Raw genomic sequence first — 288358 nt, 5'->3', positions numbered from 1 at the left:
ATATGCATTAAAGTACCGACCTTACCACAGTTCCGCCAACACATTTTGGATGCGGAGGGTTGCATCGCATGTAGGCGAGATGGGGTGAAATATAAGCGGTGAAGAAGTTTATAGGATAGTTCTATATGTGATGTACATTTAGAGACTGTATAGCAGGATCTATATATCATTTCCCATTCCTCCTCTGAGATTGAGCATCTAAGATCTACCTCCCATTTCATCTGGAAGGGGGCTTTCTTTAGTGGTTGGGGATTGTTAATGTAGTTATACTATTTAGTGATGCCTCCCCTGCCCTCCCCAGTTTCCAGGAGCTTTTGAACAAGTTTAGGCAAGGAGGAGAGGGGGATGGGGGGTGTCGAGACTCCGCGGAGCCAATGTCTAAGCTGCAAATATTTATAGAATTCCCCATGTGACAGTAGGAAATTTTCCTGGATCTGGGCAAAAGAAAGAAGGGTATTATGCACCATTAGATCCTGTAAGGACCGGATTCCGTGCAATATCCAGTAATCGAATCTCAAATCAGGGATCAAGGAGGCTACTCCTGTCAATGATATGGCAGGGGTGGGAAGAGTTATATCATTCCCGCTTCGCCCTATCTCTAGCCAAGCTTTCCTAGCAGATTGGACAGAGAGAGATCTATTGATTAATACTGTGCCCTCCGATTTAGGGAGTAATAATACATCAGTCAGGGGTAACGGGGCTATAAGCCCTTGTTCAAGTTGGACCCACGATTTGTATGTAGGTTGAATATACCATGCCCCTATCTGTGCTAGACGGCAAGCCAGTTGATATGAATGCAAATCCGGATATGCTAAACCCCCGTCTTGTTTGGGTCGAGTCATTGTTTTCCTGGCTAATCTCGGTTTCTTGCCTTTCCAGACATAAGAGTTAAACACCGCGTTAAATTTGGACAGAAGGGAGTTGGGTAAGAGGAAGGGGATGGCCCGAAACAGGTACATGAGTCTGGGAAGGATCGTCATTTTCAATGCGGCTATTCTCCCCAGCCATGAGACGTGTTGCATCATCCAATCCGAGACCAGAGTTGTGGATTTGCGCAAGAGGGGGGGGAAGTTAGCGGATATCAGATCATCTAGCTTCTTGGTGATATGGATCCCCAGATATTTGAGGCTTCTATCCTGCCAGGAGTATGAGTAGGAAGCCTTCAGTTCAGACAAGAGGGGGGGTGTAAAGTTAATAGGGAGTGCCTCTGTCTTAGTGCTATTAAGTTTATAGTAGGATACTGCTGAATATTCAGACAAGAGTGTGTGCAACGCTCGCAGGGAGGAGGTAGGGCTAGTGAGTGTCAAAAGGACATCGTCCGCGAAAAGACATATCTTATGAGAATGTCCCAAAAATTCCACACCTTTAATCGAAGGCGAAGATCGTATTTTCTCAGCCAATGGTTTCATCGCCATAGCAAAAACTAGCGGGGTTAGGGGGCACCCTTGGCGAGTGCCATTCGTAATGATAAAAGAGGATGAGAGGAGTCCATTCACACACACCCTTGCTGAAGGGAGAGAATATAAAGCCATAATGGATGACAGGACCCTACCGGTAAGGCCAAACTTTCTAAGAACCGCTTGCAGGTATCCCCAATGAAGGCGGTCGAACGCCTTCTCCGCGTCTAGCGAGAGCAACAATAAAGGAGATTCTGATCCAGAGAGGGTGTCCAGCACATTTATCACTCGCCTAGTGTTGTCGGGGGACTGTCTGCCGGGGACGAAGCCCACCTGGTCACCATGAATGATAGAGGGAAGTAGAGGGTTGAGCCTGTTGGCCACTAACTTGGCATAGATTTTCAAATCAGTATTTAATAAGGCTATGGGGCGATAGTTAGGCATCATGGCGGAATTCTTCCCCGGTTTAGGAAAGGCTACTACGTGAGCCTCTAGCATCTCTACTGGGAAAATCCCTACGGAGGAGGCGTGGTTAAAAACTCCGTCCAGGACAGGGACCAGAGTGTCTTTGAAACATTTGTAGAATTTATTTATAAACCCATCAGGACCTGGAGCTTTGTCTAATGGGAGTGAGTCTATCGCTTGAGTGATTTCCTTATGTGACCATGGTTGATTTAAAGTCTGCAGAGTAGCTGGGTCGATGGAGGGGAGATTGACATCTTTCAAAAAGGCTGCTATATTAGCTGGCGTGGGTTGCGGGATAGAGACATCGTCTTTCAGATTATAGAGGGAGGAGTAATATGTGGCAAAGGAGTTAGCAATATCTGATGGGTCGGTTATCTTGATATTATTTGAATTGATGATGTATTTCACCCTCTCCTTAGCATTTTTCCCCCGCAATTTGCGTGCAAGCATTCTACCCGCCCTGTCTCCTTGCATATAGAACTTTTGCCGCAGTCGAAAAAGATTTTTACGGACCTCCGTTAATGCTAATTTATTCAGCTCATCCCTGACCCGAGTCAAATCTCTATATATTTTCTTATTAGAGGGGTTCAGCTTAAGTAGAGTATCTAGATCTTTAAGACGGGCTTCGAGTTCTACTTGTTTTTCCCGGGAGGTCCTGCGTATATAAGCAGCCGCCTGAATTGACGCTCCCCTAACCACCGCCTTAAGGGCACACCAATGTGTGAATATGGACGTGTCTGCTGGGGTATTAGTTTCGATATATAGGGAGAGGGCCTGTGCAATAGACCGGTGGGCATCCGCGTTTAAAAGGAGATAGTCTCCAAGGCGCCATAGGGTAGGAGAGGACCGCACATGGCGGGGGTTCCAACGGACAGAGAGGGCAGAATGATCGGACCACGATACTGGCAGGATAGAAGCCTTCGTAATCTGTTGGAGAGTCCACTTATCCGATATCACTAGATCGATCCTAGAAAAAGAGCCGTAGACCGGGGAGAAGAACGAATAATCCCTACAGGTCGGGTTCTTAGCTCTCCAAACGTCATAGAGGTCATATTCATGCATTATATTTCTAAAGGCATGGGAGCTGTCACGCTGCGAATTCGCATTGGGAGATGGGCGGGCTAGGGATTTGTCTACCGCTGGGTCAAGGACCATGTTAAAATCACCTAACAACAATAAAGCACCCGATAGGTGCATCTGAAGGATTTTGAAAAATTTCCTAAGGAAAGGTATTTGTTTGGTATTGGGGGCGTACAGCGTGGCTATAGTGACCGGCCTGTCTTCCAATTTACCTGTCAGAATAAGGTATCTACCGTCTTGGTCTGAAATTTGATGTTCTAGAGAGAAATCACAAGAATTAGAGAATAATATGGCCACCCCAGCCTTCTTCTTCGGGCCATAGGACATATAACCAGTGGGAAATGTATTATCCTTAAGAGGGGGGGGGGGGGGGGGTGACGAAATCATGAAGTGGGTCTCCTGTAAGGCCACTATATGCGCCTTACATTTTGCAAAGTGGCGCAAGGCCAATCGTCGTTTATTCGGTGAATTCAGCCCCTTCACATTTAAGGAAAGTACATTAACCATTAGGCTTATCAGTGAACAATGCTAAAACCAGGCTGCATATAGAAATTATGTAACGGGATCTGCTAGAGTATGTGTGTGTTAAAACTTGGAGAGACGGGAAAGACAGGGAAGGTAGAAGAAACAGTAAGAAAGGGACATAGAGCGGGCACCTCAGGGATGCCAAATAGGGTTGCCTAGCAAGGCAACACATGGGGTCGGGGCGAGGAGCGGGAAGTTATCTCCCCCCTACTCCTAAAACATTCAACCTGAAAAATGGACATCTTCAAGGGGCCATAGGGCACATGCCTCCTCTCGGGCAGCTCCACAGACAACATATATAACGTCAAGAGGAGCATAGATGTCTCGTTAAGGGAATGCGGGGTTAACCATGGGCAGCAAGATTATAGCGAAAACATTACAAAATAAACAACCCAAGTTAAACTAGTACCGCACATATGGATAGAGAAAAATTCTACTTCATGCTCAACCGGTGCATTATCCGGGAGGGCATAGTAAAGGCACGCTGTGATTTAAAGGGATACAGAAAAATCAAGAGCATGCTCGGCTATGGCATACAACCTGGATGAGGTAATCAGTCTCTAAAGTCAATTGCCTGCCATCGACCACTCCTGGGCCAGCTTGAGAGTTGCCGGTGCCTTTTCAGGTGTATCTTCTCTCCTCCAGGAATCCAGCAATTTCAGACCTGCCTCTGGCGTGATTATCGCGTGCATAACACCGTTACGTCTAACCAACAATTTCGTCGGGAACCCCCATCGGTATAGGATATCAGCTTTCCTGAGCATCGAAGTCACCGGATAGAACGAACGTCTCATAGCTAGGGTAGCTGCCGAGAGGTCTCCGTACACTTGAACATCTCCCAAGGTCCTGGCAGGCAGGTCCGGGCGCATAGCCGCCCGCAGGATTTGTTCCTTGATATGGAAGTAATGCATCCTCATTAGAGTGTCTCTCGGAGCGTCCTTTGGAGCATTTCTAGCCTTCGGTAGGCGATGGATACGGTCGATGAGAAAGTCATCAATAGAGCTGGTAGGGAGAAGCGCCATGAAGAGGTCTGTCGCAAATTGAGTGAGCTCTGCGTTGGTGACGGTTTCTGGGATGCCCCAGAGCTTTATATTGTTACGGCGTGACCTGTCCTCAAGGTCACAGGTCTTCCGCCTAAGATCCGCGACTTCGGCCTGTAGCTCTTCAAGTTGGTTAATCACCTCATTATGAGACTTCACCACCTCCTCACACTTATTTTCTAGATGATCCGTGCGTTGGCCTATAGCGTCGACCGTCTGTTGGCAGCTTTGAAGCGCTCTCTTAACTTCCATCGTGATATCATCTTTAAAGGAAGCCAGGAGTTGCCGCATAGAGCCGAGTGTGAGGGGTGCATCATCATCCAGTTGAGAGAGTTTTGTTTGATTCACCCGAGGAGTCACGGATATGTCGTCGCCACCCTGGAGTTGCTAAGGCAGGGGGTCCGGAATGACAGAGCTTTTCTGACACTGGGAAGATGGGGACTACTTAAAGAAGGTGACCTGGCGGGTTGGAGTCGGGTCTTTTTGGCGTTTAGGCGGCATTGTCCCAATGTAAGATCCCTACCACGGTTGTCGTAGACAAGAGAAATCCGACCCAGGAGGAGAGATAAGCCTATGTCGGCTCGATATACATGCCCAGGCGGGTTCACAGCTTCAGGAGCGGGGGGGAGTTCCAGATATCGCGCTTGTGATCACATCAGTACGGCTCGGCTAGAGACAAATCTCCCCGCGGCACCCAGGTGCCGGGTATCAGTGGGGATGACAGCCAATTGAATATTGAATATGAAGGGTCAATGAATTATCCTTATAAATATGTCTGACTTCTCCCTGTAAGGCCGTATATCAGCTATCCGGGAGTGAGTATGCACAGAGCCCACCTCATATGTAGAGGCAAATAAATGCAGATAGATTTTTGCAAAAAAGCTGTGTAGGATGGAGGTTGCACCGCAGTACTGGCTGTTTGCCAGCAGCCAAGATGGCGCCGTCAGATTCCAGTCACAGGCCTCTGGTGTGTTAATACTGTGAGCCCCCTGGGATCATTGGTGGTGTCAGCGGGTATGAGCCGGGAGCCCCGGGGTCCCTGTCATGTACAGGGGTAGAGTAGCGCCGGGAGCTGGCTGCAGCGGTTGTCGCGCGCGGGGCGGGCAACGCGGCCGCAATCGCGAGTCCGCTCACCCGTCTCGTCAGGATTCTCAGCGGGAGGGTTCACTGAGGCGGGCTGGTGCAGGGACGGTGAGGATGCCGCAGATGGGGGAGATCGATGGGACGCTCCGTACCTCCGTCCCGCTCGGGGTCCCGTCGCGTCACTTCCGGCTCGGACCCAGCACCACTCGAGTCCCCGGCTTCTTTCAGGTAGGCAGGCCGCAATCCGCACGGGCACAGGGGGTGCCCGCCGGCTCCGCAACCCACCTCTCTCGATGCAGCTAAGTCTCTGCTATTCAGTGGTGCTGACCACAGGGTCGGAAAAGGATCACGGAGGGCTATAAAACTGAGTAGGCGCAGGAGCCCAGGCTCAAAGCGTCTTCCTCTTCCCCCAGCCTGGCCACGCCCCCAAATTAATTAATCCTTTATTGCATAAACAAATAGGGGTTTGGGATTTAAAAGTTACATCACTTATAGACATGTAGATGTTGTACAGGTCCTCGTACAGATGCAACATTCAAATGACGATGAAACAGTTTCTGGTGCCAATTTATAATGCACTATGTTTTTTTTATTTATGTTTTAAATAATTTAGTTAAGTTCTATATGTTACAATCAAAGAAATTGGCTAACTTTTTCAGGGATACTTTCTGATGAGATAAAGTATGAAACTCAGTTACAGTTGTATCCATTGCCCACTCAAAGTGGACTTCCTTTCTAAATCATTGCTTTGTCTATTATTACACTCTTAAGCGGCAATTTAATTCAAAGTAATGGGGGCAATATATTGCTAGATTTGCCTTGGACTCCTGTGCAGGAATACTCACAATGATCCTCATTCCGAGTTGATCGCTAGCTGCCGTTGTTCGCAGCACAGCAATCAGGCTAAAAATCGGCTGTTCTGCGCATGCGTATGGGCCGCAGTACGCACGCGCGAAGTACTTTTACACAAAACTATGCAGTTTCACACAAGGTCGAGCGATGGTTTTCAGTCGCTCTGTTGATCGGTGAGTGATTGACAGGAAGTGGGTGTTTCTGGGTGGTAACTGACCGTTTTCTGGGAGTGTGCTAAAAAACGCAGGCGTGTCAGGTAAAAACGCAGGCGTGCCTGGGGAAATGGGGGAGTGGCTGGCCAAACGCAGGGCGTGTATGTGACGTCAAAACAGGAACTAAACTGTCTGCAGTGATCGCAAGGTAGGAGTAGGTTTGGAGCTGCTCTGAAACTGCATGAGAAGATTTTCGAGCAGTTCTGCTAACCTTTCGTTCGCACTACTGCTAAGCTAAGATACACTCCCAGAGGGCGGCGGCTTAGCGTTTGCACTGCTGCTAAAAGCAGCTAGCGAGCGATCAACTCGGAACGAGGGACAATGTCAGGGGTACCATAACTGGCTGATATGTGTATAGCACTGCCATACTCTGTGCCACATGACCAGTAATTGAATTGCTCCCTAAGTCAAGAGTCTGTATCTGTTTATAGCTTGCATGTGGTGACCATCCTTTCTGATCCCACTTGTTATGTGACATCATGACGTCATATGCGACAAGGGCGCACTGTGCTGGTACTGGGTGCCTCTGAGCTCTGCTACAATACTGCCTAAGTAACTGAATTTCCCATATACTCTATACCCCTAATTACAGAAGAATATTTTCAGGACACCTTTATCCTATTAAATATCTTTATTATTATTTTTTTTTTAAGTACATGCATACAGTATACAATGCAAGTAGCAGCCAATTGTAAATGGCTTTACACCCTTGGGTCACCCCCCTCTTTGTTAAGTACCCCTCAGTTAATACATCAGTTGAACTCCACCACGACGGTCCCACCATGCTGTATTGCATTGCTGATGGGTAGGAGAGGAGCTGCGTGACTGTTTACCTTCCTGGGTATCCAGGACAGGAGTGATTGATTGAATATGGCTACACAGTGAGCTGTGGCTTTGTGGCCTGTCCAATCAGGTGCCACTGTCAGTACACACCTCTTATCCTATGCAATTTGACTCTCCTGCCAAGTCAGAGGGCGGTATTCAAATGATATATCACGCCCAATCTCCTTTGTAAAGTGATCCCCGTTATAGCGCATATTGCACCAATAATAATCAGGTTTAGCTGTGTAAAGGGTTAGGGCACCTCACTCCCCCAGGGTGTAGCGAGCTGAAATGATAATACCACGCCTGTCAGCAAAAACAGAATGGGTGTGGAAGGGGGGTGAAAATAATTGAATACCGCCCAGAGTCTTTAACTGCATAAGGACATTGTAAATCTTTCTCTTTTGGCACAGAGTTGTGCCCCCAGAGGAGTGACCAAAATGGATGCACAACTCATAGGGGTCACTTAGTGAATGTGGAGGTTTTCTGAGGAGATGAACCCCTAAAATGACTGAAGCTTGTTACATACAGTATTTATAATTTATTTATTAACCGTTTCTTGGGCAGTACGGATGGTGTAATGGTTAGCATTACTGCCTCACAGCACTGAGATCATGGGTTCGATTCCCACCATGGCCCTAAATGTGTGGTGTTTGTATATTCTCCCCATACTTGTGTGGGTTTCCTCCGGGTACTCCGGTTTTCCCCCACAATCCAAATATATACTGGTAGGTTAATTGGCTCCCAAAAAAATTAACCCTAGCGTGAATGTGTGTACATGTGATAGGGAATATAGATTGTAAGCTCTACTGGGGCAGGGACTGATGTGAATGAGGAAATATTCTCTGTAAAGCGCTGTGGAATATGTGTGCGCTATATAAATAACTGGTAATAAATAAATAATAAATATAGCACAGCATATTCCGTTAACAGTTAGACCAACAGAAAAGAAAAGAACAAAACTGGGTAAAAACAGACAGACATAGAGGTAGGAAGACCCTGCTCGCAAGCTTACAATCTATAGCCATATGTTCCCAAGTAGCAGTAGACACTGATATAGAGATAAACAATAGTGCTAATCATTTCCTAAATGTTCCTCTAAAATGCATATTTTATAGAGCATAATGCACAAGGGCAAATACTTCATTATGGTTAAATGATGGTCAGATATTGCTTTTAACATCTGGTAAATGGAAAATAAACAGAGCTGTAATAATGTGTTTCCTATTTTAAGGTCATAAAGGGGACACCAGTTCTCACTTCACCAAACTGCATTCATGGAACATAATTGCCAAATCTCTGCAGAATAGACCATAAATCAGATTGCATGTAGTTTCTTTTTCCCTTTTGAAAGAAGTTACTACAGTATGTGTATATAAAGTATATTAAGCACAAACAATCCTGACGTGCTTTCCATGAATGTCTGAGGAGTTCTGTTCACTCAGCATAGAAAGTTGCCCATTTCACATTGCAACATTCCTGTGAAAATCCAGTCATATCCATCCCATTTCAAGTGGCGCCAAAATCCATCCAACTTATTTATATTTTACATATGTGTTGGACACAGAGAAAAATGTAACGTGTCCCAAGGTCTGCTAACATGAAGTAGTGCCAGCCTATATATATGGTGGTGAGAGTGGGTAGCACTAGTAGTATGAAATGATGAGATGGGAAAGTATAGGTTGCGTGAGATCGTACAGGCAGGGCATGCAATATAGGAGGTGCAGGGCATGCAATATAGGAAGTGCAAGGAGGGCATGCAATACAGGAGGTGCAGGGAGGGCCTGCAATACAGGAGGTGCAGGGCCTGCAATACAGGAAGTGCAATCCAATCCAATGAGAACCATGTGGCTGGACAGTGGAGGGTGAAAAGTTGGGAGCATCAACAAATAACAGTGTTGTATACTATAATCTGCATCTGGTACCCAAAATGACAGGTAGGCGAAGTTCATAAGTTTCATATGGTGTTCATATAATTAACAAGCCAGTAATGTCATGTGCAAGAATGGTAATTATCACAATCCAATATACACCATTCTAGCAACATTACAGTAGGTGCAGAGACTGCATTACAGGAGGTTCAGGGAGGGCATGCTATACAGGAGGTGCAGGGCCTGCAATACAGGAGGTGCAGGGAGGACATACAATACAGGAGGTGCAGGGAGGGGTGCAATACAGGAGGTGCAGGACCTCCAATATAGGAGCTGCAGGGAGGGCATGCAATAAAGGAGGTGCAGGGAAGGGTGCAATACAGGAGGTGCAGGACCTCCAATATAGGGGGTAAAGGGAGGGCATGCAATATAAGATGTGCTGGGAGGGCATGCAATACAGGAGGTGCAGGGAGGGCATGCAATACAGGAGGTGCAGGACCTCCAATATAGGAGGTGCAGGGAGGGCATGCAATAAAGGAGGTGCAGGGAAGGGTGCAATACAGGAGGTGCAGGACCTCCAATATAGGGGGTAAAGGGAGGGCATGCAATATAAGATGTGCTGGTAGGGCAGGCAATACAGGAGGTGCAGGGACTGCATTACAGGAGGTGCAGGGCCTGCAATACAGGAGGTGCAGTGAGGGCATGCAATACAGGAGGTGCAGGGAGGGCATGCAATACAGGAGGTGCAGGGAGGGCATGCAATACAGGAGGTGCAGGGAGGGCCTGCAATACAGGAGGTGCAGGGCCTGCAATACAGGAGGTGCAATCCAATCCAATGAGAACCATGTGGCTGGACAGTGGAGGGTGAAAAGTTGGGAGCATCAACAAATAACAGTGTTGTATACTATAGTCTGCATCTGGTACCCAAAATGACAGGTAGGCGAAGTTCATAAGTTTCATATGGTGTTCATATAATTAACTAGCCAGTAATGTCATGTGCAAGAATGGTAATTATCACAATCCAATATACACCATTCTAGCAACATTATACACAAATACCATACACAGTTCACATTATCAATACAAACTAGCAACGCAGGAGAGCGCTGGGTAATCTTGTTATAAGGTGTCACACACTTATATACTACATAGAAAAAGGATAATGCTGCGCTTGTTTTTAAGCAGCTCTTATATATACTGAGATTTAAAATGAAAAGAAAGAGCGCTAGGGTGGAAAAAAAATTGTATATTAATTAAATTAAAATAAAAAGCTTGTGGCACCTGTAAAGAAAATTTCTCTTACGTCATAGCGGATGCTGGGGACTCCGTAAGGACTATGGGGTATAGACGGCTCCGCAGGAGACATGGGCACTGTAAGACTTTAGAATGGGTGTGCACTGGCTCCTCCCTCTATGCCCCTCCTCCAGACCTCAGTTAGATCCTGTGCCCAGAGGAGACTGGATGCACTGCAGGGGAGCTCTACTGAGTTTCTTTGAAAAGACTTTTGTTAGGTTTTTTATTTTCAGGGAGCACTGCTGGCAACAGGCTCCCTGCTTCGTGGGACTGAGGGGAGAGACGCAGACCTACTTTACTGATAGGATCTGCGTCTTAGGCTACTGGACACCAGTAGCTCCAGAGGGTCGGAACACAGGTGTCGTCCTCGCTGTTCGTCCCGGAGCCGCGGGAGAAAGAAAGACTTCACAGGCGGCAGAAGACTTCAGATCTTCAGTGAGGTACACACGCAGCGGTGTGTGTGTGTGCTCCCACACACACACACACAAGGCACAGCAAGGGTGCAGGGCGCGGGGGGGGGGCGCCCTGGGCAGCAATAAGTACCTCAAATAAGACTGGCACCAGGCTCAGATGCTGCGGAGGCAGTATATTATAAAACCATCGCCAGTATAAAAAAATTGAGCGGGACCGAAGCCCGCCATCGAGGGGGCGGGGCTTGATCCTCCAGCACTAACCAGCGCCATTTTCTCCACAGCATGCTGCAGAGAAGCTGCTCCTGGACTCTCCCCTGCTGAACCAAGTAACGGGATAAAAAATGAGGGGGGGGGCACATTTATTTGGCGCAAATCATATACAAAAAAGCGCTGTATAGGCTGGGACTGTGGTTTCAGTGTCTAGAGGCGCTGGGTGTGTGCTGGCATACTCTCTCTCTCTGTCTCTCCAAAGGGCCTTATTGGGGATCTGTCCCCTTATTCATAGATCCCAGTGTGTGTGGGGGTGTCAGCAGTTGGGGATGCAGAGCAGATGGTGGTGGTGTCTTCGTCGGCACAGCCGACACCGGATTCGTTGGACATGTGGAATGTGTTAAATGCTAATGTGACTTTATTACATAAGAGATTGGACAAAGCAGAGTCCAAGGACAAAGCAGGGAGTCAATCCATGGCTTTGGCAGTGTCACAAGACCCTTCAGGGTCCTGTAAACGTCCCTTTTCCCAGGTAGCAGACACTGATACCGACACGGATTCTGACTCCAGTGTCGACTATGATGATGCGAGGTTACACCCTAGAGTGGCCAAGAGTATTCAATATATGATTATTGCAATAAAAGATGTTTTACATATCTCAGAGGACCCTTCTGTCCCTGACACGAGGGTCTGCATGTTTAAGGGGAAGAGACCTGAGGTAACGTTTCCCCCATCTCATGAGCTGAACACTTTATTTGAAAAGGCTTGGGAAACTCCAGACAAGGGACTGCAGATTCCCAAGAGAATTATTATGGCGTATCCTTTCCCCTCAAAGGACAGGTTATGGTGGGAATCCTCGCCCACGGTGGACAAGGCTTTGATGCGTTTATCCAAAAAGGTGGCGCTACCGTCCCCGGCGGCCCTAAAAGATCCTGCAGATCGCAGGCAGGAAACTACCTTGAAATCAATTTACGCACATACGGGAGTCCTGCTCAGGCCTGCAGTAGCGTCGGCATTGGTTGGTAGTGCAATTGCAGCATTGGTAGATAACGTGTCATCGGACATTGACACCTTAGATAAGGATAGTATTTTGTTGACCTTGGGTCACATTAAGGACACAGCGTTATATATGAGAGAGGCTGCGAGAGATATTGGGCTGTTGGGTTCAAGAGCCAATGCCATGGCAGTTTCTGCTAGAAGGTCCCTGTGGACCCGTCAATGGACAGGTGATGCTGATTCAAAGAGACATATGGAGGTTTTGCCTTACAATGGTGAAGTTTTATTTGGGGAGGGCCTCGCAGACCTGGTTTCCACAGCTACCATGGGTAAGTCTTCCTTTTTGCCTTATGTTCCCCCACAGCAAAAGAAAACACCTCAATACCAGATGCAGTCCTTTCGGTCGCATAAGTTCAGAAAGGGTCGGGGCTCTTTCTTCCTCGCCAGAGGTAAAGGTAGAGGGAAAAGAGTACCAGCTACGGCTAGTTCCCAGGAAGAAAAATCCTCCCCGGCCTCTACAAAATCCACCGCATGGCGTGAGGCTCCGCTGCAGGAGTCCGCACCGGTGGGGGCACGTCATCGTCTCTTCAACCAGGTCTGGGTTCAGTCGGATTTGGATCCTTGGGTGATCGAAATTGTATCCCAAGGCTACAAACTGGAGTTCGAAGATGTGCCTCCACGCCGATTTTTCAAATCGGCCTTGCCAGCTTCTCCTCCAGAGAGGGAAACAGTTTCAGCTGCCATACAGAAACTGTGTCAACAACAGGTGATTATCAAGGTTCCCCTAGGGCAACAGGGAAAAGGGTTTTATTCAACCCTGTTTGTGGTCCCGAAGCCGGACGGCTCGGTCAGACCAATTCTGAATCTAAAATCCCTAAACTTATATTTGAAGAGGTTCAAATTCAAGATGGAATCTCTCCGGGCAGTGATCTCCAGCCTGGAAGGGGGGGATTTTATGGTGTCACTAGACATAAAGGATGCATACCTTCATGTCCCAATATATCGTCCTCATCAGGCGTACCTGAGATTCGCTGTACAGGATTGTCATTATCATTTTCTGACGTTGCCGTTAGGGCTTTCCACGGCCCCGAGAATTTTCACCAAGGTGATGGCGGAAATGATGGTGCTCCTGCGCAAGCAGGGGGTCACAATTATCCCGTACTTGGACGATCTCCTGATAAAGACGAGATCGAGAGATCAGTTACTAAAGAGCATGTCTCTCTCCCTGAGAGTACTACAACAACACGGCTGGATTCTAAATCTACCAAAGTCGCAGTTGGTTCCGACAACTCGGCTGGCATTTTTGGGCATGATTCTGGACACAGAAAAAAAGAGGGTTTTTCTCCCAATGGAAAAAGCCCAGGAACTCTAGAACATGGTCAAGGACCTGCTAAAACCAAAAAGAGTGTCAGTTCATCAATGCACTCGAGTATTGGGAAAGATGGTGGCGGCCTACGAGGCAATTCCGTTCGGCAGGTTCCATGCGAGAACTTTTCAGTGGGACCTTCTGGACAAATGGTCAGGGTCCCATCTACACATGCATCGGAGGATAAGCCTGTCCCCCAGGGCCAGGGTATCTCTCCTGTGGTGGCTTCAGAGTGCTCACCTTCTAGAGGGGCGCAGGTTCGGCATTCAAGATTGGGTTCTTGTGACCACGGACGCGAGCCTCCGAGGATGGAGAGCAGTCACACAAGGAAGACATTTTCAGGGAATATGGTCAAGCCAGGAGGATTGTCTACACATCAATGTGCTAGAATTGAGGGCCATATACAACGGCCTACAGCAAGCGGAGAATCTTCTTCGCAACCTACCCGTTCTGATTCAGTCAGACAATGTCACAGCCATGGCGCATGTAAACTGCCAAGGCGGGACGCCCTAGTGACACCGTGGGTGTTTCAGTCGGTCTATGTGTTCCCTTCTCTTCCACTCATCTCAAAACTATTGAGAATCATAAGACGAACAAGAGTGCAGACAATACTCATTGTTCCAGATTGGCCTCGAAGGGCCTGGTATTCAGATCTTCAGGAAATGATCGCAGAAGATCCGTGGCCTCTTCCTCTCAGGGAGGACCTGTTACAACAGGGGCCCTGCGTGTTCCAGGACTTACCGCGGTTACGTTTGACGGCATGGCGGTTGAACACCAAATCCTAGCTAGGAAGGGTATTCCGGGGGAAGTCATCCCTACGCTGATCAAAGCTAGGAAGGAGGTAACGGCAAGGCATTATCACCGTATCTGGAGGAAATATGTGTCTTGGTGTGAAGCCAAGAATGCTCCTATGGAAGATTTTCAGCTGGGTCGTTTTCTCCATTTTCTACAGACAGGAGTGGATATGGGCCTAAAGTTAGGCTCCATTAAGGTGCAGATTTCGGCCTTATCTATATTCTTTCAAAAGGAATTGGCTTCTCTCCCAGAGGTCCAGACTTTTGTAAAGGGAGTGCTGCACATCCAACCTCCTTTTGTGCCCCCAGTGGCACCGTGGGACCTGAACGTGGTGTTACAGTTTCTTAAATCACACTGGCTTGAACCTATTCAAACAGTTGAATTAAAATTTCTCACTTGGAAAGTGGTCATATTACTGGCCTTGGCATCTGCGAGGCGGGTGTCCGAATTGGCGGCTTTGTCTCACAAGAGCCCCTATCTGAATTTCCATGTGGATCGAGCAGAGTTGAGAACTCGTCCTCAATTTCTACCTAAGGTGGTTTCGTCGTTCCATATGTACCAACCTATTGTGGTGCCGGTGGCTACGGGTGGCTTGGAGGATTCCAAGTCCCTGGATGTAGTCAGGGCCTTAAAGATTTATGTAGCCAGGACGGCTCGAGTTAGGAAAACAGAGGCACTGTTTGTCCTGTATGCGGCCAACAAGGTTGGCGCTCCTGCTTCTAAGCAGACTATTGCTCGCTGGATCTGTAACACGATTCAGCAGGCTCATTCTACGGCGGGATTGCCGTTTCCAGATTCGGTAAAGGCCCATTCCACTAGGAAGGTGGGCTCTTCTTGGGCGGCTGCCCGAGGCGTCTCGGAATTACAGCTGTGCCGAGCAGCTACTTGGTCGGGTTCAAACACTTTTGCAAAATTCTACAAGTTTGATACCCTGGCTGATGAGGACCTCATGTTTGCTCAATCGGTGCTGCAGAGTCATCCGCACTCTCCCGCCCGGTCTGGAGCTTTGGTATAATCCCGATGGTCCTTACGGAGTCCCCAGCATCCTCTAGGACGTAAGAGAAAATAAACCTACCGGTAAATCTTTATCTCCTAGTCCGTAGAGGATGCTGGGCACCCGTCCCAAGGCTTGTATATAGTTGTTGCTTACATAAGGGTTATGTTACAGTTGGAATTGGTCTTTGACTGATACTGTTTGTTGTTCATACTGTTAACTGGTTGCGTATATCCCAGGTTATATGGTATGATTGGTGTGGGCTGGTATTGCATACATAAGGGTATGTTACAGTTATGGTCAGTCTCTGGCTGATACTGTTTTGTTCATGCTGTTATCTGGTTTATTATATACCATGTTGTACGGTATGTATGGTGTGGGCTGGTATGTATCTCGCCCTTAGATTAACAAAAATCCTTTCCTCGTACTGTCCATCTCCTCTGGGCACAGTCCTAATTGAGGTCTGGAGGGGCATAGAGGGAGGAGCCAGTGCACACCCATTCTAAAGTCTTACAGTGCCCATGTCTCCTGCGGAGCCGTCTATACCCCATGGTCCTTACGGAGTCCCCAGCATCCTCTACGGACTAGGAGAAAAAGATTTACCGGTAGGTTTAAAATCTTATTATTTAATTAGTAAGTGGTAATGTTTACACTCTTTTGAGTGAATAATTGGGTAGCAGATGTTTCACGGTAACTAGATGAGGTCTCACTTACCCTACCTGTCCCTATTCCGGAGTATGTGCAGTGGCTGGTATTGCGGCCGCTCCCGTTGTTATAGCCGATGGCAAGGCTCCGGCGTGCTCTGACCGCTGCATCCAGCGGGCTGTGAGCCGCGTGGTGTCTTCTCTCTTCCTCCGGATGGGTCTGGCGGCGTTACTCGTGATGCGGCCAGGCACGGCCGTGTTTAGTGCTAAACCCTAGTTGGTGAAAAGTTCTCCAAATTCTCCTTCTCCAACGCGTTTCATGCGACAGCAGCACACTTTATCAAGGACACTCCATCCTTGATAAAGTGCGCTCAAAAGAGTGTAAACATTACCACTTACTAATTAAATATTTTCTTTACAGGTGCCACAAGCTTTTTATTTTAATTTAATTTATATACAATTTTATTCCACCATAGCGCTCTTTCTTTTCACTTATATACTACAGTATATGTACATTTTCATACTAAATAGATAAAATATGCACAAATGCATCGTAATACATAGTCACAGTTATATATACAAACATACAATACATTTATACAGTCACCATCACAGTGACAAGCCACCTCTCATCCCTTACAGCTGCAGGACATTGGAGGGTAGGTCACTTTTTTAAGTTACTTTATTTGAAGCATAATCATAAATGTGTTGAACATTATACTGTGTTCAGGGCACATTATTCCTAGTAATGAGTGAAGGAAGCCTGGAAGGGAACCAACAGTCTGGTCAGCTCTCCTTAAGTTGTAGAAATGTGCTGATTGTGCCTCTTGGTGTGTACTGAATGAAAGTAACTAGGACGGGAAGCAGTAAACTTTTAAAAATAGACAATGTGTCAGATTCCACAGGATAGGCAAGGCTCCACAGGATAGGTAAGGCTCCACATGATAGACAAGCCTCCACATGATAAACAAGCCTCCACACGATATACAAGCTTCCAAGAAGCACAGCAATGGTGAAGACATGCTCTGATAAGCCTGGCCAGTCCAGATTAGTTCCTTTGTCCAAGTAATCTCTATAGGCAATCAACCCCTGCATGAGGTTGTCAGTGCCCCTCCCCTTCATGTAGGAAGTATGTAGGGGAAGGGACATTAACATCCTCTTGGCAAGCCAAGTAATAAGATGAGAGTGGCATGTTGTAGCCGATGCAGAAATCTGTGTATTTGGTACATAACGCATTCACTGCAAGTAGGACTTACCTTATAAGCATAACTCATTTAACTTGAGCCAAAGATAAAGTATTGAACCTGAAAATGAAATTATCTAAATCTTAATACATAGATATGTGTTTGCTTTGAAAAACTTAGGCTGTAAAACAATGCAAAATATAACAACTTTCCACTTTTTTGTCTGCCTGTAGAGACTCAAGGATGTTGTACTTCACATTACTAAATATGTTGACTGCCAGAATTCTGTGAGTGGGTAGAAGAAGATTGTGTAAAATTATATTTCTTCCTTAATCTCAATACAGTTGTAGGGCAAATTCCCTCAAGGTCACCAAACTGTGTGACTGCTAGAGAGAGGAGAGTCCCATGACTGACAGAAGTCACTTACCTCAGAACTTGCTAGATCATTGTAAAGCAAAAACTTTAGCGAGATGTAGTGCACTCTATCCTCTCTAAGCTGAACATTGCCATAACAGTGCAGGCATAATACAATACAGGGGACAACAATGGAGTGGCACAATCAACAAACCAAAACAAACAATAATAGCTACCTTTAATGGGGCCTGACTGTTGGGAAACTAATTTGCAACGGTTCAGGTAAGTTGACTGGTGCTAATCCGCTATTTGTGGCCTAAAAGAAATCTATCCCTTTTACTATCTATATTTATTTGTCCCTAATTTTGGCAGGAAAGTAGTGTGTTTTTGGCAGAAACACTGGTATGGGGCATCATTGACTGTGTAGGGCTCCTACATCTCCAAATGACCTCCCTGGTGGGTTAGGAAGTCATTAAATCATTGGTGGTGTACTGTAGCTGGTGCCTGTCCAGCCATGGGTCTCCTAAGAGCCTGGAGTCAGGCTCCTAAGAGCTGGCGTTAGTTTGACACCTATTGGTCGACACACATTAGGTTGACACAGGAAATAGGTCAATACAACCATTAGGTTGACATGAACAAGGTTGACATGGAAAAAGGTTGACATGGGTTTTTCAAATTTTTTTCATTTTCTGAACTTTTTCTTACTTTACGATCCACATGGACTACAATTGGGAATGGTAACCTGTGCCAAGCGCAGCGAGGCACCTTGCCTGAAGCATGGCAAGCAAAGCAAGCCATGCAAGGGGACACGGTGCACTAATTGGGATTCCCCATCACTTTACGGAGAAAACTATACCAAAAAAACATTAAAAACTCATGTTGACCTTTTTCCATGTCAACCTAATGGCTGTGTTGACCCATTTCCTGTGTCGACCTAGTCACAGTTGACCAATAGGTGTTGACCTAATGTGTGCCAACCTAGACACTTTTGACCCTGAGTCCCATACCCGGAAAATAGCGGTAAGTGGTAAGATTGTGTTCTACTATGAGAATACTTTATGAAATGCTAGTGCCTTAATCAAAATGGCCGCTGTGCTTAATGCCCAAAAGAAGGAGATTTCTGTACTGTATTTCTCATGCTTTGTGTGTGGGGGCATTAAAATAATTGATAAGTGACGTCCTTCATTCAGTGTTTGTGTGCCCCTAACAATTGGGACCCTAGATTACCAAAGGACAAAGTTACAATGGCCCATTTCATCTGTGTCACACCTGGTATAATTATCTGTATACAAAGAAGAATTTACAGAGCAGAATACAACAGACCTGACTACCAGGGCCGTAACTAGACTTTTTAGTGCCCTGTGCCAGCGAGAGAATTGGTGCCCCCCCCCCCCCCCCATTTTTCCAATAGGGACATAAGTTGCATGCCTCGTGGGTAAGGGGCATGACAAGATTGATCCCAGAGAAAGCCCATGCTATGATACCCCTTCCCACATTTTTATATTTGTATAATATAATAGACACACATTTATAGACCACTGCAAGAAAATGGATTTGGACACAAGTTCTCTTTATACCACATTCATGCACTTTACTTGAGAGCTCGTTGTTATTCAGTTACAATACCCTTTATTACATGACATATTTCAATATACTGCCCCACCCAGGATTCAAACCTATAACCTGTTGAATTCTAATCAAACACCTTACTCAGAAGACATGTTGTATAGGTATTAGTGACACAAGTGGTGGTGGTAGGAGACAGGGGAAGTCAGGAGATGATGGGCTTCAAAAAGGAGGGGGGGAAAGCAGCAAGTGTAAGTAATTAAAATAGGAAATTGAGAAGTGCTGCCAACAGCGCCCCCTACTCTGTAGCGCTATGTGCGGTGCCCCTTCCGCACACACCTAGTTACGGCCCTGCTGACTACCATTGGCTGCCTGATTTCCAGGCACTGGTTCTTTATGTCTGTCATAATAATCCATGCAGTATACCAAGTACTGTTTCACCCTGCTCAATACAATTGACTTTTTATGTTCCAAATTAATTTTTATTTTGTCACATGTCCTTTATGTGTTTCTATATATATTTCCATTAAATATCAATGATGGAAGAACATGTTTTTTTTTGTTTGTTTTTTATAATGATTCTGTGGCAGTTCCAAATAATAATAAGGAATCACCTCATATAGAATGTATAGAACATCATTGATGATGAATGTGCAAAAACAAACACTTGCGGTGAAAATTATGTTGTTGTTTTTTTTTTTTTTTTTTTTGTCATGCTATGGACCTATTTTTGCACAGTTACAACTGTTATAAAATGGAAAAAATTTATCACATTAAAATGGCACTATTGCAAAACTTCAGCCTTCCTAATGGGTGAAGCTGGTTGTTCCATATACTGAATGCAGACTGGTAAATATACTTTGCACACAGATGCACAAATTGCACAGATGCACCTCAGATACGTAGCAGAATGCACATAAATGTTTGTGCTGGGCCTCTGCACTTTTTCCTGCGCATTCTGCACTTTTTCCTGGGCCTCTGCACTTTTTCAGACTCTTGACTACTCCCATAGTTTGCATGTGAGTACAAAGTATCATAACATTTAGAAGTTAAGGATGTTTTCTTCTTGAATTGCCCATCTATATACACCACAACTTGCTGTATGCCCTATTTACCCATATATAGAGCAGACAGCAAATTGTCTTCGCTTTCAGGGAACTGTGAATGCTCTATGTACATTCATACAACAATGTATTTTTAGAAGCCCAAGGTATGACTAGTGCAATAAGAATCCAGGAGCCACATATAAACCAGCAGCATCAGATACGTTAAAATATGGATAAAATCCAAGAGGATAGAAATAAGTAGTTTCTATGTATTAAACAAAAAAGGGGTTGGAAGGATTTTCTTGAAAAAAAAATAAAAAATAGAAGGTGCTTAAAATCAACATCAATTTGTTTATTTACTTGTAACATTTTTGGTAAGTTCCTCAAAATGAGCCACAGTCAGCCACTTCTCAGGGAACTGTGTTGAAATTGTTGTTACATGAAAATATGTCCTATTTATATAGGGTTATTTTCACTTTAGTTTTCTATAAACATTCAGTAAAACTTATCGGCTTAAGGTACTCAGCACAAAGAGCCTTATTTATCCAGATACTTCAATTTATTATAAGGAGTGTGAGCTGCTATATTGTTTGCCTGGCCAAGCTAAAATGAAAGTATACAGTGGAACAGTAGTGGGGGGTCATTCCGAGTTGATCGCAGCCAGCAACTTTTTGCTGCTGCTGCGATCAACTAGTCCACGCCTATGGGGGAGTGTATTTTAGCTTAGCAGGGCTGCGATCGCTTGTGCAGCCCTGCTAAGTTAAAAAAATTTCAAGCAAAAGAAGACTAGGCCTGGACATACTTACACTGTGCGACGATCTCAGCGATGCTGGGGCCGGCTTTGACGTCAGACATCCGCCCTCCGTTCTGCTGGACAAGCCTGCGTTTTCTTCTCCACTCCCCGAAAATGGTCTCCAACGGTCCAGATCCGCCCAGGTACGCCCTCTTTCTGTCAATCTTCTTGCGGTCGGCTCTGTGACCGCTTTCTTCGTAGGACGCAACGTAACCCGGCGACCCATGTCGCCGGGCAAAGTCGCGCACGCGCTGTGCGACAAACCGCTACGTGCGAACGGGTCGGAATGACTCCCTGTGTCCCTAGTGGTCACATGATCGTTTAAGGAAGAATAGTTACTTAGCTTTAACCATTTTAAAGGGCCACTGAACCTTTAATACGAGTTGAATCCTATAAAAAGTTATCAAAGAAATTTGCAAAGACAGCTGTAAATGCTTCAGGAGTTCGTGAGAAGTCACTATAAAAGCGTACAGCAATGGAGCTACCTTCTGCAGAAAGTTACTGAGAGCAGTGTGTACTCATACCAACTGTAAATATATTAATGCCTCTTTGTTAGATGAGGAGCACTCTGGCGCTGCCACCTGCAGACAGGTAACAAAGCTGGCAGTTTCTAGAACCTGACGGAGCTCAGCCTCAGCAAGAGATACAACCTCTGACGTGCTACTGCTTTATTTGCAGCATCTCCACAGGTCTTTCTCCCTGGTGTTCCTCATGGACAGATGTAACCCTGAGACCCTACTCTTTGCTGTAGTCTGTAAAGCTGCTGCAAGTATACTACACCACGACCACTAAGGTCAGGGAGGCATAGTGCTACCATACACCAGTGTTTTTACCACTCAAACATGAGATTTAAGTCTAACATAATCAATTTGGAGTTGCACATTAAAAGCTAGATGTCCTATAAGTAGCAGTAGTCAGGGATGCAACTAGGGATGGTGATCGACCATTGATGATTCATAATCATCCTAGTTTATGGCCGATGTAGAATACTTTTGCCATCGATGGGGGAGAACCAGATGGTTTCCCTCCATCAATGGTACAGCATAACCAAATCCGCCCCCCCCCCCCCCTTCTCAAGGTGCCGGGACACAGAGCATAGATCCACCCCAATGCCCGGCCCCCAGGCTCTGATTGGCGAATGGGCCAGTCAAAGAAAAGGGATGACCATCGGTTAGTGAAACCATCAATGGTCATATGTTGCATAGTAGGCTGCCATTGGTTGCCACTTACAATATCACCATTGATGGCAACCATCGATGGTGGCCACACCGATGGCCATCCCTAGGTGCAGCTATGGGACAGGTGGGGCACATGAGGGGGGGTTTCGTCCATGGATATAAGTTTTGCCCTGGGGGAATAGGAGGGGGTGGGTTAGAATATGGCCATGCCCTTCCAGCCTGGGCCCATACACTGCAGCAATAGACTGCATAACTTGGTGGAAACTGCCTGACTGCTGTGGATGCAACAAGAGGAACACTTGAACTCTCTATGAGATAAGTTGTTAGGTTTTAGGGTTTAGTATAGCTTATGGTAGCAATATAAGGAATGAGTGGTTAATGCTTTATTGGGGTTAATTAAAATTAAAAAAAATTTAAGGAGGGGAGTTAATGTACATGAAGTAGTAAAAGGTTGTTAAGGAAGAGTTAATTATTGATGAGAGAATTATATTTTAAGGCAGTGTATTATATGGCAGTCATTGTATTATATGGCGGTCTGTATTATATGATGCTCACTGATGCTCTCTGTAGTATATGGCGGTACTAATACTTTATGTATTGTATGTCACTCACAACTACTCTGTGTATTGTATGTTAGTCACCAATGCTCTCTGTATTATATGGCAGTCACTGGTGTTACCTTATTATTTGGCAGAAACTGTGATGCTCTCTGCATTATCAAGCGGTCTCTGTTATGTTCTCTGCGTTATATGTTAGTCACTGTGATGTTATCTACATTATATGGGGGTCACTGTTATGTTCTCTGCATTATATGGAGTTTAATATGATGCTCTGTAGTGTGTGAGGTACTGTAGTGTAGTACAGGTAATACTTACCTTTGAGCCTTCAGACAGTTGATGCTCCATTTAAAAGTGGAGACACCCCAGGACTACAGAATGAATGCAGCAGGCGTTATCACTTTATGTAAAGTGTGGAACTCTCACCCTGCAAACATTTCAGTATTTACAATGTTGATATCTGTAGTCTAGCCAGACTACGTTGGTATGTGTGTGGGGGGAGGTGACACCAAGTTGAATCTTTTCACCAGTGACAGAAAACATGGCTTCATCCCTGGGAAGGTTTAACTTCCTTTTAGAATTGGTTTATCTTATTTTCTTAATTCTACCTACAGTATCCCCAAAATATATTTGTTAAAAATGCTCTAAACATGCTAATGCTTGATTGGAAATGTGTCTTGGGAGAATCTTAAACAAATCTAGCAATCTAGCAATTAAAATATACATTTTAATTGTGTTAATTCTCCCAAAACAAGAGCCAGACCTTGTTGAATTTCTTAAATGAGTTTCATTGACTTGATGTAATTTAGCATAGTATTATGTTATATCTTCTCCTAGATATTGTATGGTTAAGGGGTGCTTTACAAATGTAAAAAAATAGTAATTTAATCTGATGGCGTGCAGTGAAATCTGGGGACTAGAGATGTTTTGGAGTACATTGTCAGCAAATAGGGAGATTGTACATTGCTGAGAACCTATGTGGGTTCCCCACTTCCCCTGTTATATGTTGTCCTACTCTTCAGGGCATTTCAGAAAATATCCTATTCGGATCTCCACTTGCAGCTCTGTGGGTGTACATGCCTGTAGAGAATATTGGTGTAGTGATGTGGATCAATAGATTGCCAATGTTATGGTCAACAGGCATTATGTTCATTGTGCATTAGGTCGACAGGTACAAAAGGTCAGTAAGGTCAAAAAGTTGACATGATAACAGTCAACACACAAATGGTCAACACATGTTTTTTGGGTCAAATCTTATATAGTTCTTGTCATGTGACCACCATAAGTACAAACGTATACCTCCGGATACCCTTGTGTAGGCGGTGGTTTGCCATGTGGTGGAGTTTATGGGTTCATCTTTGTTTAAAATTGTATTTTCTTTGCTATTTTATAGTGTTGCTTTTCCATTTCCCTTATACAGTAGGAGCTTCAGTTGACTGCCTATTTCAGCGGTAGGCAATGTGTGGCAGTCAGCTTCTGTGGAACTACATATCCCAACATACCCTGCTACAGTATTGATATTAGGGAGTGCTCAAACTGTGGCAGGGGTTGCTGGGATGTGTAGTGTCTCAGCAGCTGGAATACCATACATTGCTTACCTTTGGCTTTTGGTTATGTCCTTTGCAGCTGCGATTTATGAAATATGGAAAAACAGATATTGCATTGGTGCTTTGATATATATATTCAGCAGCTTTATATCAAACTCACTTACTCTCCCAGAACGTCTGGGAGACCCCTGAATTTAAGATTGGGTGGCCCTTCTGCATGTAGCCCATTTACTAGTGAAATGGGCAGGATGAAGCAGGGCCGGATTAAGCATTGGGGGTGCCCGGGGCACTTTATACAGGTGGGCCCCAGTGGAAGGGGGGGGGGGGGGGGCTGTGTATACGTTTCGGCATACCTTCCAACATGATTCATTCCGGGAAGGACAAAATGCTCTTTACATTGATGTTCCTCTTAATATATGATTATAGTCACCTTTGTTGAACTATTTAATTGATAAGAAAGGTGATTCAACACAGGTGATTGTAATCATACATTAAGAAGGAAGTCCAGGTAAAGAGCCTTTTGTCCCTCCTGGAATGGGTCATGTTGGGATGTATGGATTGTGCGTATTAAGTTTAGCCCAATGGTGTGTATTAGATTTAAACTAATAGTTTAACAATGCCTGGGCACTGTTTATAGCTCCACCTAATTGAAAGACAACTATTTTATAAAGACAACTTGAACAACCTTAAAATACACATAGAAAAATAAAATCTAGAATTTATCTTGTCACATGCAAAAATAGCAGCAGCCTCTCTACTACTTACACACTGGGATAGGACTCAGGAGGACACCGTGTGTGTGTGTGTGTGTGTGTGTGTGTGTGTGTGTGTGTCTCTCTCTCTCTCTCTCTCGCTAGACCAGTGATGGCTAACCTTGACACTCCAGCTGTTGTTGAACTACACATCCCAGCATGCCCTGCTACAGTTTTGTTATTTGGCCATGCTAAAACTGATGCAGGGCATGCTGGGATGTGTAGTTCAACAACAGCTGGAGTGTCAAGGTTAGCCATCACTGCTCTAGACACTCATTAGATAACAAGTTACATAGGACTCAGACACCCAGGTGTGAACAGAGCTGTAAGTGACACAGGGATCCCACCCTGTGTCACTTACAACTCTCTCCACCCTTATATCTCTCCTCTGTTTGGGAACCTGTGTCGATAGTTCATGAAATCTGACACTCCTGTGTCTCTGCCTGCACTGCATACTGTCCTGCTCGCTTTCAGGCTGTCTGGTTCTGCTTCTGCATAAGTGGGAAAGCTAGTGATGTCAGCATGCTCTAGCCAGGGGCCCCCTGACAGAGGGGGGCCCGGGGTACAGTATGCCCTGCATCCCACCCTTAATATGGCTATGGGATGGGGGCATAATGCAGTGATTTGAGGGTCCATGGGTGAGGGGAGTGGGGCCAATGTGACACAATTCTATGAGAGTAAGATGGCTGCTTCTCCTCCCTGGGCATTTTATGGTGTAGAGAAATAAAAAGAAGACAAATAGGCTTTATACCAAAAAAGAGTTCTGTATACTGTATATCACAGGTTCTCAAACTCGGTCCTCAGGACCTCAAACAGTTATTATTATTATTATCCTTTATTTATATGGCGCCACAAGGGTTCCGCAGCGCCCAATTACAGAGTACATATGCACATAATCAAAACAGGAAAACAGTGACTTACAGTTGAAGACAATATAGGACTAAGCATAACTACACCAGTAAATGACAGAGATAAGTTCCAGAGGGCCAAAAAACTGCGAGATTTGGGCAGTTGAGGATTATTAAAGTAAGAAAAGGATAAGCACATGAGGGAAGAGGGCCCTACTTGTGAGAGCTTACATTCTAAGGGGAGGGGTAGACAGACGGGTGACACAGATGGGGTACATAGAGAGCGTTGAACAGAGGGTTAGGATGAGATTTGGCTGGGTTTGGTAAAGAAATGGGTCTTAAGAGCCCGTTTGAAGTTTTGTAGAGAGGTGGAGAGTCTGAGGGGAAGAGGTAAAGAAAGGGAGCAGCACGTGAAAAATCTTGGAGATAGGAGTGGGAGGAAGTAATCAGAAGACAGGAGAGTCGGCGTGCATTAGCAGAGCGAAGAGGACGGGTGGGAGAGTAAAGGGAGATAAGGTCAGAGATGTAAATGGGATAGGAGTGGGTGAGTGCTTTGTAAGTGAGTGTGAGACGTTTGAATTGGATTCTGAAAGGGAAGGGAAGCCAGTGAAGGGCTTGTAGAAGAGGGGAGGTGGATGTAGTGCATTTGGTGAGGAAGATGAGCCGGGCTGCAGCATTGAGGATAGATTGGAGTGGAGAGAGGTAATTGTCAGGGAGGCCAGTTAGGAGGAGATTACAGTAGTCCAGTCAGAAAATAATCAGTGAGTGAATAATGATCTTACTAGCATTCTGGGTGAGAAAAGGTCTGATCCTGGAAATGTTTTTGAGATGAAAATGACAGGTTTGTGAGAGGTGCTGAATGTGTGGTTTGAAGGAGAGGGAGGAGTCAAGGATTACACCAAGACAGCGTACTTGGGGGCTAGAGGAGATAGTCGTGCCATCAATGGATAGTGAGATCTGTGGGAGGTGAGGTTGTGTGGGAGGGTGGGAAGATGATCAGCTCAGTCTTAGACATGTTGAGTTTAAGAAAGCGCTGGGACATCCAGGAAGAGATAGCAGAAAGACTGTTAGAGGTACGAGTGAGGAGAGCTGTGGAGAGATCAGTGGAGGAGAGGTAGATTTGAGTGTCATCAGCATAGAGGTGATACTGGAAGTTAAAAGAACTAATGAGTTCACCTAAAGAGGACGTATAGAGAGAGAAAAGGAGAGGACCAAGAACAGAACCTTGGGGGACACCAACAGTTAGTGGAAGTGGGGGCGAGGTAGCATCATGAGAGGAGACAGAGAAGGAACGATCAGAGAGGTAGGAGGACAGCCAGGAGAGGGCAGTATCGCATAGACCAAGAGAGTGAAGGATTTGCAGAAGGAGAGGGTGGTCTATAGTGTCAAAAGCAGCAGAGAGGTCAAGAAGAATAAGCAGAGAGTAGTGGCCCTTAGGTTTGGCTGCTTGGAGGTCATTTTAGACTTTTGTGAGGGCAGTTTCAGTGGAGTGGAGAGAGCGGAAACCAGACTGGAATGGTTCACGTTTCCAGATCTCCTCACAGAATTGCTAGTGAAATGATCAGCTCCACCTATGGATCTTTTAAAAGGTATCAGTGAGTAATAAATGCACCTGCTAGGTGATCTTGAAAACGTGAACTGTGTGGTGTTCTGATGACAGAGTTTGAGAACCGATGCTGTATATCAATGACAGTTGGTATTAAAAAATTGTTAGTACAGCAAAGATTTGGATCTGTTTGAGATAATTTTCCTATATTTCACCCAAGAAGTGCAGCCATTAATCTATATATTCTATACAACAGAAAAACATATTTTTTTTCCTTTTTACCAACCGAAATAGAATAACCTGATATTTATTATAACCACCAATTTAACTTTCCAGAGGTGAATGCACAGCATACAATACATGAAACAGCAATAATAGGTGCAACAATTATGCACTATGGCTTTTAAGGTTGACAACTCTGTTTTAACCACTTAACTGATGATTTATTTATGTTGTGACAGATGTTTTCAATGATATGCGCAATAAAACTTGGAGTGCAGCTGTATCAAGTGTAAATAGAGGTGAACCCCACACTTCAAGAAATGCAACAATAGTAAAGAAAGTTTTCACACATGAAAGATAGCGCTCACCAAATACCATGCAAGAATAGGTGTATAAAAACTAATAAATTTCATTCACCCTTAATAGGATGTTGATCTTCATAAGATGGTAAATAAAAATTCACTCTAGGAGTTCCTTAAATCGACCCAATATTCAGATAGAATAGACGGTATCCCAGGAAAACCTGAAAAGATAAGTGCCTCTTTCCCCAGTGGAATTGGGATTGGAATATGAGGCACCATTAAACACGGACCATAGTGTAGTACTTTTTTTAAAAACACGCACTGGTTTTAATGCACAGATAAAACTTACAAGAAGTTAAAAGAACAAAAGCATGTCATATTAGACTCCATAGGACAACACAGATGGTATATCACCCAGAGATTCCCTGCAGCCCCAGCAGATAGCGATGGAAGATGTGCACAATCTCTCCAAGTGTCCAAAAGCATGCAGGGTGGCAAAAGATGATTGTGTCCAAAATGTCCCAGGGTCAGTCACAAATTAAAAACAAGAGCCACGCTTAACGCGTATCGGACCATATGTCCTTCATCAGAAGCGTGGTTTACTGGCTCCAAAGAAGTGCTTTTAAACCCCATTCAATAAGGGTCCCAGCTGTATCCAATAATGATCCACTGGGCGCGCTCCGGGCAGTGCACATGCGCGATCATTACCGGAAACCGGAAGTCGTCGGTGCGGGTCACATGCGTTCCAAAAGCCCGGAAGTCGGATATTCGGCTTCCTTACACCCACACCGTGGATATCCTTGCTGTTCACATGCGTTCCACTGACCAGGAAACGCAATAGGCCATCATATTATCTTCTTATAAGACTATTCCTTTTATATAAGTCCCATATCAGATGTAATAGAGAAGTCCCGGACTTATATCAATCCAAATATATGATCCATAAAAAGAAAGAAAAAAAAATAGCAGCAATTACCGGTCTTATGTAAATATACAATACAAGACAATATAGGAAATAAATGTTAAAGTAGGTGAATAAACTAGGTAAGAAAACATTTAAGTTCAAATTCACCATTGAGTCCCCTTGGACTAAGGGTACCCAAACGGTGTATGGACTTCATCTCAGCTTGAGAGAGTCTCTTATCTAAATAATCCCTAGTTCTCCATTTTTGTTGAATAACTTGTATGCCCCAAAAATTCCTTAGTGCACATGTGTTGGAATTGTGTACCCTTTTGAAATGTGAGGAAACACTGTGGGATTCAAGGCCCTTCCGAATATTATATACGTGCTCGGCCCACCTCACCTTAGCACTCCTTCCTGTTTTGCCAACGTAGGCAAGGCCACATACACATTCGAGCACATATATGATATTTTTAGTGTGGCACGTGATGAAATCCCGAATCGGCAGCACTGCAATCAGTAGGGGAGAGTGCAGGGAGGCAGAGGGACCTTCCAGTCCCTCTGACAGCAGCAGCGGAGGGAAGTTTCTCTTCCCTGCCGCTGCTAACACTGTTTATCTGACTGGTCGCATCCTGTGCGACCAGGTCAGATAAAGCACTTGCAGGCATGGTCGCATCTGATGCAACCATGCCAGGCAAGTGGTTAAAAGATTTTAACAAAAAAATGGAGTAGGTCTTTCTCGGGCGCTTACAGCTGCTGAGAATGTACTAGCCCTAAGGAAGATTTCACCAAACTCCCACAATATTTAGGCACAGTAAGAAGCAGGCAAGTTCATCACATCAAGTGCTGAAAATGAAAAATAAGAAGATCAGGAACTAAACCTTCACTCTGCAGGCCTTGCAAAAGATCTACTTAACATCGAAACGCGTTGGAAGCAGAGGGGAGCAGACACATTTTTGTAATAGACTTCCTTGAACTTGCAATTTAGGACCTTTGGGAGCCAGATTGAGAAGGACTGTCTGGACCCCCACTTGTCAGGTTACATGTACCAACTAGCCATAGCCCTCTCCCTGGTGAGATCGTGTAAAATATGCTCCCATGTATTTTCTTGATGTTTTTATGTATTTTATATTTTGTACTTTGGAAAACTTTACGGAACGACATATCCTCTTTACGGAACGACATATCCGATTTTTATGTAATATTGTGCAAAAAATATTCTCCCTTTTTTTTAATCCTCTGGCTCTGTGGATGTTGAAAGATACGTTGATGCGTTTAAACCTGCTATTAGAATTGTGAGTTGGGGTAGGCCAAACATATTTCTAGAAGTTATAAAAGATATCTTGATATAATTGAATTCACCCACATAATTGTGAGTTGTGGTACGCCAGTCTAATCACTTGTTGTGGCAAAGATACCTTTATGTGTATTACCATATTTTGATACATTGTGAGTCTAGGTTGCAAAATTATAGAAGAGAAAGAAACCTTTATGTGCATGAATTTACTACACTTTTTGTGAGTTTCTGGTACGCTATCTATCTATTACCAGGAGAAACGTTGGAGGGCTTGTCAGAATTTCCACACAAGATTTAAAGATTACCTCTCACACAGGGGTGGACTTTTATTCCGGAAACTGGATTTTGTTTGACATACTACACTATTCTATTGTTCATTTTATTTTGCATAAAACTTGGCATATGAGCGGAAGCAGTCAAGATACCTGATTGGAAGGAAAGTGGAGGAGGAACCATTTCTGTATGAGTCTCTCCACACATAAGGGAAGATTTGGTTCCTGATCTTCTTATTTTTCATTTTCAGCGCTTGATGTGATGTGATGAGCCTGTTGTTTTTTTACTGTGCCTAAACTCTGTTTAAAAGTCTTGATAAAGGCTCCCATTTGAAACGTGTCTACAGAATCTGGTGCAATGTGAAGCTCTCTGACTTACTAGGTGTGATATACTATTCACACCAGTTAGGTGATCCGGGCTCCATTTTTTTGAATGTGGGATGTGGGTGGTTTATTGCTTAATTTTCTACATTTGTTTGAACTTTTATTATATAAATGTTTTACACCCCAACTATGGGGTATATTATGTGAATAAAACCTTGTTTTGATATACATTGGATTACACCCATTTTTTCAGTCTGATTTCCATGTATCAAACTGGAATTAATTGGACTAAGGAAACTGTGATAGGAGTACAAACACATTCTTAATCGCTTATCATGAGTTTGGTACGCCAGCACTTAGTTACCATACCTTTGACCTGTGTATTAAAAGAAACATTTATACATCTGATCATGTCTTCCTCTAAGTGAGTTGGGGTACACTGACATTCTTCCTTTTTGGTGGTGGATTTGAACACAAATAGAAGAAAAATAAACCTTTGCACACTAAGAGATTGGGGTCTGATTGTGAGTTGGGTATGCCACCCTATGTCTTCTTAAACTCTCACTGGAGTTGCCCTCATAAAATCTCATCTTTGAACTTCTTCTACTATCATTGGACATCCTGATCACAGTACTACACATTGGTTTTTTTTTTAAATATATTTAAAATTTTACATGGCACAAACTACAAAATGGAGTCCTTCACAACAAGGATAAGACAACACAAGCACTAACTGGTCATCGACTAAGGAATGTATAGTATTTATGTAATATATATTAGTCATCTTTTTTCTTTACTTTACCACTCAGCATCCATACCTGTGCCATTTTTCCATATCGTTGTATACCAGTATTATGCTGCTGGGTGTGGTGACACGCATTATTGGATAAGTAACACTACTATAGACTGATCTGCACACTTTTTGGGAACCTTCATGTTTTGTAAATTCTGTTTTAGTCTAGCTGGGGTTAATTCATATCTTTTCACACTACCCCCTCCTTTTATTACTAACATACCTGGAGTACTCTGACATGTGAAGCTTATATCATCAGGGATATCAATTGTCAGGAGAAAGTTTTTCATCATACTGTACACTATATTCCCTGCCACCAGCTGTTATCCATGATGTCTCCCTCTCTGCTTGCCCCCTCTTCCCTGACACATTTTCTTTCCTTTCTCCTCTTTATACCGTTATCAATAAATGAGCAATTGTAAATGCCATACGCATTGTGTTTAAATTGTTTCATAGTTCTGGGTAACCAAGGCATCTCAGACAGCGTGTGCCATTATATACTATAGCGCAAATAAACAGGTAATAGTATAAAATATATTTTTTCACACACAAAATCAATGATATAAGTTCTTATGTTTTAGACATTTTTATGAATAGCAGGTGTACCTCATTGACCCTGCCGTCTGCCAGAATTTAAATATGACGTGCATCGGTCTTGCGCTGGTCACATTACCCCATGCAACTCCACTTCTTCCCTAGTGCCACTTTTACTCTGTTGGCCCCTTCTTATTTGGATGCAGGCGGATGTGTCTCAGCTATGCACAGATCTGATTTGATTTCTGATACAAGGTGCTCCTTTATGTTGACTTTTTTGTGGTTGCCTGGGAACATATGATATTTCTTTACCAGCTCTCCATACAGCCTGATGGTGGCTAACAGAACTCATTCATCTTGATGGTTGAAGAACCTGATGACATCATACCCTCTAGCATGACCTTTACATTAGGTACAAAATGCTCTGTTCCTGGGCTTCCTTGCCAGTGGCAGTTGCAGAGGTGGGGCTGCAGCCCAGTCCAAATTTAAAATAGGGCAGTCGCACCAACTACCAGAGAGTCCTGCAGTTTTTGTGTGGTTAACCTATTTGAGCCCCACCTCTTGAGTGACCACTAGCAAGGAAGTCCAGGAACAGAGCATTTGTACCTAATGGAATGGGTCATGTTGGAAGGTATGTGATACAGTACAAAATTGTGTCATGTTCATTGAATCTTTTTGTTGCGTCCATGGGTACAATCTGCAGAAGAATTTAAGCATGATTGTCAGCATTTTGGTAGTTGCCCCTCTCAGACTTTTTTTTTTTTTTTTTGGGGGGGGGGGGAATGTGGGGCTAATGGCTTCCACAGAGTACATCTTCAGTCAGACTTAGGAATATGGTAGAAAAATACATGGTAAAGTAGGAACAAAATAACTGAAATTGGAAGTTCAAGTCAAGTCTCTTTAGCCAGCTGTTACGAACTAAGTGCCCGGAACTCGGGAGTACGGGTGGCAACTGGGGAGTTCCTGGTCCTGGCGTGTGAGCTGCAGCTGGGAAAGGGAAATGGCTGCAACACCGACTCTACTCCTAACTCCATTATTTCTCCCAGTAGTCGATTGGCACCTACAGAGCTAGTCTTCTCCTATAACAGCCGCGTTTGAATAGGTGAATTAGGTCCGCCCAGACTCTGATGCCCCCAGGTCTTATGAGGTAACAAGGCACCAACCAAGACTGAGGGAGAATAAAGGGATATCTAGCTAAAACTAACGAGACAGAATACAGACAGGACAATTAACAGATTATATGCAGTGCAGCCGCCAAAATCCCAACATAGGAACCAAGGTACAGAGTATTGAAAGCTAAGACACTGAATATATGAGTGATTGTGAATGCAACAATGCATGAAGATGTTATAAGTAACTTAAACTGTGAAAGCAATAATTCTAGAAGATGTTATAATACAGAAATACGGGCAAGCAGTGTCTGTGTGGGAACTCCACAAAATCCTGAGCACAAGGCTAGCTGGTTCTGGTCAGGTAATCAAACTGGCAAGGTCTCCGGGTCATGGGTTCAACACAGGCAGACAGGATCTAATACAAGCTGACAGGTTCTCACTGAATGCTCTAAGATGTAATAATACAGAGATATAAGCTAGGCAGTGTCTGTGTGGAACTCCACACACTGCTTAGCAAAAACCTGAATACAAGTCTGGCTGGATCTGGTCAGGTTATCAATCGAGCAGGGTCTCCAGGTCACGGGTACAACACAGACAGATAGGATCTCTCTCGAGCTGACAAGTTCAAGATTCCACCATAGGACAGGGCCTGGACACAAGTACAAACAGGAAACATGTATCTATCACCGGCCTCAGGTGAAAGGTAGACTGGGTAATAAAGGAAGCACGCCCCAATTAGGATGGCTGGAAGCCAGACACAAGGTAATGGCCTACTTAACTGACAGGTGAGACAGCACAGGCCACACATACACGAGACAGGTTGCAGTTACACAGACTCACCACATAATGGCCTAATTATCTGACAGGTGAGGCTGCACAGGCCACACATACAAGAGACAGGTTGCAGTTACACAAACTTACCAAAGGCGGCCCGCAACAGTACTCTTAACAAGTACATGAAAAAACCTGGCATGCAAACAGAAATATAACATAAAATACATAAACAGAATGCAAACAAGAATGAGCCACAGCAGTGGCTCATGACACCAGCTGCCACCAAATATGGCTACCTCTGAGACTTTCTAACATCTCTGCCCAGCATCACTGTAATATACCACTATACAGGGTTAGACTTTAAAGGTAGGGAGTTGGGGTATTCCTCAGTAAGCCTGATGCCTGAGGACTCCGCCCCCTAACCTGGCAGCTCTTCTGTGACTGGCTTTATTCAGTCTGCTCTGGAGCTGGAGAGGAGAAGTAAAGAGATCCAGCAGGGGGCAGGGCTACAAAGCTCAGTCCTTCTTTATAGTGCAGTCAACTCACCATAGAGACTGGAAGGGGAGGAGCTACTGCAGGGAAATCACCAGGTTTCCACAGCACAGTGACAAGAACTACTGGGGTGTGTATAAGCTATGAGTGAGGTGGGGATATACTCTTGCGTGTTTCACTGTGTTAGTGTGTGTGTGTGTGTGTGTGTGTGTGTGTGTGTGTGTGTGTGTGTGTGTGTGTGTGTGTGTGTGTGTGTATTAGACAACACCCATAGAGTGAGAATAGATCCCGTGGCAACCGCAGGTCACCACCGAGCCCACAAGGGGCTTGTTGCACTCGTCTTCCCCCATGGCAATCCACAGCCGGTATGCTGGCGTCGGTATGCTGACCGGCGCAATACACACCCTTCTGTCTATGGTAAAAAATACTGAGGGTTGTGACATTTTTTCCCTCCAAGCCTTAATTTGTAAAGAGTTTAATTTAAGAAATTCAATCTGAAAGACTGCTTTGAGAATCTACTGCTCAGTGTAACTCTGCACAGTGGAAATGATTAAGCAGAGCTTTAAGCAACTTCGGAGTAACAGCTATCTATAGTACAGGATATGCATATGTATACTGAATTCTGAATTGTTATTTATATATTATTTGTATGACAGCCTCCACTACTTTATTGACTGGCCTCTGAGAATAGAAACAAATATGCAGATGAGGTTCTATATGATTATTCAAGTCTCTGCTGACTGGATGAGGCGCGATATTCTTTATAGTCCTTAAAGTAGAATTATCTGTGCAATAGCTCAAACAGGGCTGTGAGGGAAAGGTGAGGTTGACACAGAAATTTGCAGCGGTGGATTGGGATGCTGGGACGTCGGACCAGATTCCGTTTGGCTGGTCCGGGCATCCCCTCAGAAGCCGCCGTCACCCCCCATGCTGGCCGGCTGCCGCAATCATAGCTTAGCTCCGATCGCGGCAGCGTTAGCCCAGCAGCACAGCTCTCTCTCCAGCGGCCGTGGAAGCAGTGGCTGATCCCTCCCCTTTTCTCCTCCCTACCCCCTGCTGCGGCGTCCTGTAGCTCAGCTTACCATCCCTCCCTCTCATAGGACGCCGTGTCCCGTCACTCAGCCAGGTCCGCCTATAGCCAGCACATAGCCAGTCACTGTCCCGCCCACAGGCCTCGCTCCGCCCACTCTCCCTCCCATAGGCCTCCACTCCACCCACTCTCCATAGGCCACAGCCCGTACTCTCTCTCGAATTGGCCACAGCACAGTCCCCGCCCACAGCTGTTTTCCTGTTATAAGGGAGGCATTACTATATATTGTTATTAAATTGGGGGCATTACTATATATTTCTATTATACTGGAAGTATCACTATATATTTCTATTATACTGGAAAACCCCAACCCCCAAAAAGGAGCTGTGTCATGTGGCCACGCCGCTAGTATCATGTAGCCACTCGCACTAGCAGCATGTGACCATGCCCCATCACAACACATGACCACGCCCATTTTTTGGCACTCAGTACCACTAAGAAAATATTTTTACTTGCACCACTGGTAACAGTGGTCACCTCACCTGGTTATATGCCCCTCACTGCGTGATAGAGATGGCCATCGCTGCATTACCTGTGTAATGCCCCGCCCTGTCTCCCCCCTCTTACAGCCCACCTGGGTACATGCCTCTCACTGCCCGCTAGGGATGGCCATCGTTGAGTTACCTGTGTAATGCCCTCCGCCGTGTCTCCCCCCTTCCACACCTCACCTGGGTACATGCTTCATATTGCCCGCTAGAGATGGCCATCGCTGCGTTACCTGTGTAATAGGAGGTTCTACCTGGTGCAATGTGTATAAGCGGCACTACTGTGTGGTGTAATGTGAATTGGCACTATTATGTGGCCACGCCCCTTCCCCATGAAGCCACGTCCCTAACATTTTGCTGCATGTGGGCAGGCCTTCTGATCAGTAATCCAGCCCACTTGACAGACTCCACCCTCTCAACAGACCCCCCTCTCCTATTAGGGCTGCTTCCATAAATTTCCAGGGCTGGTTTTCGATCTCAATCCGCCCCTGGAAATTTGTACTAATATGCTGGAAGAACAGGGTGGTCAATTAATGAAAGCTAAAGTTAATAACTATCAAAATAAGCAATTTCTAACTCAAGAGGCTATATTAGAAAATATTTATTTGTTTTAACATAATAAATGTAAATGAAAGCACACCCTATTTCTAAAGAATGGTCTTTTCACTTTTGTTTCCTGGGTAGGCGATTTTTGGTCTTCATATTCTGGGTGAAACCATTAGGTTCTTCATGTGTCAAATGGAGCATCCTATACATATCACACCTGAACAGTGTCCATCTGTGAGTATTTAGCCTTGAAAATGAGACAATTCTTGTGTGGGATTACAAAGTGCTTTTCAAATATTGGAGAATACTTGCCTTAAAAAAGAAATGGGACTCTACAAGACATAAAGGAGCTTATACTGTATAACAACATGGCAGAAACAGCATGATGTGCTGTAACCATTAGACAACATCTTTTAGCAGTTTGGTTTAGTCAGATTAACACAAGCTAATGTTTAACTGGTAGCTATGGAGGGTTGGGAATGGGGTCTCGGCGCTGAGAATGCCGGCGGTCAGAAGACAGACGCTGGTATCCTGACAACCACGATCCTGACAGTTGTAGGCAGTGCCGTAACTAGGCATTTTAGTGCTGTGTGCAAGAAACGGCATTGGCGTCGCCCCCTATGCAAGATTGGAGCAGTGCACGTGAAAAATATATAGGGGCGTGGCTTCATGGGGAAGGGATGTGGCCACAAAATAATACCAATTCATACTACGGTGCACAGTAGTCTCCATTATTCAAATTACGCTGCACAGTAGCGCCACTACACCAGGTAGAGCCCCCTTTTACACATTACGGCAGCCAGTCCCCCTTTTTACACATTACGGCAGACAGCGTCCCCCTTTTTACACATAACGGCAGACAGTGTGCCTTTTTTACACATTACGGCAGACAGCGTCCCCTTTTACATATTACAGCAGACAGTTCCCCTTTTTACACATTACGGCAGACAGTCCCCTTTTTACACATTACGCCAGACAGCGTCCCCATTTTTACACATTACGGCAGACAGCGTGCCCTTTTTACACATTAAGACAGACAGCGTCCCCTTTTTACACTGTACGGCAGACAGCATCCCCTTTTTACACATTACGGCAGACAGCGTCCCCTTTTTTACACTGTACGTCAGACAGCATCCCCCTTTTTACACATTATGGCAGACAGCGTCCCCCTTTTTACACATTACGGCAGACAGAATAGATAGATAGATAGATAGATAGATAGATAGATAGATAGATAGATAGATAGATAGATAATTACCATCTCTCCCCGCTGGCTCAGGCAGTCAGGCTCCTCGGTGCAGGCTTCATGCAGCAAATCCCGGGCAGGGGAGAAGGAGGAGGAGTGGGGGGACTGGAGCCGCAGCAGCGCAGTGTAATTGGTGGTGGCGCCGCTGCAGCTGTCCCTCTCCTTCCGCATTGGCTGGTTGACGCTGCTGTGAATGCTGGGATAAGGGAAGCGCATCTCAGCATTCACAGCAGCGCCAATGCAGAAGGAGAGGGACTGCTGCAGCGGCGCCACTACCAATTACATAGCGCTGCTGCGGCTCCAGTCCCCCTCCCTCCTCCTCCTCCTCCTCCTCCTCCCCTGTCTCCGGAGCTGCTCCTCTTCTCTTCTCCAGCGCGGCGCACACAGCACAGCACAGGTGGCTTGTAATGAGTCAATTTGACTCATTACAAGCCGCTGACCGTTGCGCCCTCAGGGTAGCTGCGCTGTGTGCCAGGTGTGCGGCTCTGGTTGTAGGGTAAGTATTCTAATCTTCTCCACTCCATACCCCTAACCTAAACCTTCCTATCCTGCAGCCTAACCCCTAACCCCTCCCCCATAGCCTAAATCTAACCCTCCCTTCTTGCAGACTAACCGTAACCTCACCTCCTGCAGCATAACCCTGACCCTCCTACCCTCCCTCCCCCCCCATCCTAGCCGTAACCTACCCCTGATACTTACCTTCGGGATGTCAGCTGTTGGGATTCCGGCATCGGTATTCTGAGAGGTGTCGGGATTCCAGCGTCGGTGTTCCATCCACTGGCATACTGGGTACCAGGATGCCAACTACATCCTGCTATGGATTACCATACTATTTTATTAAGTAAGGCCAATACTTTAGTAAGTATATATGTTTAGTCTCATGTTCCATTAAAGAAAGCATGCTACCTTATCATGCTCTCTGTCTGCTATTAGTTACATTTGAATTTATAAATTGGAATTGATTAGGTGTCAATCCAATTAGCCATGATTTTCTCACTGGTTCGAGTAAAGTGCCGTTTATCAAAAAATATTTATGGCTTAGTCCCCAAAAACACCTGTTGTTGTTTTTTTATTTGAGGGGGAGAGTAATCGCAAATACTTATGGGCTACACTTCACAAGAATCACTAGGAGAGGGTTCCCACGGTACTGTTCCCAGCAATGGCCGCTGCACATGCCTGGTCAGCAGGACTGAGCATGTGCAAGAGTCCTGGCACTGAAGTGAGCACATTGCAGGGATTGTTTTCTTTTGGAGTCCCTGTCCCTGCCATTGCCACTTCACACATCTGTCTGATGTATGCGCATCCTGCAATCCGATCTTGGGCTCTAACATTGCACCCATATCTCATTACAAATGCAGTGATTGATAAATGGCCCATATGGTACTGCTGGATGCACAGATTTTTCTTTGTAACACCATAGAACTGCATACAAACATCCACTAATTTGAGGCCATGAGGGGGGCAAGTACTCAGGCTGCTTCCAGGATTTACACACTGCCAGAATGACAACTCACCCTCATCCCATGCAGGGGCAAGTTGATTTAATTGAGCCCTATATGTAAGGAGGATATATATCATGGTGTATGAAAGTATAGCAGGGGCGTCAAACATCACTGTATAAAGTCTTAAAGCTATGTGTGCAAATGCTAGGAGCTTAGGAGACAAAATTCCAGAGCTAATTGCGATAATGACAGGGGATAACCTGGATATTGTGGCAATTACAGAGTCATGGTGCAATGAGAATCATGACTGGGACATAGCTATACCAGTATACAATTTATTTAGGAAGGATAGAATGGGAAGAATAGGAGGAGGGATAGCAATGTATTTGAAAAAAGCATAAATGCTACTTTAATACAAAATATTGAAGACAAAACTGATGCCCTTTGGGTCACCACAGAAACCGGGGAGAAGGACATTATTCGCATTGGGGTGATCTATAGACCACCAGGCCAGAGGCAGGATTTGGACAGGAACCTATTGTTGGACATCACTAAAATGGCTTTAAAAGGAGAAATCATTATCATGGGAGACTTTAATTTACCTGATGTAAATTGGAAAGGGTCTTTTGCAAGTTCAGCTACAAGTGACAAATTTCTGATTTCCTTACAGGGAGCATCTCTCAAGCAATTGATGAGGGAGCCCACTCGCAAAGACTCAATATTAGATTGAATTCTTACAAATGGTGACAGGATATCAGACATATATGTGGGTGAGCACCTGGGATCCAGTGATCATCAAGCAGTATGGTTTAGTATAAAGACAGGATCCAACTCCAATCACACAAAAACAAACGTGTTGGATTTTAGAAATGTTGACTTTGTAAAAATGGGAAGATGTTTAAGTGATTCATTGGCGGACTGGAGGAACTTGGAAGGAGTGCAGGAGAGGTGGGAAAAATTGAAAAGTGCAATACTAAGGGCAACAGACATTTGTATCAAAAGGGTTAGGAAAAGCACCAGGAAAAGGAAGCTAGTGTGGTTCACAAAAGAAGTATCGACTAGTGTGAAAGCAAAAAAGATGGCTTTTAGGAAATACAAACAGACTCAAAATAATAACGACAAAGAGGTGTATCTTGACAAAGGGAAGGATGCTAAGAAAGTGATCAGACGTGCAAAGGCAGAAGCTGAGGAGAAAATGGCTCAGTCATTAGATAAAGGGGACAAAACTTTTTTAAGTATATAAATGAAAGGAGAAAATCAAATGGAGGAATAATAAGACTTAAGACAGAGAGTGAGAATTTGGTGGAGGGAGACAAGGCAATAGCAGATTACCTAAATAATAATTTTTGCTCAGTATTTACTACAGAAGAAGAAGGAAAGGGGCCACAGTTAAACGCAAGGACATTCATAAAAATAAGGTAGATGAAACTAAATTTACAGAGGAGAAGGTCCTAGCAGAACTTACAAAACTAAAAGTGGAAAAATCAATGGGCCAGATGGGATACACCCAAGGATACTAAAAGAGCTAAAAGATGAGGGCGCGTGGCCTGGACGCAGAGCCGAGCGGACGTGCGGCTCCGGAGCTCCCGCACAGGGGACACTGCTATCTGTTTCCCCGCGGCTTTGCCGGCACCCATCATCGCCCAGGAGCCTCTCCGTAGCGCGAGTCAGCCCCGCAGGACGATCTGGTGCGGCCGGGCGGCTCCCCGCACCCTCTGTTCACTGCGGCCTTCTCCCCGGTCCGGAGCCGGGACCTGGAGTTTGGCGGCGGCTCGGCCGTGAGCTCCGTGACCGGGACGCGGCAGCCGTGGGACTTCCGAAGCGCTCCCCGTGCCTCTGTCTACCTCATTGGGCAATACTGGGTGGCCCCTGATCCACTGGGCTCCACTGGACACTGGAAAACACCCTCTGCCTCCCCAGGATGCTCAGGTACTTGCTGCTGGCCCTGGATAGAGCTCTCTGGCGGCGGCCATTTTCCATGAATCACTGCCTGGCTATTTCTACCCTGTCTATCTCAGTGCAAGCTGTCCCACACTGGGAATACCTGTTCCCTCCCAGCCATCCCTGCCTGAGTTATTATTACTCCAGCCTCCTACCTGTATTGTGCAGTGCCATACCACTTGCTGCAGGGGCCTTCAGCTGTTATAATACAATTTGGGGCCTCCATTTATTTATTTGTTTGCTGCACCATAACCCACTGCCTTGGAGTGCCATCTCCTGGCTGTTGCCTCCTATTACACCTGTGTTGTGTCTCAGTCTCCCATAATACCATACATTGAAGGAATGCTCTACTAACCTACAATGGGTGCTGCCCTGGGGGCCTCATGTTTATTCTCATTCTTTACAACATAATGGAACTCTGACTCAATATGCTATTGCTCACTTTTGATTTGTAGTTACTCTTCATTTCCAGGACTGTCTTACGCCATGCCTAGGTCCAAAAAATCTGCACCCTCCGTGGATCTCACTACCTTTATTTCTAAAATGAAGCGTAGTGCTTCTAAACCGTCATGTACCGCCCAATCTGCCCCGATCTCAGAATCTGAGGAAGAATCGCCTGTGTTGGACTCCTCCATGAAAGACTGCATCTCCTCCATTTTCAATGAGATGAAATCATTGAAACAGGCTTTCCACTCGGAGATCCACAAAGCCATCTCTGGTCTCAAGGACGAGATCTCTGACCTTGGTGCGCGTACTAATGATGTCGAACAGAAAATTGATGAAGTCATTAATTTCCAACAAGAGATGGAACACTCTGTCTTTGTTATGCAGGAAGACATATATCTCCTCCAGGACCAACAGGAAGACGCAGATAATCGTGCACGACGTAACAATCTGCGTATCAAGTATATTCCAGAATCGGTGGATCCTGCCCAACTGGAAGATTTCCTTGTCCGCTTTTTCCTGCATCTGCTGCCAGATACTCCACCAAAGTATTTCCTCTTAGATAGAGCTCATCGTTCCCTACGGCAAAAACCTCCGCCGTCGTCCCCTCCGAGAGATGTGGTCTTACATTGCCATTACTTCAAAACCAAAGACAAGATCCTGGCTGCTACTCGCAATAAGGACTCGTGCCTGTTTGAAACGCATAAGCTGTTGGTGTTTCAGGACTTATCCCCTATTACTCTTAAAAGACGTTTTGATCTGAAGGAATATACCCAAATTCTCAGGGAGAATCAAATTCGTTATAGGTGGGGTTATCCCTTTGCCCTGCTAGTACAGTAGCTTGATGGGATGAGGTAGTAGCTTGATGAGATGAGGCTGCGGGCACGTTCCAAGGAAGAGGCCCACCAGCTCCTTTTGAAACTCAACCTGTCTCCACCGACACCTGACGCGCCTTCTCCCCCGCAAGCTGCACCGAGTCTCCAGCGCCCCCCAAGCTCGCCTCTCCCTCAGAGAGCGCCTCAACGCCTTTGGTCGACAGTCCCAGCTAAACCCTCTTCCAGACGTAACCCTCCATGACTTTCCTCGGCAGACGGTTTGCTGGGTTACTGTATATTACTATTTCATATGTTGGTTTATATCTTTGAGGTTTTATATCCTTCTTTGCTAAACTTTTTAGATTGAGCTTATGTTTACAATGTTAACTTTATTCTGTAATTGTTGTTCTTGTTGTCAAATGTTATTTTGACCCCCCAGGGTCACCCTGTTCTCTCCCCTACTTGTTCATTGGGGCTCGACACCACGCCCCCCCTCCCAGGCCAACATGACCGGTTTTGAGCATATGGGAGATTCTCTCTCCCTCACTGCCCCTTATGGGAGCTCAAACATGTGGACCCGTACGGTGAGGCCTGGTTTACTGTTGTATTTTTTCCTCTTACATTGGTGTTTCTGTCTCTTTTCTCTCCTTTTTCTCTTTCTCCCTCTACCTGTTTCCCTTTTTGCTTTTGTTTCTTCGGGGGACCAGCTGTGTGCCCTTAGGGTTAACTTAGCTCTGCTTATGTTTATACTGTCATGTCGGTCAATGTAATAACCTACAATGTGAAGGGACTTAACAGTCCCCAAAAGAGGACCAAATTATTTCTCTTTCTGAAACAGGTTGGGGGTGATTTGGTGTTTTTACAAGAGACACATTTTAGAGGTACTTCCCATCCCGAATTACGTTCTAGACGCCATCCAGTTGTTATACATGCCTGTGATCGTACTCAGAAGAAACGAGGTGTAGCTATCATGATCCCCGCCCATTTACACTTAGAGTAGGAAAAAATTATTAGGGATAAAAGGGGTAGGTTCCTTATCATCGTGGGCAAACTTAATAATGTTTCTGTTACCCTGATCAACGTCTATGCCCCTAATGTTAATCAGGCCTCTTTTTTTGCTTCCTTAGACTCAAAGATTACCCAGTATAGGAAAGGTGATATTTTAATGGCAGGGGATTTCAATACTGTTCTTCACCATAGTCTGGATCGCTCCCACTCCTTGCCCTCTTCCCAGTCCCATCCCAGTAACTGTAATTCTAGAGCTCTGTTGTCCCTACTTGAAAATCACCTATTATTCGACTCTTGGAGAGTTCTTGACCCCCTAGTTAAGGACTATACATTTTTTTCCCCGGTTCATAATCTTTACACGAGAATCGATATGATTCTGATTGGGAGGGATTTAACCTCTAGGATCCAAAAAAGTACTATACACCCAATTACATGGTCTGACCATGCCCCTGTATCTCTGATTCTTTCTGGTTTATCCCGCACTCCTTCCCCCCCTTCTTGGTCCCTCAATGACGCTCTCCTCCAACATACGGATGTCCTGCCACAAATTACACAGCTGCTGACTGATTATTTTAGCTTGAATCAAACCCCCGGAATGTCTGATATGACCTTGTGGGAGGCGCATAAACCGGTCCTCCGGGGCCATTTCATACAGGTTGCTGCTAGACTTGCTAAACAGCACTCCCAGAAGATCTTGGAATTAACCGACCAGCTTCACCATCTAGAGGAAATTCATAGACTGTCTCTGAGCTCAGCTGACCTGGATCGGCTACTTAAAATAAGGGGAGAACTTAAAATTTTGTTATCCCACAAAACAGAACAATGCCTTAGACGTCTTAATCAGATCTATTATGAAAAAGGGGATAAGGCAGATAAACTCCTTGCCAGGAAGCTTAGAGCCCAGATTTCTTCCAAAAATATCTTGTCTATTCGTACAAAAAATGGGGTATTAACGCATGACCCTGATTGCATCCTTAGTGAATTCGAAGACTTTTATAAATCATTATATAATGCTGATGCTGCTTCCTCACCCTCTACGAGATTCACCGAGGGGATTGAGTCCCTTTTGGATAAGTGTAATTTACCATCACTGAGTAGCTCGATGGTGGCTCAGCTGGGCTCAGAGATAACTATTGAGGAACTAGACAATGCCCTTAAGACCCAGAAACTGGGCAAGGCCCCTGGGCCTGACGGTATGTCTATTATGTATTTTAAGAAATTCGAGGGGATTCTACTGCCCCATCTTTGTAGGCTCTTTAATGGATATCTTAAAGGTGAACCTTTGTCTCCTCGTACGCTGGATGCTCGAATTGTCTTAATTCATAAATCTGGGAAAGACCCCAACTCGTGCTCTAGCTATCGCCCCAATTTCCCTGTTTACCAACGATATTAAGCTTTTTGCCAAAGTTTTAGCCCTGCGGTTAAACTCGGTTCTCCCGCAATTAATACACGCCGATCAGGTGGGCTTCATCCCAGGCCGACAAGCTAGAGACAATACCCGAAGAACTATTAATCTAGTTAATTCGATTAATAATTCTAAATTGCCTTACATCCTTCTCTCGCTTGATGCAGAGAAGGCTTTTGATAAAATTTTGTGGCCTTTTATGTTTGCTACCCTGCGTAGGTTCGGCCTCGGAGGAAGCCTACTCCAGGGCATCCAGGCTCTCTACTCCAACCCTTTGGCCAGAGTCCGGGTAAACGGTAGGGATTCTTGTTTATTTCAGATTAACAACGGTACACGACAGGGGTGTCCCCTATCACCATTAATTTTTGCTATGACTATCGAGCCTCTGGCGTGTATGGTTCGGGCTAACCCTGATATTAAAGGTATATTAGTGGATGGTGTGGAATTTAAATTATCGTTATTTGCGGATGATGTATTGTTGACTCTTTCCTCCCCCCATGTATCCATTCCTAATTTGTTTCAAACTCTATCATCATACTCTTTTTATTCAGGTTACCACATTAACTATACCAAATCGGAAGCTCTCCCTATGCATCTTAGTGAGGATACCAGGTCTCTCCTTACCGCTAATTTTAATTTTTCCTGGCGCTCTAAGAAAATTAAATACTTGGGCGTGTTTATTACAAACTCCTATGGGTCCTTGTATTCTGCAAATTTTCCAACTCTTTTCAATTGTATTGAGTCCGACTTACGAGCATGGGACAAGCAAATCATAGCTTGGTTTGGACGTATAGTTACAGTAAAAATGAACATCTTGCCCAGGCTTTTATATCTGATTCAAACAAACAAAATATTATCACGCCACTCACCTGAGCCAGGCTCTTGCCTGGTTTTCTCAAGCCCCTCACTTACCCTGGATACAAATCGAACTCCTGCTAGCTAAGACCTCCACTTTGGTGTCCCTACTTACACCTGTCCAACCTACCCTGAAGGCGTGAGTGTGCGCTCCTACTACACAGTTTACCTGTTCCCTGTGGTTCTCCTGCATTCGACATTATAGTCTCTCTACATTCCCGTATCCTATCACCTCTGTCTGGGATAACCGGGATTTCCCCCCTGGCTCCTCTTTACGATCGCACTTGTGGTTTCATCTGAACCCGCGCCCAGGACTGGTCTTCGACTTTATTGAAGGCAATTCCTGGTGCTCCTTAGATTCTTTAAGGGACAAATATGGTATCACCCAACCTGTAATGTTTGAGTATTTGCAACTCCGCTCTTTCTTAAGTTCCCTTCCACACTTCAAGGTTATTCGCCAACTTACCCTCTTTGAACGACTTTGTGTTTATTCTCCTATACAACAGGGTATTATCTCCATACTTTACGGTCTATTACGCTCAGTGAAATCGACTGATACTCTGTCCCATGAAAACAAATGGGAACAGGATTTGGGCCCTCCTCCTGGGGAAGACTCTTGGGAAATTATAAGACAAAATGTCGCACAGTCCTCGATTTCCTCTTTAATAAAGGAAAATTCCTATAAAGTGTACACCAGGTGGTATTTAGTGCCAGCTACACTTCACAGAATTTTTCCTGGGTCTTCCCCATTATGTTGGCGTGAATGTGGCCAAATTGGGGATATTAAACATATTTGGTGGTCATGTCCCAAAATTTGCCCCTTCTGGGACTGGGTAGAGAGCCTTATTGGTTCTGTCCTTTGTTCCCAGGTAACGTTGGGCCCTTGGATGGCTCTGCTGGGCCTCCCTCTCCCTAATTTCAGTAGTATTTTGACTAGCCTTGTACTCCAAATCCTTCATGCCGCTAGATGTGTGATAGCTAAATGTTGGAAAAAACCCACTGCTCCCCCTATGGGCATGCTGCTGTCCAAAATATGGTACATCTCCACAATGGAGAAAATCACGGCTTCCCTACGTGATAGGTCTGATAAATATATGAAGATTTGGGAACCTTGGTTCACTTACACTAAAACTCCTGTTACACGGCTGTAATATAAAAGTGCCGGAGTTATACTCCCTCTGTTTCTGTGTGAATATTCGACTGCTAACTTTGTTTAGACGTGTTATCCATGATTGTCGTCCCCATGATGTGAGTTCGTCCCTGAATCCTTTCATAGTGGGCACCCCCCCCCCCCCTTTTTTTTTCTTCTTCTTCTTTCTCTCATTTTCTTTTCATGCTTTCTCCTCTCTTTCCCTTTCTCTTTTCTACTTGCTCTTATATACAGAAAATTGTTGTCGAAATTTATATTGTTGATGTACTATGTTTTTGTATATCCCACGGGATATCTTGTATGTTATTCTGGATTTGTCTTGTATCATCATCTCCTTTTTGGTCTGTATTGCCTTACTCGACATCTTTTCAATAAAAATATTGTGTTAAAAAAAAAAAGAGCTAAAAGATGTGCTGGTGGCACCATTAACAGAATTATTTAACCAGTCACTAAATACAGGTGCCATTCCAGAGGACTAGAAAATAGTGAATGTAGTTCTACTGTACAAAAGTGGAAGCAAGGATAAAGCAAGTAACTACAGACCAGTAAGCCTTACATCAGTAGTAGGAAAAGTAATGGAAAAACTATTAAAAGAGAGAGTTGTGGAAAATCTTAAATCAAACAATTTACAGGATCCAAAACAGCATGGATTTACTGGTGGGAGATCATGCCAAACAAATTTTATTGACTTTTTTGACTCTGTGATGAAAATAATAGATCAAGGGCAAGCTCTAGATTTAGTAAGGCATTTGACACTGTCCCACATTGCAGACTGCTAAATAAACTTGAAAGCATGGGGGTGGATTGTAAAACACTTAAATGGATAAGAAGTCTCTTTCCATATATATGTGCTGTTTTGATATTGACTATTTTCTGGTTAATGATCCTGGGGTTTATTCTCCCATTCTATGCATCATGTTCCCATTGATATTGCGCTGTGTATTATTCCCAATCAGCAACGAGCGCTGCGTCCCATAGATTCTGGAACGCAGCTCTTTCTTCCTGATTCCTATGTTTGCGCTCCACGGAGTGGCCTGATCACTTCCGGGTCTGTGAACCGCATGACGCGCCGGCGCGATCACATGACCGGCGCGAGTCATGTGGTCCAGGGCGGGATTATATGAAATCAGTAGCACTGGTTCTATTGGCCAGTACAAGCCATGTGACCGGCTGCGATCACATGACACAAACTCTATATCTTATTTTTATGCTTTTATGACATTTATCACACTCGTTTTTTTTAATAAAGATATGTATAATATGTTTTATATTATGGATTGCCTTCTGTTGTAATGAAATATGAAATTTGTGAAACAGATTTTATTAAGTGTTAGCTAGTCTAGCAGATGTCTCTAATCAATCCCTAATCACTAAGGGTATATATAGTCCATAAGTTGGACACTGGACTTATGCTCCTGAGGAAGCTGGCACCCATTAGACCAGCGAAACGCGTTGGGTTTTCTCTGTAGGACCACAAGTACCAGCACCCATATCCATCTCCTGGCTTTATTTGGACTTACTGGCATCCACTGGATCAAATTCCGGGGGTCTGGGACTGAGGGTCGACAGCACAAAGGTCGACACACCTTAGGTCGACGCCAATTGGTCGACACACCTTAGGTCGACATGGACAAAAGGTCGACGTGGACAAAAGGTCGACAGGAACAAGGTCGACATGGAAAAAGGTCGACATGAGTTTTTTATGTTTTTTTGGTGTCGTTTTCTTCGTAGAGTGACCAGGAACCCCAATTAGTGCACCGCGTCCCCTCGCATGGCTCGCTTCGCTCGCCATGCTTCGGGCATTGTGCCTTCGCTCCGCTACCACTTCGCTCTGCACACTTTACCGTTCCAATCGTAGTCCACGTGGATTGTTAAGTATGAAAAGGTTCCAAAAAAAGAAAAAAATCGTGAAAAACTCATGTCGACTTTTCCATGTCGACATTGTTCCTGTCGACCTTTTGTCCATGTCGACCTAAGGTGTGTCGACCAATTGGTGTCGACCTAAGGTGTGTCGACCTTTGTGCTGTCGACCTGGAGTCCGGATACCAATTCCGGCACAAGTTTTTCACAGACCCGGACGTATCCCCATCTGCCATCTGGACCCTATCTGCATGGGATTCCTAGGGGACTTATATCCGGAAGCAAGTCTGGTAAAATGCTCTTATACCAACTAAACTTGTGGGCAAATGTGGATTAGTGTCCTAGCCAGGAACTGTGGACATTTTGTTCAAAAGGGTTTATCCTTGTGGTATTCTACAGAATTCATTTAATACATTCCATCAGTATTGCTTTACCCTTGAGGGATAGATTATTTTTTTAGATGAATGTCTAATAAAATATATATTTTACATTTTTATTTATTGTGTTTTGAATCACAGCCGGCGCCAGTACTTCTTTTCTTCTTAAATGGATAAGAACCTGGTTGCAGGATAAGAAACAGATAGTTGTAGTAAATGGAGTGCAATCTATGGAGGGAAATGTTACCAGTGGTGTACCCCAGGGAACTGTACTTGGACCAGTTCTCTTTATTATCTTTGTTGGTGACATTGCAAATGGTATTGAAGGGAAAGTATGCCTTTTTGTAGATGATACAAAGATTTGCAACAAGTTAGACACACCAGGAGGGGTAAAACAAATGATTGATGACCTAGCTAGGCTTGAGAAATGGTCAAAAACGTGGCAACTACAGTTTAATGCTAAAAAATGCAAAATCATGCACTTGGGTCTCAAAAACCCAAAGGCTAAATATAGTATCAAGGGTACTATAATGGAAACTACTGAGGAGGAAAGGGATTTAGGAGTCACTATTTCAAGTGACTTAAAGGCCGGAAAGCAATGCAACAAAGCAATGAGAAAGGCAAGTTAGATGCTCGGTTGCATAGCAAGAGGAATCAGTAGCAAGAAAAAAGAAGTAATAATGCCACTGTATAGGTCAGTGATGGCTAACCTTGACACTCCAGCTGTTGTTGAACTACACATCCCAGCATGCCCTGCTACAGTATTGCTATTTGACCATTCTAAAACTGATGCAGGGCATGCTGGGATGTGTAGTTCAACAACAGCTGGAGTGTCAAGGTTAGCCATCACTGGTATAGGTCATTGGTACGGCCTCATCTGGAATACTGTGTCCAGTTCTGGAGACCATATCTCCAGAAGGATATAAATGCATTAGAGCGTACAAAGAAGGGCAACTAAAATGGCACATGGCCTACATCACAAAACGTACTTGGAACGGCTAAAAGATCTTAACGTGTATAGTTTGGTGGAGAGAAGGGAAAGGGGGGACATGATAGAAACTTTCAAATATACCAAGGGTTTTAACAAAGTTCAGGAGGGAAACATTCTTCAAAGGAAGAGAAGTATTAGAACTCGAGGACATACACTGAAACTGGAGGGAGGCAGGTTCAGGGGAAATGTAAGGAAAAATTACTTCAAAGAAAGGGTAGTGGAGAAGTGGAATAGCCTCCCATCAGAGGTGGTAGAGGCTAAGACTGTATAGCAATTTAAACATGCATGGGATAGGCATATGAATATCCTTACAAAGAATTAAGGTTCAAAAAGGTTTGAGATTACCTAAGGATAAAAAAGGGGCAGACTAGATGGGCCAAGTGGTTCTTATCTGCTGTCAAATTCTATGTTTCTATGTTTCTATGTTAAAGTGCTTTACCTGAGAAATAGAATCTCAGACAATCATCACACAAACTTTGTCTAGAGGTTGAAGTATCCAAGAGAGTACATGGAGAGGAAGGTGATGATGATGGTGGTGGTGGGATATGATGGCTCCTATGTGACTCAATATACAATAATAGCACTTTCCATCAGAAAAAAATTAAAGCTGGACACCTACACTGTATTACTGTACAATACGATATATACACTGTTAATCCTTACTTAAAAATTGAATATTTTACTTTAACTTTAAATCAACATTTCTACTTTTCACTATGTTAATGTAAGCATATAAAGTAAGACCTGTGAAAAATATTAACAGAAAAAGTAATACATTAAAAACAACCCCAACCACCACCATTATGTTAATTTTTAAAACCCATTGTCATTAGTCACCATAACAACATCACAACGTTTTCATAGAAATAACCATTTAAACACCCACCCACCTAGAGAGCTAATGTGTCATCTCTTCTGAAGAACTGGTTATGTAGCAAGATGAAAGCCACTCCAATAGTACTTAGATGAGCCAATCTGTTTCTCAGACTATACATTCAGTACAAGTGTACCTGTGTTAGATGCAGGAGACACTGACATTTATCTGCTGCAGAAGGGACATACAGTACTGTATATTATACAGAGATCATGGAAAGTACATCCTAAACAAAGTATCTTCTAAGGCTGCAAAGAAAATAAATAAAATTAGCTGCACTGTAGGTGATGATTGCAGTATGAATAAAATAAATCCTAATATATGCTACAGTATGTAGACTTCTGATCTTCGTTTGTTCTTAAATCAGTTCTAATAAAATAGAAAAAATGATAAAATTAACAAGTGATTGATCTCAGGTCACATTCCGGTGTAATTAAGCAAATAGCAATCATATCTCCGGACTGAACAAATTAATCCTCAGTGCCATACTGTACAATGTAGCCTCACTCTCCATTAATTGCCCTGCAAAATGAGTTACATTATTATCTGTCTATGTTTATCTAACTTTTTCCACTATTTTCCTTTAAAACAAGCCCTAAAAGGAACCGGCAGCAGCGTCCCCTCCATAAAGTATTATCTTAGAGGAGAACTGCAGGAATAGGATTCTTTTACATTTCAGCCTGGCTCTAATTAGAGAAAATCCGATTTTAGAGCAGGGCTGGAGTTAAGGGGAGGCTTGGAAAGATTTGCAGCAGAGAGTGCGAGCCCTCACTCGGCTCTTGCAGGAATACCCCGATGTCTGCAGCTCCCGGGTACGTCTCATTTATTCATACTGTAGTTAATGCAGCATCATTTTTATTTTTTAATCTCTATAAAAACAAAAAGTATTTTATTGACTCGGTTGGTGGAGTTTTAGTCTAGTTTCAGTCTTTTTACAGTTATAATACACACTTGTCCATTGGTATTAATGTAGCCCGTAAGTACTTGCGGTTACTTTGCTACTGCCATTCAAAAATATCGGGACAGGTACTGTATGCTACAGTATTATTTGAGTTTGTTTCTATATTCAAGGACGATGATGTAGAAGATCATGGATAAATACATTGGCAGTTGTTTGACTTATCATTTATATCTAGTTTCGTGGTTACCTGCTTTTGGAAAGTTGAAGGTGTATAATAGATTATTGCTTTTCATACCAATGAGGATATTTCTAGCGAGCGGGGCACAACTCTCTGGTGAGAGTAACACCGTTCCCTCTTCTGAACGAAACGTATTATTGCTGATTCTGGGAAAAGTGGCTTATTATACATCGTAATAGTCATTATTAGTGTTATCTGATTTATTTTGTAACAAAAACTGAGAGCGTTCTTTTTGGGTTCGATGTTTTCTTTTTTCTTGATAAATTCATTTCTTATTGATTTCATTGAGATAAACGAATACTTTTCACCGCCTGACAGATCTCCATAAATAAACACTAAATAGGAATATGCATAATATTGTTATCATTTTGGGGTAATGCACTACCTTGTGCAATCTAGACATAAGAGACACTGATGAATATAAGTTGTGAAACGAATTAATGATAAATATGATCTACAAATTTATCTGACGGCGAAGAGGAGCTGTTTAATGCGATAGCATTCATTTAAGAAATTAGATTTTACGAAATAAATGACGCAATCCAAAATCTGCTGATTTTCTTATGTCCTCTCAGTTGATTATTAATTAATTCGAACTATAACTACACAAAGTACAGTTCCATCCGTGTGTACACAGTTATATATATAATATTACCCACGGCTTCCTCTGTTACATCCCTGCAATACTTTTAGGAGGCCAGTAACAAACTCATTAATTTCTAATTCCATTTACTAAATCGTTATTTTAACCATTCTGAATATACAGTGAGTGAATGGTCAATAAGAATATAGTGGAACAGCATAGTACTGTATCTTCTACATTGTGATTCTTAGAATAGCTGCAAAAATTAAAAGGGTCTTTAGAATAATAATAATAATAATAATAATAATAATAATAATAATAATAATTATATAAAAGTATAGCTACAGTATATACAGAGCGACAATTATATGGTTCTATGCAAAGCAATAGTAAATCTATAATTGCAACTTTACTAGTTTTGTGTCGATCACATACTGTACGTATGCCCAATGTGTAACAGTATAGGTAGCTCTCGTGGCTAAAGTATATATTGTACAACTGACTAGTAAGTTTACTTTGAAAGTACTGAATGATCTCAGAGTCTCAGAGAAAACAATGTACATGTCAGACTGGCCCTGCTTCTTACACCTTTTCTTGTGTACATCATTTGTACAAATACAAGTGATGTTCATGGGGATGAATAATTATTGATATCTGCTATAGGTGGTGCAGTGCATCAGTGAGTATATATCAGTGCATCAACAGGGCAGTAACTGTATGTTATGTAGTGCAATCAGGAGGTAGTGTGTGACTTAGAATGTGGTGTGTGACAGGTATTGCAATAAGAAGGTAATGTATGGCAAGTGGTGCCTTACAGAAGGTAACTTGTGACAACTAGTGCAATCAAAAGGCAATGAATGACTGGTAGTTCAGTAACAGGGAACAGTGCTGGTACTGTAAAGGAATGCAGTAACAGGCAACCAGTGTAGGGTCATGCAATAAATGCACATGAAATGTGAAATAATACGACTGCATGTTTGAGACAGGTGGTGCAACAGGACAATGATTGTGTGATTGGTTAGGAAAGAAAAAGGATGGTAACAGTGTCGTAGCAGGACAGTGCCTGTGAGATATAAGGGCAGTGAGGGTGCAATAGGTAGTGCAGTAACTGGAACAGTGTAGTGAAATAATGATGAATGGGTGACAGTGAGGTATTAGTATAGTGAGAGTGTGATTGATACTGGAGTAATATGATGGTGATAGTGTAGTACTGTACTAGCTACTGCAAATAATAACGATAGTGACAGTGTGATAACTGGTGCAGTAATAGGTTGGTGACCGTATAGTAAGTATACAAATGAGTGGATGACAGCAAGGAATAAGGATCGTCAATGTGTGATATGTAGTGCAATAGCTGGATGGTTACTTTGTATGAAGATAATGAGTGGGTGACAGTGAGGAATAAGGACAGTACATGATAACAATTAGTGGGTGACAGTGAGGAATAAGGACAGTACATGATAACAATTAGTGGGTGACAGTGAGGTGCAGTAATAGTAAAACTGGTGGGTGACAGATAGTGCAATTACAGGGCAGTGAGTATGTGAAGATGTAGTAAGAGCACACCGTGTGCAGTGTCAGGGTGGTGCATGAGGGGCCCACCGGGGGATTGCACTGGTAAGGGCCCAGGTTGAGGGTTGTGGGCAACCATAAGAGAGTGCCTGGTCTGCTGCCCAATTTTAAATATATATATATATATATATATATGCATAGTAAATTATAGTGCGTGCATTATAATGTACCTGATTGATTGCAGCAATGCACTATGAAATACATACCATAGTCCTGTGAAGTATAATGTAACATATGTATAATGTATAATTCAAGTACATAGTCTAAAACCTGATCCCTAAAGGAAGAGGTGGGCCCTCAGGCAGTGGGGCCCACCAAGGCTTCCCTGTACCCCTGTGAGCCAGTCCGACCCTGACTTTGTGTGACAGGAAGTGCAATTACAGGGCAGTGAATATGTGATGGTGTAGTAAGAGCATAGTGAGTGTGTGATATGTAGTGCAATTACAGGGCAGTGCAGAGCCGGCCATAGGCATAGGCAAACTAGGCAATTGCCTAGGGCATTTGATATGCCTAGGGGCATCAGCAGCTTCTGCTGATTAAAATGATATGCGGCATGCCTATATTCTGTGTGTAGCATTTCATATGCAGATACAGCCACAGTCTCACACAGTATATAGGCATGCTGCATATCAGTTTAATCAGCAGAAGCTGCTTGTGTATCCTAGCCACATAGCAATGCAAATAAGATGCATTTTCATAAAAAAAAAGGTGCCTGACGTTGGCATTGAGGCAAGATTTATGAGGACACATCAGTATCCAAGCATTGGCAGAGGTCACAGTGTTAGTGGCAGTGTGAGTGCTGTGTGCATGTGAGTGGGTTGGTTGTGCAGTAGTGTTCGGAATATGTGTAAGGAGCATTGTGTGTATCATGTAAAAATGCATTAATAATGTGCAACATATGTGTAAAGGGGCACTATGTGTGTCATTATGTGTATAAGGGCATTAATAATGTGCGGCATATGTGTAACAGGGTACTACTGTATGTGTGTCATTATGTGTATAGGGGCACTAATAATGTGCAGCAAATGTGTAGGGGTCACTATGTGTGTCATTATGTGTATAAGGGCATTAATAATGTGTGGCATATGTGTAAGGGACATTATGTGTAAAAGGGCATTAATAAAGGTTGTCATAATGTGTAAGGTGCATTATGCTTATAAGGACATTAATAATGTGTCTCATAAGTGTAAGGGGCATTACTGTGTGCAATTGTGTATACATGCATTACTAATGCGTGGCATTAGGTGTATAAGGTGCTCTACTATGTGGCGTTGCATATAGAAAGGGCACTACTGTGTCGGCTAGTGTGAATAAAGAGCAATAGGGTGTGGTGTAATGTGAATAAGGAGCAATTCAGTGTGATGTAATGTGAATAAAGGGCTCTACTGTGAGGAGTAACGTTTATAAGGAAAAGTGATACTACTGTGGGATGTAATATGAATTATGAACACTATCGCATGATCAAATGTGAATAAAGTTGCAGTAATGTGTGGCATAATTGGAAGTGGGGTTACTATTGTGCCCCTTGCCAGCAAAAACTTTTTGGGCTGTGCGCCAAATGTGCGAACTGTTTCTATTTAAAATATAGGGGGTACAAACACCAAAATAATGACTGCTATGGGTGAGGGGTGATGGTGCTAGGAAAGAGGTGCAAGGTCAGAGGCGGACCCAGCGGTGGTGCTAGGGGGCACCAGCCAAAATCTTGCCTAGGGCATCATATTGGCTAGGGCCGGCCCTGGGGCAGTGAGTATGTGATGGTGTAGTAAGAGCATAGTGAGTGTGTGATATGTAGTGCAATTACAGGGCAGTGAGTATGTGATGGTGTAGTAAGAGCATAGTGAGTGTGTGATATGTAGTGCAATTACAGGGCAGTGAGAATGTGATGGTGTAGTAAGAGCATAGTGAGTGTGTGATATGTAGTGCAATTACAGGGCAGTGAATATGTGATGGTGTAGTAAGAGCATAGTGAGTGTGTGATATGTAGTGCAATTACAGGGCAGTGAGTATGTGATGGTGTAGTAAGAGCATAGTGAGTGTGTGATATGTAGTGCAATTACAGGGCAGCGAATATGTGATGGTGTAGTAAGAGCATAGTGAGTGTGTGATATGTAGTGCAATTACAGGGCAGTGAATATGTGATGGTGTAGTAAGAGCATAGTGAGTGTGTGATATGTAGTGCAATTACAGGGCAGTGAGTATGTGATGGTGTAGTGAGAACACAGTGAGTGTGTGACAGGAAATGCAATTACAGGACAATTAGTATGTGAAGGTCTAGTAAGAGCACACTGTGTAAGAGACAATTGGAGCAATAAGAAAACATATAGATGCATAGATAGTACAGATGCCGTCTTAATTGCCATCATTAAAGGTGTATTATTTTAGGAGAAAAATGGAAAAGTGTAAATGAACGAATGAAGGAGTAGTTCTATTATGGCGTAGGATAGAATTTGAATTAACATTTCCTTCTACTCTATGCACTTTGCATGTCGACCATTTGGGGTCAACATATTGACTGTCTATCTTGTTACTGTAGATCTATTGAACCACACCCCTGCTGTTGGGCATGAAATCCTGCAAAGAGTCAAACAAAGGGGGTCATTCAGACATGATTGCTCGCTAGCTATTTTTTGCAGCGCTGCGATCAGATATTCGCCACCTATAGGGGAGTGTATTTTTGCTTTACAAGTGTGCAATCGCATGTGCAGCCGAGCACTACAAAAAAGTTTTGTGCAGTTTCTGAGTAGGTCAGAACTTACTCAGCCACTGCGATCACTTCAGCCTGTCAGGACCTTCTTCCTACCTTACTTGAACAAAAAGCAGGTCCCTCCTTCCCGGCCAGCTCCATCTTCCCAGTGATATTTGGGAAAATGACGCTGGACACTAGAAAGCAAAGACTCTGGCACAGTGCCAGGGCCTTTGCTATCTTAGTGTGGCATCATCAACCCAAAGAGGTCACTGGGAAGATGGCAGCGCCGATGCTGGCGACAGTAGAGTGGTACAGGTATAGTACTGGGGCAGGGACGTGCAGTGAGGTAAATGGCTCAGGAGGCACTAGCTAGCACCAGAGCCAGATTTACACACAATATATGAGCCAAAGGGTACATGTGGGCATTATACACAGGGGCAGCAGTATAAACTCCTGAAAATTTGGTGAGTTTTGAGCAGAGAGGTGCCATAGACTTTTTACTTCAGAGTTTTGACTATAAACATTATTACAATAATACAAAGATGGTATTTATCATATATTCTTTGTGTTTTTCATATACTTTATACAGTCACAACTCTGACGCAAATGTTAGTATGACAGGCAAGGCCCTGCCTCACCCCACTGCACATAATCTGCTGGGGGGTATTGGACCCAGGCCCCCTCCGGGCCCCTCCAGCAGCACGGGCCCGGGTAATTTGTAGTCACCCCCCCTCCCCCTTCCTTGGTGCCACTGAGTATAGGGCAGATACAGATAGCGCCAGTAGGGCACTGTGAATGTGTGACAGGTAGTGCAGATGGTAAGTGCGTGACAGGTAATGTAATAAGAAGATTATACATGTCACCAGGGGCGGATTGGGAACAAAAAGCGGCCCTGGAAAAATTTGTACTAGTGGCCCCACATGGGCAGCACCAGAGGTGTAAGGTCTAGCCATGGGCCATGGCAGCAGCACCCTCCCTCCAAGACTTTCCAGATAGTGGGGATGTCCAGCATCAGGGGGAAGTTAAAAGGAAATAAAATTAAATATTATGAGCACATTATATGATAGACCTTTAGAATTTAGGAAACTATATCATTCTTTAGAAAGATATATTTTCTTGCTTATTACACCAACCGCGTATCCCAATCACTATTCACTCAATCTTATATGTCAGCCAAGCAGGCAGACAGAGCATACACTAGATCATCTGCAATCACAGGCTAAGTGGCAAAGGCATTTTCATATACGCAAATTATTTTGCATCTTATTCATTATGTCTATAAATAGGACCACATGTCCTCAAACAAAACAGGTCCCGTGGGTGCACCGGCCCACCGGGAATCTTCCCTGTGAGCCCTCTGGCCAATCCGCCTCTGCATGTCACCAGTAGTACAGTTAGAGGATAGTGAGTGCGTGACAGTGCAGTAAGCAAATGATGAACGTGTAAGTATAACAGTATAGTAAAGTGGACAATGAGTGTGTAGGAAGATCATGAGTGTGACAGGTAGTGAAGTAAGAAAATGATGAGTATATAACAGTGCAGTACGAGGACAATGAGTCTGTGAAAGGTAAGGCAGTAAGAAGATGATGAGTGTGTAACAGGTAGTGCAGTAAGAGAGCTATGAGTATGTTACAGGTAGGGCAGTAAGAGTACTGTGAGTGAGTGAGTGAGTGAGTGAGTGAGTGAGTGACAAGTAGTGCAGTAAGAGGACGATGAGTGTGTGACAGGTGGTGCAGTAAAAGGATGATGAGTGTGTGACAGGTAGTGCAGTAAGAGGATGAGTGTGTGACAGGTAGTGCAATAAGAGGATGATGAGTGTGTGACAGGTAGTGCAATAAGAGGATGATGAGTGTGTGACAGGTAGTGCAGTATGGGTACTGTGAGTGTGTGACGGTAGTGCAGTAAGACTACTAGGAGTATGTGACATGTAGTGCAGTATGGGTACTGTGAGTGTGTGACAGGTTGGGCAGTATGGGTACTGTGAGTGTGTGACAGGTTGGGCAGTATGGGTACTGTGAGTGTGTGATAGGTAGTGCAGTAAGAGGATGATGAATGTATGACATGTAGTGCAGTATGGGTACTGTGAGTGTGTGACAGGTTGGGCAGTATGGGTACTGTGAGTGTGTGACAGGTAGTGCAGTAAGAGGATGATGAGTGTATGACATGTAGTGCAGTATGGGTACTGTGAGTGTGTGACAGGTTGGGCAGTAAGGGTACTGTGAGTGTGTGACAGGTAGTGCAGTAAGAGGATGATGAATGTATGACATGTAGTGCAGTATGGGTACTGTGAGTGTGTGATAGGTTGGGCAGTAAGGGTACTGTGAGTGTGTGATAGGTAGTGCAGTAAGAGGATGATGAATGTATGACATGTAGTGCAGTATGGGTACTGTGAGTGTGTGACAGGTTGGGCAGTATGGGTACTGTGAGTGTGTGACAGGTAGTGCAGTAAGAGGATGATGAATGTATGACATGTAGTGCAGTATGGGTACTGTGAGTGTGTGACAGGTTGGGCAGTATGGGTACTGTGAGTGTGTGACAGGTAGTGCAGTAAGAGGATGATGAGTGTATGACATGTAGTGCAGTATGGGTACTGTGAGTGTGTGACAGGTTGGGCAGTAAGGGTACTGTGAGTGTGTGACAGGTAGTGCAGTAAGAGGATGATGAATGTATGACATGTAGTGCAGTATGGGTACTGTGAGTGTGTGATAGGTTGGGCAGTAAGGGTACTGTGAGTGTGTGATAGGTAGTGCAGTAAGAGGATGATGAATGTATGACATGTAGTGCAGTATGGGTACTGTGAGTGTGTGACAGGTTGGGCAGTATGGGTACTGTGAGTGTGTGACAGGTAGTGCAGTAAGAGGATGATGAGTGTATGACATGTAGTGCAGTATGGGTACTGTGAGTGTGTGACAGGTTGGGCAGTAAGGGTACTGTGAGTGTGTGATAGGTAGTGCAGTAAGAGGATGATGAATGTATGACATGTAGTGCAGTATGGGTACTGTGAGTGTGTGACAGGTAGTGATGTACTGTAAGAAAATGAGGAGTGTTTGACATTTAGTGCAGTAAAAGAATGAGGAGTGTGTTTCAGGACAATATGCATTGTTTATGGGTATTATTTCAAAACGTGCAGTTAGCGGTGAGTTATTTATTATTCGTATTTTATTTTATAGTGGTGCCCTAAAAGTTGGGAATATACAATAACATTATGTACTAGCAAAATAAATAGGTGCACTTAGAAACAGAAACTTTATTTTACTACTACAAATTGCAGTAGATAAAAACTAATTTGTAATTCCGTGGTATGGGTTATTTCATGTGTGATTTTTAGCCTGTTAGTAAATAACACATCTACACTTTAATGCATTATGCAGTGTGCAATGTTACAATCATTTCTGCTGTTTATGTTTATCGAATAACCAATTCCAATACAATGTTGCATTATACATACATACTCTACGTTCTGTACATGTACCACAAGCAGCTGATGACCCATAAATCACTTAGCATGTTTTCTATTTTAACAAGAAAGAATGTGCTACCAATCCCCGCGTATAGGTGGCATAGTGTAGATGCCTTGTACTGATCGCTGAACAAGCAGCCACCACTGTAATCCTCTGTGCTGCTGTGAGGGTACCTGTGTTCTGTGCCCAGAAGCTGCGAGGTATGCAGTGTGTAAGAGCGAGTAACATTACACAGCCCTCCTTACAGCAGCCCACACGCCTCCCTCCTACCCGCCCTGGAACCTGCATTCTTGGAGCACACGATGTTCGCAGGCTGCGCTTCCCAGCTGGGAAACATGAGGCACTTGGTGTATGCGCATTGCGGGGCCCGCAGCCCCTGGCTCGGTAAATAGAAGAGAGGAGAGGCTGCCGCGGTTCGTGTGGTTAGTGCTGGGGGACAGACAGCGGAGGGAACATGTGCTGCTGACACCGGGGATGGGAATAGGAGGACGGCCGGGATTATTGTGCTGCTTCCCCGCTGCTGCCTGGGCTGGAGAGAGACCATCAGGACTACGGCTGTCTGCTGATCCGCAGAGCTGACACTTAGACCACCGGAACCCAGATTATACCCAGGTGTGACATGTATTATATAACTCATGACTGAGTGAGGAATTCTGTAGCTGCTCTGTAGTAACCTTTATCTAATAACCACTTATTACATGTGCTGATGCCAGCTGCTAATGCCAGCGATGACAGAGCGGACGGGAGGGAGACCTGTCTCTTGCACGGATCTGATTCATTGAAAAGGAAAAGGAATAAACTCAAATTGATTTGTAATGGACCACAGTTATTTATTGTACTGTATCCCACAGAGGTATGATGTAGCGGAATCCGCGCGCTAGGGCTGTCTTTATAGTGACACGGGTGTAACAAATGGCAATTATACACAGGGACCTGATTCCTATAGATCCCTGACTGGCAGAGGTGCGGGGTCTCTATAGATCCCTGACTGGCAGAGGTGCGGGGTTCCTATAGAACCCCTGACTGGCAGAGGTGCGGGGTCCCTATATATCCCTGACTGGCAGAGGTGCGGTATCCCTATAGATCCCCAACTGGCAGAGATGCGGGGTCTGTACTGGGGTGCTGCATACAAACATTTGTAAAGGGATGTAGTCTTACATAAGACTGGGAATGTATGCAAGCATGATCTGAATATATACAGAAATGATCTGTATTGGGATATACTCATATATGATCTGTACTGGAACACATACATACATACATACATACATACATACATACATACATACATAAATCATCTGTACTGGAACACATACATACATACATACATACATACATACATACATATATATATACTGTATGTACATACATACATACATACATACATACATACATACTGTATGTACATACATACATACATACATACATACATACATATATACAACATCTGTACTGGAATAAATACATACATACATACATACATACATACATACATCATCTGTCCTGGGATATACACACATATGATCTGTGCTGGGATATGTACTGTATACAAATGGGATGTGCTGTATACTTTGGGATATATACAATCTATGCATATAAATATGAGTAATAGTTTGGATCATGACTTGTGAATGAATCTGCTGTATGTATAAAACGTTCCTGTCTGGATCACATTCCTCACAATGCTAAGCATGTGCCATCTGACAAATGTAACCTCCCCACCGCTAGCCCTCTCATGTCTCACCCGACGCGTCCATAGAACTATAACTCCCAGCAAGCGGTCTATTAGAGTAGCGTACAGATAACGTCCCGTATGTAGGACGGCAGAGTGCAGTCTGAGGTGTGCCTGCAAGTGTAATATTCTTGGACAATGAAGTCTGCTGTACTGTAAAGTCTATAAATAGAAGTCACACATTGCTGTTCAGTAGGAAGGACATTAATAAGTCATGTGCATGTTATTATAGTATACGGTGGAATAGTCTGGGGAATTCAGACAGCTGCTCATATTTTATGTAGAACAGACAAATAACGTCTGAATTACATCCCTGCAAATATTTATAGTGGCCACCCTTTAATGTTGCTCCACTTCAATCTAAACACAGTAAAACCACACTGAGATCCGGAGGGTGACGTTGCAGCAGGTTGTTGATGGTAGTGGATGAAGGAAGGTCACTGTAATATATCACCAATTCTTCTTACACTGGGAATACTGTTATGCTCTTCCCGGGCGGTGGGATGATCAAAGGCAGCGCAGGCTCATCTGGAGGGAAGGAGGCCACAGCTCCCAACACAGGCACTGGCTGCCTGATAGAGGGGATTGCGGGACAGGGCAGTGTGTCCTCATTGCAGAACATAAGCGTAAGAGAGTGCAGACAATGCTCAAGAGTCATATAATAATTACAATAGTATGTACAGAATGGGGATAAAATGTGTCACCCAGATAATTATTACTTTTATAAAATCTGTCTACACTCATATCCAATCTCGCTTTCTCTCTCTCCCTACTTTACAACCTAGTTATCCATCATCACTGCAAGTGGATGTTAAATAGATTGTTGCTTCTTTACGTTTCTAAGATATCTTCACTGCATTTCACCTGATATTTTGTATTTGTATAAGATCTAATATATGGTATCAGCACAACAGAGATCTGATATACTGTATATATATATATATATATATATATATATATACAACAGTGATCTGATATACTGTACTGTATATGCACAATAGAGATCTGATGTACTGTATATATACAACAGTGATCTGATATACTGTATATATACAACAGTGATCTGATATACTGTATATGCAGAACAGAGATATGATGTACTGTATATGCACAATAGAGATCTGGTATACTGTATATGCACGATCGAGATCTGATTTACTGTATACATACAACAGTGATCTGATATACTGTATATGCACAATAGAGATATGATATGCTATACATGCACAATAGAGATCTGATATACTGTATATAAACAATAGAGATCTGATATACTGTATATATACAATAGAGACCTGATATAATGTGTATGCACATTAGCAACCTGATATACTGTATATGCACAATAGAGATCTGACGTACTGTATATGCACAATATAGATGTGACATACTGTATATATACAATAGAGATCTGATGTACTGTATATATACAATAGAAATCTGATATACTGTATATATACAATAGAGATCTAATATACTGTATATGCACAATAGATATGTTATACTGTATATGCACAATAGAGATCTGATATACTGTATATATACAATAGAGATCTGATATACTGTATATGCACAATAGAGATCTGTTATACTGTATATGCACAATAGAGATGAGCTACATTTTCAAAAGTCTTTTGTGTAATATTTGCCTTCTGCAGCATTTTATTGTTGCATTTTGTGTAATTTGGCCTTCTGTATTCTGAGCAGAATTCCAATTTCCTACCATTATTTTCATACTGACTGCTATTCACCAATCATTTGTTTTACACCAGGCATGTCCAACCTGCGGCCCTCCAGCTGTTGAGAAACTACACATCCCAGCATGCCCTGACACAGCTTTAGCATTCTCTGACAGCAAAACTGTGTCAGGGCATGCTGAGATATGTAGTTTCACAACAGCTGGAGGGCCGCAGGTTGAACATGCCTGTTTTACATCCATTCACACCACAAAGCTAAAGTAATTGGAACCGTGGTTGTCCCAGTTCTATTTATAGACTACACAATACCCCAAAACATGAAAAAGGAAAATATATCGTTTTGAAAGATGTATTTTATGGCACCTCTAATTGATTAACAGTATTAGTCCCCAAGTGCACTTGAATGGCATCAGTAGAGATCAATTCATAGAATTTAATAATACTGATAGATACGTAAAAAGTATTAGCGTGATTACCTATAACGTAAAACAAGGGACCTTGGAACAAATGAAATGACAAGCAGACGATAAAAATGCTGTATGCATAACAGCAACATATGAAAAAAAGATTGTGTAGATTATGATAGCTAAAGACATAATCTAGTCAGCTGCAGTCACTAAACCAGGGAGTGCAGGAGTGCTATAGTTCACTAAACCAGGGAGTGCTATAGTTCACTAAACCAGGGAGTGCGGGAGAGCTATAGTTCATTAAACTAGGGAGTGAGGGAGTGCTATAGTACACTAAATCAGAGAGTGCTATAGTTCACTAAATCAGGGAGTGCGGGAGAGCTACAGTTCACTAAACTAGGGGGTGTGGGTGTGCTATAGTTCACTAAATCAGAGAGTGCTATAGTTCACTAAACCAGGGAGTGCAGGAGTGCTAAAGTTCACTAAACCAGGGAATGCTATAGTTCACTAAACAAGGGAGTGCGGGAGTGCTATAGTTCACTAAACCAGGGAGTGCTATAGTTCACTAAACAAGGGAGTGCGAGAGTGCTATAGTTCACTAAACCAGAGAGTGCTATAGTTCAATTTTTAGTTTTGTAAAAATTGCTAATACATATTATGGGGTATATTTACTAAGATGCGGGTTTATAGAAGTGGAGATATTGCCCATAGCAACCAATCAGATTCTACATATCATTTATCTAGCACCTTCTAGAGGATAATAGCTAGAATCTGATTGGTTGCTATGGGCAACATCTCCACTTCCACTCTGCACCATAGTAAATATACACCTATGACTTTATATATGCTTGTTTTAAAATGATTAGTACTGTAGGTAAATACAGAACACTATCATGCTAAAAATAGTAAAAGTTATTTGTATAAACATTGTTGAGGAAAGGTGGGGATTTTTGAGACTTTCCGTCTATACCAGTGGTTCCCAAACTCCAGGGTGATTCAAAAGTCAAAGTTTTTGTTTCAAAAACTGTGCAGAAAATGGGAAAACTGACATAGATTCAAGATGGCGCCCATGTATGGTATATACCTTAAAAGATAGCCCACCTCACACATACCTTACTGGAGTATTCAGTTTTTCCATTTCCTGCACAGTTTTTGAAACAAAAGGGTGTACTGCGACTTTTGAATCAACCTGTAGGTGCAGTGCCACAGGGCACTTGCATGGGTGCCACGGCTTGATGGTCCAGGAGCAAATAAAATAATTTATGGTCCGTGTGATATACAAAACCAGTGCTAATGGCTGCTAATCATAAACTATATGGACAAGCACAAGCACAACCCAGCCCACTGCGCGTAACTGAACCTAAAGAGGACTTGTTGAGCACAATTTACTTAATTTCATAAATTTTTCTGGATTTCTCAGTAAGAAAAGATTGGCCTAGCTGTTCCATGAAAAAAAAATGCAGATGCTTTAGGGTGCTGTGATTCAAGAAAGTTTGGGTACCACAGGTCTATACAATATTGTCAATTTTAAAAGATATACTTTGTTGCTTTTTTATTTGCAAGTAGTGCGTTATAATTTGAATTGAATATTGCGGTATTTTGTTGCTTAAGTTATGATACATGAGCACTACAGCAATATTTCATATTTCTGTATGTATAAGATAAGAATCTGCTTTCTCGGATATCATTTCATGAAAAATATGACCTATAATTAATGTAGCGCAAAGGGAATGCACATTAGGGATGCAGTTAAGCTGACCTATTCATCATTCACATTAAGAACACAATAGTAAAGCTAGTGTTTTGCCTGTGTTGAAAATCATTTACTGTGGGCACATATCTGTTTAAAAACATGTAACTCCACTTTTGCCCCCAATAGATTCAAAGTAGATCTCATTTCCAGGCGTATATGATATGTATGTTAAATGTATCAAGTTATTTTGTGTTTCTGTGTTTCTTTTCATGTATAATATTGAACATAAATATATTATGGCACACAAAAAAAAAACCATTTACTTGCATTGCTAACAAACATGTTTGTTTTGTAAATATTTCATATACTGCTGTAATAATTAATCATAATTTGCAGCTCTGTAATTACATAAATAATTCTTTGCTCCCCCATATGTTATTTGATAATTGAAATTCATTTTTTAAGTTTTATACACCATGTGTATTTACTATGAACACAATTAAATAAAATATCAGTATATTTTAATATTGTTTTAAAACATATACAGCATCTTTCTGTTTTTTTTTTCAAATAAGCAATTGTTTCAATACAATGTATACTTATTACACAGTGCGATCTACAAACATTTATCACAAACACCTAACATTAAAATTTATGACACCATAACAAGCGTCGCAAATTGTGAGTAGCATACAACTCATATGTGGTTACTGTTCAACAAAGCTTGCAATCTAGCACTATCTTATGCTTATAATGAATTCTGTGTACCTTAGTTGAATTTATCACTCTGTTGGAGACACGGTTCATTGAATACATTGTGTATTTTTCTTGACCTTTGGATATATAACTCATCTCTATTATTTTTTGTCAATTATTTTAACATTTTTGGGTTTAAGGTATTCCTTCTTGCTTCCAATCCTGATGTCTGAGTCAAAAAAATAAATAAATTATGTTTAATAAAGTTCTTAGATTTGGCCTTTCCGTAATTGTAATACTTTTCTGTACAACTAATCAAACATGTCTGTGGTTAATTACATGGAATTAGATGCTTGAGGCATAAGCAACGGATAAACTGTGCACATCTTTTTAATTTTATTAAGAAGTGAACTCAACAATTTCAGGTTCTGGCAAATCGTAAAGGGAGGGAGAGATTGGGTTGAGGCAAATTGAGCGGAACAAATTGTAGCATTGTCTTCCTCCATTTATCTTAGTTGAACACTGTACACATCTTTATTTTACTCTGTGGTACTATTTGTACTCTCTTTCCCACATTACAGTAATTGTAAGAAGAGCTGTGATATAAATAGCGCATTCCTAAACATGGATGGTTGCATTTTACTAGTTTTTCCATAGAAACGCCTTCCATTTACGCATGGACCCAATTTATGAAATAACCAGACAAATCTCTTCTAGTCCCAAATTACAGCAGACAAGCTAAACCGCTTTCCTTTTCTTTTCACGACTTATCGTTTATAATTGTCGTTCACTCTCTTGAGTTTTGCTTTGTTTAATAAAAAGAATCATGTTCCCCAGTCAACATTCTTATTTTGAATAATGGTGATTTAGACAGATGGAAGGTGGACAGAGTGAGAAGAGATTCTGATTGTAGAGTGTGTCAATCTTCATAAGTGTTCTCCCCAGTAATATCAAGGCAATGACGATGGACTGTATATTATGCTGTTGCATTTTCAAATAATAGTATTCTACCAGTATGCTCCCAGTCCCCACTGGTAATAATGCATGCTCCAGTGTATCATCCTGCTTATAGGCAAATACACTGCTGTCTATGAAGTGACTGTGAGCATAATAGATTTAAGAACGTTATATAGGGCCCTTAATCACTCATCACATTATGTTTTTAGGTCCTGTTACAGACTGATTGTAATAATTGGTCACAAAGGGGTATATTTATCAATCCTCCTAAAAAGGAAAAGTGCAGGTGTTGCCCGCAGCAACCAATCTTATTTTGTATTATTTTTCATGTACATTAAATAAAATGATAGGTAGAATTTTATTGGTTGCTATAGGCAACATCTCCACTTTTCCATTTTAGAAGGTTTAATAGTCCTCCCACTATGTCGGACAATGCAACTGTCTTAAAAGAAATCAGGTTGTGTGTCTAACCCATTCAGGCACATTCATGTAAAAGGAAAAACTACCATTGTTAAAAGAGCTTTTTGCAGGCCACATATTACCCCCATGTCACTTTTTTGCAACACTGACCTTTAGCACAGAGGCAACTTAGATTTATATCTTAAGCAGACAATTTATTACTCTCCAGTTCCTGCTGCTTTTGGGTAATTGGGCATGCTGGGACTTGTCTGGCTGCAACCCCTATAGTAAGTAAGAGCACTCTAGCAACAGCTGTCTAGACTGTACAATAAGAGAGCACTCCAGATGAACTCTCTAGGAAAACCATTTACCATTGCAATAGTATTTATGTAGCGGCATTACTTTTTCCAGTAATTCCATTCTACTTTTACATAATACTATTGTACTCTACAGATTCACCATTCACTGCTCTATAAAGCAAATAATCAGGGTTTTACTTTATCTTTGATGTCTCCATCTTCCATTGTCTCTCCACCTTCCATCTCTACGAAACCATTCTAAGCGGCATATAAATTCCAGTCGCCAACACCCATTATTATAATATTATAATATATGTTTGCTAGTAATGCTTCTGTCTTGTAGTAGCCACGTGCATATTGCCCACAACCAGTTACAGTGGTTATTCAGCTACCTTATGTATTAATCCTCCCCCAAACCACTTACATTGTAAGATCATTTTGGGCAGGGCTATTGTTACCCTTCTGCTTCATTTCACTGTATATAACAGTTTTAGTTTGTATCATGAACTCAATGTACACCAATACATAATATGTTGGTGCTTTATAAATAAAGAATAATAATAAAAATAATAATAATAATAATAATAATAATAATAACAACAACAACAACAATATTGGAGTCTTCAGAAATATGAAGTTGACTGTATAGTTTAAACATTGATAAATTCTTTTGGCGTAGATTCATTTGCTGTTTATTCATCTCTATCTTACCCATGTCTGTAGTAGTAGAACTCCAGTGCATCTAAACAGGGCTGTAAAACTCATTTTGTATATAAATATAAATAAATTATATGCAACTGAGCAGTGACCTGAAGTCTTCTTCTTTCCCATAGGAACTGATTCTCCTGCACTGCAGAGCTTCATATTTTCTTCAGGAATCAAGAACGACATTTCAAGTCTTTTACCATGAACACCATTATGTTCAATAAGATCAGTGGTCAAGTCCTTTTTGAGGAGGCCACAAGTGATCGTGAACGGGGAGTTCGACCATACGTAGTGGCAATGGAAAGCCCCAGTCCTGACATAGGTCTTCAAGATAGTGTTTCAATGAAGGACAATGCCAGTCTTAGCCACCGGCGCCCTGGGTAAGAGTTTTTGCATTGTGCCTTATCAAATTGAGTGTTGGTCTGTTCTTCATATGGATGCATAAATGACATAAAATAAATACACAAATAAACATGCTTTATATTGAGTGATCTATTGCCGAGTACAATAGGAAAATGAGGTCAGGCAATTTGTTAGAACTGGTTGGGTGTCACTCTGGATGTTCCCATAAGCATTATTTGGCGTTCCACTGTTTGTGCTGTGTAAGACTCACTGTAAGGTAGTTGTCAGGTTGAGTGTAGAACCATTAAGAGTAGAAATTCTTTCCTCTGTAATGAATACTGCCACAGGAGGTGCAGTTGGGAATTTGCCAACATTAACCAGCAAAACGATTTAACAAAACCTCTTACTTTACTTACCTAGGAACAATGGGGCAGATCTATTAATCCTGGAGAAGTGAAAAAGCAGTGATAAGTGCAAGGTGATAACGCACCAGCCAATCGGCTCCAATATGTGAATTTGCAGTTAGGAGCTGATTGGCTGGTGTGTTATCACCTTCCACTTATCACTGCTTTATCACTTCTCCAGGCTTAATACATCTGCCCCAATGAATGCTATGGCTACAGCTATTAGCTACAGTATGTAATATTGTCAATAGCCTTTTAAGTGGGACAGATTTCAGACACCTGTATTCCTTATAGATTTTACTAATCATTTAGCTTATTATACTATATACCACAAATTCAACCAGAATGTGTGATATACTATAAGTAGGGGGTATTGGTTTAAATTGAACTTATTTGCACTTCACTGTCAGTAGAACATCATAGACTTCAAATATTGTTTATAAATGTTGCACAGGACAAAATGTACTTTAAATACATTTTTATTACTATTATTATTTATGTATTAATTAATTAATTAATTAATTAAGTAATTAAGCAAATTATTTATTTATTTTCAAATACCGATATAGAGAACAGAGTAAAGTTCAAAGGGAACTTTTCAAAGGGATCTTTGATTTGAATGATTATTGTGGGGGCTGTTTGCCACTAAAGGCAATGCAAACTTATGGAAACAGATAGTGCAAGCTGTGTCAGTGTAGTTACATGGGACCTAGCTCAAACAGAGGTGGGATGCATGCTGTACACCCATGTGTAATCACTTTTAAAGCTGTGCTACCACACAGATTATTATTATTATTATTATTATTATTATTATTATTATTATTTTTTTTTTTTTGTAAGGTAACCTTTTAGCAGTAACCTTTAAATGTAATTTTCTTAACCAGCATTAAATGACAGTGGTAGGGAGCAGGAGGACCAATCACAATCTGTAATCTCTTGAATGTATCTTATGATTGGTCCTCCTGCTTACACCCTCCCAAGTTTTCTACTGGGGCTGAGAGAAAAGCAGGAGCCCCAACAAAAGCAGTTTCATGGGTTTCAGCCATGGGAGAAGGGTCACCTTGCTGATCTTTTTATACAAGTCCTACTAAATTGTTGTGCATTTCTTTACATGGATAATTTAATATGCAACTATGCCTCTACCTTGACTTTGTTATTATGTACTCCATATATAATTGAATACCTTTAAGAATTATAAGATATGCTCTTATTTATAGTCTGCCTGGGTACACATCTATGCAATCATTGGCCTGTTCTTCCGATATCAGGTGAATGGCCGATGATTGCATATGTGTGTATGCAGTGGCGATGCTGGAGCACTAGCCGAGGACTGGTTTATAATGCCTCTGCAATGGTCGGGATTGGGAGATCGCATTTTATGTCCTGCACAGTCAACCTCCAGATCCCCATAGAGAAGCCGCTTACCTCACTGAAGCTGCCGCTGCCTCACAGGAGGTCACGGCAGGATACATACTGCTCGGCTGATCTGGAGCGTTTAACCTGATCAGCCGAGGATCAAATATGTGTGTACCCAGTTTAATAAACTATAAACTTAAGTTATATGCCCAGATTACAGAGGGGGTGCTCTTGGGAAGTGGGGTGCAGTGCTGCCTGCATAAGTACAACGATGCTATACTATAACTCGTCACCTTAGGCTGTGTGCTCTGATATTCTATACCCATACTCTGCACACATACCTGGACCTGGAGGGCATATGTACTAAAAGTAAATTTTAATTTGCAGTCGTTTTTGAAATTCTAAAGCCAAAAGGTTGACTAAAAATAGACCATCGAAAAAAACTATCGGTAGTTTTTACTAGTAGCCTATACAAAACTCTATTTTACTATACAAATCTCTATCTTACTAACAGTTGGTTTGAAAATGGACTCGAAACCGACTCAAAATCAACTTAAAAAAAAAAATTAGACCACTAAGTAGCAGTTCTGTTTATCATCTGAAACGTGCAATTGGCTGATACCTTATTATTATTATTATTATTATTATTATATATGTAATAATGACAAATGAAGGCTCTGCAGTTTTTTGCATTTTCCTGCAGTATGCAAATCACCACCTGAATGAAGTTATTTGTGGGTCTGAATGTACATGTGATATGTTGTAGCCAATAATAGAGCAGTAGGAAATTGAATTTGGTTTAAAGTGGATTTTGAGTCGACTCTGAGTCGGTTTCTGACTTCTTTTTAAATAAAACTACTGAATTTAGGCTTTTAAAATCAACTCACATCACCATCGATATTTAAAATGGGCAAAAATATTACTTTTAGTGAAAAAAAAATTTAGACAGTCAAACATGACTGCAAAATTGGGCGATTTGGTTTTAAAATCAACTCAAATTTTATTAATTTTTTTCTTCTTCAATTTAGCCCCAGGTTCTCAGAGGCGAACATTTCTGTTGCATCTGGTAGCTATACCATTGTTAGGTAATAGGTCTTAAAAACTGACGAAGGTTGCTTGACTTAAAACTGCTTAGTGCTTATTGGGGCGGATTTATAAAGTGATAGGAGATCGCAGGGACGGTATTCAATTGATGCCTCCTATCACGCTGATCACGCCTATTAGTGTCGGGTTTAGCTGCGTAAAGCAGCTAAACCCGACTAAACTAATGGGCGTGATTGCGAAAAGTACCGTTTGGGCACAATTGAATAGCTCCATTGGGCGCCATCTGCTGGCTGTCTGTGCTAGCAATGGGTCAGATGTATTAAGACTGGAGAAGTGATAAAGCAGTGATAAGTGGAAGGTTATAACGCACCAGCCAATCAGCTCCTAACTGTCATTTTTCAAACCTGTAATGAGTGGCTGGTGCGTTATCACCTTCCACTTATCACTGCTTTATCACTTCTCCAGCCTTAATACATCTGCCCCAACATTTTATTTTCCTCAATTATGTTTTATTTGGATAATGAGAATTTCTGCGAAAGTTAAAATTCTTTAGAGACTGTACAATGGTTGTTGTGATCGTAATATCAACCAGTGTTTCATATAGTGTGTACCCAGCTTCAATTTGATTTTTGGAACAAACCAGGTAACAATGCAAGGGGTGCACATACTTTTTTTCACATGCAGGGTAGGCTGCTTTTGCATGTAGCCCACAAATACTGGACAGAAAAAACCCTTTGCACATTTGACATCTCTTCCATCTGTAGTGCACAAGGTACACATTGGCTCAGTGTTTTTCTCCCCCAAGTCTAAATCAGCCTCTTAAAGTCTTAATGACAGGTACATTTTATGAATTGCATTCATAAATTGTCATTGTTTTTATACATTGTAAAATTGTTTCAGTTCTTTAAAGTAAAGCTAAAGAGAAGCAAGTTTAAAATTGAGGTTAATATTGTGGATTGAAATAGATACAGTATGTGATAACTGAATACGTTTGTCAATGGATATACATTAGAGCTTTGTACAGATAAAATAATTGGCAGGTATTGAGCTGTGTTGCTGTTAGGGAACCACGAGTCCCAGCATACCCTGCCATCCAAAGGACTTGTAGTTCCACAGTAGTGTGAGAGTCTTGGACTAAACTGATATTAGTGGAAAATAGTGATTTCAAATCTTCTGATTAACTGTGGGATGTGACTGAGTAAAAGTTACATTCTCCACTAATTCAACAATTGCACTACTATAAAATACCACATGTCCAAGTACAGCAGTCATGCTTTGGGCTGGGACCGCAGCAGGTCAGAGACTCAAACACCAAACCTTTCTACATTATAACTGATGCATAAGACACAAGATGCACGGTTTCTGAGAGCGACTGCAGTTTTATATATATATATATATATATATATATATATATAATTTTTTTATATTTCAATTATGTAATAGATTTGTGTATGTTTTAGATAATTCATATAGTATAGAACATATTAATAGATTATATTACGCTAGATTTTCTATGAGGTTCAGCTATATGTTAGTCCGTTAGTCCGACAGAGCAGGAAACACTGATGGTAGTGTCAGTGCCATTAGAGGCAGAATAATTTTGATTAACTACTGAACTGAGAATGCACTGCAGAGAAATATGAATCAGTCATAAAATCTGTGTAATCTATATATCTTTGTTGAAAAGTTGTGTTTGTGGCTTTGCAATTCCTGTTGATGAGAGAAATATATCAAATGATACAAAGCATTTTTTAGTGTCTGCTCACGAAGTGGAATTTGCAGTCAGTGCTCAGAGGAAGTGATTTATTATAATAGATGAATAAATTATATGCTGTAGATTTAGCAGTCATAAGACAGAAGGATTTCCTTTCATACATCAAAAACACATTGAAATGTATTTTAGAGAGCAAAACAAGTGAATGGTATATGTGCTGTATGTCCATCTATATACTATAATACCATTGATTTGTATGCTTATATATATTACTGTATATGTATGTATATATATATATACCATGTGTACGCACCGGCACTCCACTCACTGGTACCTTGCTGCGGTGCCCTCCTTGTGGGTTGGCGAACCCACCATGATACAATGGACACATACAGGCGGCACTCACAGGCTTGAAACGTGCAAAAAAGTCACCCTCATCGGTGAGGTGTTTATTTAAACGTGCAGGTTACGTTTCGGCGCGTCTCCATGGGAACCGGCCAGCCTGACAACGTCACTTCCTGGCCGGCTGTGACGCCGATACCAGAAGTGCGGGACAGGGGAGGCCAGGGAGATCCGTGGTCCACACGGCTGAGAGTCATTTGTGGAGGTAAGTGGCGCCAATGTTTAGGGTATATATTTATGTCATTTTGCACTGTCATGTTGTCTGAGGAAGGGTACACGTCCCCGAAACGTAACCTGCACATTTAAATAAACACCTCACCAATGAGGGTGACTTTTTTGCACGTTTCAAGCCTGTGAGTGCCGCCTGTATTTGTCCCATTTTATATATATATATATATATATATATATATAGTTAAGTGCTGTCCACCAGCCCTATGAACTGAAGTAAGGTTGTACTTTAATAATAACTAACTTAAGCGTGCATAAAACTAATTGCATTATTAATATTAATTCCCTTTATTTACCTGTCTCAGAAAACTTACTGCCTCATTTTGATGGATTCAATATTTTAAATAAGTAATTGTTTTTATTTATTTATTAGACCTGCATTGGTTTTAATGCTACAGTAGCTTTTGTTTGTATTAATTGCTGTCTGCATAAAAAATAAGGTGCTCTACCAGTTACAAATGTGACATATTTTGCATGGACAAGAACACCTTGGGTGGTGACGCCAAACAGAAATGAGAGTAGGGCAAGGAGAAATAGCATGTAACATAAACCACCATTAGAGTGTTTAAAGCTCTCATCACTAATAGATAAAATGATATTCATACTTTCAACTTGTTAATGTGTTTAGCAGACAAAGATTTGATAAATAACCATGTAATTGGTAGTCAAGCAGCTTTCATTAGTGGCTGATTTTTCCAGACTTTCTCTTCAGATGTTCTCAGAAATTCTAAAAATTTATGATGATGTTTAATGAGGTTGGTCTTGAACACACGTAGCAGGGCTCAAGTTGACTTGCAGTGACATCTGCTGGAATCCCATTTGCAGCCTGTTGCGTTTTATTACTCATGTCTGGGCATTTGTGTGTGTATTTGGTTCTCAGCCAGAATTTCAAAAGATGCTGTCGAACATCAGCTGCCAAGGAAAAGTTTATGTCAGTAACAAATTCCAGGTAGTGAAAGTGGTGTAAAGAGCCTGCTATTAGAACAGAAAACTACAAGGGGCAGCACTTTGTCAGCTAACACAATGCAAAGGATTAGGTGCCAGGATTATGTTTTTCACAGTAATAATGGGAAATGTGTATTCTGTAATATAAATCCCATTGCCTTTTGAGAGTTTTTAGATTCTGCATTCACTATTAAACTATTAAAAATTCCTATAATGGCGAAGTGATCATGAAGATCGTGAACACATCAAATATTTGTAGGGGGGTATTAAGCTTGGAGAGAGATAAAATTTTGAGAGATAAAGTACCAACCTATAAGCTCATCACTGTCATTTTTCAAACACAGCCTGTAAAATGTAAGGTAGAAGCTAATTGGCTGGCACTTTATCTCTCCCAATTGTATCTCTCTCCGAGCTTTGATGAATACCCCCCATGAGAGAATAATATAAAGGGCACATTTTGTATAAACATGTACTGTATTCAAATACAATTTGTTAATCATATGATTTGTAATACATTAATGTTGCAAACATATATAAACTATTACTAATATCTGTAGAAATGATAAGTTTTAATGCAAATGACTGTTATATGTTATAGTTCTCATCACTTTAGGGTTCCCAGGGAAAACTTGTTTTATATTGGCTACAGTTTACTGTTAGAGGGTCTCAGTATGCCCCATACAATAGCGTTTCTAGTTCCAGCTCTGCATTATGTTATTTAACACAGGTAATATTAATAAACTGAAATAAACTATACTGATATAATCTTTATGATATATGTTAGGAACCTCCCCTATCCAGTTTACAGCAGTACCTCGGAAGAGGAGATTATAACTCCAGCTCTGTCTCATGGCGTATACCATGCAGTCCTTTAAGTGATTTCAGTGATGTTGAGTTCCTAGGTATTAGGATACAAACACCTGAACACTTTTCATGCACATGTGGTTCACTGGGGCTCTGTGGGCATGATGGTACTTGTAGTTCTCCAACAGTTTTAGAATCATAGGTTGCCTAGCATAGTTATGTAGTGTGACAGTATGAAAAATAAGGTTTATTAAAACATTTTCAATATAATGATATTATGTGATATTACTGTATATAAACTGTTTTATAAAATCCTACTTGTACAAATGTAATCACTAAAAGAGTTTTGCCTCATGTAGTAGCATTAGAATAGTGGCTGTCATTTTCTAGCACAGTAACTGCCAATTTTAGGTCAGTTTTGTTTAAAAAAGATTTGAATTGAAGGTAACATAATTTTCATTGTTCTTCTGTGGCTACATTAACGATAGAGCATAATTAATAATGACGCATAAGAAGTAACTGAGGCTAATGGGAATAAGTTCTGCAGTCATTTACTCCAGCATTGCCAGGGCCAGCAAAGGCATTAAAAATAAATTGATGAAATGACAGGCTGCCCAAGTGCCAACATTTTCTGCTTCTATCTTAAAAGTTTAGGCAACTCCTTCTGTACTTTGTCTAGTTTACTGTGTAAGCGGTTTAAATAATGACTGTTTTAACTAGGCCCAATTATAAGTAAATGAGGTGTGGGACAGGCTGTCATATCTACATCAATTATCAAGCATCAGCCAAAACTGTAATGCATTAAATTGGACCAGTCAGACTGTTGAAATTGTAATTTGTAACACATCTGTTAGAGTGAAAATACCATCAATCATCAAATCAAAATGTATGAGCTGAAAGAGAAGAGATTTCATTGTGTTCAATGCTGTTTACATTTTATAGAAAACATGTTTTTCCTCTTTTTCCCCCCTTTTCAAATATTAAAAAATTCCCTGGGGAGAACTTCAAAATTGTAACATTAATCCCTTATGTACATGTCATAGGTGAGTAAAAAAGCACATAAAACACTTAAAACTATTTTTTTGTAAAATAAACGTACATTTAATTTATCAGTTTATTTATACATGCCCGCCTGCATGTTTTGCTGCATGCATTGTTTTATATTTCTTACCCCTTTCTGTGCATTTCATTCAAAACATATTCTGTATATCATCAGAATGTTTATTTTAGATGTTCTGGAGCACAATACATACTCTGTTGTTAGATATAATAATTATATAGCAGAATGAATAGAGCACAGTACAACACAATAATAACTAACAATTAACTAGATTTTGCAAAGGCTTTGGAAAAAAAAAAGACAGAGGAAGCAACTTTATTTAGTAAAGTTGAACGAGGGCACATCAAATCCAACAAGTTACCTTGTCAATTTGTACATTTTATGTTTTTGCAGCATGTAAATATATTTACTTGGTAGAAGCACCTTTAGCCACAATTACAGCTGAGTTTGTTTGGGTGTCTTTAACAGCTTTGCACATTCCTCTATCTCCATCTGGTTGGATTGTTGGTGAACTGCAACTGTCTTGTCAGAAATCTGGACTTCAATTGGGCCAGTTCAGGACATTGTTTTTTTTTCTGCATCTAAGCCACTCCAACTTTTTTATATCTTTAAATTGTTGCTGTAATGCTTCTGCTATAATGCTTAGCAGTAGATACTATTCTTGGAGAGACAGGCAGTGTTATGCATGTGCTGAAAGTAGCTCCTGGTGTAGAGGTAAAAATATGCAATCCTGCTCTCACCAGGCCACACAATCTTCTTCTGCTTCCTCTATTTGGTGTATGGGTCGCTAACATGCTTTCTAGGAAACTCTATGGTCCATTTCTTGTGACTGTCTCTCTTACAAGTGCCTTTCTCACATGTATACCCAGTTTTTAAGGATGGCCTTTTCCAGTGACATTCACAGTTGTGCAATATTATCTCCATTTCATATGATGGTCTTTACAGTGCTTTGGGGGATATTAAATGTCTTTGAAATTTTATTTCAATTTCCTGATTGGTGCTTTTCAATTGCCTGAACCCCAAATTTGCCTTGAATGTTTGGTGATGGTACTCATTTTGAAAATGCACTAACCAGCTGTGGGACTTTAATTTATTTTAAATTAAGTAAAATACTTTAATACCCAGTAAGACTCCAACCAATTAATAATACGTCCTCTGCAGAAAGCAGATTGCACCAGGGTTTATTTAAATGTATCAATGACAAACAATGACCACAAATGTTTGTGCACATGGATCCATCAGAAAGCAAAGGTTTAACTATCTTAGTCACGCTGAAAAAAAAATGTATTCTGAATATTCCATATAGGTTATGCCTAGAACTTTTGGTAAAGGTGGTGATCTTCCTTTCTGTTAGAAACTAAGGAGGGGGGATTTATCAAAACGTTTAAAAAGGTTAAATGGTTGCCCATAGCAACCGGTCAAATTCTAGCGATCATTTAAAAGAATGTACTAGATAAATGGTAGCTACAAGCTGATTGGTTGCTATAGGCAAAACTTCCACTTGTCCTTTTTGGAAGGTTTAACCATTGACCCGTTACCAACATTCCTTCCACTTAACATCTGAACTTCTCTTTTATTGCACAACATGACATTGCAGGTGACTCTTCAGCTGGAGAGGAGGCCTCTGTACTGGTAACAAAAAGACAATGGTGGTCATTCCAAGTTGATCGCAGCCAGCAACTTTTTGCTGCTGCTGCGATCAACTAGCCCATGCCTATGGGGGAGTGTATTTTAGCTTAGCAGGGCTGCGATCGCTTGTGCAGCCCTGCTAAGCTAAAAAAAATTCACACAAAACAAGACCAGCCCTATACCTACTTACCCTGTGCGATGGATCCAGCGATGATGGGCTCGGCTTTGACGTCACTCCTCCGCCCTCCGTTCTCCTGGGCATGCCTGCGTTTTACTCACCACTCCCCGAAAACGGCTCCAAACGGTGCGGATCCGCCCTGCACCGCCCTCTTCCTGTCAATCTTCTTTGCGGTCCGTCCTGCAACCGTTTTTTTCTTAAGCCGCAACGTAATCCGCCGGGCAACATTGCGCACGTGCACTGCGGCCGCCGTGCATGCGCATTCCGCACCCGTTCACACTGCTGCGATAAACCGCTGCGTGCGAATGGAACGGAATGACCCCCAATGTCTACTCAGTCATACATAGAGATATATATATATATATATATATATACATAGTCTACATAGAGATCTTAGCAAGGCAATGTAATGGGACAAAACAGTACTGATCAAGGGGATCAAGACATGCATGACATGAAATGCAATAGGGCTACAACATTCCTGTCATGTTTTTACCCCTGAAATAGGGGTGACAACTCTTAATCAATATTTGGCATTAGCTGAGGTGACATGGCTGTCACTGGTTGGTCCCTAGGAGAAGGAAGTCCAGTGACAGGTCAGGACATCCATTTTAGGACATGACAAGTCCACTTTAATGATATTGTTGCTTTTATTTCTTAGCAGCTCAAGAGGAACCAGCGGTAAAGTGAGGCATAAACGGCAAGCGTTGCAGGACATGGCACGGCCATTGAAACAGTGGTTGTATAAGCACCGGGACAACCCATACCCAACCAAGACAGAGAAAATTCTCTTAGCACTTGGATCACAGATGACTCTGGTGCAGGTACATATAGCATGATTAGTGTTTGTCTATGCATCCAGTAAGACAGGATCCGTATAGATACATTTCATAAGGTACTGTATATATACTGTTGTTCTGCTTACGTTAGCTAAGTATAAGTTCAAGAAATATTTGACCTCTAAACATAAATATGTTTCATGTAATGTCCAACAGACTTTTGCTTTGTTCTCTGTTGTCTTTGCCTAATGTTTTATTTTGATCTTATAAAATTGTATGTTGGCTTAGTTAATGAAGTAGTCTGGATTGACATAAGTAGACAAAGAACATACAGTATGTCTGTAAGATAAGATAAGATAAGTGACTACACTGGTTTCTTGCTACTGTAAATATACATTTGTTAAACATGCTTTGTACGATACATTATAAAAGATAGATTAATTATCATCTTGGTTTAATTAATTGAGTGAAACTTAGCGATTTAGTACAGATAAAACTGTGGAAGCAAGTGTTATAAATGAACCAAACTTTCATCACTTGCAGGGTCTCCTACAAAGTGGTTGTCTGTAACTATAGCCTATCATCAGACAGAAGCCTTACTAGAAATTAGTATGGCTTTTCATCTTAATATTCTTGCTTTTTTTTCTTCCTAAAGAAAGATCCATCATAAAACTTCCCCTAAAATGTTCCCATATGTTCTTGGTTTTTTTTTAGAAAGTAGCGATTAGTCTGTGACAATTCTAGGTACTCTGTAAGACTTTGACTACACTATACCCAGCATTGTGTAATACTGTACTGTACATTTGGTAAAAATCAGCTTTAAATAGGTTTTTTTGTACCTTCTTGGCTGATGAAGTGTAACGGTTAGCTTCTGAAAATGTGTATGTAACATCATATTAGATGCACACACATGGAATCATTTACTGTGCACTGAGAAATCATATTATGTCTGGCCCCTTTGGAAATTTGGAAGGTCAGCTCACTGTGCAGCAGCAGTTCATGCTGCCCTTTGATTTTATTAGCTATCACTCAGGAACAAGTCATCCATACTAATCTCGTTCTATAGCCATGGTGTTCCCTCTACTGACCAGCTCTGGACATTACCATTGCACTTTACAAATAAATGATACATGAATAATGATGATGATGATGATGATGATGATGATGATAATAATAATAACAGTCGCCGATCAGCGTGCATTGTTGGAAGCGGGGCCAAACCCGACAGGTTTTAGCCCCATTTCCGACAATCTCAATCTGACTGTAAAAAAAGTTGGATTGACATGAGTGAGCTGAGAGCAGGAGACAGGGGAGCAGCGGGAAGAGCAGGAACCCAGCAGCAGCGTCAACCGGGCCCAAGAAAGCGAGGTCCCACTTGCTGGAGCCGGGTGGACGCTGCCATGAGCCTCCTGTTGTTATGCTGCTGCAGCCGCTGCTCCCCCATCTCCTCCTCTCCTCCACCGTCCGCTCCGTCTCCTCCGCTGCCTCCCCCCCCTTCCCGATGCCGCAGACATCACCTACTCCCGGCTCCCGGCACCGCAGACATCACCTCCTCCCGGCGCCGCAGACATCACCTCCTGACAGCTCCCTTCCCCCGGCGCCGCTGACAGCTCCCACCGCTGCTGACAGCAGCAGCAGGACAGGACACCGGGAGCAGCCAAATCCGACAGTCAGATTTGGCCGCTCTTTTGAATAGGGGTTGTCGGGTCCATTCCGACAACTGCATGTCGGAATGGACCCAACTCTTATTGAATATACCTCTTAGTGTGCCTTGAGGATCGACTCAAGATACACTGCAGTCATGGATTCGGTATGTTTTACTGACAGACGGGATGCCGACTGTCAGTGTACCGACAGTGGCATCCCGTCTGTTGGCATCCCAACAGTGAGTCCCCCTCACGGGCTCACTGTGCTTGCCATGCTTCCGGCCTAGTGGGAATACCTGGCGGAGGTCGGGATTCCATCCGGTGGTATTTCATCGGCTGTCGGGATTTCAGTGTCAGGTAGCGTGACATGTTAGAAGTTTCTTTTAAGATTTTGGATGATGTCAATTAAACAAAGTTACATGTACTGGATAGTTTAGTGATGTGAAGTATTTGAGAAAGACATTGATTGATCACTGGATCACTGTTCATTGTGATCTCTTCTGCCCGTCATAATTTTAGCATGTGCTCCTCATTGGTGGGCCTACTTAATAGACTGTGCCTTTTGCAGTTACACTCTTCTTCTTTACCCCCAAAGCAGCCCTAAGTAACAATGGGGGTCATTCCGAGTTGTTCGCTCGTTGCCGATTTTCGCAACGGAGCGATTAAGGCAAAAATGCGCATGCGCATGGTTCGCAGTGCGCATGCGGTTAGTATTTTAACACAAAACTTAGTAGATTTACTCACGCCCAAACGAAGATTTTTAATCGTTGAAGTGATCGTAGTGTAATTGACAGGAAGTGGGTGTTTCTGGGCGGAAACTGGCCGTTTTCTGGGAGTGTGCGGAAAAATGCAGGCGTGCCAGGGAAAAACTCGAGAGTGAGTGGCTGGCCGAACGCTGGGCGTGTGTGTGACGTCAAACCAGGAACGAAACTGACTGAACTGATCGCTATTTGTGAGTAAGTCTCGAGCTACTCAGAAAATTTGCAATTCTGCTAATCTTTCGTTCGCAATTCTGCTAAGCTAAGATACACTCCCAGAGGGCGGCGGCTTAGCGTGTGCAATGCTGCTAAAAGCAGCTAGCGAGCGAACAACTCGGAATCACCCCCAATAACTGCAGTCTCCATTAGCATGGATTCAGTCAAATGTATAATTCAGACCTCTCTGTCTGAGGGAATCATTGCAGTGGAAAATGAGAGATGGTTTCATGGATTATGTGTATAGTGTTACCTAACAGCATTTCCTTGCAAGATGCTTATAACTCAAGTCATTGGCAAAACACTGTTTCTTTTTTTTGCAATACATGTGGACATATTAAATCCCAGAGCTGTCGCATAACTAATCCCGAATACGTGACCTTTCCAGCAAATAGTTTTGTAACATATAATATATGAGAGAAAACAGCATGATTGAACAAGGTCTTTAATTGCAGATATACTTTGTGTAGCAATCCATGATATATTAATAGGAGCTCTATTAATATAGGAGTCATGTACTAACACTGTGCAGACATTTGTATCCATCAAATATACAGTACGATTAGTTATTGTTTGTGTGTGTTGTATAAAGTGAGATTCACTAACGTAGTATTTAAAGGAAAATTCTGTGTTATATAGCGTGTAATAAATATAATATAGCACAACACTGGGGATTATCTAGTAAGATGGTGGAATAAACAATTAGGTGCTGACTGTATAATATAGTCTCTGGATGCTTTGTTTTCTGTCAGTGTAAGGCCACACAGATAGAATACTCACATTGCGTTCCATATGGAATGCCACATGGGTTTATTACTGGCTAAATGCCATCAGCAAAGGATCTATTGATCTCTGAGTCTACACTGTCATGTGCACTCTTTTTCCAGACATATTTATTTGCAGGTAATATAGGGTTGGTGTAATTGTGAACTGATAATGGTTACTAGTTCAAAACCGTGCTCACAATTCTCCATGTTGTCAAATATTAGAGATGAGCGGGTTCGGTTCCTCGAGATCTGAACCCCCCCGAACTTCACCTATTTTACACGGTTCCGAGGCAGCCTCGGATCTTCCCGCCTTGCTCGGTTAACACGAACGCGCCCGAACGTCATCATCCCGCTGTCGTATTCTCGCGAGATTCATATTGCATATAAAGAGCCGCGCATTGCCGCCATTTTCACTCGTACATTGGAGATGATAGCGAGAGGACGTGGCTGCGTTCTCTCAGTTTCTGTGTTCAGTGTGCTGCAAATATCTGTGCTCAGTGTGCTGCAAATATCTGTGCTCAGTATGCTGCAAATATCTACGCTATCTGCCTGAAAATGCTCCAAATCTGTGCTGCATTGTAGTTGTGCGCAGTATATAGTAGGAGGACAGTGCAGAATTTTGCTGACCACCAGTATATATATAGCAGTATGGTACAGTAGTCCATTGCTCTACCTCTGTGTCGTCAAGTATACTATCCATATCTGTGCTGCATTGTAGTTGTGCGCAGTATTTAGTAGGAGGACAGTGCAGAATTTTGCTGACCACCAGTATATATATAGCAGTACGGTACAGTAGTCCATTGCTCTACCTCTGTGTCATCAAGTATACAATCCATATCTGTGCTGCATTGTAGTTGTGCGCAGTATATGGTAGGAGGACAGTGCAGAATTTTGATGACCACCAGTATATATATTTCTCTAACGTCCTAAGTGGATGCTGGGGACTCCGTAAGGACCATGGGGAATAGCGGCTCCGCAGGAGACTGGGCACATCTAAAGAAAGCTTTTGGACTATCTGGTGTGCACTGGCTCCTCCCCCATGACCCTCCTCCAAGCCTCAGTTAGATCTCTGTGCCCGAACGAGAAGGGTGCACACTAGGGGCTCTCCTGAGCTTCTTAGTGAAAGTTTTAGATTAGGTTTTTTATTTTCAGTGAGACCTGCTGGCAACAGGCTCACTGCATCGAGGGACTAAGGGGAGAAGAAGCGAACTCACCTGCGTGCAGAGTGGATTGGGCTTCTTAGGCTACTGGACATTAGCTCCAGAGGGACGATCACAGGCCCAGCTTGGATGGGTCCCAGAGCCGCGCCGCCGGCCCCCTTACAGAGCCAGAAGGCAGAAGAGGTCCGGAAAATCGGCGGCAGAAGACGTCCTGTCTTCAACAAGGTAGCGCACAGCACTGCAGCTGTGCGCCATTGCTCTCAGCACACTTCACACTTCGGTCACTGAGGGTGCAGGGCGCTGGGGGGGGGCGCCCTGAGACGCAATAAAAACACCTTGGATGGCAAAAAAAATGCATCACATATAGCTCCTGGGCTATATGGATGCATTTAACCCCTGCCAGAATCCATAAAAAAGCAGGAGAAAAGTCCGCGAAAAAGGGGCGGAGCCTATCTCCTCAGCACACTGGCGCCATTTTCCCTCACAGCTCCGTTGGAGGGAAGCTCCCTGTCTCTCCCCTGCAGTCACTACACTACAGAAAGGGTTAAAAAAAAAGAGAGGGGGGCACTAATTAGGCGCAGTATTAACTATACAGCAGCTATAAGTAGAGATGAGCGGGTTCGGTTTCTCTGAATCCGAACCCGCCCGAACTTCATGTTTTTTTACACGGGTCCGAGCGACTCGGATCTTCCCACCTTGCTCGGTTAACCCGAGCGCGCCCGAACGTCATCATCACGCTGTCGGATTCTCGCGAGGCTCGGATTCTATCGCGAGACTCGGATTCTATATAAGGAGCCGCGCGTCGCGGCCATTTTCACACGTGCATTGAGATTGATAGGGAGAGGACGTGGCTGGCGTCCTCTCCGTTTAGAAATTAAAATAGATAGGAGAGTGAGAGTGAGACACTTCATTTACTTACTGGATCTTAGGAGGAGTTATACTAGTGACTGATGACCAGTGACCTGACCACCAGTGCAGTTTTATAATTTATTATTATTTAATAATCCGTTCTGTTCTTGTTCTCTGCCTGAAAAAAACGATACACAGTGACTCAGTCACACTCACATACCATATCTGTGCTCAGCCCAGTGTGCTGCATCATCTATGTATAATATCTGACTGTGCTCACACAGCTTAATTGTGGGGGAGACTGGGGAGCAGTTATAGGTTATAGCAGGAGCCAGGAGTACATATTAAACAGTGCACACTTTTGCTGCCAGAGTGCCACTGCCAGTGTGACTGACCACTGACCACTGTGACCAGTGACCTGACCACACTGACCACCAGTATAGTATATTGTGATTGAATGTCTGCCTGAAAAAGTACACTCGTCGTGTGACTTGTGTGGTGTTTTTTTATTCTATAAAAATTAAAAAACTCATTCTGCTGACAGACAGTGTCCAGCAGGTCCGTCATTATATAATATATACCTGTCCGGCTGCAGTAGTGATATATATATATTTTTTATATCATTATTTATCATCCAGTCTATACTAGCAGCAGACACAGTACGGTAGTTCACGGCTGTAGCTACCTCTGTGTCGGCACTCGGCAGTCCATCCATAATTGTATACCACCTACCCGTGGTTTTTTTTTTCTTTCTTCTTTATACATACTACATCTCATTATCATCCAGTCTATATTAGCAGCAGACACAGTACAGTACGGTAGTCCACGGCTGTAGCTACCTCTGTGTCGGCACTCGGCAGTCCATCCATAATTGTATACCACCTACCCGTGGTTTTTTTTTTCTTTCTTCTTTATACATACTACATCTCATTATCAACCAGTCTATATTAGCAGCAGACACAGTACGGTAGTTCACGGCTGTAGCTACCTCTGTGTCGGCACTCGGCAGTCCATCCATAATTGTATACCACCTACCCGTGGTTTTTTTTTTCTTTCTTCTTTATACATACATACTACATCTCATTATCATCCAGTCTATATTAGCAGCAGACACAGTACAGTACGGTAGTCCACGGCTGTAGCTACCTCTGTGTCGGCACTCGGCAGTCCATCCATAATTGTATACCACCTACCCGTGGTTTTTTTTTCTTTCTTCTTTATACATACTACATCTCATTATCATCCAGTCTATATTAGCAGCAGACACAGTACAGTACGGTAGTCCACGGCTGTAGCTACCTCTGTGTCGGCACTCGGCACTCGGCAGTCCATCCATAATTGTATACCACCTACCCGTGGTTTTTTTTTTCTTTCTTCTTTATACATACTACATCTCATTATCAACCAGTCTATATTAGCAGCAGACACAGTACAGTACGGTAGTCCACGGCTGTAGCTACCTCTGTGTCGGCACTCGGCAGTCCATCCATAATTGTATACCACCTACCCGTGGGTTTTTTTTTCTTTCTTCTTTATACATACATACTACATCTCATTATCATCCAGTCTATATTAGCAGCAGACACAGTACAGTACGGTAGTCCATGGCTGTAGCTACCTCTGTGTCGGCACTCGGCAGTCCATCCATAATTGTATACCACCTACCCGTGGTTTTTTTTTTCTTTCTTCTTTATACATACTACATCTCATTATCAACCAGTCTATATTAGCAGCAGACACAGTACAGTACGGTAGTCCACGGCTGTAGCTACCTCTGTGTCGGCACTCGGCAGTCCATCCATAATTGTATACCACCTACCCGTGGTTTTTTTTTTCTTTCTTCTTTATACATACTACATCTCATTATCATCCAGTCTATATTAGCAGCAGACACAGTACAGTACGGTAGTCCACGGCTGTAGCTACCTCTGTGTCGGCACTCGGCAGTTCATCCATAATTGTATACCACCTACCCGTGGTTTTTTTTTTCTTTCTTCTTTATACATACTACATCTCATTATCATCCAGTCTATATTAGCAGCAGACACAGTACAGTACGGTAGTCCACGGCTGTAGCTACCTCTGTGTCGGCACTCGGCAGTCCATCCATAATTGTATACCACCTACCCGTGTTTTTTTTTTTCTTTCTTCTTTATACATACTACATCTCATTATCATCCAGTCTATATTAGCAGCAGACACAGTACAGTACGGTAGTCCACGGCTGTAGCTACCTCTGTGTCGGCACTCGGCAGTCCATCCATAATTGTATACCACCTACCCGTGTTTTTTTTTTTCTTTCTTCTTTATACATACTACATCTCATTATCATCCAGTCTATATTAGCAGCAGACACAGTACAGTACGGTAGTCCACGGCTGTAGCTATCTCTGTGTCGGCACTCCATCCATAATTGTATACCACCTACCCGTGTTTTTTTTTTTCTTTCTTCTTTATACATACTACATCTCATTATCAACCAGTCTATATTAGCAGCAGACACAGTACAGTACGGTAGTCCACGGCTGTAGCTACCTCTGTGTCGGCACTCGGCAGTCCATCCATAATTGTATACTAGTATCCATCCATCTCCATTGTTTACCTGAGGTGCCTTTTAGTTGTGCCTATTAAAATATGGAGAACAAAAATGTTGAGGTTCCAAAATTAGGGAAAGATCAAGATCCACTTCCACCTCGTGCTGAAGCTGCTGCCACTAGTCATGGCCGAGACGATGAAATGCCAGCAACGTCGTCTGCCAAGGCCGATGCCCAATGTCATAGTACAGAGCATGTCAAATCCAAAACACCAAATATCAGTAAAAAAAGGACTCCAAAACCTAAAATAAAATTGTCGGAGGAGAAGCGTAAACTTGCCAATATGCCATTTACCACACGGAGTGGCAAGGAACGGCTGAGGCCCTGGCCTATGTTCATGGCTAGTGGTTCAGCTTCACATGAGGATGGAAGCACTCAGCCTCTTGCTAGAAAACTGAAAAGACTCAAGCTGGCAAAAGCACCGCAAATAACTGTGCGTTCTTCGAAATCCCAAATCCACAAGGAGAGTCCAATTGTGTCGGTTGCGATGCCTGACCTTCCCAACACTGGACGTGAAGAGCATGCGCCTTCCACCATTTGCACGCCCCCTGCAAGTGCTGGAAGGAGCACCCGCAGTCCAGTTCCTGATAGTCAGATTGAAGATGTCAGTGTTGAAGTACACCAGGATGAGGAGGATATGGGTGTTGCTGGCGCTGGGGAGGAAATTGACCAGGAGGATTCTGATGGTGAGGTGGTTTGTTTAAGTCAGGCACCCGGGGAGACACCTGTTGTCCGTGGGAGGAATATGGCCGTTGACATGCCTGGTGAAAATACCAAAAAAATCAGCTCTTCAGTGTGGAGGTATTTCAACAGAAAAGCGGACAACAGGTGTCAAGCCGTGTGTTGCCTTTGTCAAGCTGTAATAAGTAGGGGTAAGGACGTTAACCACCTCGGAACATCCTCCCTTATACATCACCTGCAGCGCATTCATAATAAGTCAGTGACAAGTTCAAAAACTTTGGGCGACAGCGGAAGCAGTCCACTGACCAGTAAATCCCTTCCTCTTGTAACCAAGCTCACGCAAACCACCCCACCAACTCCCTCAGTGTCAATTTCCTCCTTCCCCAGGAATGCCAATAGTCCTGCAGGCCATGTCACTGGCAATTCTGACGAGTCCTCTCCTGCCTGGGATTCCTCCGATGCATCCTTGCGTGTAACGCCTACTGCTGCTGGCGCTGCTGTTGTTGCTGCTGGGAGTCGATGGTCATCCCAGAGGGGAAGTCGTAAGCCCACTTGTACTACTTCCAGTAAGCAATTGACTGTTCAACAGTCCTTTGCGAGGAAGATGAAATATCACAGCAGTCATCCTGCTGCAAAGCGGATAACTGAGGCCTTGACAACTATGTTGGTGTTAGACGTGCGTCCGGTATCCGCCGTTAGTTCACAGGGAACTAGACAATTTATTGAGGCAGTGTGCCCCCATTACCAAATACCATCTAGGTTCCACTTCTCTAGGCAGGCGATACCGAGAATGTACACGGACGTCAGAAAAAGACTCACCAGTGTCCTAAAAAATGCAGTTGTACCCAATGTCCACTTAACCACGGACATGTGGACAAGTGGAGCAGGGCAGGGTCAGGACTATATGACTGTGACAGCCCACTGGGTAGATGTATGGACTCCCGCCGCAAGAACAGCAGCGGCGGCACCAGTAGCAGCATCTCGCAAACGCCAACTCTTTCCTAGGCAGGCTACGCTTTGTATCACCGGTTTCCAGAATACGCACACAGCTGAAAACCTCTTACGGCAACTGAGGAAGATCATCGCGGAATGGCTTACCCCAATTGGACTCTCCTGTGGATTTGTGGCATCGGACAACGCCAGCAATATTGTGTGTGCATTAAATATGGGCAAATTCCAGCACGTCCCATGTTTTGCACATACCTTGAATTTGGTGGTGCAGAATTTTTTCAAAAACGACAGGGGCGTGCAAGAGATGCTGTCGGTGGCCAGAAGAATTGCGGGACACTTTCGGCGTACAGGCACCACGTACAGAAGACTGGAGCACCACCAAAAACTACTGAACCTGCCCTGCCATCATCTGAAGCAAGAAGTGGTAACGAGGTGGAATTCAACCCTCTATATGCTTCAGAGGTTGGAGGAGCAGCAAAAGGCCATTCAAGCCTATACAATTGAGCACGATATAGGAGGTGGAATGCACCTGTCTCAAGCGCAGTGGAGAATGATTTCAACGTTGTGCAAGGTTCTGATGCCCTTTGAACTTGCCACACGTGAAGTCAGTTCAGACACTGCCAGCCTGAGTCAGGTCATTCCCCTCATCAGGCTTTTGCAGAAGAAGCTGGAGACATTGAAGGAGGAGCTAACACGGAGCGATTCCGCTAGGCATGTGGGACTTGTGGATGGAGCCCTTAATTCTCTTAACAAGGATTCACGGGTGGTCAATCTGTTGAAATCAGAGCACTACATTTTGGCCACCGTGCTCGATCCTAGATTTAAAGCCTACCTTGGATCTCTCTTTCCGGCAGACACAAGTCTGCTGGGGTTGAAAGACCTGCTGGTGAGAAAATTGTCAAGTCAAGCGGAACGCGACCTGTCAACATCTCCTCCTTCACATTCTCCCGCAACTGGGGGTGCGAGGAAAAGGCTCAGAATTCCGAGCCCACCCGCTGGCGGTGATGCAGGGCAGTCTGGAGCGACTGCTGATGCTGACATCTGGTCCGGACTGAAGGACCTGACAACGATTACGGACATGTCGTCTACTGTCACTGCATATGATTCTCTCAACATTGAAAGAATGGTGGAGGATTATATGAGTGACCGCATCCAAGTAGGCACGTCACACAGTCCGTACTTATACTGGCAGGAAAAAGAGGCAATTTGGAGGCCCTTGCACAAACTGGCTTTATTCTACCTAAGTTGCCCTCCCACAAGTGTGTACTCCGAAAGAGTGTTTAGTGCCGCCGCTCACCTTGTCAGCAATCGGCGTACGAGGTTACATCCAGAAAATGTGGAGAAGATGATGTTTATTAAAATGAATTATAATCAATTCCTCCGCGGAGACATTGACCAGCAGCAATTGCCTCCACAAAGTACACAGGGAGCTGAGATGGTGGATTCCAGTGGGGATGAATTGATAATCTGTGAGGAGGGGGATGTACACGGTGATATATCGGAGGATGATGATGAGGTGGACATCTTGCCTCTGTAGAGCCAGTTTGTGCAAGGAGAGATTAATTGCTTCTTTTTTGGTGGGGGTCCAAACCAACCCGTCATATCAGTCACAGTCGTGTGGCAGACCCTGTCACTGAAATGATGGGTTGGTTAAAGTGTGCATGTCCTGTTTATACAACATAAGGGTGGGTGGGAGGGCCCAAGGACAATTCCATCTTGCACCTCTTTTTTCTTTAATTTTTCTTTGCGTCATGTGCTGTTTGGGGAGGGTTTTTTGGAAGGGACATCCTGCGTGACACTGCAGTGACACTCCTAGATGGGCCCGGTGTTTGTGTCGGCCACTAGGGTCGCTTATCTTACTCACACAGCTACCTCATTGCGCCTCTTTTTTTCTTTGCGTCATGTGCTGTTTGGGGAGGGTTTTTTGGAAGGGACATCCTGCGTGACACTGCAGTGACACTCCTAGATGGGCCCGGTGTTTGTGTCGGCCACTAGGGTCGCTTATCTTACTCACACAGCTACCTCATTGCGCCTCTTTTTTTCTTTGCGTCATGTGCTGTTTGGGGAGGGTTTTTTGGAAGGGACATCCTGCATGACACTGCAGTGCCACTCCTAGATGGGCCCGGTGTTTGTGTCGGCCACTAGGGTCGCTTATCTTACTCACACAGCTACCTCATTGCGCCTCTTTTTTTCTTTGCGTCATGTGCTGTTTGGGGAGGGTTTTTTGGAAGGGACATCCTGCGTGACACTGCAGTGACACTCCTAGATGGGCCCGGTGTTTGTGTCGGCCACTAGGGTCGCTTATCTTACTCACACAGCTACCTCATTGCGCCTCTTTTTTTCTTTGCGTCATGTGCTGTTTGGGGAGGGTTTTTTGGAAGGGACATCCTGCGTGACACTGCAGTGCCACTCCTAGATGGGCCCGGTGTTTGTGTCGGCCACTAGGGTCGCTTATCTTACTCACACAGCTACCTCATTGCGCCTCTTTTTTTCTTTGCGTCATGTGCTGTTTGGGGAGGGTTTTTTGGAAGGGACATCCTGCGTGACACTGCAGTGACACTCCTAGATGGGCCCGGTGTTTGTGTCGGCCACTAGGGTCGCTTATCTTACTCACACAGCTACCTCATTGCGCCTCTTTTTTTCTTTGCGTCATGTGCTGTTTGGGGAGGGTTTTTTGGAAGGGACATCCTGCGTGACACTGCAGTGACACTCCTAGATGGGCCCGGTGTTTGTGTCGGCCACTAGGGTCGCTTATCTTACTCACACAGCTACCTCATTGCGCCTCTTTTTTTCTTTGCGTCATGTGCTGTTTGGGGAGGGTTTTTTGGAAGGGACATCCTGCGTGACACTGCAGTGACACTCCTAGATGGGCCCGGTGTTTGTGTCGGCCACTAGGGTCGCTTATCTTACTCACACAGCTACCTCATTGCGCCTCTTTTTTTCTTTGCATCATGTGCTGTTTGGGGAGGGTTTTTTGGAAGGGACATCCTGCGTGACACTGCAGTGACACTCCTAGATGGGCCCGGTGTTTGTGTCGGCCACTAGGGTCGCTTATCTTACTCACACAGCTACCTCATTGCGCCTCTTTTTTTCTTTGCGTCATGTGCTGTTTGGGGAGGGTTTTTTGGAAGGGACATCCTGCGTGACACTGCAGTGCCACTCCTAGATGGGCCCGGTGTTTGTGTCGGCCACTAGGGTCGCTTATCTTACTCACACAGCTACCTCATTGCGCCTCTTTTTTTCTTTGCGTCATGTGCTGTTTGGGGAGGGTTTTTTGGAAGGGACATCCTGCGTGACACTGCAGTGCCACTCCTAGATGGGCCAGGTGTTTGTGTCGGCCACTAGGGTCGCTTAGCTTAGTCATCCAGCGACCTCGGTGCAAATTTTAGGACTAAAAATAATATTGTGAGGTATTCAGAATAGACTGAAAATGAGTGGAAATTATGGTTTTTGAGGTTAATAATACTTTGGGATCAAAATGACCCCCAAATTCTATGATTTAAGCTGTTTTTTAGGTTTTTTGGAAAAAAACACCCGAATCCAAAACACACCCGAATCCGACAAAAAAAATTCGGTTAGGTTTTGCCAAAACGCGGTCGAACCCAAAACACGGCCGCGGAACCAAACCCAAAACCAAAACACAAAACCCGAAAAATTTCCGGCGCTCATCTCTAGCTATAAGGGGAAAAACACTTATATAAGGTTATCCCTGTATATATATAGCGCTCTGGTGTGTGCTGGCAAACTCTCCCTCTGTCTCCCCAAAGGGCTAGTGGGGTCCTGTCCTCTATCAGAGCATTCCCTGTGTGTGTGCTGTATGTCGGTACTTTTGTGTCGACATGTATGAGGAGAAAAATGATGTGGAGACGGAGCAGATTGACTGTAATAGTGATGTCACCCCCTAGGGGGTCGACACCTGAGTGGATGAACTGTTGGAAGGAATTACGTGACAGTGTCAGCTCTGTATAAAAGACAGTGGTTGACATGAGACAGCCGGCTACTCAGCTTGTGCCTGTCCAGACGTCTCATAGGCCGTCAGGGGCTCTAAAGCGCCCGTTACCTCAGATGGCAGATATAGACGCCGACACGGATACTGACTCCAGTGTCGATGGTGAAGAGACGAATGTGACTTCCAGTAGGGCCACACGTTACATGATTGAGGCAATGAAAAATGTTTTACACATTTCTGATACGGTAATACGAGTACCACCAAAAAAGGGGTATTATGTTCGGTGAGGAAAAACTACCTGTAGTTTTCCTGAATCTGAGAAATTAAATGAGGTGTGTGATGATGCGTGGGTTTCCCCCGATAACAACGGATAATTTCTAAAATGTTATTGGCATTATATCCTTTCCCGCCAGAGGTTAGGGTGCGTTGGGAAACACCCCCTAGGGGGGATAAAGCGCTCACACGCTTGTAAGGGCTCTACCTTCGCCTGAGATGGCCGCCCTTAAGGATCCTGCTGATAGAAAGCAGGAGGGTAACCTAAAAGGTATTTACACACATACTGGTGTTATACTGCGACCAGCAATCGCCTCAGCCTGGATGTGCAGTGCTGGGTTGGCGTGGTCGGATTCCCTGACTGAAAATATTGATACCCTAGATAGGGACAGTATATTTTTGCCTATAGAGCATTTAAAAGATGCATTTTTATATATGCGTGATGCACAGCGGAATATATGCCGACTGGCATCAAGTCTAAGCGCGTTGTCCATTTCTACCAGTAGAGGGTTATGGACACGTCAGTGGTCAGGTGATGCGTATTCCAAACGGCATTTGGAAGTATTGCTTTATTAAGGGAGGAGTTATTTGGGGTCGGTCTTTCCGACCTGGTGGCCACGGCAACAGCTGGGAATTCCACGTTTGTACCCCAGGTCGCCTCTCAACATGAGAAGACGCCGTATTATCAGGCGCAGTCTTTTCGTGGACAAGCGGGCAAAAGGTTCCTCATTTCTGCCCCGTGACAGAGGGAGAGGAAAAAGGCTGCAGAAATCAGACAGTTCCCAGGAACAGAAACCCTCTCCCGCCTCTGCCAAGCCCTCAGTATACGCTGGGGCTTTACAAGCAGAATCAGGCACGGTGGGGGGCCCGTCTCAATGAATTTCAGCGCGCAGTGGGCTCACTCGCAAGTAGACCCCTGGATCCTTCAGGTGATATCTCAGGGGTACAAATTAGAATTCAAGACGTCTCCCCCTCGCCGTTTCCTAAAGTCGGCTTTACCGATGTCTCCTTCTGACAGGCAGACAGTTTTGGAAGCCATTCACAAGCTGTATTCCCAGCAGGTGATAATCAAGATACCCCTCCTGCAACAGGGAACGGGGTATTATTCCACACTGTTGTGGTACCGAAGCCGGACGGCTCGGTGAGACCGATTCTAAATCTAAAATCTTTGAACACTTACGTACAGAGGTTCAAATTCAAGATTGAGTCACTCAGAGCAGTGATTGCGAACCTGGAAGAAGGGGACTACATGATGTCTCGGGACATCAAGGATGCTTACCTTCATGTCAAAATTTACCCTTCTCACCAAGGGTACCTCAGGTTTATGGTACAGAACTGTCACTATCAGTTCAGACGCTGCCGTATGGATGGTACACGGCACCCCGGGTCTTTACCAAGGTAATGGCCGAAATGATGATATTCCTTCGAAGGAAGTGATTTTAGTTATCCCTTCCTTGGACAATTCCCTGATAAGGGTAAGATCCAGGGAACAGTTGGAGGTCGGTGTAGCACTATCTCAGGTAGTGTTGCGGCAGCACGATTGGATTCTCAATATTCCAAAATCGCACCTGGTTCCGACGACGTGTCTTCTGTTCCTAGGGATGATCCTGGACACAGTCCAGAAAAAGGTGTTTCTCCCGGAGGAGAAAGCCAGGGAGTTATCCGAGCTAGTCAGGAACCTCCTAAAACCGAGCCAAGTCTCAGTGCATCAATGCACAAGGGTTCTGGGTAAAATGGTGGCTTCCTACGAAGCAATCCCATTCGGCAGATTCCACGCAAGAACTTTCCAGTGGGACCTGCTGGACAAATGGTCCGGATCGCATCTTCAGATGCATCAGTGGATAACCCTGTCACCAAGGACAAGGGTGTCCCTCCTGTGGTGGTTGCAGAGTGCTCATCTTCTAGAGGGCCGCAGATTAGGCATTCAGGACTGGGTCCTGGTGACCACGGATGCCAGCCTGCGAGGCTGGGGAGCAGTCACACAGGGAAGGAATATCCAGGGCTTATGGTCAAGCCTGGAGACATCACTTCACATAAATATCCTGAAGCTAAGGGACATTTACAATGCTCTAAGCTTAGCAAGACCTCTGCTTCAAGGTCAGCCGGTGTTGATCCAGTCGGACAACATCACGGCAGTCACCCACGTAAACAGACAGGGTGGCACAAGAAGCAGGAGGGCAATGGCAGAAGCTGCAAGGATTCTTCGCTGGGCGGAAAATCATGTGATAGCACTGTCAGCAGTATTCATTCCGGGAGTGGACAACTGGGAAGCAGACTTCCTCAGCACGACCTCCACCCGGGAGAGTGGGGACTTCACCCAGAAGTCTTCCACATGATTAAAAACTCGACAGGTATTGCGCCAGGTCCAGGGACCCTCAGGCAATAAGCTGTAGACGCTCTGGTAACACCGTGGGTGTACCAGTCAGGGTATGTGTTCCCTCCTCTGCCTCTCATACCCAAGGTACTGAGATTGATAAGATGGAGAGGAGTAAGCACTATATTCGTGGTTCCGGATTGGCCAAGAAGGACTTGGTAACCGGAACTTCAAGAGATGCTCACGGAGGATCCGTGGCCTCTACCTCTAAGAAGGGACCTGCTCCAGCAAGGACCCTGTCTGTTCCAAGACTTACCGCGGCTGCGTTTGACGGCATGGCGGTTGAACGCCGGATCCTGAAGGAAAAAAGGCATTCCGGATGAAGTCATCCCTATCCTGATCAAAGCCAGGAAGGATGTAACCGCAAAAACATTATCACCGCAATTGGCGAAAATATGTTGCGTGGTGCGAGGCCAGTAAGGCCCGACGGAGGAAATTCAACTGGGTCGATTCCTGCATTTCCTGCAAACAGGAGTGTCTATGGGCCTGAAATTGGGGTCCATTAAGGTTCAAATTTCGGCCCTGTCAATTTTCTTCCAAAAAGAACTAGCTTCAGTCCCTGAAGTTCAGACGTTTGTAAAAGGGGTACTGCATATACAGCCTCCTTTTGTGCCTCCAGTGGCACTTGGGACCTCAATGTAGTTTTGGGTTCCAAAAGTCACATTGGTTTGAACCACTTAAATCTGTGGAGTTAAAATATCTCACATGGAAAGTGGTCATTCTGTTGGCCCTGGCCTGGGCCAGGCGCGTGTCAGAATTGGCGGCTTTATCCTGAAAAAGCCCTTATCTGATTTTCCATTCGGACAGGGCGGAATTGAGGACTCGTCCTCAGTTTCTCCCCAAGGTGGTTTCAGCGTCTCACCTGAACCAACCTATTGGTGGTGCCTGCGGCTACTAGGGACTTGGAGGCCTCCAAGTTGCTAGACGTTGTCAGTGCCCTGAAAATATATGTTTCCAGGACGGCTGGAGTCAGGAAATCTGACTCGCTGTTTATCCTGTGTGCACCCAACAAGCTGGGTGCTCCTGCTTCTAAGCAGACTATTGCTCGTTGGATTTGTAGTACAATTCAGCTTGCACATTCTGTGGCAGGCCTGCCACAGCCAAAAATCTGTAAATGCCCACTCCACAAGGAAGGTGGGCTCATCTTGGGCGGCTGCCCGAGGGGTCTCGGCTTTACAACTTTGCCGAGCAGCTACTTGGTCAGGAGCAAATACGTTTGTAAAATTCTACAAAATTGATATCCTGGCTGAGGAGGACCTGGAGTTCTCTCATTTGGTGCTGCAGAGTCATCCGCACTCTCCCGCCCGTTTGGGAGCTTTGGTATAATCCCCATGGTCCTTACGGAGTCCCCAGCATCCACTTAGGACGTTAGAGAAAATAAGAATTTACTTACCGATAATTCTATTTCTCATAGTCCGTAGTGGATGCTGGGCGCCCATCCCAAGTGCGGATTGTCTGCAATACTTGTACATAGTTATTGTTACAAAAATCGGGTTATTATTGTTGTGAGCCATCTTTCAGAGGCTCCTCTGTTATCATGCTGTTAACTGGGTTCAGATCACAGGTTATACGGTGTGATTGGTGTGGCTGGTATGAGTCTTACCCGGGATTCAAAATCCTTCCTTATTGTGTACGCTCGTCCGGGCACAGTATCCTAACTGAGGCTTGGAGGAGGGTCATGGGGGGAGGAGCCAGTGCACACCAGATAGTCCTAAAGCTTTCTTTAGATGTGCCCAGTCTCCTGCGGAGCCGCTATTCCCCATGGTCCTTACGGAGTCCCCAGCATCCACTACGGACTATGAGAAATAGAATTATCGGTAAGTAAATTCTTATTATATAGCAGTACGGTACAGTAGTCCATTGCTCTACCTCTGTGTCGTCAAGTATACTATCCATATCTGTGCTGCATTGTAGTTGTGCACAGTATATAGTAGGAGGACAGTGCAGAATTTTGCTGACCACCAGTATATATATAGCAGTACGGTACAGTAGTCCATTGCTCTACCTCTGTGTCGTCAAGTATACAATCCATATCTGTGCTGCATTGTAGTTGTGCGCAGTATATAGTAGGAGGACAGTGCAGAATTTTGCTGACCACCAGTATATATAAAGCAGTACTGTACAGTAGTCCATTGCTCTACCTCTGTGTCATCAAGTATACAATCCATATCTGTGCTGCATTGTAGTTGTGCGCAGTATATAGTAGGAGGACAGTGCAGAATTTTGCTGACCACCAGTATATATATAGCAGTACGGTACAGTAGTCCATTGCTCTACCTCTGTGTCTTCAAGTATACTATCCATATCTGTGCTGCATTGTAGTTGTGCGCAGTATATAGTAGGAGCACAGTGCAGAATTTTGCTGACCACCAGTATATATATATAGCAGTACGGTAGAGTAGTCCATTGCTCTACCTCTGTGTCGTCAAGTATACAATCCATATCTGTGCTGCATTGTAGTTGTGCACAGTATATAGTAGGAGGACAGTGCAGAATTTTGCTTACCACCAGTATATATATATATATATATATATATATATATATATATATATATAGCAGTACGGTACAGTAGGCCATTGCTATTGATATATTACTGGCATATAATTCCACACATTAAAAAATGGAGAACAAAAATGTGGAGGGTAAAATAGGGAAAGATCAAGATCCACTTCCACCTCGTGCTGAAGCTGCTGCCACTAGTCATGGCCGAGACGATGAAATGCCATCAACGTCGTCTGCCAAGGCCGATGCCCAATGTCATAGTAGAGAGCATGTAAAATCCAAAAAACAAAAGTTCAGTAAAATGACCCAAAAATCAAAATTAAAAGCGTCTGATGAGAAGCGTAAACTTGCCAATATGCCATTTACGACACGGAGTGGCAAGGAACGGTTGAGGCCCTGTCCTATGTTCATGGCTAGTGGTTCAGCTTCACATGAGGATGGAAGCACTCATCCTCACGCTAGAAAAATGAAAAGACTTAAGCTGGCAAAAGCACAGCAAAGAACTGTGCGTTCTTCTAAATCACAAATCCCCAAGGAGAGTCCAATTGTGTCGATTGCGATGCCTGACCTTCCCAACACTGGACGGGAAGAGGTGGCGCCTTCCACCATTTGCATGCCCCCTGCAAGTGCTGGAAGGAGCACCCGTAGTCTAGTTCCTGATAGTCAAATTGAAGATGTCACTGTTGAAGTACACCAGGATGAGGATATGGGTGTTGCTGGCGCTGAGGAGGAAATTGACAAGGAGGATTCTGATGGTGAGGTGGTTTGTTTAAGTCAGGCACCCGGGGAGACACATGTTGTCCGTGGGACGAATATGGCCATTGACATGCCTGGTCAAATTACAAAAAAAATCACCTCTTCGGGGGTGGAATTATTTTAAAAGAAATGCGGACAACAGGTGTCAAGCCGTGTGTTGCATTTGTCAAGCTGTAATAAGTAGGGGTAAGGACGTTAACCACCTAGGAACATCCTCCCTTATACGTCACCTGGAGCGCATTCTTCAGAAGTCATTGACAAGTTCAAAAACTTTGGGTGACAGCGGAAGCAGTCCACTGACAACTAAATCCCTTCCTCTTGTAACCAAGCTCCTGCAAACCACACCACCAACTCCCTCAGTGTCAATTTCCTCATTAGACATGAAAAACAATAGTCCTGCAGGCCATGTCACTGACAAGTCTGACGAGTCCTCTTCTGACTGGGATTCCTCCGATGCATCCTTGAGTGTAACGCCTACTGCTGCTGGCGCTGCTGTTGTTGCTGCTGGGAGTCGATCGTCATCCCAGAGGGGAAGTCGGAAGACCACTTGTACTACTTCCAGTAAGCAATTGACTGTCCAACAGTCCTTTGCGAGGAAGATGAAATATCACAGCAGTCATCCTGCTGCAAAGCGGATAACTCGGGTCTTGGCAGCTGCGGTGGTGTTAAATGTGTGTCCAGTATCCACCGTTAATTCACAGGGAATTAGAGAATTGTTTGAGGTACTGTGTCCCCGGTACCAAATACCATCTAGGTTCCATTTCTCTAGGCAGGCGATACCGAGAATGTACACAGACGTCAGAAATAGAGTCACCAGTGTCCTAAAAAATGCAGTTGTACCCAATGTCCACTTAACCACGGACATGTGGACAAGTGGAGCAGGGCAGACTCAGGACTATATGACTGTGACAGCCCACTGGATAGATGTATTGCCTCCCGCAGCAAGAACAGCAGCGGCGGCACCAGTAGCAGCATCTCGCAAACGCCAACTCGTTCCTAGGCAGGCTACGCTTTGTATCACCGCTTTTCATAAGAGGCACACAGCTGACAACCTCTTACGGAAACTGAGGAACATAATCGCAGAATGGCTTACCCCAATTGGACTCTCCTGGGGATTTGTGACATCGGACAACGCCACCAATATTGTGCGTGCATAACATGTGGGCAAATTCCAGCACGTCCCATGTTTTGCACATACATTGAATTTGGTGGTGCAGAATTTTTTTAAAAACGACAGGGGCGTGCAAGAGATGCTGTCGGTGGCCCGAAGAATTGCAGGCCACTTTCGGCATTCAGCCACCACGTGACGAAGACTGGAGCACCGGCAAACACTTCTGAACCTGCCCCGCCATCATCTGAAGCAAGAGGTGGTAACGAGGTGGAATTCTACCCTCTAAATGCTTCAGAGGATGGAGGAGCAGCAAAAGGCCATTCAAGCCTATACAGCTACCTACAATATAGGCAAAGGAGGGGGAATGCACCTGACTCAAGCGCAGTGGAGAATGATTTCAACGTTGTGCAAGGTTCTGCAACCCTTTGAACTTGCCACACGTGAAGTCAGTTCAGACACTGCCAGCCTGAGTCAGGTCATTCCCCTCATCAGGCTTTTGCAGAAGAAGCTGGAGACATTGAAGGAGGAGCTAAAACAGAGCGATTCCGCTAGGCATGTGGGACTTGTGGATGGAGCCCTTAATTCGCTTAACCAGGATTCACGGGTGGTCAATCTGTTGAAATCAGAGCACTACATTTTGGCCACCGTGCTCGATCCTAGATTTAAAACCTACGTTGTATCTCTCTTTCCAGCAGACACAAGTCTGCAGAGGTGCAAAGACCTGCTGGTGAGACACTTGTCAAGTCAAGCGGAACGTGACCCGTCAAAAGCTCCTCCTTCCCATTCTCCCGCAACTGGGGCTGCGATGAAAAGGCTAAGAATTCCGAGCCCACCCGCTGGCGATGATGCAGGGCAGTCTGGAGCGAGTGCTGACATCTGGTCCGGACTGAAGGACCTGCCAACGATTACTGACATGTCGTCTACTGTCACTGCATATCATTCTGTCACCATTGAAAGAATGGTGGAGGATTATATGAGTGACCGCATCCAAGTAGACACATCAAACAGTCCGTACGTATACTGGCAGGAAAAAGAGGCAATTTGGAGGCCCTTGCACAAACTGGCTTTATTTTACCTAAGTTGCCCCCCCTCCAGTGTGTACTCCGAAAGAGTGTTTAGTGCAGCCGGTCACCTTGTCAGCAATCGGCGTACGAGGTTACTTCCAGAAAATGTGGAGAAGATGATGTTCATCAAAATGAATTATAATCTATTCCTCTGTGGAGACATTTACCTGCAATTGCCTCCAGAAAGTACACAGGGACCTGAGATGGTGGATTCCAGTGGGGACGAATTAATACTCTGTGAGGAGGGGGATGTACACAGTGAAAGGGGTGAGGAATCGGACGATGAGGAGGAGGTGGACATCTTGCCTCTGTAGAGCCAGTTTGTGCAAGGAGAGATTGATTGCATCTTTTTTGGTGGGGGCCCAAACCAACCAGTCATTTCAGTCACAGTCGTGTGGCAGACCCTGTCGCTGAAATATGGGTTTGTTAAAGTGTGCATGTCCTGTTTATACAACATAAGGGTGGGTGGGAGGGCCCAAGGACAATTCCATCTTGCACCTCTTTTTTCTTAAATTTATCTTTGCATCATGTGATGTTTTGGGGCCAATTTTTTTTAAGTGCCATCCTGTCTGACACTGCAGTGCCACTCCTAGATGGGCCAGGTGTTTGTGCTGGCCACTTGGGTCGCTTAGCTTAGTCATCCAGCGACCTCGATGCAAATTTTAGGACTAAAAATAATATTGTGAGGTGTGAGGTGTTCAGAATAGACTGGAAATGAGTGGCAATTATGGTTATTGAGATCAAAATGATCCCCAAATTCTATGATTTAAGCTGTTTTTGAGGGGTTTTTGAAAAAAACCACCCGAATCCAAAACACACCCGCATCCGACTAAAATTTTTCGGGGAGGTTTTGCCAAAACGCGTCCGAATCCAAAACACGCCTGCGGAACCGAATCCAAAACCAAAACACAAAACCTGAAAAATGTCCGGTGCACATCTCTATCAAATATACATATTATTTTTCTGTGCACACAGTATGGGTAGGACCGTAGTATCCATAAGGATGATATGGCTAAAGCCTAGGGGCCCCACAGGGACTAGTGGTACATCTCTTTTTATTTATGCCTGTGCCCTAAGGCTCCACTTTGCACTTTGCACTCTGCACCATAGCACAGCACACTCATAGTCAGCTGAGGTTTGTTTTGTGACAATGGGGGTGAGAGAGAAAGCGGACCAATAGTGCACTATCGATATTTCTAAAGAGAAAAGAAAAGGAAGATCGATAGCGATGTGAGAAAAGAGGTCAGCAGACTTTATTTGAACTGGCTATCGGTGTCCGTGGGAATACTGAAAGTGTAAATGATGGCAAAGCGCTGCTTTCCAAATGTCAGCTGTAGTGGGGTGAAATATCTTAGTACCAGAGGGGGCCTGAAATATCTGAAACTTGGAGCATGTTTGCTTGATAGCCATCCAATTCAGCAACAGTCCCCACGTTTCTGGCTTACTAGGACTGATAAATTAATATTTACCCTTTCTGATACCTACAGTCTGTAAATTCTGTGTTCTGAAACCTGTGACATGTTGGAGCTTACATCATGTAAACCAATCCGATATCAGCTTTTATTAGTGTATAGTAAAGCTGATGAAAGCTATTATTTGAATAGTTGTTATGCACTTGTGTTCTGCCTGCATTGCGTTTTTTTCAAAGATAGCACAAAATGAAATTCAGTATAGAAGTTAGGTATTTGTTGTTCGCTGGATCCACCTATTAGGTATGATTTATACCTATTTCCTTCCCTACCTAAACATCAATTTATTATAAATAAGCAAAGCTATGGTCCGGGGATGGCAGAGGTGCTAGGAAGATAGAATAGGGAGTTTGAGCAATGAAGGATGGCAGTTCCTTCTTTGGCCAAACTAATCTGAATAAAGATTTATTGTTCATTGTTTGTGAAGAGACTCTGGGGCCTAATCATCATCACTAATGAACACGCTACACATCAGAATACGCTAGTTTCCATATATTTTATGTAATGGGCCCATTAATTATTAGGGGTCTAGTATTCAGGAAACTCTGAAAACTGAAATTTTTCTGAGTTTGCTTGCGGAAACCAACGCCATCTTCAGATGGCTCTAGTTCTCAGAGTCCATCTCCTTCCTATAGGAATGAGGTTAGGGGATGTGAAGAGGGATCCGAGTGGATCCCTCCAGCACCTCTGCAATGCACAAACTCTGCCTGTGCGCATGCGTGACCTACCATAGAATTGGGATGGATATCCGGCAGACGGGATGCCAGCGGTCAGAATACCGTCCGCAACATCCCGATGACCAGAATCCCCAATGGCCCCCCAACCCTCCCTGTTTGCAGTCTAAACCTAACACCCCCCCTCCCCCTCCCGCAGCCTAACCCTAATCCTCCCTGGTGGTGCCTAACTCTAACCCCCCATCCCCGCAGCCTAAATATAATACCCCCCCCCCCCCGCCACAGTCTAACCCTAACCCTCCCCAGGGGTGCCTAAACCTTAACCCCCCTCCATGCAGCCTAACTCTAACCCCCTTGAACCACAGCATACCACTAACCCTCCCCCCGCAGCCTAAACCTACCCCCCCCCCCCTCGTCGTTTACCACTCTGACAGCCTGGCAGTGTATTGATCAGGATCTTGAGTTTTGGGATGCCGATGCTGGGATTGTAATCCCTTTTGGGATTTCCGTGCTGGCATTCTGTTTCGTGTCGGGATTCTGTCGTCTGCCTTTTTTTTTACACCCGGGATCCCGGCCACCAGAATCCTAAATGAATCCCCTACCATATAGTTCCCTAAAGCCATGTAGTCCTCTAATGTCATCTATCAGCCCCCTTTTATTTTTCAAATTCCGTTAAATGAGGTGGTTCATGCTGGTGGTTGCGATGTTGGTGGGGAGTATGTACAGGAAAGCTTGAGAAGGGGTTGGTGGGATGGTGTTCACTGTAACTGAATAACCCCCTTAATACATAGAGGGAACATGTTTGATGAAAAAGAGTTGTCCAAAGGTGAACATCCTTTTTAAAATATAACTAGAATGAAAGCTGAACATGTTGGATGGAATTGAGCCCTTCAGAGTGACATACATTGCCTATCTCTAAGAACAGTGACGTGTTGCTTGGAGACATATGGAAAAGTTGCCAGATACATTTATTTCAGGTGATATATCCTCCTGTTTTGTGCATTATTCTCTCATTTCTCTCACCCCCACTTTCCTGCAGCTGTATTTCCTGTGACTTGTGCTTACATCATTAATATGAAGAAAATGAGAATCCTGTTTCACTTTTAAAACCTCGGATTATGTTAATTACTTTTTAAGATCTGTTGGTGTAATATAGACGGAAGCAAAAAATGGATGTTAACAAAATTGTTTCCTTTAAAATAATTATTTCCTAAGCCCAGGGAGAAGTGAATTCATGGACCTGTATGTTCAGTTTCGGCACACAGCGTTCAGGTATTCTGCAATTTCTGATGGCAGCCCTGTGTTTCGGCACACAGTGTTCAAGTATTCTGCAAATTCTGCTAGTCACAGTCTGTGTGAGTCCAGTATTCTTCTCTGCCTTTATGGATATAATTGTATATATTATTATGTGCTCAGGCCTGGTTCTTGCCCTTTTAGCGCCCTGGGCGGGAAATAGGGGGTGTGGCTTCATACAGGGGGCGTGGTCAGTTACACCCCCAGTACAGTAGAGTAGTGCCGCTGAAAAAGAAAAAAAAAAAGGAAAAATTTATACTTACTATCCCCGCTCCCGACCTCTGCAGACCTCCGCCAGCGCCACGCCTGTCCTCGGATCTGGCATAGACAGACACTAGAGGTCAATTATGACCCCTAACATCTGTCATTCCCACAATGCTGTGCGGTGCGCGATGACATCATCGCGCACCGCACAGCAAAGGTCCTCTCCACAAAGGGAAACTAGACGCGTAGCATCTAGTTCCCTACACAGCGGGGGACAGTAGCGGATCTTGCCATGGTGCGGCACCCTGCAGAAGGCGGCGCCCCGGGCAAAAGTCCTGCTTGCCCGTGGCAAGATCCGCTACTGTATGTGCTATATACCGAAGTACTAGCTACATCTTCATAAATCTGACACATCTATAGGTATACACTGTGCATTCCGACTATCCTTACAGAGGAGGACCTTTATATACTGTAGATGTAAGAGAACAAAAGAGTTCCATGTCTGCGAAAGGTACATGCACACTGGGCTTTTTTGCCCAGCGTGTATGCACAGCGATGATCGCTGACATCGCTTGGATGAAAATCACTCAGTGCATACACACTGAGCACTTTTCCCCCCTGCCCAGCGATGTCAGCGGGGGTGAACGGCTTTCCATACAGGACGCTATGGAAAGCTGTTCACCCCGCCGTTCATCTGCTGGTAATACCAGAAGATGAACGGCGGCCGCCGACGATGAAGCGGGGGCGCGCATCAGTGCTCATCGCTCATCGCCGGGGTATACACACTGGGCTGTTTTGAACTGAAAGCAGCTCAACACTCCAAAAGTGACCTGCTTTCAGCACAAAATCGCCCAGTGTGTATGGGCCTTAACTCTCAGCAGTCTGTCCTCACTTTTTATAGAGCACTGATAGCCCCCTGCAGCATAGTGTTCTAAGGGGCTAAGTCAGACCTGATCGGTGCTGTGCGTGTGTTAGGATCTCCTGTTCTGTGCTGCCATGTCGCCATGGCAACCGGGAGGCAAATGTTAGCGAAGTAACCTGAGCGCAGCTGATACTCCGGTCCGGGTTTTTACTGTGTAGTGGTTACAGGCTCTGTGCACGGCAGGGAATCCGGCGCTGGTTTTGTGCTCACAGTCTGTGAGGTCTGAGTGGGGCGTGGACAGCACCTGCTATATAAACCATCCTCTCAGGCTAGGCAAATGCTGCTGAATCTTTGTTTGTTAGTCAGTTCCAGAGAGTTAGCTAGTACTGTGTGACTTTGTATTTACTTGTTGCTTACTGCGTATAGGCCTTGGGATTCGGTACTTCATTCTGCCAATCCGGACCTAGCAGTAAGACTGGAGTCAGTTGTTTAACCTGCTGGGGTTCTTTTGCTATTCTGTGAACCCAGCAGGTTTGCGGCTGTACTCTCAGACCTGCTTGCTTAATCCTCCCTCACTGTGCAGGGCGTCCAGGTGTCAGTTTAGTGGCAGTAAGCTGAACCTGTGCCCTGCAAGTGGGGGTTAGGATTGTGGATACTCTCCTTGTGTCTATATTTCTATCTCTGACTAAGGAGTTTATTCCCACACCCGTTGGTAACCCTTTGGGGTTTTTTCTGTTGCTCTTAGCAACATCATTTCGGGTGCTCCACATGTTAAATCACTACATCTCGCTTCATTGTCCGCTCTATTCCATCTGAGCATTCCTGACACTAGGGAGACACCCAATTCCTGAGCCTTTGGGCTTCTCCGTTCACTTTGTGTTTATTAGTTATTCCATCACCTCCTGTGTATGTTGTGTTATACTGTCTGTGAGTTCGTTTGTGTCGCATCCCTCTCTGTTCATATACTGGTATACTCCTGTTAGCACAGGTGTGCGTAACATATTCAGCAGCCCTACTCCTGTTGAAATTTTGTGGGAATATGGAGCATACCCCTCAAAATACTTTGCAACAGGTGGTCGATCAGGTGCAGGTCCTGACTCGACAATTTAATGAGATGTCCATTAAAATGAACACCCCGCAGGCCGCTAGCGGAGCTCCCGCAGCAGCAGCGGCAAGTTTAGGGGTTAAGGAGCCGAAAGCAAATCTCCCGGATTGTTTTTCTGGAGATCGCTCGCAGTTCTTTTGTTTCAAGGAGAGCTGTAAGATATATTTCAGGCTTAGGCCCCAGTCTTCTGGGTCGGAGATTCAGCGGGTGGGCATGGTGATTTCCTTGCTACAAGGAGACCCACAGGTCTGGGCATATGGGTTGCAGCCTGACTGTCCGTCACTTAAAAGTGTTGATGCTTTTTTTACGGCACTGGGCATTTGTATGATGACCCTGACAAGATGGCTTCAGCCGAGGCTCAGATTACGGTCCTTAAGCAAGGGCGACGGCCAGCTGAGGTTTATAGTACAGAGTTTCGGAGGTTGGCTCATGATACCCAGTGGAATGACCCAGCCCTGAGAAACCAGTACCGAAGGGGCCTTTCTGACCAGATAAAGGACCAACTGGTACAATATCCCTCGCCTGATAGCTTAGATCAGCTCATGCAGTTATCCATCCGGGTGGATAGACGGCTGAGAGAGCGTAGGCTTGAAAGGGAGACCGCAGTTTCCTTTTTTCCCAAGGGAACCTCAGACTCTGAGGAATATTCCGAGGAGCCTATGCAGATTGGGGCTACCCGCCTCTCCTCGCGTGAGAAGACGCGGAGGAGACAGGAGGGTTTGTGTTTGTACTGTGGGAATAAAGGTCATGTTGTAGTATCTTGCCCAGAAAAGCCAGAAAACTTCAGGGCCTGAGGGTGATGGGAAATATCCTGTCAGGCCAGAAGTCAGAATTTCCCAAAAAGACTTTTCTCATTCCGGTGACTTTGGAGATCCTCGGTCAAACTGTCAAGACTGAGGCCTTTGTTGACAGTGGGGCCGATGGGGTTTTCATGGACCGTCAATTCGCCCTGGAACACTCTGTTCCCTTAGTACCTTTGGCATCAGAGATTGAGATCTGTGGGTTAAACGGGGAACCATTGTCCCAGGGTAAAATTACCTCCTGAACCAGCCAAATTCCTTTGTTTATTGGAGCCACACACTCTGAAAAATTGTCTTTCTATGTGACTGTCTGTTCTTTTGCCCCATTGGTTTTGGGGTTACCCTGGTTAAGGACCCATAACCCTCAATTTGACTGGGTCTCTGGGGAGATTCTTAGTTGGGGTAGTGATTGTTTCAGGAGTTGCTTGAGCCTTCCAGTCAGGCTCTCGCAGCTAAGTTTGCCTGGATTGCCAGGATGTTATGCAGATTTTGCGGATGTGTTCTCCAAAAAAGTTGCGGAGGTACTACCTCCCCATCGCCCCTATGACTGTGCCATTGATTTGTTGCCGGATGCTAAGCTTCCCAAGAGCAGGTTGTACTCCCTGTCACGTCCTGAGACTCAGGCTATGGCAGAGTACATTCAGGAGAACTTGGCTAAGGGATTTATCAGACCCTCACAGTCCCCAGTTGGGTCGGGGTTCTTCTTCGTGGGTAAAAAGGACGGTTCGTTGCGACCCTGCATCGACTTCAGGGAATTGAACCGTATCACGATTAAAAACTCGTACCCACTGCCTCTCATTTCGGTTTTGTTTGACCAGCTTCGTACTGCCACCATTTTTTCTAAGATTGACCTACGCGGTGCTTACAATCTAATCCGAATAAGAGAGGGGGATGAATGGAAGACTGCCTTTAATACCCATTCAGGGCATTATGAATATTTGGTGATGCCTTTTGGGCTCTCTAATGCCCCGGCAGTCTTCCAGGAATTCATGAACGATGTGCTCAGGGAATATTTGGATAGATTCTTAGTTGTTTATCTAGATGACATCCTAATCTTCTCCCATTCCCTGGAGGAACATCGGAAGCATGTACGCTTAGTCCTCCAGAAACTCAGAGACCACCAGCTTGGGGCGAAGCTGGAGAAGTGCGAATTTGAAGTCCAGCAAATCGCATTTCTAGGGTATATTATCTCCTCAGAAGGTTTACAAATGGAGGGTTCTAAGGTACAGGCAGTCCTGGATTGGGTGCAGCCCACTAGTTTGAAGGCGCTTCAGGGTTTTCTGGGCTTTGCGAATTTTTATAGACGGTTTATCGCTGGATTTTCGTCTATAGTGGCCCCCTTGGTGGCACTCACGAAGAAAGGGGTGGATGTTGCTCACTGGTCTTGTGAGGCCAAAGCGGCCTTTGCCCGTCTCAAAAGGGCATTTGTCTCGGCCAAGGTGCTGCGACACCCAGATCCAGAGCGTCCTTTTGTGGTAGAAGTGGATGCCTCTGAGATAGGTATTGGGGCAGTGCTCTCTCAGATGGGGGTGTCTGATAATCGCCTTCATCCCTGTGCTTACTTTTCCCGTAAATTTTCGTCTGCCGAGATGAATTATGATGTGGGTAACCGGGAATTGTTGGCTATAAAGGATGCACTCGGGGAGTGGAGACACTGGCTTGAGGGGGCTAAGTTTGTGGTCTCAATTCTCACCGACCATAAGAATCTGGCATATTTAGAGTCAGCGAAGCAGCTCAATGCCAGGCAGGCATGATGGGCTTTGTTTTTTGCTCGCTTTAATTTTTTGATAACATATCGCCCTGGGTCAAAAAACATCAAGGCTGATGCGCTCTCGCTGAGTTTTGCTCCAGTCCAAGAGACCACCAAGGAGCCATTGCCCTTTGTGTCCCCATCATGTATTAAAGTGGGCATTACCCAGGACCTCTTGTCATTAGTCCTTAGAGCACAGGAGCAGGCTCCTCCAGACCTTCCGGTAGGTCTCTTGTTTGTGCCTCCTAGGTTAAGACAGCGAGTGTTCCTGGAATTCCATGCCAAGAGGTCGGCAGGGCATCCGGGTATTGCCAGAACTCGGGAGTTGCTGTCTAGGGCGGTGTGGTGGCCCTCGGTGGCTAGGGATGTGGATCAGTGGGTTCGGGCATGTGACGTTTGTGCCCGAAATAAAACTCCTAGAGGGGTTCCTGTCGGCCCATTACATCCACTCTCTATTCCATCTAAGCCATGGACCCACATTTCCATGGATTTTGTGGTAGACTTGCCCAAATCCTCGGGGATGACAGCCATTTGGGTTGTCGTTGACAGGTTTTCGAAGATGGCGCATTTCGTTCCACTGGTTGGGTTGCCATCGGCCAGACGCCTGTCTGAGTTATTTATGCAGCATGTTGTGCGCCTCCACGGGTTGCCACTTGATGTGGTCTCTGACCGTGGATCCCAGTTTGTGGCCAAATTCTGGAGGGCATTTTGTTCTGATCTCCAGATTTCTGTGAGCTTGTCATCAGGCTACCATCCACAGTCTAATGGGCAGACTGAGAGGGTGAACCAGTCCTTGGAGCAGTTCCTCAGGTGTTATGTCTCCAAGTGTCATACTGACTGGGTTGCTCATCTGTCCATGGCGGAGTTTGCCTATAACAACGCGGCTCACTCAGCTACAGGGATCTCTCCCTTCCTTTGTGTGTATGGGCATCATCCTAAGGCCAATTCTTTTGACCCCCTGGATTCCACGCCTGGTGGTTCCTCTGTGGTTTCGGCCCTTAGGGGTATTTGGAGGAAAGTGAAAAAAGCCCTTGTGTCTGTGTCATTAGTGACCAAAAGGGTTTTTGATAAGCGGAGAAGACCCTGCAGCTTCAAATTAGGAGACTTCGTCCGGTTGTCCACCAAGAATTTGAAGTTGAGACAGCCATCTCATAAGTTAGGCCCCCGGTTCATCGGCCCTTATAAGATCACCAGGGTTATGAATCCGGTGGCATTTCAGTTAGATCTGCCCCGTTCATTGGGTATCAATAAAACATTTCATTGTTCCCTTTTAAAACTGGCGGTTAGTAATCCTTCTTCCAGTGGAAGACCTTCTCCTCTTCTGATACGGGGTCAGAGGGAGTTTGTGGTTGAAAGGGTTATTGACTCCAAGATGGTTCGGGGTCGGCTGTCATTTTTGGTGCACTGGAAGGGGTATGGCCCGGAGGAGCGGTCGTGGGTGCGCAGTTGTGATCTTCATGCCCTCAGACTGATACGCTCTTTCTTCTCGCAGTTCCCCGATAAACCCGGTGGTAGGGGTTCTTTGACCCCTCGTCAGAGGGGGGGTACTGTTAGGATCTCCTGTTCTGTGCTGCCACGTCGCCATGGCAACCGGGAGGCAAGTGTTAGCGAAGTAACCTGAGCGCAGCTGATACTCCGGTCCGGGTTTTTACTGTGTAGTGGTTACAGGCTCTGTGCACGGCAGGGAATCCGGCGCTGGTTTTGTGCTCACAGTCTGTGAGGTCTGAGTGGGGCGTGGACAGCACCTGCTATATAAACCATCCTCTCAGGCTAGGCAAATGCTGCTGAATCTTTGTTTGTTAGTCAGTTCCAGAGAGTTAGCTAGTACTGTGTGACTTTGTATTTACTTGTTGCTTACTGCGTATAGGCCTTGGGATTCGGTACTTCATTCTGCCAATCCGGACCTAGCAGTAAGACTGGAGTCAGTTGTTTAACCTGCTGGGGTTCTTTTGCTATTCTGTGAACCCAGCAGGTTTGCGGCTGTGCTCTCAGACCTGCTTGCTTAATCCTCCCTCACTGTGCAGGGCATCCAGGTGTCAGTTTAGTGGCAGTAAGCTGAACCTGTGCCCTGCAAGTGGGGGTTAGGATTGTGGATACTCTCCTTGTGTCTATATTTCTATCTCTGACCAAGGAATTTATTCCCACACCCGTTGGTAACCCTTTGGGATTTTTTCTGTTGCTCTTAGCAACATCATTTCGGGTGCTCCACATGTTAAATCACTACATCTCGCTTCATTGTCCGCTCTATTCCATCTGAGCATTCCTGACACTAGGGAGACACCCAATTCCTGAGCCTTTGGGCTTCTCCGTTCACTTTGTGTTTATTAGTTATTCCATCACCTCCTGTGTATGTTGTGTTATACTGTCTGTGAGTTCGTTTGTTTCGCATCCCTCTCTGTTCATACACCGGTATACTCCTGTTAGCACTGGTGTGCGTAACAGCGTGTTCACACAGCAGCGATCAGGCCTGAACTGCGCTTGTCTTAGCCCTGCAGTTTAGCCATCGTAGGTGTGCCCAGATCGTTGGGGGGGGGGGGGGCGGGCCGCGTCGGCTGCGCTGGCTGGAAGCTACTCATCCAGTACAAAAGCAATGCCGCTGTGTGATGCTTTTGTACTTGTGCAGGGAGGGTGCCCTGACATGCGTGGGGGACTAGCCCTGTGCTGGGCGTCCCCCCGCATGTCAGGGAAGCTGATCGTAGATGTGCTAAATTTAGTACATCTGCGATCAGGTCTGAATCACCCCCTATGTACCAAACAGTAAAGCTTCTGAACACCTGTAGTGCTGACATTGATTTTAAAACAAATGCTTGCCTGAAGTACTTGTTTAAACTTTAAAGGCCCATTACATTATAATACTATATTTTGGACTGTCACTGGTAAAGCACATATAACAGAAGCTACAGAACACACACTGCACATAGGATTTAACCTCCATGGAACACTGCTTATTTTTATTGGATTATGGGGCCACTATACTGAGGATAGATAGATTTTATGTAAATGCAGTATGAAAGATATTGGAATAAAACGATATAAGGTATGTCGGCGCTGTGCAGGTGGGTATAGCTAAAATGCCCTGTATATCAGCTGCCACTGTGTGAAGAGGTAGCCAGCCTCCTCTAGATAGCAACAACTAGAAAATAGAAAACATATACCAAATAGGCACTTGATAACAGGGATAATAATTAAAAAGTAAACAATTTAATACACAGAAAAATAGACATTTAGACAACACACATTAAAAGTAATAATGATAATATCAACAGTCAGGTGTTGCCCTGATTCAAAATAGTAGGTCTACAATGCCGCATTCAAAGATACAAGTGGGAGTCCCTGGAGTTAAGAAGTATTCGAAGCATAAAAGTGCAACAGATATTGGGGGGCCATTCCAACCTGATCGCACGCTAGGATTTTTCACTGTGCTGCGATCAGGTCAGAACTGCGCATGCGTATGCACCGCAGTGCGCAGGTGCGTCGTACGGGTACAAGGCAGATCGTTGCTGAGCGATGGATTTTACGAAGAATCCATTCTCACAGCCGATCACAAGGAGATTGACAGTAAGAAGGTGTTTGTGGGTGTCAAATTACTGTTTTCTGGGAGTGGTTGGAAAAACACAGGCATGTCTAAGCGTTTGTCTGACGTCAATTCCGGTCCCGGACAGGCTGAAGTGATCGCAGCGGCTGAGTAAGTTCTGAGCTACTCAGAAACTGCACAAAACATTTTTGTAATGCTCGGCTGCACATGCAAAGCAAACATACACTCCCCTATACTATCTGTTCGCAGCGCTGCAAAAAATAGCTAGCGAGCGATCAACACGGAATGACCCCGATAGTTACCACGAGTATTCGTAGTGGGCAGAGACTCTCAGTAATAGTTCAGTCAGTCTCACCGCCGAGAGTATATATATGATGGATGGCTGAGCCGGTACAGCGGCTGCTGAAGATAGCTGTGCGGCAGATATAATATCTGTTAAGAACAAGTGCTAGTATCAGGATAACAAATCCAGCCATTACAGGTCTCTGATAATAGACATGCAGCTAATGTAAAGTTACGGAGAGCCGATATGAGCACACACTGGTATCTAGGTAGCGGTTCCAGCGGTACTATCAAGTGCTCGTATCATCACTGTGGTAAGTGTTATGTGGAGCCGCTGGGCAAGCTGTTTATAAGTGGATACCGTGTCCAGTATTCTCCGGAGACGCTGCGGGTGTCACCGGAGAGTTTGCTGGTGCAAATAATCGGAGCACACTCTCCCTGCTGCAGCATGGGGGCCCTCCCCCGACGGCTCCTGTTGCCAGTGGTCGGCCTCATTGGGGTGGAGGGGGGGCAATCAGCGGGTGCACCCAGGGGATGGTAGCTGGTGGGAGGGGGATAGCCCTCTGTCTTGGGTGCCGTGGGCCCCCTTAGGGCTTAATCTGACCATGGATTAATGAGCATTTATTTAGACCATATAATCATTCTCCCACTGCTTGGGGATTAAGCTCTCTGGATATCATGTTCTAATATTTCCACAAATGGGGCAGACGGCTTTTAATGCCTGTCACCAAATAGATGTTGTCGTACATGGTTGACAGTCGGAAAAGCAGTACTTTGTGAGGTTGAGATAACAGGTAATGCTGAACCTGGGGGAGAGTCCAAGGGCCTCAAGTATAAAGTGGAGTTGAAAGGTGTCCTCTGTGATAAAGTAATGAGATGGATGGATTCTGGCATTCACTGAAATTGACACTGAGGGAGTTGGTGGTGTGGTTTGCAGGAGCTTGGTTACAAGAGGAAGGGATTTAGTGGTCAGTGGACTGCTTCCGCTGTCATCCAAAGTTTTTGAACTTGTCACTGACTTCTGATGAATGCGAACCAGGTGACGTATAAGGGAGGATGTTCCTAGGTGGTTAACGTCCTTACCCCTACTTATTACAGCTTGACAAAGGCAACACACGGCTTGACACCTGTTGTCCGCATTTGTGTTGAAATAATTCCACACCGAAGAGGTGATTTTTTTTGTATTTTGACCAGGCATGTCAATGGCCATATTCGTCCCACGGACAACAGGTGTCTCCCCGGGTGCCTGACTTAAACAAACCACCTCACCATCAGAATCCTCCTTGTCAATTTCCTCCCAAGCGCCAGCAACACCCATATCCTCATCCTGGTGTACTTCAACAGTGACATCTTCAATTTGACTATCAGGAACTGGACTGCGGGTGCTCCTTCCAGCACTTGCAGGGGGCGTGCAAATGGTGGAAGGTGCAAGCTCTTCCCGTCCAGTGTTGGGAAGGTCAGGCATCGCAACCGACACAATTGGACTCTCCTTGGGTATTTGTGATATAGTAGAATGCACAGTTCTTTGCTGTGCTTTTGCCAGCTTAAGTCTTTTCATTTTTCTAGCGAGAGGATGAGTGCTTCCATCCTCATGTGAATCTGAACCACTTGCCATGAACATAGGCCAGGGCCTCAGCCGTTCCTTGCCACTCCGTGTCGTAAATGGCATATTGGCAAGTTTACGCTTCTCATCAGACGCTTTCAATTTTGATTTTTGGGTCATTTTACTGAACTTTTGTTTTTTGGATTTTACATGCTCTCTACTATGACATTGGGCATCGGCCTTGGCAGATGACGTTGATGGCATTTCATCGTCTCGGCCATGACTAGTGGCAGCAGCTTCAGCACGAGGTGGAAGTGGATCTTGATCTTTCCCTATTTTAACCTCCACATTTTTGTTCTCCATTTTTTAATGTGTGGAATTATATGCCAGTATCAATAGCAATGGCCTACTACTATATATACTGCGCACAACTGAAATGCACCACAGGTATGGATGGATAGTATACTTGACGACACAGAGGTAGGTAGAGCAGTGGCCTTCCGTACCGTACTGCTATATATACTGGTGGTCACTGTCAGCAAACTGCAAAACTAAAATGCACCACAGGTTTAGAATCTAGATGTATAGTATACTTGACGACACAGAGGTAGGTAGAGCAGTGGCCTTCCGTACCGTACTGCTATATATACTGGTGGTCACTGTCAGCAAAACTCTGCACTGTACTCCTCCTATATAATACTGCTGGTCCCCAGTCCCCACAATAAAGCAGTGTGAGCACAGATATATGCAGCACACTGAGCACAGATATGGAGTGTTTTTCAGGCAGACAACGTATACTGGTGGTCACTGGTCAGCAAAACTCTGCACTGTACTCCTCCTATATAATACTGCTGGTCCCCAGTCCCCACAATAAAGCAGTGTGAGCACAGATATATGCAGCACACTGAGCACAGATATGGAGTGTTTTTCAGGCAGACAACGTATACTGGTGGTCACTGTCAGCAAAACTCTGCACTGTACTCCTCCTATATAATATACTGGTGGTCCCCAGTCCCACAATAAAGCAGTGTGAGCACAGATATATGCAGCACACCGGGCATAGATATGGAGTGTTTTTCAGGCAGACAACGTATACTGGTGGTCACTGTCAGCAAAACTCTGCACTGTACTCCTCCTATATAATATACTGGTGGTCCCCAGTCCCCACAATAAAGCAGTGTGAGCACAGATATATGCAGCACACTGAGCACAGATATGGAGTGTTTTTCAGGCAGACAACGTATACTGGTGGTCACTGGTCAGCAAAACTCTGCACTGTACTCCTCCTATATAATACAGCTGCTCCCCAGTCCCCACAATTAAGCAATAAGCACAAATATTTTTGCATTAAGAATTCAAGATTAATAAACGGAGAGGACGCCAGCCACGTCCTCTCCCTAACATTTCCAATGCACGAGTGAAAATGGCGGCGACGCGCGGCTGCTTATATAGAATCCGGATCTCGCGAGAATCCGACAGCGGGATGATGACGTTCGGGCGTGCTCGGGTTAACCGAGCCATACAGGAGAATCCGAGTATGCCTCGGACCCGTGTAAAATGGGTGAAGTTCGGGGGGGTTCGGTTTCCGAGGAACCGAACCCGCTCATCACTAGTATATATGTCTGATTGCTATGGACTTCATGCCAACATCACCCACTGTATGTATTAAATCAGTTCTTTTCTGGGTAGACATTCATAAGGCAGCATTGTAAGCAGGCCCGGCACTACCCGCTCAGCAAAGGGATGCAGTGCGGGTAGGCGCCAGGCAGGAGAGGCGCTCTACCTGCCCTGCATCCCCGCTGCTGCGCCTGGGCCCCCTGCTGCTGCTGCTGGGCTGTGCCTGTCACTGCATGACAGGCGCCGGCACCTGAAAGCCTCCTTTCCTCTCCCCCTCCCGTCCTGTGACAGTGACTGATCGGATGGAGGGGGCAGAGCTAAATGGGTGGAGGGGGTGGAGCTATACGTGACCATCAGGCTGCAATACCACATGATGCTCCAGATCCTGCCAGCCACAGCCAGGGAGAGTAAGTGAGAAAGTGTGTGTGTGTGTGTGTGTGTGTGTGTGTGTGTGTGTGTGTGTGTGTGTGGTGTGTGTGTGTAAGTAATAAGTATGTGTATTTGTGTATGTGTGCGGGGGAGGGGGGGATGTGAATAAATTGCACTTCTGTGGGCGTTACATGTAAGCTGCGCTACTACTGGGGCGCTACGTGTAAGCTGCGCTACTACTGGGGCATCACTACTGGGGCGTTAAGTGTAAGCTGCGCTACTACTGGGCCGTTACATATAAGCTGCGCTACTACTGGGGCATTACGTTAAGCTGCGCTACTACTGGGGCGTTACATGTAAGCTGCGCTACTACTGGGGCGTTACGTGTAAGCTGCACTACTACTGGCGCATTACGGTAAGCTGCGCTACTACTGGGGCGTTACGTGTAAGCTGCGCTACTACTGGGGCGTTATGTGTAAGCTGCGCTACTACTGGGTTTATTATGTGTAAGCGGTGCTACTACCGGGGGCATTATGTGTAAGCTACGCTACTACTGGGGCATTACGTGCAAGCTGCGCTACTATTGGGGCATTACGTGCAAGCTGCGCTACTATTGGGGCATTACATGTAAACTGCGCTACTACTGGGGCGTTACATTAAGCTGCGCTACTACTAGGGGGTTACGTGTAAGCTGCGCTACTACTGGGGCATTATGTGTAAGCTACGCTACTACTGGGGCGTTACGTGTAAGCTGCGCTACTACTGGGGCGTTATGTGTAAGCTGCGCTACTTCTGGGGCGTTACCTTAAGCTGCTCTACTACTGGGCGTTACTACTGGGGTGTTACGTGTAAGCTGCGCTACTACTGGGGCGTTATGTGTAAGCTGCGCTACTACTGGGGCGTTACATGTAAGCTGCGCTACTACTGGGCCATTACGTGTAAGCTGCGCTATTACTGGGCATTACATTGAGCTGCGCTACTACTGGGGCGTCACGTGTAAGCTGCGCTACTACTGGGACATTACATGTAAGCTGCGCTACTACTGGGGCGTTACGTGTAAGCTGCGCTACTACTGCAGTGTTACGTGTAAGCTGCGCTACTACTGGGGTGTTACGTGTAAGCTGCGCTACTACTGGGTTTATTATGTGTAAGCGGTGCTACTACCAGGGGCATTATGTGTAAGCTACGCTACTACTGGGGCATTACGTTAAGCTGCGCTACTACTGCAGTGTTACGTGTAAGCTGCGCTACTACTGGGGTGTTACGTGTAAGCTGCGCTACTACTGGGTTTATTATGTGTAAGCGGTGCTACTACCAGGGGCATTATGTGTTAGCTACGCTACTACTGGGGCATTACGTTAAGCTGCGCTACTACTGCAGTGTTACGTGTAAGCTGCGCTACTACTGGGGTGTTACGTGTAAGCTGCGCTACTACTGGGGCATTACGTTAAGCTGTGCTACTACTGCAGTGTTACGTGTAAGCTGCGCTACTACTGGGGTGTTACGTGTAAGCTGCGCTACTACTGGGTTTATTATGTGTAAGCGGTGCTACTACCAGGGGCATTATGTGTAAGCTACGCTACTACTGGGGCGTTACGTGTAAGCTGCGCTACTACTGGGGCATTACGTTAAGCTGCGCTACTACTGGGGCATTGTGTTAAGCTGCGCTACTACTGGGGCGTTACGTGTAAGCTGCCCTACTACTGGAGCGTTACGTGTAATCTGTGCTACTACTGGGGCGTTACGTGTAAGCTGCACTACCGCTGGGGCGTTACGTGTAAGCTGCGCTACTACTGGGGTCATTATGTGTAAGCGGCGCTACTACTGAGGTCATTATGTGTAAGCGGTGCTACTACTGTGGCGTTATGTATAAGCTGTGCTACAACTGGGTGTAGTATGTTATGCCGGCGGTTGGGACCCAACCGCCGGCATACCGGCAGTGGGGTGAGTGCAAAAGATCCCCTTGCGGGCTCGCTGCGCTTGCCACGCTGTTTATTCTCCCTCCAGGGGGGGTCGTGAACCCCCCAAGATGGAGAATAGTTGTCAGTATGCCGGCTGTCGGTATGCCGGCTGTCGGGATTCCGGCGCCGGTATACTGAGCGCCGGGATCCCAACAGCCGGCATATCAAATACCACCCCTACAACTGCTGTGTTATGTGTAAGCAGCGCCACTACTGGGGGCTTTTTAAGTGGGGGTACAATTGTGTGGCCATGCCCCTTCCTTGTGAGACCACATACCTTTTTCGACGTGCGCTGTCCCTTTGTAAAGTATGGGAGGGCGCAAATTTATAGTTTGCAGGGGGGCGCCGAACACCCTAGCACCGGCCCTGATTGTAAGGTTACAAGGGGAACATATTAACACTCTAAAACACACATAACAGGTGTAATGCAACCCTAATGGGATGTAGATGACTTTCTTAAGCTAGAAGGGGTTTCCTTTTTTTTTATTCGGCCAGCTGTTATGTCCTGTAACTCCACAGGTTTCATTGTGAGGTTGCGTTGTGTACACTAATCACATTGCATAATATGAAACAGATCTAAGATGGTTATTACTACAAATTGATCTTTTCAAGACACTATTTAGCAGCTTAGAAAAGCTGAATATAATGTAACCAACATGGTGTAAAATTCCAGCACTAGATACAGTTGTATCGGGCGGAATGTATGGAATCAGTATTCTTGAGCAATGCTGTGTTATTTAGTTTTTCTCTTTAGCCGATAGTTTTGGGGGAATCTGGAGACAATTTAAAGGGGCTATCTGCAAACTTTGCCATTTATGATATCTTATTAGGTGCACATGTAACCATGAACTAACCTGTCCTAATACATTAGTTTGAAGTACATTACACATTTACTGTATACCATTTTCCCCTATGCAGATGTTTTCAGAAAGACTATGAACTAGAAAGTGTAATTTGCCTGTTACCTAACACGGTTTTATATTATCGATCTAAGTAAGCTATGAGGGGTAAGCTGCGCCCTAACAGAAATTTGGTCTTCTGTAGACCAGCCCACGCCCACATAATGGCACTCAGCTCCCCGATAACATCACTTCAGTTCCTTACTTGTTGGTCAAGGGTCATCTGCATTTCCAGAGCATAGCTTACAAATGTAGAGATGTTAGGTCAAAGTATGACCTGCTATCATATTTGGATACCCACTTTATTAATTCTGTTATTTATTTATTTATTTATTGTAATAATAATTTTTCTAACCCTCATTTAGCCATTTATAGCGTAGGAGATGCTGTCTATATTTCAAGTGTTATATGTTGCCAATTTAAAATTGGTTTACATGTACTGAATTGTAGGCATGTTTTGCATTATACAACTGTGTGACGTAAAGAATTTGATAGCTATTGGAAATGTGATGTATAATAGTGTATAGCACCAGTTCAGTGGTAGTATAAATATCAGGGATATCACTGAAACGTATACCGTGATGCAAAATTGGGAGCACCTTCAAAATGCAGTTACTGTGCTTGTCAGTAATTACAGCATTTCCAGTACACAGCACCATACTTCAACTATATCACTGTTTTATGTCTAAAAATCCCATCTTCCTGTTCTTGTATTTTGTATCAAAACAGTGAGACGTCCATTGCTAGCCTCAATGCTTTATTAGGGACAATGGATAATCTCTTACTAGCTTGGGAAAGTTCTTCACCATCTAATGTTTCTGTAAAAGGGGGGAATTCAATTGTTTTTTGGACACCCATAATTGCATATCACCCCGTCACTTTAGATGGGGCATTATGCAATTGTTTTTTTCTGGTGCTGGATGCCCACCACTGGTCGTGATGTGAACAGTGCAGTTTAGGCACCCAAACATGACACTTTTTTCACACTTCTGCTGCCACCTCTGGAAGCTAGGAGCAGAAATCATGGTAGCGTGCCCGTCGGCAGAAACAATTGAATAGCTGCTGACAGGCGCACACGGGTGAATGGGGCAGCAAAAACAATTGAATTTCCCTCAAAGGGGGTATTCAGTTGTTATTTTAGCTGTCAGCCAGCAGTTGGCGCTCAATAGAGTTATTCAATTGTAGTTCTGTTCAGGGCGGCAGCTTGCACCAACAGGACTTTTTTAGTTGCACCCATTAGTCTAGTCAGGTTTGGCTGCTTTATGTGGATAAACCCAACACTAATAGACGCGATAAGCGCAATAACCGCCATCGGCGATATCAGTTGAATTCCCCCCAGAATGTCTTTGTTTCTTACATGTTTATTCTCTTTTGTAATTTGCTGCACAATATATCAGCACATTCAATAAAAAAATTAATGACATTATTATCTGCATATGGATGTATTAAATCCTGAGTGATGCGTGTTTGTTCTGCATTTTAGTTTGCTGTTTACAGATATTGCTGAGCTGTGTGTAACAGGTGCTTTATTTTTAGGTTTCAAATTGGTTTGCAAATGCAAGACGTCGCCTCAAAAATACTGTGAGACAACCAGATCTGAGCTGGGCTTTGCGGATAAAGCTATATAATAAATATGTACAAGGAAATGCCGAACGCTTGAGTGTCAGCAGTGAAGACTCCTGTTCCGAAGGTTTGCTTCTTTTCTTTTGTACTATGTAGCTATCTACTCATGGGACATTGCATTTAGAAAATAGGGGTAAGATTTAGCTGTTGCCTAGGTATCATATTGTTACTGACAAAAATTTATAGGAAATGTTGGGCTTATTATTTATTAGTTGAAATTGGGCCTGATTCTGATTTGGAAGTAAAGCAAAAAAGCAAGTAACTTTGTATCTGGAACAAATCATGTTGCAATGCAAGAAGTGCGAATACAATTATATTTTTTCTGTGCAGGGTAAATACTGGCTGATTTTGCATGTAGAATTTTAGATTTCAGTGTGTACACACCCCTCCAAAATCTAAATCTCTTTGCACATGATACATCTGCCCCACCCATAGTGCAACATTGTTTTGCCCAGGTGCACAGTTACTTGCTTTTTAAAAAAAACTTTACTTCAAAATCAGAATCAGGCCCAGTATACGCATAGGTTATTTTGCAGACAGGATAATAGGAAATGAAACCGGTTAGCATGAAGTGATATGATGGTATTTATAGGCAAGATATCTATCTCATTTCAGTAGTTGATGATTTACCCTACTATTACCATTAGCCAATAAATTGTTGATAATGAGTGAGTCAGACATAAACCTTTGTACTCTATTTGTTAATACAGAAAATAAATAAGGCGGCACTCAGTAAATGCCTTGGTATACATGGTACAGACTGCCTGGCAGTATAAATCCTATGTATGGATGCAACACAAAAAAAAGATAACTGTTGCCCGTGCTTGTCCTCACTTTTGCAAATCTGTTTACAGGTTGAGTCTCCTACATACTTACCTACTTTTAAACTGTCCTGTTTGTGAGAAGCCCAGGGAAGACAAGCAGGTGGGCTGTGATGGGGGAAGGGCCAGAGCACTTGTGTTATTAGGCCCCACCCACTCATGGCAAATTGCTGTGAATCCCACACATTTGAAGGGTGGGGCCTAAATGGTGCAATTAACATAGAAACACATCACTAGGCCCTGCCACCTCTACAGACCGCGGATTCCAGTTACTGTTCTCATTTGCCTACTTCACTAGGAAGGGAGCAGAATGTGGGAGGGATGACCACTTTTCCAGGGGACTACCCCAGAAATCATAAATCCCCTGCAGAATGCGGGAGAGTAGGCATGTATGGTCTTCCATATCCAAAATTCCAAAATATGCAATATTCCAAAATACTGAATTTTTTGAATGTTACTGAGAAAGTGACACCTTTGCTTTCTGATGGTTCCGTATACACAGTCAAAAATTATTAAAACATTGTATAAAACTTCCTTCAGGCTTTGTGTATAAGGTGTATATGAAACGTAAATGCATTCTGTGTTTAGACTTGGGTCCCATTCCCAAGATATCTCATTATGGTATGTAATTTATAGAGAATTCTAAAATTCAAAATACTTCTGGTACCAAACATTTTGGATATGGGAGACTTAACCTGTATAGCTATCAAACTGACACATGTTATATCTGCCTCCCCTGCAGTGCACATGGGCCCTCATTCCGAGTTGTTCGCTCGCAAGTGAATTTTAGCAGATTTGCTCATGCTAAGCCGCCGCCTACTGGGAGTGAATCTTAGCATCTTAAAATTGCGAACGATGTATTCGCAATATTGCGATTACACACCTCGTAGCAGTTTCTGAGTAGCTTCAGACTTACTCGGCATCTGCGATCATTTCACTGCTTGTCGTTCCTGGTTTGACGTCACAAACACACCCAGCGTTCGCCCAGACACTCCTCCGTTTCTCCGGCCACTCCTGCGTTTTTTCCGGAAACGGTAGCGTTTTTTCCCACACGCCCATGAAACGGCCTGTTTCCGCCCAGTAACACCCATTTCCTGTCAATCACATTACGATCGCCAGAACGATGAAAATGCCGTGAGTAAAATTACTAAGTGCATAGCAAATTTACTTGGCGCAGTCGCAGTGCGGACATTGCGCATGCGCATTAAGCGGAAAATCGCTGCGATGCGAAGATTTTTACCGAGCGAACAACTCGGAATGAGGGCCTTGGTTTTGCCCAACTGCTAACAAAATTCCTGCTGCGATCAACTTGGAATTACCCCCCGTATGCGGTAGAGTCATGTTGCATCTATGTGTGTGAATCTTATGCACATATTTATTAACATTATTTTTACTAACATAAGGTGAGAAAAAGGTGTTTTCACACTCTTTTCACACTATTTTAGTATCACCTGAATGTATCAAAGGACTTTTGGAGCAGTTTTCATGAAAAAGTGCTCCAAACCCTTTAATTCTCATTTTTTCAGTAACCAGATCGTATTTCCCATACTTACTGTACTGTATAATGGGAAATGCAACCTGGACAAAAAAAAAAAAAAAAAAATTCTGCAGTGAGCCATCTTCAGATAGTGTCATCACAGGGATCACTGTACTTCTGCACAGCTTTCCAGCCAGTGTGATCAGCTGTGTATGTCCAATGTCATATCATACTTATCTTCCTAGGGATCAGTGCTCCGGTGAGAGCTACTGGTCATCGGGGCTCCCTGCTGCTCCTATGACCCCCGGGTAGTAAAGTGATGCTGCAAAGCAACAGCTCACTTTACAGCACTGGGGATCACAGAAGCAGGGAGACATAATGAATGGCAGCACTCCAGGAGCACTGATCACTGATCCATGCCTCTGGTGAATATTATCAGCTAGGGGTGGTTTGTCACAACAGGGGGAGGGGGGATGTTTGGCATCAGCGATTGTTTATGACAAATACCCCAATTTGGCTGCGGAGTGGCATTGCAGGGACAGAGCTTTCTGCATGCAATAATTTATACATTCATGCGATGGCACTGCAGATTGGGATTTTATCACATACCATCTGAGTGGATGGTGATAAATCAGCCCCTGAGTCATACACAACTCAGTCATCTCCACTTGTGTCTCAAGGCGGGTAACTGGGTGGTAACAGTCCCTGTGTACAGTATGTATGGTAAGTGTGACGAGAGTGTGTAGGTGGTGTGCAGGTGGAACTATGGGCTATGAAGGATTTTCTGATGGATCTCTTGCAAGAATAGGACAGTGATGATGGCTGTGTGCGACCAAACATGTGGGTTGTTGTGTGCAGTTGCATAGATGTATGCATCTTAGCATACGGGTGAATGTTCAAATGTGCACATAATTCGGGTGTTATTATGGCTGACTTGTGGTTAACTCTGCATTAGCCCCAGTGTTCTGTTTTTGGTGGTACACATGTAATGATGTTACATATAAAACACCCCTGCTCAAAAACATACTAGGTAAAAAACAGCGCAACAGCATGTATGGCAAGTCTGCTGCCTGTCCGCTGATAGAAATAGTATGATACATTGCTCTTTACTCCACACAGTGGTCTGAGAGGGAACTGCAGTATTGCACTATATATATATATATATATATATATATATATATATATATATACAGGTTGAGTATCCCTTATCCAAAATGCTTGGGAACAGAGGAATTTTGGATATCGGATTTCTCCGTATTTTGGAATAATTGCATACCATAATGAGATATCATGGTGATAGGACCCAAGTCTAAGCACAAAATGCATTTATGTTACATATACACCTTATACACAATGCCTGAAGGTCATTTTAGCCAATATTTTTTATAACTTTGTGCATTAAACAAAGTGTGTGTACATTCACACAATTTATTTATGTTTCATATACACCTTATGCACACAGCCTGAATGTCATTTAATACAATATTTTTAATAACTTTGAGTATTAAACAAAGTTTGTGTACATTGAGCCATCAAAAAACAAAGGTTTCACTATCTCAGTCTCACTCAAAAAAGTCTGTATTTCGGAATATTCCGTATTTCGGAATATTTGGATATGGGATACTCAACCTGTATATATATATATATATATATATATATATATAAAATTAACTCAAGATGTCATACATGAAACATACACGTGGAGATATTTGATCCCTTACATGCGGGTTACGCAAAGGTAGCCTATATACTGTATTTATATTTAGATTGGAGGCTAGCCAGACCTTCTAAGAAAGGAGGACTATTTCTGTGAAGCAAAAGTTACATATTAAAGTCTAAAAAACACAGTTACTATACCCAGAGCCAGCCGGGAATGTTTATTGGTACAGAGATGAAGTTTGTTAGTGAAGGTTGTAACACAACAATACAGTCCATAAAGGAGGTCACGACCGAACCTGTGATTGAAATACAGGTTTACTACCTAGCCTGTCCTTCCTGAGTGCGTGACCCTAGTCTTCCCTGTCTCATTAGACTTGGCAAAATAAACCTTTTTCTGATTCATTCAACCTTCATTCAACCTGAGTCAAAGTTGTACATTATACACAGAGCTAAGGGATAATAAACAAAATGGGATTTTATTAAAAGGGAGTTCTATTAAAGCTATTGGTTGCGTATTTTAAAGGTTTTTAGCACTTGAAAATCATATTGCCTTTAAATTGCAGAAAAAACAAACAAACAAACAAACAGTGCTTATACGAGCCATAAATTCCAAATTGGCTTTTTCATACATGATGCAAGTAGATATAATACGTTATTCACTAGTTACAAGCCCGTCACAATGGCAGAATGACATAACAGTAATGTCAGCGCAGGCGGCTGCGCGCTCCTGAATGGAGCAACACTTGAATTGCTCCTTCAAGATCCATCTAGTGGCCGCCGGCGTGCCAAATACATGAATTCTCCCCATAGAGGTGAGGAGCAGCGTCAACCTTTTATTATATAGGATTACTGCCTGCCTCCACATAAATTACAAGCACCGGAAGCTTCTCCCGCATCTTTATCCCTTCATCTCTGTCAGTTTTAGTGCTGTTATGGTGCTTCTTGGTGCATTTCCGGCCGACTTACATGCAAATGTGATCACACCCATTATGTTTATTTCAGTGTATGCAATACTAAAACTGTAACTGATGCATTTCATAATCTCTAGATTAATTTCGTTTTAGGCATTTTATTATTCCTATAAATGTTTACCAAGTACCCCTTATTTATAGAGGGGAATTCAATTGTAATTTTTGCTCGGAGCCAGCAGATGGCGCCCAACGGAGCTATTCAATTTTAGCTAGGATTGGCTGCCGACACCAGCATTTCACTCCCCGGTGGGTGGTGAGTTGAAATGCGCAAAAAGTAACCTGTTTGAGCATTGAAACGGGACTTTTCACATCACGCCCATTAGTTTGGTCTGGTTTAGCCGCTTTATGCAGCTAAACCTGCAAAACAATTGAATTTCCCCCATAGTTTCTCAGATTTATTGATTTTTCATGTGTGTGTGTGTGTGTGTGTGTGTGTGTGTGTGTGTGTGTGTGTGTGTGTGTGTGTATACATATCTAGCTAGAGACAGGAGCACACTTGTTTCCAAAACATTGCCTTTTCCACATAATGAACATATATGTTTATTGAAAGTTCCTATGTGCGCCGCTTCTACTTTAACTATAATACCTCTACACAACATTTTCTTTATTTTTGGTAGGTGCTTGCCTTTGCATTTATTATATATATATATATATATATATATATATTGATAGATATAGATATATAGATATAGACTGCTCAAAAAAATAAAGGGAACACTAAAATAACACATCCTAGATCTGAATGAATGAAATATTCTTATCAAATACTTTGTTCTTTACATAGTTGACTGTGCTGACAACAAAATCACACAAAAATTATCAATGGAAATCAAATGTATTAACCCATGGAGGTCTGGATTTGGAGTCACCCTCAAAATTAAAGTGGAAAAACACACTACAGGCTGATCCAACTTTGATGTAATGTCCTTAAAACAAGTCAAAATGAGGCTCAGTAGTGTGTGTGGCCTCCACGTGCCTGTATGACCTTCCTACAACCCACACAAGTGGCTCAGGTAGTGCAGCTCATCCAGGCTGGCACATCAATGCGAGCTGTGGCAAGAAGGTTTCCTGTGTCTGTCCAGAGCATGGAGGCGCTACCAGAAGACAGGCCAGTACATCAGGAGACGTGGAGGAGGCCGTAGGAGGGCAACAACCCAGCAGCAGGACCCCGCTACCTCTGCCTTTGTGCAAGGAGGAACAGGAGGAGCACTGCCAGAGCCCTGCAAAATGACCTCCAGCAAGCCACAAATGTGCATGTGTCTACTCAAACGATCAGAAACAGACTCCATGAGGGTGGTATGAGGGCCCAACGTCTACAGGTGGGGGTTGTGCTTACAGCCCAACACCGTGCAGGACGTTTGGCATTTGCCAGAGAACACCAAGATTGGCAAATTCGCCACTGGCGCCCTGTGCTCTTCACAGATGAAAGCAGGTTCTCACTGAGCACATGTGACAGACGTGACAGAGTCTGGAGACGCCAAGGAGAACGTTCTGCTGCCTGCAACATCCTCCAGCATGACCGGTTTGGCAGTGGGTAAGTAATGGTGTGGGTAGCATTTCTTTGGGGGGCTGCACAGCCCTCCATGTGCTCACCAGAGGTAGCCTGACTGCCATTAGGTACCGAGATGAGATCCTCAGACTCCTTGTGAGACCATATGCTGGTGCGGTTGGCCCTGGGTTCCTCCTAATGCAAGACAATGCTAGACCTCATGTGGCAGAAGTGTGTCAGCAGTTCCTGCAAGACGAAGGCATTGATGCTATGGACTGGCCCGCCCGTTCCCCAGACCTGAATCCAATTGAGCACATCTGGGACATCATGTCTCGCTCCATCCACCAATGCCACGTTGCACCACAGACTGTCCAGGAGTTGGCGGATGCTTTAGTCCAGGTCTGGGAGGACATCCCTCAGGAGACCATCCGCCACCTCATCAGGAGCATACCCAGGCATTGTAGGGAGGTCATACAGGCACGTGGAGGCCACACACTCTACTGAGCCTCATTTTTACTTGTTTTAAGGACATTACATCAAAGTTGGATCAGCCTGTAGTGTGTTTTTCCACTTTAATTTTGAGGGTGACTCCAAATCCAGACCTCCATGGGTTAATAAATTTGATTTCCATTGATCATTTTTGTGTGATTTTGTTGTCAGCACATTCAACTATGTAAAGAACAAAGTATTTAATAATAAGATTTTACTTACCGATAAATCTATTTCTCGTAGTCCGTAGTGGATGCTGGGACTCCGTCAGGACCATGGGGATTAGCGGCTCCGCAGGAGACAGGGCACAAAAATAAAAGCTTTAGGACTAGGTGGTGTGCACTGGCTCCTCCCCCTATGACCCTCCTCCAAGCCTCAGTTAGGATACTGTGCCCGGACGAGCGTACACAATAAGGAAGGATTTTGAATCCCGGGTAAGACTCATACCAGCCACACCAATCACACCGTACAACTTGTGATCTGAACCCAGTTAACAGTATGACAACGTAGGAGCCTCTGAACAGACGGCTCACAACAATAACAACCCGATTTTTTTGTAACAATAACTATGTACAAGTATTGCAGACAATCCGCACTTGGGATGGGCGCCCAGCATCCACTACGGACTACGAGAAATAGATTTATCGGTAAGTAAAATCTTATTTTCTCTGACGTCCTAGTGGATGCTGGGACTCCGTCAGGACCATGGGGATTATACCAAAGCTCCCAAACGGGCGGGAGAGTGCGGATGACTCTGCAGCACCGAATGAGAGAACTCCAGGTCCTCTTTAGCCAGGGTATCAAATTTGTAGAATTTTACAAACGTGTTCTCCCCCGACCACGTAGCTGCTCGGCAGAGTTGTAATGCCGAGACCCCTCGGGGAGCCGCCCAAGATGAGCCCACCTTCCTTGTGGAATGGGCCTTGATAGATTTAGGCTGTGGCAGGCCTGCCACAAAATGTGCAAGTTGAATTGTGCTACAAATCCAACGAGCAATCGTCTGCTTAGAAGCAGGAGCACCCAGCTTGTTGGGTGCATACAGTATAACCAGCGAGTCAGATTTTCTGACTCCAGCCGTCCTTGAAATATATATTTTCAATGCCCTGACAACGTCCAGCAACTTGGAATCCTCCAAATCGCTAGTAGCCGCAGGCACCACAATAGGCTGGTTCAGGTGAAACGCTGAAACCACCTTAGGCAGAAACTGAGGACGCGTCCGCAGTTCTGCCCTGTCCGAATGGAAAATCAGATATGGGCTTTTATACGATAAAGCCGCCCATTCTGACACTCTCCTGGCTGAAGCCAGGGTCAGTAGCATGGTTACTTTCCATGTAAGATATTTCAAATCCACCGATTTGAGTGGCTCAAACCAATGGGATTTGAGAAAATCCAAAACTACATTAAGATCCCACGGAGCCACTGGGGGCACAACCGGGGGCTGTATATGTAGTACTCCTTTTACAAAAGTCTGGACTTCAGGAACTGAAGCCAATTCTTTCTGGAAGAAAATCGACAGGGCCGAAATTTGAACCTTAATGGACCCTAATTTGAGGCCCATAGACAATCCTGTTTGCAGGAAATGTAGGAATCGACCCAGTTGAAATTCCTCCGTCGGGGCCTTCCTGGCCTCACACCACGCAACATATTTTCTCCAAATGCGGTGATAATGTTGTGCAGTCACCTCCTTCCTGGCTTTTACCAGGGTAGGGATGACCTCTTCCGGAATGCCTTTTTCCCTTAGAATTCGGCGTTCAACCGCCATGCCGTCAAACGCAGCCGCGGTAAGTCTTGGAATAGACACGGTCCCTGCTGAAGCAGGTCCCGTCTTAGAGGTAGAGGCCACGGATCTTCCGTGAGCATCACCTGAAGTTCCGGGTACCAAGTTCTTCTTGGCCAATCCGGAGCCACGAGTATCGTTCTTACTCCCCTTTGCCGTATAATTCTCAGTACTTTTGGTATGAGAGGCAGAGGAGGAAACACATACACTGACTGGAACACCCACGGTGTTACCAGAGCGTCCACAGCTATTGCCTGAGGGTCTCTTGACCTGGAGCAATACCTGTCCAGTTTTTTGTTGAGGCGGGACGCCATCATATCCACCTTTGGTTTTTCCCAACGGTTCACAATCATGTGGAAGACTTCTGGATGAAGTCCCCACTCTCCCGGGTGTAGATCGTGTCTGCTGAGGAAGTCCGCTTCCCAGTTGTCCACTCCCGGAATGAACACTGCTGACAGTGCTATCACATGATCTTCCGCCCAGCGAAGAATCCTTGCAGCTTCTGCCATTGCCCTCCTGCTTCTTGTGCCGCCCTGTCTGTTTACGTGGGCGACTGCCGTGATGTTGTCCGACTGGATCAACACCGGCTGACCCTGAAGCAGGGGTTTTGCCAGGCTTAGAGCATTGTAAATCGCTCTTAGCTCCAGTATATTTATGTGAAGAGACATCTCCAGGCTTGACCACACTCCCTGGAAGTTTCTTCCCTGTGTGACCGCTCCCCAGCCTCTCAGACTGGCATCCGTGGTCACCAGGACCCAGTCCTGTATGCCGAATCTGCGGCCCTCTAACAGATGAGCACTCTGCAACCACCACAGAAGAGACACCCTTGTCCGTGGAGACAAAGTTATCCGCTGATGCATCTGCAGATGCGATCCGGACCATTTGTCCAGCAGATCCCACTGAAAAGTTCGTGCGTGGAATCTGCCGAATGGAATCGCTTCGTAAGAAGCCACCATTTTTCCCAGGACTCTTGTGCATTGATGCACAGACACTTTTCCTGGTTTTAGGAGGTTCCTGACAAGTTCGGATAACTCCCTGGCTTTCTCCTCCGGAAGAAACACCTTTTTCTGAACCGTGTCCAGAATCATTCCCAGGAACAGCAGACGTGTCGTCGGGGTCAATTGAGATTTTGGAAAATTCAGAATCCACCCGTGCTGTTGCAGCACTACTTGGGTTAGTGCTACTACGTCCCCCAGCTGTTCTCTGGACCTTGCCCTTATCAGGAGATCGTCCAAGTAAGGGATAATTAATACGCCTTTTCTTCGCAGAAGAAACATCATTTCGGCCATTACCTTGGTAAAGACCCGAGGTGCCGTGGACAATCCAAACGGCAGGGTCTGAAACTGATAATGACAGTTTTGCACCACGAACCTGAGGTACCCTTGATGTGAAGGGCAAATTGGGACATGCAGGTAAGCATCCTTGATGTCCAGGGACACCATAAAGTCCCCTTCTTCCAGATTCGCTATCACTGCTCTGAGTGACTCCATCTTGAACTTGAATTTTTGTATGTACAGGTTCAAAGATTTCAGATTTAGAATAGGTCTTACCGAGCCGTCCGGCTTCGGTACCACAAATAGTGTGGAATAATACCCCTTTCCCTGTTGTAGGAGGGGTACCTTGACTATCACCTGCTGAGAATACAGCTTGTGAATGGCTTCCAATACCGTCGCCCTGTCTGAGGGAGACGTTGGCAGAGCAGACTTTAGGAACCGGCGAGGGGGAGACTTCTCGAATTCCAACCTGTAACCCTGAGATACTACCTGCAGGATCCAGGGGTCCACCTGTGAGTGAGCCCACTGTGCGCTGAAATTCTTGAGTCGACCCCCCACCGCCCCTGAGTCCGCTTGTAAAGCCCCAACGTCATGCTGAGGGCTTTGCAGAAGCCGGGGAGGGCTTCTGCTCCTGGGAGGGAGCTGCTTGGTGCACTCTCTTACCCTTTCCTTTGCCTCGGGGCAGATATGACTGTCCTTTTGCCCGCTTGTTCTTATAGGAACGAAGGGACTGCGGCTGAAAAGACGGTGTCTTTTTCTGTTGGGAGGGGACCTGAGGTAAAAAGGTGGATTTCCCGGCGGTTGCCGTGGCCACCAAATCCGATAGACCGACCCCAAATAATTCCTCCCCTTTATACGGCAATACTTCCATATGCCGTTTGGAATCCGCATCACCTGACCACTGTCGCGTCCATAAACTTCTTCTGGCAGATATGGACATCGCACTTACTCTCGATGCCAGAGTGCAAATATCCCTCTGAGCATCTCGCATATAAAGAAAAGCATCCTTTAATTGCTCTATAGTCAATAAAATACTGTCCCTATCCAGGGTATCAATATTTTCAGTCAGGGAATCCGACCAAACCACCCCAGCACTGCACATCCATGCAGAGGCGATGGCTGGTCGCAGTATAACACCAGTATGAGTGTATATACTTTTCAGGGTAGTTTCCAGCCTCCTATCAGCTGGATCCTTGAGGGCGGCCGTTTCAGGAGACGGTAACGCCACTTGTTTTGATAAGCGTGTGAGTGCCTTATCCACCCTAGGGGGTGTTTCCCAGCGCGCCCTAACCTCTGGCGGGAAAGGATATAATGCCAATAACTTCTTTGAAATTAGCAGTTTTCTATCGGGGTTAACCCACGCTTCATCACACACTTCATTCAATTCCTCTGATTCAGGAAAAACTACAGGTAGTTTTTTCAGACCCCACATAATACCCCTTTTTGTGGTACTTGCAGTATCAGAGATATGCAAAGCCTCCTTCATTGCCGTGATCATATAACGTGTGGCCCTACTGGAAAATACATTTGTTTCTTCACCGTCGACACTAGATTCGGTGTCTGGGTCTGTGTCGACCGACTGAGGTAAAGGGCGTTTTACAGCCCCTGACGGTGTCTGAGACGCCTGGACAGGTACTAACTGGTTTGCCGGCCGTCTCATGTCGTCAACTGATTTCTGTAACGTGCTGACATTATCACGTAATTCCATAAACAAAGCCATCCATTCCGGTGTCGACTCCCTAGGGGGTGACATCACCATTACCGGCAATTGCTCCGCCTCCACACCAACATCGTCCTCATACATGTCGACACACACGTACCGACACACAGCAGACACACAGGGAATGCTCTTATCGAAGACAGGACCCCACTAGCCCTTTGGGGAGACAGAGGGAGAGTTTGCCAGCACACACCCAAGCGCTATAAATATATAGGAACAACCCCACAGAAGTGTTGTTTCCTTTATAGCAGCTTAATATATCAATATCGCCAAAAAAGTGCACCCCCTCTCTGTTTTTTTACCCTGTTTCTGTAGTGCAGTGCAGGGGAGAGTCCTGGGAGCCTTCCTCGCAGCGGAGCTGTGCAGGAAAATGGCGCTGTGTGCTGAGGAGATAGGCCCCGCCCCCTATTTCGGCGGGCTCTTCTCCCGGTGTTTGTGAGACCTGGCAGGGGTTAAATACATCCATATAGCCCCAGGGGCTATATGTGATGTATTTTTAGCCAGAACAAGGTATTATCATTGCTGCCCAGGGCGCCCCCCCCCAGCGCCCTGCACCCTCAGTGACCGCTGGTGTGAAGTGTGCTGACAACAATGGCGCACAGCTGCAGTGCTGTGCGCTACCTCATGAAGACTGAAAAGTCTTCTGCCGCCGGTTTCTGGACCTCTTCACTTTTCGGCATCTGCAAGGGGGTCGGCGGCGCGGCTCCGGGACCGGACTCCATGGCTGGGCCTGTGTTCGATCCCTCTGGAGCTAATGGTGTCCAGTAGCCTAAGAAGCCAATCCATCCTGCACGCAGGTGAGTTCACTTCTTCTCCCCTAAGTCCCTCGTTGCAGTGAGCCTGTTGCCAGCAGGACTCACTGAAAATAAAAAACCTAATAACTTTTTCTAAGCAGCTCTTTAGGAGAGCCACCTAGATTGCACCCTGCTCGGACGGGCACAAAAACCTAACTGAGGCTTGGAGGAGGGTCATAGGGGGAGGAGCCAGTGCACACCACCTAGTCCTAAAGCTTTTATTTTTTTGCCCTGTCTCCTGCGGAGCCGCTAATCCCCATGGTCCTGACGGAGTCCCAGCATCCACTAGGACGTCAGAGAAAAGAATATTTCATTCATTCAGATCTAGGATGTGTTATTTTAGTGTTCCCTTTATTTTTTTGAGCAGTGTATATATATATTGTCCAGCAGCAAATCGCACTGACTTATATTAAATAAACGGAGCGTGCCAGGTCAAATATTCATGCATAGACCGTACCACAGGAGGTCCACATGGGACAAACACCCGGAGACCAGCACACCACAAATTAGAAAAATAGAAAAACAGGTTTTAGTGAAAAAAGCATCAGTCCTTTTGTATAAATAGCAGCATTATACGCATCCTAATATTAAGGATGTAGTCAGCAATCAGGTACATGGCCATCCCTATGGCCCGTTTCGGTTATTGCACCTTCCTCATGGGGTCAGCTATGAGGAAGGTGTAATAACTGAAACGGGCCGTGGGGCATACTGCCTACTTTTGAAAAAGCATTTCAGGGAGATTGTGAAAGTAACACCTATCAACACGGACGTGTACTGCTACATCGGAGAGGCGTGTCATGAAAATGACTTACATCCAAATGTAAATGATCCCCAAAGTTAGTAAAATGTACTTGTTGAAGAAAATACACTGATATTTTGCAGGCTTTGTTTGTGTATTGTGTTTTACAAGAGGTGCCATATACTGTAAGTGGCCACGAGAAACTTTATTTAAAATGCATGTAGCCATAGATATCATTGTGCCTTATAACCAATGCAGGGAAATGACACTGATTTGAATGTATGCATCTCTGAATTTGTTTTTCCCCCAAGAAAGTAATAGCTACATAATGGGGATAAGGTGCAATCAGAGAGAGTGCTGGTCTATTCAGGGAGTCAGGGAGATTGCTTCTATTTCACGGAGTCTCCTGCAGAATGAGGGAGGGTAGGCAACTATGCTGTGGGGATGGCCATGTACCTGATTCCTGACAACAGCCTTAATATTTGGATGAGTATAATGCCGCTATTTATAGTTTATACTAAAGGCCTGATGCTTTTTTCCATTAAAAACTGTTTTTATATTTTTCTAATTGGTGGTGTGCTGGTCTCCGGGTGTTTGTCCAATGTGGACCTCCTGTGGTACGGTGTGTGTGTATATATATATATATATATATATATATATATAAAAAAAATATATATACATACAGTGGGGTTTGAAAGTTTGGGCACCCCAGGCAAAAATTCATTTTAATGTGCAAAAAGAAGCCAAGGAAAGTTGGAAAAATCCCCAAAAGGCATCAAATTACAGATTAGACATTCTTATAACATGTCAAAAAAAGTTTGATTTTATTTCCATCATTTACACTTTTTATTTCCATTATTTACACTTTCAAAAGAAAACAAAAAATGGTGTCTGTAAAAGTTTTGGCCCCCTTCAGAGTTAATACCTTGTACTGCCCCCTTTGGACAGCTGAGACCTGGCAGTGTCATGGATTGTTCTCAATCATCGTCTGGAAAGACCAGGTGATGTCAATCTCAAAGGTTTTAAAAGCCCAGACTCATCTGACCTTGCTCCAACAATCAGCACCATGGGTTCCTCTAAGCAGTTGTGTAGAACACTGAAACTGAGAATAGTTGACACTCACAAAGCAGGAGAAGGCTATAAGAAGATAGCAAAGCGTTATCAGATGCCCCTATCCTCTGTTCGGAATGTAATTAAGAAATGGCAGTCATCAGGAACAGTGGAAGTTAAAGCAAGATCTGGAAGACCAAGAAAAATATCAGACAGAACAGCTCGCAGGATTGTGAGAAAAGCAAGTCAAAATCCACGTTTGACTGCACGATCCCTCCAGGAAGATCTGGCAGACACTGGAGTTGGAGTACACTATTCCACTATAAAGAGATACTTGTACAAATATGGTCTTCATGGAAGAGTCATCAGAAGAAAACCTCTTCTACGTCCTCACCAGAAAAATCAGCGTTTGAAGTTTGCAAATGAACATATAGACAAGCCTGATGTATTTTGGAATAAAGTTCTGTGGACCGGTGAGGTTAAAATAGAACTTTTTGGCCGGAATGAGCAAAGGTACGTTTGGAGAAGGAAGGGCACAGAATTAAATGAAAAGAACCTCTGTCCAACTGTTAAGCATGGGGGTGGATCAATCATGCTTTGGGGTTGTATTGCAGCCAGTGGCACAGGGAACATTTCACGAGTAGAAGGAAAAATGGATTCAATAAGATTCCAGCAAATTTTGGACGCTAACTTGATGCCATCTGTGAAAAAGCTGAAGTTAAAGAGAGGCTGGCTTCTACAAATGGATAATGATCCTAAACACACCTCAAAATCCACGGTGGATTACATCAAGAGGCGTAAACTGAAGGTTTTGCCATGGCCTTCACAATCTCCTGACATCAACATAATTGAAAATCTATGGATAGACCTTAAAAGAGCAGTGCGTCACAGACAGCCCAGGGATCTCAAAGAACTGGAAGACTTTTGTAAGGAAGAATGGGCGAAGATACCTCAAACAAGAATTGAAAGACTCTTGGCTGGCTACAAAAAGCGTTTACAAGCTGTGATGCTTGCCAAAGGGGGCAGTACAAGGTATTAACTCTGCAGGGTGCCCAAACTTTTGCAGACGCCATTTTTTGTTTTCTGTTCTTTTGAAAGTGTAAATGATGGAAATAAAATCAAACTTTTTTTGACATGTTATAAGAATGTCTAATCTGTAATTTGATGCCTTTTGGAGATTTTTCCATCTTTCCTTGGCTTCTTTTTGCACATTAAAATGAATTTTTGCCTGGGGTGCCCAAACTTTCAAACCCCACTGTATATATATATAGTATAGTGCATGTTTGCTTAGAATTTAAAGGGCTGAAGCGCAACTTAGATCTCTTGAGCTATCCACAGTAGAGAAGCTAATAAATTTCAGATGTTTGAAATGTGATCTCATCTTATTAGTGGATGGCCGCAGAGATGTTTGCGGTACAATCTCCACTATGCTCTATTTCCATAAATATGCAGTTCATGTTTATTACTCGCAGGTCATATTACACTGTTTGCATTTTAGTTTCTCTGTTGTATGTTCAGATTAAAAATAGTATTTTTAAATAATATTCCAATATTTTAAGCAGCAAACACTATTATGTTTAAAGTTGTAAATGTCATTTGCGTTCAAGGTTCTCTAAACTATTAATTTAAGCTCACACGCGTAGTAGACTGCACTACATGTGTGAACTACTTCAAGTATTGATGGAACTGCTCAAAATTGGTTGAATTTAGCTTGATTATTTTTTTTACCGTTTATAATCTAAATTTCAAAACATTCCAGAAAACATTTGTACTGATTTATCAAACGCTGTCACTGTCTTGGAGAATTAGGGCCTATTTCAGCATGAGTTGTAGGTTTGCGAGAAATGCTTAGGGTAACCCCCTGTCTCTGCAGCCTAGCTCTGAAGGCAGTCGCCAGGCCGCCATGTTTTGGGTCGCAGCAGCTATGTGTGACGTCATGCATCGCAATCTAAGTCCTCGCGCATGCGCGCAAATAGTGATTTTCGCACTTCAGTGAGTCAAGCTGAATTAGGCTCTTAGTTTGTTCTTAGCAGGTTCACTTTCAACTGGTTCAGAGCCTTAAGTCTAGAACACAATGAAAGTTATTTACAAATAAATCTGCAAATGTACAGTTATCCATAGCAGTCATAGCATAGCATGGTGCCCCCGCTCACTGATATTGCAGACCCCAGTCCCATCGTACACTTGATGTCAAGAATACACATAGCTAGCATGGGGGGAGCTGCGGAGTAGCAGGAAGGTGGCACCTGGGCTGCATCACTTCTTGCAATAGGCAGAACAGAGTGTTGGGGTGCCATCAAGAGGAGGCAACAGTTTGGGGTGCCATCAATAGGAGGCGACAGTTCAGCACCTTCAGCCTTGTGCCCTGAGTGGTAGCAAGGATCACACATCCCTGTGGTAGATTTGATAAACAATTATGTTGAACATTGAAAACAAATGTCTACTGGTAGTTCCTGTAGGTTACTGCACTGTATATATACTGTAGATGGATTTGCACTTTAAACACAGATTTCTGGTATGAGAGGACACTGAAAATCTTACGCCTCTTTATTACATTTCAGATGGAGAAAATGATCCAAGGAGTCACACTAATGAGGAAGGATATGACAAGCCCATCCATCATACTGTGATTAATAACCAGAGCTCAGTCATCAAGTCAGGGATCAGAGCAGAAGCTACTAACAATGAAGATTATGTGTCCCCTCCGAAATACAAAAGCAGTTTATTGCACCGTTATCTCAATGACTCCTTACGGCATGTCATGGCCACTAATGCGGTTATGAGGGAAAAGACAAGGCAGAGGAACCACTCAGGGTCATTTAGCTCCAATGAGTTTGAGGAAGAGCTTGTATCCCCTTCATCCTCGGAAACTGAAGGCAACTTTGTCTACCGAACAGGTAAGGGTCTGTTCTATTCAGCATACAGGATCAGGCTAGTGATGAGAGTAGTCAAGTGTGGGACACATGGGACATAGACCATAAGCTCTCTGAATTGCAGATCCACATATAGAATGCCATCACTCTGACGGTGCCTGGTTCGGCCAGTGAGGATGCCAGTCAGGAGTGAATCATGAAATCTTTATTGCTGCTGTTTCTGAGCTTGTACATAACACTACATAGGTGTGGCTCCTAAGGCACAGTGAGTCTAGCATTAAGTTCTAATCCATCTGGGACTTATTACCAAGGTCTGGAGTCTGGACACTGAGATCACAGCAACGATGTACAAAAAAACTATTATATTTAGAAACACTTTTCATTTGCTAACCGTTCTGCATTACAGCAGCCCTAATTTCTAAGATGATTATCACCCAGCGGAAACTTACACCTTTCGCCTCTTCCCGGCCTTGCAAAAACGTTTTTATGATCTGTTGAAACCAGACTTAATCACACAGAGAGAAAGTAACTAATGTGGAGTTGGAAATAAACTTGTAGAAAAAGGCGACACATTTGACACTTTTCTATGTGTAAAATTGCTATATGCTACATGCACTGTATTTTCCTGGAAAGAAGAGTAGTCTTTGCCATCATTTCTTAAGAAGTTTACTGTATCTCCATTTGAGGGTAAGAAAATAGTTGTTAAACTCACAGAGAGGGTGTCTGTCTCCATTAATTAAACAAGACATACTCAGTGTCAGTTCATTATTGCAGTGTGTCATTGGCATGATTAACATAGTTGACTTTTGCGGTTATTCTTGGCAGTATGTCACTGGGGGCAGAGCACAATGATAACAATTCATAGAGAATTGTGTCGTAAGGACTCTTGCCCTGCTCACTATACCTGGAAAGCATCGGGATGTGGGAGACTTATCCACTTTACCACAAATTTGGGAGTCTACGTGTTATTTATTGGAGATCGACGCCCCCCCCCCCCCCCCCCCGATAATTAAGTATCCAACTCGCCGCAAGTAGTAGGGGTGTAAACAAAATTTATGGAGAAATACAACATTGTTCCAGTGCAGAGACAGCTGATCAGAGACTGCTGTCCCCGCGATCCCTACACTTAGCACTGCCGCTGCTGCTCATCCATGAGCTTGGGTTCACACATGCGCAAGTTCCACAGAAGGAGCCTGACCGGGGCGGAGGGATCTGAAAGGAGCAGGGCTGTGGAAACAAACTCCAACTGTAGATGGCAAGGGTTCCTGAAATAAAGTTCTGAATATGTTGTGTGCTGTATTTTCAGAGCTTAATGTATTTAGGTCACTATACCAATGTTACAAATTAATATTGCACTTCTATTCATTTCCATAGTGTCATGTTCAATGTATATCACAGCTGCATCATTTTGGCGCACTGTAGTAGTAGGAAGAACAATAGGAGCACATATATATCGGTGACAAATGGGAACTGGAGACAGTGGACTTCCCACTGCCAGCATTAGAGTTACTGTATAAGCTGATAAAGGTTTTTTGTTTTTCCCTAACAGGAAAAAGAAATAGTTATGTTTAAAAAGTATGTCTGAAATACAAATATCCAGCAAATGAAAGGCATGAAGTGAAATTCTGATATTTTGGGACAGTCCTTTAGTTTTCATTGCCCAGAAAATTCCTGGTAATAAAACAGCCACTGTCTTCATCAATTATCTGTGACATCACTCAGCGGGGCTGTAACTTCACAGCAGTTCTCTCTTAGTTAGAACCAGATTACTGCATTTGTCTTTCTATAGCAAAGATTGATTTCTAGGTCATATATTATTTGGGTATTTATGACCTCCTTATCCCTGTATTCCAACCTGCACTTACTGGGTTTATGATGTATAACAAATTATGTGGTATTTTGCGCTCTGTATATTACATGTCATATGTTATGTAAAAGTGATTGCCTGGTTCAGCCATATCCCTCTGTTTTTAGTACTACGTTAGAACAAGTTTTTAGCTAAACTAGTGCTGGCCTTGATAAAAGTTATTCAATGTGAGCTGTGTCCTCATACATCATTGCTGTAGTCGTGCCAAACAGCCCCTCTCGGCTCGCTAGGTCCTGTGAGACTCTGCTTGCGTTGGGCGTCTTTCTTTGATGAAAATGCATCTTTGTGGCAACGCAATGGGACTAAGACATACCAGTAGACTGTGCTGATTAATTTGCTATATGACACTTTTGCTACTGTATATTTGCATGCAACTGAGTCTCTGAATCTGTGTACGAAGTGCTACAATGTAGCAGCCACAGCTTTTTTCCAAGGGATCGGTATGAAATACCTCCAATCAAAATCCCGACGGTCGAAATCCCGACATCAATTGACCGATGGTCAAAATCTCGACAAGGTCAAATTCCCGACATGGACAAAATACTGACATTTAAAATACTGACAAGGTCAAAATAACGACATGCATTTTTCATTGTTTTTTTGTGTGTGTGTATGTCGACATAGGTCAACATGGACAACATATAAGTGTATCGCGTCCCCTTGCATGGCTTGCGGCTTCGGACACGGTGCCTCGCTGTGTTCGGCACACTATTATATTCCCCCTCCAGGTCCACTGGGATGGTAAAGTATGAACAAGTCGGTTTCAATGAAAAAAATCATGAAAAACTCATGTCGGCATTTTGACCTGTCGGCATTTTACTTGTCTGTATTTTGACCTTGTCTGTATTTTAAATGTCGGTATTTTGTCCATGTTGGGATTTTGACCGTCGGTCAATTGCTGTCGGGATTTCGACCGTCGGGATTTTGATTGGAGGTAAATTGACTGCATCCCTTTTCCAATACAAGTTTCATCATGCTCTTTATACAGACTCAGGCGTCTATGCGCTAAGCCTTGGGGAGAAATACTGTGGAGAGAGATTAAGTACCAGCCAATCAGCTCCGTCCACTTTATCACTCTCCAAGGCTGGGATGTAATGAAGTTTGAGTTCAGCGAGCGTGCGGGATGCCGGACGAATTCTGACTTTTTTTAATGGAGCAATCATTTACAAGGCTAAACCATGCCTTGTAAATGGTTGCCCTTTTAAAAAAAAGTCAGAGTTTGGCCGGCATTTCGCACGGCCGATGAACTCTGATTTCATTACGTCCTGGCCCAAGGCTTAGTACATCTCCCCCTCAGTCACACACATATATAAAAGTGTTGCATATCAAATGAATGAGCACAGTCTCTTGGTGCAAGACACATTTTTGGCAAAAAAGTCGCCCGGCACTAGGGGAGTTGCAAGGACCTGTTGGCTCACTAGCACCAGGCCTCTCATGCTGCGTGGCATATTGAGGCTAGGTGCATGAGGAGTCTAGGACACTACACTACTTATGCGCTTATCACAGACTGACAAGGATATATTTACCACAATGAAGATGTTTCGCAGTCATGAACCTATTCACCAGTTCAGTCATGGTTACCCCATGATGCTGGTGAAGGGAGGGGTTGGTGACTTGTATTACATTTTATTTTTTACTATGAATTTCCTTATTCTTTATAATTAATTGTATTTCCATTCGTATTCTAGTGTGCAGTTTTCTGAAATGCCGCATAGAACAGACATGTTGATTAACTACAAATGTCAGTTTCTGAAACTTTTTAAACAAAACAATAGTTACTGTAGTTTCCAAACAAAACAGCAAATAGTTTCATATGAACACTGAGACAGGGCACAATGGATGTCTTTGTGCTGGCAGGATTCTGCATGACTTCTGGTGAATCCCCAATTTGTTGCATTGGGGATTAGATGAATTTACTTCTTTTACAAAGTTATCCACGCATTTGCCGTCACCAGTAACTGTGCACCAATGAACATGCTTGTTTTAAAAAATTTTAATTAATTTGTTTAAGCATTATTTATAATTGATTTATAGCAAGCAATTTATTATGCTTAAACGTTTGCATGACTTAGTATAACTTTAATAAAATTAAATGTCCAGTGTTAATGTTACTTGTGAGTTTATACCATCTGTGTAGTTGGCAGGAGGGACTACCAGTGTGGGCAGTCTGATTGTGCAGTCAGGACTTTGAGTCACACACTGTATCAGTGCTGCCTGTGTAGCAGAGAGCAACACTGCAGCCTAGTAAATGAGATTTGTTGTATCAGATGTGCTGCTGCAACATGTCTGGCTTGTAGACCTGCTATAAAGATTTCTTAATATGTAACAATCAGTTGTACTTGACAGTGTTGACTAAGGGCGTTTAGAAAACAATGAAAGGATGTGTGCAATGTCAAGAAAGTTCAAATGTTAAAACAATGCTCTTGACAGAAGCACATAAAGCAAATGCTTCTCCACCTGTTCCAAACCATTGGATGGAGTTCGGTTAAAGTCATTTAGAATGGATAAATGAAAACATAGATCCCAGGCAGTTCTGGGAAGGTTCAGTGTTCCAGACTGAGATTGTCTTTGGCTCGGCATGTAGGGTGGAATGGATGGTGTGGTTTGGAAGTGGGTGCAGAAGTGGATATGCTGTATTTGGATTTGTGAGTGTGACTAAAACAAAAAAAGGAGTAAATGGATCCAACAATGGGTGGAGGCAGAACAGACGCTGGAATGAGGTCAGATAAAATAAATATATAGCTATAGAAGGTAAAGTGTATTTGCCTTTCTTCCGTGCAACATGTACTTGGGTTATGTGAAGCATAATGATTAAATAAATGGCATTTAGCTATAGTCTAATAGTATATGTTTATCAGTAAGTAGTATACCAACGAAGATCTGATGTTTAAATGTATAGGTTATTGCCTGCTTCTGCTGCATGCTCCACCTGGTCACTATGGAAATGCCTCCCAATCTTCTGAGCGTCAGGGCAAATATTCTGACGGTGGGATGGCAGCACAACCCCCTCAAATATGGACTTTCCCACTGTAATCGGCACTGTTGGGAGGTATGTTTGCAGCGCCATGGCCAAACCATCAAACCGTAGTAGTGGGAAACCAAGGCATCCTGTAGTGCCAACCAGGAGCACTTCATAAATCCCCTTCACAGTGTTTAGACAAAATGATTACAATTAAGTTATATGGGAAATTTATTAAATAGCAGTTTAGTACGGGATGCTGTTTTCAGAGTCAAAGTTTGGAAGCTGACAACTTAACCATATCTCATGTGTTTTGGTTCAAGCTAAAATGCATTGTAAAACCAGATGTAATATATCTGTTACCACTTCCATTTTTCATCTGCACCAGTGCTATTCAGCATCATAACCTGGAACACCTTCATCTGCACCAATACTGCACCGTATTATAAGCTGGAACCTCTCAATCTGCACCAGTGCTACTCAGCATCATAAGTTGGAGCTTCTTCATCTGCACCAGTGCTACTCAGCATCATAAGCTGAAACCTCTCCATCTGCACCAGTGCTACTCAGCATCATAAGCTGAAACCTCTCCATCTGCACCAGTTTTACTCCGCACCATCTGCAACAGTACTACTCAGCCTTATAAACTGGAACCTCTCCATCTGCACCAGTGCTACTAAGCATCATAAGCAAGAACACCTACATCTGTACCAGTGCTAATCAGCATCATAAGCTGGAACTTCTTCATCTGCACCAGTGATACTCAGCATCATAAAATGGAATATCTCCATCTGCACCAGTACTATTCAGTATTATAAGCTGGAGCCTCTTCATCTGCACCAGTACTATTCAGTATTATAAGCTGGAGCCTCTTCATCTGCACCAGTACTAAGCACCATTAGTTGGAACCTCTCCATCTCCACCATTGCTACTCAGCATCATAAGTTGGATCATCTCCATGTGCAACAGTGCTACTCAGCATCATAAGCTTGAACATTTTCATCTAGACAAGTAGTACTCAGCATCATAAGCTGGAACATCTTCAGCTGTACGAGTAATACTCAGCATCATAGGATGGAGTATCTTCATCTGCATCTCTGCTACTCAGCTTTATAAGCTGGAACCTCTCCATCCGTGCACCAGTGCTATTCAGCATTATAAGATGAAACCTCTCCATCTATGCACCATTGCTACTCAGCATCATAACTTGGAACCCCTCCATCTGCATCACTGCTACTCAGCGTTATAAGATGGAACCTCTCTATCTGTGCACCAGTACTACTCAGCATCATAAGCTGGAACCTCTCCATCTATGTACCAGTGCTACTCAACATAATAAGCTGTAACCTCTCCATCTGTGCACCAGTGCTACTCAGCATTATAAGCTGTATCCTTTCCATCTGTGCACCAGTGCTACTCAGCATTATAAGCTGGAACCTCTTCATCTGTGCACCAGTGCTACTCAGCGTTATAAGCTGGAACCTCTCTATCTGTGTACCAGTGCTACTCAGCATTATAAGATGGAACCTCTCTATCTGTGCATCAGCACTACTCAGCATTATAAGATGGAACCTCTCCATCTGTGCACCAGTGTTACACAGCATTATAAGCTGGAACCTCTCCATCTGTGCACCAGTGCTACTCAGCATTATAAGATGGAGCCTCTCCATCTATGTACCAGTGCTACCCAGCATTATAAGATGGAACCTCTCTATCTGTGCAATAGTACTACTGAGCATTATAAGATGGAACCTCTCTATCTAAGCACCAGTGCTACTCAGCATTATGAGATGGAAGCTCTCTATCTGCATCATGCTACTCAGTATTATAAGATGGAACCTCTCCATCTGTGCACCAGTGCTACTCATCATCATAAGCTGTAACCTCTCCATCTATGCACCAGTGCTACTCAGCATTATAAGATGGAACATCTATCTGTGTACCAGTGCTACTCAGCATCATAAGTTGTGACCTCTCCATCAATGCAGCATTGCTACTCAGCATTATAAGATGGAACCTCTCTATCTGTGCACCAGTACTACTCAGCATTAAAAGCTGGTACCTCTCCATCTGTGCACCAGTGCTACTCAGCATTATGAGATGGAAGCTCTCCATCTGCATCACTGCTACTCAGTATTATAAGATGGATCCTCTCTTTCTGTGCACCAGTACTTTTCAGCATTATAAGATGGAACCTCTTGATCTGTGCACCAGTACTACTCAGCATTATAAGATGGAACCTCTCTATCTGTGTACCAGTGCTACTCAGCATCATAAGTTGTAACCTCACGATCTGTGCACCAGTGCTACTCAGCATTATAAGATGGAAGCTCTCTATTTGCATCACTGCTGCTCAGTATTATTAGCTGGAAACTCCATCTGTGCACCAGTGCTACTCAGCTTCATAAGCTGTAACCTCTCCATCTATGCACCAGTGCTACTCAGCATCATAAATTGTAACCTCTCCATCAATGCCCCATTGCTACTCAGCATTATAAGATGGAACCTCTCTATCTGTGCACCAGTACTACTCAGCATCATAAGTTGTAACCTCTCCATCTATGCTCCAGTGCTACTCAGCATTATAAGATGGAACCTCTCTTTCTGTGCACCAGTACTACTCAGCATTATAAGGTGGAACCTCTTGATCTGTGCACCAGTACTACTCAGCATTATAAGATGGAAGCTCTACATCTGCATCACTGCTACTCAGTATTATAAGATGGAAACTCTCCATCTGTGCACCAGTGCTATTCAGCATTATAAGCTGTAACCTCTCCATCTATGCACCAGTGCTACATGGCATTATAAGATGGAACCTCTCTATCTGTGCACCAGTGCCTTCATATTTGTCAAAAGTACTGGGATAATGTGATCTGTTTTATTTTCCCTGTTCCTAAATAAACACTATATACCTCTTATTTTATTTGAATTTATATTTTCCTCGAATAAGAAGAGTTGAGGAAACCGAAGCATTGTAAATAAGCATTTTGTTTCTCAGTTTGCGGTATGCATATATGCACTTATATTATTAAATTGTAATTAGTAGTTATTCATTTGTTGTTTTACAACATTTAATGCATTATGGGCCTAATTCAAGGTTGATTGCAAAACATTTTCCTCTAATAGGCAAAACCATGTGCACTGCAGGTGGGGCAGATATAACATGTGCAGAGAGAGTTAGATTTGGGTGGGTTATATTGTTTCTGTGCAGGGTAAATACTGACTGCTTAATTTTTACACTGCAATTTAGATTTCGGTTTGAACACACCCCACCCAAATCTAACTCTCTGTGCACATGTTATATCTGCCCCACCTGCAGTGCACATGGTTTTGCCCATTAGAGGAAAATGTTGTTTTGTAATCAACCTTGAATTTGGCCCTATGTTTGGTGCTTCCTGTTGCATCTTATGATAGACACATAGGTGTCCCTTAGAAGGAAGTGTATATATGACTCCTGGTACAAAATACCCACTGATGAGCGGCAGTTGCGTCTGATTGGTTGAGTGCATACTTATCCCTTCGCTGATGCTATTACCACTATTAATGTTGTTGTCAGTGCTGTAACTAGGCATTTTAGCGCTGTGTGCAAGAAACGACATTGGCGCCCCCCCATGTAAGATAGGGGCAGTGCGCGCCGTAGGCGCGTGAAAAATATATAGGGGCGTGGCTTCATGGGGAAGGGGCGTGGTCACAAAATAATAGCAATTCATACTACGGTGCACAGTAGTCTACATTATTCAAATTACGCTGCACAGTAGCGCCACTACACCAGGTAGAGCCCCTTTTATACATTACAGCAGACAGCGTCCCCCTTTTTACACATTACAGCAGACAGTCTCCCTTTTAACACATTGCGGCAGCCAGTCCCCATTTTTACACATTGCGGCAGACAGCGTCCCCTTTTTTACACATTACAGCAGACAGCGTCCCCTTTTTTAACATTACGGCAGACAGCGTCCCCTTTTTACACATTACAGCAGACAGCGTCCCCGTTTTTACACATTACGGCAGACGGTGTCCCCCTTTATACACATTGCGGCAGCCAGTCCCCCTTTTTACACATTACGGCAGCCAGTCCCCCTTTTTACACATTGCGGCAGCCAGTCCCCCTTTTTACACATTGCGGCAGACAGTCCCCATTTTTACACATTGCGGCAGCCAGTCCCCCTTTTTACACATTGCGGCAGCCAGGCCCCCTTTTTACACATTGCGGCAGCCAGTCCCCCTTTTTACACATTGCGGCAGCCAGTCCCCCTTTTTACACATTGCGGCAGCCAGGCCCCCTTTTTACACATTATGGCAGACGGTGTCCCCCTGAGAGAGAGAGAGAGAGAGAGAGAGAGAGAAAGAGAGATACATACTTACCATCTCCCCGCTAACAGGCTCCTCGTGCAGCTCCCTCGGTGCAGGCAGGTGAGAAGGAAGAGGAGGGAGGGGGACTGGAGCCGCAGCAGCGCTATTTCATTGGTAGTAAGCGCTGCTGCAGCATCCCTCTCTCCTTCCGTATTGGCTGCCCGGCGCTGCTGTGGATGCTGGGATGGAGGAACCGCATCCCAGACTTCTCCATCATTTTGCATAGAGATGTGCGGGTTCGGATTTACCTGGATTTACCCAGATCTCAAAACTGCATCTTATTGGCTCTCCGATGTCACGTGTTTTGGTTAGCCAACAAGAAAAATCCGGATAAATCCGAACTTGCATTAATTCTGGCGTTAAAACCAAGTAAATCCGAACCCGCACACCTCTACTTTTGCATCAGTACCTGCGTATGATAAGTGTTTAAATTGTACCCAACAGTGCTGTAGAAAATATAACTGTCCTATATATTTAAATGCTGATAATAAGAGCACTTTTAGGGAATCTTTTATATGTTTTGGCTGCTAAAAATATATACAAAGAAATGAAGGAAGGACCTTTCTGTCCTAATTCTTATCTATATGCCCCTTGATTACAAACAAATAGGGTCCATTAGATGGGATGTAGTCTGAATGTTGACATTAGAGTTAGGCTGCCTGGATGCTGCTGCTGGAGCTGCTGCAGTTGTCAGAAGAACACACATGTCACAGGTGTACCACCAGCACCAGATACAATATGTCAATATTCTAACTTGTTGACATTTCATCTGTCGACATTATGACCATGTCGACATTCTCATGTTGACATTATGAATGTAGTCATCATGTGGGCGATGTACTAAGCCTTAAGCCCAAATGTATTAAGCCTTAAGAGATAACGTTGAGACACATAAGGAGTGATAAATAACCAGCCAATCAGCCTTTGACATGGCAGTTATGAAGCTGATTGGCTGGTCATTTATCACTCCTTATGCGTCTCAACTTTATCTCTTGGTAAGGCTTAATACATTTGGGCCTTGGAGAATGATTAAGCAGAGAGAGATAAAGTACCAGCCAATCAGCTTCTGCCATGTTACATTCTATGTTTGAAAAATTACAGGTAGGAGCTGATCGGCTGGTACTTTATCTCTCTCCACTTTATCACTCTCCGAGGCTTAGTACATGTGCCCCTATGACTGTCAACATACCATACCCCTTTAGATCATCACCTCAACTGATAGCAATAATTCGAGCTGACAGTTGACATCTTTGGAGTTGTAGAAGTGGTTGCATGCAGAAAACATAGAAGGTACTAATCAATAATTGCATATAATATGCCCTCTAAATACTAAATTATATGGAAACATCTATGTCCTGTTTTGAATGTCTTTGAAATCTGTTTCAAATGTATAATAGAAAAATCTCAGTGAGGGTGGAATTCCGAGCTCTCATTATTGTGGTTGGATGTTCCTGCTCTCTGTCTGCTATCCCTTACTTGCCCTTTCCTCAATAGAATACTTACTAATTTCACTAGCACTGGCTATTGTGAAATCCTAGCTGGATACACATTAACCCCTAGGCGCGTCCCGGTGGTGCATTGCTGTTTGGCATGTTTAGCGTTTTTATTTAGTTACACTGGTAAAATGGCTTATTACAATGATTTATTTTATTTTAAATCCAATTATATGCCTTCAGGCTGGGAATAATTTACTAGTGTACATGGGGATTACACATGTGGTCCTTATGTAAGTAATAGAACTTTTAGAGTTCTGAAGGCTGTGTTCCATGCAACATCGCAGTCTGACTTTCTGATATCGGGGGCCAGATACATGTTCACAATACTGAGACCAGCTCTGGTTAATATTATGCTGAAACTTGATGTGTTCTTGCTGAAAAATGGGAGCATGAGAGATGCTTAGTTCAAATGTTAGTGCTTGGTAACAATAAGCTATATAAAACAGGGGTGTAGTAGGGTATGCCGGCGACCGGGCTCCCGGCTGCCAGCATATCAGCGCTGGAATCCCGACCACCGGCATACCGACAGCTGGGCGAGCGCAAATGAGCCCCTTGCGGGCTCGCTGCACTCACCACGCTGCGGGCACGGTGGCGCGCTACGCGTGCCACACTATTCTCCCTCCAGCGGGATTCCAGCGCCGGTATACTGGGCGCCGGGATTCCAACAGCCGGCAAACTGAAGATCACCCATAAAACAGTATAAACCGCAAGACACAGCAGGTTTTATAGGGAAGTAGGTGGGGCTTCAATAGTAAGTAAGCAAGGCTGGGACAATTTAGGGTGGGTCTTGTGGAATTGTGGGCATGATTTGTGTTGATTGCTATCTACTGGCCTTACGTTGTTCCCATTTTGCCACGCAACATTTTTGGTAGAATTGAATAGCTTCTTCATAATATGACATTATTTTGTCCAGCAATTGCTAGAACATAAATAGAACTGTAACTCACAATGCTTTTTTATTCCCTTAAAATGTATTTTTAATAACATTTTTGGGTGAACAATTTCATTTATGAATTGACTCAATGAAACTTGAAATCTGAGGCCAGTACTATAAAATGTTCTCTGAAATGAACCCTAGGAGATTTGTGTATCTCTACTCACCCAAAAATGACCAGTCAGTTTTATTTTCCATGTTTATATTTATTTACCTATCACCCTCATTCTAAACTAATTGAATAATCAGTTATTACATACTGTTGTCCACAGCGGTGCTCCCAAAAGCAGCTCTTATTCCTGACTAGGAAAACACCCATTCTGCTAGGGCCCTGCCTCTGTCCTGCTTTAGATCCTGATAGCTGTGTAAACATTGAGGCTATGCCTGCTGGAGTGTCTGAGAATAAGGCTGTGGCTAGTTTATCATAATTGTTGTTTTGTTGTCCTATTTCTAACTCATCATCTATTGGGACAATGAACCTGTGCTATTCATCCTGACCGTATCATAGAAGTTGCCTTAGTTTATGTCCAGTTTGAACTGTAGCCTGGGACCTGCATCTCAGCTTATATCAGTGATTCTCAAACTGTGTGCTGTGGCACCCTGGGATGCCTCTGGGTGCTTGCAGGGGTGCCTTGGATTGGTGGTCCTGGACCAATTCAAATTATTTATGGTCAAAGTAATAGGTAAAACCAGGTTGCTGCCAATCACAAAATATGTGGACAAACAGAAGCAAATACTGTCCCTCACCACATAATTGACCCTAAGAATCACATATAAACACAATTTACTTAATTTAATATCTCTTTCTAAATTTCTCAATAAGAAACTTTTGGGCTAGGGGTGCCGTTAAAAAAAATTCTTATACTCCAGGTCTCCGTGATACAAAAAAGTTTGGGATCCACTGACATATGCTAAGTTGGCATATGTTATATGCAGCCTCTTTGGCAAAGCTGTATCCTGGGAATCATAGTGATTGGAAAGAAATGATCCACTTCTGCACTATGGGTGGTATTCAAATGATAAATCACGCCCAATCTGCTTTCTAAAGTGATCCCCGTTATCGCACATGTCACGCCCCTAACAATCATGGTTAGCTGCGTAAAGGGTTAGGGCGCCTCACTACCCCGGGGGTAGTGAGATGAAATGATGATACCACGCCTGTCAGCAGATTCAAAACGGGCGTGGAAGTGGTGGAAAGAATTTAATACCGCCCTATGATTCCGCCTTCATTGCAGCCTTCCAAAGATCTTCTTATATAAATCACAGGGTCGACCCAAATTAGGTCGACAGTCATTAGTTCAGCCACTGTTGGTCGACATAGCAAAGGTCGACATGTTGAAAAGGTTGACCTGTGAAAGGTCAACAAGGTTCAAAGGTAAACACTGGAAAAGGTTAACAGAGACAAAAGGTCGACATGATAAATGGTCAACACAAAAAAGGTTACAGCATGAATTTAAAAAAAAAATGTTGGTGTAATTTTCGCCGTCAAATCATGTGGAACCCAGATTAGTGTACTGCGTTCCCCTCTCTTCGGGCAAGGTTACTATCACCAATCGTAATCCACGTGGATGGTGAAGTATGAAAAAGTTGAACATAATGACAACCCTCCCATGACCAGTACAGACAAGCTGTATTGATAAGACCTGTTTAGGTCAAACACAATGATTAAAGGGGGTCATTCCCAGTTGTTCGCTCGGTAAATTTCTTCGCATCGCAGCGATTTTCCGCTTAGTGCGCATGCGCAATGTCCGCACTGCGACTGCGCCAAGTAAATTTGCTATGCAGTTAGGTATTTTACTCACGGTTTTTTCTTTGTTCTGGTGTTCGTAATGTGATTGACAGGAAGTGGGTGTTTCTGGGCGGAAACTGGCCGTTTTATGGGTCTGTGTGAAAAAACGCTACCGTTTCTGGGAAAAACGCGTGAATGGCTGGAGAAACGGAGGAGTGTCTGGGCGAACGCTGGGTGTGTTTGTGACGTCAAACCAGGAACGACAAGCACTGAACTGATCGCAGATGCCGAGTAAGTCTCGAGTTACTCAGAAACTGCACAGAGATGTCTTATCGCAAAATTGCAAATCTTTCGTTCGCAATTTTAAGAAGCTAAGATTCACTCCCAGTAGGCGGCGGCTTAGCGTGTGCAAAGCTGCTAAAAGCAGCTTGCGAGCGAACAACTCAGAATGACCCCCAAAAGGTCTAGTTACCAGACTCAATAATGCCATATGGATATTACGCATTCCTGTTTTAATGACCAGTTGTTGTCATACAGGGTGTAGGGTGGTTAAGAGTTGCCAAATTAGATGGAAGGAAGATAAGTGGCGATTCTGCTTTTAGTATTTGGTTCAAATCACATAATAGTGTTAGTTCAAAATATTCTACAACACTCAGTATTCCTTAGAGGTCTCCCTTTTAAGTACTGACCCAGCCCACCACTGTTTTGCTTCCAAGATCGGACGAGATCAGGCATGTGTAGTGAGGTATGGTAATAGAGAGAATGAACTGGATAATGAACCACTGATGAGAGTTCACCGAGGAGAAAAAAAAGTACTGCTCAGAATGGGAACTTAGAAATCTATTAGAAGAAAAGAAATAGACGGTGGATCTGCTGTCTACATTAGGCAGGTGGAGATTGATTAATACCCAATTATTGGATCGTAGATAAGAGTGCTCTGAATAAGTGCAGGTAGAAGGAGAAACAGATTTTATACAGAGAATATTTGCTGGATAATAAATATTATTTCAATCAGCTATGATGGTAAAACTCTGTATGTCATGAACATTGATGGAAATAGACATATTCACTAACATTCTGTGGTAACAGCAGTTAATTTACAGCTGTACATTGCAAGTAAATATCAGTGAGAAAGCAATTTTCCTTATGATATATATGGGTGTGGATCATTAGATTGACAGTGTCTAGGTCGACAATGTTTAGGTCGACCACTATAGGTCGACAGTCACTAGGTCGACAGGGTCAGAAGGTCGACATGTTCTAGGTTGACAGGTCAAAAGGTCGACATGAGTTTTTTATGTTTTTTGGGTGTCGTTTTCTTCGTAGAGTGACCGGGAACCCCAATTAGTGCACCGTGTCCCTTCGCATGGCTCGCTTCGCTCGGCACAGATTACCCTTCCAATTGTAGTCCACGTGGATCGTTAAGTATGAAAAAGTTAAAAAAAGTTTTTTTTTGGAAAAACTCATGTCGACCTAGAACATGTCAACCTTCTGACCCTGTCGACCTTCTGACCCTGTCGACCTAGTGACTGTCGACCTATAGTGGTCAACCTAAAGATTGTCAACCTAGACACTGTCGATCTTCAGACCGGATCCCGATATATATATATATACGTGCACTTGCTGTCGGAATTACAGAGGTTCAGCAAAAAAAACATATATATATATCCTTGTGATTTGTATGTGAGAGCAAAACAACCTTGTGCTAGATGGAAAGACTGCTATTGCATAACCTGGAAGGAAAAATGATGATTCATAATTTATCCACCTCATGCACCATCAATATGTCCTTATTACAAATGAATTGTGATTAGCTGGACATGCACATTTTCAATAGTCAATACTCCTGATGTATATATACACATCGCTCACCGTCACTATTAATGAGATTAAGGAAGATTCGGATAGTCTCATATATTAGAGACACAAAATGTTGTGTCTGAATATGGGCGCTGCTTCTAGGCAATGTGTACCAACTATGAAAGAGTTAAATCTTTAACACAGGAGATTAATACTCATCATATTGTGATGCATAGCCAGATTAAGGGGGGATGCAGGGCATACTGTACCCCGGGCCCCCCTTTGTCAGGGCCCCCCTGCCAAAGCACACTGATATCACTAGCTTTCCCTCTTAATGCGAGAGCCATAATGTGAGCAGGACAGTATGCAGTGCAGGCAGAGACACAGGAATATTAAGTTTCATGAGCTACTGGCGGAGCTTTCTGACCAGAGGACAGATAGAAGGGGGAGAAAGCTGTAAATGACACAGGGGTCCCAGCTTCTCCTCCTCACTGCCTGTCTGAGTCATGTGTAAACTATTATGATACTAAACCATTTGGGTCTAGAGATAGAGACACACACAGAGTTTCCTCTTAAGTCCTGTCCAAGTGTGTAAGTAGTACAGAGGCTGATGCTATACTTGCATGTGACAAGATAAATTATTTTATTTTTCTATATGCATTTTAAAGTTGTTTAAGTTGTCTTTGTTCCACTACAAGTAAATTGTATAAAATAGTTTTCTTTCATTTAGGTGGAGCTACTGTATAAAACAGTACCCAGGCATTCTTAAACTATTACTTTAAAACTAATGTACACCTTTGGTATAAATTTAATATACACAATCTATACCTTCCACCCATTCCAGGAGGAACAAAATGCTTTTTACCTTGACTTCCTCTTCCTTCTTAGTTTATGATTGCAAACACCTGTGATGAAATACCTTTCTTATCAATGAAATAGTTCAACACATGTGACATCAATCATATATTAAGTGGGAAGTCCAGGTAGAGAGCATTTTGTTGCTTCTGACATGGGACATGTTGGGAAGTATGCACAATCTAATATACATCCCCCAACTTCTACCAGTGCCCCAGGCATCCCCAAGGCTTAATCCGGCCCTGTTGTGATGCATCCATGTATAGGTACTGTATGTGCACAAAACAAAGTAACAAGGGTAGAAGGTTGTTTCTATATTATTTCCATGAAAAAAGTCATTTTAGAGCCATGAAATGCTGGAGGATGACCTAATAGGTCAATTACCATACATTACCCCCTCAGGGTGTGAGAGCGGCCTTTGTGATTCAGAAGAATGAATTGCTGGTAAGTAGGGTCCCGTGGAAGATGCGTTTCGCCTGTCATCAGGCTTGTTCACTTCCGTTGGTGCCTGTGATATGATAGGTTGGGATACTGTGCATCCCTTTATGACATAAGTTCTCTTTATAATACAGGTTGAGTATCCCATATCCAAATATTCCGAAATACGGGCTTTTTTGAGTGAGAGTGAGATAGTGAAACCTTTGTTTTTTGATGGCTCAATGTACACAAACTTTGTTTAATACACAAGGTTATTAAAAATATTGTATTAAATGACCTTCAGGCTGTGTGTATAAGGTGTTGATGAAACATAAATGAATTGTGTGAATGTAGACACACTTTGTTTAATGCACAAAGTTATAAAAAATAATGGCTAAAATTACCTTCAGGATGTGTGTATAAGGTGTATATGTAACATAAATGCATTCTGTGCTTAAATTTAGGTCCCATCACCATGATATCTCATTATGGTATGCAATTATTCCAAAATACGGAAAAATCCGATATCCAAAATACCTCCGGTCCCAAGCATTTTGTATAAGGGATACTCAACCTGTAATATGTATATATGTTTGAGGGAATGGTCACAAGAAATGGAATACGCACAAAAGAGAAATCTTACCGATTGCCACCAAACTTCCACAGACCTTTGGCTATTCATACTGAGGAACCTATGGAGGTGGGGTGGTTTCACCTCACTGAAGAACACAGCAACTATTGTCAGCCAGTGTCCATGAAGTCATGAAAACCCCAAATTTAGGTAACTATAGAGAGGCCATTCTAGGCAGTGTGATATCTCCAGTATATTCCCTCAATTCTTAGATGGCTCTTCCATATTCTGTACTACCATTGCCCTGCTTAGATTTAGGAGCTCCTGGTAACTTGCATGTGAATATGCTCTGGGTGACAAGCATTGTATTCAATTCTACCAGTTCTTATCAAGAAGTCTCTTCACATTATAGCTATTGATTGAATTCTCATTCCTGGAGGACACATATTGCTCTGCTTAAGTCACAAACTGGGGTGTTTATTTTTAGAAAGAACAATTATGTTTATAAGTCAATTCACAGTCATTTAATCTAATATTGTTACAGCAAATTCTCCTAGTTACTGACCTGTAGAATAGTCTTATGATTTTTAATATTTTCATATTTTGGTAAACTACAGTATTTGTTGCTCCTTACCTTTATAGTCTCTTAAATGTGTTAAACAATGTTCCTCCAACCATCCTTTTAGCTACGGGCACGGTGCACGCTATTTTATTCTCCCTCCCTCGAGGGAGAATAAGTGTCGGTATGCCGGCTGTTGGGATCCCGGCGCCGGTATACTGTGCGCCGGGATCCCGTCAGTCGGCATACTGAAGACCACCTGGATAAGTAGCCCAGAACGGGGCACATCTGACATTAGTGGAAGACAAAACCACACACAGCACAGGGAGAGAGAAAAAACAAGAAAGTCACACAGCAATAAAAATATACATGAAAACTTACAGTATATTAGTAGTTATAATAATGCACCAGCTGTAATCACATTAAATAGTGTTAATAAAAAGAGCCATCAACTGTCTGGCTCCATCAAACTGTCAACAATAGAAGGATTAAATAATTATATGACCAGCATTATTGTGTTACTGTAGGTGATCAACCCAAGTTGTCAGACATATATAACCAATACAAAACCGAACATCAAGTCTAATCATCACAGAATATCTAAGGTCATCCACATCCGGAGTGGCAAATTATTCACCAATTCTCCTAATAGAGGCATAAAAATGTAAAGAGCAATTCCATTTTAAGTCATTGTTCTTTTAATATAGGAATAATAGAAAATCACATGGTCAATGGTAGAGGTGCTACATTCAGACCACACCTTAAATCTATTACACTCCAGCTGCATGTAAACAAACCTGTCAGCACTGTAGAAGCTTATTAACAATACACCTTGGGTCCTTTAAATAGAGTGCAGGCAGATGTAATCACGTTCATATGCATACCAGGCCACTACTCACAGGGTCTTTGCCATTCACTTTTGTAACCTGAGAGACACATATTTGCCTGCTGGCCCCTGATTTGTGAACTAGCACTAAAGTTTGCATTGCTCTCGCAGATAGAATTGTGGTAACTTAGCAGCTGTGCTAAACCCAGCTGATAAAGTGCTATGTATATTACTTAATTAGCTATGCAGTCTGCAGTGTAGACATTGAGTTAAAGTTCCAGAGCAGAAAACGTGTTACAAACTGTTTGTTTGCTAAGTACACGTCAGTAAACATCTGCTGCCTGTCAGTACTGAGCAGAAACCAGTTAATAGTCTACACAATTTGGTTCAGTGCCAGCTCATACAAGACAGCTGTAGTTCATGGACTGTATTACGGTACCAACCAGTAATTATTGTTGTAACCTTTGTTAGGAGGTTATGAAAACTCAGCACAGTGTTAGATTTCCTATTTCTCCCATGTTTTCTTTATTTCTGCATTTCAGGTAACAGTATTAATTATGATCTTACGACGGCAATAAATCGTTTCTTATGGCTTGCTTTCAAGATGTCATTTAAATGGTCTCATTAATGTAAACCCAAGACACTTAGCCTTATAACGAGACACTTTAACAGGTCGTTGTGTCCCATATTGATGATGCTGTAAACTTGCTTTATTTAAACTACACACTCTGGAAGAATTAGAATTGAATCTAAAAACACACACATTTCGCTGAGTTGCAATGACTGCCAATGCAGCCCTGGAGCCTATTTTTTTTTTACCCAATTTCAGTTCATATGGGCTTAACTCTAAAAGAAAAACACTTGCTATAAGATACATTTGAATTAGAATGGTTTTAAATAAGAATCAGGTGTATTGCTTCATGCCTCCATACTATGGAACCTTGTTGGTGTTCCCAATTACAGGATCTACTGTATAGCCAATAGGCTACAGACATGAAGGCTCAAATCAGACTTTACTGGACATTTGACAGCAGTTTACATTCAGCTCTCTCTATAATCTTTTCTTGTCAGACAGTAACATGTCACTCCTGTTTTTCCAGTGATTCAGGCCCCCAGTGCATATGATAAATAGGTTGCTTGGAGATGGACATAAATTAATGTATACGTGCCTATGGAATCATAATGGAAGCAAAGAGTGTCATTTAAAGACAGCAGAACTTGTTCGGGTTACGTATTGCAGACAAGAATGGCTCTGTCACGTGACTTCTATGAGTACTTATGTACAAGTGATTAGTAAAGTTGGTCTTAAAGACATTAGGACTTTTTCACTGGGTTGTTGTAATTCACTTCATATTTTGCAACTTAATGCAAAGTTAATAAATGAACCTTATGGTGATAGTTTTGTGGATATTTTGAGACCAAAGGAAGGTCTCCATGAGGCGTAGAGCTGTTATACACAAACCAATCACACCAAACCTGGAGGAATTTATGAGAGGCATTATGCCGATCAACAGATGTTTTCTTCATGGATGCCAAATGCAAAATTTTATTCAGGAGCTGTTGGCGTGGAGAAGGGTCTGGGCATTTCCATTGTCCAACAATAGAGCATCTAGCTACATTCAGGATTTGCATAGAGAGCTTGTCAGCACAGTTATCCAATCTCTCCAGTAGATATCCAGGGAGAAAAGACCAAGGAGATTTGTATATTAGATGAGCCCCTTAAGGAGAGAGTTAGTAAGGCAAAAAGTTTCACAGGAATTCATAGGTCAGTTAATGGAGGAAGGGGGAAGAGTCAAAGAAGTATCATGCTTGAAGGTAAGCAAAGGGACTAATTGTTATCCCAAATTTGCTCTGCAAAGAACCCAGAGGAGCACATCGACCAGAGTTGGATATGTCAGACACCACCCGGATACCACTCTCACTCCACAATGAGAAGCAGATCGACAGAAACCTGATGGAAAAGCTGGGTTTGGGAGTGGTCTTAAAGTGGATTTTACAGTAGTCCCAAATAGTTCTTGAAAAATCAATGATAGTGCAGGATCTCACAGGGGCTGAGACACCAACAATGGATGACATAGAAAAAACATTATAGGAGGTAGCTATCAGGAGAACCCAACAGGGAATCTGTGAGATTCATCCTAATTACCAACCAAGAAATTATGAGGTCCTGCAAAACCGAAGTAGATCTAATAAATTTTAAAGGGGGTGGGTGGGCGATTTGATGCACATAGGGATTTGTACCGACTAGTTATGAACAGCCCGAAATATATGAGTTTAAATGTGCTTCAGTTAAAATTATAATTGTGGTGCAGCGGATCCAGGACTACAAATAGCAAGTACAGGGCAATGGATTCGGTCTGGGCAGATTTATTTTATAGCCAAGGAAAGTGCCATATTCAGCCAGGGTCTGAAAGAGCTTGGGGATAGACAAATGGGGAGAAGTTAAAGTTAGAAATACTTCATAAAGAGGGATATTTTGCATTCCTTATTGCTGAGCAACATCCCTTTTATATCTGGGTCAAGATGGATCTGGGCAGCTAATAGTTCGATGACCAGGGCAAAAATTAGGAGTTGGCAAAGGACATTCTGGTTTGGTGCTATTTGCAATAGGAAAGGGAGACAACAGAAAGCCGTTCACCAAGACCCTGGCAGAATAAACTGAGCACATGACTTGAAAATCCTGAAGGAACTCTTTGCCAAGACTAATGTTCGCAAAATTGTATCATGAAAGGGCATCTAATCTGATCAAAGGCCTTCTTCACGTCTAGGAAAAGCATTAGGGCCTGGTGCATTTGGCATTAACCGCTTCAATGGTATGCCCGGAAAATTTCCGGGGCCAGCTACACTGCAGACTGGCTACCCCGGAAATTTTCTTCTTTTGAAGAATGACACAATCGCGTCATGACGCGATCGCGTTGTGACATCATGACGTGATCAAGTCATTCTGAAAAACTCCGGCAGCCAAGCGGAGTACAAGGGAGGAGGGGGAGAGGACTTTAGTGCTGGCGGGCTAGGGATGGCCATTGGATAACCTCGATGGTGTAAACCCATCTGGAATGGATCCATCAATGGTTTTACCCATCGATGGTCATTCCTACTTTACAGTACAAATGTGGGCGAACCAATGGGCATGGCTTAGTGGGTGTCAGGGGGCGGAGCTAAGCTCCATGCCCTGATACTTTGAGTAGAAAAAAAATAATTTGGTAGCACTGAACCATCGATGGGGTAAACCATCTGGTTCTCCCCCATCGATGGTAAAAGTATTTGACATCGGTCATACACCATCAATGATTTTGAATCATCGATGGTCGATGGCCATCCCTAGCCACCCCTAGGCACCGAGCATTCCCTAAGGCAATGAGTATTCCCCAATGCAACAAGCATGGATCCGAGCATAAAACCCTTGGCAAAAAGCATCACACAGCGCATGAAACCCCTGGCAATGCACATAAAACCCCTGGCAATTCGCATGAAACCCCTGGCAATGCGCAGGTAAAAAAAAATAAAAACCCACCCAGGGAGGTGTGACCAAATTCCAAAAAGTCACCACTGAAGGGGTTAACAGAGTGAATAAGGCTTATCACCCATCTCGTAATATCCCAGGACTGTCTACCAGGAATAAAACCCACTTGAACATTATGAACAGCGTAAGCAGTTCAGGCAGTTTGCGAGGCTCTTTGCGTAAATCTTGATGTCCATGTTCAACAGCGAGATGGGTTTATAGTAAGCACACTATCTAAAATCCTAGTTTCAAAAGCCTCCTTGGAGAAAGAGCCTCCAGACACCATGCTGTTGAACACTATGGCAAGATAAGGGGAGTGGATGGAGTTAACGTTTTTCTAATAGGTTTTTCTAAAAAGTAGTTTAGAAGCCATCATGGCCTGGAGCTTTATTAGTTTTTAGACTCTTGATCACATCGGAGATCTGCTGCACCTCAATTTTGTCCCACATTGGTTTAAGAGCAAAGTGGGATAGCTTAGGTAGGTAACAAATCAACTTTTTTATTAGTACTGTGTGGTTAGTAACAAGCTGACATCTTGGTAGTTTTACATTCTGATATATTACTCTTTATAATTGACTGTTTCTAATTGTCACATTTGGGACTTATCTCAGTTACAATTTCCCCTAATACCCCTACACCTTTACCTTCACCTTCCCTTTAAAATGAAGGGCCCTCTCTCTTCTTGTTTTTTGTATCCCTCCATTTAGATTCACTAACTCATCTATTATGTATACACTTGTAACTATGCTTACACAAGTATTATGTACAGTATATTGGGGAGATGTACTAAGCCTTGAAGAGTGATAAATTTCACGGTGATAGTGTACCAGCCAATCAGCTCATAACTGTCATGTTACAGACTGGGTTTGAAAAACAACAGGAGCTGGTTGGTTGGTACTTTATCAATGTACAATTTGTCACTTTTCAAGGCTTAGTACATCTGGCTCTATGTGTAATTGTGTTACTTAGTATCTCCTGTTTTGTATCTTTGCTCTGTACGGCTTTGCAGAACTCTGTGGTATCCTATAAATAAGTAAATAAATAAATAAATAATGATAATGACTTACCACTGTCTTATGAAATAAAGTACAGAACTGTGATAAAATATGGCTTTCTGCAATACAACAGATGAACATTTACAACTCATACAGGATGCTGACTGGTAACAGAAGAAATTTAAATGCATAAGATTTTTTTTTGTTTCTGAATGTCCCTTTATTATTATACGGTCCATTTAATGTGCTAAACTTTATTCAGTTCCAAATACTGTATACTGTGATCCTCAAATTCTACTAGTAAAATATTTGATCTCTCCCACCTCATTATATGCTGTATTCGTGTACAAAAAGATCTTACATTTTGCATAAAGAGCAGAACACAGCAAAACGCGATATTTAAAAGTGTAGGAAGCACTTCTCTGTGATATACGGTCCGCCACGGACATTTAACTTATTAAGACACTCCATTGAACATTTTTTTTTTTATGGTTGAAAGCTGCAGTTCTCAGACTGAAAAGCTAAATATAATTTGGTTTTAGTAAAAATGTTCTATAGTTATGATAATAGTGGAACTTGGCAGCCAAACAGCTAATAAATAGCCCACTCTACAAACGTGACTGGAAAGTATAGACTCTTTTACTGTGTGCTTTAGCATGTGGCTGAGCATGCTAGACCTTTCTTTGTCTTTTCCAGTGGAAAACTAACGTTTTTTTGTTAACTGAGCCCTTGTGGGAATTTTTTGAAGTAAAAGAGTGAAATAATTCCATTTTATGTGCCAAGAATTTTTTTTAGCTTTCTTTTTTACTTTCTTGCAAACCAAATTATCGATTAATGGGGCATCTCACAGAAAATGTAGTTAAGGTGTTTTTCTACCCTCCAGTCAGAGGTTATATCAATAATTATTGGCTGGAACTGGGAGTACTGTACACTGGATGAATAACAGCTGTGTCATGATACAACACCAAATCATGACATTTGTAACTCCTGCCCTATAGAATGCCATATTAATCTTAATTCACAACCACCAAATGATAAGAAGACTTTGAAATCATAGCTTTTATCTTTTTCATTACCTTATTGTTGAAATAAAGCATTTAGAAAACCTTTTTATATTTCAATGTGCTTAAGTTTGTAAGAGGATCAACCAAATATTTTATCACAATAATCAATTAGTCCCTGTTTAACAAGCTTTTCTCCATCTTCAGCTTTCGTTTATTTTCCTATAAACACTTTTTCAAGCAAACCATTCCTAATAGGTTGGGTTAAATACTTCATTTCAACCATAATGTAACATACATCTAGAACAAATAACAAATACATGGAGGTCACTTTAAAATTGAAAAAGAAAAGACCAGGTCATGTGGAAATAACTGGACTATATGACACACTATGAATTTGAGTATGTAGCATGACTTTGAGGGGGATTCAATTAGCCCTGTTAATTTAATTATGGTGAAAAAAGAGGGTAGCCTTGACCTTTAACACCCAGGGCTAATCAATTAGTTCCCTTTTTCTTGCCCGTTAAATTAATCTGTTTTCGGGCATTAACCCATAGAATCCGGGATAAGTTTCCAGACCTATAAGTTAACATGGTAGTGCTGCCCGACAACTAGGCTATTTATCAGGAATTTCTGTTCGGGTCTGTTCAGAGCAGAAAAGAAATTCCTGATAAGTACTGTCAGCGTGTTGCCTTCGGGGACTAATTGAATTCCCCCCTTGGTGGTTTGTTTTATGCTACATATCCCTCGCACACATTTATATATATATATATATATATATATATATACATACATATACACAATAAATAGATAATGTGGAGAGAGATCAAGTACCAAGCAGTCAGCTCCTAACTGAACTGCCATATTATAGGCTGTGTTTGAAAAATGACAGCTAGGAGATGATTGGTTAGTACTTTATCTCTCAACAAGCTTTGATACATATGACTCTTTGTCTTGATAGGTGTGGATATAGGTTTATTCATTACTATATTTGTAAAAGATATAATTGCTTAGCAGCAAAATATAACGATATAGAGCTCAGTTTATAGTTAATGTAATGAAGGGATTTATTTATGGAGCGGCAGGTTGGACGTGAAAATGTCAAAAGCCCAAAGTAAATAAACAAGAGGACAGTGCCTTACAGCGTTCTTAATAAATATGAAAGTCATATTTTCCATGCACACTGTAATGGAATTCACACACCACCACAGCCGCCACTTTATAAATCCTTATTTCCTGTAGCAGTTCAAATAGAAATGTCAATGACATTTGACTAAATGGCTGAAACTTGACATAATAGACCTGATTTAGAGATGGGCGCTGCTGCATCCATACTATGTCTGTAGCTGGAGTCGTGGATGTGGTAATATGTTTGAGCCTCCACCTTGTGCAGTAGTGTTCTCAGGAACTCAGGAATGTGGAAGCTATAAGATGCCCATTTTCTACACCCCTGCACACAGTAGCACCACCGTTGTTTTTAGACAGTCCACCATCGGCATACCTTTGCATCCAGCATTGACACTCGCACCCTTCTCTGTCAGATGCAATGCCTCCATCTGTACATGATCTCTCTGGAGTGTATTCAATTATTGTTGGAAGCGGCCGTTTTGTCGGAAAGACGGCAGCTTCCGACAGGTTTAGGTCGGAAGGGGTTCCGACCTATTGCCGGCTGATTTTTCCCGACAAGTCGGGAATTCCCAACTTGTTGGAAAACACGTGAATTGTCGGAATCCACGTTGGCTATCGGAAGCGCATCCGAACCCAACAGGTTTTAGCCCCTTTTCCGACAATGGCCCTCATTCTGAGTTGATCGCTTGCTAGCTGCTTTTAGCAGCAGTGCACACGCTAAGCCGCCGCCCTCTGGGAGTGTATCTTAGCTTAGCAGAAGTGCGAACGAAAGATTAGCAGAACTGCTCAGAAAAAATTTCATGCCATTTCAGAGTAGCTCCAGACCTACTCCTTCCTTGCGATCACTTTAGGCAGTTTAGTTCCTGCTTTGACGTCACAAACACTCCCTGCGTTCGGCCGGCCACTCCCCCGTTTCCCCAGGCACGCCTGCATTTCTACCTGACACGCCTGCCTTTTTTAGCACACTCCCGGAAAATGGTCAGTTACCACCCAGAAACGCTCCTTTCCTATCAATCACTCACCGATCAACACATCGACTGAAAAGCGTTGCTCAACCTTGTGTTAAACTGCATCGGCTTGTGTGAAAGTACTTCGCGCGTGCACACTGCGTACCATGCGCATGCGCAGAAATGCCGATTTTTAGCCTGATCGCTACGCTGCGAACAACGGCAGCTAGAGATCAACTCGGAATGACCCCCAATGTCAATCCGACTTTAAAGAAAGTCGGATTTCCATTGTCGGGAACGGGCCAAACCTGTCGGGTTTGGCCGCGCCATTGAATACACTCATGTTGGATCCTTTCCATCGGAAAGGATCCGACATGATTTGAATACACCCCTATGTGTCTGAGAATGCAGCCTACTTGCATGGACACACCTGCACCACTACAATTACATGCCCACAAGATGGCTTGGGAACTCTCATTGCTCAAGATCTCTGATTCCAGCGCCTCTGTATGCAACGGCTTTGTGCGTACAATCAGGGTAACGGATGCGCTGTAGGGGCTTTCATATTAATTTGCACATGTGCAGTACCAAATAATCACTTAGCTGCACCAACATCAGCATTGCCTACTGTTAGGTTCCACCTCTGAATCACGCCCAATGAGGAGTATTTATACAAACATACACAGAGCCGGCCGGGCATATACTCTGGTTTTGCTGGCCCACAGCCTTCCCTTCCCATCAGCAACAGCACAACAAAGTAAGTGAGATGCCAGACACAGTATGTTGCTTACTAGCTCTGACAGGGTCCTTGAACATACAAATTTGGGTGGGGTGTTTCCAAACCGAAATCTAAATTGCAGTGTAAAAATAAAGCTGTCTAACATTTGTGGGACAGTATTTACCTGGCACAGAAAAAAAAACAACTCCCCTTGTATTGCAAAATGGTATGTTCCAATTACGTGCTTTTTCTGTCTTGCTTTCAAATCTGAATCAGACCCATAGACTTACCATTCAATTTTTTCAGTGGCAAAGTGACGTTAACTCATTAAAAAAAAGTGAACCTGTGTTTTGGGTGCATTAGCCCTTTAACATGAAAGTTGGCACGAAAAGCTGTGTTGAAATGTGTAATATCATCACGTTTGTCGGTTGTTTTTTCAAGTCTTCTGAACTGATCTTGGTGAAACGTGGCAGGAACATTCATTCCAAGAAGTCAAATTGATTTGCCAAATTTCTATGGAAGACTAGTTTTAAATTGTATATCGAGCAGAGACTGGAAATGTGTCATTTACAAAACACGCTGATGTTTATATGTAATTAATATGCTGCTGTCAGATTATTAACACAAAAACTATGTTGTTAAACACACATCAAACATCAAATGAAAAAAATATTGGATGTAAAACTAGAAACTGAGAAGTAATGACAGAAATATTCAACTGTTGTTAAAAATTTCCTTGCCTCCCTGAAAAAGTCAATCTAATACAGACTTCGTTATATTACCATGCATACTGTATACACTCACCGCTGTCAGTGAAAACACCTGAACATACCGAAATGGCCTTACCAACCTTTTCAAAGTATATTTCCCAACTTTGCCAATTTAGGAATTGAGAGGACTGTTGTGTTGGGTGTCCTAACTCCTGAGGTGAGAGGTGTGTTAATAAGTGCCTCTCATCTTGTTGGTGGAGCGGGGTGATCAACGGGTGGTGATTTAAAACTTTTTTAGTGGGGAAGTGTTATTGGCATCTTACTCTTTGGATGCACTAGGCATGACACTGGGAGGCATAGTGCGCCACCATAGTACACTGTGCCATCATAATGGGACACAGACACTTGGGGGTATATTTACTAAAGTGTGGATGTTTAGAAATGGAGATGTTGCCCATAGCAACCAATTCGATTCAAGCTATTATCTTCTAGATGGAGCTAGATGAATGATAAGTACAATCTAATTGGTTGCTGTGGGCAACATCTCCACTTTAATCTGTATCTTAATAAATATACCCCTTGGGGTCTGAAAACAATAGCACACTGACATATGTGATCTTGTCTAGATCCTGGTTGAGAAAAGCTTTAGTACTAGTGCCCTAAAGCTCACCTGTGTTGTACCCAGAAAGCCATCATTTAACCCATACCTGCATACTTTTGAAAAAACATTTCAGGAAGATTGTGAAAACAGCATCTATGAGCACAGAGCTAAAGTGGACATGTACTGGCCCATCTGAGAGGGGTGTTATAAAATTGACTTGTATCCAAGTGTAAATGGCCCCAAGGCAACTACATAGTATATATATATATATATATATATATATATATACTGCAGAAGATGTCTGCACACACATCAAAGTTTTATTTGTGGCAAATAAGCATAGACATCATTCCGACGTTTCGGTCCCCCCTGGGACCTTTGTCAAGGTTCAGGTGCTATATTTAAACTGCCCCCTTATATACCCCAACCCCCCATAAAACATTTAGCGATCCCAAAAACATGGCATGTACTGGGATCCACTAGTATCAAACAAACCTGAACAAACAATCATATACATAGATAAATATAGCAGGCCCATTTCCAGCTCTTACCAGTGACTACAAAATCTCTTAGACCTCACCTGTGAAATCATACACACGCGCGTCCCGCTGGTGGAACGCACGCAACCGGAAGTAGACCGGGCGGTGAACCGCATGGAATTTCCTTCCGGCTGCAGCATCACAGTTATATCAACAAAAGGGGAAGGCATCATGCTCTCACCAAAATGCCTTCCCCCTGCAACACATCACCACAGGACAATCGTCCACATGTATGTAAAGATGTATTGCTGATTAAGTAGAATTGCTGCACATCTGTAAATGAGTACATTATTTAATATTGGTTTAGTCACATATAATTAAATATAATAATACACAGGTAATGGTTATGAGCTGAAAATATGACCTAAACAAGAAAAAATAATAATAAAAATAGAAAATAAAAATAAAAAGTAAATAAAGTAAAAAATAGAGAAGAGAAAATAGGAGACACAAACTGAGTACTATCATAGAATACAGCCTAAGATATCACATGTGAAATATCCACAGCCTATTTACATCTTCTTTATGAACACATCACTGCACAGCTCCACCGATCGCCCCACACTCCAAAATTACAGTATATATATATATATATGTGTATAGTGCATATATACACATACAATGCACAAAATCAAAAAAATAGAAAAAATGAAAAAAATGTAAACGAGAGTGATTCACCCCTTAGGAAGCCACATACTTATAAAGGTCCGGACATGTCACAGGAAAATGCTCCAATGTATTGTATCATTCAGGCCTTTTGGCCACACAGTGTCAAGTCTGTGTATCCAATATGCTTCTCTACGTAAGAGGATGTTTGCACGGTCACCCCCTCTCGACAATGGAGGTATTCTGTCAATTAGCATATATCGCAATGATGACAGTTGATGCTGTTGTTGGACAAAGTGACTTGCCACAGGTTTGTTGGAGTTACCTGACTTCAGCGCCAGACGGATATTGTATCGGTGGTTAGATATCCTTTCACGAAATTATGTCGTTGTTTTTCCCACATATACCAATGAACACGGGCATAGTAGTATATATAGCACAAAATCTGACGTGCATGTTAATCGGTGCCGGATTTGTATCCTCTGACCACCATGTGGATGAGGGAAGGTGTTACCCATTATCATACTTCTGCATATGACACAACTCAGGCATTTGTAGCATCCCAGCTTCGCAGAGGGTAACCAACCCTCCTTTTCTTTACCTATAGACATGTCGGGGCGCATAAGTATGTCACGAAGATTCGAACCCCTTCTATATGCAATGAGGGGTCTTTTGGGGAACGACTTCTTAAGGACATTGTCAGTTGCCACAATATCCCAATTTTTCTTAATGGCAGATCTTGTTGCATGACTTCCAGTGTCGAATGTAGTGAGAAATACAAATCGATCACTCTTCTTAACATTGCCCATTCGCCTAGCCTGGCAGTCTTTGTGCCGATTCTTAGGCTTCTTTAGACATTGTTCAATAACATCAGGATGATATCCTCGAGCCAGAAATCTATGTTGCATTTCCAACAATTGAGTATTCATTATTTCCTCATCAGAATTATTCCTCATTACTCGAATTAATTGTGAAATGGGTAAACTTTGTTTTAACGGTTTTGGATGATAACTGTTATATTGCAGGAGTGTGTTGCGATCGGTGGCCTTTCTGTACAGCTTATGTCCATACCCCCCATTGGTGGCAATTACAGTCACAGCAAGAAAATTAATTTGTCTATAATCACATTCCATTGTGAAGCGGATAGGTGTGTCTAATGAATTCAAGCTTATTACCATATTCTCAGCTGAGGTCCTATCTCCTGACCACAGGAGGAATATATCGTCTATGTAACGTTTATAGTATCTGATACTACCCCCAAACCTCTGGAATATATAGTTCTGTTCATATTCATCCATATATAAATTAGCATACGCCGGGGCTATATTACTCCCCATCGCGGTCCCAGAGGTCTGGAGGTAGTATCGGTCACCAAACTTAAAATAATTACATACAAGGGTCATTTCTAGTAATTCCAGCAGAAAGTCTATGGGTGGTCGTTGTTGGTGATTTTTCAGGAGAGCTTTACGAATAGCCACGATACCAGCCTCATGTGGTATCACTGTGCACAGTGAAGACACATCCATTGTCACAAGTAAATGCGCTTCCACATCGATAACCAAAGACTTCACACCCTTGATAAATTCACCAGTGTCCTTAATGTAACTTTGCATCCTTTTCACACAAGGTTGGAGATATGTGTCCAAGTAGCATGCTACTGGTTGAAACAATGATCCCCTGGCCGATATAATCGGTCGGCCAGGGGGGTCATTCATGCATTTATGTACTTTCGGTAGCGTATATACTATCGGACATATTGGAAAGTCCGTGTGCATAAAAGAAGAAATTGTTCAGAAATTAAACCCCCCAGTTAGTGCTATCTCTACAACATTATCTAATCTCTTTCTTAAACAAAGGAGTAGGATCTGCATCAAGTTTCCTATATGTCTGGGTATCGGCAAGTTGTCGTAGTATTTCGTTATTATAGGCAGTGGTGTCCTGAATCACACCGCTGGTCGGATAATAATCAGTGTATTTTCCTTGAGTTGTTTCAAAGCAGTTTTTTCTACATTATTCAAATTAGATCTACCCATTCCCCCTCTAGACATGGATTCCATAACCGTGTGGTCCATCATTCGTGTAATTGTTTTAATATTAGTGTTATTAGAGAAAGGATCATATGTGCTCTTCTTTTTAAATGTACTATCGGAGATATCAGTATTAGCCCGTGTGTTGTCAGCAAATTACTCTTTTAGTCTCAATTTGCGTGAAAGACTATAGTTATCTATCTTCCACCGTAGAGGATCAAATTTAACGGTGGGCACGAACGACAAACCACGAGCCAATACTTTTACCTGATCTTCACTAAGTAGCACTGATGAGAAATTGATTATTTTGTCTGCGGGTTCTTCGGAGGTTTCTTTGTAGTTTTTGCGGGAGCCCCTCCTCAGGTGGGGCCTCCTCCGTCTCCCTGTGGTGGGTCTAGCTTGGATCGCGTAGTAACGCGAGAAAAAGGCTGACGTTGGCCACTCTGCGAATCAGAATTCTTTCTATCAGAGGATGAAGCTGTTGAGTATTGTTCAAATTTATATGGGCCACGTCTAAATCTAGATCTAAATTCTCTTGTTCTACGTGTGGGTGTATCATTCCCCACCAGCCAACCATAGACTCTATGGTCACTGTAGTCTTTTTCAGCTTTGGCCAATTTATTTCTTTTAAAGTTCACAAGATCTGTTTTGTATTTATCAATTTGTGTACTTAATTTCAAAAGCCAATCCTCAGTTTTATCTGCCATTAGTATCTGTTCTGATTTATCACTGGCCAAACTAAGATCATTTCTCACCTTTTTATATTCAGTACCCACTTCCTCTATCACTAATAGCAACAGGTCAAGTGAGCATTTATTGAGAATCCCACACCATCAGCTGCAAAACACCGGGTTATTGCGGCCGATGGTGGCGATATTTCTCACACGAAATCCCCTTGGGATCTGTTTTTTACGGAAATAATCCGTCAAAAACTGCCCATGCAACAATAAATCAACTTCTCTTTTGTTTAAATGTAATAACTTGTGCTAAACATCAATCGCTTTCTCTCCTGGAATAGTGTTAAAGTCAGTCAATCCAAAGAGATTGGTGAGTGCACTTTGAACTGTTATATATATATATATACATATAGATATATAGATATATATACAGATAGACAGATATAGATATTAATATATCTATATATATATATATCTATATAGATATATATATGTATATTTATATAATGTTGTTCAGTAAAAGCTGATGAATGTACAATGAAACATGATTCTATATAAGTGACCGTGGGAAACAGTATTAGAAAATTCATATAGCCATGGGCAGGACTGTTTCTAGACAATTTGGCTCCCAGTGTGAGCATTAAAAAATGCGACCCTTTCCCCATAGACATTCAAAAATGTGCCCCTACAGGCATAAAAAAAAACTGTTTTGCACACTCACTGAAATGGGTGTGGCCTCGCAGGAAAAGACTACCTTACACCCCAGTTTTTGGATCTGCAACAACAGACCTTGGCCACCACTGAAAAAAAACAACGTTCCTCAATATTAAGCCCCACACAGTAATGCCCCTTGCACCATATTATGCCATACACTGCAATGCCCGTGATACATAATGCCCTACAGTAAAGCTTTTAATTACTTTTAAATTACCTGCTCATTGCTAGGGGTTTCATGTGCTGGGTGCCATGCTCATTGCCAGGGGTTTCATGCACTGTGTGTCATGCTTGTTGCCAAGGGTTTCATGCTCTGGGATTCATGCTCGTTGCCAAGGGAAATGCTCATTGCCAAGGTGGTGTATATTTGCTGGTGGGCACCAGCCCGCCAGCACTCATATCTTGTCCCCCTCCTCCCTCTTCCATAGTACTCCGCTGATGGGGGCGGAGTTTTGCAGAATGACGTGGTTGCGTTGTGACATCACAAAGCGGATGCGTCATTCCATGAAACTAGGGGCAACAAAGTGCTGCGGCGTGCGCCCTGTGCAATCGAAACTGCACTGGCCATAGGGATCATTATAACCCATGCAGGGAAAAGGCACTGATGATCCCATTTCAGTTTAAATATCTCTGATTATTTTTTTATTCCAAGTATATAACAGCTACATAATGGGGTTATCAGGGAGATTGCTAGACTATTCAGGGAGTCAGGGAGATTGCTACTATTTCTGGGAGTCTCCCTGACATTCAGGTGAAGTTAGCCAGTACAGTATGGCTAACTTCACTGGGCCCACACTCTTATGTTCCACCTGAGGTGGTGGCGTGGACCACCACCCAAGTGGGAATACGGGGCTTTGGTTGGTATTCCGACCGTGGGCATAACCCCGTCTGTTGGGATTCCGGCGTCGGTATCCTGAACGCCGGGATCTAGACAGACGGTATGCATCCCACCTGTACAGCTGCTCTGATAAGCAATCGCCAAATGATAAAACAAGTTATTTCAATACCGTTTGCAGCAGCGTGTTCTGATCCGGCAGTATGTCTACATTAGGAACTTACATAAAGATTTTTTATTTGCAAAGATTTATCTTGTAAATGATTAGGTTGTGCATATACCAGGTCTTTGGCCCATTTTCTGAATGTTCTGTTCTGTTGCCACAAATCAACCACTTTATCAATACTCATCATAAACACCATTAGAGGTCCCTGCGTTTCATTTCCTTTTTTACTTTTTTGTCCATATTTCATCTGCGTCTCGTTTATAAACGCTTCACCAGTTTTCTTTCCAAACTTCTGAAAGTAGAGATGACATACATAGGGCAGACCATAAAATCACAAATATTTATTATAGACTGTTCCCTAGTTTGAAAGTGTAATACAGCTAACAAAATCGTTCATTGTTTTTTTTTTTTTTTTAGAAATAGGACACACCTTGTTTTATGCTGTATGTTCTGTCTTTTTATATCCCTCTCCCTTCCCATATTAACAAGGCCTATGAGAGCTGGACTGAGCAGCCGTTGTTTTGACTATTAGAGTAACTGGCCACTAGCCAGTGTTCTAGCACTGAAAAACTCTGTCCATGCAGTGATCTGACTCATCTAGCCCAGACACGTGCAGAGTATATGTACATATGTATTGTTAAAGACAGGGATGGCCTACAACGATATAGTTATCCAAATTTTGTTATATGCCAATGCAATGACATAATTGTTATCATCAGTCAATTTTAATATATAGTAAATATATATATATACTGTGTATATATATATAATAAACTTGACTGCTGATAAGAAATATGTCATCATATTTGCACTTAACAAAATTGTGATAAAATACATCTTTAAATTCTGTGGGCAGTGATATCTCTACTATGTAATCAATATAACGTAGATTAGTAGTGAATCACATGATGTGTGAAATGTTTAACTGTGGGAGGTTGTCAGGGATGACAAGTCACACCTTTACTGTATATGATGATCACATAATTTGTTTCAAATGTAATATTCTGTATTGAATATCTTATGACAAAATTAAAGGGATGTTAAAGTCAGGGCTATCTTAACAGCATTTTAGGCCCTCGGCAAAGCAATGCACTGGAGCCCCTACCCACCCATTCACGGGAATAAAAAATTAAAAAAATGATCCCTCTTGCAGTCCCACGCCATCTCCACACATGCTTCCATAAAGTAAATGGCTGTCAGAACTCTGATTGGTGGATAGCTGAAGTCATCCACCAATCAACATGTTGACAGCCATTCATTGTATGGCTGCAGACTGGAAGGCAGGTAGAGAATGCTGCCTAGCCACTCTGATTGTGTGTAATTTACAATCAGCGGCTAGGCAGCATTCTCTACCTGTCTCCCAAGAAGCTCCAGCGTCAACAGCCTGGGGGCAGATCACCCATGCAAGGCTGCCAACAAAAATTGTGGGTCCCGGGACTGACAAAACAGACAGCCCCTCCCCCCAAAAAAATAAATAAATAAATAAATGAAACTAAATATATATATATATATATACACACAGTGGGGCAAAAAAGTATTTGGACAGCCACTGATTGTGCAAGTTAACCCACTTAAAAAGATGAGAGAGGTCTGTAATTTCCATCATAGGTACACTTCAACTGTGAGAGACGGAATCTGAAAAAAAAAAAAACAGGAAATCACATTGTGTGATTTTTAAACAATTTACTTGTATATTCTTGTGGAAAATAAATATTTGTGACACCTACCAAGCAGCATGATTTCTGGCTCTCACAGACCTGTTACTTCTTCTTTAAGAAGCTCTTCTATCCTCCAATCGTTACCTGTATTAATGGCACCTGTTTGAACTGGTTATCTGTATAAAAGACACCTGTCCGCACCCTCAAACAGTCAGACTGCTACCTCTCCACCATGGCCAAGACCAGAGAGCTGTCTAGGGACACCAGGGACAAAATTGTAGAGCTGCACAAGGCTGGGATGAGCTACTCGACAATAGGCAAGCAGCTTGGTGAGAAGAGATCAACTGTTGGCGCAATTATTAAAAAATGGAAGAAATACAAGATCACTGACAATCTCCCTCAACCTGGGGCTCCATGCAAGATCTCACCTCGTGGGGTATCAATGATCTTGAGAACTGTGAGGAATCAGTCCAGAACTACACGGGGGGACCTGGTCAATGACCTCAAGAGAGCTTGGACCACAGTCACAAAGGTTACCATTAGTAACACACTACGTCGTCATGGATTGAAATCCTGCAGCGCCCGAAAAGTCCCCCTGCTTAAGCCAGCAAATGTCCAGGCCCGTCTAAAGTTTTCCAGTGACCATCTGGATGATCCAGAGGAGGATTGAGAGAATGTAATGTGGTCAGATGAGAGCAAAATCAAACTTTTTGGTATAAACTCCACTCGCCGTGTTTGGAGGGAGAAGAATGATGAATGGAATCCCAAGAACACCATACCCACTGTGAAGCATGGGGGTGGAAACATCATGCTTTGGGGCTGCTTTTCTGCAAAGTGGACAGGACGACTGATCCGTATTAAGGAGAAGATGAATGGGGCCATGTATCGTGAGATTTTGGGCAAAAACCTCCTTCCCTCAGTAAGAGCATTGAAGATGGAACGTGGCTGGGTCTTCCAGCATGACAATGACCTCAAACACACCACCCGGGCAACTAAGGAGTGGCTCCGTAAGAAGCATCTGAAGGTCCTGGAGTGGCCTAGCCAGTCTCCAGACCTCAACCCAATAGAAAATCTGTGGAGGGAGTTAAAAGTCCGTGTTGCCTGGCGACAGCCACAAAACATGACAGATCTAGAGAAGATCTGCATGGAATAGTGGGCCAAAATATCTGCTACAGTGTGTGCAAACCTGGTCAAGAACTACAGGAAACGTTTGACCTCTGTAATCGCCAACCGAGGTTATATTGCAAAGTATTGAGTTAAACTTTTTTATTGTCCAAATATTTATTTCTCGCAAGAATATACAAATAATTTGTTTTAAAATAATACAAAGTGATTTCCTAGTTTTTTTTTTCCAGATTCTGTCTCTCACAGTTGGAGTGTACCTATGATGGAAATTACAGACCTCTCTCATCTTTTTAAGTGGGTCAACTTGCACAATCGGTGGCTGTCCAAATACTTTTTTGCCCCACTGCATATATATATATATATATATATATATATATATATCCCCAATATAAAAAGTTTTACATTTATATATATATATATATTTACAAAAAAATCCTGTGCACATATGGAGCAGCACCATATTATGCCCCTTCCACCATATTAATGCCCCCAGTAGCGGTGCTGCTTATACACATAATGCTCCCAGTAGCGGTGCTGCTTATACACATAATGCTCCCAGTAGCGGTGCTGCTTATACACATAATGCTCCCAGTAGCGGTGCTGCTTATACACATAATGCCCCCCAGTAGTTTTAAAATGAGTGTTTTTAAACAATTTAACGTTAAGACACTGTTCATATAACATTTTATTTTAGCATTTTTGATGTGAACTGCATACACTGTAAAATACATGATATGTACAACAAAGTGCGTAGCTTGCACTATAAGCAACAGCATTTTTCTGTGTCTCACAATATAAACAAATTACCAATGAGAATAAACGAGATGGTTCTGGAAAGAGTCACGTAATTTCAATTATTGCACTAAATACTATATTACTGTTGTCAAAAATGGCCCTCCTGAAAGAGGTACATGACAAAATAATTAGCCTGAAACATCCATAACCCTCCAAAGAATGACTTAAATACATATTGTTATTCCCTAATTTTCTGATCCATTTAAAGTACGGTACATTCTCCATTATTTATCTTTTAACTGACATTAATACGAGACTTTTGTGGAAAAAATAAAATTGCAAACATCTGGTAGCATTTGTTTAGAGATTTTTCCGATGGATCTAAAATATAAAAGAGCATATAAAAAAAAATATTTTGTACCAAGTACAATCTGTTACTATAAGAATATTATCCCATTTTGATATAAACATTTTCATTTTATTGCAAAATATTCCTGTGCCGCACACCTTCTGCATTTACAGAGAGAGCTTGTGAGGGAGGCATAAATCTCATATTACAGTAGGAATGTGCTTAGACATAGCAGATTTAAAGAAAGAATTATTTGGCTACTTTATAATTACAAAGAGGAATACACCTGCTGCCGGCAAAATTTGTAAAGGGAAGGAAATTAAGATTCTGCCTGGAATTCCACACTCATTAAAAGGAAATTACGTTACAACATAAAGTCTAATGGATGTGGGATTATTTGGCGGGCTGAACGCTGTACTAGAAAAGGGAGTAATTGTGATGTAGCTGACATTTTTTCCTTTGGTCTCCCTGAAGAATTTCTCTGGTTCTGTCTGTGGAATTTGTCTTCACTTCCCCTTCTATATATAGTCAGTGGATTGCACATGCTGACCGTGCGAGGTGCCGGCCCTGCCAGCAATTTTCAGACAGTGAGAAACCTTCTACTGGAAAACTGAGAATGCTGATTTATTGCCTGGTTTTATAAATCTAGAGGGGCAAATTACTTGTGCTTAAAACAAAGCAATCACAGTGTTAAAAAACAATATGGTGCCAGGACTGCTTTAAAAAAAAGTGTGCGCTGGATGTTTTTATTGAAACTTTGGATGGGCTATTTTTTATATGAATTAATACTTGGAATGCATAATGCAACAGGGCTGTTTCTATTCATCAAGTGTGAGAGTGCTTAGTCCAAGGATGGGCTGGATCCAAAGTTTCAGTCCTTGGCCAAACGTAATGGGAAATGTAGTCCAGCAACGGCCAGTGTACTGAGCGATGACCATTCATGGATTCTTGTGGCCACAAGGAGCATTGCCCTGCAACTATTACCCTAGAAAGAAATGTCTAACTTCAGTGAAGTTACTGGGAGAAACATTCTCTCTCTAAAGTGCATTGGATCCTTTATGCTTTATGGCTTGTGACAAGAGGTGATTGTGCTCTACAAAAATTTGCAAATGTTGGTGGTGGGCATTGTGAAGTATAATAGTCTCACACATTAGTACATACTTTTGTTGCGCCCATTGTAAGTAGTCTGCCTTAAAAATGTCAAATATAGATTTATGTCCCCACATTTCTAGGAAAATACACTGACTTAAAGGGTCACTGGTGATGTCTTCAAGGACAGCATTCCTGAGAAATATATCTTAGTACATGGGATCCTTTATGGGATACACTGTTTTGTTAAAGATTTATTTAAATAAAAAACCATAGTTAAAATGAGGTATATTTCCCTTAAGCACTCTAGCCAGAATGCAATCAGGATCCTGACAGTTGGGATCCCGACAGTCAGAATACCAACAGCGGGATCCCGAAGGTCAGAATCCCAAAAGATTTCACCAGTAATTGCAGGGGTCTAAGCACTAGGGGGAAGATCAGGGTTAGGCTCCAAGGGTGAGGAGGTTAGGGGGAGGGGATCGGTTAGTGGCAGGCCGTAGGAGGGCACGGTTAGAGTTAGGCCTCAGGAAGGCGAGGTTAGGGTTAGGCTGCACTAATGGTGGGTTAGGGGTAAGGGTTTATATACTTACCGGGATCCATCGAGATTTTGACTGTTGGGATGCTGCTGTCTACATCCTGACTGTCGTGATAATGAATGCCAAGATTTCGTACCCAACCCCAGACTTGTTCTCAGCATAAAGAGTACATCAAAAGTCTTACTTGTCTTTAACAACTCAGGAGCTAAATGGGGGAAAAACAGTGACGTGCGATGGGGTGAGGCAGAGCCTTTCCTGTCATACTAACGTTTGCACCAGAGTTTTGACTGTATAAAGAATATGAAATATCTTCTTTGTATTACTCTAATAATTTTTATAGTCAAAACTCTGGAGAAAAAAGTCTATGGTAGATGAGGCAGTACTTCCCCTGCCTATCTTTTCTGCACATTTCTGATCAAATCCCACCAAATCTCCAGGAGTTTATACTGCTGCACCTTTGCATAATGCCCACATGCAGAGCCGGATTAAGGCAGGGGCAAGAGGGGCAGCCCTCCCCGGGCCCCCACACATTAGGGGCCCCCACACCTTACGTTTTGTAGGAGTCTGCCTTCGGCGGCTCAGCTTTTCAGTAACAGAGGCCACCGAGGAACTCCTGCACAGTCAGTCTCGCGGGACAGAGAAATCCCGCAAGACAGTGACTGCAAGCTGCCAGACAACCTGCACTCCCTGCTGCAATGTAAGTGAAGGTGTGTGTGTGTGCGTGTGTGTGTGTATGTATGTATGTATGTATGTATGTATGTGTGTGTATGCATGTGTGTGCGTTTGTGCGTGCACACAGCCCCAGGAGGGGGGGTGAGGACTTTGCCAGAAATCATAGGTGGAGGCCCCAACAATCTACGTTGCCCTGGGCCCACACCAACCTTAATTTGGCCCTGCCCACATGTACCCTTTGGCTCATATATTGTGTATAAATCTGGCTCTGGTGCTAGCCAGTGGCTCCTGACCAATTTACCTCACCGCACGTCCCTGGGGAAAAAACATAACTGTCCCGCACTGGAAAGTACTACTGGTGGGGCCCAGGGGAGGAGATGTGATGATGTCATTGGACCAGTGAGCATTAATGTCACTGATGGTCGGGACTTAAGCTACTGCACTATAGAGAGTTTAGAGCTTTGGAATGAGGGTAGAACAGGTAAAGTGCCATATCTTCTCCATCCCAGATGATGGAAACTCAGGGTTACTCTTGTTTAAAAGAGGTGATTACCCTCTTTCAATCATTGTAACCCTTTAGTAGTTGTCTAGTGATCAGTATAATCAGCAAACAGTAACACCCTACGCAATAACTATACCTATACTCTTGAGGTTACCCTCATTTGAAGAGGGGCGTCTCCTCTTTCAAACACTTTGTACTTGTCTGAAAACATTAAGAATTCCAGCGATGGCTGGTTCTAATGCCCAAATCTCCCTCACCCTGGTTCCAATAAGCTCAGGCGCTCTCATTTTATTGCGGTAGGTTGTCTACTTTTCAAAATAGTTTGCCTTGTTGGGCTAACATATTATTCCTACACACTTTATGTGTTTCATTCAAACTAGTAAAAGCAAAATACACAATCTTTTTTTGTGTGCAGATTTTATTATGAAAACCTATGTGTAGAATCCAGCTTTTTGCTTTTTTTGGAAAAGTGGATTAATGCCAAAGAAAGAACCACAAAGTATTTCTTGGTGGTGTGTATAAGAAAAACTAACACTTTCTTACAATTTACTTTTTTGCAATTTCAATAAAGAAACACTTTGTGGACCAGTTTGGTTAGATTTTATTTGCAATGTAAGGAGGAATAAGCAATCTAATGCTAATGTAAGTCTTCTGAAAAAAATAATAACATCATTTGTGTGGGAATTGGCAGCAAAAGGATTGGAGCGCTGTAATAATAACCCTCCATACACAAAATATGGGCCCTCATTCCGAGTTGTTCGCTCGGTAAAAATCTTCGCATCGCTGCGATTTTCCGCTTAATGCGCATGCGCAATGTCCGCACTGCGACTGCGCCAAGTAAATTTGCTATGCAGTTAGGATTTTTACTCACGGCTTTTTCATCGTTCTGGCGATCGTAATGTGATTGACAGGAAATGGGTGTTACTGGGCGGAAACAGGCCGTTTTATGGGCGTGTGGGAAAAAACGCTACCGTTTCCGGAAAAAACGCAGGAGTGGCCGGAGAAACGGAGGAGTGTCTGGGCGAATGCTGGGTGTGTTTGTGACGTCAAACCAGGAACGACAAGCACTGAAATGATCGCAGATGCCGAGTAAGTCTGGAGCTACTCAGAAACTGCTAAGAGGTGTGTAATCGCAATATTGCGAATACATCGTTCGCATTTTTAAGATGCTAAGATTCACTCCCAGTAGGCGGCGGCTTAGCATGAGCAAATCTGCTAAAATTCACTTGCGAGCGAACAACTCGGAATGAGGGCCATTAATACAACAATTCACTTAACAGTAGAAGACGTATAACAATAACAGGAGATGTTTAAAACAATAAACAATTATACTACAGACTCCCAGGATCAATATAGTTATAAACATGTAGGGGGTCAATTCAATTGGCTGCAAGTTCCAGTGTGAATAAGGGGGAGATGTACTCAGCTTTGGAGAGTGATAAAGTGGAGAGAGATAATCTACCAGCCAATCAGCTCCTAACTACTTTTTCAGACACAGCCTGTAACATAGCAGTTAGGAGCTGATTGGCTGGTAATTTGTATCTCTCCCCACTTTATCACTCTTATCACGCTTAGTACATCTTCTCCTAAGTCCGGCTATATGCCACACTTGCGGTACCTCCAGACAAGTGGATTTTGGTCTGCAGTCCTATTGGGGTCCCAGACCTGTCCAGCTGCTAAGACCAGTAAATCTGCATCTGACAATGCAGTCTCTGGCTTCAGCATAGAAACATAGAAATAGCATGCCTGAGAAACTCTGTTTTCAAGGCTCCTCCCCATCTTTGCTACCAAATACATTCAGCCTGTCAATCAGGCTGCAGCTAAATCCACACTGTGACTGGAGTCGCAGCACATGCGTACTGCGGCTTCATCATATGCACTGTAATAAAAAGATTAGTCCATTGCGACCAAGTCAGGGCTGCGTCCAGGTCTGAATCAGGTTTGTTGTCAAATTGGCAGCAAATTTAACCGTCAGCTGTTGTATCTAGCTATTTGGACCCTTAAAATGCAAATCACCAACGATGTGTGGCAATTTGCAGCATTCCTGAAAGGCCAAATTCCTGAACAATTTAAGGCAGATATGTTGAATAAGTCTTCTTACTAGATTCAGGATGAACAGATAGCACAAACGGCATGCTGTTTGAGGAATTTCATCAGTCTTTTGTTTGCTTTTTACTTTGGTGCGTGCTTGCTGGCGATTTGTAAACTCCCAGTTTATTACATCCGATCACTTGAATGCAGATTATTTAATAGCTAGACAGTGAGTTGCAGCTAGCTCTGTTTGAAAATTGAGCCTTCTCAGTGATGTTCCAGGTAATTTGACTCTAATACATCCTGTTGTTTGCAGTTTGCCGAAAAAGTTACAGAAAGTCGTCAATATTTCTCTCTCTGCATTTAATTTTCTACATAAAATCCCCCTAGTTAGTCATACACTCCACTCCCTTTTCTCACAAATTAGTGCTTTCTTAGGGGAATTGTATAGAAACAAAGGTGGTCATTCTGAGTTGATCGCGTGCAGCAACTTTTTGCTGCCCTTGCGATCAACTAGATGCCGCCTATGGGGAAGTGTATTTTAGCATAGCAGGGCTGCGATCGCTTGTGCAGCCCTGCTATGCTAAAAAAGTTTAATGAAAAACAAGACCAGGGTCAGACCTACTTACCCTGTGCGACGGATCCAGCGACGAAGGTCCCGGGATTGACGTCAGACATCCGCCCTCCAAACACCTGGATCCGCCTGCGTTCCGGCCTCACCACGCCTTGAAAACGGTTGATGCCCCGAAACGCCTCCCGCCTGTCAGTCTTTTTGCGATCGCCGCTGCGATCACTTTCTGCACTGGCAACGACACGCGTACGCATTGCGGGCACCGCGCATCCGCAGACCCAACCCGTTCGCACTGCAGCGAAGAACTGCTGTGTGCAAACGGGTTGGAATGACCCCCAAAAGCGGGTAAAATCATCGCAACTAAGTGTGAAAGCTATCATGTTACATTTAGCACAGGCACATTTGGGGTTCCTTCAGAGAGTGTCATACACCACATGAAAGAGGGAGAATGTGATTCGAGACTCAAAGAGGGCAACTAAAAGGAAATGGTATTTTGGAGGTATGTTCTGTATCTGTAATAAATACTGTACAGTAGAGCCATGCACACTTCTATACTAAGGAACCTGCAGCCAATCCTTCCTATAGCAATGGCATCCAGTATAAAATCAGGACACCTCTTAAATTGGTGGTAAACTGTTGGGAACCAGGTGTATGCCACAGCTACTTGATATTAGCGAGCAGTCCATGGGGCTGGAGTTCTTCTATGAAATCAGCTATAGTACATGTGATTAACTATAGGGTCACTGTCGGGTTACTTTGTACTCTGTAACAGCAGAACACCCAGTCTTATTTGGATGACAGTCACAATTCCATTGAGTATCATGCCGGGGATGATGCTTTCCAGCCGCTATCTTTTTGGCAGGAAGATACATCAGTAGCTTGCACAAGAACTTTGGCTTGTGTTTTTACTTTGATGTGTCCTGTTCCTTAAAGCAGATGTCTTGATGGATGTTCTTTTAGGAGTCATGTGTGTTAGTTACATAGCTGCAAAACAGGTGCAGAAGACTAAAAGGCCATCTTACAATAACTGCTAAATAAACCATATAACAGTCTCATGCACAGTAGCAGTAGAATCCCACCGCCAAAGACAGAGACCTTGTCAATGTTTTTAAATCCAGGCGTCATCTTCAACATCATCCATATTTGGAGGCAGTAAATGTGTTTGTTTAGAATATACCAGAGGTTCCCAAATGCGGTCCTCAAGGCACCCTAATGGTCCAGGTTTTAGGTATATCTATGGTATAGCACAGATGCTTAAATCAAATTGACTGAGGTGCTAATTAAGTCACCTTGGGCCAAGCATGGATAAACTTAAAACCTGGACCATTGGGGTGCCTTGAGGACCACGTTTGAGAACCTCTGGAATACAGCATATTGCTTCAATAGGTATTTAATGGAAGCACAAAGCACTTTGTTTCTCATGCCATAGTGACATTCCTAGTGAATGTATAGGCTGTATGTTTGTTCAACCTACAAAATTGCCCCATTTTTATTACAGACTGGAACAAACTTGACAACTGGAAGTAAAATCATACCTACAAGCAGTACTTCTATCAGTAGATGATTGGGCACAACATTGCCATGAATAAATAATTCATTCCCCAAAGTTTCAGATTTCATTTGGCAATGAATTCCATTGTCTTCAGCGCCCATTGAAAAGTCTTGTCCATTGAAATTAATTGGAAATCTCATTCATTTCATAAATCACACATTTTATAAATTACTTGTCAGTCATTTCACATGTAGTTGTCTTATCGGCAAGCACTATGTGTACCCAGAAACACTGGAGCAAGTCAGACTTATATAATATATTGAAATGACTGCTGAAGCTTTTATTATGGCACTGCCACTTACTGCACTCTCCATTTTATCAGAATATCCTCAATGCTTTTGTATAATATGTTTGTATCTTTTTAACGTATTTGTGTTAACTTGTAAATAGACTTGATGTATTTAGCTTTTTCACAAACATGATAAAAGCATGACAAGCATTTTCTTGTAGATCAAAAACAAATGTAAATGCTTGGTAGGGAGAGAGAGAAGACTGCTGCTGTTTAGCAAAAGCACCCTGGACCCTCCTCAGTCCGCCACACACACAGCAGCGTGTGGGCTGGGGAGAGCAGCCGCAGTGTCCTCTCACTCCCTGCCGGATATGCGGTTGCCACTGCGCTGCTGACTTGCAGTTTGCACCTCATAGCATAGAAGATAGAAAAACATTGACAGATAGAAGCCTCTTTGCAGAATTGTCTTGTTCCAGCCTTACACCTAAGTTTCAAAAGTTGGAGTAAAATCTGGTCACCAAGAAGTCACATCAGATTTGTTTATTTTACATTAAAATGCCTGCTGAGATTTTATTTCAGATTTGTGTTTCTTTTGCTAAATAAATGTAGTTTTAACTTATTACGGAGATTAAAGAGGCTACACACGTAGCCAGAGCCGGCCCTAGGCATAAGCAAACTAGACAAATGCCTAGAGCATTTGGAATGCCTAGGGGCACAAGCAGAGTCTGCTGATTAAAATGATATGCGGCATGCCTATATTCTGTGTGTGACTGCGGCTGTATTTGCATTCAAAATGCTATGTTACAGTGTATTCCTGGAAATCACTGTAACGTAGCATTTTAGAATTTCATATGCAGATATAGCCACAGTTGCACCCAGAATATAGGTATGCTAAATAAAATTTTAATCAGCAGAATCTGCTTGTGCGTCCTAGTCACAAAGCAATGAAAATCAGACGTATTTTCCGCAAAAAATGGAGACCAATGTTAGCAGAGCTGGACTGGAGCTCCATGGCATATTGAGGCAAGATGTTTTAGGACACATCTGTATCCAAGTAGAGGCAGAAGTCACAGTGTTAGTGGCCGTGTGAGTGCTGTGTGTTAGTAGGTTAATTGTGCAATAGTGTTCAGCATATGTGTAAGGGGCATTATGTGTGTCATGTGTATAAATGCATTAATAATGTGAGGCATATGTGTAAGGGACATTATGTGTATTAGGGCATTAATAAAGGTTGGCATAATGTGTACGGTGCATTATGTTTATAAGGACATTAATAATGTGTGTCATGTGTGAGGGGTATTACTGTGTGGTATTATGTGTATAAAGGCATTACCAATGTGTGGCATTATGTGTATAAGGTGCTGTACTGCGTGGCATAATGTTTAGAAAAGGCACTACTGTATCGTCTAATGTGAATAAAGAGCAATATGGTGTGGTGTGGTGTAATGTGAATAAGGAGCACTACCGCGATTAGTAATGTATATAAGTTAAAGTGGTACTACTGTGTGATGTAACGTGAAGAAAGGATACTATTGCATGATATAATGTGAATAAAGTTGCACTACTGTGTGATGTAATTTGAATTGGGGGTACTATTGTGTGGCCATGCCCCTTCCAATAAGAACACCCCCCTTTTTGGACTGCGTGCCAAATGTGCGCACTGTTCCTATTTAAAATATAAGGGTTACTAGCACCAAAATGAGGACTGCTATGACTGAGGGGTGATGGTGATGGGAAATGGGAGCAAGGTCAGAGGTGGAACTAGTGGCAGTGCTAGGGGGCACCAGCCAAAATCTTGCCGAGGGCACCATATTGATTAGGGCCGGCTCTGTATGTAGCGATGCTTACTTAATTTCTAAACAATCTGACTAGATTTCTTAGAAATTAATCCCACATCGCAGCGTGTGTAGGGTGCCGGCGACAGCGATGCGTGGCCCCATGCGTTGCTATCGCCGGCTCTAGATTTGGCATGCCAAATCCAGTTAGCACTCTCATTTCACTGCTGGGTGAAATATGCGTCGTCGTCCCCCCCCCCCCCCCCCCCCTCGCTCAGCACACATCACTCTGTGCTGAGCGGGGGGAGAGATGTGTGCTGAGTGGTCTGTGATAGATCGCTCAGCACACATCTCCAGGAGAAATCTCCCAGTGTGTACCCCCCTTAATCTGTGGCTTCTTTGGAGGTTACAGGGCTACATAAAGTATACTCGAAGCCCCGAATGCATATGGTGACACCATAGTAAAAATGTGTCTTGACAACAATGTTAAATTATAACTCAAATCTGAGCACTGTTTAGTACAGTATCTTTTATTTGCAGGGTTATACTAACTGGATATTCTCAAATGCAATAATTCACTGTGGTGTTCTTATTAGAAGAAACGTTTAACTTTAATTTCCAGAGTCTACACTTAGTAGTGAAAAAGTTAAATTTCTGCCTAATGATAAGTATCTGCTGTTCAGGGCAACCCTGTACTATGGACTCTTTTAATTAGTTCAGAATATAACTGTGTCATTTCCAGATTAACCAATAAGTTTGACTAAAATATAAATAAAATGTTCCCATTGCTACGTACATCTTTTAAATATGACCAGGAGCTTTTGCCCACTTGATACTCTGTACAACTGATTTCCTTTTCAAAGCTCCTGCCCCAATCATCTCATTGTTATCTTGCCTTTGCTGCTGACTGAACATTGTACCATTGTATGGACAATTATATAAACAAAATTCAAACACTGTACGTTTTATCTTTGCATACATTTTACAGTCCCCTGCATGCAGAGGTGTCGGAACAGGGGGGCAGCTTGACCCCCCCCAAATTGACAGAGGCGCCAGGGGTGGCACGGAGAGTGTGAGGGGGATGTTGGTAGACAGAACCGGGGGCAAGGTGAGGTGGAGGTTTGGATGATCTCTTACCTCCGGATCCCCATGGACAGCACCTCCTTTAAATGCAGTCTGAAGCTGCAGCGTGCTGTCCCAAGTCCTGACTCCTGTCCTAGCCGACTTTCTCTCACTGATGCATTACTGGGAGGAGGCGTAGCCATGCTGAGCCTGCTGGTACATCCCGGGATCAAGCCACGCCTCCTCCCAGTAATGCATCAGTGAGAGAAAGCCGGCTAGGACAGGACATGGGACAGCACGCCGCAACAGACTGCTTTTAAAGGAGGAGCCATCCATCCATGGGGATCCAGAGGTAAGTAAATCCCCAGGCGGGACAGAGGAGAGGAGCACCAAAAAAAAACATTTCTACGCCCCCCCCTAACTGCAAACCGTTCTGGCGCCCCTGCCTGCATGCTAAAATAAAGTACTTCCCAATTTTGGGAGTGTAACAAATACAATTGAAAACTATTGAGTCTATGGGAGGAATTCTATTAGCCACAGGACTTACCGCAGGCTTTTGTCTCCCAAGTGCCTAGAATTATTCAATTATATCCCACTGTATGACCTGCATCTAACGCACCGCGAGGCAAAGATTCCAGGTTAAGTGCCCTGGAGCTATGCAATAACTGTGCGGTAAACCCCGAGGGTGCACTTAGTGTTCATTTCTGTACACAACCTGCTGAATTTCACACAGTATATCAGGGCAAATATGCAGAAAGAATCAGGGTCGGACTAGTCCACAGGGGTAACCCCCGGTAGACCCCATTGTCGGGGGCCCCTTCTCCTCCTGTAGGGATCAGGTTCCAGACTATGTACTAATTATACATTATTATTATTATTATTAATAACAGTTTCTTATATAGCGCAGCAAATTCCGTTGCGCTTTACAATTGGAAATAACAATGATATAACAGAACTGGGTAATGACAAACAGTCATAGAGGTAGGAAGGCCCTGCTTACAATCTATAGGATGCATATATTACATTATAGGGCACAGGACTTAGGTGTATCTTGTACAGTGCATTGCTGCTATTAATCTGGTACATCATTGTGCATGCACTAGCAGTATTTGCTGTATATATTTATCAAGGGGCCCAGACCATGCACTCTCTAATGGTTAGCCAAGCCTCTGTGGTGACAGACCATACCCTCAAGCATGGGCCACTACTACTGCATTCCCCCGGTGGGCCCTTCATACCCCAGTTCCGATACTGGAAAGAATAGTGACTTCCAAACCATTCCTCTATATTTGTTTCATAGAACTATCTGCCTGAAGGGGGGAATTGCTGGTTTAGGAGAAAGTATTTGCATTTATGATACTAATCACTACCATGAAGCCTGTTGCGCTGCTCCGATCCCGCCACCTAGCTCTGAACTCATCCGTCACCTCTAAGGTCCGTTCCATTGCATGGTACATTTTTTTGTAATACTGCAATAACATATATGGTACCACTCTGCCAAAAAAACCGAGCACTAAGACTTTGTATACATTAATGCTCTAGATATTCCAACTACACATTTTTGGAAAGTAATCCTCTTCCAAGTTTAATTACACTGTAGCCTACATTAAGTTTTACATTATACATTGCATTGCGTTTTAATTACAGTTTCAAGAACAAATAACATGGTTCAGTAATTTATTTAATGATAACTAAACAGTAACACCTTTTTTCTTTTATACACACTATACTATGTCCAAAATACTAAATATCCCGCAGCCCTGAGCTCCAATATATAGAGACCACATAAATTGGTATAAATTCATAAAAGTAGAATGAAACATAGAAAAAACAAACGCTATTTATTTTTGCAGTTCACACTTTGGTAAATGTAGATTTCAGGCACTTCATGAATAAAAATCCACAAACCAAATGTAATTAACATGAAGTCAACTTACACGGCGTATAGTAAGATGTCTGAGTCCTTTTTCTTGGCCAACAGATTTAAGGTGAATTTAAGCCGGTTCTGTGTTGGCAACTGTGGCGTCTAATTGATGGCAAGATAGACAAAGAAAAAAGTGTAAGACTGTTTTGTACATGCAGAAAGGTGAAGGGAAAATTTTCTGGAACATTTAAAAAGTAACATCATAGTCCTTCATAAGACTTAAAGAATTCTGCACCAGTTCCAGTTATTTTAACAAATCCAGGGACTTATTTAACAGAAGCCAGGAAATGACAAAGGTACTAAACATCTACTATTTGTACTGCAGTGGGAATTGGTTCAGTGTGAATAGGCCTACGGCTTTGAATCTTGTACATTATATAATTCCGTAAGTATCTTTTTTCAGCAACAATCCAGAGATGGATTCAAGACAGACCTTTCATAAAGGTATATAATAATGAAAAATGTACTTATCAGATATACTTTTTATTTTAATTATTAATAGTTATTGATATTGTGCACATATTATGCAGCGCTTGCTGAGAATATTTAGACTACAATAAGAAAATACATGTATATTTTGTCGCAAGCAAACTAAAGTTCCTCAGAACCTCAGTGACGACTTCAAACACTTATATCTGCAATGTTTTTTATTTTTACAGAATGTTAATTTTGTCCTGTTATTTTGTACAAAGATAATTGTCATACTTACAGTACCTATTTATAAGGTATTTTTCAAAGGACTACAACTGTCAGTGTTGTATTCTCCGCTAGTTTTATATAATAATTGCAATAAATATCAAGATAATAGCGTTATCTGTTGTTGACATGTGTTATACGACAGTGTGTGTAACATTTTCATTCCACATTTAAAGAGTGGCATCATATAGAACCAAATTGATGTAATTAATTTCTATGAATAAAACAAAGATGATGTCACATGACTGCTTTAGTCATGTGAGCAGTTTATAAAATGCTGGCACCAGCCTCATGGACAAGTGTCTATAAAACTGGTCTCTAATTGAAATACATCATATTTGAGCACAACATGTTACATGGACCATTTTAAGCAGCCATTATAAACTGTGAGGTGAAAAAGCGCTGAGCTTTTCCAGATGAGTCATGAGCACTTCTGGAGCTGGAAAAGCAATAGCCGTAGCACTGTCTGTGTAGCGCCACCCTACAAATGTTCTAATATACTATTTAGGTGTCACTCACTGACAATTTTAATAATCATTCCGCTCGTTTAAAAAGCACTGTAAGGTTAGGCAGAATGAATGAGTTTTTAAATAAATTGTGTATTTTTTTTGTGGATTATTGTATACACATATAATAATAATAATAATAATAATAATAATAATAATAATAATTACAAGTATCAGACACATTTTTTGTTTATTAATACAGCAATTGTTCACATGATGTATCAATGAATGAACCATTTTGGGACACTTTTATCTAGTTATTTATACACTTATATTGCTGTGGTGATTATTATATATACAGGAATTGATGTCTTATGATATTTATGCAACTGATACAATACAATTCTACAATATTCATGCATGATCAATTTCTATATTATAGATTTTAACTTACTAAATACTTACCATACAATATTATTAATAATAGTAGTATTATATTATTACTAAACATTTACTTTATGTTACTATATTTTATTATTAATTTTAGTAGTAGTACTACTACTAGTAATAATATATTACTAAATGCTTACTATATATTATGGGTCAATACTGTTCATCATGGTTCATATTTAATAATTAGGTGGTTTATTTATTTAATGCTTATACAGTATATTAACTTGATTATGCTTTTTCAGTAGAGGCTGAGAGCACTCATTAAGTACTCACCTTGAGGAAATCTCTACCACACTATAATTTTTGGCACATCTGTATATTTTTGTTGATTATAAAACACAGATGATATTCCTTCAATGAACAGCGACCTGCAATTATTACAAATGTTCAGACTTGTAGATAAAACTCAATAACATTCCTTATTCTGTAAGGATCTAATGTACTTGTAGCATGGGTGTTTTCATGCAATCCTATATACTTTTTCTTTCTTTCTAGTGAGTCCTGGCTGCAGACTATTTTGCATTGTATGAGTTGGATGCAGAGCTACATTCATGATATTAGCAGTAATCTGAGTCTAACTATATTTTATACACATCAATTTCCATAAACGTTCCATGGTGAATTGTGTCTCTATGCAAAACAAAACCTAACTCTCTCTATGCATGATGGGAAAATATGCTAATATATTTGCCAGAAAGTAGTAGCAGCAGCAAATATATGTATAATATAAATTATATCTATAGTGATCACTTGGGTTACATTTATAAAAAATGTTTCAGACTTGCCAAAGCAATTATCTAAATTATATATAAAAAAGAATAACATAGTAACAAGGTCATTTATCATAGAAAACACATGACATTCTCCATAAGGTGTAGGAGTCTAGAAGATTATCAGTATCTGCAGTGGCGTCTCTAGAGAGGAGAGGACCTGTGTGCAGACTCTGTGTGTGGGCCCCCTCCTCTCCTGTAGCCGCCGCGCTGCAGCTAGTGCTCTGAGCGCTGTAGACTCTGGCACAGTGCCAGAGTCTAGAGCGCATGCGCAGGACTCCGAAAAATGTCTGCCGTGCCATTTTTTTGGAGTCCTGCGCATGCGCTGTAGACTCTGGCACTGTGCCAGAGTCCCTAGTGGTCAGTGCGCTAGCAGCGGCGCGACGGCTATGGGAGAGGAGGAGGGCCCCACACACGGTCAGTGATGGACTCCGGAAAGGTAAGTATAGGAGAAATGGGTGCGGTATGGGCCCGCACTGGACTCAGGGGCCTGTGTGCACCACACACACTGCACCCATTATAGAAACGCCAATGAGTATCATACATAACGTAATGTGATATCAGTCCATTAATTAAAAAAAAAATTAAAATACATGTAACAAGAAATATGTGTTATTTAGGTAGACATCGTCTGTTCTGTAGCAGCAGATGACAACTTTTTTGGCATGTAGGTACATACTCTGCACCCAAAATATCATAGCAACTGTCCATGGTATATAGTGTCTGTATAAATCAGTGACATGCAGTGAGGTCACTGGCTGGGGAGACACTGGCTAGTATCAGAGTCAGATTTACACACGCACACATATATATGAACCCGTTGGCTCATGTTGGATTTATACAAAGGCTGAGCTGTCTCACCTCTGGTCTCTCCTTGGCCCTGTAATTTCAGCGGAAAGCTGCAAATTTGGTGAGTTTTGACTATAAATGATTAAAATAATACAAAGATGATATTTATAAGTTATAAATATCTTTATTTTATTATTCTGATAATTTTTATAGTCAACACTCTGGAAAATTAGTTATATATGCTAACATTAGGGAATTTGAGGGTCAGGATCATAAAGTAGTTAATCTAGGTTCATATGTAAAACCGAACACGCTCATCACTAATGAGGACTAGGGTCACCTAAATCTTAAACACTCTTGGATTGCTCAGAATTAAGGAGGAAGAAGCATTTTTATTTTAAACTTTATGTACAGTGATCTGGTTAATTCACAGTTTCCACAGGTTGTTTTTTTCTTTGCATGTATTAACATTTTTTGAGATTTGTGCTTTTCTGGAGCCTAGAGCTTAAGTTCTTGGTAATATGAAACAATAGTAATGTTTTAATTTGTAGTTACTATTGGTAAATCTGTTTTTTGTTGTAAACATAATGCAGTGGTTTTTCAAACTTTTTTGAATTACGGTGTGCTAGCGTATCAGAATTTTTTTCGCAGCACCCCTAGGCCAAAAGTTTCTTATTGATAAAGTTTAAAATAAATATTATATTAAGTACATTGGGGCAGATGTATTAACATGGAGAAGGCATAAGGAAGTGATAAACCAGTGATATGTGCAAGGTGATAAACGAACCAGCCAATCAGCTCCAATATGTAAAGTAACAGGAGCTGATTGGCTGGTGCCTTTATCACCTTGCACATATCACTGGTTTATCACTTCCTTATGCCTTCTCCAGGTTAATACATCTACCCCATTGTTTTTATATATCATCCTTAGGTTCAGTTGCGTGGTGAAGGACAAGATATGTTTCTGTTTGTCCACATATTTTATGATTGACAGCCACCAGCACTGGTTTTGCCTATTACATTGACCATAAATAATTTGAATTGGTTCTGGACCACCAATCCAAGGCACTCCTGAAAGTGTCCTGAGGCACCACATGGTGCCACGGCACACAGTTTGAAAACCACTGACATAATGTATTGCTGATTTGTAATAGCAATATGAGAATATGAAGGGGAAGAGACATGGGGCTAACAGAAGGTATAAGTACAATAAAAATAAGGAAATCAGAAGCACAGCACAACAACAATGCCAATATCATCCGATGTGCATCCGATTGCTCCCAAACCATGATGTCCAGGCTCTCTTACATGTGACAATACCCCAAAAAAACTGGAGAACAAAGATAAAGCACATAACTTACACCACTCGGTCCTCTTCATACTGTACCTCCAGCCATCATGTAACGCTACCCTTTGAAGACTAGTGCTGATAATTGTTGGTTGTAGTGATTAATACTGTAGGCTATAAAAATAATCTCTTTGGACATAAGCCATGTGACTTTGCTGGCTGGTGTACACTCAGTAAAAGTCTGTTAACTTTTTAATTTTGAAGCAAGTCTACAGCTTTAGGGTCATGACCCGTACTGTAGATTTTAATTTATGAACTGATTTTTTTTTTTTTTTCAGGTTTAAAAAATGCACTTAAAAAAATTACTAAATCGCAAGTAATTAAATCAGGTATAAGCAAAATAGCTAATTGTGGCATAGAAACGTCTGGGTTAGCTGAGTGATGGATGTGGGTAGAGTTCTACTGTGACAGATATTCTGTAATTAATAGCAGCTGCTATGGTTTTGCAATCTATAAATCTAAATTATTTGTACTAGATATGCATAGACAGAGTACTTTATGCTAAATCTCGGGACTGTGTAATGTGGGTTGACTCCGTTCCTGATTATACGCAAAACCCACCCCTCTTCTACCCCACTTTTCACTTCTATCCAGGCTGGATATATAGGGTTAAAATCTGAGTTTGTTACAATTTGCTTTGTACATACTATAGTCTCAATGAAGCTCTGCATTGGGATGTCCCATTCTATATATATGTTTCACATAAATGGTTCACATTGATATTTAATTCAAGAAGTAAAATAATTTCCAATGGCACAAAGCCTTAAATGCAAATTATACTCCCATATAGCACACTATATTCCAGATATTTCAATTTATGAAAGCTTTATATAAATGATTGCATATTTGGAATAATATATTAAGTGAAGGATAGCTGTTTATTATTTTTTCGGTCATACTTTAACCTGTCTACTGGGCGGAGAATCAGTAAAATACAATTCTCAGCAAGCGTGCTGTGGCCCCTGTGTTGTAGAGTTGCTTTAGGAACTTGGTGATGTTATTGCAATGTCGCGTCAGAGATCTTCCATAAGCTGGTTAACCAATCTAGGTCTCCCCTTCTCTCCTGGGACGTGAAGGTTACACTGAAACCCTGGTTAAAAAAAGTTTAAAAGTAGTAAAAGGAAATCATAAAAGAACAAAAAAAACCCCCATAAAATATATAACACTGTAAAATCCAATTACAGAATGTTAGAGAACTACTCTCTACCGATCTATTGATCTACTACTTATACACTTTCAGTCTGACAGTTTTCATTTTTTGGTTTAGTGTTTGTTAATTTAAAACAGTATAAACATACATCCTACTTACCTAATCTGTCAGAAGGTGCGGGAGAGTCCCTTTTTATAGTGTAATCCCCCATGAGTGGGTAGCTCTCCCAATCCCGCCCACTCTCTAATGAAGTGAGCAGGATGAGGAGATAATACCAGGGATTGCAGGTCATAGGGATGGTGTGGGGTAAAATGTTAAAATGCTGTGAGCACCCAACTCCGTCCAAAGAGTGGCCCACCTGCATCTCCTCTCCAGGCATCTGGAAAGCCATAACTTGCACATATGCATATCTTTTAGACTGTAAGCTCTCAGGAGCAAGGCCTCTTTCCTCATGTGCTTTTCCTTCCCTCACTTATACCATCATCTCCTCCCACTGCCAATAACAGCACCTTGCCCCGCTGCTTATGTGTCTTATGAATGCTGCTGCACCAATGTTTATAAACATTTTCCATGTTCTGCAATGTTTTGTAGTGTTAGTCACTTTTTTATTGCTTTGTTCATATTGTTTCTGTACTCTGTAAGGCACTGCGGATCTCTTGTGGTGCTATATAAATAAAGGACAATAATAATATGCAGTAGTGATCTTAATATACTTCATACTTGGATGACGTACTGATCCCCCGGTGAGTGAGCACAGGAACATGTTCTTCTGTTTGGGACAGGGACAGACATTAGTCAGGGCAGTACGGATGGTGTAATGGTTAGCATTACTGCCTCACAGCACTGAGGTCATAGGTTCGATTCCCACCATGGTCCAAACTGTGCAGAGTTTGTATGTTCTCACAGTGCTTGCCTGGGTTTCCTCCGGGTACTCCGGTTTCCTCCCACAATCCAAAAATATACTGATAGGTTAATTGGCTCCCAACAAAATTAACCTAGTGTGAATGTGTCTGTGTACATGTGATAGGGAATATAGATTGTAAGCTCCACTGCGACAGGGACTGATGTGACTGGTCAAATATTCTCTGTAAAGTGTTGTGGAATATGTGTGCACTATGGGGGTCATTCCGAGTTGTTCGCTCGTTGCCGATTTTTGCAACGGAGCGATTAAGGCAAAAATGCGCATGGTTCGCAGTGCGCATGCGGTTAGTATTTTAACACAAAACTTAGTAGATTTACTCACGCCGGAACGAAGATTTTTCATCGTTGAAGTGATCGTAGTGTGATTGACAGGAAGTGGGTGTTTCTGGGCGGAAACTGGCCGTTTTCTGGGAGTGTGCGGAAAAATGCAGGCGTGCCAGGGAAAAATGTGGGAGTGTCTGGAGAAATGGGGGAGTGGCTGGCCGAACGCAGGGCGTGTGTGTGACGTCAAACCAGGAACGAAACTGACTGAACTGATTGCTATTTGTGAGTAGGTCTGGAGATACTCAGAAACTGCTAAGAAATTTCTATTCGCAATTCTGCTAATCTTTCGTTCGCAATTCTGCTAAGCTAAGATACACTCCCAGAGGGCGGCGGCTTAGCGTGTGCAATGCTGCTAAAAGCAGCTAGCGAGCAAACAACTCAGAATCACCCCCTATATAAATATCTGGTAATATATAAAAATAATGTTAACAAATGGTAGCTGTGGGGCTACTGATAAAAAGAGTGAGCAGAAACTCCTGCAATAAAAGTGAGAACTCCATGCACTGCAGTATAATAGAACAAAAACAAGTGCACAGTGTGACGGATGCTATATTTTTATTACCGCTTTTTCGTCTATTTGCCTTTGGTCATCTGTGTAGAATCATTTTGCAGTATACCTATTAAACGTATGTCACATTTAAAAAAATCACAATTAAAATATTATATTACGTCAGTGATTTGTTTTTATACTAACCTCTATAATGTTATAAAATGATCTCCTACTAGGAATTATGTGTTTTAGATATCATTTTCCATTTACAACAAGCTCGTTAGCAGCTTGTGTACTCTCACATCACAAATAAGTGCAATGCATAATCAGAGGCAGATTTCAGATTTTGTCAAGTTGTGTCTACGTAAACACAGCTCACCATAAGCAAGTTGGACTGGAGAGTTTGCTTTTATCTGTGCCAACACCCGCTGACCTTGGAATGGCTCTCTCCAATGTCTGCTTCTAATGAGAGGGAAAGTTCAATCCTTTAACAAGTATTGCTGACAAACTGTTTAGTTACTTGAGTGATGCAGCAAATGTGTTAGGGACATATTTTCTTCATTTGCTGTTCCCTAAGCTTTTTATTTTTGCAGTGCGACAACAATAGAAAAACTGAGGTATGGAACAATAGGATCCTGGGACAGATGGAGTGTACTGTATGTATACCCAGCTCTTGTGTGACAGCGATTTCTAATGAGCTGTGTACACACATTTTACTTCACGCTGCATCTGTTACTATTAAACACGCCTGTATTTCGCTATATACTCAGAGCATCTGCCAGTGAAAAGTGGCAAAAAAAGCCCAGAAAACATGCAGAAAAACTTCTATTAAAAATAAAACAAGCTGGATGTAATAACTTTGTTCAATTTAGAGTTGCATTGTTTATAAAACCCCTTCTTGTGGCTAGTGTGTTTTACAGACCTTTTATCTAGTAGCTGAAGTCATGGCCGGCCCCAGTTCTACTACTACCTAGTACCCTGTATCGCAGCGCTGAATTTGCTCTGTTCAGTCCGTCTGTACTGGTGGTGCGGTGTCCCGCACTCACGGGCACTGGCATCTCAAGACACCGCACCACCAGTACAGCCGGACTGAACAGAGCAAATTCACCGCTATGATACTCATACTCCGAACAGGTACCTCCTTGCTTTCAGGGTGCTGTGAGAAGTGCTGCAGGGCATGGTTAGAGACCTTTAGGCACCAGTGACCGGTCAGCCATCGGGCCACGGAACACTGCTGCTGACCCTGTCTGCTTTCCATACACATCACAATAGGTCAGAGTATTGCTCACCCTGCACCAATACCAGGGGCATATGCAGGGAAGCAGCATACTCTGAGGGCAGCCCGTGTGTCTTTATTCTATATCTTTTCTGACACTCTATCATCCTCTACGTCGGCGCTCTCTCATTGTGGGAAATGATCTACTGAGTCCCCTGCGCTGAATACAACAGGGCACTCAGGTCGTTACACTACAACAGCAGAAGCACCAAATTATCCTCGTTCCAAACCCTGTGACACTGTGGGACACGCTCATCACTATAAATGCACCTGCACACAGTGAGCAGCAGCTGCCCCAATTAGTGTCATAATACAAGATTGTCTGTTACTACTAGAGATGAGCGGGTTCGGTTCCACGGGATCCGAACCCCCCCCGAACTTCAACCATTTTACACGGTTCCAAGGCAGCCTCGGATCTTCCCGCCTTGCTCGGTTAACCAGAACGCGCCCGAACGTCATCATCCCGCTGTCGGATTCTCGCGAGATTCGTATTCTATATAAGGAGTCGAGCGTCGCCGCCATTTTCACTCGTGCATTGGAGATTGTACGGAGAGGACGTGGCAGCGTTCTCTACCTGAAAAGCTCTGTAATCTGTGCTCAGTGTGCTGCAAATATCTGTGCTCAGTGTGCTGCAAATAATCTGTGCTTAGTGTGCTGAAAATGTCTACGTTCTCTGCCTGAAAACGCTCTATATCTGTGCTCAGTGTGCTGCAAATATCTGATCAGTGTGCTGCATTGTGGGGACTGGGGACCACCAGTATAAGTATATACATGATGTGGCCATTCACTGGTACCTGGGGACAGAACGTATACTGGATTCCCCCACAATGCAACTTTATATCTGTCATCTATATACATGATGTGGTCATTCACTGGTACCTGGTGACAGAACGTATACTGGATTCCCCCACAATGTAACTTTATATCTGTCACCTATATACATGATGTGGTCATTCACTGGTACCTGGTGACGGAACGTATACTGGATTCCCTCACAATGTAACTTTATATCTGTCACCTATATACATGATGTGGTCATTCACTGGTACCTGGTGACAGAACGTATACTGGTTTCCCCCACAATGTAACGTTATATCTGTCACCTATATACATGATGTGGTCATTCACTGGTACCTGGGGACAGAACGTATACTGGATTCCCCCACAATGTAACTTTATATCTGTCACCTATATACATGATGTGATCATTCACTGGTACCTGGTGACAGAACGTATACTGGATTCCCCCACAATGTAACGTTATATCTGTCATCTATATACATAATGTGGTCATTCACTGGTACCTGGTGACAGAACGTATACTGGATTCCCCCACAATGTAACTTTATATCTGTCACCTATATACATGATGTGGTCATTCACTGGTACCTGGTGACAGAACGTATACTGGATTCCCCCACAATGTAACTTTATATCTGTCACCTATATACATGATGTGGCCATTCACTGGTACCTGGTGACAGAACGTATACTGGATTCCCCCACAATGTAACTTTATATCTGTCACCTATATACATGATGTGGCCATTCACTGGTACCTGGTGACAGAACGTATACTGGATTCCCCCACAATGTAACTTTATATCTGTCACCTATATACATGATGTGGTCATTCACTGGTACCTGGTGACAGAACGTATACTGGATTCCCCCACAATGTAACTTTATATCTGTCACCTATATTATACATGATGTGGCCATTCACTGGTACCTGGTGACAGAACGTATACTGGATTCCCCCACAATGTAACTTTATATCTGTCACCTATATACATGATGTGGTCATTCACTGGTACCTGGTGACAGAACGTATACTGGATTCCTCCACAATGTAACTTTATATCTGTCATCTATATAATAATTATAGTAGTACAGTACAGTAGGCCATTGCTGTATCTTGCAGCTCTGTGTCACTGCAAGTATCCATTCCATATCTGTGCGGCATTTTTGTGAGCAGTATATATAGTATTACAGTGCAGCATTTTGGTGACCCAACAGTATATAGGTGTGCAGAGCCGGCCTTAGGCATAGGCAAACTAGGCAAATGCCTAGGGCATTTGGTATGCTTAGGGGCACCAGCAGCTACTGCTGATTAAAATGATATGCGGCATGCCTATATTCTGTGTGTGACTGCGGATGTATCTGCATACGAAACGCTACGTTGCAGTGTATTCCTGGAAATCACTGTAATGTAGCATTTCGTATGCAGATACAGCCGCAGTCACACACAGAAATATAGGTATGCTGCATATCATTTTAATCAGCAGAAGCTGCTTGTGCACCCTAGCCACATAGTAATGCAAATAAGATGCATTTTCATAAACGAAAGGCGCCCGACGTTAGCAGAGCTGCCAGCTGACTCATGCCAGGCATCTCCTGCAAGAACTAGTGGCGGTGCTAGGGGGCACCAGCCAAAATCTTGCCTAGGGCATCATATTGGTTAGGGCCGGCTCTGTAGGTGTGTACAGTAGGCCATTGCTGTATCTTGCAGCTGTGTGTCACTGCAAGTATCCATCCATTCCATTATCTTCCAGTGATTTGGACCAATAATACCATTGATTAGAACGAATAATTCCAGTGATTTTGTCATTTTCTTCCATTGATTTGGACCAATAACACCATTGATTAGAACAAATAATTCCAGTGATTTTGTCATTATCTTCCAGTGATTTGGACCAATAATACCATTGATTAGAAAGAATAATTCCAGTGATTTGGACCAATAATACCATTGATTAGAACAAATAATTCCAGTGATTTTGTCATTTTCTTCCAGTGATTTGGACTAATAATACCATTGATTAGAACGAATAATTCCAGTGATTTTGTCATTTTCTTCCAGTGATTTGGACCAATAATACCATTGATTAGAACGAATAATTCCAATGATTTTGTCATTTTCTTCCAGTGATTTGGACCAATAATACCATTGATTAGAACAAATAATTCCAGTGATTTTGTCATTTTCTTCCAGTGATTTGGACCAATAATACCATTGATTAGAACGAATAATTCCAGTGATTTTGTCATTTTCTTCCAGTGATTTGGACCAATAATACCATTGATTAGAACGAATAATTCCTGTGATATTGAGGTGTTTGTGTTGCTTAGCTTAGTCGTCCAGCGACCACAGTGCACCTCTTTTTCTCTTTTCTTTGCATCATGTGCTGTTTGGGGCCAAGTGCCATCCTGCCTGAAACTGCAGTGCCACTCCTAGATGGGCCAGGTGTTTGTGCCGCCCTCTTGGGTCGCTTTGCTTAGTCATCCAGCGACCTCGGTGCAAATTTTAGGACTAAAAATAGTATTGTGAGGTGTGAGGTGTTCAGAATAGACTGGAAATGAGTGGAAATTGTGGTTGTTGAGGTTAATAATACTATAGGATCAAAATTACCACCAAATTCTATGATTTAAGCTGTTTTTGAGGGGTTTTTGAAAAAAAAACACCCAAATCCAAAACACACCCGAATCCGACAAAAAAATTTCAGGGAGGTTTTGCCAAAACGCGTCCGAATCCAAAACACGTCAGCGGAACCGAATCCAAAACCAAAACACAAAACCCGATAAATGTCCGGTGCACATCTCTAGTTACTACCCCTCCACTCTTGCAAGGAGTTTTACCTTTATCCTGCAAGACATACTCTCACATTGCATGTTATAATTAGCAATATTGACATTAAGAGCTGATATCATCAAGTATTTGGCAATTTTGTGAGATATTCTGTGGTGTGGACTCATTGGTGATTGTTATTTGGAGTCATTATTATTCTTTACCGGCTGTATACAGTATCTGCACTGTGGACTGTGTTACCTACTGTATCAATAGGAATTTTCTGAGACCTTGAAAATATGGTACCAGTTTTGAAAAAGAAAAAGAAAAATAATTATTTCACTCAAGCTTTCTGAATTATCAGTGAACTACACATTGTCTATTTGAAGCATTTATTACAGCAAGAGAATTTATTATCTCTGCTATTATCTACAACTGATGTTTGTCTATCTGTATATGATTACAATACTTAGGGGTATATTCAATTAAAGTCGAAAGCTGCCGTCTGTCGAAAACACTGCAGTTTTCGACTTTTTAAGGACGAATCGTGATTCGAGCTCTTCAATATATCCCAAAATTTTTCGACAAGTCGATGAATTCGACTTGTAGAAAAGCACGTGCATCGGCGGAATAGCTGCTGATCCACGTGCTTGTGTTGAAGTTTTTGGCCCCCTTTTCAACCATATCAGTCCGACATAAAAAGATGTCGGACTGAGATGAGGGATTAGAGCAGGAGAGAGGGGGGAGCCGCAGGGAGACGGGGGACAGACGCAGGCATATAGAGGAGATCAGCGCTACAGTAGCGCTGCAGCAGGATGTTACATAGCCGCGCCGCTCACGGCAGCTTCCACCCGGCTCCAGCAAGTGAGGTCACGCTTGCTGGAGCCGGGTGGACACTGCCGTGAGGTCGGGCGGCTGTGTGACATCCTCCTGCAGCGCTATTGTAGCGCTGATCTCCTCCGTCTACCGGCAGCTGTCCCCGCTGGTCTCCCCGCGGCTCCCCCCCTCTCCTCCTCTGGGTCCCTCATCTCAATTCGACTTGAAAAAGTCGAATTGAGATGAGATTTGAATAGGCGTTGTCGGATCCATTCCGACAAATGCATGTCGGGAATGAATCCAACGCTAATTGAATATACCCCTTATTGTTTTTAAAGCACAGTAATAAAAGTAATATTTTATAACTAGAAGAGTGCCCCCAGAAAAAGAGAGTTTCTTCTGTGACTTCTTATTCTTCCCTTTGACTATAAATAAAATATTATTCCCTTACCTTATCCAGTTCCTGATGCTTACCAGGATCACCTCGGATCTGCATGCTGACATTCATACCATTAACTAAATCAACCTATTATTTAAAAATAAATGTATATATATATTTGGTGCTTCCATAGGCAGACAGGGAACAGTATGCATATACTGTACCAACAGTGTTACTTGCCTGAGCACAGTTAAATAAGATAAAAACAAATCAATGGCACTAGTAACAAATAACATATTGTAGACAGGTTTTCCTACACATGTTACCTACGCAAATACCGACTTACCAGAAGGAAAACTCTTCAATGTTCCATCTCTTAATGACGGAAGTATTCTTAGTTTTATTTGGTTTCCAATGTGAGGCAAATTTCATTCCAGAAAACTTCCTGTTACTCCTGGATAAGGGTGCTTAGTGGATGGTATGTTCAGAGTCACCACTGAGCCAATATTATTGTGTGTATCTCTTTCATTACTATGGTTGTCTTCTCTCCAGAATTTTTTATTTTTGGGGAGCTGTCTAAATTTATTACTTCAAATTTTTCGCCGGTGCCATGATTTCATAGTGATATGCCAGGTATGTGGTCAACAGCATACATTATATTGCATCCGGTCATTAGGCTACAGGCAAAAATTGTTTTAGATATGCATCATTTGGTGCCTTAGTCACCTTTTCATTGGTTGTTATGATTTGTTATTACTGCATGTGCCTTTTATTATGCTGTATAGTACAGACGTGCTATGCCAAATGTGTGACTTATGCAAATCTGTGTAGAGACAGTTCTGTGGTTCATAAGATGTCATGTGACTGTGGTTTTTATTTTATATTGACTGCATTAGGGCTAAGTTAATAAAGCAGTGCAAACAGAAGTGCGTCTGCCAAAAGATGAGCAACTTGCCCCAGGCGGAAGAAAGCAAATGGCAGCAAGAAAGGGGAATTATATATTGATTTTATATAAATAAAACAAATCCATAAATGGCAGTACTAAGGATGAAAGGCAGAGTGAAAATAGAACTCTAAGGTGGGTATACAATTAGGTGCGATCCGTTTTCGGCATATTGAAAGGGCTGGACATCGTTATTTTTGACTGATGGTCATTGTCGCTGTATCCAATTAGGGTCAATTTCAGTTGCCAAAATAAAAAGCAACTGCGATCACGCAAAAACACATGGGATTGGGGATAAATCCCCAATCCCATGTATTATTGCGGCTGCGTCAGACCGTTTATCAGCCATTTACAAGCCCAATTATGCTTCGGGTGCCTGAGACAATAATCTGCGATAACTGCTGGCATTGGTGAAGTGCGCACCGCGTCGGGGCTAATAGGCTAGCCCCCGGCGATATGATTACCCGCAGTCATTGACCGTGTGTAATTGAATACCCCCTTAATAGTATAGACCCTTTCAGAATACAGCTTGTTCCCACTTGAAATCACTACCAGCCTGTGTCGGATTGGGATATAAAGGGCCCACCGGGGGAATGCAGTGATAGGGGCCCATACTTAGGGGTGTGACCAGCCTACAAAGGGGGTGTGGTCAGCCTCCACAGAGGCTTGAAATGCACAATAGTCTTGTGCAGTGTAATGCAACATATCTACCATGTATAATACAAGTGCACAGTCTGGAACCTGATCCCTAGAGGAAGGAGTGGGCCCTCAGACAGTGGGGCCCACCAGTGGTTTCCCCTGTACCCCTGTGGGCCAGTCCGACCCTGCTACCAGCCCATTGCTAAAATGAACCAGGGATCTTCATTGTCCTCTCCCAAACCCTAGGCATTGGGTGCTGGGTAATCAAAAACAGTAGGAACCCTGGAATAGTTCCAAAAAAACACAGTGAAGTATATTTAAAAAAATAATAATATTATTAACACAATAGCGCGGGGTCGCGATTTCTTTAGGCCTGTTCTCTGTAGTCTACACTACACGTACTGTACATTTATGATTAAGCATAAACCCTTAGGCAATTACATACTTATTTTCAGAAACACGTGTTTTAATCACATTTCCAGCAATCACTTTACCCCATGAAGGTGGCTATCTAAGGGGGTAATTCCAAGTTGATCGCAGCAGGAATTTTGTTAGCAGTTGGGCAAAACCATGTGCACTGCAGGGGGGGGCAGATATAACATGTGCAGAGAGAGTTAGATTTAGGTGGGTTATTTTGTTTCTGTGCAGGGTAAATACTGGCTGCTTTATTTTTACACTGCAATTTAGATTGCAGATTGAACACACCACTCCCAAATCTAATTCTCTCTGCACATGTTATATCTGCCTCCCCTGCAGTGCACATGGTTTTGCCCAATTGCTAACAAAAATCCTGCTGCGATCAACTTGGAATTACCCCCTATATGTGACTGGTCTGGTTAGAAACACAGGTACTGATATTTTAGCTTGTTTCATTGCCTTTTATCTTGAGCTCTATAAAAGTCTTGGGAGACAGAAGGTGTTAGTGCTTTAAGACAAAAAAAAAAACAACTAAAGTGTGTTAAACACATTATTATATAGCGGGCATGTTTCAGCAGAAAATATCACATACAATATATCACAGAGAAGGATTTGTAAACATTGCAGCATCTGGCACGTGGCAAGTGTCTATGTGACTCAATCATAAAAGTGTACAGGAATTTCTGTGCATAACACAAAGTGTGGGGGATTCTAAAAGTTTATTCAAGTAACTCCTATGTCCAGGACCCATAAAGCACTTTCTGACCTCTGAGAGCAGCGCCAGTGTGCATACTGTGATAATATTAAACGCACTGCCTTATTTTATTCCCCTATTACATTCCATTTTATCTAAAGCAGACTTATGTGTGGTTTTCATGAATCAATTACTATTTTAGTTTGTTTTATAGAAGGCATGCTGTGAAAATATGATCATTTTTAACATAGAAAATGAAATATCCGTGTTGCATTAAAGGCTGAGCTTTGCTTGGCGCAACAAATATTTTAAAGCACTTGCACTGGCTCAGATGCGGTGAACACATGTGCATGAACTTCATCAGCACCAAATACATCGATGTAATCTAAAATCAATGAAATGCAGCCTTAGATGCAATATGGAATATGGAAATGATCCTACGGCTTCAGGGTTCCATGTACCAGTTAAAGGGCTGTAAACATGAAAAACGCACACACATTCTACACTACATGAGCCCCATTATATTTAAAATTCGCTCGATTCCCACTGGAGTAAGGTAATTGAAGACAAAATTTGAATAAGACATTTTCCTGAGCAATAGTCACAAGCAGCAGGGCTGTATTAACATATGGCCACACTGGCAGCTGCCTAGGGCCCCAAAATTTTAGGGGCCTTTGAGTAGGGGCGGACTGGGCCAAGGGGGCATCCACCAGACAGTGAATGTCTGTCAGCATGCTGACTGGTGGATTGCTGAAGTTATCCACCAATCAGAGTGCTGATAGCCATTCACTACATAGAACGATGTGGAGAGACGGTGCAGGACTGCAATAGTAGAGGTAGAAGTTAGTGATCCCAGTGCATTGCTTTGCCCAGGGCCTACAATACTGTTAGGATGGCCCTGACAAGCAGTGTATGGTTGAGGCCTTGTTTGGCTAGCCTGGCAAAAGTGGGTAGACACCTGGGCTCTGACTTCTGCCAGTTTGGTGGAATTAGTGGACCATAGTTATATTTAAATCCACTTCTTTGTGTTTATCCCTGTGTGTATATATTCTGTATATTATTAGCTTCATGATTGACTAGTTTGTATCTAAATAAAAACGTGCTTATATACATTGACTGTGATCATGTGTTCCTATCCATGCTGAGATACTTTGGTTCCCTGCTGCCTAGTCTGTCATTAGCGGTCTGCCCGTTAGAATCACATTCTGTTATCACCTTGGTTCTATCTTCACAAATGCGGTTATTCCCAATTACCAGTTTGTGAATTAAGGTGTGTACACACGGTGAGATAAATCTGTAAGATTTTGACTATATAGTCAAAAGCTTAAGGAAAGTTAGTTAACATCTCAAGGTATTTGGCAGCTCGTGATACCGATTTGATCCCGATGTGCGCTCCTGTGGGGTCATAAGGCTAGATAGACTGTGCAGGCAAGTCAGTCTTGACTATCTAGTGTATATCTAGTACAAAGTATAGTCAAAATTGGCACTTAGTTAAAATTGTACACAGTCAAAATCGAAAGTACAGATAGTCAAAATCTGTGCTATCTGCTCTGGGGGAGTTCAAGGGAAATCACATAGTCAAAATCGGGCATAGCAAGGATCTCACCGTGTGTACACACCTTAAGATTCCACCTCTCTGCTGGCAGACATGGGTTCTCCTCAACTACAGGAATCCATGACAGTTTTTCGGCAGCGGAGTTTACAATCTACATTCCCTGTGGAATGCTGCAAAGATGCTTATGACCACAGTGGTGCAGTGTAAAGTCACCCATATATTTTATTATTTTCACAATACTTAAGCTAATAAATAAAGACACAGACAGCTACAGTATGTAAACTGGGGGGGAAAAAGAGGTCACAGACAAATTTATTAAATAATTTGAAATTGTTAAATTAAGGATGGTGGCAAAAAAAGCAATGCTACCTCGGCCATAGCCCAGTTAATAAATATTTAAAAGACTAAATGGGGGCGGAATTTCCGACCCCTGTGCAAACCGCCTTAGATACTACCACCTCCCCTTAACTAGCCCAGTGCTGATCCCTCCCTGACATGGAGACCTGATCCTCCACTAAGGTAGTGACCTACTGACCTTTCAGTAAGGGGAAATGCTAGTCAAGCTCTGCTGTGCCTAATTAAGGTTAAGGTGGTGGCTGATTGGGGGGTACAGCCTGCTCTGGGGTCACATTCCAGCAATAACATAGCTTCTATCTATATATATGATTCTTCTTTTTTTTTATTATTATTTTTATTTCTTATGTTTTTTTGTATTTGACTGATTTTGAATATCTTTTGGTCTGTTTATCCTTCTAAATGCAATATGTGGTCTTTAAAATAAAATATACAACTTATATACAATTGGGCACCAATGACTTTCCCCCAGCACACTCCATGCTCCTGCCGGCCTCGGAGCGGGCTGGGGGGAAGTCATTGGCGGGGTAAGTGACATATATGTTATTTTTTTGATGTGACACATTGTTATTACACTGTCCCGAGGAAGGGAACTTGTTCCCTAAAACGTTGATGTGCACAATAAAGGCACCCATGTTGGGGTTCATTCCACGTCTAATACAGTCTCTGAGTGCCGCCTGCAGTTTCTTCTGGTATATTGTGGGTGCGACTACCCCCCAGGAGGGCACCAGAGCAAATCTCCATTGAAGGAAAAGGAGTGCCGGGAATATGTTGCATTTTATATTATATACCTGGCATAATGTGTATAATGGGCTTTACCTGGTGTAATGTGTGTAAGAGGCTCTACTTGGAATTATGTGTATAAGGGCTCTACCTGGCATAATGTGTATATTGTGTTCTACCTGGCGTAATGTGTGTAGGGTGCTCTACCTGGCGTAACATGTATGGGGGGCCCTACCTGGTGCAATATGTATAGGTGCACTACCTGGTGCAATATGTACAAGTGGCACTACTGTGTAGTGTAATGTGAATTGGTACTATTATGTGACCACGCCCCTTCCCCATGAAGCCTATTTTTTTTACACGTGCCTTAGGTGCGCACTGTCCCTATTTTAACTATGGGGGGGGGCGCTGATGCTATTTCTTGCACACAGCGCTAAAATGTCTAGTTACGGCACTGCCAAATCGAGCCACCGAGGAGTGCTGCTTTCCTCCTGCTGCACATCTCCTGTTGGAAGAAAAAGCATAAAATACATTCCAACAATTTAAGTACTGTAAATACTAAACAAACCAGGGGGTAAATTTACTAAGGTGGGAGTTTTTTTAGAACTAGTGATGTTGCCCATAGCAACCAATCAGATTCTACTTAACATTTATCAAGCTGCTTCTAGAAGATAATAGATAGAATCTGATTGGTTGCTATAGGCAACATCACCAGTTCTAAAAAAACCTCCCACCTTAGTAAATTTACCCCCAGGTTGGGTTGGCGGGAGGGATCACAAACTGGAAAGAGGAAGTTTTCTCCTCATCCAGCCCTAATATAAGGTAAAACATCCTGCCCTCAAGGAACATCCAACAGGGTGCTTATATTCTCTCAAGCTCTCAAGTATGTTTTTCTCTTTTGTGACATTATTTATTTACCAATCTTTGTCTTTGTTCTTTTATGATCACTAAGGTTATTGGGTGCCTAAGGACTTTCCCTAGACATATTGATGAATATATTATACATATCCTCCAACTGTACCTTTTTGGAAGGTACAGTACCTTTTTTTTATGGTCTGTACCTGCCAAAAAAGGCTTTGTACTGATTTTTGACTCCCCAAATTAACATTGAAAGTATAGGAAAGGGTTTGTGGCCATGCCCCTTTTACCAGTGGTCACGCCTCCTTTCCCAATTTGAAGCGGTTTTCATGTGTAAAATGTTGGAGGGTATGTATCATATATATAGCAAGACGACCAAACATGATTTTACATACACATAACCAGAAGAAGGTGGGAGAAGCTGACTTTTCCACCTATGCAATACTGCACAGTATACAAAGCACAGCAGGAGTGGAAATCATATGCACTAGGACATGACCAAAGAGGAACATACTAACAGCTCCAGGCAGAACAATGCAAAGCCTATGGCCTAGAGATGCTGGTTGGTTACCGGGGGTTTGCACAACATTGCTCTCTTCAAATGGATCATTAAATAACCGTATAAATGTTGATGATCTATACCATAGAATTTTACACCACTCCTAGTGGGCGGTGACATAGGGGTGTCTATTCAGATGCACATAGATGGCAGTGTACTGAGACTGTCGCGGGTGTGTCACTAATAAAGGTTGCATACAAAGACACTTCATCGCTCACTCACACTAGAAACCGCCATACTCAGACGGAGAATGTGCACCTAGCATAGGACATTCAGAGACATTGCAGTACCAGCGAATGGTTCTATAGCAGAATTAGCATAAAGTAACAGACACTGCAGCGGCAAGAGACGCAGACATAGATGCAGCTGCGCCCCACTCAGAATAAGTGTTACCCCCTAGTGTTACTAAGTGATGGTAAAAGTAATACATTGTTGTCAACATTCACTTCTTCATTCATTTCTGATACAATTTAATAATTTTACAAAAAATAACTCACATGCAATTTTTTTTCCTTCATTTTAGACACTCTGGAATCTGGGACAAATAAGTGTCAAAGGTGAGTCCGCTGTATTACATCTGTATGCTGCAAACAAATAGAAAGTGTGTGCTTTGTTGTTAACAAGTTTCCGCTTCATGAGGCAAAGCTGAAGATAGTATAGTGATTAGTGATGACAAAACTGTGTCACGTGTGATGTACCAGTCATGTGTGTGCGCGTGCATGTGCGTGTGTGGTGCTTCACACTATTGTGTCTTCGCTTAAATGATATTTTCTAAGTGTGTGTAATGGACATCATTGCACAGTGTCATCATTGCACTCTCCACCATTATATCTGGGGTGCAGAGGGAATGTACAGTAGCTACAATGTTTAAACAATAACATAGAAACTCTGCACTCACATATGCATTGTGAAGACTCTTAACTGTTCTCTATGTAAAAATGGGGAATGGTCATTTCACATAATGCCATAAAGGTTTGGCTGACCAGCTGCACCACAGTCTTCCTGGTCTGGTCAGTCCTATATTGCCATTTATTTAAACATGACAGTTGCTACGTGAACTACGCTTCTGGTTCCTGGCTTGACTGCACACTGACATTTAAAGACAAGACCTCTCCCAAGCATAGCAGCTCTTATACACGGTCACCTACTGTAGGTAATCACCTGACACAAGTTGGATTAAATGACCGGGGTGCAAGATAAATGTGACCACAAAAAAGTGAAATAAAGGCATTGAACCACTGCACTCTCAACTGCTATAGCCATACTGTACTTGCTAGATTCAGTATGATATCTCGATGGACGGAATGCCGGCGGTCAGAATGCAGGCAGCGGCATCCCAGCCATCAGAATCCCAACAGCCCCCTGGAAAGTACCCTAACCCTCCCCTGCCCCTATCCTAACCCTCCCTTGTGGGTGCCTAAACCTAACCCTACCTGGTAATGCCTAACCCTAACCCTCGCTTCCCCACTGCCTAAACCTAAGCCTCTTTGCTTGGTGCCTAACCCTAACCACCCCTTCTAAGTGCCTAAACTAAGCCTCCTTCCCCAGTACCTAACTGTACCCTTCCCGTCCCTGCACCCTAACCCGAACCCCTCTTCTGGTGCCTACTGCACTAGTATTATGCCATTAATTCAAACATAGACCCCCTGATAACAATCACTTAAATCAAATCAATTCTGGGTGTGCTGCCACAAACTATATTGTTGCCAATATACTAGACTGTAATACAGGAAAAAAGAAAATAATTGGTCTTACAGTGGCACACTGATAAATGTAATCATTATACACAATTAAAATGTAACTTTATTATCATCATGTTAAAAGGCCTGTAACTGCGAAATATTAAGAACAAGAAATGTTTTTTTAAAATCTTTTTCTTGATCTTAATAATTAAGTTACAGGCCTTTTAACATGATGATAATAAAAATTACATTTTAATTGTGTATAATTATTACATTTATAAGTGCGCAACTGTAAGACCAATTATTTTCTTCTTTTCTATAATACAGGGAAATTATCCCATTTGAATGTTTATATCTATGATTTTTTTTCAAGTCTATAACAGGTACAAAATGGGGGTGAGGTGCAATCAGGGAGATTGCTAGACTATTCAGGAAGTCAGGGAGATTGCTAGACTATTCAGGAAGTCAGGGAGATTGCTAGACTATTCAGGAAGTCAGGGAGATTGCTAGACTATGACAGGAAGTCAGGGAGATTGCTAGACTATTCAGGAAGTCAGGGAGATTGCTAGACTATTCAGGAAGTCAGGGAGATTGCTAGACTATTCAGGAAGTCAGGGAGATTGCTAGACTATTCAGGAAGTCAGGGAGATTGCTAGACTATTCAGGAAGTCAAAGAGATTGCTAGACTATTCAGGAAGTCAGGGAGATTGCTAGACTATTCAGGAAGTCAAAGAGATTGCTAGACTATTCAGGTAGTCAGGGAGATTGCTAGACTATTCAGGAAGTCAGGGAGATTGCTAGACTATTCAGGAAGTCAGGGAGATTGCGACTATTTCAGGGAGTCTCCCTGACATTTAGCGAGAATTGGCAAGTATGCCTACAGATGTACCTATGCTTATCTATGCCGCGATGTGCTTGCAAGTGCGCACGCATCGTGGCATAGTGCGTACGCGCTACCGTGCAACTTATCACAGCGGGCGTTCGCTCCATAGGCTAACATGATGTGCGCATGCATATGCACGTACGCGTGTACGCCTCGCGGCAACGATGAACGTGGCTACATCTGTGTATCTGGAGTGCAAGATGTAAGCACATTGTTTAACTCTTTTGTTGCGGAAGATGAGTCTGCATCTACCTTAAGAGTACAATCCCCACTCATTCTCCACAGCAAAGTGGGCCAGAAGAATATAAAGTGATTTACTTCCTCCTGCCAGGTCCTGGTGACTGACAGGGAATTGTAAAGCTCATCGATGCATGACATTGTCACTTTTTATTGTGCAGTATATGGCCACTTTAAGAATGGCAGAATTCCTAATATCCTTTACAATCTCCAGCCTACATAGTAATGAATGTGACCATTTCATCATTTATGCATACTCTACTGTTTTTTAATAAGCAAGCTGATGCAATTGTGTTTTTGTTCACTTAATCTAGTGCAGTTAATAAAAGAGGGGCCAGCAAGGATGAGACATACTGGCGGGAGATCAATGCAGCGATGGCTTTAACGAACCTCGCACAAGGAAAAGACAAACTGCAAGGGACCACCAGTTGTATCATCCAGAAATCCTCACATATATCAGAAGTAAAAACTGTCAAAGTGCCACTAATTCAGCAATTCCAATGACTGAAGCTTGCCTTTCTAGAAACAACGGAGAACCTGGGACTGGTGGATGCAGCCACAAGCATGTTTTTGCCTTAGAACAATTAAATGACTGTTTTTTTTCTATAAGCAACCCCGCAAGACTTGGACTTACATGCATTTGATACTCTGTCCTCCGGGTTTTACAGAGCAATGTAAATTTTAATGTCTTAATTTTTTAATCAAATACTAACTTATTTTATGTTACAGAGCATAAATATTCTGCTTATAAGTAAAACTGATTGCCTTGCTTTTACCATATGTGCCTTTACCGACAGAAATAAGCTAGAACGTGGGCATGATATAAAATATTAATGCCTTAAATTATGAATGCCATAATGCTTTGTCTTGTATTTAATCTTGGACTTCATGTTTGTAGTCAGGTCAAAGTAAAACTTACCTGTACTAAAATGAATATATCTTAATTTGTTGTAAAAGAAAAGAAATGATGCAATCATTGCTGAGGTTTATTAATGGTCACCAGTAGCAAAGGTGCATTTCAGATTAGGTACATTTCCATCATAAGAATTCTAGGACTTGTTCAGGGTACAATAGGATTAGAGGTGGTTCATTGCAGAAGCCCGTCACACACTAAAAACCACATTCAATCCAATAGATCTTTATTAACCTGTCACAGTAAGCCCTGTTGACGACAAAATGACAACCATGCATCTGAAATTTTGTTCTAAGATCCCTCCCATCATTGAACCTAATATATTGTATAGAGCAATACTATAGTAACCAATGTATTCCCCCAAAAATGACTGTTTAATCCTGATTTATTTTTAAATATTAGTCAGTATATCACATTGCTTTGGAAGTAATAAGAACATACTAAAGCAGTACTGAACTTGTAATTAAAGTGCATCAATTGTCTAGACTAAGTGGAGGCAGATATTTTGCTTGCTGAGGTAAAACAGTGCTCTGTCTTTATACCACCCACCTCTTTATGGAGCTACCCTCGCTTGTCACCAAGTATCTTCTCACGAAAGTGCATTACAATGTGTTAGTTCCACACTCAGGAGCAGATTCAATTAGCCGCAGGGTTTACCTCATGGCTAATTGTCTACTCTGAGCTAGTCAATGAAGGGCTACTATCCCACACGTTAAGCCCCAGAGGGTGCATTTAACATGATTTTTTTCCTTGCAGCCTCAGGACCTCTGGGACTTAACCCATGGGGTAACCCATAGGGACAGATTAAATTGCCCGCTGAGTTTACCATGTGGGTAAAACTACATTTTTAACGCCCGGAGCTATGCAGTTATTAGTCAATTTCCCCAGTGCAGTAACACACAGGTTAGCTCTTAGATTCCACATTAAGTGCCTTATTTTATGGATTACCTCGTGCCTTCAGTCCCAGAGCATGCACTTAGCCTCAGGAACTGCAAGGAAAAATCTGTGTTATGTGGAAAAATATGATTTAAGTGCATCCTCTGGGTAGCGACCCTTTATTGAATAGCTAAAGGCTAATTGAATCTTCCCCATATATTTTGGCACTTAACGCAGAATCTATTGATTAGTGCATGTTATCTGCAAGTTTACCACCCAGGGAAATTGTCTAATAATTGAATTGTTCTGGGTATTAAACCCAGAGCTTTACCTGTATGGTAAACACCGTAGGTAACTGAATTTGCCTCTCAGTGTTTACTTCAGTTTTAAACTGGCGTCATATAGTAAGAGCACTGAATTTATTATAACTACACATAAAGAGACACACAGCTTTGGCGCTAGTTCCTGTAATATTGGCATTGGGCCTTATTCAGGTTTGTTAGCAAACCAAAAAAGCAAACAACTGGACTAAACCATGTGCACCGCAGGTGAGGCAGATATAACATGTGCATAGAAATTTAGATTTGGGTGGGGTGTGTTCAAACTGAAATCTAAATTTTAGTGTAAAAATAGAGCAGCCAACATTTACCATGCACAGAAACAATATAACCCACCAAATCTAACTCTCTCTGCACATGTTACATCTACCCCACCTGCAGTGCAACATGGTTTAGCCTAGTTGCTTGCTTTCTTGGTTTGCTAACAAACCTGAATAACCCCCTTTGTCCTCAATACAGATATTTCCATTCTGGGCCTCATAATGCGCCTTTGTGAGGTCATTAGTTCATTATTGAAGAAGCGAGTGGATGAAGGTGTTATGTAACAATTTTCTGATTTCTTTTTTTTAATGGTGGATTTTTTTAAGGGTGTTATGACCTAGGGATCATAACAACAATGTTATTTAAATGTCAGATTCTTGAGTTCTGACAATTTACTGTATCTATAACTCTAAATAGCTCAATTTCTTCTAAACATAACATAACACCTTCATCCACTCGCCTTTTCAGTTAGTTTATAGTCTGCATCTTCTGTCTATAAACAGGTGCCTCATCTTACAGCTTTTTGCGAAGTCTCCATATTTTACTATCTCCCAATATTTCACATTTAAAGCCTTATTTAAACGTTAGCAATCCCAACTTTGACACAGCAAATTGGCAAGATATTTGTCTATTTATTTAGATTTGGCCGAACCTTTGATAACAGTCAGTAACCACTAATCTAAGGAACAGGCCTGCAATGGTTGTTTTAGATTTTGTTGAGTCTTTTTGCCATTGATTGTTCTCTAAAATTCCACCAACCCACTGTAGAGGCAATAAATCCAGTAACAGATCTCCCAGCAGTTGCATGTTCTTTAAGGGAAGGGCAAGTACAGTATGTGAGATCATACTTGTCACAACAATGGGGGTCATTCCGAGTTGTTCGCTCGTTGCCGATTTTCGCAACGGAGCGATTAAGGCGAAAATGTGCATGCGCATGGTACGCAGTGCGCATGCGCTAAGTATTTTAGCACAAAACTTAGTAGATTTACTCACGTCTGAACGAAGAATTTCCATCGTTGAAGTGATCAGAGTGTGATTGACAGGAAGTGGGTGTTTCTGGGTGGAAACTGACCGTTTTCTGGGAGTGTGCGGAAAAACGCAGGCGTGCCAGGATAAAACGCGGGAGTGTCTGGAGAAACGGGGGAGTGGCTGGCCGAACGCAGGGCGTGTATGTGACGTCAAACCAGGAACGAAACGGGCTGAGCTGATCGCAGTGTAGGAGTAAGTCTCGAGCTACTCAGAAACTGCTAAGAATTTTCTATTCGCAATTCTGCTAATCTTTTATTCGCAATTCTGCTAAGCTAAGATACACTCCCAGAGGGCGGCGGCCTAGCGTGTGCAATGCTGCTAAAATCTGCTAGCGAGCGAACAACTCGGAATTACCCCCAATATTAGCATGCCTAGAGAGTACAAAGCAACTTCTCAAGAAACATCTCTTTGCCAGGTTTGATAAGAACAACTATACAAAATGTATGTTTTAGGGCTATTAATACTAGTATACCTATAGACCAGTCCTAGATATTTTTTTTAAATTTTTTTAAAATTTTGTCTCCTAAACTGAAAATGTTCCCATCCGGATTTAGGACCACTAGCTAAGTGGGTGCTTTCAAGGAGTATGTTGTTTCATATGAATCATACCAAAGTGCAACAACCTTCTACTAGTCAAAGATCATAAAAAAAACAAGAAATTTAATGAAGAGAAACCTTAACTTAAAATTTAGAAACAATTACACAACCATTGAAAAGTTTTAGAACACCCCCATTTTTCCAGTTTTTATTATTAAATTTTTAATTTATGCAGTTTATTGTTTCAATGTGCTCTGACATTAAAGCATAGAACAAATAAACAATTGGAGATAATGAAGAAAACATAAGGGGGGTACACATGTAGAGATGTGTGCGTGCTGAGCGATCTAGCACAGACCTCACAGCACACATCTCTACCCCCGCTCAGCACTCAGGGCGATGTGTGCTGAGCGCTACGGGGGGGACTGGGGGGGCGCTCACTTTCCACAGCGGTGAAGTGAGCAACCTTACTAGATTGTGCCTGCATGCAGGCACAATCTAGAACCGGCAACAGCGTCGCGCGGGGCCGCGCATCGCTATTCACTATGGGCATACAAACGGAGAGATCCGTGCTTAATTTCTAACCGATCTAGTCAGATTGCTTAGAAAGTAAGCACGGATCTCTCCTTGTGTACCCCCCTATAGTTTTATGAAAGTAGCCACCTTATGCAGATATAATGACTGAACACACTTGTGTCCTTCTTTCTACAATGGAAATCAAATATTGTCCGGGAAGTTCTTCACAACCCTGTAGCAGATGTCCCCACAAATGTGTTGCAGTTGTAGACCGCTTTGATTTCACAATTGTGTCCAGTTCATCCCAAACAAGCTCAACGGGGTTTACATCGGAGACTGTGCTGGCCATTCCATGATTTTATATCTGATTTGCTGTTTTCCTCAAAGGTAGATCTCACATAGCCTGGAGATATGCTTTGATTCTCATGTAGAATGAGCCCTTGGCCACCTGGGCGTAGACCACAGGGTATTTCATACAACTGCAAAATGCTGTGTTAGCCCTTTTGGTTCAAGGTGCCAGTCACTCTTTTCAAATCGCCAACTGGGAATCCATCAAATGAGCCGGTATGTGTATACCCAAATTATTAAAGGGCAATAACTGACGGTCTACAAAAGCCCCGTGTGATGAACCAAAGATTACAAATTTTGAATCAAGACCTTCTAGCTATCAGTAGTCCACTGGCGGTACTTTATGGCCCTGGCAAGCCTCATTTTCATTGCTGCAGAACAGCTGATAATACAAATCCCTTGACTTGTGCTCTAAAAAAAGAATTATTTTTATAGCTCTTTTTTAATTTTTGGCTAACTTAAAAATGTTTTATATAGTTTTCAGATTCGACTGTACTTGAATTGCTTACATTTAAATCAACACTTTACACCAGTGGTATTTGTAAATCTTTCCATACATGTCATGTATATACCTGTGCAGACATTGTCAAGATTTAAATGTTTACTGGCCAGGGCTCTTGCAGAGCAATCCGGTCAAAATTTGTAAATCTTAGGCAGAAAAATTCACATTTGCTACAAAGTGCTGGTTGAATGCTGTTTATTTTCCTTATCTGAAAAGAATCAAAACATTTTGGCAAAGAACAAAACTTTTCAAACATATAACAAGTTGTTTACTGAGCTGGATCAGGACGTGACCCATTGTACATGATCCTGAATATGTTTTATCAAACCTTTAATGCTGCCAGATTTAGGTTCCCAGCAGCTATGATGATGGAAAAGTGTTTCCTTCAGGTTTGATGGAATTTCTTTTTTATTTCCACATTTCTGAATAGTTAGATGGGATTTATAGACTTACAAATCTTCCCATGGCTCTTTCGCCACCGAAATTCAAATAGAAAATTGTTGAAATCTACTGTTTAGTAGATCCAGTTCTAACCCTGAATCTGCAGTGCATTTTGCTGGAAGTACTCAGGGGTACGGAGTGCCGCCACCTCTTTATTTTAGTCTAACTTTATCATTCTAATTATACTTCTAGAAGCAAGGAGAAATCAGTAGAATATTTTCAGAAATGAATAAAGTGTAGCTGCAAGCTTATCCTGGGCGTGGGAGCTAGAATGCATTTTGTAACAACTTGTAACTTTAGGTGAGTGCCGCCACCTTTCTTCATAGAAAAAAGCATTGTGAATCTGGATTAGTCTTCTGTAAATGCCTGGATTCTAATGCAGATGGTCTTGGGTGTCACTCTTCTATCAATGGGACAGATGTATTAAGGGGGTAATTCAGACCTGATCGCTAGGCTGCATTTTCTCACAGGCTGTGATCAGGACCGAACTACACATGCGTATGCACCGCAATGCGCAGGCGCATCGGACGACTGCACCGATGCGGTGCATAGTGACGGGTTGGTGCAAAAAAAGTGATCGCACGTTCGTGGGTGGCAACTGACTGTTTTCAGGGCGGGTGTCTGACGTCAATTCCAGTCCTGGACAGGCTGAAGTGATCGCAGCGGCTAAGTACTGGGCTACGCAGTCTGCACAAAATCAGTCTGCTACACATGCGTTCACACACTTGCACAGTAAAAATACACTCCCCCAGTAGGCGGCGACTTCCCACAGAAGGTGATAATGCACCAGCCAATCAGCTGCTAACTGTCAAGTTACAGACTGGGTTTGAAAAATGACAGGAGCTGACTGGCTGGTGCGTAATCCCCTTCAACTTTATCACTTCTTTATCACTTTTCCAGGCATAATACATCTGACCCAATGTTCTGAGATGAACTGTTCAAGAATTAAGGAGGAGGCAAACTTGATAGGAAGTGTGTGCTACCAGACTACCTGCATGGTTCTGGCTGCCAAGGAGTGTTGAGCTGGGAGATGAAGAAGAGGCATATAGCTAACAATGGATCTTCTATATTATCTTATGTATTTTCCCCAAATATAATGCTGTATGGCAGAATTGTTTTTTTAAATAAATAAATCAACAAATAAATGAAATTTAGCTACACAGTACATGGTGGAGCCCAGGGAGAAATACCATTAACTATAATTATATATTTTCAGTTTAATCACATTTTTATGCACAAATTATTGGATTCATACACAGCAGAAGACCAGAGGAGAATTTCCGTCTAATGGCATATGCAGTAGCTGCATATGATTAATGTGTGACATTTGTTGCATAGAATTTTGTCTTGCAAGATACAGTAACTTACACGTGTCGCCATGCTCTTTGATGTGAAGCCTTTTATCTGATACATGTTTTCATAATGTGATTGTTGTAGAGTTTGATACAGTAGCCTAAGGAACGACCTGTGAGTGTCACACATCTCTTGTGCCTGGTTATTGCCATTGGAATATAAATGGGACATTCATGGCTTTGTGGGGAAATTATTAGCATCCATTTGTTATACCATACCCAATCTCCTACTGTACTTCTACAATCAATGCAAATACATCATATTATGAACAGAAGCTACAGTATCAGAACTATTTAGGAACGGAGCCTGAGATTGATGGAAATGTGGCAAAATATCAATGCCTCTTGCAAAATATGCTCCCTAATATAAATGCAGCCCTGTGTATAGTATTAACCAGCTAAGTCCTGTTTCACTCCAGATCTGGATTATAGGGGTTCCTGTAAGAAAGCTATATTGTGTATTTCCATGCATTGTAAAGATAATTTCATTTTGAAAATATTATTGTGTGTATATATATTTTTTAACATTTATTATTTTTCCCTAATTCCTGTTTCCATTGACTTTAAAAGTGCCAAGCTGGATATGCAATGTATATAATGACTGTATAAACTGGTGAAGTGTCCTTTTAGTTCATTCTCTTTATCATTCTGTCACCACATGTGAAACCATTTTTGCACTCAGTTATAGGACAGCAATATGGTGCACTCAGTTGTGGGACAGCAATATGGTGCACTCAGTTGTGGGACAGCAGTACAGTGCACTCAGATATAAGACAGGAATACCATGCACTCAATTGTAGAACAACAGTACAGCGCACTCGGTTGTAGAACAGCAATATGATGCACTTAGTTGTAGGACAGCAGTACAGTGCACTTGGTTGTATGATAAAAGTACTGCAAACTCAGTTGTAGGACAGCAGTATGGTGCACTCGGTTATAGGACAGCAGTACAATGCATTTGATTATAGGGCAGCAATACTGTGCACTTGTTTGTAGGGTAGCAGTACGGCGCACTCGGTTGTAGGTCAGCAGTATGGTTCACTTGGTTGTAAGACAGCAATGCGGTGCACTCAGATGTAGGACAGCAGTACGGTGCACTCAGTTGTAGGACAGCAGTACGGCGCACTTGGTTGTAGGTCAGCAGTATGGTGCACTTGGTTGTAAGACAGCAATGCAGTGCACTCAGATGTAGGACAGCAGTACGGTGCACTCAGTTGTAGGACAGCAGTACGGCGCACTTGGTTGTAGGTCAGCAGTATGGTGCACTTGGTTGTGAGACAGCAATGCGGTGCACTCAGATGTAGGACAGCAGTACGGTGCACTCAGTTGTAGGACAGCAGTTCGGCGCACTTGGTTGTAGGTCAGCAGTATGGTGCACTTGGTTGTAAGACAGCAATGCGGTGCACTCAGATGTAGGACAGCAGTACGGTGCACTCAGTTGTAGGGCAGCAGTACGGCGCACTTGGTTGTAGGTCAGCAGTATGGTGCACTTGGTTGTAAGACAGCAATGCGGTGCACTCAGATGTAGGACAGCAGTACGGTGCACTCGGTTGTAGGTCAGCAGTATGGTGCACTTGGTTGTAAGACAGCAATGCGGTGCACTCAGATGTAGGACAGCAGTACGGTGCACTCGGTTGTAGGTCAGCAGTATGGTGCACACGGTTGTAGGACAGCAATACGGAGTACTCAGTTGTAGGACAGCAGTACAGCGCACTTGGTTGTAGGACAACAGTATGGCGCACTCGGTTGTAGGACAGCAATGCGGTGCACTCGGTTGTAGGTCAGCAGTATGGTGCACACGGTTGTATGACAGCAATACGGAGTACTCAGTTGTAGGACAGCAGTACGGCGCACTTGGTTGTAGGACAACAGTATGGCGCACTCGGTTGTAGGACAGCAGTGTGGAGCACTCAGTTGTAGGACAGCAATACGGTGCACTCAATTGTAGCACTCAGTTGTAGGACAGCAATACGGCGCACTCAGTTGTAGGACAGCAATACAGCGCACTCAGTTGTAGGACAGAAATACGGCGCACTCAGTTGTAGGACAGCAATATGGTGCATTCCTGGAATTTTCTTTTTATTTTATCAAATTGAGTTTTATCATCTTAAAAAAATTGTGAGTTTGCATCTCAAAGTGAATACTTCACAATTGTTTGTACTATGATAAGTTATTCTGGTATAAAGTATTTTGTGACAATAAATTATGTTTTACAAGCATAACAGAAGGGTAAATTGAATGATTTCAGCATTTGTCAAGAAAAATGAAAGAATGCTATTGGTGTGATGAAGAAAAGAATGGTATCAGAAAAAGTATTTGACATTATGGTCGTGGAAAGTATTCAAGGTAAAATCTCGGGAGTCAGATAAGAGCCAAGTAGGTATGCTAAACTGTAACAGATTTCTAAACAATTTTGGATTCACAGTTTCTGTCCAATACAGTTAGCAGTTCTTTGCATTGATTGACTTTGACTTCACAAGAATCCAGTCTTGGCCAGACAATTACTGAGATTATAAGAAATCACCTTTATGTAAATAAAAAAGGTCGCATTCCTCCTCTGAACTTCAGGCATTTGGTCTAAAATTTCATTCTTTGTAAAATGGCTTCTTGTTTCTACAAAAAATTTTTTTGTGTGTTTCCTGGAAATAAATATTCTCAAAAGCATTTTTACACATGAATCTTGCGTGATGTCTTCTGAATGTGACTCCAAGGCTTAACTGTAGCCAAAGTGTCTGGCAGTGTAAAAGGTACCAGAACCCCGATTAAAATGTGGGTCTCATTTCCCCCCAATATTGATTCTGCGGGCGGTGATTACATTTGGCATCCCTAAAGGATTACATTTGGCCTCCCTAAAGGATTTGACATGCAATTCAGACAGCTGTTTCAGATTGGCAGCTATGCGGTTAGCGCATTGTAAGATATTATTTTGGGATATATTATGCCTCAATGGCCTTTTCACAAACTTGCTACGGGGCCTAAGTATCCAAAAATAAGCCCTTGTTTCAAACTACAGTTTATTAAGTTTGTGTTCGCAATCAAAATAGAATATAGAATACCAGGATAGGCCTGCTAATACTGGAATCCTATCATAGAGCAGCCAAAGTGCAAAACCGCTTTTCAAAATGTCAAGTCATGTGCCTATTATCATGCAATTGCTCCGGGTTTATGGAGTACATTAATGGACTTTCTTGCCAAGAGGAAAAAGGTGGATAGATTGTAATTTTCATGCCATGCGTGGTTTTGGCACATGTGGGCACCTACCTTTGCATGGACAAACGAAATAAGATTTATTTTGTAGGACAAATTTACTTAAGACAAAAAGTTGTAGAGGCACATTTAAAAGGCTGTGTCCTGGTTTGTCACCACCTACCTCTTCCCATCACCCTTTGTCTCTCCCATCACCCTCTGTCTCCCCAATCATGCACTGCTTTCACTATCTGCCTCTCCCTGCCACCCATTGACTCCCCCTGTTTCCTTCTCCTCTGCCATTCACTGCCTCTCCCTGCCACCCACTGCTTCTCCCTGTCATCCTCTACCTTTCTGTCATCCACTGCCTCCCCAGTCACCCACTGCCTCTCCCTGTTTCTCCCAGCCACTTCTACCTGTCACTGTCTGCCTCTCCATCACCCACAGACTCTTTCACTGTCACCCACAGCTCTCACTATCCCCAACAGCCACTCCTCAGTCCGCCACAGCCTCACCCTGTCACCATCTAGCCACCACTATCAGCCTCTGCCTCTCTTGGTTATCCTCTGCCTTTTCCTGTCATCCACTGCCTTCTCCTGTCATCCTCTGCCTTCCCCTGTCACCCTCTGATTTTCCCTGTCACCCTCTGCCTTACAATGTCTTCCTTTCCTGTGACACCCACTGCATTTCCCTACCACCTTCTCCCTGTCACCCTCTTCATCCCCCTCTATCTCTCCATCACCTATTGACTCCCAAGCACAACCTGCCACCCACTGCCTACACCTGCCACCCTCTGTTTCCCCAGTCACCCTTTGCCTCTCCATCACCCACTGCCTCTTCCTAACTACCTATCCCTGCCACCCAATGCTTCTCCTTGTCACCTTACACCTCTTCATCACCCACTGTCTCCCCAGTCACCACTTACCACCCTCTGCTTCCCCAGTCACCGTCTGTCTCTCACCATCACTCACTCCCTTACTCCATCACACACTGTATCTCCCTGTCACTCTCTGCCTCTCCCAGCAACCTCTACCTGCCTCTTAGTCACCCATTACTCCTCCCACTGTCACCCATTGCCTCTCCCTGCCACCTTCTCCTTTCACCATCTACATTTCCATCACCCATTGACTCCCCAGTCACCCACTGCCTCTTCTCATCACCCTCTTCCTCTCCCATTACCCTCTGTCTTCCCAGTCACCCACATTTTCCCAATCACCCACTGCTTCTTCCTGTGGGGTGGAGGTGGGAGAGCCCAGAGCATATTTTTGCACTTGGGTGCCCACCACTTGCAAGTTCTAACACTCCATAGATGATGGCTCTATCGGTGAAGAGAGAGGGTATAATCTAAGATTCTCCAGCCATGGAGATTTAGTTTAAGGACTGGTGAACGTACACGCACTGCATACTGTATGCGTATTAATTGGCTGTACACTTGTCAGAGATATTTCTATGGTAAAATAGTCATGAGGAAAGTGCAATCCCTGTGTGAAATATAAACTAGGAGAGTTAAATACGAAATCAATGAAGTTGGTCTAAATGAACAGACTATTTTTCTCGTCTACTTTTATAATATCCTGACATGAACACTGTCTTCATAGATCCATCATGCACAGACAACACATAAACTTTCCAAGATATGAGCGGAATGCATGTGAGAGTGATACAGGCTGCAGAAGTTAAAGTAATCTTTTGTCACAGAAGGAACTGAGCTGTAACTTGTATACAGGCAGCAAACCGCCATACTTGTACTGCTCATCCCCACATTTGCAGGGGGTGCAGAAATGGTAGAAGGCGGCTTCTCTATGAGTACAATATTAGAAATGTCAGACTCCCACATAGCTAATATGGATACCCTTAGACTCTCATCGGGGATTTGTGATGTTTCTGAACATACAGTTAGTTCTTCTGCCTTATTGTTTTTTTTTCTGCACTGATTTGACTGTTTTACAATTGACACATTTTCTAAACTCTGAGTGAGAAAGAGTTGCATCATCACGTGAGGTTACAGGAGAAGATGCCTCACAGCAGTTCTAGAACCAGCAATCTCAAATAAAGGCCTAAGCCTATCCTTGCCACTGCATGTGGTGAATGGCTTATTGGCAATTTTATTTTTTTCGGCAGTAAATTTTTCCTGTATTGTAACATATTGTTTTAATTTCAGGTGCCCTTTATTAAACCCTCTATGCCTTTGAGCATTGGCTTTAGTAGATGTAGTACGTACTGATATCACGATCATCATGACTAGCATCATTCACAGCACTAGTACTTGGTTGCTGCTCCTGTTCTATCAACAGATCATGAATCATATCGACTCACAGTGCTTATATTAATGCAATTGGTGGGATGGCACCTACTGAGCATTATTTTAATAGTTCCACTGGCTGGGTCTGAACATACACAAGTTTTACAAAAACAGAACAATTTTTCTGTTTTTTTTTAGTGATGTGCACCGGAATTTTTTGGGTTTTGTATTTTGGTTTTGTATTCGGTTCCGCGGCCGTATTTTGGATTCGGACACATTTTGGCAAAACCTCCCTGAAATTTTTTTGTCGAATTCGGGTGTGTTTTGGATTTGGGTGTTTTTTTACAAAAATCCCTCAAAAAAAGCTTAAATCATAGAATTTGGGGGTCATTTTGATCCCATAGTATTATTAACCTCAATAACCATAATTTCCACTCATTTCCAGTCTATTCTGAACACCTCACACCTCACAATATTATTTTTAGTCCTAAAAATTTGCACCGAGGTTGCTGGATTACTAAGCTAAGCGACCCAAGTGGCCGACACAAACACCTGGCCCATCTAGGAGTGGCACTGCAGTGTCAGACAGGATGGCAGATTTAAAAAATAGTACCCAAACAGCACATGATGCAAAGAAAAAAGGAGGTGCAATGAGGTAGCTGTGTGGCTAAGCTAAGCGACCCAAGTGGCCGACACAAACACCTGGCCCATCTAGGAGTGGCACTGCAGTGTCAGACAGGATGGCAGATTTAAAAAATAGTCCCCAAACAGCACATGATGCAAAGAAAAAAAGAGGTGCAATGAGGTAGCTGTGTGACTAAGCTAAGCGACCCAAGTGGCCGACACAAACACCTGGCCCATCTAGGAGTGGCACTGCAGTGTCAGACAGGAGGGCACTTAAAAAAATAGTCCCCAAACAGCACATGATGCAAAGAAAAAAAGAGGTACAATGAGGTAGCTGTGTGACTAAGCTAAGCGACCCAAGTGGCCGACACAAACACCTGGCCCATCTAGGAGTGGCACTGCAGTTTTCTAGCGAGAGGATGAGTGCTTCCATCCTCATGTGAATCTGAACAACTAGCCATGAACATAGGCCAGGGTCTCAGCCGTTCCTTGCCACTCCGTGTCGTAAATGGCATATTGGCAAGTTTACGCTTCTCATCAGACGCTTTTAATCTTGATTTTTGGGTCATTTTACTGAACTTTTGTAGTATACTATACGACACAGAGGTAGGTAGAACAGTGGACTACTGTACCGTACTGCTATATATATACTGGTTGTCACAGCAACATTCTGCACTGTCCCCTCCTACTATATTATACTGGTCACAACTAAAATGCAGCACAGGTATGGATGCATAGTATACTTGATGACACAGAGGTAGGTAGAGCAGTGGACTACTGTACCGTACTGCTATATAAATACTGGTGGTCACAGCAACATTCTGCACTGTCCCCTCTTACTATATACTGCGCACAACTAAAATGCAGCACAGTTATGGATGCATAGTATACTTGATGACACAGAGGTAGGTAGAGCAGTGGACTACTGTACCGTACTGCTATATATATACTGGTCGTCAGGGCAACATTCTGCACTGTCCTCCTACTATATACTACAATGCAGCACAGATATGGAGCGTTTTTCAGGTAGAGAACATAGATATTTTCAGCACAATGAGCACAGATATTTGCAAGCACACTGAGCACAGATATTTGCAGCACACTGAGCAGATATTTTCAGCACACTGAACACAGAAACTGAGAGAACGCTGCACGTCCTCTCGCTATCATCTCCAATGCACGAGTGAAAATGGCGGCGACGCGCGGCTCCTTATATAGAATACAAATCTCGCGAGAATCCGACAGCGGGATGATGACGATCGGGTGCGCTCGGGTTAACCGAACAAGGCGGGAGGATCCGAGGCTGCCTCGGAACCGTGTAAAATGGGTGAAGTTCGGGGGGGTTCGGATCCCAAGGAACCGAACCCGCTCATCACTATTTTTTTTACAAATGACAACTTCCCACTGTGACACACATTACTTATATATTATCAACGAGGTGGCATGGCTTGGACATGAACACACACAAGTTTTAAAACAGAAGACATTTTTTTTCTGTTTTTTAACAAAGGACAACAACTTCACACTGTAACTAACACAGAGCTTATATTATTAATGCAGTTGCACGGCACCTACTGAGCATAACTGAACATACAGATGTACTGTACACAAGCTTTGCAAGAAATGTTTTTTTTTCTTCAGATTTGTTCACAAATGACAACTTCACACTGTGGCTCACACAGCTCTTTTATTATTAACGCAGTGGCATGGTACCTACTGATTATTGAACCCACACAAGTTTAAAAAAACAACAACTTTATTTATTTTTTATACAAATGACAAAAAAATTGGCAAAAACTTTTTTCGGACACCAGTGTGCACCAGTGAAGGGTTAATGCTGCCCTTTATTAGAAGTTCTGAGCTGTAATGTAGAATGCAGCAGAAAACACCATTGTGCACCAAGGGTTAATGCTGTCCCTGTATTCGGAGCTCTTGGCTGCACTGTGGGCTTACAACACCAGTATGACTGACTGTGTATCAATAAATAAAATAGAGGGTTATGGACTTCAAATCTACAATACGCAATATCTGACACCGGAAAGATGTTTTGCTTTGTTTTGGAATCAGAGACTCCAAAAACGGATGTTCGCGCATCCCTACTTACTAGTAAACAGTTCATGCTCTTCTTTAGGTAAAAGAGAAGAAGAAGAAGCTATAACTGGCTCCACTATGTGAATCTTTTTGGTCACTGTGCGGTGGTTTCAAACCATGGTGCTCGCAGTGCAAATGGGACTTGGCAGGTCTGGGGTGTGTATTATAGCTGCTGGAGGTCCCTTTATGTGCAGACACAAATAAATGTACTGGGATGTTATTGTACACAATAAATGTTGGGACTGTTGAATACAGTATGTTTGATGTGGTGATGTATTCCAGGCTTTGTTAAATACAAATGAATGCCATATCCAGAAGAGGAATTTTTATAGCAAGCAACTTCAGAACATGTGCATTGATGGTGTATACCCAGCTGCTGGACTCTTGAGGGAGACTACATATCCATGTAAGTTCTCTTTGTGTAGCTGTCACAAATTAATATACACAGTTACATTAACATTTCAAAAATGTTTTGAAGAAGGCAAAGGTGATGAGGTGTAAGCGGCTTTTCCCTCTCGGATCTAAACAAATAAGCTGGGATAAAGCATGATGTTTTTTGTTCAGAATGTGTATGGTGTGGGCACTTTAATTCATTATTGATATGCAGCACCAAGTCACTATATGTGTGGGGTTTATATGTTCTCTGTGGCTTTCACTCAGGTAGTCTGGTTGGGATGTAGTCAACATGCCAACGGTCACAACCCTGACCAACAGAATACCAGCACCTGCATCCTGACGGGTGGAAATGCAGACAACTTTAAGTGGTAAGTATGAAGGGTAGACCATGGGAGAAGGGGATTAGGCTGTGGGAGGGGAGGCTTAGGGTTAGGCTGTGGGGAGGGGGGGGGGGGGGTGAGGGTTAGGCTGTCGAAATGGATGGTTAGGGTTAGGCTGTGGGCAGGGGGCAGCTGGAGACAAGCTGCGGGAGGGGTGGGTTAGGGTTAGCCGTACATCGCCAGATTAACGGGGGGTGCATGGCATACAGTGGGACCCTTGGCCAGAGCAATCTAGACAGCCAGAATGAGAACAGGACAATATAAAGTGCAGGCAGAGACAGAGGAGTATCAGGTTTCGTGTGCTACAGACGGAGCTTCCCGACCAAAGGAGATAGGAGGGGGCAGAGAGCTGTAAGTGACCTGGGGATCCCAGCTTCTCCTCCTCCCTGCCTGGGTGTCTAGGTCCTGTGTAACCTGTTATCTAATGAGAGCATTAGGATCTAGAGAGAGAGACACACACACACAGAGTCCTCCTGAGTCCTGTCCCAGTATGTAAGTAGTACAGCGGCTGCTGCTATTCTTACAAGATAAATTATAGGTTTCATTTTATGTGTATTTTAAGTTGTCTTTGTTGCACTACAAGAAATAAAACATATAAAATAACTGTAAAATAGTTGTCTCTCAATTAGGTGGAACTATAAACAGTACCCAGGCATTATTAAGCTATTAGTTTAAATCTAATATACCCCATTGGTTTAAACTTGATATACACAATCCATACCTTCCACCATGACCCATTCCAGGAGGGACAAAATGCTCTTTACCTGGACTTTCCTCTTAATTTACGATTGCAATCACCTGTGTTGAAACACCTTTCTTATCAATTAAATAGTTCAACACAGATGACACCAATCATATATTAAGAGGGTAGACCAGGTAGTAAGCATTTTGTTTCTCCTGGAATGGGTCATGTTGGGAGATATGCTCAATCTAATATATACCCCCATACCAGCGGTGTTTCTAGAGAGGCGGGGACCCGTGTGCAGACACCGTGTGTGGGCCCCCTCCTCTCCTGCAGCCGTCACCGCCACTGCTAGCGCTCTCAGCGTATGCGCAGAACTCAGAAAAATGGGCGTGTGCCATGTTTCCGGAGTCTCTAGCGCTCAGTGCGCTAGCAGCGGCGGTGACGGCTACGGGAGAGGAGGGGGCCCACACACCGTCGCCAATGGATGCCGGAAAGGTAAGTATAGAAGAAATGGGTGCAGTGTGTGCAGTGTGGACACCCACTGCACCCATTATAGATATGCCAGTGCCCCCCCCCCCCAAGACTTATTCCAGCCCTGTAGCCGTAGAATACTTACCAAAGATTGATGGCAATTCACCACCAGCACCTTCCTGCCGGCATTCTATCCATTGGGATTATGTCTGTCGAGATTTTGTACCCAACCCGTCTGGTTTTCTCTACAAAGTCTCAAAATATACTGGTAGGTTATTTGACTTCTAACAAAAATGGCCCCATATTTTTGTGTGTAGTAGGGGATATAGACTGTAAGCTGCCAAATGTGAAATACTGCCTAAAACTTTGGAATACTTGCCTACTCTCCCGGATCGGCTGTGAGGCTCCACGAAAATTGAGTGGCGTTCCCGCCCCCACCCCCCGGAATGGTAGGTAGCCTCCCGTAGCCTGCATCACCCCCCTCAACTTCCTGCTCCCCCCGCAGCCTTCCAGTAGCTGTCCTTTAAAGTAGGCGATCTGGGGTGGCCAATGATGCGATTCGCGCAGAAATGTGTCATCGTGCCTCGCCCTCCCCCCCCGCGCGCTTTTTGATGCCGGTAATATGGGCATTGAATGGTGTGAATGGCACCGTGATGACGCAATTGCATGTCCATGCCCTCGCTTCGCCCACCGAATGCTTAGACCAGGCCCCCTGCTGTACCAACCTGGTTGTCCCCTCACACATGGGGCAGTCAGTAAGTCGGCAAGTATGGATTATAGCAGGCATTGCTGAATCTGTGCACCATACAGATGTTCAATGCTGCTGCTGCTGATGATGATGATGATGCTGCATGCTCTTACAGTAATAATAATAATAATAATAATAATAATAACAACTCTAAATTTACAGACCTGCTGCTATTCAGTGATTATTTTATTTATACTGAAATTCTTTGCTTGTCTCTTAGTGGTAAAACATGGGAATGGCTGTCATATTGCCCCCAATAAAGCATTATTTAAGAAAGCTGACCAAATTTTAGTGCGTGATTAGGAAGGAACCATTTTATTTTGAAGCTACTGATAATCACCACCAGAGGGAGATAATATGTCATATCTGCTAAAAGCACATGAGGGCTATTTACATTTTGTATAGTTTTGGACTTGAATGTCTCTTGTTCTGTTTTCTAATGTTTATTATTAGAAAAAAAAGCCACCTTCTTCCTCGGGGTATGTAATCATGAGAGGATAAATAGAAAAATTGCAAGCAATGAGCTGCAAGCATTGCTCTGACTAGGGGCACTATATAAATTGACAGTTTTTATCACACACCCAGTCAATGTTGAGTATATTTCTGACAGAAACAGTTATTCAGTCTACAGTATGTGACATGTGGATGCATTTTGTTGCTTTATAAGCAACATACCCTCCAACATTTTACACATAAAAATCAGTACAAATTAGAAAAGGGGGCATGCCACGGGTAAAGGGTGTGTGGTCACGCCCCTTTTCCTATATCGAAGTGGCAAATGCAGACTCTCTGATGCTTACTTCTACATCTAAAAATTGTATTTTTTCTTTTTGAATGTTATATGTGAATTTGATATTAGGATCTCTGGAATTAATGTCACTCATCATGCTGTGTAATAAATCTGGGGCCCCAATCCATAGAAAAAAAACATCATCTATGAATCTAGTGTATAAAGGAATAAAATCAGCATTACAGCTGTCAAGAAACAATTTCTCCTCCACGTCAAACATAAATGCATTTGCGTACGTAGGTGCGACACACGCATCCATCGCACACCCTTGCCTTTGTAAAAAGAATTCATCATTGAAAACAAAGTAATTCCTCTCAAGAACCAGGCTAAGCAATTTTAAGAAAAATACAATATCTGGACCCTTATACAAAGGATTGCCGGTTATGAGCAGCCGAACTGCTTCAATCCCCCTGTCATGGGGAATATTGGTGTAAAGACTCACCACGTCGGCTGTACATAACCAGCAATCACCAGGAACCACACCAAAATCCCTAAGTTTCTGTAGGAACATGAAGGACTTGATAGACGGGTTGTCTATGGATTGGGGCCCCAGATTTATTACACAGCATGATGAGTGACATTAATTCCAGAGATCCTAATATCAAATTCACATATAACATTCAAAAATAAAAAATAAAATTTTTAGATGTAGAAGTAAGCATCAAAGAGTCTGCATTTGCCACTTCGATTTATCAGAAGCCCACAGATTGCAATAATTTATTGCAAGCAGCCAGCCATCACCCTGACTCTTTAAAGAGGGGGCTTCCCTATTCCCAGTTCCTCCGAGTGCACCGCATTTGCAGTGACACCGCGGATGAGGCTGTGAAGATGGAAGCCATGACTAAAAAATTCCTTGAGAGAGGTTATCACAGCAATGATCTAAGAGTTGCCAAATCCAAGGCACTGGCGGCTCCGAAATTTAGTACTGGCAAAAGTACCGTGGAGAACAAAGCTGATTCCTCGGTTATATGGGTAAATAACTACACTGTAGCCACTAAAAAATTGGTGTCAACTGCGAAGGGAATTTGGCCAGTAATTCAATCTGACCCTGATTTATCAGATTTATCCAAACGCAAGTTACTTCCTTGCTACACCAGGGGCAGAAATATCAGGGACTTTGTGGTCCACACAGATATTTCAGGAATATCTAAAAGAACAACTGAGCATTTTATGACTAAGAAACCAGGCAATTATAGGTGCCTTGGATGTAGGACCTGCTCCTACTTAGAGACTGGTGATTACATCACCCATCCTCATACGGGTAGGAAAATTAAAATTAAACATGTTTTAACCTGCTCCAGCAAATATGTTGTGTACTGCATCATATGCCCTTGTAGCTTATATTATATAGGGAAGACTGTGTGTCAGTTTAAGGAAAGAATGGCGCAGCACCGCAGCGCCATTAAACAATCACTGGAGGGCAAGAATGTGGACCAGCCGGTTGCTAAACACTTCAAGGCTAGGGGACATACACTCTCATCCTTACGTTATAAAATACTAGATCAGATCAGTGAGGATAACCGGGGTGGTGACAGAGCTAGAGCGCTCTTGCAATGTGAAGCTAAATGGATCCATCTTTTAAACACAATTGCTCCAAATGGCTTAAACGAAATGCTCTCTCTTAGTTGCTTTTTATAGTTCATTGTATATTTTTATATGATATGATATTGGATTGTTTACTGTGATCAGTACTCCTGACATTCTGTGCACGTAAACCGCTGTTACTTGTTTTGTATACAGATCCCATGGCAACAGATTCCATGGTAATGGTGTTTCTGTCTTCCGCCCGGCGCCGTCTGACAGTGATGACGTCAGCGGAAGTACGGATTTCGTTTGCACATGCACTTTTTCACGTCACTTGTTTGGTATAAAGGTAAGCGTTTTTGGCTTGTATAAGTTGTTACCTGACGAAGGATAATAAATCCGAAACAATGTACACAGACCCGGGGTTCCTGGTCGTTTTTGAAGGAGTCCGTGAGTGCCGCCTGTAACTCTGCTACATTAAATATATATATATATATATATATTATATATATATAGCCATCATTCTCCATTTGCAAACATTTATGATACAAAATGGATTGTTCTGAAGAGCCAGGGCCGTTTCTTGGGGCAGGCGAGCAGTGCAACCGCACTGGGCGCCCGCCGCGGCACTAACTGTGTCTCCCTGCTTCCCCCTGCTATTTCTCCCCGAGTAACCCGCTCGGGGGGCGGAGTTTCACGGAATGATGCGGTTGTGTTGTTACATTACGACGCAACCCAGTCACTCCATGAAACTCCCCCCCCCCCCCCAAGCGGAGTACAGAGGGAGAACCAAGTTAGGAAGAGGGAAAGGCCAGCGCGAGGAGCAACTGGTGAGGCGGGCCGAAGAGCGGTAATCACCTCTGTAAGTATTCTCTCTCTCTCAATGTGTAAAATGGGGACACCTGCCGTAATGTGTGAAATGGGGACTCTTGCCAGCCGTAGTGTGGGGATTTAATGTATCAAGGGCATTACTGTGTGCGGCTTAATATGGTAGAATTTTCTAGAGATGAGCGCCTGAAATTTTTCGGGTTTTGTGTTTTGGTTTTGGGTTCGGTTCCGCGGCCGTGTTTTGGGTTCGAACGCGTTTTGGCAAAACCTCACCGAATTTTTTTTGTCGGATTCGGGTGTGTTTTGGATTCGGGTGTTTTTTTCAAAAAACACTAAAAAACAGCTTAAATCATAGAATTTGGGGGTCATTTTGATCCCAAAGTATTATTAACCTCAAAAACCATAATTTACACTCATTTTCAGTCTATTCTGAATACCTCACACCTCACAATATTATTTTTAGTCCTAAAATTTGCACCGAGGTCGCTGTGTGAGTAAGATAAGCGACCCTAGTGGCCGACATAAACACCGGGCCCATCTAGGAGTGGCACTGCAGTGTCACGCAGGATGTCCCTTCCAAAAAACCCTCCCCAAACAGCACATGACGCAAAGAAAAAAAGAGGCGCAATGAGGTAGCTGTGTGAGTAAGATTAGCGACCCTAGTGGCCGACACAAACACCGGGCCCATCTAGGAGTGGCACTGCAGTGTCACGCAGGATGGCCCTTCCAAAAAACCCTCCCCAAACAGCACATGACGCAAAGAAAAAAAGAGGCGCAATGAGGTAGCTGTGTGAGTAAGATTAGCGACCCTAGTGGCCGACACAAACACCGGGCCCATCTAGGAGTGGCACTGCAGTGTCACGCAGGATGTCCCTTCCAAAAAACCCTCCCCAAACAGCACATGACGCAAAGAAAAAAAGAGGCGCAATGAGGTAGCTGTGTGAGTAAGATTAGCGACCCTAGTGGCCGACACAAACACCGGGCCCATCTAGGAGTGGCACTGCAGTGTCACGCAGGATGTCCCTTCCAAAAAACCCTCCCCAAACAGCACATGACGCAAAGAAAAAAAGAGGCGCAATGAGGTAGCTGACTGTGTGAGTAAGATTAGCGACCCTAGTGGCCGACACAAACACCGGGCCCATTTAGGAGTGGCACTGCAGTGTCACGCAGGATGTCCCTTCCAAAAAACCCTCCCCAATCAGCACATGATGCAAAGAAAAAGGTTAGGTGGTATACAATTATGGACGGACTGCCTGCCGAGTGCAGACACAGAGGTAGCCACAGCCGTGAACTACCGTACTGTACTGTGTCTGCTGCTAATATAGACTGGTTGATAAAGAGATGTCGTAGTAGTATGTATGTATAAAGAAGAAAAAAAAACCACGGTTAGGTGGTATACAATTATGGACGGACTGCCTGCCGAGTGCAGACACAGAGGTAGCCACAGCCGTGAACTACCGTACTGTGTCTGCTGCGACTGGATGATAAATGATATAAAAAATATATATATATCACTACTGCAGCCGGACAGGTATATATTATATATTATATAATGACGGACCTGCTGGACACTGTCTGTCAGCAGAATGAGTTTTATTTTTATAGAATATAAAAAACAACAACACACAAGTGAAGTCACACGACGAGTGTTTAACTTTTTCAGGCAATCACAATATAAGTATACTACTAACTATACTGGTGGTCAGTGTGGTCAGGTCACTGGTCAGTCACACTGGCAGTGGCACTCCTGCAGCAAAAGTGTGCACTGTTTAATTTTAATATAATATTATGTACTCCTGGCTCCTGCTATAACCTATAACTGGCACTGCAGTGCTCCCCAGTCTCCCCCACAATTATAAGCTGTGTGAGCTGAGCAGTCAGACAGATATATAATATATATAGATGATGCAGCACACTGGGCTGAGCCTGAGCAGTGCACACAGATATGGTATGTGACTGAGTCACTGTGTGTATCGCTTTTTTCAGGCAGAGAACGAATATATAAATAAACTGCACTGTCTGGTGGTCACTCACTATATAATATTATGTACTCCTGGCTCCTGCTATAACCTATAACTGGCACTGCAGTGCTCCCCAGTCTCCCCCACAATTATAAGCTGTGTGAGCTGAGCAGTCAGACAGATATATAATATATATAGATGATGCAGCACACTGGGCTGAGCCTGAGCAGTGCACACAGATATGGTATGTGACTGAGTCACTGTGTGTATCGCTTTTTTCAGGCAGAGAACGGATATATAAATAAACTGCACTGTCTGGTGGTCACTCACTATATAATATTATGTACTCCTGGCTCCTGCTATAACCTATAACTGGCACTGCAGTGCTCCCCAGTCTCCCCCACAATTATAAGCTGTGTGAGCTGAGCAGTCAGACAGATATATAATATATATAGATGATGCAGCACACTGGGCTGAGCCTGAGCAGTGCACACAGATATGGTATGTGACTGAGTCACTGTGTGTATCGCTTTTTTCAGGCAGAGAACGGATATATTAAATAAACTGCACTGTCTGGTGGTCACTCACTAGTAAACTCTCTGCACTCTCTACACTTCTACAGTACTCCTCCTAGTCCTAAGCTCCAGTAAATCTCTCTCTCTTATAATCTAAATGGAGAGGACGCCAGCCACGTCCTCTCACTATCAATCTCAATGCACGTGTGAAAATGGCGGCGACGCGCGGCTCCTTATATAGAATCCGAGTCTCGCGAGAATCCGACAGCGTCATGATGACGTTCGGGCGCACTCGGGTTAACCGAGCAAGGCGGGAGGATCCGAGTCTGCTCGGACCCGTGAAAAAAACCATGAAGTTCGGGCGGGTTCGGATTCAGAGAAACCGAACCCGCTCATCTCTAGAATTTTCTTTTCCTGTGTTGGTGGTGATCTGTTGGAGCAGGGTCAAAAACTGGATTGTGAGGTAGTATTTTCAGACGAGGCCATGCCCATTTAAACGCGCAAGTTTTTTTTTTTTATCTAGGTGTGTGTGTGGGGGGGGGGGCACATTTTTTTATGTCATGGGGGGAGCATTTTTAAATCTCGCACTGGGTGCTAGAAATAGCCCTGTGAAGAGCTCAGTGACAATCGTGGTACTGTCATAGGATGCCACCTTTGCAATAAGGCTGAAATTTCATCCTTGCTGGATATTCCACGGTCAACTATAAGTCTTATTATTAGAAAGTGGAATTATTTAGAACAGCAGCAACTTATCCACGAAGTGGAAGACCACATAAAATTACAAAACGGGGTACGCATGGTGCATACAAATCGCCAACACTCTGATGATTCCATAGCTGAAAAGTTCCAAACTTACACTGGCATTAATGTAAGCACAAAAACTTTGCGTCGGGGAGCTTAATGGAAGGGGTTTCCATAGCCAAGCAGCTACATGCAAGCCTCACTCATCAAGTCCAATGCCAGGTGTGGGATGGAGTGGGGTAAAGCACACCGACACTGGACTGTGGAGCATTGTAAACGTGTTCTGTGGAGTGACAAATCACGCTTCTCTGTTTGGCAGTCAGATGGGCAAGGCTGAGTTTAGCGGATGCTAGGAGAACGTTACCTGCCTGACTGCATTATGCCCACTGTAAAGTTTGGTGGAGGAGGGATAATGGTATGGGGCTGTTGTTCAGGGTTAGAGATAGGGCCCTTATCTTCAGTGAAAGGCAATCTTAATGCTTCAGCATACCAAGACATTTTGGACAATGCTTTGCTTCCAACTTTGTGGCAACGGTTTGGGGAAGGCCCTTTTCCATTCCAACATGACTGTGCCCCAGTGCACAAAGCAAGGACTATAAAGACATGGGGATATATTTACTATTATTCGTGTTTCTGCCGATTTCAGCCTAGATCAATCTCGGCAGACATCGGCAGTGTGAGATTGCACATTTTTTAGAAAAAACAGGGTAATTTGCTAACTACAGTACTGTGTTTTTTCTATTCGAGTTTACCAATGTCGTGTGTACTTTGTATTGCCGGCGGTGTTTTACGGGAGAGAATAGTAAAACACTGCCGGACTTAACACAATGAAGCTCGGCCGGATCAATGAGAAGATCCGTGCAGGGCTTCATTGTGAAAAGTATGTGAAAGGGTTAAAACAAAAAAATTGCATGGGGTCCCCCCTCCTAAGCATAACCAGCCTCAGGCTCTTTGAGCCGGTTTTGGTTGTTAAAATACCGGGGGGAAATTGCCTACAGGGACAGAAGAGCACCGATCTACATAGGATAATTTGTTTTTTATTTTACAGGTACACCAATGGATTCTACTAGACAAGGGGACCGATGGGCTCCGTGGGACAGTAGGTAAGTATGTGTGAGTGTGTAAGTGTGCATGTACAGTATGTGTAAATAAACTTGTACTTTCACAGTGTGTGTGTGTGTTGTGGTTTTTTGGGGTATTTCTTTTGTTGTGGAACTACAGGTACCAGTGGGCCCGTTAATTCCTGCATGCTAGTACTTGAGGTTCTCCAAGTACCAGCATTCAGGGGAGGCTTGCTGGACTTTTAGTTCCACAGCAAAAGACAATATTCAATTTTTTACACTTTTATAGGCTATCAGCCCTCCATCCACGGCCCAGGGATAGGGGGACAGTCTCAGGCTTCACCCCTGGCCCGTCAGTGCCTGGAGATCCCTTGATTTAAGGAATCCCCACTCCCCCAGGGAACCCCGGCCAGGGGTGAATAGTTGGGGGGGGGGGGGGGGGGGGTAATGCCACGGCTGCAGGGACCAACATAAATGTGTCCTCCGGCTGTGGCATTATTTCCCTGGCTAGAGGAGTCCGGTGCTGGTTTAAAAAATACGGGAAACCCCTGTGTCTTTTGTCCTCCGTATTTTTGGAACCAGGACTGGACCAAGAGCTCGGTGCTGGTTGAATAAATACTGGGGACCCCATCACAATTTCCCCCCGGTAGTTTAACAACCAGGACCGGCTCAAAGAGCCCGAGGCTGGTTTTGCTTAGGAGTGGGGATAACACACAATTTTTTTTTTTTAATCTCTTTCACACACAATTGCATAGATAAGCATGCACAGATCTCACTGATCCGTGCATGACTAACCAAACACGCCAGCAAAAAGCAGGTCTATTTGAAAGCTCCATTTCCATATGAATTCCATGTTTTCCCGGCAGTGTTTGGCTATTGTCGACAGTGATTGAGAATACAAATTCTTAGTAAATTACCAAGTTATATAAAATAACAGCCGTGTTTGACCGATGGTCTGTTGATTTGTATTTGTGTGTTCGGCAGTGTATCTGAATACGAATAGCCTCAACACTTGCGAGATTTGTGTTTAGTAAATCCCGAGACGCCAGTTAGAAAAAAAACACAAAGTCGAATGGATTCGGACCTTAGTAAATTTCAACCATGGTTTGATGAGTTCGGTGTGGAAGAACTTGACTAGCCCGCATAGAGCTCTGACCCCAAACCCACTGAGCACCTTTGGGATGAACTGGAACGGAGATTGTGAGACAGGCCTACTCGTCCAACATCCATGCATGACCTCATAAATGCTCTACAGAATGATTGAGCACAAATCCCCACAGAAACACTCCAAAATCTTGTGGAAAGCCTTCCAAGAGCAGTTGAAGCTGTTATAGCTACAATAGGGGAACAACTCCATATTAAAGTATATGTATATGAACACAATGTGTTTACAGTGCCTGTTGGTGTAGTGGTCAGGTGTTCAAATACTTTTGTCAATGTGTAACGTATATATATATATATATATATATATATATATATATATAGTATATATATATATATAGTATATATATAAAGTCCACGGCCGGCACTCTGACCGTCTTTTACATATTATTCAAATGGGAAATGGCTCCATGTTTATCAATTAAGAGTTTCAGAACTCTTTATTTCAGTTCTTTCGTCAGGAAATGAAACCTACAATGATAAAGCTTATCATGAAAATATTCTACCAGTTAGTGAATGCCCTACATTCGGTTAAGAAACAGGTGTAACATCTTAGTAATTAACAAGTGAAAATTTCCTTCACCACATAGACACATTTGTTCAAGTGGTAGATGGAAGCATGCATGCAGGGCCAGATTAAGGTTGGTGGGGGCCCAGGGCAACGGAAGTTGTGGGTACCCCCACCAGTAAAGTTGCTGGCAAAGCCCTGCTCCGGCCAAATACACACACACACACACACACACACACACACACACACACACACAAACACACACACACACACACACACACACACACACACTCACTCACTCGCTCACACTTGCCTGGCTGCAGAGACACATACAGCACCCAGTGTCCAGCGGCACCGCACAACAGTGGAGGAGCTCTAAATAAAACTACAGATCCCAGCATCCCTTGATTCCGACAGCAAGGGCTGCTGGGAGCTGTAGTTTTATTTAGAGCTGCTCCACCGTATAGTGCTGTGCCGCTGGACACTGGCGCTAACCCTCTGTCACTCACGAAGCAGCAGGGGACAGCGCCGCCAGAGCACATACTCCCTGTCTTATGGGATCGTGAAGCAATCCCGCAAGACTATCTGTGCATGGAGGAGTTCCTCGGCAGCCGCTGTTAATTAACAGCTGAGTTGTCAGAAGGAGACTCCTCTGAAGCAGTGTGTGGGGGGCCCCAGGACGGCAGCCCCTGTCGCCACTCCCTTAATACGGCTCTGCCTGTATGTATCAAATAAGTAGACATCACATAACAGCTTAATGTTTTAGAAACAAAACATTGTAATAATCATTGATGTACTGTATATTCAAATAAAGATACAGACAGAAAACAGTGGATATATTGGAAGATCATCACCTTTAAATAAATGTAAGCAGCTAGATGTATGTACAGCCAAACTAAGTTCAGCATGCACACCTACAAGTAACAATGTATATGATATAATTAATAAGATCTATTTAAAATGCTTAATATAGTGCTTACTCCTGAAAATGTAATGCGTTTGGCGTTCCATAGCTGGGCGTGCGTGCCAAAACCGGAAATGCATGTCAACATCATCACGGGAGTCCGCAATCCAGACGTGCAGCTGGAGTTGCCCGGCAACCACACTCAAGGTCGTCACTAAGGAGACCAAACAAAACCCACATATTTATCAAATGTGCACACAATAACTTATGTTTTACCTTGCAGCGGCCACATGTGACATCACACAGCCACCCCTAAAATGGTCCGGACCAACTTGCATTCTCTGGACCAATCACCCCTAATGCCACATCTCCGCTCTCTCGACGCCTGTCCCTGTCATTCACAGTGGGATCACATGCTTTGTCAAGATCTTGTGAGGAATAACTACTCTGTTTAAACTTTTTTGCCATCTTAATCATATTATATTCCTCATTGGGCTTTATTCAGTATGAATTGCATAAGAGATGCGTTTGCATACTGCTGATTTCTGGCCCAGTGTGCACCCGTAGGGCCCATTCTGTGTGTGCGCAGACAGGGCAATGTGATTGCATCGCATTGATGAGAATGCCTCTGACTGATTGGCAGGCAGAGGCATTCACGGAGCAATCGGGGCAGGGCCAGATTAACGCTCTGGGGGGCCTGGGGTACTTAAGTCAAGGGGGCCCCCAGACACACATATATATATTGCAAACACACACACACACACACACACACACACACACACACACACACAGAGAAAACGTATGCACAACACACACAGTCAGCATACATACAAACACACAACACACAGTCACACTGTCAGGGCCGAGTGTTTTTGTGAATCCGTTAACACTGGACCAACCAAAGGTGTAGGTGCCGGAGGATAGTGAAAGCATGGAGGACGAATAAAGTTCTGTTTCATATTTTATTAAAGGCAACAATTCCAGTAAGGAGTTAAATGACAATTATTAGTCACCATATATATACTGACGTATTGTAATGAATGGTATAATGATAAGCAGGAACAGTCTTAAAGATGCATTGAAGAAATGTTTTTACAACTGAGTTTAAACAGGCTTGTGAAGAATTGTCCAAATGAAGCAATGACTGGTGCCAAACTGTAAGGAGTGTTAACTGGATTTTGTAGACATAAATGAATAACTGTAGAGACTTGTACTGAAGCTTAAAGGTTAAACTGGAAAGCTGTGAAGAATTGTCCTTGATTGCAGCAACAATGAAAATACAATACTGAATAGAATACTTGCACATTGTGAAACTGCAGCAGACGACAATGGTGAAGAATGAGTTAAACTAAGAGCTGATTAATCGAGCACCTGAGTTTAGTAGAATCTTCCAAAGGCTGTGTGATTGAAGCAGGCTAACAGGGTAATCTCTCACAAGACTCTGGAAATTCACTTGTTGCCACTGGGAGAGCAATTAACTGACAGCACAGCAGGGAGCTGGTGGATCTTTTGCAGTGAAGGCTGCAAGCAGACCTCTAGGAGCGGAGAAAATTTCTGGACCACTGAAATCACACAGAAAACCAGGGAGAGAGCACAGAGCTAGGGTACCGAGTAACTACAACAAAGCACTGGCTCAGAGTAACATAATACCAACCTACTTAAAGACAGCACAAGCACGGGACTGGCTAACACTTACCCACAGGTGTTTCACAAGTGCTCTCAGGTGCTCATTTGGTCTCCAACATGGCCACCTCCTATGCCGCAGACACACAGTAGTGCCTTTGGCCATTTGGTCCCCGCACTCCCAGCTCCTAGAACCTGCATCACCTCTGCTGCTGACCACGCTGCATCCCCACACGGCCACACAGCACCGCGATCAACTGCGCTGGCAACGGACAGACCCCAGGACCCACAGAGGTCAGTGATTGGTTTGTGATAGTACCTCCCCCTTTAAGGGTGGACTCCGGACACCTTTGAGCTTTGTCAGGATTTTTGGAATAGAATTCTTGTACCAGTCTTGGCGCATGAACATCTTTGGCAAAAACCCAGGACCTCTCATCCGGACCATAATTCCTCACCCTGCAAAGAGTGAACTTTAAGAGGTTTGGACAAGGCAGTATACAACATTTATTGAAAATCAAAGGTTTCAACAATGATGTATGAACGGCGTTAGGAATTTTCAAAGAAGGTGGCAACTTGACTTTGTATGACACAGGATTGAGTACCTTTTCAACGGGAAATGCACCAATAAAGGAGCAAACTTCTTAGAAGGAACTTTGAACTTAAGATTGCGAGTAGAAATCCAAACTTGGTCTCCTACCTTGTAGTTTGATACAGCCTTACATTTTCTATCTGCAAAAGATTTATAACGAGCAGAGGATTTACTCAACGATTTGCGTACACATCTCCAGATTCTAGACAAATGTTGAAGCACTTGATGCTGCTGGAACCTCTTGAGCTGGCAACGGATGGAACTCTGGCACACGAGGATGAAAACCAAAGTTAGTATAAAACGGCATAGATTCCGAAGACAAATCTTAGGACTCTAAACTTTAGCAAAGCAAATTTTGAAAAGATGAGGGTATTTTTCAGGGATATTGAATGGGAAGGTTTGTTTTTAGGAAAAAATACTATGGAGAAATGGGTGGTACTAAAATTCCTGCTAGCTAAAAATACACTCAAATTTATTCCTACGAGCAGCAAAAAAAGGAATAAAAATCATAAACCGATGTGGCTTAACAAAAAGATTAAGGAACTTATGGGCAAGAAAAGGCGAGCATTTAAAAAATACAAATCTGACGGGGAAGCAGAGTCATTTCAGCACTATAGGAATGTAACAAAATATGCAAAAAGGAAATAAGAGCGGCTAAAGTAGAAACTGAAAAACTAGTAGCAAAGGAAAGCAAAGCGAATCCCAAAAAAATCTTTAAATACATTAATAGCAAGAGATTAAAGAAGGAGAGTATAGGCCCTTTAAAAGACAACTTGGGACTCTTAAGCAAAAATGATAATGACATAGCGGACACACTAAATGAGTTTTTTTCAACAGTATTTTTAGAGAGGACCCAATTCAGGGACTAATTTATAATCTCAATAATGAGAATATCCCACTGATAGATACTCATTTAAGCGAGGAAGTAGTCTGTGACCGATTAAAACATTTAAAGATTAATAAGTCACCAGGTCCCGATGGTATTTACCCAAGGGTTCTAATGGAGCTTCATTCTGAACTTGCAAAACTGCTATTTTTGATCTTTAAGGATTCAGTAATATCAGGTATGGTTCCCAAAGACTGGAGTATAGCGGAAGTAGTGCCTATATTCAAAAAGGGAAGTAAAGCTGAACCAGGTAATTATAGACCAGTTAGTCTTACATCTATAGTGGGGAAAGTATTGGAAGGTGTTCTAAGAGATAGTATTCAGAAGTTCCTTGAAGTCAATAAGGTCATTAAAAGGAATCAACATGGGTTTATGAAGGACAGATCCTGTCAAACCAACTTACTTGGCTTTTATGAAACAGTAAGCGCAAACCTAGATCAGGGTAAAGAGGTGGATGTAATCTTTTTAGATTTTGCCAAAGCGTTCGATACTGTACCACACATGAGACTTAGCTACAAGAATCAGGGCTAGGAAGCACAATATGCACTTGGGTCAAAAACTGGTTAGATAATAGGGAGCAGCGCATTGTGGTTAATGGATCTTTTTCAACTTGGACTGAAGTGCTAAGTGGTGTGCCGCAAGGCTCAGTATTAGGACCGCTATTGTTCAATATTTTCATTAACGACCTAACAGAAGGTCTAGAGAGCATGGGGGTATATTTACTAATATTCGTGTTTTAGCCGTTTTTAAGGGTGTTTGAACACGAATGGTATCGGGTGCATTTTACTGCAACTTTTGGAATCCTGATACGGTAATTTACTAAGCTGCTGAGTTTTCCTCATTCGTCTTTTCCGATGTCGATGTGATTCGTAATGTCAGGCAGTGTTTTACGGGAGTGATGAGTAAAACACTGCCTGTCAAAACACAAGGAATCCCGGCCAGATCTGTGAGATCCGTGCAGGGCTTCATTGTGTACCTTAAAAACAGTGTTTAAAGAGTTAAAAAACAGAAAAAAAATTGCGTGGAGTCCCCCCTCCTAAGCACAACTAGCCCCGGGCTCTTTGAGCCGGTCCTGGTTGCAAAAATACAGGGGAAAAAATGACAGGGGTTCCCCCATATTTAAACAACCAGCACCGGGCTCTGCGCCTGGTCCTGGTGCAAAAAAATAGGGGGGACAAAAAGCGTAGGGGTCCTCCGTATTTTTTGAACCAGCACCGGGCTCCACTAGTCAGAGAGATAATGCCACAGCCGGGGGACACTTTTATCTTGGTCCCTGCGACCCTGGCATTAAATCACTTTTAGTCACCCCTGGCCGGGGTACCCTGGAGGAGTGGGAACCCCTTAAATCAAGGGGTCCCCCCTCCAGCCACCCAAGGGCCAGGGGTGAAGCCCGAGGCTATACCCCCCATCCAAGGGCGGCGGATGGGGGGCTGATAGCCATAGTGTTAAAAAAAGAATATTGTTTTTTGTAGCAGGACTACAAGTCCCAGCAAGCCTCCCCCGCAAGCTGGTACTTGGAGAACCACAAGTACCAGCATGCGGGGGGGAAATGGGCCCGCTGGTACCTGTAGTTCTACTACAAAAAAAATACCATAACACACACACCTTGATAGTATAACTTTATTACATCCATGCACACTTACATACACACATACTTACCTCTGTTCACACGTGGCTCGGTCCCCTTCTCCACGTAGAATCCACGGGGTACCTGTAAATAAAATTATACTCACACAATCCAGTGTAGATCGGTCCTCTTCTACTTGTAATCCACGTACTTGGCAAAAAAACAAACCGACAAACCCGAACCACGCACTGAAAGGGGCCCCATGTTTACACATGGGACCCCTTTCCCCAACTGCCGGGACCCCCTGTGACTCCTGTCAAAGAGGGTCCCTTCAGCCAATCAGGGAGCGCCACGTCATGGCACTCTCCTGATTGGATGTGCACTCCTGAGCTCTCTGTCAGGCTGCGCACTGAAGATACAATGTAGCACATAGGCGCTCCATTGTATCCAATGGTGGGAACTTTGCGGTCAGCGGTTGAGGTTACTCGCGGTCAACCGCTGACCGCAAAGTTCCCACCATTGGATACAATGGAGCGCCTATGCGCTACATTGTATCTTCAGTGCGCAGCCTGACAGAGAGCTCAGGAGCGCACATCCAATCAGGAGAGTGCCATGATGTGGTGCTCCCTGATTGGCTGAAGGGACCCTCTTTGACAGGAGTCACGGGGAGTACCGGCAGTCGGGGAAAGGGGTCCCATGTGTAAACATGGGGCCCCTTTCAGTGCGTGGTTCGGGTTTGTCGGTTTGTTTTTTTGCCAAGTACGTGGATTACAAGTAGAAGAGGACCGATCTACACTGGATTGTGTGAGTATAATTTTATTTACAGGTACCCCGTGGATTCTACGTGGAGAAGGGGACCGAGCCACGTGTGAACAGAGGTAAGTATGTGTGTATGTAAGTGTGCATGGATGTAATAAAGTTATACTATCAAGGTGTGTTTGTTCTGGTATTTTTTTGGGGTATTTTTTTTGTAGTAGAACTACAGGTACCAGCGGGCCCGTTTCCCCCCTCATGCTGGTACTTGTGGTTCTCCAAGTACCAGCTTGCGGGGGAGGCTTGCTGGGACTTGTAGTCCTGCTACAAAAAACAATATTCTTTTTTTAACACTATGGCTATCAGCCCCCCATCCGCCGCCCTTGGATGGGGGGTACAGCCTCGGGCTTCACCCCTGGCCCTTGGGTGGCTGGAAGGGGGACCCCTTGATTTAAGGGGTTCCCACTCCTCCAGGGTACCCCGGCCAGGGGTGACTAGTTAGTGATTTAATGCCAGGGCCGCAGGGACCAAGATAAAAGTGTCCCCCGGCTGTGGCATTATCTCTCTGACTAGTGGAGCCCGGTGTTGGTTCAAAAAATACGGGGGACCCCTACGCTTTTTGTCCCCCGTATTTTTTGCACCAGGACCAGGCGCAGAGCCCGGTGCTGGTTGTTTAAATATGGGGGAACCCCTGTCATTTTTCCCCCTGTATTTTTGCAACCAGGACCGGCTCAAAGAGCCCGAGGCTGGTTGTGCTTAGGAGGGGGGACCCCACGCAAAAATTTTTCACGATTTACACATTTTTACACTAAACAGACCTTTTCCCATTGATAACCATACACAGATCTCACTGATCCGTGCATAATTATCCAAACTCGCCTTGAAAAAGCAGGTCTATTATTTTGCTGCTTTTTTTAACGATTCGCAAAAAAATAGACCCGCAATTGAGCACTCAGAGACTAACACCCAAATACGAATGAATAGTGAATACCTGTGTTCTATGAAATTAACAGCCGCTTTTGACCGATGGTCTATTCATTCGTATTTCTGAACTTTGTCATTCAAACCATTACGAATAGGCCAAACACTGCCGAGATTTGTGCTTAGTGAATTCCTGGATTGAGACTTTGAAAAAAACACACAAATCGGACAAAATCGAATTATTAGTAAATACTGGCCATGGTGTCAATTTTTGCAGATGACACCAAATTGTGTAAAGTTATAAATGCGGAGGGGGATGCTGAGTCGCTTCAGAATGACTTAGTTAAATTAGAAGCTTGGGCAGCGAAATGGAGAATGCGCTTCAATACAGACAAGTGTAAGGTAATGCACTGTGGTAACAAGAACAAAAATAACACTACCTACTAAATGGGGTAAAATTAGGGGATTCTGTACTGGAAAAAGACTTAGGTGTCCTCATAGATAGCAAACTAAGCAGTAGCACCCAAAGTAGGACTGCAGCAAAGAAGGCTAATAAGATGTTAGCATGCATAAAACGGGGAATTGATGCTAGGGACGAGAGTATTATACTCCCGTTATATAAATCACTTGTGAGGCCACACCTTGAATACTGTGTACAATTCTGGGCACCTTACTACAATAAGGATATCCTGGAGCTAGAAAAGGTTCAAAGGCGGGCGACCAAACTAATTAAGGGTATGGAGACGCTGGAATACGAGGAAAGGCGTGCAAGACTAGGCATGTTTACACTGGAAAAGAGGAGATTAAGAGGGGACATGATCAACATTTACAAATATATAAGGGGACAATATACAGATCTTGCATAGGACCTGTTTTTGGTTAGATCAACACAGAGAACTCGTGGACACTTGCTCAGGTTAGAGGAGAGGAGATTCCACACAATACGGCGTAAAGGCTTTTTTACGGTAAGGACAATACGTGTTTGGAATTCCCTGCCTAAGGGAGTTGTAATGGCCAACTCAGTCAACACCTTTAAGAATGGGTTAGATAAATTCCTAAAGGATAAGGATATCCAGGGTTACGGGGCATAGTCACGCACTATGGTTATTATAAAAAAGAGGGGTTAATCGGAACGGCAGTCAGCAACTTCAGTCAAAATTTTATACAAAATAATCGTGCATAGGAGACCACAAATAGGTTGAACCCGATGGACAATTGTCTTTTTTCAACCTTAGATACTATGTTACTATGTTCTATGTTACAAATGAAAGAGATTATTATGAGCGAATTCTGCCAATGGAAGGTAGTCAATCCAATCATCATGAGGAAGATATGTATAACCAGAGAAAGGTTTCAAGATCTTGATTTACTCAGTTTGTCCATCTGTCTGGGGATGATATGCCGAAGAAAAATTCAACTTAATGTTTAAAGATGAACAAAGCAACCTCCAAAACTTGGCTACAAACTGTGTTTCCCGATCAGAGATGATCTCTCGAGGAAGGCCATGCGACTTAAAGATCTCAGAAATGAACAATCTGGCTAGTGAAGGGGCTGATGGTAATCCAGTTAATGGAATGAAATGCGCCATTTTCGAAAATTGATCCACAATCACCCAAATGGTATTCCGCCCTTTTGATGGAGGTAAATCGGTCACAAAATTCATTGAGCTATGAGTCCACGGTTGTTTGGGTATAGATAACGGATGTAACAAACCTGGAGGAGAACCCCTTGGACTCTTATGTTGGGCACATTTAGGACATGCAGCTATAAACTCTTGAACATCGGCTTTAAGACGTGGCCACCAGTAAGACTGTTGAATAAATTTGAGAGTCTTTAGGAATCCAGGATGACCCGTGAAGGATGAAGAGTGAGCCCAAGTAAGTAGTCGTTTTCAAAGATTTGTGGAGAAAAAGGCTTTGCCAAGCAGAGGAACTGGGACCTGTGAAGTTCGAGTTGTTAAAAAGGACATAGGACTCACAATGGATTGATTCATGGTAGCATAATTTGATTCAGAAGAAATGAAAGACCGAGAAAGGGCACCTGCTTTTTTGTTTTGAGACCCTGGATGATAGGTAAGCTTAAAATTAAATTGGGTGAAGAAAAGAGCCCATCAAGCTTGTCGTGGATTCAAACACTGAGCTGACTGCAGTGACGTGCGGTGAGGTCACTGGTTGGGGAGGCACTGGTAGCTAACAAGCCCCCCCCCCGAAAAAAAAAAAAAGTGTGGTCCCCCAACACATCAGTAAAACCAGCACTAGGCAGAACCAGCCAGGGGGGGTAATGCCATAGCAGGGGAGACACTCAGTGTGGTGTCCCCCTGCCATAACATTAATCTGCCCCCCCAGCCAGTCAGCCCAGGGTTGGAATTCCTCGGAAAGTGGGAACCCCAAAAAATAAAAATGGGGCCCCCCCTCCCGAGCAATAACCAGCACTGGGCTGATAGCCCAGTGCTATGCCCCGCACCCCTGGTGGCGGTGGGTGCGGGGTTCATTGTGTGTTAATATTGTTCTTTACAGGTGGCCTACAGGTCCCAGCAAGCCTGCCCAGCATGCTGGCACTTGGAGAACCACAAGTGCCAGCATGCCTGGACATAAAGGGCCTGCTGGCACCTGTAGTCCACCTGCAAAGAATAGTAATATTGTTCTTTACAGGTAGCCTACAGGTCCCAGCAAGCCTGCCCCAGCGTGCTGGCACTTGGAGAACCACAAGTGCCAGCATTCCCGGACATAAAGGGCCCGCTGGCACCTGTAGTCCACCTGTAAAGAAAATATTAAAATAAAACACCACACGTCTTGAAAATAAGCTTTATTAAACTGGGTCTTCACCTGGGGGCGGCGGCCTTTAAGCTCTTTTGCGTGGCCGCCGCCTTCCCAGGGCTTCCGGCGTCTTCACCTGGGGGGCGCCACCCCCCCAGGGCTTCCAGCGTCTTCACCTGGTGGGCGGCGGCTGCTAAGCTCTTTTGCATAGCCGCCGCCCAGCCAGGACTTCCGGCGTCTTCTCTCTTCAGGAGCTCTTCACTGCTCCTCCTCCGCCGTCGGACTGGCTCTCCTCCGCCTCGCGCTGACTTATATAAGTCAGCCGGAGGGGGCGGGGCGATGACGCGGCAAGCCGTGATTGGCTCGCAGTGGCCATCTTGAATTTCAAAAATGACGCTGAGGCGCCATTTTTGAAACTGGAAGCCAAACTCTGCAGGATAAAGGTAAATTTCCGCCGCCGCACTGCCGCCGCAACCCGCCACCCGCACCGCTGCCTCCCGCACCACCGCCGCATCCCGCCGCCCGCACCATCGCCGCATCCAGCCGCCCGCACCTTCTCCGCCAGCGTCGCCGACACAGTGATTGACAGCGGATCCAGTGACGGATCCGCTGGCCAATCACTGTGGCCTCACTGACAGGGATGTGCTTTCATAGGTTGAAAGCACGTCCCTGTAGGAAAGCGGCACCACTAATGGTGCCGCTTTCCCATATATTTTCAATGGGCTTTTACAGCCCATGGCTAGTCCCCGCCCGCGCCCGCCCCCCGCTCCCCATACTTTCCCCAGTGACAACGGGAGGCACCACGATCGGTGCCTCCCAAACACATACAGAGGGGAGCAATGCAAAGAATAATATTAAGAAGATACATATGACACAGATTATGTGTCATATGCATCTTCTTTGTATTATCTTAATCATTAATGACAGGGGAGGCACTGCCTCCCCTGCCTCCCCTGACTGCACGTCCCTGGCTGACTGCAGGTAAAGAAGATTCTTATGATCAGTATATACTGTAATGAGGTGTTGTGCTCCCTCTAGAAGGTATCTCCACTCCTCAAACGCCAATTTGATGTCAAGTAATCCTTGCTCCCCAATTGCATTAATACGTTCGGCAGGTAGGAACTTACGGGAGAAATATCCGTAGGTATGGACTTTTTTATCTTCAAAGACTTGTGACAACACTGCTTCTGTAGATGCGTCTACCTCCACTAGAAAGGGACGGTTCAAATCTGGCTGTCGAAGAATGGGTGCTGACGCAAAGGCTTGCTTTAAATCGGAGAAGGCTTTGATTGCTTCAGACCAGTTCGTAGGATTTGCTCCCTTGCAAGTCAGGGCTGTGATGGGAGCGCCAATGTAGAGTAATTCTTAATGGATTTCCTATAAAAATGAGCAAAGCCAAGGAATTGTTGAATCCCCTTGAAAGTCGTAGGAGTGGACCAGTCTCGAATAGCTTGTACCTTTACAGGACCCATACATAGCTCTGATCCGGAAATAATGTAACCAAGGAACGGTAAAGAAGATACTTCAAATGTACACTTCTCCAACTTACAATATAGTCGCATTTTCCTCAGGTGGGTTAGTACCTCTTTAACTTGGTAACGGCGAGACTTCAGATCCTTGGAGAATATCAAGATATCATCCAAGTACACTACTAAACACTTGTAGAGAAGATCTTGAAAAAGTTTGTTCACGTAGCTTTGGAAAACTGCAGGAGCATTACAAAGACCAAAAGGCATTACAAGGTATTCGTAATGCTCATTCCGGGTATTAAAGGCAGTCTTCCATGCGTTCTTTGCATGGATGCAGATTAAATTGTAGGCTCCACGAAGATCTGATTTTGTAAACACAGTAGCTCCCTTTACCCGGTCAAATAATTCTGGAAAGAACGGCAATGGGTACTTGTTCTTCACAGTGATCTCATTAAGTCCGTGACAATCTATGCATGGTCGTAAACCGTCTTTCTTCTTAACAAAGAAGAATCCGGCTCCTACAGGTGAAGAAGATGGTCTAATAAAACCTTTGGATAAATTATCTTGTAAATAATCAGACATAGCTTTAGTCCCTGGGACGGACAACAGATAAATTTGCCCCCTAGGAGGTGTTTTGCCCAGCACCAAAATGATTGGGCAGTCCCATTCGCGATGAGGGGGTAAGGAGTCTGCCGCTTGTTTACTGAAGACATCCACAAAAGATTGATAGGCTGAAGGTAACTCGGGCAGACTGACTGAACGGAGGGGTATAATTGAAGCTAAACAGTCCTTGGTACAAAGTTCACCCCATGAAAGAATTTCCATGGTTTGCCAGTTGAATTGTTGGTTTTGTTTCTGCAGCCAAGGTAATCGAAGTATCACATCATGAGAGGCTTTGGGAATCACAAGGAAGGAAATATATTCAGAATGGGGCACACCAACTTTCATCTTGAAACATTCGGTTCGCTGAGTAATTATGCCGTCTGGAATTCGACTTCCATCCACTACTGTAACAGCAACTGCTACTTCCAGAGGTATGGTTTGAACTTTAGATCGTATTAATAAGGCTGAGGTGATGAAGTTCTCGGCTGCACCGGAATCTAGGAGAGCTGAAACTTTAACTGTAGAACTCGGAACTTCTAAACGAATAGGCAAAGTTGGCTCCTTCCCGGAACGTGATTCCAAAGTAACTCCTAGCTTAACCTCTCTTGAATACGCTAGGAGCGAGAGTTTCCCCGGCTGGAGCTTGCAAGACTTAATGAAATGTTCGGAGGACCCGCAGTACATGCAGAGGTCATCCAGCTTAGTTGGCACATCACGAATTGTTAAATCATCCTTGATTCTTTCTGAAAGTCCTTTCCAAAATACTGTGACCAGGGCCTCCTCATTCCAGTTTAACTCTGAAGACAACGTGCGAAACTGAATAATATATTGACTAACAGCACGTAAACCTTGATGTAGACGGAGAATCTCCAAAGATGCAGAGGTGGTTCTACCTGGTTCATCAAAGTTTTCCGGAAGGATGATACGAACTCTTTATAATTAGAGAGAATAGGATCTCCCCTCTCCCACAGTGGCGACGCCCACTCCAAGGCCTGGCCGGACAGGAGGGCAGTAATATATGCGATCTCAGAATGGGCTGAAGGAAAACTAGCAGACAGCAGTTCGAACTGGATCTCGCATTGGTTCAGAAATCCTCTGCAAAGCTTTGGGATCCGATTCCCGTCAAACTTACTTGGCGAGGGTAACTGCAAACAGGACATAGGCACCATTACTGGAGAAACCGTTGTGGAAGCCGAGACCACCGGAGCTGGAACTTGGACTTGTGGTGTTTTTATAACGATCTGCCATAGTTTGCATAAACTGAACTATTTGAGTCTTTATGGACTCCTGATTTTCTTGTCAGGGCCGAGAGTTTTTGTGAATCCGTTAACCCTGGACCAACCAAAAGTGTACGTGCCGGAGGATAGTGAAAGCAGGGAGGACGAATAAAGTTCTGTTTCATATTTTATTAAAGGCAACAATTCCAGTAAGGAGTTAAATGACAATTATTAGTCACCATATATATATATATATATATATATATATACTGACGTATTGCAATGAATGGTATAATGATAAGCAGGAACAGTCTTAAAGATGCATTGAAGAAATGTTCATACAACTGATTTTAAACAGGCTTGTGAAGAATTGTTCAAATGAAGCAATGACTGGTGCCAAACTGTAAGGAGTGTTAACTGGATTTTGTAGACATAAATGAATAACTGTAGAGACTTGTACTGAAGCTTAAAGGTTAAACTGGAAGGCTGTGAATAATTGTCCTTGATTGCAGCAACAAAGAAAATACAATACTGAATAGAATACTTGCAAATTGTGAAACTGCAGCAGACGACAATGGTGAAGAATGAGTTAAACTTAGAGCTGATTAAACAAGCACGTGAGTTTAGTAGAATCTTCCAAAGGCAGTTTGATTTAAGCAGGCAGACAGGGTAACCTCTCACAAGACTCTGGAAATCCACTTGTTGCCACTGGGAGAGCGATTAACTGACAGCATAGCAGGGAGCTGGTGGATCTTTTGCAGTGAAGGCTGCAAGCAGACCTCTAGGAGCGGAGGCGATTTCTGGACCACTGAAATCTCACAGAAAACCAGGGAGAGAGCACAGAGCTAGGGTACCGAGTAACTACAATAAAGCACTGGCTCAGAGTAACATAATCCTAGCCTACTTAAAGGCAGCACAAGCATGGGATTGGCTAACACTTACCCACAGGTGTTTCACAAGTGCTCTCAGGTGCTCATTTGGTCTCCAACATAGCCACCTCCATTTACTGCAGACACACAGCGGTGCCTTTGGCCATTTGGTCGCCGCACTCCCAGCTCCCAGAACCTGTATCACCTCTGCCGCTGACCCTGCTGCGTCCCCACACGGCCGCACAGCACTGCGAGCAACCACGCCGGCAACGGATGGACCCCAGAACCCACAGAGGTGAGTGATCGGTTCGTAACACACACACAGCATACCTACACACACATAGCATACACACACACACACACACACAAATCATACATACCATCACACACAGCATACCTAAAAACACACATAGCAATGAAACACACACAGCATACACACACACCACATACACAGAGCATACCTCCCAACATGACCCATTCTACAGGAGGGACAAAATGCTCTGCTCCCGGACTTCCCTCTTAATTTATAATTGTCATCACCCGTTTTGAACAGGTTCATTTGGAGGACTGGTGTTTCACCACAGGTGATGGCATTTTGTCCCTCCTGGAGAGGGTCATTTTGGGAGGTATGAGACAGCATACCTACAAACACACACATATCATGCATGCATACATACATACATACACACAACATATCTACAAACACACACATACACTATACATCGTATTCATATCGTTGGCGGGTATCACATGCTGGGTGGCCCCCAGGTTGCGATCGTTAGCAGTTGCAATTTTGCTGAATTAGCATAACTGCAACTGATACTAAGGGGACCAGTGGAGAAGTTGCCCATGACAACCAATCAGCATCTCCCTTACATTTTATAGACTGTACTTGATAAAGTCTTTCTTCAAAGCTATGGGAAACTTTTCCACTGGTCCCTTTCTCCACTGTTTTCACTACTTTATGAATAGGACCCTGAATCAGATCCACTGTACATATGCTTTAGAAATTACGTCTCTTTTAAATTTCATGACACAAGAACTCAATATGTCTTTATAATGGAAATAAGGTGCACATGTAGCAGCTCTTAAGTGTGACACAGCCTTGTGAGGTACTCTGTGCTGGAGAACATTGCTGATCATCATGTTGCAGCATCTGCTCTGCACGCCATTACACAGACTCTTTTCAAAGTACTTACATTGTAAAGATTAAATGTACAGTGCTGCAATCCCGACACTTCACTTAAAAAAAACCATTAAATAAAACAGCTGGTGACAGCAGAAGAGGATAAAAAGAGCATATAAAGCTAATCTAATGACACTGAACACACAATAAAACATGACAAAGCACAAACAGAAGAAAATATTGTACAGTCAGTAAAAAGGAAGAGACAGAATGTTCTTAAAATTCCCTATGAAAAGGAGAAATAGGAAGGGGACTATGGGACCTTATGCACTGGCACAATTCCAGCCAGTCTGTCTATATTTTTAAAGCAGCAATAATTTAAAAGGCAAAATCAACCTGGTTTTGCCTACTACAATATTGCTGCTTTAAAAATGTGGTCAGACTCACCAGAATCGTGCCGCATCTTGTCTGTAGCTTGCAGGCTATTACATAAGGTCTCATGGGGTGAAGAAGGTAAAAAAAATTGCAGCGCGCAATCAACTCGGAATGACCCCCTAAATCTTTAAGATAGCTGGTTTAATATAACTCCTGCTCATAAACTATGGGTAAACTTTAACAAGTACTGGGCAGTTGGTGGAGACCCAGAGAAGGGCGCGGAGTCTAAACACGCTTGTGGTTTTCAGAGGTTTCTGGGAAGGAGGTCTGGGTTTGCAAATAAGGATCCCTCATCTGTCTCTGCACTGAGGGCCCTGTGGCTGTGACCTCAGGCCGGCTAGCACAGCAAGTAACTTTGATACTACAGTGGCAGCTGCGTTTTGTATCCACTGCCGTAACTCGCAGAGCCACCTGGCCACCCAGTGATGAATAGGCCGCTTGGACTCTTAAAAATAAAAGTAGTTAAGTCAATGAGTCCAGCTGTAATAAAAGAGCTAAGAGTAGTTAATTATCTAAAGAATTCAGTAATGGGCAATGTAGCTCTTTTTTGGTATACCTCGATAGAGATGCATTAGGATTAGGTTGACATGGTCTAATGGTTGACCTTGTGACCTCTTTAGTGTCGACCTAATGAACCACATCCCTCCTTTATACTACAAATGCCGTTGGAACGTATATGATAAATATAGTTTCATATCAATATCAGCGGAATCAATTAATTCAATTAAATGATAAAAATAAAAGAATTGTTGAATATTTAGAGATAAACAATTGCTAATATCCAGGACAGAATGGGTTTACTACAGGGAGATCAGTAATACAATCCTAGTGGATATTATGACTCCGGAACTACAGTGATAAGTGAGGGCGGATCAGTGCATATACTTTATTTAGATTTCAGGTAGACAGTTGATACATTTCACAATAAATTAATTCAGAAACTTTGGATATGACTCAAAGATAGTGAAATAGATAAAGGTTTGGCTAGAGGGCAGGAAGGAGTGTTGTAATCAATGTGTAAGTTCAGATGTACGAGTATTAACCAGTAGAGTACTACAAGGACCACTCCTGGGTCCTTTTCAGGTATGTTATGATGGTGGGGTGCTAATCTGCAGGGGGCATTGTCTGGCAGCCCACTCAGACTCACTGAACTGTAACAAGCAGCAACCGGTCCTAACTGCAATGTCTCATGAACTGTTGGTCTTGCAACTCACAAGACTCTGCTGTGATTGGTTGGGCACAACAATGTGATAAAATGTTTGAAAAATGATAACTGAGCTTGTGAATATAAGCACCACCAACAGACCGGCAGACAGGGCCGGTGCAAGGTCTCTCTGCACCCTAGGCAAAGCTTCAGCTTAGCGCCCCCTAACCTGCAAACCACACCCCCTTTTGGAGGGGAGATGCAGGTTGCCACTAGGTGGTCTAGGCAGTGGCGTAACTAGAAATTTTTCTCCCCCAAGCCAAAAAATTCTTCGGCGCCCCCCCCCCCCCCCCTTCATGCTCCATAATTGGGAGCAAGAAAGGGATAAATGTGCGCCCCCCCCAAAAAAGGGGCGTGGTTTTGTTGGAGTGGGCGTGGTTTCACATAAAGGGGCGTGGTATTGCAGGAAAAGACTACCTTATACCCCAGTTTTGCAACCTGCACGCCCATACGTTGGCCACCACAGGAAAGAAAAATAATCCTGATTCATGCCCCTTACATTATTTGTCATTTTTCCTCCTTATAGTAATGCCCAGTATACATTATGCCACATACTGCAATGGCCCTTAGACATTATGCCGCACACAATAATGCACGACACAATATGCACACACTGTAATGCCCCCGACACATTATGCCACACACCGTAATGTCTGTGACACATTATGCCACACACCGTAATGCCTGTGACACATTATGACAGGAATCGCAATGCCCGTTATACATTATGCTACACACTGCAATGCCCCTGATACATTATAGCACATACAATGTCTGTGACACATTATGACACACACCGCAATGTCCGTGATACATTATGCCACACACTGCAATGCCCGATACATTATAGCACATACAATGCCTGTGACACATTATGCCACACACTGCAATGACCTTGAGACATTATACCACAATGCCCGTGATATAGTATACCATACACCGTAATGCCTGTGACACATACCGCAATGCCCTGCCCGTTATACCCTATGCCACACATCGCAATGCCCGTTATGTATTATGCCACACTGCAATGACCCTGAGACATTATACCACATACCACAATGCCCGTGATATAGTATACCACACACCGTAATGCCTGACACATTATGACACACACCGCAATGTCCGTGATACATTATGCCACACACTGCAATGATCCTGAGACATTATACCACATATCACAATGCCCGCGATATAGTATACCATACACCGTAATGCCTGTGACACATTATGACACACACCGCAATGTCCGTGATACATTATGCCACACACCGTAATGCCCATTACACATTAAGTCCTACAGTAAGGCTTCTAATTACTTTTCAATTACCTGCTCGTTGTCAGGGGTTTCATGCACTGGGTGTCATGCTCGTTGCCAGGGGTTTCATGCTCTTGGTTCCATGCACGGTGCCAGGGGTTTTCATGCTCAGGGTGTCATGCTCGTTGCCAGGGGTTTCATGCACTGGGTGTCATGCTCGTTGCCAGGTGTTTCATGCACTGGGTGTCATGCTCGTTGCCAGGTGTTTCATGCACTGGGTGTCATGCTCGTTGCTAGGAGGTAGTCCTTGTTGCTAGGGCTGTGCTCCCAGTGCCACATATGTCCCCAGTGCCAGATATTCCCCCACGGTGCCAGGTACTTACATGCCCCAGTGCCATATATAGTCGTCCCCCCATGTGCCAGGTACACATATACCCCCCAGTGCCACATATGCCCCCAGTGCCAGATATTCCCCCCCAGTGCCACATATGCCCCCAGTGCCAGATATGCCCCCAGTGCCATATATTCCCCCCCAGTGCCAAATATGCCCCCAGTGCCAGATATTCCCCCCCAGTGCCAGATATTCCCCCCGTGCCATATATGCCCCCAGTGCCAGATATTCCCCCCCAGTGCCAGATATTCCCCCCGTGCCATATATGCCCCCAGTGCCAGATATCCCCCCCAGTGCCATATATGCCCCCAGTGCCAGATATTCCCCCCCAGTGCCATATATGCCCCCAGTGCCAGATATTCCCCCCCAGTGCCATATATGCCCCAGTGCCAGATATCCCCCCCCCAGTGCCAGATATTCCCCCCAGTGCCAGATATTCCCCCCAGTGCCATATATGCCCCAGTGCCAGATATCCCCCCCAGTGCCAGATATTCCCCCCAGTGCCATATATGCCCCAGTGCCAGATATCCCCCCCCAGTGCCATATATGCCCCCAGTGCCAGATATTCCCCCCAGTGCCATATATGCCCCCCAGTGCCAGATATCCCCCCCAGTGCCATATATGCCCCCAGTGCCAGATATTCCCCCCCAGTGCCATATATGCCCCAGTGCCAGATATCCCCCCCCAGTGCAAGATATGCCCCCAGTGCCAGATATTCCCCCCAGTGCCAGAAATGCCCCAGTGCCAGATATTCCTCCCTCCCCCCCCCGTGCCATATATGCCCCCCAGTGCCAGATATTTACCCCCCCCCCTCCCCCTCGCCGTCGCTTTTTGGAGGGACACGGAGGGCACAGCTCGTCTCTCCTGTGTCCCTCCTGCTGCATCATCTCCGGCGGCCGCGGGTCTAATAGGGGGAAGTGCCGGTTCGTGAGCCAATTAGAGCTCACGGACGGCACTTCCCCCTATTAGACCCAAGGCCGCCGGAGATGATGCAGCAGGAGAGACACAGGGAGGCGCGCTGTGTGCCCTCCGTGTCCCTCCAAAAAGCGGCGGAGGGAAGGAGACTGCAGACTGACATGCGGACGCTCGTCCGCATGTCAGTCTGCTGTAAATCAGTGGCGCCCCCGCAGCCCCTCGCCCCCAAGCCACCGCGAGGACTGCGGGGGCAGTAGTTACGCCACTGGGTCTAGGGTGAATTACATCATTATACATATACAGAGAAAGGGGACAACACTCAATAGACACTGCATCTGCATATAGGGTCTGGTGGGTATATTTTATTGTAGAAACCCCCATGGGTAAAGGTGTTTCCTTGTTTTCCCTCATAATTGTCATGGTTCCTCATACAGGCACAGCAGCATTACAGCGACGCTGCTGGGTGCAGACATGTAGTCGGGTGCTGCTTGCTGCTGGAGAGGCGGGATCCACGGGCCTGAAGGAGGTGTATTAGGGCTATGAGGAGCAGCCGTGGGGGCACCCCTCGGGAGTCATAGTTACATCTGCCTTCACATGACTTGATATTACACGTGTCAACACAGAGAAAGTGCTGAGACACTATGTGGTACAGCAGCCTGATAGCGGCAGCTGCACCTGATTAGACCCACAGCAGTGTAATAGGAGGAGGCTGCATACAGAGACATACTTCAGTTTTTTGCTACATGAATTCAGTGGCGCCCTCCAGGGGACGGTGCCCCTAGGCAGCCGCCTAAAGCTGCCTAATGGTAGAGCCGGCTCTGCCGGCAGACAGTCAGGATGATGAAGTTAGTCTCCATTAATTTTCTTTATCGTAATCTTCTTAACCTATACGGCACTGTTCAATTCACAAGTCTAATGCAAGGATGGCCAGTCTATTGCACACTGAGAGGATTATTCCATCTTTATGTTGTGACTAAAGTCATTCCTTAAAATTTACAAAACCTTTTAAAACCATAACTAATTAAATGTATATTACTGTTTTCACATATTCTGCAAGTCATAACCTCTGACATGAGCCCTTCCACCCTTCTCATCAATTCATTCGTAAAACACAGGTGACTACAATCATAAAATAAGTGGGAAGTCCAGAAGCAGAACATTTTGTACCTGATCAGGGACATGTTGGAGGGTCTGATATGTGTGAAAAGAATGCGTTAAATTCTGGTACTTTTCTGGTAATTGTATCACCCACCCACTAGCCTGTTTGGTTGCTTACATTCTCTAGGGTCATGTCCTCAGTGTGTAATGCAACAATGCACCTTATGTTAGTATTGGCTTTGCTGTCTATTGTGCTGCTCTTAAGGGGACAGGGAATCATAGTTCGCAGTGCTTCTTTTGCGGTTCAGGGAGGCCCCCAACATTTCCAAAAAGACAGTAATAAAAGCGAAATTGAAGATTTAGAGAAGGACTACTAAAATATGGGCAGCTTAGAGAAGCCAAGGGAATGAGATGAGGTGATTGGAACATTCAAATATAACAAAAGTATTCAAAGAGAGCAGGGTGACAGTATTTTTTTTTTTAAATAAGAGGATTTCTAGAACGACCAGACCCCCATTGAAATTGTACTAAAACTGGGAACATAAGAAAGGACTTTCTCACAAAAAGGGTAACAGAACCATGGATCAGTTTCTTGACAATTGTGCTGTCTATGTAATAATTCTGTATGGTCTGTCCCATGTTCAGCATACATGAGCTAGGAATACAGGACAGACCTAGCACCGAAGAATAGAAGGAACCACTAAGCCTCCTGAACAAGGTAAGTAAAATATGGGAGCAGAAGGGGGGGTACAATCTGGGACAGGGCAAGACTGACTGGGCAAATAGAGGGGCAGATGCGGAGCTTTAAATTGAGAGGGTGGAAGGACAGAGAGGAGCAGGAGGGAAGACTGAGGTGTCTCATGTCCCTTTACTAGTAGGAATATAATAAAAAAATAAATCATGGGACAAAGAATGGCTATTATTAAGACTTCTGTCTATTTATCATAAGTGTAGGTTTCTCTAGAGTTTTAATTTGCATGACAGCAGCTTTCAACCCGCAGTAGCCAATGCTGAACATAACTGAGGGACAGGGGCATAGCCAGAACTTTGGGGGCCCCATAGCAACATTTTGAATGGCCTCCTGTCCTAACGCGTCTAGAGAGACACCTCTCCGCTGCAGTTGTTAATTGTATGCCCCATAATAGTGCCTAATTGATTTTCTGAGACAAAGTAGTGACTTAGTTAATGTTATGCCACATAGTAGTGCCCTAGTTTACTTTATGAACCATAGTAGTGCCCTAGTTCACATTATGTCACATTGTAGGGCTGCCAGTACACATTATGCCAGTACACATTACCATTACGCAGTACCCCCAATTCACATTATGACATACAGTGTCCCCAGTTCATAGTATGCCCCATTATAATACCCTCCAGTTAATATTACACCACATTACAATGATCAGGACCAGGGGCATAACTAGATATATTGTAGGCCCCAAGGCAAAAGTTGTATGGGCCCTTGTGTATATACTAATGGTGAAAAATGTATGTAACACATGTAACTGTGACAGGGAAGGTGGGCCCCTCTCAGCTCTGAGCCCCATAGCATCTGCACTGCCTGCACTTATGGTAGCTACGCCCTTGCTGAGGGAGCTGTCATATCATCAGCTCCTGTGTATCCTTTTCTTTATTTTAGATGGTGTTTCTTCTTTAAACAAAAGGTTCCAAGACTCTTAGAGAAGAAAAAAATTTTTTTGTTTATGTTCACATTCATAAAAAAGCTACAAAATGCAGTTTGTATGATAAAGTTATGTTGACAAAGGGCATCCATAACACTGCACTCATGGTGGCATGAGAAAACTTTCAAAATGCTTACATAGGCAAAATATGCTTCGTATATGAGTCCTTGTATTTTCTGATTGGGAACACCGATGATAGTCAGTTGTGCACGTGGAGGTAGGGGGATTCTGAGTACCATGAAACTCCCCTTGATGGACCAAATATTTTTTTGTGGTGAACCGTGGCCCATGATCAAAGACCCACCTCGTGCAGTGGCATCCTGCAATTTGTGGATCTGTGGGAAGGGGGAGGAGCTAATATGATGCAAATGTTTTAGAATATATGTGTCTTATTGTGGTGTGGTCCTGAGGCGATGATCCCAAGATGTTGACAAATACACATTTTGTATTGCATCTGTGACCTTTTCTTATTGAAGGATAAACTATATATTTGTACATACTGCATACTGTACCCCGCCCCTCCCCCCTCCCCCCGCGCTCCCCTTTGTCAGGGCCCCCCCCCCAGCCAAAGCACACTGATAGCACTAGCTTTCCCTCACTTTCCCCACTGATAGCACTAGGACAGTATGCAGTGCACACAGAGACACAGGAGACTCAGGAATATCATGTTTCATGAGCTACCGACTGAACTTTCTGACCAGAGGAGATTAAACCTTTCCACCAACCCATCAGTTTGGGGATGGTAGAGGGACGTCCTGAGGTGAGTGACCTTAAATAATTTGCACAATTCTTTCATGATCCTTGACATAAATTATTGATGAGTGGGTTCAGTTTCTCGGAATCCGAATCCCCCGAACTTCACCCATTTTACACGGTTCCGAGCCAGACTCGGATCCTCCCTCCTTGCTCGGTTAACCCGAGCGCGCCCAAATGTCATAATCCCGCTTTCGAATTCTCGCGAGATTCGTATTCCATATAAGGAGCCGTGCATCGCCGCCATTTTCACTCGTGCATTGGAGATGATAGGGAGAGGACGTGCAGCGTTCTCTCAGTTTCTGTGCTCAGTGTGCTGCAAACATCTGTGCTCAGTGTGCTGCAAATATCTGTGCTCAGTGTGCTGAAAATATCTACGTTCTCTGCCTGAAAAACGCTCCATATCTGTGCTGCATTGTAGTATAGGAGGACAGTGCAGAATTTTGCTGACCAGTGACCACCAGTATTATATAGAAGTATGGTACAGTAGTCCACTGCTCTACCTACCTCTGTGTTGTCAAGTATACTATCCATCCATACCTGTGGTGCATTTTAGTTGTGCGCAGTATTATATAGTAGGAGGACAGTGCAGAATTTTGCTGACTACCAGTATATAATATATAGCAGTACGGTACAGTAGGCCACTGCTCTACCTACCTCTGTGTCGTCAAGTATACTATACATTAGTGATGAGCGGGTTCGGTTCCTCGGAAACCGAACCCCCCCGAACTTCACCCATTCCACACGGGTCCGAGGCATACTCGGATTCTCCCGTATGGCTCGTTTAACCCGAGCGCGCCCGAACATCATCATCCCGCTGTCGGATTCTCGCGAGATTCGGATTCTATATAAGCAGCCGCACGTCGCCGCCATTTTCACTCATGCATTGGAAATGTTAGGGAGAGGACGTGGCTGGCATCCTCTCCGTTTAAATTGTTAATGCAAATATTTGTGCTTATTGCTTAATTGTGGGGACTGGGGAGCAGCTGTATTATATAGGAGGAGTACAGTGCAGAGTTTTGCTGATCAGTGACCACCAGTTTTATCCGTTCTCTGTCTGAAAAACGCTCCATATCTGTGCTCAGTGTGCTGCATATATCTGTTCTCACACTGCTTTATTGTGGGGACTGGGGACCAGCAGTATATTATATAGGAGGAGTACAGTGCAGAGTTTTGCTGACCAGTGGCCACCAGTATTATACGTTGTCTGCCTGAAAAACGCTCCATATCTGTGCTCAGTGTGCTGCATATATCTGTGCTCACACTGCTTTATTGTGGGGACTGGGGACCAGCAGTATTATATAGGAGGAGTACAGTGCAGAGTTTTGCTGACCAGTGGCCACCAGTATTATACGTTGTCTGCCTGAAAAACGCTCCATATCTGTGCTCAGTGTGCTGCATATATCTGTGCTCACACTGCTTTATTGTGGGGACTGGGGACCAGCAGTATTATATAGGAGGAGTACAGTGCAGAGTTTTGCTGACCAGTGACCACCAGTATTATACGTTGTCTGCCTGAAAAACGCTCCATATCTGTGCTCAGTGTGCTGCATATATCTGTGCTCACACTGCTTTATTGTGGGGACTGGGGACCAGCAGTATTATATAGGAGCAGTACAGTGCAGAGTTTTGCTGACAGTGACCTGCAGTATAGCAGTACAGTACGGAAGGCCACTGCTCTACCTACCTCTGTGTCGTCAAGTATACTATCCATCTAGATTCTATACCTGTGGTGCATTTTAGTTTTGCAGTTTGCTGACAGTGACCACCAGTATATATAGCAGTATGGTACGGAAGGCCACTGCTCTACCTACCTCTGTGTCATCAAGTATACTATCCATCTAGATTCTATACCTGTGGTGCATTTTAGTTTTGCAGTTTGCTGACAGTGACCACCAGTATATATAGCAGTACGGTACGGAAGGCCACTGCTCTACCTACCTCTGTGTCGTTAAGTATAGTATCCATCTAGATTCTATACCTGTGGTGCATTTTAGTTTTGCAGTTTGCTGACAGTGACCACCAGTATATATAGCAGTACGTTACGGAAGGCCACTGCTCTACCTACCTCTGTGTCGTCAAGTATACTATCCATCCATACCTGTGGTGCATTTCAGTTGTGCGCAGTATATATAGTAGTAGGCCATTGCTATTGATACTGGCATATAATACCACACATTAAAAAATGGAGAACAAAAATGTGGAGGTTAAAATAGGGAAAGATCAAGATCTACTTGCACCTCGTGCTGAAGCTGCTGCCACTAGTCATGGCCGAGACGATGAAATGCCATCAACGTCGTCTGCCAAGGCCGATGCCCAATGTCATAGTAGAGAGCATGTAAAATCCAAAAAACAAAAGTTCAGTAAAATGACCCAAAAATCAAAATTGAAAGCGTCTGATGAGAAGCGTAAACTTGCCAATATGCCATTTACGACACGGAGTGGCAAGGAACGGCTGAGGCCCTGGCCAATGTTCATGGCTAGTGGTTCAGCTTCACATGAGGATGGAAGCACTCATCCTCTCGCTAGAAAACTGCAGTGCCACTCCTAGATGGGCCAGGTGTTTGTGTCGGCCACTTGGGTCGCTTAGCTTAGTCACACAGCTACCTCATTGCGCCTCTTTTTTTCTTTGCATCATGTGCTGTTTGGGGACTATTTTTTTGAAGTGCCATCTTGTCTGACACTGCAGTGCCACTCCTAGATGGGCCAGGTGTTTGTGTCGGCCACTTGGGTCGCTTAGCTTAGTCACACAGCTACCTCATTGCGCCTCTTTTTTTCTTTGCATCATGTGCTGTTTGGGGACTATTTTTTTGAAGTGCCATCTTGTCTGACACTGCAGTGCCACTCCTAGATGGGCCAGGTGTTTGTGTCGGCCACTTGGGTCGCTTAGCTTAGTCACACAGCTACCTCATTGCGCCTCTTTTTTTCTCTGCATCATGTGCTGTTTAGGGACTATTTTTTTGAAATGCCATCCTGTCTGACACTGCAGTGCCACTCCTAGATGGGCCAGGTGTTTGTGTCGGCCACTTGTGTCGCTTAGCTTAGGCACACAGCGACCTTGGTGCGCCTCTTTTTTTCTTTGCATCATGTGCTGTTTGGGGACTATTTTTTTGAAGTGCCATCCTGCCTGACACTGCAGTGCCACTCATAGATGTGCCAGGTGTTTGTGTCGGTCACTTGTGTCGCTTAGCTTAGCCATCCAGCGACCTCGGTGCAATTTTAGGACTAAAAATAATATTGTGAGGTGTGAGGTGTTCAGAATAGACTGAAAATGAGTGTAAATTATGGTTATTGAGGTAAATAATACTATGGGATCAAAATGACCCCCAAATTCTATGATTTAAGCTGTTTTTGAGGGTTTTTTGTAAAAAAAACACCCGAATCCAAAACACACACCCGAATCCGACAAAATATTTTCAGGAAGGTTTTGCCAAAACGCGTCCGAATCCAAAAAACAGTAGGCCACTGCTCTACCTGCCTCTGTGTCGTCAAGTATACTATCCATCCATACCTGTGGTGCATTTTAGTTGTGTGCAGTATTATATAGTAGGACAGTGCAGAATTTTGCTGACCACCAGTATATAATATATAGCAGTATGGTACAGTAGTCCACTGCTCTACCTACCTCTGTGTCGTCAAGTATACTATCCATCCATACCTGTGGTGCATTTTAGTTGTGCGCAGTATTATATAGTAGGAGGACAGTGCAGAATTTTGCTGACCACCAGTATATATATAGCAGTACGGCACAGTAGTCCATTGCTCTACCTCTGTGTCGTCAAGTATACTACAAAAGTTCAATAAAATTACCCAAAAATCAAAATTAAAAGCATCTGATGAGAAGCGTAAACTTGCCAATATGCCATTTACGACACGGAGTGGCAAGGAACGGCTGAGGCCCTGGCCTATGTTCATGGCTAGTGGTTCAGATTCACATGAGGATGGAAGCACTCATCCTCTTGCTAGAAAACTGCAGTGCCACTCCTAGGTGGGCCAGGTGTTTGTGTCGGCCACTTGGGTCGCTTAGCTTAGCCATCCAGCGACCTTGGTGCGCCTCTTTTTTTCTTTGCATCATGTGCTGTTTGTGGACTATTTTTTAAATCGGCCATCCTGTCTGACACTGCAGTGCCACTCCTAGATGGGCCAGGTGTTTGTGTCGGCCACTTGGGTCGCTTAGTTTAACCATCCAGCGACCTTGGTGCGCCTCTTTTTTTCTTTGCATCATGTGCTGTTTGTGGACTATTTTTTAAATCGGCCATCCTGTCTGACACTGCAGTGCCACTCCTAGATGGGCCAGGTGTTTGTGTCGGCCACTTGGGTCGCTTAGCTTAGTCATCCAGCGACCTTGGTGCAAAATTTAGGACTAAAAATAATATTGTGAGGTGTGAGGTGTTCAGAATAGACTGGAAATGAGTGGAAATTATGGTTATTGAGGTTAATAATACTATGGGATCAAAATGACCCCCAAGTTCTATGATTTAAGCTGTTTTTGAGGATTTTTTGTAAAAAAAAACCGAATCCAAAACACACCCGAATCCGACAAAAAAAATTTCAGGGAGGTTTTGCCAAAACGCGTCCGAATCCAAAACACGGCCGCGGAACCGACTCCAAAACCAAAACACAAAACCCGAAAAATTTCCGGTGCACATCACTAACATAAATGGAGTACCTTGGTCAGTCAAAATTTCTTTTGGTATTCCCACTCTACTAAAAACCTGCACCAGCTCCCTAGCTATCGCCTTGGTTGTGATAGTGCGTAAAGGGACAGCCTCAGGATATCGAGTGGCATAGTCCATTATTACCAGGATATACTGATGGCCCCGAGCGGACTTTAACAAGGGCCCCATGAGATCCATGGCTATTCTGTCAAACAGGACATCTATAATAGGCATGGGAACTACTGGGTTCCTGAAATGGGGTCTAGGGGCATGATACTGGCATTCAGGACAGGAAGAACAATATTCAGACACTTCTTTATAAACCTCTGGCCAAAAGAACCTTTGTAAAACTCATTCAGTGTTTTTTTCTGCCCCTAAATGTCCTGCTGTAACGTGACTATGAGATAAATCTAGTACCGTTCTCCGATAAGGCTGGGGAACTACCAGCTGTTCCACCACATCCTCACCCTTTTTGACAATGTGGTACAAGAGCTCATTACAGATGGCCATGTGGGGATACGTAACCCTGTCACCTGGTACCACAGGTTCACCATTAACAATCTTAATCCTTTAACTGTTCAGACGCAAACAGATCCTTCTTTACCTCCAGGTCAAGTACGCTTTCATTTCTAACTACTATGTCTCTGTTTCCAGCAAGAGGGCCCTCACTGGACTCCCCATCTGTCACTTCCCCAGCCAAACTAGCAAAAGGGAAAGGGTCAGAAAGTTACGAAGACACACGTACATCCATAAAATTACCGTGATTATCAACTGGCTCTTTACTTCTCACATCTGTTGATAAACGTGATTCCCACAGTTTCCAAAAATGAGGAAAATCCCTCCCTATTATGGCCTCATGCACCAAGGTGGGGACCAGTCCTACTTTAACAATTGCTGACCCACAACAAGTTTCTATATTCACTTCAGCAGTAACATAATGTTGGGTATCCCCATGTATGCAAGTTACCCCAATAGGTATTTGCTGGACCTTTAAGGGGTTCACTAACCCAGCTTTTACGAGGGTAACTAGGGCCAGTGTTTACAGTCTCTCCAGCCTTGTGTTCTCTTAACCGCCCAGCAACGTTTTCCCATGGAACAGTCTTACCAGTCTTTATTGAAGGGCGCTGTCGAGGATCTATGGGTTGCTGGGTGGTCATCAGTAGTTTCTCTGCCGCCAAATACCTCTCTACCATGTCCACTAATTGGTCAGCAGTATCCGGGTTTCCATGGCTCACCCACTTGCGCAGGACCACGGACAAAGATCTCAAATAGCGGTCCATGATGACTCTTTCAACCATTTGGGGACCAGTTAATGTCTCTGGCTGTAACCATTTTTTTGTTAGCTGAATAAGGTCGTGCATCTGGGAGCGAGGAGGCTTCTCCATGGCGTACACCCAACAGTGCACCCGTTGTGCTCGTACTGACAGCGTGACTCCCAGGCGGGTCAGGATCTCAGTCTTTAGTTTATCATAGTCCCGAGCCTCAGCAGGGCTTAAATCAAAGTACGCTTTTTTGGGGCTCACCTGACAGAAAAGGTGCCAGCAGACTGGCCCACTGTGCTTTTGGCCAGTTCTCACGCTTGGCAGTCCTTTCAAACGTGGTCAGGTAGGCCTCCACATCATCAGCCTCTGTCATTTTCTGCATGAAGTGACTGGCCCGTATAGAACTAGAGCTGGTCGGAACACTGACGGCCACATCTCCAATCTGGGCTGCAAGGCTCTGCACCACTTCTGTTAAGCCTCTCTATCCTGATGCTGTTGCCTGTAAAGTTCGTCAATAGCCACCTGCTGCTGTCTCCTATTTTTCTCCATTGCCACCTGCTGCTGTCTGTTGGCCTCCTGCTGAGCCACTGTAGATTGCTGCAAGGCTTTGAGCAGTTCCTCCATGTCGACAGATTTTTCAGGCGGCTTTGTAGCTGCTTTTACCCAGGACATATATCAAATCCTCAGGGCGAGTCTCAGCAACTTCACACTGGGCTGTATCTGCATAAACCACCATTTTCTGCAGGCCTCATAAAGCTGCTGCTTTCACTTATGCGCAGAACGGCATGCTCGCATTCTCCACCAAGTTGTAACACTGTAAGGGAACAAGGTGCCGTTTCCTGGGGTAAATGGCAGCAAGCAGCAGCTAAGGAATCACACAAGTCCAGTTTGTGGTGCTACTGGCTGGCCACAGCCAGTTTTATTAAGCAGAAAATAAAACAAACATCAAAAGAACATACCTTGCCTGTCCAGCACTAACTAAACACAGGACGTTCCTAACTATCACTAAACAAAAACACAGAGTTCTCCAGTAAACCCTGTATGGCTCACTTGCATAAAGAAGCATGTTTCTCTCTTCAGAGGTTCTCTAGTCTTCTCAGGCAGTCTGCACACACTAATCAAGCCAGCAGCCCTATAACACTCTTACACAGATGAAAGCCTGATTAGCCTTCTGTGAGGCCAAAGACCCGAACTGGGCCCAATGTCTGGAACTTGCCCTATCTCTCTTTCAGGGCCCTTATCCAGCTTTTCCAACAAACTGAAAAGGTTCTAACAAAACAAAACAATTTCCTAGAAGTTTTCATTTTTCTAATACATGTAAGACAAGAACCTGGGACAAACATACCTGCCCTCAAACACTATTCCAGTGTTCTTGTCACACTATATATATATATATATATATATATATAGCTATTGAAGAGCAAAAAAAGCACCTGCTAGTGTTCAGCAATAGGATGATTGAATATGTAAATAGAAAATCAAAGAAAATCAAACATATTGTGTAAGATTTTAACTGTGCATGGACATAGTTGCTCTTACTTTTTTGCACTTCAATATCTTCATTCTTTATGTGTTACACAGTTTAGTGGCAGAAGCGGCCACTCATTTATCTGTGTGAGGAGTGTTCTTTTTCTTCCACCAGAGGAAAGCTCTGACTGAATACATTTATAAAATTGTGAATTGAGTTTCAACCTGTGAGCTACTCTCCATTGCACGCGCGCACACACACACACACACACACACACACACACACATCCAGAAAAAAAGGGGAGGCACTCCACGTACTTTGAAATAAGTATAAAACCATTGACTGTAACCATCGTGTCAAGACCTCTGTAGGCATTTTCCACAGGGTGTATGTCAATACAATTTTATACTTTTTTCAAAAGCCATGAAGTGCCGTCTTTTCAGTTTTTGGGATATCAGAAGAGTGACCCTTACAGGTCTATTCATGAAGCAGTGAAAATAGTGGAGAATTGAGCCAGTGGAGCTGCTACTTATAATTTTATAGAATGCTCTTGATAAATGTTACATCAATGCTGATTGAATGCCATGGGCAACTTCCCCCCTGGCCCACTTTTCCACTCTTTTCACTGCTTCATGAATATATTCCATGTTACCACGTTGTGGGATAGAGATGAAATAAGTGAAATGTAATAGTAGAGCATGTACTGATTCCAGGAAGATGAGAGCTTTATGTTCAGCTGTTCAAACACACACTGAGAGACACATATGGAAGATATACTCTAGAAGAGATATCACTTTCATTATATAGAATTGCCCGGTAGATTGTAGTAAGAATGAGGAAGGGCTGTCGAAGTCAAAAATATTACATAAAAAGAACATACAAGCTACACACATATAAGTCGCTATACTTGCAAATACGCGCAGTGAGCACAGCAATATATGGTAACACACGCATTTACATGGACATGCCACAGAGATGGATTCGACACTTATTTCATACAGTACATAACTATAATAATATCAAGCGCCAGACATCTCTGATGATTTAAAATTATCTAATGAAGTAATGTCATGTATGTGTATTATTTGAACGAAACCAGATAGACCGGTCATATTTACTATTAAAGCAACCAGATTAATGTGTAGATTCATTTGATACTTGTTATTAAGTTGTAGGACATTGCAACAAATAATTATGATTATATGTATGTAAGCTAAAATCACTTTTATTAGAACAATAGATATTCCAAACAGGTAGTGGACAGGAAACTCAGGCCAGCCCTTTGGAGGTCTTTAAGGCTGAACCTGATTAGCATATACAAAGAGACTAGTGACTCATCATGAATCCCTCCCCCAAAAACTAGATAACACATTGCTGATCACACAGGATAGCAATTGCTTTTTGGTCTCAGAGGATGATGGACTTGCTGGCAGATCAGTTCCTGTATTTATTTACAGAGAGAGAGAGACATAAGATGCATTGAGGGAATGGTAATTGTATCGCTGGCCTGTAACTGTATGTAACTGTATGTATTAACTGCTTACTGTGTAACCATGTAACTATAGGTATACTGTATATTGTAATATATTGAATCCATACCCTTTTAATAACAAATATATACATCAATGAGCTTTGGAACTCAGATAATGTGTGGGTGTATTGTTTTCTCTTATGGGATGCAGTGTTTTGCGATATATAGTGCACATTCATGGGATATGATAATAAGAGGTGCAGGCGTTTACAATATATATTAGAGCGGGCATTTTAAATATTTGTGAGAAAGCAATTTGGCATTCACAGGGCATTCCAGGGACCAGGAGAAATCTTGAAGGGGGGAATAAGAGGAGGTGATCAGGGTGGGAGTGACGTGGCAGTCATTTGCAGAGCATGGTCAGTGAGAGTATTTTGAACTTGATTATGTATGAGACAGAGAGACAGTGGAGCTACTGACAGTGAAGGGCAGCAGAGGTGCAGCCACATGAGACAGTGGAGCTACTGTCAGTGAAGGGCAGCAGCAGCAGAGGTGCAGTCACAAGAGAGGAGAATTAGGCAGCACGGTTGCGTACAAACAGGAGAAGGGTAAGGCAGTAGTTTGGAAGACCAATGTGAAGTAGATTACCATAATTTAGGTTAGAAATTATAGGAATGAGATTTTCAGGGCATTGAAGCATCTGATCTTATAGATATTATGCAAAGGATGCACCAGGATTTGGAGAGGGACTGAAAGTGGTGGAAGAATGAGAATGCAACATCGTGGATGAAACCCAGACAACGATTGGCTGCAGACCACATGGTCAGAATCAGTAGGTATAAAAGCTTGCACAGGGCTTGCTCACTTCACACCCTGAGGAAGGAAACATTTCCGAAACGTGTTGGAGGTTTTTAGGCACAGGGAGCATACACCCTCATCTACCATTTGGGAGTAAGACCTTTTTCCGTAAACTTACCTTATCTCCTCTTGTTTCCCGGGATATAATTGGTGATTGGTAAATGTTTGAGGTCCTTATGGAGTGGAGTGATGTAACCCCTGTTTTTTAATATTGTTTTTTTTTTTTTAAATTGTATTTTTATGGTGGAACTGTTCTACGAATAATTTTTTGCACGGAGATTTACTGGTCCAGTTATCTCATTCTGGAGTGGGGACTTCCTGATATACATCCGAAGAGATTGGAGGTGCGGTTAAAAAGAAACCTTTTGATGAACATAGGGTCCATATTATTGGTGAGTGGACTTCCATTTGACCTTGTGATGTCAGATATAGTGACATAGAGGAAGAATTTGAAAAGATACCTTTATGTGGATGAATCTCACTGATCGTCGGGGAGTGAGGTACATCCAATAAGTGGAATTTCAGCATAACCCATATTGCATTATGGTGTTTGATCGAGTTTCCAGCTCCTGTTGAATTGTCAAGTTATTACAAACATAAGATATAATGTATGGTGATATATATATAAACAGCGCTAGTATACCACTCTTTTCTCTAACGTCCTAGTGGATGCTGGGGACTCCGAAAGGACCATGGGGAATAGCGGCTCCGCAGGAGACTGGGCACAAAGTAAAAGCTTTAGGACTAGCTGGTGTGCACTGGCTCCTCCCCCTATGACCCTCCTCCAAGCCTCAGTTAGATTTTGTGCCCGAACGAGAAGGGTGCAATCTAGGTGGCTCTCCTGAGCTGCTTAGAGTAAAAGTTTAAATAGGTTTTTTATTTTCAGTGAGACCTGCTGGCAACAGGCTCACTGCATCGAGGGACTTAGGGGAGAGAAACGAACTCACCTGCGTGCAGAGTGGATTGGGTTTCTTAGGCTACTGGACATTAGCTCCAGAGGGACGATCACAGGCCCAGCCATGGATGGGTCCCGGAGCCGCGCCGCCGGCCCCCTTACAGATGCTGAAGCAAGAAGAGGTCCATAAATCGGCGGCAGAAGACTTTCCTGTCTTCATAAGGTAGCGCACAGCACTGCAGCTGTGCGCCATTGCTCTCAGCACACTTCACACTCCGGTCACTGAGGGTGCAGGACGCTGGGGGGGGGCGTCCTGGGAAGCAATGAATTTACCTTAGTTGGCGAAAAATACATCACATATAGCTCCTGGGCTATATGGATGTATTTAACCCCTGCCAGTTTTCCAGAAAAAAGCGGGAGAAGAGCCCGCCGTGAAGGGGGCGGGGCCTATCTCCTCAGCACACAGCGCCATTTTTCCCACACAGCTCCGCTGGTAGGAAGGCTCCCAGAATCTCCCCTGCATCCTGCAACTACAGAAACAGGGTAAAAAAGAGAGGGGGGCACTTATTTGGCAAAATAACAGATATAAGCAGCTATAAGGGATAGACACTTATTGTAAGGTTGTCCCTATACATATATAGCGCTCTGGTGTGTGCTGGCAAACTCTCCCTCTGTCTCCCCAAAGGGCTAAGTGGGTCCTGTCCTCTATCAGAGCATTCCCTGTGTGTGTGCTGGGTGTCGGTACGTGTGTGTCGACATGTATGAGGAGGAAAATGATGTGGAGGCGGAGCAATTGCCTATAATGGTGATGTCACCCCCTAGGGAGTCGACACCTGAATGGATGGCCGTAATTAAGGAATTACGTGACAGTGTCGGCACGTTACAGAAAACTGTTGACGACATGAGACAGCCGGCAGCTCAGTTAGTGCCTGTCCAGGCGTCTCAAACACCGTCAGGGGCTATTAAACGCCCATTACCTCAGTGGGTCGACACGGACCCAGACACAGACACTGACTCCAGTGTCGACGGTGAAGAAACAAACGTATTTTCCAGTAGGGCCACACGTTACATGATCACGGCAATGAAGGAGGTTTTGCACATCTCTGATACTGCAAGTACCACAAAAAGGGGTATTATGTGGGGTGTGAAAAAACTACCCGTAGTTTTTCCTGAATCAGATGAATTGAATGAAGTGTGTGATGAAGCGTGGGTTACCCCCGACAGAAAACTGCTAATTTCTAAAAAATTATTGGCACTATATCCCTTCCCACCAGAGGTTAGGGCTCGTTGGGAAACACCCCCTAGGGTGGATAAGGCGCTCACACGCTTATCAAAACAAGTGGCGTTACCGTCTCCAGAAACGGCCGCCCTTAAGGAGCCAGCAGATAGGAGGCTGGAAAATATCCTTAAAAGTATATACACACATACTGGTGTTATACTACGACCAGCAATCGCCTCAGCCTGGATGTGCAGTGCTGGGGTGGCTTGGTCGGATTTCCTGACTGAAAATATTGATACCCTGGACAGGGACAATATATTATTGACTATAGAGCATTTAAAGGATGCATTCCTATATATGCGAGATGCACAGAGAGACATTTGCACTCTGGCATCAAGAGTAAGTGCGATGTCCATTTCTGCCAGAAGAGGATTATGGACGCGACAGTGGTCAGGGGATGCGGATTCCAAACGGCATATGGAAGTATTGCCGTATAAAGGGGAGGAGTTATTTGGGGGCGGTCTATCGGACCTGGTGGCCACGGCAACGGCTGGGAAATCCACCTTTTTACCCCAAGTCACCTCGCAGCAGAAAAAGATACCGCCTTTTCAGGCTCAGTCCTTTCGTCCCCATAAGGGCAAGCGGGCAAAAGGCCACTCATATCTGCCCCGGGGCAGAGGAAGGGGAAAAAGACTACAACAGACAGCTTCTTCCCACGACCAGAAGCCCTCCCCCGCTTCTGCCAAGTCCTCAGCATGACGCTGGGGCCTTACAAGCGGACTCAGGCACGGTGGGGGCCCGTCTCAAGAATTTCAGCGCGCAGTGGGCTCACTCGCAAGTGGACCCCTGGATCCTGCAGGTAGTATCTCAGGGGTACAAATTGGAATTCGAGACGTCTCCCCCTCGCCGGTTCTTGAAGTCTGCTTTACCAACGTCTACCCCCGACAGGGAGGCGATATTGGAAGCCATTCACAAGCTGTATTCCCAGCAAGTGATAATCAAGGTACCCCTCCTACAACAGGGAAAGGGGTATTACTCCACGCTGTTTGTGGTACCGAAGCCGGACGGCTCGGTGAGACCCATTTTAAATCTGAAAACCTTGAACACTTACATAAAAAGGTTCAAGTTCAAGATGGAGTCACTCAGAGCTGTGATAGCGAACCTGGAAGAAGGGGACTACATGGTGTCTCTGGACATCAAGGATGCTTACCTCCATGTCCCAATTTGCCCTTCTCACCAAGGGTACCTCAGGTTTGTGGTACAGAACTGTCACTATCAGTTTCAGACGCTGCCGTTTGGATTGTCCACGGCACCCCGGGTCTTTACCAAGGTAATGGCCGAAATGATGATTCTTCTTCGAAGAAAAGGCGTCTTAATTATCCCTTACTTGGACGATCTCCTGATAAGGGCACGGTCCAGAGAACAGTTAGAGGTCGGAGTAGCACTATCGCAAATAGTACTACGACAGCACGGATGGATTCTAAATATTCCAAAATCGCAGCTGATTCCGACGACACGTCTGCTGTTCCTAGGAATGATTCTGGACACAGTACAGAAAAAGGTGTTTCTCCCGGAAGAGAAAGCCAGGGAGTTATCTGACCTAGTCAGGAAACTCCTAAGACCAGGCCAGGTGTCAGTGCATCAGTGCACAAGGGTCCTGGGAAAGATGGTGGCTTCTTACGAAGCGATTCCATTCGGCAGATTCCACGCAAGAACTTTTCAGTTGGATCTGCTAGACAAATGGTCCGGATCGCATCTTCAAATGCATCAGCGGATAACCCTGTCTCCAAGGACAAGGGTGTCTCTCCTGTGGTGGTTACAGAGTGCTCATCTCCTAGAGGGCCGCAGATTCGGCATTCAGGATTGGGTCCTGGTGACCACGGATGCCAGCCTGAGAGGCTGGGGAGCAGTCACACAGGGAAAAAATTTCCAGGGCTTGTGGTCAAGCATGGAAACGTCACTTCACATAAATATCCTGGAACTAAGGGCCATTTACAATGCCCTAAGTCAGGCAAGGCCTCTGCTTCAGGGTCAGCCAGTATTGATCCAGTCGGACAACATCACGGCAGTCGCCCACGTAAACAGACAGGGCGGCACAAGAAGCAGGAGGGCAATGACGGAAGTGGCAAGGATTCTTCGCTGGGCGGAAAATCATGTGATAGCACTGTCAGCAGTGTTCATTCCGGGAGTGGACAACTGGGAAGCAGACTTCCTCAGCAGACACGATCTTCACCCGGGGGAGTGGGGACTTCACCCGGAAGTCTTCCACATGATTGTAAACCGTTGGGAAAAACCAAAGGTGGACATGATGGCGTCTCGCCTCAACAAAAAACTGGACAGATATTGTTCCAGGTCAAGGGATCCTCAGGCAATAGCTGTGGATGCTCTGGTAACACCGTGGGTGTACCGGTCAGTGTATGTGTTCCCTCCTCTTCCTCTCATACCAAAAGTACTGAGAATCATAAGAAGGAGAGGAGTAAAGACTATACTCGTGGCTCCGGATTGGCCAAGAAGGACTTGGTACCCGGAAATTCAAGAGATGCTCACGGAAGACCCGTGGCCTCTACCTCTAAGACAGGACCTGCTCCAGCAGGGACCATGTCTGTTCCAAGACTTACCGCGGCTGCGTTTGACGGCATGGCGGTTGAACGCCGGATCCTGAAGGAAAAAGGCATTCCGGATGAAGTCATCCCTACCCTGATCAAAGCCAGGAAGGATGTAACCGTACAACATTATCACCGTATTTGGCGTAAATATGTTGCGTGGTGCGAGGCCAGGAAGGCCCCTACGGAGGAATTTCAACTGGGTCGATTCCTGCATTTCCTGCAAACAGGACTGTCTATGGGCCTCAAATTAGGGTCCATTAAGGTTCAAATTTCGGCCCAGTCGATATTCTTCCAAAAAGAACTAGCTTCTGTACCTGAAGTTCAGACGTTTGTCAAGGGAGTACTGCATATACAGCCTCCTTTTGTGCCTCCAGTGGCACCTTGGGATCTCAATGTAGTGTTGGGATTCCTAAAATCACATTGGTTTGAACCACTCACCACTGTGGACTTGAAGTATCTCACTTGGAAAGTGGTAATGCTGTTAGCCCTGGCTTCAGCCAGGCGTGTATCAGAATTGGCGGCTTTATCCTATAAAAGCCCTTACCTAATTTTTCATACGGACAGGGCAGAATTGAGGACTCGTCCTCAATTTCTCCCTAAGGTGGTTTCAGCATTTCACTTAAACCAACCTATCGTGGTGCCTGCGGCTACTAGGGACTTGGAGGATTCCAAGTTGCTGGACGTAGTCAGGGCCCTGAAAATATATGTTTCCAGGACGGCTGGAGTCAGAAAATCTGACTCGCTGTTTATCCTGTATGCACCCAACAAGCTGGGTGCTCCTGCTTCTAAGCAGACGATTGCTCGTTGGATTTGTAGTACAATTCAGCTTGCACATTCTGTGGCAGGCCTGCCACAGCCAAAATCTATAAAAGCCCATTCCACACGGAAAGTGGGCTCATCTTGGGCGGCTGCCAGAGGGGTCTCGGCTTTACAACTTTGCCGAGCAGCTACTTGGTCAGGGGTAAACACGTTTGCTAAATTCTACAAATTTGATACCCTGGCTGAGGAGGACCTGGAGTTCTCTCATTCGGTGCTGCAGAGTCATCCGCACTCTCCCGCCTGTTTGGGAGCTTTGGTATAATCCCCATGGTCCTTTCGGAGTCCCCAGCATCCACTAGGACGTTAGAGAAAATAAGAATTTACTTACCGATAATTCTATTTCTCATAGTCCGTAGTGGATGCTGGGCGCCCATCCCAAGTGCGGATTGTCTGCATTACTTGTACATAGTTATTGTTACAAAAATCGGGTTATTGTTGTTGTTGTGAGCCATCTTTTAAGTTTTCAGAGGCTCCTTCTGTTATCATGCTGTTAACTGGGTTCAGATCACAAGTTGTACGGTGTGATTGGTGTGGCTGGTAATGAGTCTTACCCGGGATTCAAAATCCTTCCTTATTGTGTACGCTCGTCCGGGCACAGTATCCTAACTGAGGCTTGGAGGAGGGTCATAGGGGGAGGAGCCAGTGCACACCAGCTAGTCCTAAAGCTTTTACTTTGTGCCCAGTCTCCTGCGGAGCCGCTATTCCCCATGGTCCTTTCGGAGTCCCCAGCATCCACTACGGACTATGAGAAATAGAATTATCGGTAAGTAAATTCTTATTTTTTCTTTGTGGACTTGGTGATCAGAGGAGAGAGAGGTAATATCAATGGAAAGGGGGAGGAGTGGTGTCCGTGGCAGGGGGAAAAACAATAGGCAGTATTCAATTCTTTTCACCCCCTTTCACACCCGTTCTGTTTCTACTGACGGGCGTAGTATAATCATTTCAGCTCACTACCCCCGGGGTAGCGAGGGCGCCCACCTCTTTACGCAGCTAAACCGGATTACTATGGGCGCAATATTCGTGAAAACAGGGATCACTTTAGAAAGGGGATTAGGCGTGATATATAATTTGAATAACACCCAATGACTTCTGTTTTCAAATATTATGCTTACGGAAAAGCTAGGTCAGCCAGGAGGAGATTATGAACAATCAGCAGGTAACACGGGATGCGTTTATGTGACCAGCGGTCAGGAGACCACTGGTCACATTTCCAATGCCGGGATCCCGGCATCTGAAAATCACGCCGGTCGGCATGCCGACCAACAGGGACTATTCCCACGCGTGGGTGTCCACGACACTCATAGAGTGAGAATAGAACTTGTGGCGAGCGCATCGAACAAAGGGGCTTTGTTGCACTCGGTATCCCACCTGCAGTTTTGTGACCGGTGGTCTCCTGACCTCCGGTCACACATACCCAATCCGAATTATTCATCAAACAAAATAACCATATGTAATAATACTGTGTCCAGGTACAGGTCACACAAATCAGTGCTAGGGGTTAGGCAGAAGCGAGGCTAACCAACACCTGCTGAAAACTGCTGCATCTGCCACCCAGAGCTGTGAAGACAATGGTAATTATTAAGATTGGAGGGAGATATACTACGCCTTGGAGAGAGATAAATTACCAGTTAATCAGCTCCGACCTGCAATGTTATTGAAAAATGACAGTAAGGAGCTGATTGGTTGGTACTGTATCTCTCTCCACTGTATCACTCTCCAAAGCTTAGCACTGCACATCTGCCCCTGGGACACGTGGGTGATAACTTTGCTATCCCAGTAGTGCAAATATAATGGACTCTTGCCATTATACCAACACAAGTAGACAATTTTAAAATAGACTTTAATACAAATGAACCCAAAATGATTGCTTACTACTTTCTTGATACTTTGAAGTGCAGCTGGAAAAAACCCTGAGAAATCTCCATAAAAAATTACTTCCATGAACATTATGACCCATTGGCGCGTCTAGAACCGGTGCACGTGTACATGGGCCTCTCGGTCAAGTGGGACCTAAGCTGCAGACCCTGTACAATGACAAGACTGGATGGATGTTGATGCCATATGTTTTAGGATTCCTGAAGAAATATGGCGCCAATTCAATATTTACAAAGAAATGGCAGGTAATATGGTGCCGAGGCATTCTGAAGAATTCACCAGATATACAGCGTAAGCATAGAAGGTAGCAAAGACATTTACTCTGTGCCAAAGTCATTGATATCTTTTGTGCAGACACCAGATCATATTTTCAATGGGAAATTAAAAAAAAAAAAAAAAAAGAAAGAAAGGGGCTTTATATATATATATATATATATATATACTGTGCATATTTGGGTGTGGATCATAGGGTCAACCACACTTAGGTCGACAATGTCTAGGTCGACCACTATTGGTCAACAGTAACTAAGTCGACACCTAAAATAGGTCAACACAAGCATTAGTTCTACATGAGCAAGGTCGACATGACAAAAGGTCAACATGAGTTTTATTTGTATTTTTTTGGGTCGTTTTCTCCATAGAGTGACCGGGAACCCCAATTAGTGCACCACCATGCTTCAGGCAAAGTGCCTCACTCCACTACCGCTGTGCTTGGCACAGGTTACCGTTCCCAGTTGTAGTCCACGTGGATCGTAAAGTATGAAAAAGTTCATAACATTTAAAAAATTGTGTAAAACTCATGTCGACCTAGAACATGTCGACCTAGAAACTATGTCGACCTAATGCATGTCGACCAATAGTGGTCGACCTAATGCATGTCGACCTAAGTGAGGTCGACCTAGAGACTGGATACCGTATATTCATACCTTTGTAATATTAAAATTCTGCATATATCAATAGTTCTGTCAAAATATATATTAAATATTAATATATATTAAAACATACATATAAAAGAAAAGACCAGCAGTTTGTGGAAAGAAACAACATGACATAGTGAACTCATCAGGAGGTGGACAAATTTTCAGCACATGTACATGACCATGATGAATTAATGAAAGCCAAGGCTCTCAATACATCTAGAGCTGTGGCACTTCAAAACGTAGCAAAAAAGGCAGATTGAAAATTTAATCTGGGTCAATTCATTCAAGAGCATCAGTCCAGCAATCAACATGATCTCTAAGGCATATTGGCAGTGGTCCAAAGAGATCCACAATTGTACATTATCTGATGAGAGTTTGACACCAGCATACAAGCATGGCTGCAATATCAGGGACCATGTGGTGAAAACGGATATATCAAATATGTCTTCACTATCACAAAAACAAATTTTTGAACACACAGAAGTCAGGTTGCTTTAAATGTGTTATCTACACAACCTGTAGTTTTATGATCACAGGTGATCCATTTCTCCATCCCATTTCTGGGTATAAAATAAAAAAATCAAGACTTGTGGTCTGTTTGATTAGTTGAACCCTGTGGACGACATTACGTGGGCAAAACTGAATGTGCCTTTAAAGAGCGTATGGCTGCCCACTGCTCTGCCATTAGAGCTGCTATTCAGAGTGGCTAAAGCGAGCTCCCTGTTGCTAGACATTTCAGTGAAGCCCACCACAGTCTAGCTTATTTACGCTATCGAACTATAGACCATATTCCACCTCCTACACGAGGAGGCGATCAGTTCCTTATATTGCTGAGCGCTGAATGTCGGTGGATCCATTGATTAGAGACATTGGGCTAAATGTAATAGCCTGTGAGAAGCCATGGGTGCAGGATTTCATTAACAAAGCAAAACCAGAAGCATTGCAATGACTTTTAAACAGGTTCGGTATTTAATCCCGGCGGTCAGGATGCCAGCAATCACATGACAAGATCTCGACTGCGAATGGGGTAAGTATTTCTACCCTCCCCTACCTTAACCCTAACCCTCCAGGGGTGGCGGCTAGGGCTAATCCCTTAGCGCTTTACCCTCCCTCCCCAGGCCCTAACCCGCAGCCCGATACTCACCTTCGGGATGTCGGCTGTCAGTCTTCCAGTGCCGGTCTCCTGAGTGGTGTCAGGATTCCAGCATTGGTCACATCACCGCTGGCATCCCGACTGCCGGGATGTTCAATGCATTCCTTTTAAACTATGCAAACATTTGCATACCGGCTCCCTGTTTCTTAAAATGCATCTAATACATTGATCGAAATTTACAACTTGAAAACCAATGGAATCGTATAAATATTACTCTATGTAAAAACTAGAGATGTGCGGCTGGCACTTTTCGTGTTTTGTGTTTTGGTTTTTGCTTGGTTTTGCCAAAACCACCCTTTCGTGTTTTAGTTTTGGTTTTGGATCTGGATGATTTTTGGGGGAAAAAACAAAAAAAAACAGGTAACATCACAGAATTTGGGGGTAATTTTGCTCCAACAGTATTATTAACCTCAATAACATTTATTTCCACTCATTTCCAGTCTATTCTGAACACCTCACATCTCACAATATAGTTTTTAGGCCAAAAGGTTGCACCAAGGTTGCTGGATGACTAAGCTAAGCGACACAAGTGGACAACACAAACACCTGGCACATCTAGGAGTGGCACTGCAGTGTCAGACAGGAGGGCAGATATAAAAAAAAAGGCCTTAAACAGCACATTATGCAAAGAAGAAAATGAATTGCAATGAGGTAGTTGTATGACTAAGCCAAGCGACACAAACAATTGGCCCATCTAGGAGTGGCAATGCAGTGACAGACAGGAGGGCAGATATAAAAAAAAAGGCCCCTAACAGCACATCATGCAAAGATGAAAAAAAGGTGAACCGAGGTTGCTGTATGACTAAGCTAATGACACAACCACCTGGCCCATCTAGTAGTGTCACGCAGTGGCTGAATGTCGAGAATGGGCCGCAATTGTTCGGTCCACTGACAGCATCTCCAGCATGCTCCAGTCATTTTTACAAAATTCTGCAATTGGTGGACTTATACGGCAGTACCCCAGGACTAATACAGCAGTACCCCTGGACTCATACGGCAGTGTCACCCAGGATGGCACTTTTCAAAAACTAGGCCCCAAACAGCACCTCATGCAAAGATGTCGAAGAGGTGCAATGAGGTAGCGTTATGACTAAGCCAAGCAACACAAACAATTTCAACTGGAACTATACATCCAAATCACTGGAATTATACATCCAAATCACTGGAATTAATTGTCAAAATCACTGGAATTATATGTCCAAATCACTGTAATTAATTAGCAAGATCACTGTAATTAATAATTATTTGTCCAAATCACTGGAATTAATTGGCAAAATCACTGTAATTATATGTCCAAATCACTGGAATTAATTGGCAAGATCACTGGAATTAAAAATGATACGTCCAAATCACTGGAATTAATTGGCAAGATCACTGAAATTATACGTCCAAATCACTGAAATTAATTGGCAAGATCACTGTAATTAACAATTATACGTCCAAATTACTGGAATAAATCGGCAAAATCACTGTAATTAATAATTATACGTCCAAATCACTGGAATTAATTGGCAAAATCACTGGAATTATACGTCCAAATCACTGGAATTAATTGGAAAGATCACTATAATTAATAATTATACGTCCAAATCACTGGAATTAATTGGCATAATCACTGTAATTATAGGTCCAAATCACTGGAATTAATTGGCAAAATCGTTGTAATTAATAATTATATATCCACATTACTGGAATTAATTGGCAAAATCACTGGAATTAATAATTATACGTCCAAATCACTGGAATTAAATGGCAAAATCTCATTATCGCCTGCCTAGTGAAGTGGTATCTAGATGGGATTTGGTACCGGGGACACAATACCTCCATCAATTGTCTAAATCCCACTGCACTAATGGCAGATACCGGATGCACGTCTAACACCAACATAAGTGTCAAGGCCTCAGTTATGAGATCTTCCATCATCATGTGAAGCTGAACCACTCATGAACATAGGCCAGGGCCTCAGCCGTTCCTTGCCACTCCATGTCATAAATGGCATATTGGCAAGTTTACGTTTCTCCTCAGACCATTTAAATTTCTTTTTTTGGGTCTTTTTACTGAACTTTGGTTTTTTGGATTTTACATTCCCTCTACTAACACAATGGTCATCGGCCTTGGCAGACGACGTTGATGGCATTTCATTGTCTATGTTATGGCTAGTGGCAGCAGCTTCAGCACTAGGAGGATGTGGTTCTTGATCTTTCCATATTTTATAAAATTTTTGTTCTCCATTATTTTTCTGGAGTTATATAACACAATATGCGGCACAAGAGAGTGTACCCCTACACCTCACAGGGCAAACACTAAAAATTATTTGGATTAAATATTAATAACTCCTTTATTTGGAGTAAATAATATACAGCACCACTGAACTTATATGACAGCACCACTGGACTGGATTTATATGGAATTATATGGATTTATATGGAATTATATGGCAGGATAACTGGAACTATCCGGCAGTATCACGAGAATTGTATGGCAGTATCACCGGAATTATACGCCAGTATTCTGAGAATTATACGGCAATATCACAGGAATTATACGTCAGTATAACGGGAATTATACGCCAGTATTGCGAGAATTATATGGCAATATGACAGGAATTATACGCCAGTATTCCGAGAATTATACGGCAATGTCACAGGAATTATACTCCAGTATTATGGGAATTATATGGCAGTATCACAGGAATTATACGCCAGTATTCTGAGAATTATACGGCAACATCACAGGAATTATACGACAGTATCACGGGAATTATACGGCAATATCACGGGAATTATATGGCAGTAACACTGGATATATGGCAGCAGAGGACACCACCACTGTGATTGGTCACTGGACTGATGCTGCACAAGACTCTTCCCCTGATCTAATGAAGGACAACACAGCACCACTGAAAGGGATTTATACAGCTACACTGGATATATGGCAGCAGAGGACACCACCACTGTGACTGGTCACTGGACTGACGCTGCACAAGACACTACCCCTGGTCTGCTGCAAGACAACACAGCAAAAATGCAAGGGACTTATACAGCAGCCAGCAGCACTGGGGACATATAGCAGCAGAGGACACCAACACTGTGACTGGCTGGACTGATGCAGCATAAGACACTGTCTACACTGGACTGAGCAGCACAACACAGCAATAGACTTGCCACCCCACTTTCCCGCCCCCACACAGACACTGAGGACGGAGAGACGTCCTCTCACTACACTCTCCGAGACTGGAGTGAAAATGGCGGCGACGTGCGGCTCCTTATATGGAATCAAAATCCCACGAGAATCCGACAGCGGGATGATGATGTTTTGCCTTGTTCAGGTTTCCGAGTCAGGCGGGAAAACCCAAGCCTGGCTCGGAACTGGACTCGAATGGTGAAGTTCGGTATGGTTCAGTTCTCTGAGAGCTAAACCCACTCATCTCTAGTAAAAACCAATATGTGCTAGAGAATTTTATTATATCACAACAAAGTGAAGGAATAGGGAAAGCCTCCAATAACAAACAGCTGAGTAACTGTGAAGCACAAGGCGTACTAGAGTAGCGCCTAGTTTCTAAAAAAATGACAAAAGGTGAATTTATAAGGGGTAATCCAGAACATGTATCTAATGTTGAAGAAGATGCAGTTTTTCTTTACCAACATGAAATCAATTATCGCGCTGAAGTGCAATGCAAAATGATACAGCAACCGTTAATCATTATAGGGTTTTCATTAATGTGCTGGTGTATTTGGCTGTAACTTTGAAATCACAGCCTGAATCAGTTTGTAATATATATATATTTATTCTTTTTAGAAACGCAAATGATATTTTTCCAGACTGTATTCTAGCCAGATGTCAGTGAAAGGTATAACTTTGTCTGAACAAATCAGCTTCTTTTTTTTTTTTTTTTCTTCTCTGAAAGACTTTTCTTTTGTCTATGGAGTCACAAGAAAAGGTTCTAGCTAACATGTCATGAGGTCAATCTTCAAATAATAGCTATACATATACAGATGTAGCCACGCTCACTGTGGCTGTGCCTTGTTGAACCAACGCATGCATTGCCGCATGTGCGTATATTTGCACCCCCAACCCATACGCATTGCCAGATCAGGGGTGAGAATAAGCGCAGTAAGGCATTGCCCAGATGCGTGGCAGATGTGTACGCATCGCAGCAACAATGACCCTTTCTATATCTGTAAAAAAAATCATTCTTCGATGAATTAAAGACCATTGGGCTTTATTTGGATTTATATGCAAACCTAATAAATTACATACAAGTCCAATGGAGGGTGATCTTATTATGCTCACAGTGCCCGACAGCTGCAGCCTGATTGACAGGGTGCGACCATTTGGGGGCGGGGAGAAGTTGACAGCAGCCAGCAGTCCCAAAAATGGGGCATGTTGCCCTCATTTTCTGGGCATGCTGTGGCCAGGATATGAGTTTTCTGATGCAGATTTCCTGGCCTCATTTACAGAACCGCGGTGGCCATTCTGAGTAACCTGAAAGTTACGCAGATTGGCAATTGTCCTGCAAAGTGATCTGATGCTGCGTAATCGGATGCAGCAGCTGACCACACATGCATGCAGGAGGCGTCTATATACAGCAGACTCCTCCTGCTACCTTAGCATGTGTTAGGATCGCTGTTACGTCCAAGGTCTGAAGATGCAGCAGCGAATAAAGCAGCCTGCACTGGGCATCTTTTTACTTAATACGCATCCTGCATATTTTGCATCATTTCACACAGACGTACATAGCTACATCAGCTGTGCAATAGCGACCACCTCTGAATCATCCCCAAAACTTTGCTAATAGCGTATTAGTATTTTTGTCATGGACCATCAACTTGCAGGACATGGCGTACACCAAATACAACAAAATCTAAAATGAGCACATCCCCATTAATTATATACAGTAATATCAATGCTTATATCAAGCATATTGTGTATATATCTAAGAGTGTTTCAACAGTATGACACCTCAATGAACTTGTGTGCACTATAAGAGGGGTTGCAGAGGCTTTCCCCTGACAGTCATTTGTCAGAGAAACCAAGCATTTTAATGTGGGCAAAAACAAGCAAGAGCCCCCAAGTTTTTGACACAAAAACTTGACAGGAGCTCTCAACAGGGATTACATGCGTAATACTGGCGGACGGGATGCCGGCTGTCAATATCCCGACAGCGGCAACCCACCTGCCAGAATACCGGCAGCGGGGTAAGCGCAAAAAGTCCCCTTGCTGGCTCGCTACAGGATCTATTCCCACTCTATGGGTGTCGTGGAAGCCCACGGGTAGGAATAGCCCTGGCGTGCCGGGATTCCAGCTGGTGGCATTGTCAGCAGTCAGGATTTTGGCGTCAGTATCCTGAACGCTGGGATCCCAACAGCCGGCATATTAACTGCATCCCCTCAACAGGCATGTCATCTCTGAATACACCTTTATTCTAAAGTGCATATTCTCTCAGGCCAGAGATATGTCATCACTCTCACAGAATACCATATCATTTCTTGTGCAGTTTGAAAGGTATATTGACTCCAGTCATCTCATTACCCAGTCACCCTTGTGTTTTGACTTGAAGAGACTGAAGAGAGCTGGGTCATGTGTCTCCATAGCCTGACATTCTCTATTTGAGGTTTTGGGCTGTGTGGTGACATCTCAGAAGGGTTGACCATTAATATGTTCTCCTTTCTGTGTCAGGTCAATTAATTTGCCAGGCAAATGTCCCCTAACTTTACAATATGTCTTGAGTTCTCTTCTTCCAGAAGCCCTTCCTATGGATGACACAATATTCTCCTCAACTGTTTCCCCCCAAAAAAAAAATTCTTAGTAGTATCAGTAAATGAGAAAACTCACTCTTTTTCTTCTTTTATTCAGATACAACCAAGAGGTATGCTCCAGTCTTCCATAAAAGTAGAAATAATCACTGCATACTGTAGTCTCTGGACTTTCATGGAAATTTAGGCTAATTCTTTCGGCTTTAAATTTCGAGCTATCAGATAGGTTGGTAGGACCTGCGGGAGAGCTATTGGAGTCACTGGTTCTGGGATGATTTGGTCAACAAGACATTTTTCCAGTTTTCACAAGCCTCAATTCTTCTTATTCTGTTTTCACAGATTTTTGGGGTATGTAATACGGACAGAGTTTGCCGGAGGTGCTGGATGCTGGCCGATCTAGGACTTATTTTAAAGCGGCAATCATATACAAGGCAAATATTATTTACAGAATAAGTGCTCTGCTACACAGTGTTTTGAGGGGTTTTTCAGGTTTGTTAGCAAACCAAAAAAGCACACTAATGTAACATGTGCAGAGAGATTTAGATTTGGGTGGGTTATATTGTTTCTGTGCAGGGTAAATAATGGCTGCTTTATTTTTACACTGCAATTTAGATTTCAGTTTGAACACATCCCACCCAAATCTAAATCTCTCTGCACATGTTACATCTGCCCCACCTGTAGTGCAACATGGTTTTGCCCATAAGTGTGCTTTTTTGATTTGTTAATAAACAAGAGTGCCAATATTCCTCCAAGCATCATACTCATACTCCTTACCCAAAGGCAAGAGCTTTCCTGAACTTATGGTGTTAACACTGATGACTATCTTGCTCTGGGCACTAAGTAATTTACCTACTTCTACCCATCTTATTCTGCTGCCTGTAGCAAGTTAATCAATGTTTATTATGCAAAGGCAGAATATCAATTGAATTTTAAGAAGTGATTTACATATTGCATTTGCATGAATATTAATTAAGCCTCTGTGATGTATTTTGTTTGTAGTAGCTTTACAAGTTGCATTCTCCCTTGAATATTGGTGTATCCCTCAAAATTCTTTCTTTGTGTATTCAATGAGACCACTTTAATTTCTTCTAGTTATGCTTCTTACTTGTGGTATTACTTTGTAAAGGGTATACCTACCATGGAGATATAATATGTCATTCACCAGGGAGTATATTTGCTAAAGTTCGATTTGGAAATAATTTTTATGTATCCAAAAAATTGATTGAAATCGATTCTATTGAAACTGAAAAATCCCTTAAAAAATCCCTCTTACTAAAATTAAATTTACAAATCGAATTCGATTTTGATCGATTTTTAAAAAGGATTTTATGTTCAGTTTCTGTAATCCCTTCCAAAATCAAACCTCAAATCCCCATTAAAATTAACCAGCAAAATTGAATGCCAAATTGAACACAACTTCATTGAGTCCTATTGGTCCAAATGTATAACATGCACACTAATTAAAGGAGAAGCTCTCTTTTTACACTGTTTTATACATGAAAACCTAAATGATGATTACATTTTTGTGTTTTTTTATAAAAAAAAAAAACACAGCTGAAGCAGTTGCAGACAAACCGTGGCAGTTGCTCTTTCATTCTTGAAGATATATATATATATATATATCAGGTGCTAGAAAGGGGGAGGGGTCACAGACAAACAGCAGACAAAGAGGGGGGGGGTGCTCCCCCCCCCCCCGGTATCACCACAGCACACTAAAAAATTACCTGTAACCATACATAAACCTATCTAGTAATAGAATTTCAGAGAATTGGTCACATGTGTTTGCAAAGACATGTTTAGCTGCTGAGCCATGCCAGGGCTTCTCCTATATCAGCAGTCCTAACACTACATAATAGTAGTGCCCACATAGGGCCATGTGATTTGTCTACAGTAAGGCCTCATGATAAGGGCTCGTACTAAAACACATCCAGACAGAGAGCAAACTTACCCGGGAGCCACCCCCCAGGATCTTCCATTAGCACTACAAGGAACAGCATGCCTTGCAAATACTGCTCCCATTCAATGCCTTTCTTACACATGCAGACAAACAGTGGCAGTTGCTCTATCATCCCTGTAGATAAATATATATCAAATAATTTTTTAGTGTGCTGGAGGTACCAGGGGGAAAAAAGCACCCCCCCCCCCTCTCTGTCTGCTGTTTGTCTGTGGCCCCTCCCCTTTCTAGAACCTGATATATAATTATCTCCAGGAATGATAGAGCAACTGCCAAATGCCTCAAAACTGAAAATGTAACTTTAGTAAATATACCCCCAGGTTGCGTTACTAAACTTTTCTGTTAAGTCTTACATCGCACCTATCATTTGACAGCTTATTAAGAACACAGTTAATTTCCAAGTTACCAGTTATGCCTTAGAAG

General features: G+C 43.4%; 1 protein-coding gene across 2 annotated transcripts; it reads left to right on the top strand.

Moving 5' to 3' along the window:
* Positions 1 to 60862: 60862 nt before the first annotated feature.
* On the top strand, positions 60863 to 212440 carry MKX (mohawk homeobox). Of its 2 annotated transcripts, none has more exons than XM_063924849.1 (7): positions 60863 to 61034; positions 69136 to 69387; positions 79775 to 79937; positions 121443 to 121596; positions 138351 to 138686; positions 208699 to 208732; positions 211292 to 212440. In XM_063924849.1, the coding sequence occupies exons 2-7, from the start codon at positions 69209 to 69211 to the stop codon at positions 211479 to 211481; spliced, it is 1056 nt and encodes a 351-aa protein (XP_063780919.1). In that variant the 5' UTR covers positions 60863 to 61034; positions 69136 to 69208; the 3' UTR covers positions 211482 to 212440. The 2 variants fall into 2 exon arrangements, with proteins under 2 accessions (XP_063780919.1, XP_063780920.1); XM_063924850.1 differs by having other exon boundaries at positions 211297 to 211379.
* Positions 212441 to 288358: the final 75918 nt, after the last annotated feature.

Source organism: Pseudophryne corroboree, chromosome 5 (assembly GCF_028390025.1).
Source record: "Pseudophryne corroboree isolate aPseCor3 chromosome 5, aPseCor3.hap2, whole genome shotgun sequence".
Taxonomy (NCBI): Eukaryota; Metazoa; Chordata; class Amphibia; order Anura; family Myobatrachidae; genus Pseudophryne; species Pseudophryne corroboree.
This window is presented reverse-complemented; position numbering and strand designations above follow the sequence as displayed.

Excerpts from the sequence above, each read along its gene's own strand:
- MKX (XM_063924849.1), top strand. The coding sequence starts at position 69,209 with ATGAACACCATTATGTTCAATAAGATCAGTGGTCAAGTCCTTTTTGAG. Across the intron at positions 69,388-79,774 it reads CTTAGCCACCGGCGCCCTGG|CAGCTCAAGAGGAACCAGCG; the intron begins GTAAGAGTTTTT and ends TTTATTTCTTAG. Across the intron at positions 208,733-211,291 it reads GGGACAAATAAGTGTCAAAG|TGCAGTTAATAAAAGAGGGG; the intron begins GTGAGTCCGCTG and ends CACTTAATCTAG.